Source organism: Oryzias latipes, chromosome 1 (genome assembly GCF_002234675.1).
Source record: "Oryzias latipes chromosome 1, ASM223467v1".
NCBI lineage: Eukaryota > Metazoa > Chordata > Actinopteri > Beloniformes > Adrianichthyidae > Oryzias > Oryzias latipes.
In genome coordinates this window covers 24,336,154-24,624,511 of record NC_019859.2, presented here as the reverse complement: position 1 = coordinate 24,624,511, position 288,358 = coordinate 24,336,154, and the positions used below count along the sequence as shown (strand labels likewise).

Here is a 288,358-nt window from a genome sequence, read left to right as displayed (position 1 = left end):
AAATTAGTATTATTTGGACTCAAGTTAGTATTTTGTGGGCACATATTACTACTTTGTGGGCACAAATTAGCATATCGTCTGCACAAATCAGTGTTTTGTCGCCACTTATAGTAGGAATCGATGATGCTAAAATACTAATTGGTGCTCGCAAAATAGTAATATGTGCCCGGCAAAAACGTAAAATTGTGTCCCCAAAATTTTAATTTGTTGCCATGAAATACTAATTTGTGCCCGCATAAAATTAGTTACTTTGTGGGCACTTTTTTTTTTAATGTCATGTCCAGTGCTCCATAATTACGCAATGGTTAGGCTGAAACCTAAAGAGGCCTACAAGCTACAGTCATTGATAATAATTAGATTGAATTAAAAAAGGAACTGCATATTAGGGCAGCACAGTGGTGCAATAGTTAGTCCCCTCACCTGGCTCAAATCCTGGCTCGGACCCTTCTGTGTGGAGTTTGCATGTACATGCATGTATGGGATTTACCGGGTACTCTAGTTTCTTCCCACAGTCCTAAAACATGTTTCATAGGTTAACTGGTGCCTCTGAATTTCCCCTTGGTGTGGCCCTACAACAAACTGGCAACCTCTTTTCGAAAAGCCCAAAAGAGATTCAGCAGGCTGTGAATATGTATCTATGAAACTGTAAATTAACATTTAATTTTTCATGTTCTAAAGCCACTGTATTTATTGAATTAAATTATTAAGTTGTATGTTGGCTTGAAACATGCAGTTTCTTTGCTGTCCTGTAGATGGCGACAATGCACCTTTTCTCTTTCAGCGGAAACAGGAAGTGCGATCAGAAGTCTCTGGGATGTGGTTGAGTACGGCGGTGGCAGCGATTCTAGCCATCTGTCTTGCTATTTATTACGAGCAGAGGAAACCAGTTGATGACAGGTCGGGTTTCTCTTCAGAAATTGTATGACGTTTACAACTTTACTGTTGCGAAGGTACGTCAGATAAACTGGTCTGGAGCGTTTAACTTTTATTAGGAGGCACGCGAGGAAGCCTGTCATCAATGATTTTTAGCACTTCTTTTTAAAATGAATAAATTATTCACACAAATCATCCACAGTTTGCGCAATGTAATTTTTTGTATCCGCACCTTAGAAGCACTTAGAAACGTGTATTTAGTTATTTTAAAAAAAGTCTTAAAGTGGGAACGCTAGCCTAATCAAAATGTCTTAGTTTCAGCAAACCGAAAGTTACATCCTAACAGTCCAGTGCCGGGGGGATCCCCCCCCCATGTTAAAAAAAAAATCAGAACGAAATTCCATATATAGTATATTTTTTCCTTGTCCAGACCCACACTGTAGGCAAATTTCATCTGCTAAAAGAAATAAAATAGAAATAGTACAGTGTACTGACAAATAAAAATGCGTTATTAAAATATGTGAATAAAGTTATGTATGTGAAACCAAACACAAGTCTCTTCATACCTGAATTTATATCATTTTTAACGAGCATTTAGATCATCATTTCTGTAAACATTTTAGCGCTCCTATGGAAAGAGGGACGGAGCAGCATGGTACTCCCTTTGTCACGTGTTTAGGCATCAGCAATGACTTGTTGCTGTAATGTATTTTCTGCCACATCAGCATTCTTTGTTTTTTTCTTAAATAACTTGATAGTGAGATGTATGTTATTTTTTAATAAAGATGTTAAAGCTATCAATCACTTAAATCAAATTGGAATGCATATGTCAACTTGTTTCAATATAGGATACATTTAGTAAAAATTCTGATTTTATGAATGTAGACAAACGCACCTGTAGAAATCTTAGTGTTGCAACTGTGTTTAAGGAAAACCAAATAAAAAAACCTCATGAATCCCTTTTCTTCTCTTCTTCCTCCTCGTCTGCAGTATGTCCTCCGCTTTTCACCGTCATGTCATTTGGGAGTCACAGGGGCTTGTGGCCTACCTTCATCCTCGACCGTGGACCCCCGGCTCAGTGATCCTGGAGAGCAGCACTCCCAGTCGACCTGGAGGGAGCATCTTCCAGCTGGAGGAGTCGGAGTATCTGTCCTGGCTGCTGGGTGCCAGAGCCGTGGCTGCGCTGCTGTGTGACAGGCTGGCTGTCCAGAGATGTGCGCTGGTCAGCAGACCTCACAAAGACGGGCCCGCTCAGGTAACAACTCATGTGCTGTGAACAAACAGGCCTCTGAAGTGAGGATAGTTATGCAGATTATAGTTATCCATACTACACTGACCAAGAATCAGCTCCCAAGTTTATTAATCGTCACAAAATAAGCTTTTGAATTCTTCATTTCTTTAATACAAAATATTTGATTTAAATAATGGTGTACATCAGTAACATTTATCTCAATATTTTGACAGTTTCTGTCACTTAGTGTCTAACATTAAAGACCCACTCTGGTAATTTTTTGATCTTTTTTAAAGGTGTTCCCAGTGGTCTTTTAAATAGGATAATGTCATTTTAAGACAAAATCCAAAAACCTGCGTTGTTTTCTAGGCTATCGTTTTTGCAGTAATCCATTGGAAATTCACCTCGGAATTGTGGGCTGGACTGTTGGCACGGAGCAACCCCTGCCCCCACTTCCCATCACACAGCAGCTCCCTGATCTGCTCCATTCTGATGCATCCACTTGTAGACGACTAGATCCATGTACTTCTGTACGAATGGAAAGTGCAGATATTGATTGCCATTTTTGTTGCACTGCTAATTTTAGTTTGGGTTATGAGGGGCTGTAAGCTAGTGGGAAAGTGTAAACAGAGAGCTTTCAGTAAAGGGGAGGGGGGAGACCAATCTCGACTTACTAAGGACGTTTAGTTCCAACTTGGGGATGGACTTATTGTTTGATTCATTTTGTTGGAACCAGAAGCAAAGCATTTTGGGTGACGTCACACGCCATCTGTCCAGCTATATTATACAGTCAGTGCTCAGAGGTGAATTCCTAATGAACTATTGCTGCTCTGCTGAAACTATGTCCATGAAAACGACACAGTTATATTTTGGTTTTGTCTTAAATGGCATAATCATAATTATAAGATTTCTGGGAGCGCTTATAAAATAGATCAAAATATGATCGGAGTGGGACTTTAAGATCAAATGTAGCATTCAGGGCATAAAAGGAAATCCCCGTTTGTCAAAAACACTGAAGTCCACCCCGGCTGACGGATGCTTCTTTGCTGTTGTTTCAAAAGATTCGCATCCTCCCTCTTCACGGTCTGGATGCAGAGTGGCGCCCTCACCTCGCTGGAGAAGAGGAGCACAACGCCTACGACCCCGGTTACTGCACCTCCAAGACTGCAGCTCGATGGAGTGACTCCAGCCTCACGGACATCCAGACCAGGATCCGATCCAAACTCCCATTCCAAGATGCTCAACCTAATCTCACTTTCCTTGGGGATGATCCCGCTCATCCTGGGCTTTTTTCGCGCATTGTCCGTGGGGAGGAGCAGCATTGGAGGGTCTGGGAGGATACAGATCATGTGGCTTTTCTCACCCCTTTCCCCAACTCCCCAGGCTTCACAGTGCTCGTCCCACGTCGACCTCTAACGTCCGACATATTCAAACTGGAAAAAAGCCATTATGAAGGGTTGGTGCTGGCTGCCAAGAAGGTGGCTGGTCTCCTTGAGGAGGGTTTGGGTGCCCGGGGGGTGGGGCTTATTTTTGAAGGTTTTGAGATTGATTACGCTCATGCCAAGTTGATCCCACTTTTACCACGTCTATCAGGGACAACAGAAAACCCCACTAAATGCCAGCCTCCCCAGTTTCACCCCACTTATCCTGGATATGTGACATCAGAGGATGGACCGGAGGCCAGCTCAGAAACTTTAGGAGAGATGCACTGTAAAATTATTGATGCATAATTCTGTTAGAAATAAATCTATTGTGTTTTAAAAAACGTTCATTGTGATTTCTCACCTTGGTTCAAGACGAGTATAACCTTCAATATACTACCTTACTTTTAAGTATTAGTAGGACAATAAATGAAAATAATAATGATAACAATAATTAATAATAATGCTATTGGTTATAATGAATAAGAATTATATTTACAGCATTCTGGGGTAGGATATATGTTTAAAATATTTCCACCATTTAACCCCTATCTTAGATGACCCCACCCTTACATTGATGTGTTCTCCCTACCATGACAAAGGTGGATAAAGGTGGAAAGATTTCATGTAATCCATGGACACCAGTGAGGTTCACAAATCATTGAAGAAAAAAGGTTCAGAGCACTGTCTAGTGGGTCTAGATGACCCAACTCCCAATGTTAAAGTGCCTAGGATAGCACAAGGGTTAAACTTGATTCATGTTGATTATGCCTGCAGCACAATGCCAACGTTAATAGCTTTCAGTGCTTCACGTGAACACTCGAATATTAAAAACGTACAAATACAAACTACAATTAACACACCTACAACTTGAAATTATGCAGATTCAAACTAACTAGAATTTAAAACTTACAAATGTTTAAACAGTATGCACCAATCGCATGATATTACAAATATGATTATGCTGTTTTTAGCCAAAACCAAAAAACCGGTGTCGTTTTCCCTACAGAGCGGCATGAGTTCATTTGAAATTCACCTCTGAGTTGTTAGCAGGACTTTTGTCAGGGAGAATCCTTGTGAATCTGCTTCTCATTTACAACAATTTGAATAAAGCAAAACTCAGAAATGCAATTTTAATCCCAATTGTCTTTATAAATGTCCTCCATGATCAGAAAAATGCTATTTGAACATGTTGATATCTTATGATAATATTTTTTTTCGAACATTGTAAAAGAAAGAAAAGAGACTAGATTAAAAAAAGAAAAGAAACAAGAAATATCTGAAAGGAAGTGAGAAAAAGAGAAATCCTTCTATAAATTCTCACACTTATGCCCTAGGGCCTAGACCAAACTTATAACTACACCCAGAGTACCCACTACCTATGAAAGCTGTTTTCCCTCCCTTATGAGTACACTTTCAGATAACAATTACAATTACACATATAGATAAATATACACATAGAAACAAACACAGATGCATTTATCTAAAAACACTTTTGTTTTCATTTAAATCCTATTTCCCCAACACACCCAAGTGCACCCCCACAACATTTACAGATAAATCACTGTTTATTAATCCCCTTTCTATATATTTTTTCCTAAACACATTTATGTTCGGACAGTGTTAAAAATGTAAACTGGGTTTTCCACAGCCTTGCTCCACATATTGATACAAAAAAAAACTTTTTTGTTTGTTTGTGTATGACAAATTTACTTTTTTGAATATTATTTGAGCTGTAAAGTATTTTAACAAATCAAAAAGTTTGAGTTCTTTTGACTGTATAAATAACTTGTATGATTGAGGTAACTTACTTTGTGAATAATTTCTATTGCTCTTATTTTTTCTTGTTGCAATTATTCCACCACACTTCTATGCAATAGGAAAAATGATGGCAGAATAAATGCGCAACATAATTTCTTTTGAACTGAGATGCTTCTGGACAATTTAGTTTGCAGATATCTAACGGGCTTTCCGGTTTAGTTTGTCATCAATGATAACCCAGAGAAATGTATTCATGAATTATTTAAAGCTTCACTCCATTTCTGTGCATGTCAACATTTATATTTTTTTCACGATGATTACCGAACAGCATCATTTTTGTTTTACATATGTTTAGTGAAAGCTTAATTACATCATAGATTGTCTATTTCCTATGTTACAAACAGCATAAACGGAGTGGGTCTTTAAAAATGTTTTCATGAATTTTCCAGGACAAGGCTAATTTCTTGTATAAAGTTTCTCCTCTCAGATCGACCCGCAGCACCTACCTTCCACTCTCTCCATCTTTGTGATGTACAAGAGGGGCTCAATGCTGCAGCTTAGATCCATGATGGAGAACACGCTGATACTGATCTTACAGAAGTAATCGACAAACGTGTAGTACGACACAAAGGGCATGAGCGCCACAGGTGGCAGGTAGTTCACCACAATGATGCCCAGATTGATCAACACTATCCGTAAGGCTTTCTTTTTCACAGGGTGCATCGCCTCTTTTCCTGCCACAGAGCGGCGAAGCACCCAGATGATGGAAATGTTGCAGTACAGCATGACTGCAAAAGCAAAAAGGATAACGCCACTGAAGATTTCTGCCACACTCAAGACTCCCAAAATGGACTTGGTGAGCCCGTGTGCCAGGAGGAGGCCCCAAACCAGCACCGACACGCAGACGCGGGCCATGCCGTCTCGGTAAGTGGTGAATAAAACAGGGTGGACGACAGCCATGTAACGGTCCAAACAGATGCACACCTGCAGTTTCACACAGAACAAAGCACATCACCTGAAACAGCTTTTGTTTTTATCAGCAGTTTAGTTATCTAACATGTCAAATGTTGCACAAAAGGCCAAAAAAAGGTTAACCATATTTATTTGTTGAGATGTTAAGGCATTGATTTGGTTGTGCATAAAAATGTGCACCAGATAACTGACATAATAAAAGACAGACAGTAAAAATACCTTCAATTTTTGGATTTAGTTTTAATTCAGTGGACTTTTGAGAAACTTTTCTCGGTTATGTTTCTGCTTTTTTTTGTTGTGCACCTTTTAGTTTACCTTGTGAACTTCAAATTTTCTCAGTCATTTAAGATCCCCTTTCCCCCCCAGTGGGCTCATTTACATGGACAAAAAAATGTTGTAGCAGACAAAAAACTCTAAAATGTAATGTTTTTTTAAAAGAATATTTTTATTATTTTATTTCATTTTTATATTTAACCATTTTAAAAATGTTTTAGCAATAGCTATCTTATTTTGGCTGTAAAAGGTCTTTATAGGATTTATAAATTAACATTAATATCACGGCACACATTTTGTCATTTCAAGATCTTTTTTTTTAATAGATTTTTGGCTCTTTTATCTATACTCACTATAGTGGACCGCTTGATTACTCACATTAACAATAAGAAAATGTAAATAAATAAATAAAAGATAGTGAGGACTAAACATGCTGTCCTCAAAGTGTTGATCTGACGCTCCAGGTAAAAAAGACGCACACTGTCACATGCACACACACGAACACAAACTTGCACAAAAGGAAAAAAAAAGTTTATTTTTCAATCCATAAATGCTTAGGGGTTCTTGCATTTCTTTCACTGTAGTCCAATTATGTCTCTGCAACTATTTAACAAAAAAAACTGTGTGTGAATGACAAACTGTTAAAATTGCTTCAATCTCTGAGACTTACAGTTGCAAATACTTCACATATGTTTCAAATGATATTGTGTACCATTTTCTCAGTGGCTGGATGGCTCAGTTGGCTGTGTGCAGGACTCGTGCATGGAAAAACCCTGTACAATTGAAGACCCTACACGCCACTGACTAACTATGTAGCCAAGAGGGGGGCTCAAGTCTGGGTCTCTGTGCCAGTCCCCAGCCCGGATAAAACTCAGGATTGTCTCAGGAACGGCATCTAGACTAAAAATCTTTGGCAAACCACCTGTGTCAATCAGTGAGAACTGAATTGCTGTGGCAAACCCTGAAGGGATATGCCGAAAGGTAAGCAACAGATCATGCACCTTTTTCAGCTAAATATATAGACAAAAATTGTTTATTTAACCTATTGTGATGATCAGCATATGTATCGCTATCCTTTGTCGGTGCAGTCACGGTCGGTGCCGGCTCAGCTAAGCGCCACGTAACAAATAGTCAGCTTATTGTGAAAAAAAAAAAAGCGATCTAAACTGAAAAAATAACAAGAATAAAGTACTAAAAACTGATTGAATATTTCTTTCTTTTGTTAGTGACCATGGTATAAGCGGGATAATGGCCTTCAAAGTGTATAATATCAGAAATGAATGCCCTTCGCTGAAGCAACATGACATACATTTTTGATACCATGTTATCAAAACAGAGCTTACTGGTACTAAAGTCCAAAAACCAAAACAAAATGTGATTTGAAAAAAAAATCAATCAAACTTTATGCCAGTTATGTTGAAAAAAATCTATTATGAAAAAAAAGTCTTCATAAAACTAGAAAATTGCTTCAACTATATTCACTTTTTGTCTTCATTTAATAATTTCCCAAATTTTGTGGCGCTGAAATGTTTTTTGCTGTTACATAAACCAACAAAATATTAGCAGTACACCAAGTTTTATTTTTGATCCATCAATAAGTTGTTTTGAGGCATTTCATTACCCATTGGCATAAATTATGGAATAATATGAATATCAGGATCAAGAGATGTCTAGGTTTTGTTTTTATCAGCTATTGGCCTGTAGAAACAGAAAGGATTTTGCTTTCAAGGCCAAGCTAAATTACAGAAAATATAAAACTGAAGTGGGTGGATGCATATTTGTATCAGTAGGGGTTAAGGGGTCAAATATTCTTCTTCCTATTTCCCATTACTGAAACTTACACCAGGTAAATTATGATGATATCATATCTTTAAAAATATGATAATAGCTTTAACAAACATGGTAAATTATATTATAGATTAGTATATTTAATAAATGTATATTTGTCAGCCTGCTGTTTTTTCAGTTTCTTCTTGTAGAAAATTAGATTCAAACTGGTAGATGAACTTACGAGAAAGAGTGGTCCCACATCCTTCATCCCGTATGCAAATCTTACAAAGTAAAAGATGCGATCGTCATGCAGCACTAGTCGGTTGACCATGTCTAGGGGTGTCATCAAGCTGAAGGAGGCATCCAGCAGTGCAAGGTTGAGGATGAAGATGTCCGAGGTGGAAGCGTCATTTTTTCTGGTGATGATCTGCCAGATGACCAGTATGTTACATGGCGCTCCCATTGCGAAGTTGAACACCTTGACCCCGAAGTAGAACACAAACCCATAAGGGGCCACAGAACATTCTGGATGCTCGTACCACGGCAAAGGGGCCTTGAGGTTGGTGGAGTTGGCGTAAATGGTTCTGTTGTACATTTCAGGACAAAGTTCGATGGTGGTGGAAGAAGCTGGGACACAGAAGAAGAAAGTTCAGTTCAATCTGACTCATATGCCATACTGAGTCAGTGTTTGTATTTCATATTTGCAATTGGTAATTTGTAGAAAAGTATCAATCATATCAAAGATCTCACCTTCTCAGTCCTTTGGCCTACTTTCTGTCAGCGGATCCCTGGAACCAGCTCCCAAAGACCAGAACGCATGCAAGCCAGTTATCTGCAGCCTGTTCCAAACATTTTCTTACCCACACTGTTCTGTTTTCAGAGACTGGATTGCTTGGACATACGTGAAGGGTGTGTTGAAATAGAGTTAATGAAGCTGACTAGTGAAGCAAAACTAAAAAGGGGCAAATGTTATCTCATAACCCCGCCTTTGAACCTCTCTTTGTTAAAAAAAAACATGCTTTATTTAGAAAAGCCCTGTTGTAATTGGCTTATTAAATTGCCATTGCGTCTGGTTTTTGTTCTCATATTCCCAGTTGTAGGACTCTAAAGATTTTATGTTATTTTCCCAGAGCAGCTGGTCCATTGTTGTTGGTCCATTTGTGTCTGGTGCAGTTCATGCTGGGGTGCAAAAAGCCTGAAATAAGGTCTTCTCTCATGGGTGTGAAATCTGCAGTAGCACGTAATATAACTTCACCTCACTGAGGCAGCAATGTTCTGTAAACAAGTGATGCAAGGCCAGCAAATGAGAAATCTACTGCAAGATATGACTGAACTGTTAAGAAACTAAACTCTGTTGGGGAAAAACACTAAGCACAGAGTGTGTTGTTTGTTTCCTTTTGCTTTTGTTGTTATGTCCTTAATGTTTGCCAGAACAACTGCACAATACAGGACAATGTAGTTTGGATCGCTTGAACAAAACGTTTCTTTTTTCAAATAGTGGGAAAATGCAAAACTGACCACATTTCTGACACGTGTTTTGATTTTGTTAGGGATTTTAAAATATATTTTGATTTATTATTGATGTCATCTTTTTTTTTTCCGGGGGGGGGGTTAGGGTTAATTTGTTTAGTCTAACTGTTCAGCTCTAGGAAATAGAATGCTGTCATTACACTTTCCACACTTTGATGAATATTTTATTTAAAATCTGACAGGTAGATGCTTTGTCTCCAGCATATGGGCTCCCAGAAGAGCAGGCTTGCTAGTTTGAACATCTCTGTCGAACGCATCCACCAAGAAACTAACTTTGCAGTCTGTCTGACCTTTGCCATAGATCAAATATGGATAGGTCACTTACCTCACAGAAGGTGACCCTTCCCACTTTTGTCTGCTCCTTCTAACCCCACTTTGGCTTTACAAGTCAGTTTTTTCCCCATTAGCTGTCTTAATCTTCTCGTCAACAACTTACTGCATCTCCAGCTTAATCCTAAATGAGCAGTTTTAATGAAAAACCTTTTTATGACAGTTTTAAACATTTCATGTCATGCCTTAGAGTGGACCAACCTTTGCTGGAAATCCAAAAATACATTTAACAGAGAATTACATTTAAAATATGAACAAACACAAAATATAAAAAAATAAAAATAAAATTTTTAAATAAAAAATATAGAAATGTATTAAACATATTAAATGCTCAGTTTAGGTCACAAATACCTGTAACTATCAATTGAACACAAAAAAACAGCCATTTTTTTATAAATTGAAAAAACATATATATATATATATATATATATATATATATATATATATATATATATATATATATATTATTTTCATATGTTAGAAACAAATATATCTGCATATGAGGAAAACAAAAACTGTGAATCAGCTGGAATAATTCATGATCAGAATTGTGTTTTTAAAAATCCAGGCAGTGAACAAACGACTGAAGCACAGAACAGGCCGTTCAATAAATACATTTGTAAACAATAAGTAAGAAAGCAAACTCATCTAAGTGTACGTCAACTTTTGAAATTTTAATCGTTACTTTTTATAACTTGTGATTGCATAATGCCACGCAATTTAGAACAATAAATGAACACTAATTTAAATGGAGTAAATCAAGTTTTTTTATTTACAATTTTCTAAATGTGAAAATGTGACATTTATATTTGTTGATTTTTCAAAAATCAGTTAAGACTTCAAAAAAATGTCTTTCATTTCTTGTTCTTATCTAAATTAAATAGTTTTAATCTTAATTTCCAAATCGTTTATGTCACTGCAAGCTTTTCTAAATATGAAAACAAGGTATTTGGGTCATGTTTAAATAATAAACACAGAACAAATCGTTAATCCTGATCATCATTTGATAGAAAAAAACCTGACACCATCTCCAGTGCATCTGAAAAGGAAGATTGTTTCAACCAACACATGTTTGAAACTATTGAAAAAAAGAAAACAGTGCAAATGACATTTTTACACATGAATACCACAGTCATAATTACAAGTTGTTGCTAAGCTGCACTTCTTGAACAATCATTCAAATGTCTATGAATATTAATATTTCAACAACAAATAAAAAAGCCGGTAAAGTATTTTAGTTTAAAATAACACTGATTAAATAAATAGCCTTGACACTTTAAACATCAGCTGACTTTTAAAGTCATTTAAAGCTACCTTTCACGCAGGTTGCATGTCACTCAGTGGGTTGGTATATTGCATCAGGCGAACTTGCACGGTGAAGTACTGAAATTCTTTATAGTCCCATGATGGACAGGAAAAACACAATAAAAAAGAATAAACACATTTTTTTCTTTATGTTTGTCACTTCATTCCTCGTGGCGTGAGAGGAAAGCCCTGAGAGATTCTGTAACCACTACCTTTCATTTCAAATTTAGGATTTTTGCAGAAACAAGGAAATATGTCTTTTAGTCCTTCTGAGTACCGCGATAAAAAAAGTCAAATCAGAAAATCCGTTTTTTAAATTTTCTTCATAAATACACACTAAGAAATGTGCAGTGCCATATTCATTTTCAGCAAAGCAGAAAGTTACCAGAACTTCTTACTTTTTCATTCTGTTTTTTGTCTTTTATTTGAAGCCAGTGTGCACTGCACTAGCAACTGTCATTCTCTCTGTCAACTAATAAAAGCTGCATATATCATTAAAACAAAAACCTGCTGACAGACACACAGCCATCTCACAAATGTGACATGAGTCAGCATAAAATATCTGGCTTTTGGTCCTGAGCACAGCACATTCCATTGGCACCACCGCCCTGTAGACGTTCTCCCTGCAGCTGCTCAAGAGGTAGCGATCTTCCCGTGCACACGGAAACGGTACAGACATGTGTACTCCATGTGACCCCAGTTAGAGAGAACTCGCAGCTCTACGATCCGATAAACCACATCGCTCGGGTTCTGAAAGAGAGCAGTGAAGGTAGAAAATCCTCAGCAGGTGAACAGAGTAAGGAAAGAGGCAGAGCTTCATTGAAAAACAAAAAACAAAACGTTAACACAAAATTGGAAGCCTTATTCACATGCACCCTTATGGGTCAACCCCTTGTATGGTAGCAGTTTTTGGGGTTTTCAGGTCTTGTGCATAAACATTTTTGTTCTACATGCACACTAAGCAGTCTATAACCTCAATATTTCCGTGCCAGTTTACTCATTTATCACCCCCAGACAGCCCACACCCACCGTAGGGGCAGTTGTGACTAAGGCCTTAAGTCAAGGGTCAGCAACCGGTGGCTCCGGAGCCACATGTGGCTCTATCATGCCTGTGCTGCGGCTCTCTGTGGTTTAGTAAAATAACTATCATGTTCTAAGATTGTTGTGGTGCCTTTAACACCCTCAGATGGTGCGAGCAGGCAGGATGAAGAGAGCTGCGTGAAAGCGCGGAGGGGGCGTGTCTGCAGCTGTGAAAGCTGTCTGTTATGGGATGAAAAGTCAGTGGCGATCTCGTAGGCACATGAACGCCCCCAAAAAAACCTTTTATTCCCCCTAGACTAAAACCACCCATTTCCGCGTAAAATTAATTAAATTTGCATTAGGGCGCCCCTACTATCCTTGATGCTACGATGACCGTATGTTGCATCTGTGTAGAACACGTAGGAGGAGGGGGTTCATAAAAAATAAAAACAATTTAAATAATTAAATAAATATCCTGACAACATTTTGAATCAACACAAGTATTGCCAAAATAAACCATCGCGATATTTCGGCAAAACCATTTTTTTTAACACCCCTACTGTTGCGGCTCCCTGTGCTTTCATCTCAATGGGAAACTGATCAAAATGGCTCTTTAAGAGGCATTTTGGTTGCCGACCCCTGCCTTAACTCTAGCCTCGTAGAAAATGAAGGAAGTGCAGCTGGAACCCACCGGCAGCTCGAATGTCTGTGATGACTCTCCGTTCTCATCGTAGGTAAAAGCCCCGAGCAGCATTCCTTCTTCTGTGTCATTTTTCATGCCCTGTGACAGAAAAATACAATCAAGCTATGCAACATTTAGCTAAACTTACTTTCCATATACTCCACATTGTGCCAGTGAATTGAACATAAATATGCATTAAATACATCATGCATGTGAATGACTTTTATCTAATCGTTTTTTGACAGGGAAGTTGTATAAAAAACAAACTTAACTTTTTTATGACAGATTTCCTTTAAAGAAAAGATTAACTTATGAAGCAGCAATCTAACAAATATAATGGAAAGGGAAGTTTGTAAACCTGCTCAGGAAGTGTTCATAAAAGGCTTAGATGAAAACCACCTGCTTATGTTTGAAGTAAAGGGAAATATTCCCTGAACTGGATTTTCTACGGTGCCATCTGAGTGAATCCAAGTCCGATCACTCACGTAGACTTGAAAGTCTTTGGGAGCAGAGTCGATGCGGCCGGTGGGGGCATTGTAGCGAGGGAGGTGGTCCAGTGTCACATGACTTATCCTTATGGGGTGGGAGAGGGAGATAACCAGAGTGCCTTGGACGCCGTGGAATGCCCAGCATTTTCCTGGAAGGAGCACCGGGAAACCCTAAGGAAGAGGAGGCGGGGGGGCCGCTTCGTAAAAAAATGGAGATTGTAGAAAAACTCTATGCTCTAAGACCGATGTTCTGTACCTGTATGACAGTGCGTGGACTTTCAGATGGATACCAGAGAGGGAAACCAAACAGGGTCAAGCAAGCTGAACGAATCCGATACGTCTCTGAGCACCTGGTGCTGATCACACTGGCCCCTAAAACAAGAAATGTGATATCAATCTGTTCAGATTTTATTTACAAAAATATTCATTTTATTCTACAGTAACAAACTAATAAGTAACTAAATCTTTGTCATCAATTCATTGTTAAAAACAATGAACACAAATGTTTCTGACCTTGAGTCTCCAGGGCAAAGTCAGCCATTTTGTCCGCCAAAGGCTGTCTGCACTCAGCACAACCCCCTCTGTCTCCAAACCTGATCACATCCTGCTCCTGATTCAAAGTCACAGGAGGACACCATGAGCGCTACATGACACGCACAGTTTTTATACTGGAGTTAAAAACATGTGGATGACTTTTCTGTGTGGATACCTTGATGCGATCAGTGAGCCACTTCTCCATGGCCTGCTGGAGCTCTGGGGTCAGGAAGTTTTGGTTGGGCGCTGGGCTGCTGTTGGGACATGGGGTTGGAGTGGACTGGATGAACAACAACTCCTGGGACAGCTGCAGCACAATAAAGCGCTTTAACCTTTAAGAGATAGGCTCAGGCAATATTTATCTCTTATTTTCTTACCTTGGCATTCAGAGCCTCCAGGGTTTGGATTTTGAGGCTGAGGCTGGCAGCAGCAGAGTGACTTTCTGCCTGGGAACCTTCAATCTGCTTGAGCAGCCTGGCAACTTCCTGCTCCACATGAAGACGGAGGCTGGAGTCGGCCGCCTCCAGCTTCGCTTTTATAACCTGCATGTCCAGCTGATGTTTCTCCTTCAGCTGACAGAAAAATGAAAAAAAACAGTGTGTGTTAAGGATAAAACTGTACACATAATTGTGTAACTGATGTCTTGCAACAAGCTATAATTTGTAATTTCTTAACCTTTACTGAAACATCTGCATGACCTTAGAGATTCCTTTGAGACTTTTTCAGTGGTTTACAACACTTAATATTAATGAAGAGGATCTTTTGACAGACATTTAATTGCACAATTATAATAATTTCCTTATGACATACTGTATGTTGTTTTGGACAGTGTAATTCTTTTTTAGTTTAGAAAGATCAAAAAACAAACTAACTAAGGTAAAGTTAAATGTTTTTCAAATTAAAAATGTTAGAAAGTCATGACTTTTGTGTATTTAATAAATAATAAACATATCTATTATGTAATACCCGTGATATCAAATGCTACAAAAATGTAAAAGACTACTTTAGCAGACTTGTTCTTTGGTAACTCACGAAGGGTTAAAAAAGATTCTCACACTTCACAATAATAATGTCATTGCTAAAAATCCTTACGCAATGGTTTTAAAAAATTTGTTTTTCATTTTAACTTAAAAGTCTTCTTATAACACTGGATCCACCATCTTGACTATAAATAATAAATTTAGAAATAAAAAAACAAAAAAACAATGGATGGTGCAAATTGATATTAAAAATGTAAAAAAAAATGTCTTGCAGAAAATGAAATCTCAAAAGAGGAATAAAAGTGGAAGATGTTTGCAGAAACAGACCGAATTTCTCCTCACCTGAGACAGAAGCTGCTCTTGTTTTATCTGAAGCTCCACCTGGAACAAACACACAACGGGTACAGGTACATAACCTTCAGGTCCTTCTAAACATCTTCATTTTCTTTTAATACAATATTATTTGCAGTAAATGCAAAGAACTGAGAGTTATCTTCTACGGTTTATTCACTAAACTCTCTCTTACCAGAGAATGCTTCATCTTTGCCTCAACAGCAGCAGAAACAACAGCTGGATCCTGGGTGGGAAAGAAAAATGCATTAAAAACAGTGTAAGATGCAAGAAGTTCTTAGATAAAATACTTCATATTCCATGAAATAATAGTAGCAGTAGTAATAATGAAGAAGAAAAAAACTTTTAAAACAGTAAGTAATATGAGAGACATCTTCTGAACCAAATGAGGTAAGTAAAAACAAATCTTTAGTGATGTGTTAACAGTATTTTTTCTTCGTAGACCCCTATTCACACATAAAATGAGGTTTCAACCGCACACAAACTACAGGTGAGCCGTACCATCACAGGTGTAGGTGTGACGCTGGGTTGAGGAGGAGGAGCGGCAAAGATGGAGGGCTGGTTCTCTGGTTTTTTTGTTGGTGTGAGTGTCGGCATCTGTGTGACTGTCAGGTGGGGGAGGAGAGACGTAAACAATGGAAGGAGCAACCAAATGCCTGAAGACAAAGAAAGAAAGTATGTTAGAAGAAGATTCGTACATAGCTACAATCACTTGGGTGAAGGATCTGACAAATTAGTTGTAACATTGGTAGCCGTCTCACTGCTGTCTCTGTTTAACTCAATCTCTCTTTTTTTAATGTCTTTGTAGGTCGTTGTTTGCGTCAATTCAAACCAATAGAGAAACTTGCCGTCAGTTTAAATTGTTCATTAAAAAAAAAGGGTTACTGATCCCAGACGTCGTAATCTGTCAACATCTTGCTGAATTTACCGAACTGTTTTTGTTAGAGATTAGCCTCCTGCTCAAACTGCTGCTGTGCGTTACAGCAATAAAATGTCCTGGTCCGTTCATGATATACAGACTTCTAGTAGAGTATATCTGTAATAATAAGTTTGAAATATTTAATACATATCAAAAAAATTATAAACTGAATATCCCTGATCGGGAAACAGCATCCGATTCTGATCGAGTGATTCTGATCTGAAACTAGGTAATTGGGCACAATTACAGATCATGTGATCAGATCGGGAAATCCCTCGTGTAGACATACAAGCACAGGAGACTAAATGTGCCGTTATTTTGTTTTACTGGAAAAAAAACCTTGGAGTGTGACTACACTTCTTTAAATTATTTACATCTAAACACCCAGACCTGTGTATTTTAAATGTCTGTTACTCACAAAGAAGTAAGATGAGAAGGAGGAGGGCCAAAGCACAGGCCTGCTTTGTCCGTCTGCTCATGGAGGCATTAGCTGCACGGAGGAGAAATGCATCAGGAGGGATTGGGATAAACCAAATCCAAATCATGAGAAAAAGCTCAGATATTGTAATAACAACACACAAACTTTTTTTCCATACATGGGTGCGTAGGCACACAAACTGTACCTAAAGCTCTGACATTGGGGATTTTGGATTGGACTTCAGCAGTCATCACTAAGGCTGAGTCTGCCCAAAAAACAAAAAAAAAAAGGAAAAGCTTATTGTTCACATCCAGACAAAGACAAAAATATTTACAAAAATTCCATCCAGGACTTACCGATGAGAGTCCAGAAGGCACTGCGGACCTGGTCTATGTATCCTGCATTAGGAGTCTGAACTTTACTGCTGTCAGTGGAGCTGCTGCTGCTATTGGTGGCAGGTAAGGGCCTCAGGTAGGTGCCTTCAGATGAGGAATACCCTGAGCTGTCAGCCCCACTTTGACTGGGCCCCTTCAGGTGTGGTCTGTGGTATACACCCGTTTTCTCAGAGATGCTGAGCCCAGCTTTGGTGTTCTTCTCTGGGGTTACTGAGGAGCGTTTGGTGGGCGTTTGGCTCGGGGGTGAGGACCCCGTCAGAGCAGGACGAGGAGTGGCTGCGCTGGGAGCATAAGGTACAGTCCTCATGACAGGCTGGGGCTGCACGCTTGAGGGAAACAGGTCTAGACCTGAGAAACAAAAAGAAGAAGAGTCAATACAATTTCCTTCTTGGACTAGTAATTGATCCTGAGATGTGTGCATTTAGATTGTGACAAACATGCGTTTAGGAAGGGGTTTCATTAAAAAATGTTACAATCCTTGTTTATAATGCACCAATTCACAAGCTGGCCTATACTAGAAGACATATATATCAAGAATTTCAAAATAAATGTGATGAAAACATGAAGGAGTCCTGAGTGCAATTTCATAAGCATGGCAGGAACAGTTTAAAACCTTTTAAAAGGTGTTTATCTGGAGATAACCCTTAATGCGGGTCAGGTTCAGTAGTGTGAGGATGTCAGTGTCATACTGGCCTGGAGTAACAGGTCTCTCAGGGGTGGCAGAGCTGGCATTACTGCTGGCTCTACTGGAAGTGGGGGTGGCAGCCTTTCGCGTTCCTGCTTTCTTCTTGAAAACTCTAATAGGAAAAAACAATTTTAGAAAAAAAAAAGAGAAAACTTCTCCCTAAGTTTGAAGCACTTTCAGTGGAAATAGAAAAAGTGCACAAAAAAAGGAAACTTACTTCACCGGGTTTTCGCGGTAGGATATGTTGGTCACGCTGCTTGAGTCCGATTCTTCATCTGAATTGTAGTAACCGCCTGACTTTAAGCGAGAACTTCTACGAGACATGACTGTAACAGACAGTGAACAAATGATATACAACTTTTGATCCACCATGTTTGCTTAAAACATCAGAGTATCCAATCTGTGTACCCTACAAACATACAGCTTCTGCTTTATAGTCAATACTTTGCATACCTGCACAATAATAAAGACTTTCTAAATATACATAGAGCGCACAATGACTATGATTGTATGCAATCTATTTTCATAGAAAATAGATAATTATTCTAGATAAAAAAATGTGTATGGTTTCACGTTTCATCAACAGGAGCACTTCTGTTTACCTGTCACTGAGCATTATACATTGTCACTGGGATATGACATCATATTATTTTTTACATTATACATTATTTTCCTTTTCATGGTTTCTGGCTTTGCTTTTATTTTGAAATTCCCTTCTTGTGGATAAGCTTGTTAGGATACAACGTTGTCAGGATATAACAATGTTTTTTTTAGATAACCTTCTGGATCTGTTTTTTTTATTTATTTACCTGGATGAATTATTTGTGCTGGACATAGATTTAGTCCCAAACCAGCTGATCTTGGGTTTTCCATCCTTAAGTCTTAGTCACAAACGCCCTTAAGGGTATATACTGGCTGTCCGCAGGAAAAAAAATGGGTGAACCTGTACAGGTCATGCAGATGGCCGACACAAAATTTTAAGACCAGAGTTTGCTGGGTGAACCCATAGAGCGAAAATATTTATCATTTTTATCTACAGGCATGCTGCGGCCAACAGGTCATAGTTTATTCATACTTATAAAACCCGTGAGGGTCAGTAAGGTTGAAGTAGGTGTGACACAGAGGCTGTACAGATTTTTAATTTTTTCTTCATCCACCCAAACCTTGCACAAGGTAGTAAGGTAGTTAATACTGTTTAAGTGATGTTTTTGAACGTTTCTTGCACACCCATCGAAAGCTTCTTGCATGCAGTCTGACTGTTAAAATACTCGGAAATTAGACAATCAGGGAGTAGTTTCTCTGGGCTACAGGCACTTACATATTAAATGTAGACCCAGTGCGTGCTGCATTTGTGCATGGTCAGTAAGGAGCCAGTACGTGCACCCTACAATGTTAATTGATCTGAATCGATCCAAGCTTGATAGATCAATAATGGATCCATAAAAGTAGAGATCAATCTCCTTTGCCTTTCCTTTTCTGGTGACCTAAGCGCATAATAGCAGTAAAGCCAAAGTCCACTAGCTTGATGCTAACATATAATGGAATCTCCCATACCATAGGAGGGCTGATGCTACACTTGGTCGACCTAAATATACATTGCTGACTAAATAGGAATATCTTCAAAACACATATAGATTATTAATGTTTTTCCATACAAATATGTCTAAATGCATAAACCGTGCAAATTCAAAATTGGATTTAATCGAATCAAATTGAGTGGATCATAAAAAAATCGAACAAAATCATGAATTGAATCGATCCAGACTCGGGTGAATAGAATCCAATTTGAAAATTGCCCGGAGTGTCTAATTAATCGCATTAAAATGCGATTAATTAAATACAGACATTTTTTAAAATCCTGTTAATCTCCTTTTTAATCTAAGGCTATTAACAGATATGTAATAACGTACAATGAGTTGTCCGTTATCAGAAATTAATGGATGAATGAGGCCTGACCGCGTCAGACTGTTACTTCCCAGAAGTCCTTCTTTTCTGATAATAGAGACCTAGACCATCATCTCGCTTATAACATGATCGGAAATAAATATTAAATCAATTATCAGTATCGGTACTTTAATCTTGTTACTCTAAAATTGTTTTTTCACAAGAAGCAGACTTTGATATGCGTTGCAAAACGTGCTCATGGTAACGATTCCAGCGCCTGCACTAATCTCGCTTTGCCACTTTTCTAAACATAATAATAAGTTAAAGCATAAATTCAGAGGAATACATGTTTGTAAAGCTTAAAATATACACTGCAATATTCTTTTCAGTCTCTTTTTCTGAGTACTGTCTTTCTGAAAAAGAGCTCAGGGCACGAGTTTGTGGCCCACCCAGCGTATTTTCTACATCAGAACTAAGCCCCCCCCCCCCCCCCCCCCCCCCCAACAGCATTATTTGGGCTGCTCCTGATTCATCATGATCTGAATAAAGAAATACTTAGAAATATATTTTTAAATTTAATTTTCTTTATATAAGCTGTCTAGGCCTGCACAATATACCGCAAATTTATCGTTATCGCGACATCAAGCTGTGCAATATGCATACCGCAAAAGACGGCCAAAATCGCAATAAATGGTTAACTTAAATGTGCTAAAACAATTTCATGGGAGCTTGAAATATTGAACAAATGAAATAAATCCCTTTATGCATTTAACCAATCGGAAGGACCCGTTTACGTTGTTGATCAATCAGATGAGCCCTTTTATGTTTGATGTTTGCCTCCTACGTCGACAAGGGTCAGTTGGAGTATAACTTTTAAACTGTTGCAGTGAAATGGAAATGATGTTTTTGGTTGTTTTGCTGTTTGTTTATATACCGCAAATTATATCGTTATCGCAATATTAATCACCAATATCACATATCGCGAGTTTTCCTCATATCGTGCAGCCCTAATGCTGTCCATCATCAGAAAAAGGCCACAAGAACATGTTAAAAACACTAAAACATAATTTTCATATCATGAAAATACTAGAAACATAAAGTAAAAGCAAATAAACCTCTTGATAAAGTAGTAATAATCATTTTTAAATACCATGAAGCCGCAGTAGTTCTATTGAAGGATTAGTGTGATTTGTTAGCAGTGGTTAAGCCTTCAACATATGCTCTTGTGGTTAATCTTTGTTTTCTATAATCCAAGTAATACTTCAAGCAAACACTGACAGTAAATGACACAAACAAAAATAAAAAATAAAAATAAAGCAGTAGCACAAATAATTTTATAGTATAGCGCATACACCTCTTATGAGAGACTATAATGCAAATATGCAAACCAAAAGAATAACATGTGCTGCTAACAAGTGAGAGCCTATAGCAGATTCAACTTGATCTACAATGATACAAATATTTGGACAAAAAACTAAGAAAGGGACGTTTGCTTGACTTCAGCTGCTTCATAATGTGGTCATGTTTGTCACTAAGTATCTAACCAGCTTGACTTTCAGCAGCATGGCCATCCCAAAGATGATGTAACCGACTCCTTAAGCTGTGTCATCTGATTGGTCAGAGATGTGAGCCTGAGGTGCAGATAAGCAGCATTAAGAGTTCACCAACTTAGCTGCTTCCAAGTCTTCAAGCAGTTCCATGCTGCACATTCCCTTCCAGAAAAACAACAGCATCAGTCTGAGAGATATGGATGCCAAACTGAAAAACATCTCTTTAGATTAACATTTTCAATGTAGAATATGATTAAATCCACCAAATAGCAGAATATTTTACAATCCTTTAAAAGCTTAAGCATCAGAACAAGTTCAAACAACTACAGCTGAGTTCACAGGCTACACCGTCTGTGGTTACGTTGTGACACCAATGAGCACGACTCACTTCAGCTGAACTTAATCTACTAGATAGACTTCATGAAAATACCCAGATACTTTCTGTTGGGTGAATGCTAGTCCACATTAGCATTGTGTGTTAGTGAGCCCCCGTTGTGACTCAGCACAGTCAGAAAACACTCAGCCTCCCAGCTTCTGTGGGAGATTTTCTCTTCTGAAAGCTGGCTTTATTCTCAGAAATCTCACCTTGTCAAGCAACTAACATTCACAAAAGATGCTGCTGTCTTTATGAATGCAAGTCTGCAGGAGGGTGTAGCGACCATGTAGCTGAAAGAAGGAACTGTCAAGATGGCAAAAAAGGAAGCTGTGGCTGATTCTACTAAACACCCAGGAAGTTAGGGTGAAAGCACCAGCGCTAAAGTAAAATGGGTTCAAAAAGACTTAATTTTCCTAGTGTTATTGGTACAAGAACATCCATGAACTCCAATAACTTTCTGCCTCTTTTGACAAAGCGGATTGCTTACACACTACTCTTTATTAAACACTTAAAGATAAATGAAGAAAATGTGGTAAAAAAGTCTGCAAAATATCTCAAACCAAACATTTCTAGTGTATATTTTCTGAAACCAGACAATCATAGCAGCCTCGTGCATCACTGTGCTCTCATGCATGGTAATGGGAGGGGGGGACGCGAAGGGTTTTTTTCAAACTGTTACTGAAACTTTTTTGTCATAGCAACAACTTCACATGCAACCTTAGTTCCTAAAAGCACGTTTAAGAGCTAACAAGCATGTTTATGCCTGCATAGAACACATTCAATATTAAATGAAAGATTGCAGTCTTCTATTAAATATAAAATAAACTTTCATTGTCATTTATGTATCTTAGTACAGTATTAAATTTGCAGTTAGTTTTTTTTTTTGGCACATTGTAAACATTTCATAATTACCACAAAGCAACAAGGGTTGCAACTATTTAGACTCCTCATCAACAACAGCTCACCTCAGGCTTCCAACATTTCTTTTCTCTTAATGCATGAGAGGGCTTTAGCTAAGAAAAAAGAACAGTTTGTACTTTAACTCTCTCACAGCCTTTCTTTCATTTATCTCTCAGTAGTATTTCAGCACAGTTCCCACTCTGAACTCAGATAGTCATCATCTTTTACAGTTTCCACTCACATGCAACCCAATGTTAAATAGTATAATTGGTAATCCCTGGTGAACTTGTGAAAACTTGTTTTTTATTTGTGATAGGGGCTACAAGAATGCTTCAGCCTTTCTAACTTCTAACTTGTGTGGTCCCTCACAAAGCTGTGAAGGTGTGAACAGGTCAGTGTCAGCAGGGTGGAGACATCACTCAGTAGATGGAGGGAGATCTGGTTCACGTCTCAGGGAATCATGTGCGGCGGCAGACAAAAGAGCCTGTTCAACCAGAACAAAGAGGACGACTCCACAAAAGTTGGCGTTGAAATCATGTGACATTAGGGCTGGAGCTGCATATAAAATCGGACAAAAAAAATCAAACCCAGCAGAGGTAGAAAATCAACACTCCTTGCTGAGGAAAGTGGTAGCAAAACCAAAGCAGATCATGTGCTGTACTCTGAAGAATGTGTAATCTCCAGACAAATTTGCAGTTTTGGATTATAGCTGCATTTGGCTGAGATAGAAAGCCTATTTGCTTAAAGCTGGGCAGGGTGGGGTTCTTTTTGGTCCTGACTCCTGACAACCAGCAATGCATTATAAGCTTTAAAATGTTTTTTAAAAAGTATAAAATGTGAGAACTTTGCAAAAAACGGGAACGATTGTGTGCAAAATGTGGGTTTATAAACCCAACTGAATTAGTGGAAAACATTAAAAAAAGATGGGGGGGTTAAGGACAAAATGTGTATTCGGTGAGGAGCAGAAGGCAAAGGATGGAATGTAGAGAATCGGTTTTCATCAAACCAAAACTGGCTGGTAAATGGTTTTAGCCAGCGGCTAGCAGGGGAGCAGAGCCAGTGAAATCTGACTCAGAAATAGAGTACATGAGTCATCATCACAACAAGCCCACTGCAAAGAAGAGGGCTAGAACCAGAACACGCAATTATTTAGCTTCTTAAGGAGGTCTGTTTACAACAATGTGAAGCACGTGTGTGCTTTTGCTCCCCTTTGTGTGGTTTTCAGGGTAATGGAGGACTCAATGAACCAGCTATCTTTGGGTAACAGGGTGTACAGCTGTAGAAGCTGTTTGAGAAACCCAGGCTGAGAATCTCCAGCATGAAAGTTCACTTCACATACTGTATCCTCTTTGTCTGAGCCAAATATTTGAACAGTAAACTTATTCTTTTTCTTTAGAAAGCTGATTCCAAACAACAGCTTCAGATACCTAATATACATATTGCTGAATATTTGGATCACTTGCATGCCATTTAAGAAAAAAATTAAATTGAGCATTAAAAAAATTGCATTAAAACGCAAGAACATGTCACAATATAAATATACCCAATGATGCAAAAAAAAGGGCCTCAATAACAGGTTCGAATGGCACTGATGCATTGATTAGGTTAATTAAAGTCCCACTCAATCATCTCATCAATCAAGCTTTTCCAACAGTTTCATCCACAACTCAGAGGTGAATTTCTGATGATCTACTGCCGCTCTGCAGAAACTTTGTCCGAGAAATTAAACGACACCAGTTTTTATTTAACTGCAAAATCCATACTGCACTTTAAGAAAATGTATAAAGTTAAAATGTTTCAAAAATACCTTCTGGACTGAGAGACTTTGGTGGTTGTGAGGTCATTTTGAGAAGTGTTTGTTTTGTTTTTGTTTTTTGGTTTTTTCATCTTTTTTCTTTTCTGATTTAAGGTTCTAACAGTTTGTAGGTAGATGTAATGTTTGTATTCAGGGTTGGGGAAATAAGCCTTGGCTTCACCCAACACCTTTTTCGGTTAATTTTGTTCAATGTTTATGTTATGTTTATTTATTTATTATTATTATTATTATTTTCAATGTTTATGTTGACATTGATCAGTGTCAATGTTTATGTTGATGTTTTTAAGTTTGTTTGTTTAACTTAACCGAAATAAAGTTTCTCACAATTTATTCGGCCATTACTGAACAATCCTAATTAAAAGACCACAACAAACTCACAACAGAGTTCTGTGCTGGGAAACTAGTGTAAAGCAAACAACCTGAACATTTGATTTCATTCAGCGATATTTCAGAACAAACACAGAAGAAGTTCAAATTCGTGTAGTAAATTAATAATGTGTGATGGTGGTTAACTAGCGGCTTAAACTGCGTAAATTCTAAAGACAAGCAGCGTGATAGACAAAAGACAACACAAAGCTGAATGTTTGTGACCAAACACAAACCTCCGTAAACTTAAGTAAACTTTTTCTTAGTGAGACTTCAGAACTTACCCCGTTATGTGTGCGTTATTGTGAGGCGTGTCGCAGATAAACCCGCTACTCTCGACTAACTGACAGATTCTGTCTCCTGGACTCTCGGTGTAATCCACTCTTCAGTCCACAAACTCACCAAGCTTCTGTTAAACCAGCAGCAGATGCAATAAAGACGACTTAAACCACGACTTTTTTCCTCCCGGAAACTCCTGTAAATGAAGTTTTTCTCTGGACGCCGTCACGACCTGCATTTGCTATGACAACTCGAGACGTTGACAGTTAAAGCTAGCGTTATTGGTGACGCGCTTCCGGTAAAAATTTACAAAATAAACCTACAAAGAAGTGTATTATTATTTTTATTATCATTGTTATTATTATTATTATTATTATTATTATTATTATTATTATTGTTGTTGTTGTTGTTGTTTCATATTAAAAGATTTCCAAGGTACCCAGAAAACATGAATTAAACATCATTCAAACTTAAAAAATGTAAAGTCTAAAATTTAGTCAATGTATAAAATAATTGGTCTGTATACGACCATAATGATACTGAACATTTTCAAACTGTTTCCGGTCTGATGTCAGGCTCACGGTGGTGAACGTACATTTCTCAATATGGAACCAGAGTGCGCCCCCTTGTGGTGATAAGTGTGCACTCCCCATCACTTTTTTATGGCTGCAATTCAGGCCCACTGACACACTGCGGAGCCATGTCACTGTGAATGACTTTGGGAAAGACTGGAATCAGATCTAGGATGTTGCTGATTTGAATCCATACAGACACATTTGAACACAAAATAGAAATAACACAAAGTCTCCAAATTTGTCAGAAAATATGTTTCACAACACATCAACCTACCAAACTTTGTTGAAACAAATTTTTTAAACAAGCTGTTTTGATGTTCATTTCAGACAAGAATAAAGGAATAAACAAATAAATAGTATTGATAATAGATATTTTTCTAACAAAACAACAAAACACCCATGCACAGGTCCTGGTCTGAGAGAGTTTTCATTATTATAGTAGCTTTTCAATAGCGTGATGGATACAAAAAGTAGTTTCAATAAAGCCTAACTACAACTATTTAAAGCTTTTGTGTTTTTTCCGTGACAATGAAATCAAACACATCACTCAAATTGCTTTTCTGTATGATTGAATAGTGGTCAGATGACGTAAAAGCTATCACCAAATGCTAACAAAAAAGCATGCTGAATAGCTTTTTATTATGTGTATGACACTTCATTGTGTAATTACATGGTTACTGAAATTCTGTCTATTGTGGTTGCTGGTTTAAAGTTACCTGTATGATGTGTATTCAGACTATCAAATGCATCCTTTATAACCTGGAAATAAGCAGCAGGTAATGCAAACAGTCAAGGTCGGATCTGTCAGAAAGTTGTTGCCACACAAGAGAGACCAAGACTCCCAAAACGCAGCAAAATGCTTTTAAGGGTAATGCTCAGAGCATTTGGCACTGTTTGCAGTTCTGCATCTAGCTCAAAATAAACCCAACCTGACCCTATCACTGGGCAGATAAGGTCCAGCCAGGGGCGGGAAGGTGGAAGAGGATTATTCTTTATCCGAACAGGTCATTTTATGGAAAAAAAAAATAGAAAGACAGAGAGAGTTATGGAGAGAAAGGGACATCTGTCGGTATGTCCAGACTGTTCTGTATTTAATAAATAATTCTAGAGTCTGGAGCCTGTCAGCAGCACAGGCCCAACCTCTGACCCCAAGACTCACCAAAACAGAGAGATGTGTATGTATTGTGCATTACTGCATCATTGTGTGTATTTCTGCCTGTTTAGCCTATTGTCTCCAAGTGTGTTATCATTAGACTGCAGTTTCCTCTGACTGGGTTAAGGGAGCCGCACAGACAAAGAAATAGAAATGTACAATTATTTATTGGTAGCCGAACAATGAGGAGTATAAAGCTGACAAACCCATCCCTCTCAAAGACCCACTACACTGACTTTCAGTAGAACATTTTTAGTCACTCTTTCAAGTCTGGCATTTCCCTCTTTAACTCTCACAGTGCACATATGCGCCCGCCTTATCTACCAAGCTGGTGCCCCAAACACACCCACAGAACACAAACAAACAGCTGACGTCACGCGCACACACACGTGCTGATGTCACTGTGTTGGAATGTGATCAAAAATAGAGTCTGAAATGTGTGTTATAGGAGCTTTTTGCCTTGGAGAAAAAGAGGCTTGGAAACCAGGGCACAGAAGTTCAGACACAACGAAGGAAAGTGTCATGGGGCACACCTTTAGACAGTGACACACACAGCCCACTCTCACAGACATGCTCACACTCAAACTGTCTGAGTCATGACCGGGAAACTCTTTCGAGCTTGATTGGACAGCGTGCCGTAATGCTATCAGTTAGTGGGATGACTTCAGATGTGTACATATCCAGAAAAAACAGTGTGTAGGGGAGAAATATTAGGAATACAAAGTTGGTTTTAAACTTGAAGTAATCCAGCTAAACATTTTCTTTACCTGCTTCCTTTAGCTCAGTGCTAAATTTAACCTGATATGTCAAAGAAAGTCATCCTATGGATGTTTTTGAATGATATAGTAAAAGGCAGATGATACATCCTCTCAAAAGAAGTAAAATCACTCCCAGCTACAAAGAGGCACAGTAAAAATCTACAATAAATGTGTAAATTGATGAAATGCACTGCATGTGTGATGTTGCAAAGGTTGCTGTCATAGGAGGGATGCAGGTCTGGGTTTATTTTCGGCCACACTTGCTAAATATTTAACATGACAAGTCCAATGAAAAACTTAAATTTAGATGTTCTAGACTGAGGCCCCACATCTATATCGGTTATTTTTTCTTTAAAAAGAAAAAAGTTTATGCATGATTTAAAAAAAAAAACTCTAATAAAAAAATGTCATAAAAACACACAAAACCTGAGTTCAAATATTTTTCACCCATCAGGAAAATCAATTTTGAAAGTGATTATTTTATGTTTTACTTTTTTAATTCATTTGTTTTAACTGATAAAATTAAAAACAACCATCATAAACAGAAATATAACAATGAATGACTAGATGCAATATTTGAAAAGTGCTTTGTATGAAGATAAACATCTTCAGGTCTCGTTTATCAATTCAATCCAAACTTAAATTTATACAAACAGTATTTTTACTGAATTAAAAGGAATAAACAAAAACTCTGAAAACAATCAGCTATGGATCTTGTTCACTGCATCTGTCTATTTATTATGAGACCTTTAATAATAGCTTTGAATTTTTTCATGATTTGACAATTTTTATGTCTTTCTTGCAGATATTCTATATCTGGACCCCCTCTTGTGGAGACACAAGAGGGGTTGAAGTTTCATGTATTATCTCTTCAATGGAAGAGGCTTTGAAAGCTCTTTGGTAACTGTTTTTTTAACAGGATTTGAATTATTTTAAAATAAACCAGGTCTCCAAATTTTGATAATTCTGATATGTTGCGTGTTTGATAGCTTTATAGAATAATCTGGTGATTAGTCATATAGATTTATTTTGAAGAAAAATAGTTTAATGATGTTTCATATGAGTTTCCTCAATCCTCAACACAATAAATCATGAATAAAAAGATGAAGGAACATGACAAAATTTTCCAGCAAAGAACAGATATAGATTTAGATATTATAAAATATGTGTAATTTTTATGGGATGATGGAAACTCAGAGGCGAATTGCAAATGCTCTGCAGAAATTATGTTCAAGAAAACAACAAAAGTTTTTTGATTTTTGCTGAAAACAGCATAACCATAAATAAAAAACAACATGAAATGCTGTAAAAACAGATAAAACAAGACTGACTTAAATCTATTAAGGCGATCAGGAAAGGTATCACAGACCTGTACTTACTAGTTAAAACAACAAAATAAAATCATATCAGCACAGAATCTTGACTCACATATTCCCCTCTGGATCCTCACCCCACCCACACTCACTGTTTTCCTTGCTTTCCAAAATTTAGATGAAAGGAAAATTCCAATGTGATGCTTTTAACTTTCCCATATCAGCTGTTTTTGTCTAAACAATGCCCAAGAACCTTTGATGGGAAAAATCAGGGGGCATTTCCAACATCAAATCTGCCTTCCTGCCAGGAAAATGACCAAGCAGGTCTCTTACCTTTGGAATTTTAGGAATGTGCATAAACAGGATGGATTTTCCTTATCCTAAAGGATCATTTATATAAAACCAGCCTGAGGAGACCCCTCCACAGAAGGCTCACACACACACTGTTCTGTTGACAGCACAGTTGCCATCATACATGTTGACAAAATGTTGTGTAATGGTGGGGTGTACTTTTAATTGTGTAAGATTTGTCTAAATATTAATGGCTTGTTGTTGGCACTTGACATTGAGAAACCCATTAATAAACATTTTTTTTGAACTGTCATGTGACAGCATAAGATTTTCTAACTTCATCCTCCATAGCATAATGTATTTTTGAAAAACATGTGCATTTTACTATTTTTCTTAAAAATTAGGCCTTTATATTTTCACGTGCATAGAAATATGTGTAATCTGTTTATCTTAATAAATAAACTTGCAGGTGTTGCCAACTTCAAAGGTTTCACTCAAAATGAAATAAATTTTTTACAAAATTTGAATTATTTTGAAAGTGTAGTCTTAAATGATAATTTGGATACCTCGGTAGTTGACATTAACACAGAAAAAAGATAATTCCTTGAGTTGATAGCTAGATGTATGGTTTAATTTGATTAGAATTGACGATATCAGGGAATATTCCATAAATGGTTTTTGTTAAACTTCATTTGTTGTGGAGATTATTGGACAGGCAAAGAAGCAGGGATGACAGGCAATATAGGTCATGTTCAGGGCTCAGCTTCATGACATCATCATGCAGCATGGCATAGATTTTAATCTGCTGAGCCACGCTGGGCGATTTTGTGTCGCTGCAATTAAGCTCCACCGAGGCCAACGTGACAACAGGACACCATCGGTTTAATCTGCTCACATGGGAGCGGGGCAGTGACCTCACCGCGGTGACCTCACCGCAGCGATGTCATCAAGGTGAGTCCGATGTCTCAGAAATTGTTTTGAAGGACGTTTGTGGCATGTTGCAATGCAGCCAATTCTATGCATCTCGAATCCGCTCACATAATCCGTGTGAGAAGACTTTCCTTTCTTCAGATGTTTTGGTTTTTGGCATGAAAAAAAATAATCCAATACAGACAGACAGAAAAAGGATTCCTTTCTAACAAGATCACCCTTTGTTTTTGTTTGTTTTTGTCTTTTGATTGAGTAATTTTTGAACTTACCTGATATTTCTAAGCATTTCTAGCCCATCTGAATATTTTTGTTGAAAACAAACAGACAAACTTAAAGCTTATCTCTAAGGCATACTGTTCACCGAAACACTCAACCTGCTACAAGGGTCATTAATGCCGAGACTAAACTGACAGATAATTAACCGTCACACTATGACAGGAAATTTATTGTGTTTTTGTCAGACAGTCAGATGTTTTTTCTGCTATGTGCAAACAGAGATGCTATCAGACATTACGCACACATTCATGTGACGTTACGTCTGTGTGTGTGTGTATATAAGAATTATTGACTGTAAACAGTGGGTTTCTGTTGCAAAAAAGCCAGAAGGTTCCTACCAGAAACTGTTACTTATTAGCCAGAGCCTGTGTCACGCTGTTAGAGGGATTCTTTGTTAGTGACATCACAGGTGCTGGACACAGCGAGGGGGAGAGACGCATTCACAACTTCAGACTGCAGGAGGTAAGACACCTTAAAAGGAAACCAGCATTGTTTTTGAGCTCTGCACCATCAGAACACTTCATTTCCGCTTCCTCAGATTGTAATGCGGAGGCCGGAATATGAGGACAGGTCACCTCTGTGTTATTCCAAAGTCACTGAATGGAAAATTTGTTTCGGAGGTCTCCTTTTTTTTTTTTGTTGTGAACTCTGAGATTATGCGTTCCAGTTTTCCTCCCTTGTTATTTTGGATAAAAGCAGAGAAATAATTACAACTTCAATTTCCTTTTTGTTAGTTAAAAAACAACAACACTATAAATCTTTACATTTTGCATTCATGTGAGCAAAGATATATTTTAACTTCAAAATAAGGTTACATTAACAAAAATACAAAAAATGGCAACAACATTAAACTAACTTGGCAAAATAATAATTAGTTAAGTTAATTATCTTGTTACAAACACTCTTAAGACCTTTATGAAATCCAGTTTCCTGTGATTACCCCCCATTAAACTTGCTGTAGATCAAATGCTCGTCTTTAGGCAGAAGTTTCCTGCTCTTGACAGCTCACCTTCTCAGAAACAGTTAAAGAACTTGTCAAAGATTCCTTTGCCAAGGCGCAGCTTTGGATGTCTACAGATCTTAGGCCAATAAAGGTACTGGACCAATCCCTAAAACCCTTAGATATTCATATCCTGACTTGTTAAGTGTTAAATTGATAGCTCAAGGGGGACCTGCACGATCCAGGTTGGAGGATTTTGATGTCCTGGTGGATCAGATCCCATTTTCCCCTGCTCGTCACATGTTTGCAACTTTCAGAAATACCCGTGAACCTGAAAACCCTGGACTTGAATCTGAGCTGATAAGTGGAGATTGAATGATGAACTGTTTATTTATTCACACATTATGATGTAACTGAAATTCTACGTGTTGCATTTTGACTTGACAGTGCTGTTTTGAACTGAGTCATCCAAAATGACTCACTTTGAACTTTTTATGACTGTCAATTGAGACGTTAAAATCCTTTTTATGAATGGAATATTTGATTGATTTTCCAACTTGTACTGTTGACTATTGGGACACTGCAGCTTAATTGTTGTGGAAAAGGTCCATGCTTCTTTCTTCCCATTTATCACAAGCTTTATTTCCTTAACCAACTCTTTTTTTCCTGTGGTAGTGATTTTGGGATGAACAAGCATATGCAAGCACAGATCTGAGTAGGTGTGCACCCACCTGAGCTCAATTATGATCAAGTAGTTGTTTCCACAACTGTGCATGAGGACTACAGACACCGCACTAAAGGGATACTCTCCTTGTGAGCTCACGTCTGGAGTTTTGCCCACAGCCTGTCTGAGAAAGGGTTATACAGCAAATGTTTTTCTGTGTGTATATTAGCAACGTTTTCATAGCAATAATTCTTTACACAACACTTTTTAAAGGACTTTGACGGTTCAACTCCAGCAGAAATAATGGGAAAGTGGCCAAAATGAGATCATCTATAGAACGCAATCAATTGGAAGTTTTGAAGAAACAGAAATCATCTTGTAATTGGGCAATTTCGTAAAGAAATCAAATTTACCTCATCCCTTCTAACGTCAACATTTCTTTTGCAGATCGTTGATGTTTGCGTCTTCAATTTCATGATTTTGACAACAATGTGGACAGCTGGGGAGACATTTCTCATGTGAGCAGCTTTGTCTTTACCAATGAAAGTCCATTGCTCTTTCCCACTTCTTGAGTATCCCAGTTGTTGTTATGTGAATAGTGCTGTTAAAGAATTAATGCACAGAATGTTTTTTTGTAAATTTCTATGCATTGTTCTGTACTAATGCTGCTGTTATGCAACTTGAAGTTGCATTTACAATTTAAACTGATCCAAGCCCAGATCACGACACATTTTAACACAGAAACCCTAAAAACAAAAACAGAAAACTCCCAAAATGTTTAAATAGAGAAAGCGGTCATGTGAATTAATAATTCTTTTGCAACTCATTCTGGAAATATTTCATCAACCCAGATACATTTTATGAACTTACAATGGTTCTTTTTGGATTTCTGCATTTGAGTCTGGTTGGAACATGGTTCTGGATGTTTGCTGGAGGCTTAAACCCCAAAAGCAAGATCCACTCAGAGACACTCATGGTAGTTTCTCAATGGAGCTATTGATACATGAAAGGCAATGATAAATGGAGGGAGAGTGTGAGAGAGCAAAAGTGTCTCAGTACATGAGAGTGTGTGTCTGAGGGTGCCAAGGGAAGAGATTTACAAGAACAAAACCACCAGATGAACTGTGTGAAGCAAAGTCCACACACTCAAATGTGCTTGGGTCACAACCTCAAACACTGTTACATTTTCTTAAAATCCTCCAAGTATCATGTGGATATTTCCAAATTATTGACTTTCTTTCCTTTGAATTCTCATTTAGCTCAATAAAGATGGTATTTTGCGAAGCACAAAATAAAGCAGTAAAATTCCAGACCACAAAGTGTTTCAACTGACCAACTAATCAAACAGAAACAGATTTTGTTGTATGTTTATAATGCATTCTCTATTTTGCAGTGCTGTCCAAATCTGCAATTCAAAAATTTGAGTGCACAAGAAACTTCCCAGAAGTCTCCGTGAAAGACCAGTGAAGATTGATGCTAACTAGATTAGCAATACAGACCACAATGCATTGCGTTTAAAGGATTTTTCATGGAAAAAAAAAATTCGGTGTGAACCCAGCATAAGACGCCAACGCCTCCTTTGATAGATAATGATAAGCGCTAGTTCAGTGGCAGAAATTTAAATGTATCTGCTGTAAATCATTTTTCACATTTGTCGCCAAAAAGTGATGGAAATACATGTCAGACGTCAGAGCTCTGTCTCCCCCTCTGGTCACCAACGGGAACTGTCTCCAGAGTTTTGAGTGTACTTCTTCTCCCAGCAACCCTGGCACCCAGTTTCTGGATGAAATGACACATGACTTTCATTTTTCATCACTCGCAGTCTACTTAAAAACTGCATTGAGCCTCACTCAGTGTGAAGTATTGTTTATGCCACTCTGTCTGCATTACCCATCGTTACATTCAGACGTAGTTTTCTGATTTCCTGACCATGTTTTGTCTCGGACTCAGTTTGCCTACCGCCTGTCCCGAATCTTGCCTGGATCCTGACTACCCCTGTCTCTTCTCTGATGCCCCCATGCTCATTATTGACCCCTGCCTGCCTGACCCTGATTTTGCTTTGTGGACTTTTAGCTGAGCTAATAAACCTGTTCCAATTGGAACCAGCCATCTGCATGTTTTCTGACATCATGTTGGTTGCACATATGCGCACTGCTGCATTACTTGCACAAATTTTAATTGCATCCAAGGTTGCATTTTATTGTTGGTTGCACGTATTTAAAATTTTTGTTAAAGTTAAAGTCCCATTTTCTGCCACGCACCTAGGTGTGTAAAATGTGTTCTCCGCATTTGATCTATCCCCTGGAGGAGCGGTGAGCTGCAGAAACATCCATGTTGAGGAACTATTTGGTAGTTTAACCCTGACTGCGACCTTAATTCCAACTTTAACCCTTCCTCTACCTCTGTGCAGCCAAGAAAAAAGTGCAGTGCTGGCCACACGTATTTTACAAATTACGTGCGACGAGACAATATCTTTCTAGAATTTAAAAACAATGTTTTGCGCATTTGTGTAATAGAAACGCAGCTATTGATAGGGACATTGGTGACTGTTATAGGTTTGGGTTGTTTTACACAGTGACAAATCTGTTAATCTAAATTTTTCTATTTTACCTTTTTTTATTTTGAAAAATGAGGCAATAAAGGTAAGAACATATTTGCAACACAAAAACACAACAAAAAATGTCTCCTTATAGTTTTTTTTCATTATTACCAAAACAATCCCTTGTTTTTACCGGGTTAAATCAAAATACAATCTTTCTTTAAATTTACATTCTAACATTCCATTTAAATTAATGTTTGAAAAACATAGTGGATTATTAAAGCAAACCAAAGATCTTCTGTTCCCCGTCACAATCACTGCAAATAAAAAGCAGCAAAGCCTTCTTCCTCTTTCAGGTCATGTCTCCTTCTCGCACTACAGATTATTTTTGTCTGTGCTAACTCTTCCACTGCAAATAGTCAAACCCCGTTTGGAACCAGCTTCCTGTGTTTTGATTTTCCCTTGTTGCTTTGTGTTTTAATGTTATCTGAACTGTGGCTGACTTCTAAGTGGTCACACACACACGTACACACACCCCTATAAACACACAGAAAATAACAACTGTGGATGGATGGAGAAAAAAATGCTGCTGGCAGTCATAAATATCACTGACATACCACATAAAAAAGCAGAATATGATAAATGTCGACTAAGGTTTCTCAGCATATGCCTGAGCGTGTTTTATCATCTTCAAATCTGGAGGCTCAGTTAATGGCAAGTGCTCAAATGCTTTCTCTGTTCTGCAGTGTGTGTAAGGAGAATTTGTGTTTGCAGAGTGTCTTCATTATGAAGCAAATAAAGTATTTTTAATACTTCCTCCAACATTTGAGTTACAAGATGTTTTTAAAGAAAGTAAAGTTCCTTAAAAGTAAAAGTTTTACATTAGTGCATTTTTAAACTGTGATCAAATGAACTTGCTGATTTGTGCAGGAACATTGTGCCAAATTAAACTGAAATGTGGATCTTTTCTGGAGTGAGACAAACGTATGGGGTGAGATACCTGTCAATAAGAAACGTATGCATAAAAACAAATATGCTCACAAATTAATACTTTGTGTACAATTTTTGAAAAAAATATATGAATACAACATTTAGTTTACATTTGAATATGATTTGTTTGCATTTTGAATACAACACTTGCTTGTCTTGAATATGAAATTTGACCTTTTAACTCACTGTCAAAAATACGTCACAGGCACATACATGGAGTCCTAAAACATCGATTCATCTGAGAAAGCTTGAACTTTGACTGAGCTTGCTGTGGCTGGGGGGGTTTCGCACTGGACTCTTGAGCAGTGGAGATGCCTTCTCTGGATTAATGAATCATGCTTTTCCATCTGGGAATCTGATGGACGAGTCTGGGTGTGGAGGTTGCCAGGAGCACTGCACATTTCAGACTGCATTGTGCTGAGTGTAAAATTTGTTAGAGGAGGAATTATGGTGTGGGGTTGTTTTTCAGGACTTGGGCCTTGCCCCTTAGTTCCAGTGAAAGGAACTCTGAATGCTTAAGGCAAAACAATTTTGGACAATTCCATGCTCCCAAACTTGTGGGAAAAGTTTGGCCTCTTCCTCTTCCAACAAGACAAGTTGTGCACCAGTGATGAAAGTAAAGTCCATACAGACATGGATGACAGAGTCTGGTATGGATAAACTTGACTGGCCTGCAAAGAGTCCTGGCCTAAACACCTATAGGGATGAATTAGAGCGGAGACTGAGAGCAGGCCTTTTTGATCACTGTGTGACCGCAATGCACTTTTGGAAGAATGGTGAAAAATTCCTATAAAGACTCTCTTCAACCTTGTTGACAACTTTCCCAGAAGAGGTGAAGCTATAATAGCTGCGAAAGGTGGACCAACATCATATTGAACTTTATGGGTTAGGAATGGAATGGTACTTCAGTTCATATGTGTGTCAAAGCAGGTGAGCGAAGACTTTTGGTAAAATAGTGTATTTGCACGCAATGGCAGTATTTTTTTGGTGTTGTTTATATTTATTTAAACCACCAATTGGTTCCTGAGCAGCTGTGTCTGCAGCTCACTGCTCCCCCAGCGGTCAAATGCGGAGAACAGATTTCACACAGTGAGGTGTTTGACAACTAATGAGACTTAAACTTAACTTTAGTACAGTGTTGCTCTTGTTTACTTTTTTTTTTTTTTTGCAATTGACTGTGGTATTATTGCTGCCTTTATTTGAAAAATATATGTTTGTGTTGCTGTTTTTTTTCTTCATTTTTGTTACACTGTAGTAGCTTTTTTTTTAAAATTTGCACTAGTTACTGTTTCCTTCTTCTTCTTATTTATTATGCCATTACTAATATACATGTTCTATATTTGATGCATGTTCAGTTCAGATTGTTGTAATTAGTTAACAAACATTTGTATTTGCCAAATGTCTCTGTCCTGCTTTTTATCATACTCCTAATGAACAATGGTATCAGATCAAAATTGCCCACTCCAAGTGTCTGCTGCTACTTCTGAAACTATCCGATGGTACATTGTTTACACCATCACCTGTTGAGAGTCACTGAGTTATGTAACAAGATAATTTCTATGTTATGAGATAAATAACATTCTATAAGCTAAATTTTTTAGTATGAAAATCAAAACCTCAATGCACATGCGTGATGTGAATAATCTATGGCAACGTTCACACTGCAGGGCTTAATGCTAAATTCCGATTTTTTGAAAAAAAATTGATTTTTTTGCAAGACCGTTAACATTTCCAATTAAATACAAAACTGTGTGATCTCCTGTGTAAACTTGAAATGACCCAGAAGTGACCCCTTATGCGCATAAGAGTACTCAACGGTGAATAACATCTCTCGTTGTTTGCGGAAGTAGCTAACGTTAACAATGGATGCCAACAACAGTGTTGTCAACAGCGAAGCTCTTTTTGTATTATTACATTTATTTTCACAAAGGAGCCAGCACAATTACAATCTTGTCATTTTAAGAAGAAAATTAAAAAGGAGGATAGCAAGGTTATTGGCCATGGCATTTTGTGAAACAGTGTTTCAAGTCGGTACAGAGAATCGTGTGGGTGCGGAGTCGACTAGCCAGGCTGGCTGCGACAGCTAGGTGATCTGCTCTCTCCTCCTCGGGCTCCTCTTGGCCAAAGCAGCTGTCCAACAGTTCTAGTGGCTGAACACTGAGCTTATACCCCAAAATGCGGTCCAGCTCTTTGTAAAATGGACAGGTGATATGTTGACGGCCACTTCGTTTGTTCCAGTCTTTAACCTCCTTGTATTTGGCTCGGAGGCTTTTTATTTTTCGCTGGCATTGGAGCCAGGATCGTCTGTACCCACGCTCGGCCATTTCGTTGGAAATCTTTTCAAAAACCGCCCAGTTGCAATAAGAGCCCTGGAGTTAGAGCTGTCACCCCAAATATTAATCCAATCGGTGACCTCGCTTCCCTTCCACTGATTGGTTTCAGCAGCATCGTCTGCCATGGTTGATGTTTACGTTCTCGTTTCTGACTTCAACGCAGAATGATGATGTTGGAGCATATCAATGACGTACAGGTCGGATTCATGTGGCCTGGCCGTTCAGACAGAGGTTGTATTTCAAAAGATGGGATACGTATCAGATTCAGGACCACATTTGAAAAGATCGTATCTCCGTCGTTCATACTGTCATTAAAAGATCAGATACAGGTCGCACGGGGCAAAAAAATCGGAAACAGGCTGTTTCAGCCTGCAGTGTTAACGTAGCCTATGTTTCCTGACTTGATATATACAGTATGCCTGTGACCCAGTGACGTATTTTTGGCAGTTAACAGGAGAAATGTCTTATATGAGATAAAGAAAAGTGGTATTCAAAACAAAGACAAATCGTATTCAAAACAGACATGTTTAATGTAAAACTAAATGTTGTATTCAAATTTGTCTGCTTAGTTGTGCACAAAGTATTAATTTGAGCACAATTTTGTCATTATGAATATGTTTCTAATGACTGATTCCTTACCCCATAGAAATATTTTTGCATTAGAGACCACTTTTAATTTGAAAAAAAACAAAACACATCTTACTATTGCGCGTTGTATGGACAGATGCGGCTCTGTTTCTGTCATGGTACATGTGCAAGCAAACATTCTGGTATAATACCTTTCTCTGTTTGAGGCATGGTAAAATGAAATGTCGAAGCTTTCTGAACTCGAGTGTAACCCAAAGTGCTTTACAGAGAAAACACAAAACTTCAAAGAACACACGCATGGAAACTGTGTGTCGGAGGGCTCAGTTCTCAGAAATATGTGGAACAATTTGAGGTGTGGTTTACGACTGGTTGTGTTGGTGTGCTGTTCCTGGTCCTTTGTGTTTGCCTGATGTAGTAAAAACACAAATGTCCCATGAACAAATACATACTTTTAACAGGACTTTGTAATTTTTTTTGTTGGATCACTTGGCGTTTTCAGACTAACTTGTTGCATCAATTACATTTTTGGATTTACTTCCAGTCTTTGGTTCAAAACCCACATGCATCAACACTGGAGGAATTACAACACGTTTTAGCTGCACTTACACTGTGACCCTTAGTTTTAGGCGTAGCAGGGGTCTTTTGTTTGCTCTGCTCTTGAATTCTGATGAGCTCTTCCAAAATACAGTATAAAAAAAGTGCTGAGAAACATGAATGAAGAAACATTTGTAAAAGCACTCCTATTATGAATGAGTCTCTGAAGTTACTCCCTCTTTGGCATGGTACCTCTTTGCTCTTTTTGGAAAATGAGATTCTAGCAATGAAATATTTCAAACAAATGTGCTTTTGCAGGTTCGAGATTCAGTTTCTAGCCAAGGACAAACAAACAAAAACAAAAAAGATTGCATGCTTTAATTTATATCCATAAACAAACCATAGTGATTTGACAGACTTACATCAGCTCATCTTTTATGTAACATCAAGCAAAACAAGTACTGAGAAAGAGTTTAGAAATTGCAAAATCTTTCACTAATGTAACTTAAAACTAGGCCAAAAATGTCACTCAGACTAAGAGAAAAGGGAATTTTACAAGATTATTTTTTCCATGCTGGATGGCCATGAGGATGGACTGATGGATGGAAACATGGATGGACAGCGTTCTAAGAGCAGAGGTCAGGGATTAGACAAGGATTTCCAGACAATGTAGTAATCTAGATGTGCTGATATTCATCTCTCAGGGGAAAAAAAACCTCAGAAAATACCAGGCCAAGAAGATTATACTGATGATGATTGCATAATCTGAGTGTGTGTGCATGGGAGTCTGTCTGTTATGGTGAACAGACGGCACAATTAGTCAGTCAGTCAGTCGAGCCCCCGGGCTGTGACCAGGCACACGTAACATCAAGCATGCAGCTGCAGAGCTGTATTTGCACTTTTACACATAGGAGCGCATCACAGCATTAATGACAAAGCAGCAGTCTTCTACTTTATCAGCCACACTTTAATGAGGAGCCGCTTTCTCCACTTTTCTCTCCTCTTCTGTGTAATTAGCTCCTTCGTTCTTTCTTTAGTACTTCACGGCTTATTACTTTTTGTTCTCCTTTCCCTTTTTTTCTGCCACTTCACGAGTATAACTCTAATTAAAGCTGGAACTGTCTCTGCTGAAACGTGCAGATATATAATGGAGTAAACAGATGTGTATTTCTACAGTCAATCCTAATGCTACCCCTCAAACACCAAAAAATATATATATTTCTTGGAAACCCAACCAAAAAAGCAAAGAAAACAACATTTAATCAGTATTTTTGTAAACATATATTTTCTATTTTTCTTTTTGTACATGAGCATGGTTTCTCATAGCATGCATATTCCTTCACTCTTACTTTCATCTGCTCATTTTTATCTTTTCTTTAGTGTCTTTGTTCTACTTAAACCCCACACATACTTTTCCTTCCTTTCTGACCTTTGTATCACCCTTTAAATCGTTCCTTTCATCTCTCAGTTTTGAAGTCCTTCATTCAATTTTTCTTTTTATATACAACCTCTGGTCTTTCCTCCCAACACTGTCATCTTCATTCAAAATATCACATTCATTCAAAATCATTCAATTACTGGTAAATTGGCTATTACGTTATTCTTTTCTATTCATTTATGGTACATAAATATTAGTTGGATGTTTCTTGCTTTTTGTTTTACACCTTTAGATAAGCTTAGTAGTGAACATCTGAATTGACTTTACATGAAAATTGTTTCTTTTCTATCCTATCTTTTTTGTTTTGACCATTTATTTTCAATTTTCCTTCTGAATTCCGCTATTTTTTTTTTTTGGAGCACCCATTTTAAATCAACAAAACTGTGCGTTTGTATTACACAACATTGGAAGAAGTCAGCTGCAGCATTTCCATGTTAAACATAATTAATTGGTCCATCCATCGGTCCTCTATCTCAGCTGCTTGTGAGGTAAAGCTACTACACCACTGTACAACTCCACCATTTTTTGAATTACCAATAATGGTATCCTTTTTTATGTTTTTGGGAGGAAGCCAGACCACACCATCTAACGGCCTTCACCCAAAAATGCTACTCCGTTTGGGTAATCAGCACAGAATTTTGGCATCTTCCCAACAATCTGACCCTATAATCCAACTGCAATGCTATACAGTACTCACAATCTGCAGTCATGAAGTCCATACTCACAGGTGCTGACAGCCAGGTGCCTGTCCTGTACATCAGCACTAAGGAGTCTCAGAGACCAGGAAACAAAAAGCTTAATAGAAAAACTGCAAAAACCCTTGCCACTTTTCAAAAGAAAAATCATTTTATGGATGCCAAAATAAAAAGGCTCTTTAATAATTCAGAAAAACTTTACATTGCTGTAAGTCTGATAGTGATTTTTCTTTTTTACTTTAATCTCCCCTTTTAGCGGGTCGTGTTCATGTTGAATGTTTTAACCTTTCTGCGTTTAAGTATTGCTGTCTTTTATTTTAGTAAAACACTTTGTAATTCTATTCAGCAAAAAGTGCTATATAAATAAAAATGTACTTACCTACTTACTTCTAGTTTTCAATTCATTTTAGAAGTTCAGTAGTAAATGGCTTTATTACTAATGTGGAGCTGGTTGGCCCAAAGCCGGATTTGGTTAATTTGGCTGTAAAATCTGAGTTTTATTTGGGGCCAGAAAGCAGGAAGCATTTAAGAGCTGCGTGTTTTACCGCATAGGTATCAACTTTTTAAATTATTGGACACCCTTGGACAAACATTGGGACTAAGCCTGTCAAAAACACTGCACCGCAATTCACAATTCCTCAAAAGTTCTTGTTGTCTATTAGTTGCACTTTGTTTAAAAATGAGTTGAGTTAATGAAAGTGTTCAAACACAATTAAATTCAAGTAAATGCTTCTTTAATTTCACACATATAGCCCCACTTTGAAAGTCAATTTAAGGCTTTGTAAAAAAGATAAAAGGAAGTTGGATTGAAAAGGAAACAAACGAAACCTTTTAAATACTATTTTAGTCAAAAATCAGCCAAACGTAGAAATTTAAAAACTGTCTTTTATAGCTTGTGAGCTTTAACAACTTGGCAGATCCCTTGCTAAGTAAATAAAATATCCATTGAATGTGTGAGTGCGTGTGTGTGTCTACGTGGGCTCTTGTACTTCTCTTTGCCTGTGGGTTAATCTGTAAACACACACCCATACAGCTGCTCCAATGAATGCAACAGGATTGTATGAAGATCGGGACTGTCATTATTATTGGATTTAGAAGATTAACACACCTGCATGGTGGGACATTAGAGAGCTCCCCGCACAGTGTGCGTTACCTCGTCTCTGTGGGTGTGTTTATGTACATACACACTAAAGCGCTTTGAAAGGAAGCAAGATGAAAGAAAATGTGGCCATTTGAGCCGCTTTAACTTTCAGCTTCCTGCTTTCCAACCATTGATCAGCTCCATCAGAGGGACACAAGAGCAGAGAGAACGTCTGTGCTGCTTTAATGAGCCTTTGGTGATATATTTACAGACTTATCTGGATCTAAAGAGAAACTGACTTCATGTTACACAGATGTTCCCGCTTAATGTTGGAGCGCGGACATTGCATCAGTGAAACTACACAGCAGCAAACACAACGTATCTTTGTATGTAAATTCCCACCTTTAATTTTAGTCATTAGTGCAATTTAGTTATTTAGTATTGCTTCAATGTATGTTTTTCAGAAACAGAAAAAAGAAGGAAAAAATTGTAAAATATCCCAACTGTATGCCTAGTGGTGGATTGTGCAGTTTGCACCTAGTCCTCCATTAACATTAATCATCATCATCATTTGTTTTATCTGTTATAAATATTGTAAACTATAATGAAGCAAATTCTGTTTCACAACACCCCAAACTACAATTAAAAGTGCACTTTGGCTCAGATATCTATACAGATTCTCAGATGAACAATGTACAGTCAGACATCACGAATAATATTAGCCACCATGTTAGGGGTATGACGATTAATCGATTAATAAAATAAATCGATCATATTAATGTTGTAAAAATACTATTTGGATTGGGGCATAGTAGGCTTATTTTAATACAACATAAAAACGACCAAGTGCCATCACTGTGAACAAAATACGTGATGGCAACTAAAAAAGATCAAGCCATCATTTCAGTCCAATGTGTGGAAAATCTTTGAATTTTGCAAGGACATGTGACCATACACTGTATGGCATACAGTGTGGTAGAATGTTCTAATAGCGTTCCTTTGGATAATTTTCATGTGGAAAAACAACAGTGGGCTGAACTTTATGAGGCTAAATTATAAATGGATTTTCCCTTAATTTTCGCTTACTTGTTTGTTTGTACACACATTTACATTACACTTGATTATCTTGCAAGGAATACAAGGAATCTGGAAAACTTCACCTGCACAGGTATTTATCTCTCAGTCACACTGGTTGAATTTTTGGCAAAAGAAGTACTGTATCAATTTTAGGTAAGTGAGTCGGATCGTTCAAAAGGAACCAATGTCGATTATGAACTGGATCGTCAATTACAAATTATGATATTAATCAAACCGTTGTTAAAACGAATCGCTAAACCCCTACACCTATTTTGATTTGTAAATTGAAGTAACAGAGTCACCATGACTTGGTTCCTGTGCATTGCGCTAATAATACTTAAAAACGTACTCTGACAAAAAAATTATTTTTCGTGCTTTTAACTTGTTCTTCTGGTATTTTTGTCACAATGGAGGACATATATAAAGAAAATTAAGGATAAAATTGCATTTTTCAGTATTTCTTTATTCAAATCATTGTGAATGAGGAGCAGACAAAAAAATGCTACTGGAAAAGGCTTTTAGCTGTGACGTACAAGCTACAATAGAAACAGGCTGCTTGCTCCGTTTCACTCAGATGTAACCATTTGTAGACTAGATCCATGTATGTCTTTGTTTTCCTCGCCCAAGCAGGCATCTCACTCAAAATTGTATGGCTGGATAGCTCCAAAATTAATTGCCATTTTTCTTGTAATGCTAGTTTGGAAGTGTGAATTGCTGTAAGCTAGCGGGAGAGCATGTAAACAGAGAGCTCTCAGCAATAGGAAAGGAAAGAGAGGATAGGGTTTTTCAGCGCCAACATTCCCACACAAAGCTCAGGAAAATTTCTGAATGAACTCCAGCCGCTTGGCAGAAACTATGTCCTAGAAAACAACACAAGTTTTCTTATTTTGGAAAAATCAAAGCAACATGTATAATCAAACTAAAACATGTAACATGTACGCTAATGTTCAGTTTTCTTTGTGTTTATTTGGTCATCAACGTAATTGTCTGACACCAGAGGCTGAAGAACACTACAGAACACATTAAGTAGGAAAATTTGTTCTTTTCACAAGCTCATTTTCTTACATAGAAGTAAGACGACTCGATCTCTGAAGCAACGCCTTTCGCTCCTTGTGGGTGCCGCCCTTTTCATGACGTCAACCTAGAGCTGGCCTCTGCAGTGTGTCTGTTCTTCGCTCACAAAAACAAACAATTTCTTAACTTTTGCAAAGGTGGATGTTCATATTGTGCATATAAAACAAGTGTTTTACTGATCACTGCTAGCTTGATATGTCTTTTTCCTCTGAAGCAACATCATAAAGACAAAAATTGGACATTTCTTAAAGTAAACACATAAACACATTAGCTGAAATTCACCTGCTCCTTTAGGCAGGACTGATATATGCTTTGTGTGTACAGTCCTTGGCATGAAAACAAATGAAACAGCACATACCCTGGATATCAGTTTCAAAGTAAAGGGGTGGGGGGTGAGCAGGAAGTCCCTGCATCGCATAGTCAGCGTGGAAAGTAGAAACCAAATGCTTGTATTACATAATCATGTACTCATCATTGATACTCATGTTAAGAGTTTGTGGGCCTTTGCAGGTTAGTTGAACTGGAAGTGAAGGTGCATTCCTGAAATATTCCAAGCTGGTAGTCAGTCTCTCTTGTTTCTGGCATTCCCTCAAGACATCCATCTTTATACAATCAATGCCATCAAATGCCTTACGCAACTGTCACATCGTCCTCGGCAACGCAAGTTCAAGCAACCACTTCCAATTAAAAGTCTATGAAAAACATATAAGCACATTTTGGTAATTCGCATTCAAAACTTTGTTGTACTGTAGCTTTGCAACTTTCTACAACCGTTTTTAGGCTCTATGTACAAAACGCACAGTCATTGAAAGTTAAAGTTAAATCAGGTTGGATTTTGACCAATCAGGGACTCAGATTTGATGGTGATGATGTCCCTTTTAATTCATGGAAGTGCCAGCCCTTTGAAAATCTATCATGAAGGAGAAATTAATAATTGCATTTTGTGCCTGGAGGGAATTATATGACTCCAAGTCTTTTACATATCATAATAGAGCTGTGAAAGAAAAAGCCTGGAGCAAGATTCACAGGATTTTAATCAGTTTGACATTTGGCACTAAGCCTATTTCAACTGATCCTTCGACGTCGGATCTTCCTATAAATGTGAAGCAGTTCTACCAATGATAGGGAAGGTGAGCTGGGGTTAGACCGACACGCGACAGGTTAGTTTCACCCTACTGATGGTGTGTTGTTGCAATTGTTAGGAACACAGTTGGTGGCGGACATGCGCCAGTAAACAGTAGCAAAAGAACAAAAAGAAGAAGCCCCTCCCTGGTTGGCCAGTGTGAAGAAGAGAACTCACGTCATATGCCCAGTAGCTTTACACCTCCAACCAGTTTTTTCCTATAAATTGGAAGAAAGCAGAATTATTCACATCATGGCTACAGCGGTTGGAATGACATCAGTATATGAAACTATTAATTCTTAAAATGTATGATAAAATATTTGAGAAAAATTCATGACTTTTTCTTGTTAAACTTCAACGTCGCTTCTCCTAAGGCTTGATTGTACGATAGATTCAGCTTGCCTGAACTTGAACTTATTAGATTTTCCGTCTCAAATCAAAGCCCAAGGCAGTGAAGTGAACTGCTGTGGTGTGCATGTCTGCGGTAGAAAGTTGCTGCAGGACTGCAGAGAGCAGGTAAAACAAAGGGGAACACAAGACGGATCAGCAGCAAACACACTTAAACCACAGAAGCTGAGGTTGACATAGAATTTTAAAGACAACAATTCCTAACAACTTTTTTTTCACTTTGTTGAAGGTTATATACAGACAGTAACCCCGATTTTTCTCACTGTTACACATAAACTCAGTTTTCTCTCATTTGTGTGAATGGATGGGTTTTATCCAAAAGTGTTACTGCTCTGCTGACGCACTTCCTCTGCTCCACAACTAGAGATGACTTTTTTAGGAAAAACCCCAACTGTGCAAATTTACTCAGAAAAGCCACCAGAATCTCCCCAGATGGCAAGTTTAGGGAAATGCTTTTTCCTCCACGCTGTGGGACATGTGTACGAGCAGGTGGTGCCCAACGTTTCTAAAGTGCCTAGGTGTGTGTTCAGTGTTAGTGCCAACTCTGGCTTTTTTTGTCACACTTGTGATGCTTTGTTCCAAAATTAAAGCTCTTTTTTTCTGTTCGCCTCAAACGTCAACTGGAAAGTGCTGTGGTTGTGCATCACTGAGACACGTTCATTTCCACAGAAGGTTAGCTCCTGGAGTTGGACAGATCGGAAACACAGGTGCAGGAAAGTTGCCAGTTCTTTCTTAAACATGCATTCTTCTCTAGTTGTTCTTTTTTTTTTAAGAACTTCTGCAAAGAGGAAGTATTCAGACGACTGGGTTTCTTCAACGTCTTCAGGGCAGTTGGCTTTTCGTGACTGAAAGGTTTGCACCTGTGACATTTGTGGTTTCAGGGCAGATTGCATCAGCTTATAAGCAGTTTTTGCTACTTGAAAGCACAATATTCTTGGAAATATAATCAAAACAACACTCTTTTTAAAATGATTTTTTTTTTGCGAGCACTAAGTATTTTTAAAAGTACTTGTCTAATTAAAGTTACATTGTGTTTTTTTAAAACTTATTTACATTTGGTTTTGATGCCTGAATTTATTTCCAGCTAAAAAACACTTGTGTTTTTGCTTTCAAGTAAAAATTAACTTAAGTTTGGAGCAGCAGTGGTTTATGGGTATTTGGATCAATAGGCATCAAGGGGTTAGAAAGGACAATCTGTTATTAGCAAAGAGCAAACATATCAGCAGCAATTTTATTTTGTCATTGCAGATTTCACCCGTTATAAGTCTCTGACTTGTAAGTTATTAGTCTAAGTCTATGACTCTGTAGTAGTGGGCACGTTAGAAGCCCAAGAAGGAAAAATTACACGTCCAGAACGCTCTGGAGGTTTGTGAATACCACATACCTTCACTAAAGCACGAAAGCGACCCACCAACAGGGAGGAACCTGGGCTTGGGATCGACATAAATGTGTGACACTCGCTTATGCCCTGTTGAGGCTATATATTTTTTCAATGTATTTATTTTTGAGGCTATATATTTTTTTAATGTATTTATTTTTGAGTGAGTGATTTTTAATTTTATTTTTTATTTTCTGTCTGTCTGTTTAGCAATCTCTGTTATGTCTTTTAATTTTTAACATCTTGTTTATTTATCCCATACTTTGTGTCGTTTTCATTTATTAATTTTTAAGTTTATCTTTGATTTCATTTTTTGTCTTTTTAATTTATTTTTATCTATTTTTGTCACTTTTTAATTTAATTATTTTAAAGTTTGTTTATTTGTTTAGGTATTTGTTTTTTTACTGTAATTTTGTTTTTGTCTTTTATTTCCTTTTTATGTTTTTTTGTCACTTTAGTTTTATTAGTTCTGAACACACTGCTTGGCTTATTTCTGTCATTACAGCATTAGTCATCAGTTTTTTCTTTTGTGCTAATGTCCTAACAAATAAGTCCATATCCAGGCTTCTTCTTATGGCCTTCTCATGAGCTAAAATAACTAAATTTTGTTTTCTTTCATGTAGAATTGTGCAGCCGAAAGGGATAAGAACTCAAAACAAAGTAGAGAAACAGCCTTTGCATGTTGCAGATGATACACCAATCACAATGGAGGTCACACACAAACGATGGAGCTGAGGAAAGGCATTCTTATATCCATGTAGATATTTGTTAACAGTGGAGAGGTCTCCAAACTCTACATTGCTGTCAGCATCAGTCTTTTTGAACTCTTGTTGGAAAGTTTGTCACCGTCACTGCCTGCCATTTTCTGCAGAGTACTTAACATGGGAACATCCAGAAAAGAGAGAGGTTGAGGTTGAGACAATTAACTGCTTTCATATGGTCGAGTTTACTTTTGGAAAATCTTATTGGGAGTGAAGCGTGAGGCCACTCCCTCTCTTGCATCTACTTATCGGCACTCGCAGCTACTTTGAATGAGAGAGCAGAGAGCGCTCTTCCGAGTTACTGAAACTCAGGGATACGGAAGACAACGACTTGGTTGTTAAGGGACTTCATTGGCCATAAAAGATCAACACCAGTTGGACAGAACTAAAGATGAGAGGCAAAACATCTTCAAACCAGAAATTTTGTCCATTTCAAGTTTTTAAAACTTCATTTAATCATGACCTGGATGACTGAGAATCTACACCGACATGTTTATAGTCTATAATGACCAGTGTGACAATATGCTTTCATGACAGTTTTCTGTCTGCAAAAACTGAAGCTAATAGGTGTACATTAGGGGTTCAAAGTTTATTTCTTTATTTTTAATTTGAAGACTGAAAAAAGTGTTAGAATTTTTTGAATTTAAAAGTTTTTTTCATTTCATTCCGACAAAACGATTACAAATACAAAACAATACAATATGCAAGCTTTTTGGGGTGGGGGTGGGGGGCAATGAAACGGTAACAAGAAAGAGTAAGCGTATTATTTCTGCCCCTTTCAAAGTCTTTTTCTTGATTGATGAAGCCATTGAGACACTTTAAAAATTATTTTATCATCATTATTGTATTTTTTTATTTGTTAAAAATTAAATTCTTATGCAAGAAAAAAACTAAAACACCCCAGAAAAATATAAACACTGACTCGAGCACAGCTGCCATCTCACCTTTGCACAAACAGTTTGCGTGACTGAATGAAATGTTTCACATGTGTTAGTCTGAATGCATAAGCAGGCGTGTGTGAATGTTAGTGGTAGCATGTCCATGTAGACTTGTTTGTGTGTGAACACTTTTGGAGCCAACAGGTGTGTTTGTATCGTTTGAGTGTGTGTGTGTGGACAGGCCCCGCCCATTTTAGATTTTTCATGCATCTTAATCTGTCAGTTGTGATTATAAAGCTCCAGCAACTTGTTGCTTTCTGACGCTTCATGATCTTACCCTCGCTACGATATTCACCCCTCTAACCCCCCCCCCCTCATCTGTCATCCCTCTCTCTTCTTTCCTCCTTTTCTTTTCCGTCCAGTCCAACAAAAAATATTTACAAATATAATTAACATAAATAAAGTTTAGGTGAAATTACAAAATGTTTTTTTTTTAATAAATACATCTGGTGTATCATAAGATTCATAACCCCTGTTGTAAAAGTAAAATATTTCCAACACAAAAGGCTTTCAGCTCTCATCTGTTTGCTTAGCTGTTGGGCAGAACAAGTTAAAAAAAAGAAAATGTTGGACTTTCCGTCCAACATTTTCTTTTTCCAACACTTTCCATTCTGAAAAGTCACATTGAAATTGAAGTGAAACAGTGATTTTCATTCACAACCACAAACTCTCTTCATTTCTGAAAGATTCAGTGACAAGCACAGGGTAACAACTTCTCAAAAAACTTAAAGGGTTCGTTTGAAGTTCAACACTGAGACCAATGTAAAAATGTTGGTGGCTTGTCTGTCTCAGGATCAGAGGACAGTGAACAACGGCTGGATTGAGTGCAGCTTCAAGAAGAGGAAGGAGCAAGACTTGCAACCCTGAAGGGCAAGCCTCAAGGAGCTTCAGAAGAGCTGGAAGAAGAAAGGAAAGACATTTTGGTATTTATTGGAAGGTAGAGAAAGGAACCTTCCTGCAGAAGATATACCGGGAAATTCCCTCCAATCGAGCAAACCGCCACTCAGATCAAAGTGAGTGCTTTAATGTTTTTGGCTGTGCAAACCAATTCAACAGTTATGAGTGAAGCCACCTGCATATTAAGATTAGACAAGAACAGTGGATGAAGGGAAAAAGGGCATGAAGAACCATGTACAATTATAAACACAAAATCAAAAACTGTCATTTTGGACCCACCACGATGAAAATGGTGTTTTTAACATGTTCTTGTTGCATTTTTCTGATGATGGAGGACATACAGTATATAAAGTAAATTAAGCTCAAAATTGTATTTCTGAGTATTTCTTTTTTCAAATTGTTGTGAATTAGGAACAGATGAGAAAAGGCTGTTTGAAAAGAGCTTATTAAAGAAAATATGCTGGGTGAATCATAAACTCCCTGCTCTGCTTGACAGAGAGCTCTCAGCAACAGGGCGGGGCGGGGTTAGTCTGCTCCAACATTCCCCCTCACAACTCAGAGGCAAAATTCTATTGAACTACTGCCGCTCTACAGATATTATATCTTAGACAACGACACAGGTTTTTTTAATTTTGAAAATAGATCCAAAGGTGTCCAGAGTGGGACTTTAAGTAAGTTATTATAAACACAGTTTTATATCAGTGCTTATACATTTGCCTTAGCTATAATCAGTGATGACGATTTTCCCCTCATGTTTCAATAATTCAAACTACTGTATTTAGCCATGCAAAAACATGCATTTTCACATTTCTCCTACCTAAAATATACATTAAAAAGAACAAATTAATATAATTGTAATCACCACAAATGAAATACAATTTGATGTTCTTCATGCTATTGTCACAGGGGGATTTTCTTACTTGTACCATTTATGTTTTTTATTCTTGTTTTTTATTGATCATGGTTGTGTAACCTAAAACTCCAAGGGCCCTTGAATGGCTCATGGCAAATCTGCTAAGTCACATGTGTGTGATCAAGGTGGGTTGGAGTGTTGATCCTTTAAAAAGGATGAACAGCCGGACTTGGGACAGGAAAAAAAGGCACACCGCAGGAGCTGCATAAGTAGTGTTTGAGCACCAGCTATGGGAGCCGCACGCATGGTGTTGTGGAGCACCAGAGACGGAGGCTGCACGCGTGGTGTTTTGGAGCAGCAGCAGCAGCAGCAGCAGCAGTGGTGGTGCTTGATGCATGCCAGCCCCAGGAATTGAATGTTGTAGAGTCTGGGCTCGGCATCATGACTGGAACAGCAAAGTTGAACACAGTGGACGATGGAACCGAAAAGTGGAGAGGGGATGAGACGGACATCAGCAGAGGGGTGTGGTTGCGACCCACCCGTTTTTCAGAAAAGTGACTTACCCTTTCATTGCAAATCAGTATTAGCCCAAGACAAAGAGACATTTTCTGAACCCCTTTTAACTGATTTTTATTGTATGTGTTTCTACTATTTTTACTGTTTTATACTGGGTTTTATATGGTTTTGCTTGTTTTTTTTATTTATTAGATTGGGGTTTGGACTGCATGCTCCCCAATCATCCTGGAGCATTTTGACTGCCAAAGGCTGGACACTTTTGAACATTCGGACAATAAACCTTTTGAACACTTGTACCTGGTTGTTCTGCTCCTTATACAGAATCTGATCTTCTAGAATCTACCTGTGTTACACTATCATTAAACATTTCAACAATTAAAACCGTTAAATATTTTGAAAAGGATCCCCTCAACAAAGCAGTAAGCACAAGGGAGGAAGTGTCCTGATTTGGGTTGTTTTTGCAGCCACTGAGCTTGGTCAGATTGCAAACAGTGAGTTAGTCACAATCTCATCTCCCTACCTGACTCTGAGTTTTCCACATTAAGTGAGTGGACATGACATTCATTCTGTTTGATAAGTGCTCTGTTTAGGCTTTTATGATGAACAACAAGAAAACATGAAGTTGTCTTTCTGGGTCATTATATCAGATCAGTCTAAATTAACTGTATCCTACTTTTCTTACACAAGACAATGCTAAATCTAATTTCATCTAAACTTTTAGTTTTTTGAGCACCAAACTACATTCTGTCATTTTGCAGCGTTTATATTTTTGCCTGGATTATTTCTTACCTTCCTCAGCTCTTTCACCTTTTGTGGATTTAATGGGATTCGAGGATATCAGAATAAAATTGATTTCCTGTTATTGTTCAACACACGTAGAGCTGTCAATGTGAGTACACACTGTGATCAACAGCTTGATGGGAGCACTGAAATGGGAGCACTGAAAAGTTTTCAAGCAAAGGGGCCCAAGTAAAATCTAAAGTAGCAGTAAACACAATACGCTGTAAGGAATCTGTTCTTTCTTTTGGTGTTTCAGTTGCGTTTTTGGTTTTGGTCATGTTTTGAGTTGTTACCACATTGGGCAGTTGATTCCCAACTCCTCCAGCTCTCACAGGGATTTCGTACGGTATTGGATTTTGCTGTGGAGTTCCGCACATTGGCTGGCCAGAAGACGCTCTAGTAGTGTATTTTGCAAGGGATTATCTGATCCCCTGAAGGATGAACTTCCAGTGTGTATGTGTGTGGGGGCGGGGGGGGGGGGGGGGGGGGGGGCTTCAAGAAGACTTGGAGTAGTTAATCAACTCAGCCACTTGTATCAATCGACGGAAGAGGGAGAGACTCCAGGAGCGTCCCAACACTACCCTATGACCAGGTCTCCCATCAGCGCCAATGGGCCCGGTCTTGCTCTTCTCTCCTGTGTCAGCCCTTCTCCTATCTCCGCCCCGTCTTCTGAGACCATGAAACTTGGTTTATGTTAACTTTCACCAGCTGAAAGACAAAGACGCATGAGGGATTGCCCGTGCCTTTACTGTGGGCAGTTCTGCCATTTTATCTGAAGTTGTTCATCAAACACCAGGGCTCGCCAGTGAGAGGGCAACTTTTGAGTCATGTCTCTGCATCTCTTTCACCTTCTCGACCTCCTACAAGCCTCCTGGTTTCACATAATCAGCTGCAGGGTGTTTGACACTCTCACTGACTCTGGCTCAGATGGAGATCTAATCTTTCAAGAAGTCGTGGACAGACTCAAGATCCCCACTAAAACCTTAAGTTCAGCTTTACTTATTAATGCAATTAATGGATCTTTAATACACAAAGTGACTGCACGCACCATACCTGTGAAAGTGACTGTATCTGGTAACCACAATGAAATGTCCTTTTTTGTGGTTGAGACCGTGAAACCCTCTGTCATCTTAGGTTATCCATGGCTGTGCAGACACATGCCCCATATTGACTGGGTCTCAGGTAGAGTTTTATCCTGGAGTCCCTTTTGCTTAATGAACTGCCAAAATGCTGCCACCACACACTCCTCGGTTTAGAGGACCCCATGTCTTGAGTCACCTGACCTCAGTAAAATAACTTCTGTTAATCACGAAATGGGTAAGGTGTTTTGTAAGACTCGAGCAAAGTCCCTTCCCCCTCATCGATCATATGACTGTTCTATAGATCTTCTCCCAGGTACTCAACCTACCCACTCAGTCCCCGAGAGCGAGGGGACATGGAGCAGTATCTTCACGAGATCTGGCATCATACGGGATTCTTCCTCCCCAGCAGGAGCAGGAGTTTTCTTTGTCGGGAAACATGATGGTGGTTTGTGTCAGTGCATTGACTACAGGGGGTTAAACAACATCACTGTCTGTAACACTTACCCTCTTCCTCGGGTTCATTCTGCATTTGATCTGGTGAAAGGGGCCAAGATCATCAGTAAACTGGACCTTCGCAGTGCTTACCATCTGGTGCCCATATGAGAAAGAGACGAGTGGAACACCCCCAATGGACATTTTGAATATTTGGTTATGCCCTTGGGTCTAACCAATGCCCCTGCAGTCTTCCAGTGTCTCATTAATGATGTTCGTGGGGACACGATTAATAAATTCGTGTTTTGTCCATTTAGGCGACATTTTTATTTTTTCTCCAGACTTCGAGAGCCATGTGCAGCACGTCCAGGCAGTTCTTCAGCATCTCCTGGAGAAACTGCTTTTTCCTGCAAAGCAGGGAAATGTGAGTTTCACACTACCAAAATCACATTTCTGGGCCATGTGATTTCTCCAGGTGCAGTCCAAATGGATAGTGCTAGGGTTAATTCCGTCCTGGAGTGGCCCACTCTTACAGGAAATAAACAGCTTTTAAGATTACTTGGTTTTGCAAACTTGTGTACGTAGACGGTTTGTCAGAAATTTCACTGGCGTTGCTGCACCCCTGCACAATTTGACTTCGGAAAAGGCACGTTTTGTCTGGGATGAGGGGGCCAGGAATCCCTTTTCCAAGCCAAAGAGACATTTCTCTTCAGCCCCCATTTTGGTTCAGCCTGACTCCATCAAACAGTTTATTGTGGAGGTGAATGCATCTGACTCTGGAGTGGGGGCTGTACTGTCTCAGAGAGGGTCTGACGACAAAATTCATCCCTGCTCGTTTTTCTCGTGCAAGCTCTCTCCTGCAGAAAGAAATTGCGACATAGGAAACAGGGAGCTCTTAGCAGTTAAACTGGCTTTTAAAGAATGGCATCACTGGTTGGAGGGTGCTGATTTCTTGTTTGCACTGACCATAAGAACCTTGAAAACATACGAACGACTAAGAAACTTAACCATCGCCAGGCATGGTGGGCTCTGTTTTTTGATAGGTTTAGGTTCTTCTTGTCCTACCGACCTGGTACCAAGAACATCAATCCAGATGCTCTATCATAGCAATTAAGCCAGATGCACTATCACAGCGGGCCCTGCGTTGGGTTCTCCCGGCGTGGCGGGGGGGCTGCTCTCCTGGTTGGGCTGGGGCGGCGCTCTCTTTCCCTCCGTGCCTCCCTGGCCTCTGGCTCTGGGGGCCTTGCGGCGGCCCTGCTGGCCCTGGCCTGGGTGGCGGGCTTGGTCGCCCGGGCGGCGGTTGTTCCCTGCCGGTTCCCGTGTGGCGTTGGGGGCTGCTGCGGTGGGGGTCTTGGGGTGGGGATGGCTGGGCACTCTCCCTCCTTCTTTTCACGTTCCACCATCCATTTTAGAAGAACATAAACACTCACCTGAGCACAGGTGTTAGCTCACCTTTGCACTAACAGTTTGCATGATTGAATGACTGAAATATTTCACACTAGTTGGTTTTAAGGCATAAGTATGCGTGTGAACACTATCTGTTTTGTGTACATGTCGACAGGTGGACATTTTTGCAGCTAGCAGGTGTGTTTATAACATTTGAGTGTGTGTGTGGACAGGCTCCGCCCTTTTTTTTTTACTACATTTGAACCTTACCATAATGATTAACAATCAGTAAACTTGTTGCTTTATGCTGCTTCATGGTCTTATCCCCCTTCCCCTCCTATTATCACCCCCTACCCCCCCTCTCTCTAACGTCCCTCTCTCTTCTTCCCCTCTTTCCTTTTCCGTCCGGTCCAACACCAAAGATTTTCAGACATGATTGAAATTAATAAAGTTTGGCCTCAATTACAAAGGGGTTTATTCAGACATACCTTTGGTTTGTCTGAAGATTAATAACCCCTCTTGTTAAAGTAAAATATGTCCAACACAAGAGGCCCTCAGCTCTCATCTGTCTGCCCAGCTGTTGGACAGGACAAGTTGAAGAAAAAAAAAAAAAAAAAGATGCACTATCACAGCAATTCCAGAAAGACATAGCCGTGGACTCTGCAAAGGACTCCACCATTTTGCCTCCTGGCTTAGTGTTGGCCACAACTGGCTGGGCCTTGGAACGTAAAGTTAAGACTGCAGTGATTAACCTTTCTGTTCCTGCTGACTGACCAACTGGTTGCTTGTTTGTTCCCTCTAGCCTGGGTCCACAGGTGCTCAAGTGGGTCCACTGTTCCTGTCTGGCCTGCCATCCAGGAGTCACTCGAACTGCCTTTTTAGTGGCCCAATGATTTTGGTGCCTACAATGTCCTCTGTCGTTAGAGCGGTTGTGTCATCGTGCTCTGTTTGTGCCAGTGTCATGATTCCCCTGAGGCCCCTGCTGGACTTCTTCAGCCTCCTTCAGTGCCCTCTCTACCATGGTTTCACGTAGCCATGGACTTTATTACTGGGCTTCCAGACACTCAAGGTAACTCTGTGATTCTAACCATAGTGGACCGTTTTTCTAAGTTGGCACATGCTGTGCCCCTTCGACAACTTCCTTTGGCTGCAGAGTTGGCAGTGGTGGTGTCTAAAGAGGTGTTCTGTATAGACTTCCAGAAAATATTGTTTCTGACCAGGGACCACAATTTGCATCTGCCTTCTGGAAGAAGTTTTGCAACCTCTTGGGGATCAAGGTCAGTTTAAGTTCAGGGTTTCATCCAGAAACTAATGGTCAGGTTGAGCGCTACAATAAACATCAGGAGACGATGTTGCTACCATGTGCTCCAAGAATCCCTCCACTTAGTCAAAGCAGCTACCTTGGGCCGAGTATAGCCACATTTCTCTCGTCACTCTAGTTTTTCTCCCTTCCAGGCTGCTTATGGTAACCAGCCCCAACTTGTCCCACATCAAGAGGGCTACCTCAGGTCCTGCTGCCTTTGTTCGACGTTGTCAGCGCACCTGTAGGAGGTTTCCGGTCGATTGCTGGAGAATCAAGAGCGGTTATCCTTAGTGGCCAACCGACGTCGGTCTGTTGCACTGCAATACAGAGTTGGAGACAAAGTGTGGCTGTCCTCAACCAACATACCCCAGAAAGGTGGGCCCCGGAAACAGGGCAAAAAGCCTGTTTCATCTGGCCTTTTGCCTGTGAATGAGAGTTCCCTAAATACTGTGTGGAGAGCACCTCCCCCACCACGTGTTTTTGGATGGTGACCTGGTCTACTCAATCAACAGACTTCTTTCTTCTCGGAGAGTGGGTCGTGGTTTACAGTACCTGGTGGACTGGTAAGGCTATGGTCCTTAACATCACAAGTGGGTGCTAGAACGGAACATCCTGGACAAAGAACTGTTGGTTCGTTTCCATCTTGACCATCCGGACCAGCCCTCTCATCCACCTGGGAGCCGGACTCTGAGGGGGGGGGGGGGGGGGGGGGGGGGGGGTTATGACACAGTTTGGTGTTTTTGTTCTGTTTCTGACTGCCTTTGTGTTTTGCAGATCAGCTGTCACTCCTCCTGGATGGTTCCTCCCTCCCCTACCTGCTGCTCTCTGTGGAGGAGTACACAGCTGCCTGCACTTTGTAATCAGGCTTATTTAAGTTGAAGTCACTCAGTCCTCAGTTTCAGTGCGTCCCTGTTAGGTCTGTGGTTCTCCTGCTCACCTGACACTGAAGTCGGCTTGTCTTTTGGGTTTTTTATGCCTTTGTTTAGTTAATATTTTTGATCTTTTGCAGTTTTCCCTACAGTAAGGAGATTTGTTTTTTCTGTTCCCACCTCGTGCCATTTTTTTGTTATTAATGAAATTGCTTCTTGGAGCATTCTAGAGACTCAGCCTGATTCCTCTCTGCACTTGGGTTTCCATCATTCCAGCTGTAACAATGTTGTTGTATTATGTTTTGGGTGAATATTTGTTTTGCTTTTTTAAATAAATACATTAAAAGCAAAAAACAAAAAGAGCAGGACCATTCCTTCTCTTTTTAAATGTATATCCAAACAGTTTTCACATAAAAGAAGAATACAGCCTTGCTGCATTTAAGCCTTCTTTGTCACACATGTGACAAATAATATTTTATTATTTTATGTGATAAACAGGAATGTGATTTTGACATTTTTGTTAAAAAAATAACTTTAGCTTAATCTACTTGACATTTATTCAAATAAAATGATTATTTCCAGTATGGCGGAGCTAAACACACTAGTCAAAACATGGATTTTCGGGTTTGTAATGTAATACTTATCGGCAGTAACATTTGACTGATTGCTTAGTTCAAACTGAATGAACACTAAGCTTGAACAGACTAACAAGACAACAGCAAAAAAACTGCAGAGGTTGTGGGTTGAGTCTGTGGCCGCAATTTGAACTTTGTTGATCAGACAGTTGCTGTTTGCCTCATCCTGTTTCAGGCTGTGATGACAGAGGAAGTTGGCAAAAGGAGGAGGGGTTGGGACTTACTCTATGAACTAAATAAGGATATTAGACAGGAAGTCAATTAAAATTCCCTCTCAGACTGCCACACACCACAAGGTCTAAAAACAGAAAAAAGAGAGATAAAAACTGATGATAAAAACACCCATTAAAAGCTACAGGGGGAACAAACTTAAAATAAAATTCTACAAGTGAATTAAACCCAAACTTGAGAAACCCAAAACCATCTTTATTTTTGGACTGTGTTAATCGCTTTCAGGTCCAAACTCTTTTAATATGTTTAAACAAAATCATGTGCACATGGTGTTTTATCCATCCTATAAGTTTGCACTCCATGAGATATTTTAGTAATAAGCAGAGTAAATGAATATTGATGAATGGCGTGTAGTAGCCTACCAGTAGCCCAGAGTTACTAGCAGTGAGAGGGATGTTCATTAATATTCTGTCAAAGCTTTATAGCTGGAATTGTTTTTAAAATTGATTCATCCTTTATCAAAAAAACAAAAACAACTTTTAAATGAAACAAACCAAAGTTCCATCCTCCATTCCTTAATTTGAATGGAAGTATCAAACACTGCATTTTCTTAAAAAGCACAAATGAAGGACTTTGAAAATGTCGTTAAAAACTCCAAGATAGCGCCAAAAATAACCTTATGGTCTCTTTTTAAAAATCAGATTTTAATATGTATTACTTTATTTCCTATTTAAAAAAATGTGGTTTTGTGATTGTTTTTTTAGTCATCTCGAGGTGTATACTTGGGAGTATGGTTTTTGATTGATAGGTAGAGGGACTCACTTTTACATTACTTTTTCTGCCACACTGAGTTGGGCAGAGCGAACTCCACTGTATGTGTCCTAATTCAGACTCAATTTTTGCTCTTCATAATCCTGTAGTTGACTTCAAAGATGATCAGATGATCAGTATGTATGTCTATGAAATGATAAAGTTAGCCAGTTTATTCTAAGTTTAAATCATTGATATAATTGCTATTTTTGTCTTGTATAGTCCTTGGTGGGTTACACAGTGGTGCAGTGGTTAGTGCGAGTGAGAAGGCCCTGGTTCAAATCCCACCTGGGATCATAGAATAATTAACACTGTTTTATCCCTGAGTGGGGATGTTTGGTTGTGTGGCCCTGTGATGATTTGGCAAACCTTCCAGGGTGTACCCTGCCTTTAACAGTGGCTACAATCCTGTGACCCATGTGACCTCAAAGGGATTAAGCAGGCGTAGAACATAGATGAATTCTACTAAAAATGAATCTTAAGGTAATTTGCAGGGTTAATATATTATTTTACATTGGGCAAGCTGCTTTACATTATTGACCTCACCTTCCAAACTGAAGTCCTACCCAGGCTTCTCAGCATTCTTAAGGTTTTTCTGAACTTACTGCTTCAGTTGCTGTCTCACTGTACTCCAACTCCACACCTCTCCATTTGCACATATCACTTTAAAAATACTTCATTTTGATTGATTTGATTTTATGAGCTGAAAACACAATTTATGTACACATAAACAGAGACTTGAAATAAATGAAACACTGGGCCCCTGAATCTATGTTCTATGAAAATTTAATATTTTGAAAGGAATTATGGAAATGAATACACTTTTCAATGATATTCTAAGTTTTTGGAAATTAGAATATCAGAATATTAGTCTGGATCTCTGCTTCATCTTCAGCTTCAGGGGGTGTCACTTTGTCTTTAACAAAAAAAAAAATCAAAAGAAGAGCCAGAAATCCTGCACTGGTCAATGTTCCAATCCAACAATACAGGCTGTGGTTGTATTGCCCTCCCGTTGGCTATGTCACAATGATGGAACTTATCCCCTCCTGCTAACTCTTCTTTAAAGGTCACCCACAGCTCAGATGAGTCTCACAGATGTTTAACATCCATACATTTTCTAACAGAGGAAAGATTTGTGTCCTGTGATTGTTTCAATAGTCACATATGTAAATATGTTTACTGATTAATTGACAGTTTTTACATAAATTCTTGCAGGCTATATGTTTTGGCAATATAGGCAAACAATCCGATCCCCAATTATTTGAGACATAATTCAAAGTCTAATTTTGAGTTTATTGAGTTAAAAATAAAAGCTATTTAACCTCCCAAAATTAGTTTGTTTTGGTTACCTTAATCAATCAGATTCTGTTCTCTGACACAGAGTACTCAACCTGCATACAGAGGTGTGCCACAACCCTATTAAAAAAGCAATATTATTGTCCTGCAAGTGCAAAATGAGTCCAGCTAAGTTTACACCCCCCTCAGGAATGCGCATTTAAGATGCCCCTTACAGTGAAAAGTCTGTAAACGCAGTTTTCGGGGTTTCCCATTCAAAACTCCTGCGTTCACGTATAGCTACCTGTCACGGGTCCGCCGTCAGCTGCCTCCCTCCTCCCTACTCCTCATTGGAACCAGCTGCACCTCATCACCTCTTCACCAGCAGACCTTCTTAAGGAGATCCATCCCAGCATACTACGCCAGTCCGTTACACTCTCTCCAGTGCCTACGCCTGGTCTCTAGTTAAGTCTAGTTTTGCCCAGTTAAGCCACACACTTACCTTGCCTTGTTCTACGCCTTCAGGTCCGCTCCTCCACGGGTGCCGCTGGTTCTTCCTAGTCACAGGCTGTCTATGCCGCTCTCAGCTCCACCACTCGCTCCAAGCTGTGCTCGCTGTCCTCGGCGCTCCACCTCGTCACAGGCTGCCTACGCCGTCCTCGGCTCCACCACTCGCTCCAAGCTGTGCTCGCCGTCCTCGGCGCTCCACCTCGTCACAGGCTGTCTACGCTGTCCCTGACACGACTCGCATCCCTCCTCAGATTAAATCTTCTGACTCTGCCTCGTCTCCTGAGTTTCTTCCGGGTTCCAGCAACTGGGTCTCCATAGTGTTCGACCATGACAGCTACCCACATTTTACCATCAATGTATAACTTTTATATCGCAGATACGGCGCACATAAAATAATGTTATTGATGAACGAATAAATTGAAAATAAACAGCGCAATAATCATGCACGGTTCATGATCTACGTTGATTTATGTGTCCTTTTGGGTGGTTTATTCGTACTTCATTCGTGGTTTTAACGTGGTTCATTTGTGATACATCTGTAAAGCATTCACGTAAAGAACCACAACCTTTCTTACTTTTTCTATATATATTAAGCTATCTCCACTTTTTATCCGTGCAATATGCGCAAAACATATGTAGTGCCTATGTGACAACATTGCCTTTAGTGATGTAGACAAGGTGAGAATTCTACACCTCACTTGCTGTACAAAACTAAACATTGTATAATAATATGTATAATGTATAGTAAAATATATAATAATAAAAAAATCTTTTAAAAATCACCATAAATGTCACCACAGGTTTCAATTCGCTAATTTTTCTTGATGACATTTTTTATGAAACAAGGATTTTAAAAAAGTTAAGGTATCTCTGGTACTCCGTTGACCAAAATATTAAATGGACAAACAAACTTTTACCATCATATATCTCTTTCTACAAACTAGAGAAATATTTAATATACTGTTAATATGCTGTTAATATACTGTTGGGTTAATATACTGTTACCTAATGAAGCTCAAATGCATATTCACATTAATGTGCACTTCCTCTCTGACATAGTGGGAATTCTCAAAATTTGAAGTTGTTAACCTGATATGCTTTGAAGTTGTCTTTACACCCACAGAACCTCACTGCACTCATTACTTAGTAAAGGATTCATACTTCATCCTGTCAGTAACAGCAGTGTCATCTCAACTTGCCCCCCTACTCCTCCCTGGAAGAAGAAGGCAAAAGGTTAGCATTTACATCGGTGGATATTTTTGTGTGTGTGTTTGTGTGCACACGGTGTCCAGGAATAGACATGTAAGGATGCTTCGGCCTTCCGTCTGCCAAAAGGAAGAATCTGTCATGACCTGCCGCTTCCATGGCGACACATCCAGCAACGACCCTGAAACGAAACATTGAGCTTCCTGGAAAACACCACTCTACTACTCTGGACACGACTGCAAATTTGTCATATGCTTCTCAAAAAGGTTTTACTTGTTTTTGCCCAAAACAATGCCAATGCTCACAGGCCAGCCAGTGACAAACAGAGTAAAAGGAGTCAGACTAAACAGATGTTTCCTCTAAGTGAGACCAAAACGTCATGCAAAGACAGAAAGTATCTTTGACACTTTAGATAAAGATGGCAAATAATCAGCTGTACCTCACAAATACATCACTCTAGTCTTTAAATACCTGCAGTGCTGACAGATATACAAAGTGTTGATGGGTCATTCTGCCATGTCAGAACAAGTTTAGGAATCTGTTTCTAAGATACTGCAAAGCAAATGACCCATAAATATTTCCATTCAAGGAAACAGACAAGTCATCATATTTTAATGTAAGAGCAGTTTTGTAATCACAAAAATTGATAAATTGTTGTTATAATTGAGGTTCCGATGAGAAGTTTTGCAGCTGATCCAGCATGACTCTAGAGCAAGTAACTGGGCTCAAATATTTCTATGAATGTGATATATACACACACACACACACATATATATATATATATATATATATATATATATATATATATATATATATACATATATATATGTATATATACACACACACATATATATATATATATATATATATATATATATATATATATATATATATATTTATAGGGACCTATAGATCATGAATCTTTAGAAATATTTTTCAAAGTGTGGAACTGAACGTAAATATATTTAAAACAAAAAAAAAGGCTACATCCAGAAATGGAATCTTGAAAGTTTAACTCCATAGAATGACAGTAGGGTCTACCTATAAGACATGATCCAGGACTACGCAGCTTCAATTAGACACAATTAAAAGCTTGAGATCCATGAAAGGATTTTCAAAATAAAATACCAAATCGTTTTATTTGCTTGCTGCACAAGCAATGTCCGTGCATGTGACATTTTACTAATGCATTTACACTTGTTGTTTTATTGATTTATTGTCTTGTTTGTTATCGAAGAAATATTGCCATTTGGCTGTTGTTTTATTTCAGCAAAAATAAACAGACAGTTTATCATTATTACTATTATTAACATTTTTAATGTTATTATTTGTATTATTTATTTATTTCTTTTTACTGAAAGTCTAACATTACAAATTAATGGGAATATGAGGTTTCGGTTTTTATTCTGAAATGCGTGTAGCACCATTTCCGGAACATAGTTACCTTTCTATGGCAAACTTGATGCCTGCCTCCAACTTCACTGGAGGTGAAACAGGCGTGTGTGTAAAAGCCGCTTGCTGTGTAAGACGCAACCAGAGACGAGAAGCGCGCGCGCAAGGCGAGAACAGCTTGATCCAACTAAAGGACGGAGACTCAGCTGTAACAGACCAACTTTCAAGAAGCCACTGTGCAGCTGACTGATTTGCACCAGAACAAGAAGATTCTAATATTTGTAGAGAGAATTACGCACGGAGCGTCATTCCGGAGTGAAGCAACTTTTACGCACGGACCTTTGGAGATGCAACGTTTCATTTATAAGGAGAAAACTGAACTATTATCAATCATCGGGGAATTGCGAAGTGATCAGTTTTGACGCCTTTGGTCTGGAAATTTGTTTTTTCAAACACCTTGACTTGGTGGATACTTATTGACATACTTGGATTGGTTTATTTTTAAGAGCGTGTTGAACTGCATTCCAAGATTTTAGGAATATTTGATGAAGGAACTGTATCTTATGTGCCCCACTGCGCACTGACGTGATCCCTCTGACAGTTACCCTTGATATCTCCTTGACTGAGTGATTTTTTTTAATTTAATTTTTATTGTAATAACAACATTATGGATTGTCAGACGTCAAAGCAGCGGTATGGATAGAGTCAGACGTCTAGCCTCCGTGTGAGTCACCGTGAGCAAACATTTGGATAAGCGGCGCTTATTCGCCGTGACACGTTTGGGGATATTTAACAGTGCGTGCTTTGCGCAGGCGGTCAGCACACGACACACTGGGACGAGAGTCGGTGAAGCCGCGGGATTGGACCCCGCTGTGCTAAATGCCCAGCCGGTCGCTTGCGGCTCCTCAGGCTGGGCGGCAACATGAGGTCTTGGGTCCTGCTGCTGCTGCTGGCTGCGATTTTAACGACCCTGTCGCAGCTCGGGAGCGCTGAGGTAAGTAAGATGTGGGAGAAATACAAGGCCATAAAGGGAGATAAAAGACTGAATAGAATTAAACTTTCCTTACAGTCTGCAAGGCTGTAGCAAAAATCTATGTGCGTAAAACCCCCTCCAGACTAATAATTGTCAGTACTGGCAGAAAGATTGTATGAGGTTCCATTTGTGCCAAAAATATCAAAATGTGTTTTTGCGTCCACTGCTATGTCTTTGGTCCATTGTCTATGTCTACTGATCGTGTTTTTGCGTCCACTGTCTATGCTTTGGGCTCATTGTCTATGTCTATTGAACGAGTTCATTTTACATTGGTTCATGTCTATGTATTACTAAGCAATATCTTCTGCATGCCCATGATTCTTTGATTATTACTTTGTATTAACTTTGTGATGTATATGCTTGCTTTATCCTTAAACTTTATCTTTGTCATTGTCCTTATCCCATGTCGTCTAACTACGGCGTCAGGAAGATTCTTAGCAACTGTTGCTAGTGTCGTTTGCTACGTCGTCTCACCATGTCGTCAGGAAGATCCTTACCAACCGTTGCTAGTGTCGTTTGCTACGTCGTTTCACGTGTCGTCAGGAAGATCCTTAGCAACCGTTGCTAGTGTCGTTTGCTACGTTCTCTCACCATGTCGTGTCCTTAGATCTTGCTGTATTTCAAATTTTGCAAAGGTCGTCAGAGAAGTCTTTTGTACGGTCGATAAATTGTTTCCCGTATTATCACGGAACAAAACAATTAAAAAAAACAACTTTATTGACAATCCTGCAAACGCGCACTGCCAGAAAGGGGAGGGGGGTGCAGCGTACAACGGTTTCACGTTCCCGTTTAAAGTTATTTAGAGTATGGCTTTAATTAAATTTTGTGATGAAACTATTATTTAAAATTATTTTGAAAAATGACTGATCTTTATAAAATATGTTGTTACAAATCTGATGGATAAACGAGGATCAGACGGGCTAATAAGAGCCTTATACTGGTCCCGAGTGCGCCATCTCATGGTCACATAAATCGATTAAAAAGAAAAGCTCAAAAACCAGTCAGTTTTCGACTGTTATATTCATAATTAGTGAATCGACCCACTATAATTTGAGAAGGTAACTCATCGAAGATATTTTAAAGGCCTCCTTGCAAGGCCCCCGTAAATCGTTCAGCGGCAACAAAATAAATATTGCCATGGACTAATGACTTGAGGGTTTATTTCTGAACAAATACATTAAATCAACACCAATGTGTTTGTAATTTTATTATTAATAAATCAGCCACGTTTTTCATGATCAGAACACAGCACATTCATAAATAGTCTTCGTAAAATGTTCATATTTATTATGTGTCATTCTCCGCGTTAAATAGAAGTAGTTCGCCTCCAGATCAGGTGGTGGCGGTAATGCGCCACTTTGTTTTCGTGTCAAGGTTGTATGCATGCCCCCACCCCCACCCTTTCTGGCAATACGCGTTTGAGGGAATATCAAAATAAAGTTCATCTTAAAAACGTGTTGTCATGGTTAACCCTGACGTCTGCTTTGATAAACATTTCTTTTTCGTTCTGTGGTAGTACAGGAAAAAATTTACCGGCCGTACAAAGGACTTTTCTGACGACTTTGGCAAAATTTGAAAAACGAGAACATCTAACGACAAAACACGGGGAAACGTCGTAGCTAACGACAGTAGCAAACACCGTAGCTAACGACAGTAGCTAACGACAGTAGCTAACGACAGTAGCTATCGACAGTAGCTAATGACAGTAGCTAACGACAGTAGCTAACGACAGTAGCTATCGACAGTAGCTAATGACAGTAGCTAACGACAGTAGCTAACGACAGTAGCTATCGACAGTAGCAACGGTTGCTACGACAAAGTGAGACGACCAAAGACATAGACAGTGGACACAAAAACAGATTTTTGGCACAAATGGAACCTCATAGAATGAGACTGACAGATCAATCGGGTGGAAATGTGCATTTCATCCATACAGATGCCTTTTCCTTTAAAACAGTTTCAATGGGTTAAAACTTAACACTTTAAAAGCATCACTTCGTAGGGTTATTTCAGTGAATACAGCCAAAAATGCTGTAGAATGGGATCTATTTATTTCAAGTTTTGTCAGATTTCATGGTCCCCTTCAGTGCCACATAAACAGAGCCATTTAGTCCCAGAAAAAGGCAGGGTCTATAGCCATCAAGAGTTAAGTTACTGCAAAAGGTTGCTGCTAAAATCCATTCTTCATTGTCATGACTAGGTGGTTTCCCGTTTTCACCTTTTTTAATTTATCTGTGATGAATTGTGTCTGTGCAGGTAATCAGTTACTTCATGTCCTGCAAAAAATCTCTGAACCAATTCATGGCTGCACATGCACTTGCAGGAATCAGGCCCAGAATTTTCATGAACACAAAAAAGGTCAAAGCTATTGATTGTGTTGCAGTTGCGTATGTGTCATTTTGCTCATGGAGGCCCTGATGGATGGCATGATAAAAAAGATCTTCATGCTACATCAACAATAAGCATTTTCTGAGGTGCAATCTTTTTGACATCCTTTTTTTACCTAATTACCTCATTCTTTTAGTGATATGCTGTACTATATAACTACCTTTCTAAGATTTTTAAAACAAGTGCAGGTGTTTCTAACATGTTCTTGTAGCATTTTTTCCATGATGGAGGACATCTAAATAACAGGTTAAGATTAAAACTGCATTTCTGTGTATTTATTTATTCAAATTATGAGGGTTCAGGTGCATATAAAAACCTGCCATTTGATAAAGCTCTCAGTTGTGACCCAAGACTTAAAATGGGCGGTATTGTTTCAGTTTTGCTATCATTGGAAGGGACTGTAAGATAGAGGGAGATGTAAGCAGAAGTTGACAAAAAAGGACATTTTTTTCTTTTTATTTTGGCAAAGAACTGTATAATCATAATTGAAGGACCACTGTGAACGCTTTTATAATGGATAAAAATATAGTTGGAGTGGAACTTTAAGTAAGATCTTTGAAAGAAAAAAAGGATTATTTTCGTTTTTGCAAAAAATTAAAAATCAGTTTACCAAAAAATCATGCTTCAGAACAGTGACTTTACTCATTAATCATGTCAATCTCAGGTCCCGGCTTCTCTGTCTGACACATTCTACATTTTAAGGAGACTAAAATCCTATAGGTCTAAAGGCTAGCTTTAAACATGTTTGTCTTGGTTCAGTTGCACCTGGCCTTGGAAAATTCTGCACATCTCTTAACACATAAATCAGCATAAAGTTACTTTGGAAAAGAATGGAGACCCCACCCAAAAAAAAAAAAAAAAAAAATCAGATTAGGGACTGCAAAATTTTCTGTTAGCTGTTGCATTTAATCCAGTCAGATGTGTGTGGTCATTCAATAAGTGAGACATTGTGCTTCTTTTGTAAATCCACTTACACAGTTAAATACATAACAATAATCACTTAAAAGGGCAGATCTCAAGCTTTTCATCATCTGCTGGTCAAATCACAACTGCTGTTTGATGGCTTTTGAACAGGTTGTTGTGTGACTCTTGTCTCAGCAGGCAGGCTGCCTGCTGCCTGCATGGTGGCTTGATCCATTTTACATAAGAACAACAACTAATCTGCAAGGGATTTCATTGAGCTTGTGTGCCATGTTGCAGCATGTGTGGAGTTTTTTTTTTTTGCATGGACACATCTGGACACACGGCCTGTTGTAGCAGCATTTAGTGAGAGCTCTGTGTTTTTTTGCGGTGTTAGGGGTTATGCCTTTAGGAGACACACAGTGGCATGAGAGCGTTTGTAAGCCTTGCATAGAGCTGTTTCTGATGGGAAGAACTAAACAAGTGATCACCTAAAAAACATATTTACGATAAAAGGAATTGGTTAAATTTTTTTTTTTACCTCTAATTGAAGAATGGATTAAATATTTTCACTTTCCAGTAACAGCATGTCTACCCTATCTGCTCTTATGACTCCACACAAACACAGAACTTGAAGTTACATCAATGAACCCTCAGAGTACAAGCCTGCAGGCTGCAACGGCATTAAGGGTTGCCTTCCCAATGGATCCTACAGCTTTACCACAAGTTATAATAAGCACAACTTTCTGAAATAATTGGGTTAGTCTGTTACTTTTTACTTCGAACAGAAGGCAGATGTTGGTACCTTCTGTTCGCAGGCGTTTTGACAGGGCTATAGTAACACGTCTAGTCTTTCAGTTAAACTGAACAGATTTCGTCATAGTGAGTGGTGTCATAACTGTGTTCGCTTTCGGTACAAAACGCTGCAGGTGTGTTGCTGTCATTGGAGTGAAAGCTTGACTCATTGCTGGAAAATCTGGTTTATTGTTTTAGGCTTTTTAATGCTTATTGTTTTTAAGTCATGGTCATACACATTAAATCTCTTATTTTCATTTAAATAAATCCCCTAAATGGCTCATCTGTTTAAAGAAGAGTGAGTCAGATGATGGAAGTAGTGAATGAGTTTATGAGCTGATTAGGTGGGGGGATTTGATCATCACATTATGCTAAATTGGTTTTCCATTCAACAAGAGAACAAGGGCTTTATTTCCATTCTTATCTAATTAGTCTGTTGTCTTTCCTCTGTTATTTCTCCATCAATCATGAGCACTTTGTGAGGGGTGGCGGCTGTTGGAAAAGCTTATGTTCTCCTCTTCTGAGTATGCATGTGTGATTGACAGCGTACCCACCGAGCTCAGCAAGTCTATCCCCTTTATTGCAGAAGAAAGCTGGCAATCCGCCACAACTTTGATGAAAGTGTTGTGACATCTATGAGTCACTCGTCATGCAGATTTACTGCTTTTTTGTGTGTTTTTGGTTTTTTCTCACATAGTTTGTGCTTGTTTTTGGCTGAGTGTGTGTGAGCCGTCTGCCAGGCCCATAATTACATTCCAGTACACTTCACCTTTCTCCTCAAACATTCCATACTACCTTGTTGCCTTGCAGGGTTCCTCCAAGGCTCTGTGCAGCACGTGTGTGTGTGTTTTCTTCAGTGCTTGTAAGTCATAACATCCTTCCTGTCTGTTTTTTTAAGAATATCACTTGAAGAAGTTATTTTAAAAAGAGGATAAGTAATAGACGCCTTGAAGACCCATTCCAGTGAAAATTGTATTTTTAGTTTTTTTAATATGTTCTTGTGTTCTCATGATGGAAAACATACATATAATTAAATATAATTTCTTAGTATTTCTGTATTCAAATTGTTGTAAATTAGGAGCAGAGGAAAAAAAAGCCATTTGTAAAAGATCACATTTGTTACGTAGAAAATACAATAGCCAGGGCAACACGCTCTCTGCTCTGCTCCATTCTGATGCATTCACTTGCAGGCGTTATCGTTTTCCTCGTCTGTTGAACTGGTAATGTTAGGTTGGGGGGTGTGAGAGGATGTAAGCTAGCGGGAAAGCATGTAAAACATATGGATGACGGGAAGTGGAGCTGGCTTACTCAGCACCAATAGTCCCACAACTCAGAGGACCCCGGTGTTGTCCCGGTCTGGGTGGGCACTGTGGCGATGTTCCGGTGGCCAGGCTGGCTCCTGGTATGAAAGGATTCCCAGATACTGTTTCCTCACAGCAGAGCTAAGCCATACTTGTTTATTTATTTATTTATTTTACAGTTACATAGTCATATTTCATTGTACGTGGGAGCCATGGGTCATGTGGTTTAATGGAGGGGAGTGGGAAGGGTGAAGGGTGGGTTGGGGTTTTTATTGTAATGTTGTGTGTTTACTGTTTTTAGTGTTAAAGCGCTTCGAGCTGCACAAAGTGCATGAGAAGCGCTATTTTATAAATAAAGTTTGATTTGATTTGATTTGAATTTCGAATGAACTACAGCCACTCTGCAGAAACTATGTCCTAGAAATTATGATTTGGGGGAAAATGGCATATTCATTTTATTCATTCATTCATTTCTGGACTTTAAGTAGGTTATACATTTAGAAAGTAACTACAGAGAGTGTAGTAATAAAGAATGTTGGTGCTCCTTATTTGTCCGGTTCTTGTTTTTTTTTTAAACTGGGGCTATGTTTGTCCGTGTGAGGAACTATTTCCTGTATATGTGTTCCACTCTCTAATTTGTGAGTGTGTGCTTTGGCTCAAGTGCCTACGATAAGTGCTGGGGACTGTAATGATAGCACACTACAGAGTGAAAACTGTTTGTATGTGTGTGGAGTTCTTTCAACAAATTTGAGGCGGACAGTGGTTAAGCATCTAAAGGCAAATGTGAAAAGTGGGGGCGAGTATGTGCGCACGCATGTGTTTGCTTTACTAGGTCAGCCAATGGCTCGTGAAAGTCATCCAGGTGTCCTGAGCCATCGCCGCCCACAAAGCAGACAGGGACAAGAGAGAGAAGAAAGCAGGAGGTTGGAGAAAAACAGGACATGAAAGGATTTTACAGTCGACCCGGCTCAGAAAGTACAGATGCTTCAAAGCAAATGAAAGAATGCCATTTAAATCTGAGCTGGCCTGTTGTGACAAAAATTATCCAGTAACACAACAAAAATGCTCAATAATGATATTGTCCAAACAGTCAAGGATTGTAGGCACACCATGCTTTTATTGCATGTTATTATTGTCTTTAAATTTTGAAGCCGTTGGTTTCTATTCATGCTTTGTTCTTTTTTTATTGAGAAAAAAATAGCTACAAATAGTTCACAACAATGTTCAATGAAAACATGCATTCCACTTTGTATTCAGAAGTATTGGACGATTTGAATAAAATTAAATTGAATTTTTCTTATGTTGAAATCTTTTTTGGTAATCTCATTAAAAGAGAGAACAAAATCAGGCAGAAAAAATATCACTTTATAATTTTCTTGATTAAATTCTAACATTGCAAGAGAATGTTTTACTCGAAAACCACGTACCAATACTTTGTTTTTAAGCAAACAAAACACACACTTTTAGAATATTGATGCAGTTATTCTTAGTTGGAACAGTGCTTCCTGGGAATAAATATTATCCCGCTGGATTGCCTACTTTTCCAAAGGAGTCCAATTATAGTTTTAAAAAAATTGTTATATAAGCAGAAGATCAGATTAGGTACATATTTTGCCAAAACTTTCTGGTACTGCCAAACAGCTTGTTTCCTACAAACTCTCGTTTGGCAGATTTTTAAAATCAAAAGAACAAATAATATGGACATTAAATGTTTCAGCTATGTTTATTAAAAAAGTCTCAGTACTGCTTTCAAAGACCCACTCTGATTAGAATTGTGTTTTTGGTCTCTTAAACATGTTCTTCTGACATTTTCCTGATGATGGCGGAGATATATAATGAAAATCATGCTCAATTTTACGATTATATGTATTGATTCAGATCACTGTGAATCATAAGATGACAAAAAAAATGCCATTTGAAAAAGCTTGTATTTGTCATGTAGAAGCTACAGGCCACAAACTCCCTGCTCTGCTCTCCCTTCTGATGCATCCACTTGCAGACTACTGGATCCATGGACGTCATTTTTTTCCTCATCTGAGCTGGAATCTGGCTCAAAACTGTATCTGGATAGCTCCAATATAGCTCGCCATTGTTGTTGCACTGGTAATATTAGGTTGGAGTTGTGAAAGGGTGTAAGCTAGCAAGCTACCGTGTAAACAGATGGATGTCAGGAAGTAGGGGCGGGGTTGCTCCGCACCAATGGTCCTGTCCGCAACAGTGAATTTGTGATGAACTCCTGCTGCTCTGCTATGCTACTATGTCCTAGAAAACAAGGTTTTTTGATTTTGGCCAAAAACAGCATAATTATAATAAAAAAATGATCCTACAATAGTTCAAAAGATGATTGGAAAGGGACTTTAAGAATGGGAAATGGCAGATGTGGTTGACAGCCTGTCTATTAACACAAGGGAACGCACTCTGAAAAGGGGGCGGCTGTGATGCAGAAGGAGCCATAACGGCCGGGTGCGTCCATCTTATAGTTGTTACTTTTGCTCACACACTGCTTTAGACATCACAGTTCTTAACCTGCCATCATGATTGTGTTGGTCAAGCTGGCAAATCTGCATGTTGAACCTCATTCAACTAATTTAATGTGGTTTAAATCAGGGTTGCAAGGAAGATATTTTGTTGTGTCTAAACCTCTGGATTAGCTCTCTAAAATCTCACTTTGTGCAGAGCTTTGTCCTCTTGGAGATCAAACCTTTGGTGCAGACTGTAGATAGGGCATAGCCTCTGGCTGTATTTTTGTGTCTCTTTACGATCAGATTTTACCATAACATGCCCCCATCTCCAACATCCCACTCTCCCCTTCTCTCATCTTATTTTTCAACAAACAAAATAAAGGTTTGCCTCAGCTACAAAAGGAGTTTATACAGATATACACCAGAAGATTTATAACCTCCTACTGTTACAGTAAAATCTGTCTGTTTGCTCAGCTGTTGGACAAGACCAGTGAAAAAGAAAAAAACAATTTTACCATACTATAGCACTACCTCCGCCAAAATGATTCAAGTTATTATATTCACTTGTTTACCCTAGTGGTGTGGATAGAAATTGGACTTTACCTTCAGTATGTTCAAATGAATCCCTTATGCTACGTTCACACCGGGCATGTGATGCGCTTTCAGCGTGTTGTGTTAACACTGGGCTGTCATTATCCGATAGCACATGTACCTACATGTACCTACAAAATATCACAGTGGTGTGAACCCCGTGAATTTTGCTCCAAGGTTTTCCTTTCACAGCTCAATTCGCATATATATGAAAGACTTGGTGTATATAATTCCGGACAGGCACAAACTGCAATTCATAATTTCTTTTCTGTGATGACTTGTCAAACAGTTGGGACTTCCATGTTTCGAAACGCACGCTCATTTGAGAGTTTTAAACGCAGAGGCCCACATCGTGCATATACGTGCGTTTACATAGACTTGTCATTAAGGGTGGTCGGTTGAATGTGCGTTTCTGAGGCCGATTTGAACGTAGCTTCAGACAAAGCACTAAAAGGGCAAAAATAGGATAAATGCAAATATAAGCTACAAGAAAATTTCAAGTTGTCAGTTTATTCACTTTGATGACAAAAACATTTACAGTTTTTATGTTACTGAGTAATGCAACTTTATGGAATTCACTTTCATCCTCCATCATGCTGAAGGTTAAAACCACATTAACCGCATCTTCAATCTTAAAAACAACATTTGTTTCATTTGTCACTCCTTAATTTGTTTTGGTATCTTTCAAGCATGTGACTGTATAAAAACCGCCTCAAGATAGTATCAGCAAACACTCAACCGAAGCAAAACATGTTGCAGCGTTCCCTTGTCTTGCTTTGATCTTCATGGAGACACAGTGCAAGTTTCCCTCATATACAGGCAAGTGGAATTCATAATGAAGTCATGCCATGACATTCATTAAAACTTCATTAAGACTAGTTTATTTTCCTGAGTGCTAAATAATTACAGAGTCAATTTAGTAACTGTGTGCTTCGCGGAGTTAACTTAGTTTAACAGAAAGATTGAACCTCTTTTTTGTCTGTCAAAATGTTTGGAACTCAAATAGAAAGTTGACAATAGGGCCACCATAGATAAGGTGTATGAAGCAGACAAATAAAGACTGCTTGTGGAACTACAGGAGTAAAAGTGGTGTTTGTGGGTAAACAGCAACAGCAGCCAACACCAATCACAATAATTTCCTCCGCGGGGAGGAAATGAAACTGGAGCAAGTTTGACTGGAGATCAGGCGCTAAGATATTCCTTCTCTTTTCTTTGAAAATCATTTATCTTTCTATCTCTACATTATTAGTGATAACCTCAATATTCTCCACCTTTTGGTGAAAAACACAAATAAGGAGAATTTTAACCCCGTGCTTTTTCAGATTCCAATCTGTTTAAGTCCCACTCCTACTATATTTTTTTTCTATTGTAAAATTGTTCCCAGTGGTCTTTTAGTTTTATTTATGCCATTTTAGGTAAGATCAAAAAGCCTATGTCAGTTAAAAATCTGTCTCTGGGATGTGTGTGTGTGGGGGGGGGGGGGGGGGGGGGGGGAGGGGGAGGGGGGGGGGCATTTGTTGTGGAGCAACCCCGCCTCCCTTCCCTCTCCATCGCTGAGAGCTCTGTTTGTGCGTTGCGCACAAGCTTATAGCCCTAAGCCAACAATAGCGGTGCAAAAAAAATGGCCAACAATATTGGAGCCACCCAGCCATACACCTTGGAGCCTTATGCCAGCTCAGACAACAAGGAAAACAAAGACGTACAAACGGGGTTAAGGAAGAGGAGGAGCGGGGCAGTGAGACTTTGGGCAGCACTTGGCACTCGTTGCATCTTGAATCTGAGCTTTTTTATATGGCGCGTTTTCATCTGCTCCTGATCCATCATGACACAAATAAAGAAGTTTTAATCTTAAGTTATTTTATAAATGTCCTCCATCATGAGGAAAATGCAAGGAGAACATGGTAAAAACACCAAAAACACAATTTTTATTTACTGTAAAGTTCATTATATTTCAGCATGTACGTTGTCAGTGGTCAGAGCTCTGTTCCCCCTTCTGGTCATCGGGGGGAACCATCTCCAGATTTCTAAACACACTTCATCTCCCAGCATCCCCAGGACACAGTTTCTGTTTGCCACACTGGCTTTAATTTGCAATCACTCACAGTCTACTTAAGCACTGCACTGAGCCTCACTCAGTGTGAAGTATTGTTTGTGCCACTCTGCCTTCATAACTGAGCGTTGTATCCTGACATAGTCTTCGGATTTCTTGACCATGTTATGTCTCTGACTCTGGTTGCCTCCCGCCTGCACTGAATCTCACCTGATCCTGACTATTCTCGTTGTTTCTCTGATGCTTCCATGCTTGTTATTGACCCCTGCCTACCTGAACCTGATTTAGCTTTGTAAACTTTTAACTGAGCTAATAAGCCTGCTGCAATTGGAACCAGCCGTCTGCCAATTTTGTGGTATATGTCTTCTTATTATTGCACATGCCAACATTTTACATCTATAATTGTTCTACTGGTTGAAAAATAATAAAAAAAAATAATCACTACAGTGACTGGAATACAATAGGGTTTGACTGTGTTTCAAAAGGATAGAAAACTTGTAAAAAAAAAAAAACAGAAGTGACAGATTTAAAAGTTTTTATAAATGGCTGCAAATGTTTTTTTCTTTGAACACCTTAAATAGTTTGGCGTTTGTCTGTTGACTTCTTTCATAAGTGTTGGAAAAAACACTGGGTTTATTTCTTCAACCCAATTCCTGGGGCAGCCATGTTGGGATTTATTTTTCTGTCACTTTTTGAAGCAATACCAATTTTTGAGTTATGGTGGTTTAATCTTAACCTAATTTATATATTTTCGTCTAAAATTATAGTATTTTTTTCCTAAGTTAAAATAACCCAGCAAAAGGTTAACCCCTTTTTAACATCAGAATTGGGTTAAAAACAACCAAACTATGAGGTTTTTAGTGTGTAACAACAAAACCTGACCTGTTAACACAGCCAATGATGCAGTTTAACCATTTTTTAAGCGGTTTCATCAAGTCATTCTTTAATTTTGGCACAGTTCTACCACATTCTTTCTCGCCATTTATTTTCCAGGCTTTTATGAATGATAATTATAAATGTAAATCCTACAAAATGACAAAACTCATCATCTCTTTTATCTACTCTTCTTCAATGTATGACTTCACTGTTAATTCTAGTAAGTGTTTTTTTAACAACCATTTTTCTGTACTATGTTTCTAAAAACTGCACCAATACTACTTTAAGCTTTATCATTTCATATTTTGGACTTTCATCCCCTCTACTCAAATCAATGTTATGCTTTCTAATAAAAGTAAAATGGGGAAAAAAAATTAAAAAGGGTAAATGTCTCTTATGTGAAAATGTTTCCTCACTTTAAAGACTGTGCTGGTGTAAACACAAATTCAGGGGCTCATTTTGGATAAATATTTTTTTATGAAGTAGGCAACAGCACATCTGACATTCTCTCTCTGTCTTTGTGACTCTCTAGGGTGATCCACTCCCTCCATCCCTTGTTGACCTGGTGAGAAATTCTCCCATCTCCTCTGTAGACGACCTGAAGCTGCTGTTGCAGCAGGAGACGAGTGAAATAGGTAAAAACCAGCAGCGCTTGCAACACACACGTACAAACACAGACAGTAATAACATCCACATGGGGGAGGTAAGCATGTGGGTGTGCATGCACAGCCTTGAAGACAGAGGAATGTGGTATGAAAGTGTCAGCATGATGCCAAGCATCATGTTCAGGCAATAGTCTGCAGAAGAGGGAGCTGCAGTGAGGAACCAGCTGATGAGGAAGACAAGAGGGAGCTGCAGCGACCTTGTGAGCAAGACCGATGAACACAGGAGGGGGGGGGGGGGGGGGGGACTTCCAATACAAGGTCATTGCATTGTTCCTCAGCAGGTTTGAATTATGGATGTGTGCATTTGTGTGATAGAAGGAGACCAACCCCACTCTATACTTTCGCCCCAAACTGAGTTCAAACAAACTCATTCACACACAATGATTGGCAGATGACCCAAAAATGTAGTAGAATTCCCAGCCTCAGAGGAACCAAGTCACACATACATATATTAATAGACAGGCCTTTGATCATCCAATAGTGCATAAATAACACAGTGACATAGCAGCGACCACAGAGAGGAACCAGTGCAGGGAGGTAGAAACAAGGCACAAGGAAGTGACTCAACATGGAGGCTTTTGTCTGAAACTTGAATTTTTTATAGTTTTCACACTATTACATATAAATGATTCTAAAATATGTCCCTGTCCTAGTTAATCTTTGTAAAGATTGTGCCTGAAGAGCTCTTAGATTGATTTGAATCAGGCTGAGATGCCCAGGAAATCTTAGAGCGGTAGATGGTAAAGAAACTCCAGAGATACCCAAAACCTAACCCTGTATGCCAACTACATCAAAGAATCGACAGAAACATTAACCATAGACATGTTCACACGCTGAAGTAACATTGGACATTAATTGTGCCCGACCCTGTTAAATGACGGGGGAAGGAAATAGTAGCAAGGTCTGAGCATCTTCAGGGTAACAAGGCAACTTTAAATTTTTTAAAGACTCTCATGATACTATAAAAATGAAAGAGAAAGGATTGGAGGACTGCCACTAAACATTATGATACAGATAAAAGCCCATGTAAAACAGCTCCTAAAAGAGAGAGTTTGTTCTCTCAGAGAGAAAGCTGTTCATTAAGGCTATCAGGCAATTAAGTGACGCCTTTACATCTGTGCATTGTACAGCCACACACCCGTAGAGGCCAAGAGCAATCTATCTGGGGATATAATTAGGACTAGAGGGTTATACTATGAAATAATGGCAAATGTTAGAGTTCAAATACACTCTCTCATAGCCACGAAAGAGTTATATTTAACAGCTCATATGCTCATACAGCTCATGACATATTGTGGGAGAAAATGGCCTAATTGTTTCAGCGGGGGGAAAAAGAAAAAAATGCTTCCTTTGTGCAGTGAACAATATTTAGTTAAAAACCAAAAAAACTTTTTTTTACAGTTTTCTAGTTGGTCCTCCAGGTTGTAATTGTTAACTAGTTTCATTTGGAACACATGTGGTTGACTTGCCCTTTTTCTGCTTTTTTTAAGAGGATGAAGAGGACGAGCATGATACTCTTCCAGACCCCACACATGCTCGATTCGTTCGCAGCCTCTGTAAGTTCCTGCTTCTTTTAATAGCACTGTCTGATTGTAATCATGTTTAAAATAACTTGAATTATTTTTATGACTCCTACTTTTTCTTACTCACTCATAACAGCTGAGGCACAGCCAGCACAGCAAGCAGTCTGCAAAGTCCGAACAGAGGTGATGGAGATAACAAGGTCAATGCTGGACCGCCGCAACACCAATTTCATGCTGTGGCCCCCGTGTGTAGAGGTGCAGAGATGTTCGGGTTGCTGCAACACTAGGCAGCTGCAGTGCGTTCCTGTTGTTACCTCCAGCAGATACCTGCAGGTAACACCTTCTACAAAACTGCCTCACATCAATATGTGATCTCCCAAATCCATTAATTAAAAGAATTAAATATTTAAATTTGAAAAAGGAGAATGTTATTTCCTATGTGTGACACGTGTAATTTGTCATTTCTCATTTTCAAGAAAGTTAGTGCTAAAATAGTTTTCTTGAAACATCTTTGATAATCTAGGTTGTTTTTTAAAGGAATGTGTTGTGATTCAATTGTGCATTTTGGGTGCAGCATGTTACCTTGACAACGTACTTTCCAAAAACACAAACACTATTTTTATGACAACCAAAGCTTCATAGCTTGAAATGGCAATAAAAAGTGAAAAATCCCAGTGTGCCACAGTCATCCAGATCCCAGGAGCTGTTAGGAAAAAAAAGACTTTCAGCATCTTTAAATCTTATCTATGAACTCCTTGTTTAATTCGTAGAAAAACAAGCATTAAACATTTAGTTCTTTGATGAGGGTCATGACCTGGGCTGTTTCTTAACAGTTGCTAAGCAACAAGCAAAAATTCCAAATATTTACTTTTTTCACAAGTCCCGGCATTAGACTTCAGCTGAGTTTTTTAATTGTTAACTTAATCATTTAGACATACAGTATAGGATGGTCACTACACAGCTACACCAACTATTTCTGAAGAACTAGTTATCCTTCATTGATAATTTGGGATTTGGGCAAATGTAAAATGAAAATTACTTTCCATAAAAGATAACCGTTGAAAAAACAAAGGTCAAGGTGGATAATAGTTGAACACATACTAAAAGGAAACAAGATCATTGAACCTAAAACAGAAAACATGTACTGTATTTTCTGCTCTATAGGGCACACCAGATTATAAGGCACACCGTAAATGAATTGTCAATTTTTGAACGTATGTCGGTTTTGAGATGCACCAAACCATGAGGCGCTTTAAGCGAAACAAAAGAGTCAGAAATAACTCTGTCAGTCAGACAGACTCTGTTAACTGTGTTCACAGTAACTCTAGAATATGTCTGTAACACGCTACACATTAGCCATGTTAGTGTATAAATAAACAGACTGATACCACTAAAAGAAATGTTGCTTCTGTCACAACGATAACTCCCAGCCTTATTTGTAGCCTAATACTCAAAAAACACATTTCCACACGGCTACACATTAGCCGCGTTAGCGTGTTCACAATGACACCATAACTATGTTAGTAACATGCAAAAAAAGACAATGCGACACTGCTACACATTAGCCCCATTGGAAGCATTAGTCACTTTAGCGTATTCACAATTTACGTAACTCCCAACCTTGTTTGCAACACATGTCCAACTTCCCACCCTAATTCCTATCTCCTAAAACACTATATAGTGCGGGACTATGTAGTGCCCTTGGTTTTAAAAGCAATTTGGACACCATGCTCACTACTTTTTTTTTTTCTTTTTCAAATGGTGAATGTGACGTAATCGATTTCATCAATTGAAAATCTTATTGATATGAGCGTTTGTAATGAATATTTATGAATCCACTGTGTTCTGAGGATGAAAACGTTAATGGTTTATTAAAAAAAAATACATTTAAATATATATATTTTTTGCAAAAAATTTTAAACGCAATGCATTGTGGTCTGTATTCACTAATCTCTGGAGCGTAAATGCACACTGGTTTTTCGCAAAGACTTCTGGGAAATTTCTAGGGCACTTGACTTTGAAATTGTAAATTTGGACAGCACTACAAAATGGCGAACGCACTATGTAGTGCAATATATTGTGAGTAGTGAAGGAATTCGGACACAACTATAAAAAACAGACTCATACTGCTAAAACAATCTTTACTGTGGCTATGCTCACTTCCAAACCATTTTGACAGAGCGCAGTGTACATCCATATCATAAACTACACTGGGCACAAAGGATAACGGAAAAAAGTGATTTGTAATTTTGTGCTTCTTTTCCATTTTTTCAGGTAATAAAGATCCAATACATAAACCGAAAGGCCCACTATGAAAAAGCCATCATCTCAGTGGAGGATCATGTCAGCTGTAGGTGTCAGACTGCCTCTTCAGACATCTCTCGCTTCACCGTTCAGAGCAACCCCAGTCCTCTGGCACCTCCACTACAACAACCGCCGCCATCCTTCCACCATCCGCTCTCTCCTCCCCGGTCAGCTCACCCTCCATCATCTAAGACTCACACCTCCAAGGCTGACCTCCATCGCCATGATGACCTAAAGCACAACCAGCAACATTACAACTCTGAGGAGCGTGATCCAGTAGCGAGGCAATGGCATCAAGGAAGTTACACTCAGCTGGTGCGCTGGTCGCAACCCAGAGTGCATCATGCCACAATGCACGCGCTGCCGGGAGTGCACCAAACCACAACTAGTATGAACAAAAGCTGGCCATCTGAAGCAATGGGAGAGCATAGAATCATGGGAAGCCCCCCACAGCCAGGACATGGTAGTGGCTATGATGGGAGCAAGGAGGAGGGTGGCCAGCCTGAATTCAACAGTGATGTGCATTATCCTGACCATGCATCGAGGCGGCTGCAGCTGTTGCAGCATCAGCAGAGACAGCAGTATCAGGATCATCAATCCCAGTATCCACAAGATCACAGCTATCTAGGAGCACAATACCAAGAGTTAACAACACAAATCAGACTCAGTTCTTTGCAGTCAGACAGCGCTTCACCTTTCAGCCCAACCCAGGCACCCAGTTTTGGATGGAAATCCTCACATCCTCCAACTACTCATCAAAAAGATTCAGTGACCATCCAAAAAACTGCACAGGTCACACATTACAAACAGACTGAGACTGAAGGAATCATTCAGAAAGAAGGAAGGGCGGAAAGTGGGTCAACTAATAGTGGAGATTCAGTCGGGGCAGAGTTGACCAATCATGGGAAAGAGAAAGACTCTAAAATGAGCATTGAGGAAGGTCGTTTAACAGAAGAAGAGAGGAGACAAAAACTTCTGGAAATAGTACAGAAGGAGCCAGATAAACCTTCTCTTCTCCATCTACCACATTTTCAACAAAGACCAAAGCCAACCACATTGAAAACAGGTACAGTTGAACCATGTGAGAAAATGAAGGGGGCGATGCACATTAAAATCTAGTTACTTAGACGATAAGATTAGGAAGTTTTCCAGGATAGTATTGTTTAACTGCAATGATGCAGTTAAACAAATAACAGACTTGAAACTGTGAAAACATACACCATAAAAACACCCGAAAACATATATTCATTTTGGTTCACCTTTAAACATACAATACTATAAATAAATTAGTCTATTGCTTTCATAATCTCACTGTTTCACTGATTTCTTTTTATTGCAATTTTGCTTCATTCAATCTCGTCCAGTGCCATGTCTCGTGTACAGAATTTGTTCAGTTTGCCAAATTTACATGACGCTTCAATTGCGATCAGATCTTTGATTTTCATACTATAATATTGGACCTTTTTTTCTACAAAGGTTTGAACTTTGAGTGTTTAAACAAGAGAGCAAAGTGTGAAAACCTTTAGAACGTAACCCCCACGATAAACGAGAAGATCACTGAACTAAATTAAAGACTCTAACTTTTAAAATGACCAACAAAACCTGATTATAATTTTTTTTTAAATGTGAAATGATGGCTAATCATAAATTCAATGGTATTGTTGATTATTCAAGGGACAGTTACTGTTATTGCAATAGTCAGAGTGCATGATAGAATGGTCACTAGGGAGGGGGACTTGTACTGCATGAGAAGATAGAAGGAAAAGGAGTTGGTCAATGAGAAAAGGGTTAAAGAGTACAGAGAAGAGGAGGAATCTGTAGTGTTCTGGTACCCCCTAAAACAAACTGAGAGATGTGCCAAGTTGTGGAAATAGAAAAAAATAAAGAGTGGTGGAAGCTCAGCTGAGGTCAAAGGTGAGATTTGTTGAAAGCACATGAGAAGAAGGTAAATTATTTGACTTAGGGTCAACTGGGTGGAGCAACAGAGTGTAGACAAGGAAGAAGAGCGGGTTGGACTTGCTCCAACCCCCAACAAGATATGTGACAAAACAGAGTCAGAATAAAAGAAAAGGCTGTCATGAAACCAGCCGTGCTGGATGATTTAGAGACAGCTGTGCTTAGAAAAGGGTGATAATGTTGATGTTCTCTTTGAGATTGACAAATTCAATAGGATCAAGAATAAGTAAAAGAGAACAACAACTCATGTTAGGATGTTTTAGGGATGGAGGCGGTGATTGCGGTTTGGGCATGTTCTGCAAGGGAATAGTAGATATCCTGATAAAAATGATGCTAAGATTAGAGATGAAGTTTATAGGACAAAGAATTCTGTGCTAGTGGTTTAGAATTAAGGGAAGAAACTGAGTTGGTTAAGTGTGTTAATATGTTGATGCCTCATTAATAACCCAAAGAAGGCCCAAAGAATGTCTGGTGACGGACATTCTCTGGGGTGGTGGGCGCTTCTTCATATTAGCAGATTCTGCAGATTCGCGGATGTCTCTGGTCCCTGACCCCCGCGTATATGAGGAGAATGCTGTATAAGGCAGTCATTTAAAGAAAAAGAAATCGAGGCTTTTAAGTGCGCCTTAAAGTGTTGAAAATAATAACGATGTCATGTGTCTTGATGAAGCAGTAAAAATTAGGCTAAGGAAACTCAATTATTTTTTCAATGCATCAACATTTAGCGTTCTTTGAGTGATTAGTCCATTAAAATCAATGAATGCAGTTTTTTGTGCATAAAATTCTTCCTTTAGGTTATGGGTTTGTGGTTTGGGTTCTGTGGGAATTGTGTCAGCTTTGCGACTTGTCTAGTAATTTTTGCTGGTATAGACTGTGAGAATTAGTGAGTTTCCTGCACAGGAAGCAGCAAACAGTACACGTATGACAAGTTACTAATAGTCACAATGTGTCCTGCCATTCTTTCCCAGTCCCCTGGGAGGCTTTCTGTTGGACAAACCTGTAGCAAGCCACAGTCTTTGTCGCAAAGGCTTTAAAATTCAACTAACTAACCTCAATGATCCATTCATTCTAGAGCACGAAGACGTGAAAACTTTTGTTACTTTTCCTATGAGCTATTTCAATATCAGTGAGCATTCAAGTGTTTTTGTGCAACATTTGACAAAACGCTTGAAGTCTCACTTTGATTCAACGACATGAGTAAAGAATTAGTCAGAAATTAAAATTTAAGATCAATTTTCAGAATATATATCCTCCATCATCAGAAAAATGCCACAAGAACATGTTCAAAAACACCAACAACCAAAAAACAGTTTTCATTGGAGTGGGACTTTAGTAGCTTTAATAGGACAGATAATGCAGGACTTTGATTAAATTATGGAATTGGCAATTATTTGGTAACAAACTACTTGGGTTTTAAAAAAATGATACAACTTACATGCAACAGCATCTTGAAAGTTGTCATTGGTCTCATGTCTATTGTTGCTTTATTTTTAATTTAGCATTACCAACTGCAGCTCCCATGTTGGCATCAGCTCGTCCGGCGCCATTTCGACCTGCTTCACCTCGTCGCAGAAGAAAACACCGCAAACGCATCAGCAAGGCCGCTATGAGAGCTATGATCATGTAGAAAAGGTGAGAGAAAGCTCAAGATAAAATCAGGAAACATGTTTGATTCCCCAGCAATGATATCAGAGAAAATACAAGGGAAGAAGAAGTTGTAGGAATAATTAAAGGGAAATATTTAATGTGAATGAACCATTTGTAGGTTATTAATGAGGTATCAATTTGAGAAACATATTAACACACATTTGTCTCTACTTTGACAGGAAGCCATTAACCTAACTGAATGATCCATCCATCCGAAAGGATGTGGAAACACAACGGTCTGTTTCCTAAAGGCCGGAAGTTTGTAGCCTTTGGATTGATTGAAAGTGGTGGACAGGTCCTCCTATTTCTTTGGACAACTTCACAGGACATCTGCTCTCACCTCCTGAGGCATAACTAAGCGTCCTGCTTTCTGGATTGAATAGGTTCAGTGTTATGAACTCCTGGGAATAGTACACACTGGAACGTGTTTGCCATATTTGTTTGAATTACAAATGCCATAAAGGAGGATGTTTGGAAGTGCCCCTGAAGAAAAAAGCTAGACATATAGTAGCCATTGACTGGCTACATTTTCTGTGTTGTAGCAAAGTGACTGAATTTTTGATTAAAGGCTAGAAACAGGACAATGAGGACACTGGACTGAACCAACATCTACAAACTGGAGACTGAAACTCACGCCTCAACGCCAAACTTTACTGTACTGTTCTTTTACCGCGTCTCAATCTAACATTATCTTACACTGGAGTAGGCAAACACTGATCAAAATACACTGAATTTAGAGAAGACTTCTGCTGTGTACTGTAGCTAGTTATACTGGGAAATATCAATAAACTTTTCATTCTTAGAAACTGCTGCCACATCCAAATGAAATAATATAACAAAAAATAAATAAAAATGCCTGCTTTGATAGCATACTAGGAATATCAGCAAGTCTTAAAGGCCTGACTTTTAGAAAAGGCTTTTATGTAAAAATGCTTTTAGAGAATCATTTCCAAGGGAAAAATAAAATGTTATTTCTTAACTTATTAAAAAGAAGATATAAATTCCTCCGGTTCTCAATTGTAATTATTGTTTCTCTTGCCAGGTTACAATTGTTGGTTGTAAAACTGTTATTGTATGGAATGTTTTTTTTATTAAAAAAAGAAATGTTGAAAGTACATTTCAGTTTCTTGTTTGTGTGCATGTAAAGGGACATTCAATTGCATGGTAAACGTGCATGTAAACAGTGAGAGGGTTTGCACTTTAAACCACCTCCTTAATCTTTGTCCTGTGGCTGAGACCTCCAGCAATGTCATGCAATTCAAAGAAGGGGTCAGCAAAAAAGTCTGGTTGCTATAGCGACACATAGACGCTGATGTCAACTGAGGAGTATCATATGGTGAAAGGGAGATGGGGGAGATGGTGTCAGCTCTGGAATTGCTAGAAGATGAATGACAGAGGTAGAAGGGGGTGGGAATGGGGGTGGGGGGTGTAAGAGCACGGAAGCATGACAGAAATATGACCAGAAGAGATATGACGGCTAAAAGGGGTTATGTGCGGCTGAAAATATGACAGCAGAGACAGTCAGTTGTTCAGAACTTGACTTATGTGAGAGAATGATTAAATGTCATTAGCTGGGTTTCGCCCGCAAGCTCTGTCAGCAGATTCTGGTGAGCAATGATAGAATGACGAGTCAGCTCTGCCTCACATGCTCAGAAATGAAGAAAGTTTACCGCAAAGATGTGCACAGTTGCAACAACCCTATTTACTTTATGTACCAAAAACAGAAAAGTTAGACTTGATAGGCAGAAAAAGTCAAATGTTCACTCTGATTTTTTTTTCTATAGCAATGCTCTACTGGGAAAACCTGCATTCCAGCATTCACACCAATGATATTTTTACACTTGTCAACTACCTAAGCATTTCCTGCAGAACATTCACATGTATTCTTCACTTTGGCAACAGTGCTACAGAACAGGAGCATTACACCTCTTCAAGGCAACAGCCCGAACTATACTCTCCTGAGAACTCCTCTTATGCCCATTAGCTCTTAGAAGGGACTGAAAGAGCAGAGCGAAAAGGAAGAGGTGTTTATTCTCTACTGACTCCCAAAATATCAATTTTTCATGACGTGATGACATTTTTGCAAAGCAGACTAAATCAACAGACATCCGTCCAACAGTCCAAATGTACTGAGATCAGACTGTAATGCAAAGAGAAGACTTCTGCTGTGTACTGTAGCTAGTTATACTGGGAAATATCAATAAACTTTTCATTATTAAAAACTGCTGCCACATCCAAATGAAATAATATAACAAAAAATACGCTTGTTTGTCTGATCGTCTTCATCCACTTTTCTGTTTTTGGGGTTTTTTGTGGTCAAGCCCCTGGCAGTCATACAGTTGTACTGTGATGCACATTTAGTTTTGAAGTTATCTACTATAAAACAGTGCTTTATTTCTATACTTTCGTTTAAAAAGTCCGAAGTAATCAATGTTACACTTAACCCTTGTGCTATCTTAGATGACCCCACCCTTGCATTGACGTGTTCTCCCTACCATGACAAAGGTTTATAAAGGTGGAAAGATTTCATGTAATCATTGGACACCAGTGAAGATCACAAAAAAGGCTGCGCACTGTCTAGTGGGTCTAGATGACCCAACTCCCAATGTTAAAGTGCCTAGGATAGCACAAGGGTTACATCAATTTCACAAAGAAGACAACAGTATTTTACCATTTTGAATGCCAAATCTTTGGAACCAAAATGTTGTAGTTTTAAATAAAAGCACTCAGTGTCAGAATTTTTTGGGATTGTATGCTAGTACCAAGCTGCTGTGAGTGTGCATGGGTGTGTGATTTGTGTGCGACAGACTGGCGACCTGTCCAGATAGTCCCCTGCCTTTGCCCACGAGTGGCCAGGATAGGCTCCAGCAGCCCCGTGACCCCGAAAGGGACAAAACGGGTTTTGAAGATGAATAAAAACAAATGTTTTGGTAATATGTAAATAGTTTATCTGAATTGACTTTACCTGAACTGGAGATTCTAAACAAACAACCTCAACAATAATTGCAGTTATAGTGTCTCCTGAATCCTTCAACTTATGAAGGTTTAGTTTCCTATATCAACAATATATTTATGTTAAAATTAACATTAGTTATTTTCCTCTGAATATTCTTAGTACTTCAGTTCTCCTAAATCTCTCTCTTCTCGTTTTACTGTAAGCCATAACCCTGTGGTTTTGGTTTAGTCCAGCAGTCGGTAGGTGTGAGTTTGTGCGGTAAAATAGAGAAATGAGGGTGAGCCAAAGTTCAGCCATGTCAACCAGGACACACTAACTCTCTGAGACACACACAGAAGATCAGAAATGGTTCCCGAAAGGCCTTTCCGTCTACCATACCCTTGTTTGGTAGATGCATTGTACCCAAACAAATGGGCACACTTTTACAAATATTCTATTTTACAACATAAAACTTACAGGAGCTCAAAGAAATTGCTCCTGTATTTCAGACAAAAAGCATGCACTAAACTGTAAGCAGAGTCTCTGGGTACCAAGGAGCAGTCTGTTCAGGGACAGATGCAGGCAGCACTCTAGGTTAATGTGGATCAACTTTGAATAATTCATTTCCCCTAAAAGAAGAAAGTGCTCAGGTTGTCTGTTCATTTTTGGCTAAATTTAAATCCATTTTTCCCCAAAGTTCTTGGTGTAATTGGTCAAACTTTTGGCCAAAGTTCCATTCATTCATCCATCTACTTTCTTAACCCGCTTTATCCCTTGTGGGATCACGAGGTTGTTGAAACCTGTCCCAGTTGGACGAAGGAAAGGTACACCTTGGACAGATTGCCAGTCTGTCGCAGGGCAAACAATCACTCCCACACAAACTCATACATGCACACTTTAGAGCAGAGGTCCCCAAATCCAGGCCTCGAGGGCTGGTGTCCTAGATGTTTTCTAACCAACCTGCCATTGAAGCTCCTTATTGGCTAAACACACCTGATCCAGGTAATCAGCAGCAAATAAGGCAGGGTTTCTGGAAAACAAGCAGGAAGCCGGCCCTCGAGGCCTGGATTTGGTGAACCCTGCTATAGAGTTACAAATTAACCTATGGGGAGTGAAAGTGTGTCTTGCAGTTTCTTTTTAGGCTCGTGCATCCACCACACGAGACGTCATGAAAGTGGAACATACCATTGTCATGTGTGGAAAATATCTTGTAAAGTATCTGAAAGGATGATATAGGTCACACACACTTTTGCTGTACAAGTAATGATATCATATGGTGTCCTTACGCCACACTCTAGTCGTTAGTAAGGTGCACACACTGGCTCCTTACTGATGGTACATGAACGCTGCATGCACAGGATGTGCTGATGATGCGTAAGTGTCTGTTCTACGCCTATAGCATGCCTACTCAAATTACACTCTAATCGTCTAATTTAGTTTTTTCTAACATTCACACTGCACATAAGGAACATGCAACAGGCTTGCAAAGAGCGTGCACTTATCACTTAAATAGCACTGATAAGCCCCTTGCTTTTGGATTGTGGGAGGAAGCCGAAGTGCTTGCAGAAAATCAACCCATGCATGGGGAGAACATGCAAACTCCACCAAGAAAGGTCCCAGCCGGCATTTAAACCAGAGCCTTCCCGTTGTAAACAATGCACCAATGTTGAGCCTTTTCAAAAAAGTTTTTTTGCGTAAACCTCCAGTTGCACCATTTTTTTTAAATTACGCAGGAGAAATGAGAATGTATTTCATTTAATGTAGATGTCCCGAGTTGTTGACGATATTTATCTGTCACAAAGCGGTTCTTCTGGCAACACCATGAGTGACAGAGATGAGACCTTTCCTTTTCTGAATTCATCATGTTTGAGCATGTGCACACAGGGGTCGAGATGTTCAATAGGCTGCCTGCCATCTTTGCGGTGTCTCTCTGACAAGTGTGTGTGACTGTGTACATTTGTTGTGAAACAAATGGAGACTGTGTCTTCTGGCACGATGTCCCTGTGCAAGCAACATAATGAGCTGAAGGCTGGCAGCCAATCACGGGAACCGGCAGCCTTCGAGGTCACACCAGGGTGTCCTTTGTAAACAGAGCGGTCAGCCCTCCTACATTTGACATGCACTTGACAAGAAGGACACACACATTTAGGAAAGGTCAAGGTGGTTAGGGCGCAGTTTGAACAGATAAACGCACAGATGATTGCGTTCATGTATGGGGGCGACAGGAACACGCGGAAACACACCTTTCCAGCTCACCAGTGCATGATTTTGAGGTAACGTGAGGTTTCTTTCTAGCTGTGGGATGATCTGGCATTATATAAGAGTGAATCTGTAAAATGACTTTACCTGGATAAAAGCTTTGACACAACTGACTGTGAGTCACCTCAAATAGAGTGAAAATGGCAGATAAGGCTTTTAGTCACATGCACCTGGGGAGGTTGACCCATGCGATTGCTGCGGGTTTTTGGGTTGTCTGGCCCATGGATGGTCGCAGACAGGAACGCCACATCTTAAGGGGAACGCAAGTGTTGCAGTATCTTTTAAGGCTTGTGCAGCCACCACAAGAGCCGTCGTGAAAATGGAACATACCATTGTCATGTGTGGTAAATGTATTGTGAAGTATCAGAAAGGGTAATATAGGTCAGTGTTTATCAACCGGTGTGCGGCGGCACACTAGTGTCAGGTGTGCCGTGGGAAATTGCCCTCATTAAATGATCTAAAAACATTTACCATCTCCAGAATTTCAGGCCCTGATAAAACACTGAGTAGTTATGAATAAGAAAGATCGTAAAATACTTTTTTCTTTGTGTTTAATTGATTCCATTAAAGACATTTTGATAAGAATGACGGTACAGCGATTTAGCCGTAGCTTCAGCTGTTTTCAGAAAAGTCCAGCCCCTTTAACTGTCTCCACCAATCATTCTTGAAGGCTTAATCACACGTCATCAGTCTGACCAATCAGAAGTGGTTAAAGTCTTCACTTCCTTGTTCTGATTCTGCTCATAAAGTCGCTCAGTTCTAACAAAAATAACAGCTAAAGCTCGTCTTTAGCTGTGTAGCTTTCAGTGGTATCCGGTGTCAGACCGTGGTAAAAGAGAACAAAACAATGAAGCTCAGAGAAGCGAGTCTATCTGCGTTCGATGGCTATTCCACTACATCTCCCATGATGCATTGGGTTAAAGTGACAGCATCTCAGCGCACAATGAGTCTTTCTTGTTAAACGTCTTGAAACCACAACGAACACACATAAACCAGTTTTTAAATCTTTGCAAAAACAGCTGCAACTTCCAGCTTTTTCTGCCACAATAATCACAAAAATGCATGTGAGATTGCAGAGGGGCCGTAGATCAACACATTACAGACTATGAGTTTCTCCTATTTTTTTAATTTTTGGATGCTGGTGTGCCGCGGGATTTTTGTTAAGGTTAAAGTGTGCCGTGGCTCAAAAAAGGTATAAAAACACTGAAATAGGTCACACACACTTATGCAATACAAGTCATGCTTTCATATGGTGCCCTTACGCCACACTTTAGTCGTTAGTAAGGTGCACACACACTGATACATGAACGCTGCATGCACAGGATGTGCTGTTGATGCGTGTGTCTGTAGCACGCCTATAGGATGCCTAGTCAAATTAAACTCTGATTGTCTAATTTCCTTTTTTCTAACATTCTCACTGCACACTTTGAAACTATGATCTATACGCAACATTAAATGAAAAAAAGAAACATTTGCTGTAAAAGAAAATTCTTCTTTGTTAATTGTGTAAAAAAAGATGCAAATAAAGATGCAAAGCAAAACATAATTTTGTATGTGTAATCTTTCATTTTGTCATCACACCAAAACCTTTAAGTCCTCCGTCACATCCTGGAGGCAGCTCACATTACTAAAAAAAGGGTTTTAGCTAAACTCTGATCATCTTTTGATCTATTGTGAAATTGTTCCCAGTGGTCTTATAATTATGATTATGACATTTTTGCCTAAATCAAGTAACCCTTGTCATTTTTCAGACACAACTGCTGCAGAACAGCAGTACTTTATTAGAAATTTGCCTCAAAATCATTTTAAAAACACCAAAAACACAGCTTTCATCAGAGTTTGCATCTTACATCTGCCTGATTTGAGTAGGATCAGATCAATATTATGTGATTAATAACTGTACATTTTAACTAGCATAGTTCATTTTTTTATAGAGTGGGAACTTTCAAAGCCCACTCACTCATTTCAGTTAAAGAAACGGATTTCAGCAAAGATTTGAGCCAGCGGGCCAGACATTTAGGCTCAGTGTTCCTCTTATTGTGACAGACTGAGTCAATATAATCTGTCTATCCCAACAGGGAAGTGAATCTCCCTAAATCCACTTGTTTCACTCTCTAGAGGAAACCAAGATGACCACTCCACCCCAGGGACTATACCACACACACACACACACACATGCTCCCACTTCCACAATAGTGTTGTCATGTGGTGAGAGTGTATTTGTATGGGCTGGGCTGGTAGTTTGGTTTCTCTGGTATTTGCTAAGGGAGTGTTGTGGCTCTGCGAGTGGCCTTGTCTGACACCCCCACCAACACATGCAACTTTGTCCTCAGTCCACCCTCTTCCAGGACACATATGGCCTGTCTATGTGTGAATTATTTTGGAAATGCATTTGCAACTTTTGACAGGAACGTGGGGAAAAGGCACGCTTGTACTTTATTACAAACTTGAATTAAAGGGTTAAAACTGCAGTACATCTCTGTAAAAATCTCAGTTCCACGTTAATTTTCATTCAGGTCTCATAACACCGAGCTTCGCTTTGGCCTTGAGCAGTTAAAATGCACTTGACCACTACAAATCAAGTATTTTAAAAGTACAAGCTCTAAAAGTATTTGAGGACACTAAAAAGCTAAAAGTTACTTTGTAGAGAAATTGACTAACCAACTATTTGAATTTAAATGACTAACCAATAATTTTAAATAAAATGAAATAAAATAATTTATAAATTTCCTATTTTAGTACAGTCATAGATCTATTTGATCTTTTGCAAAAATAATCAAAAAAAGGTTAACTTTGATTTGTTTAAGCAAGTGTTCTGTAACGTTTCTTACTTGAGTTAGCAAATCGGAAAAATGTTTTATTTTTGTGGTGTGCATTAAGACTAAAGGCAAAAGTAAAATAAATCAAGTTATTTCTCAACAGGTTTCTTTTGAGCCACCCTAAACAAGAAATTCTACTCTGTCTTTTTTGACCTACTTGAAAATGTGGTTCCAGTCCAATCTTTTGCAATCCGTTCCCATTTTGTCATATTTCCACATTAGAGAAACGTGCTGCTGAAAGTGAAGGAGCATTTCATTTTGAAAAGCAGGGGTTTAGGATTTAAACTTTATCTGGCTGCCATTGTTTGTGATGTTTGCATCAATGCTTTATCAGTCAGTTTTGTTGATCAAACCTTGTGTTTTTGGTGTTTATAAAATGCTCTTGTGGCATTTTTCTCTTGATGGAGGACATGCACTGTATAAAGAAAATTAGGTGCAAAATTGCATTTCTGAGTATTTCTTCGTAACAATTGTCATAGAAAAAGACATAATTTTTATTATTTTGGCTAAAAATGGCGTAATCATAATTGAAAGACTGCTGGGAATATTTTGAAAATAAATCAAAAGAGGATTGAGTGGAACTTTAAGAAAAATTAAGGTTTGTATGATAAGCTTTAAATTTAAGACAACAGGAAAACTGATCAAACTCTGAGCTGAAACAAATCAGGGTTCTGGTCATGTATACGTGCCACCTAAAGGCACTGAGCCATCAAATTAACCAAACTTGTCTGTCCTGTGCTTTTCCGAGTACCATGACTCAGTGTATCAGTGATAGTGCTGTGTGCGGGTCTGTGTGCATGAGGGGTTCTAATCTAGGCAGCTACCAGCATAACATCGTTTACCCCACAAAATGGATTTATCTGTTCTTAAACCGGTTTGACTCCCTTTACGTGACAAGGTCAATTAGCAGCACATCAGTCAAACTACTTTTTTTAAACATGGCTGCATTCTGTAGATGTCTTAGGTGATTAAATGTACAGCGTTTTATTGGAAAAACACAAATGGTACCAAGAAACAAACAAAGACAAACTCTGTGGGGAGATTTCCCAATGTGAGTGATACGTAACGGCTGCACCCAAATAACCCCACATTTGAACAAAGTGTGACAACTTTTAGTTCCTTCTGAAAAGTGAAACCTTGCATACACAGACGTGCAGCTGTCGCCCCGGTTCCATAATTGGCACAACTCGACTTTATCACACACTAACTTGGTGCTTATTCTTTCCAACCACCCTGCCCTGTTTCTGGTTGTGCAAAGAACTCAAGTCATTGTTGAATGTGTGGAGATGAGAAATAAAAATAAAAACCTATGACGTTTTTTATTTAAACTTTATTTACATCCTGGAACATGGAACAAACATATTTTTTATTATGATTTATTAAAATTAGTAGCTGTGTTTATATGAACAAAAGTAATCGGAATGAACACCTGATCATAATAAAAATGAGTCAGGTAAACACGCCGTTCGGAATACTCTGCCCTGATCAGATTCATTCGGATCAAAATTTCTTTCTGATCAGATAGGTGGGTTATGTCGATTGTTGATTCCACCTACAGAACAATAGCCACTTTGAAGATTTTCAGTCAGGGTTCAGACCTCACCACATCACTGAAACTGCACTAGTCTCTATTTCAATTGAATTGAATTGAATTTATTCGATCGTGGTTCATATAAACAGTTTATTCCAATTGTGGGTCACTACTGTGCTGGCTTTGCGTCATGCATAGATGGTGTGGCGCTCCAGAGAAGGCTCTGGAGCGTGAACAGGACTAGTCGAACTACTCCGTCCGTGTAAAGCAAGTGTCTGAGCAGAGCAGCCAGATTCGTAACTTCGTGTTTGGGGACAAGGGAGGATGCTTTGTTACGGTGTACGCTCCGGAGGAGACTTTGGACCGCAGTCCGTCCGGCCGCCCACTCACTCCAGGACGGTTTGTGAACTAATGGAGGCGGCTTTTGAATGGAGAAATGCTGTGCAGTCCTGTAAACAATCATGTGAATTTGTTTTTCCAATCGTGTCCAGACAAAATGGCTCGTCTCTGGCTTGTCTCTGCTCTGTACCTGACCGAGTACCTCGTTTCTGCTCCTGCTCCTACACCTGGCTGTGGTTCCTGTCTCAGGCGCGACTCGCGCCCCTGATTGTCCCCCCAACCACGGCTGGATGAAGCTCGTCTGCTGGACTTTATATATGTAGTTGTAGGGTTTGATAAGTTAATTCTTCTCTAAGAGTTCTGGTAAATCACCTGTCCGTCCTGGGGGAGGATCCCTCCTTCATGTGGGCACCCCTGAGGTTTCTTCGTTTTTTCCGGAATCTGTTTTTTTAGGAGTTTTTCCTTACCACGAAGGGGGGTCTAAGGGCAGGGATGCCAGTATAGCATAGTCAGTTTGTTAGTTCATTTTAGTATTTTCCTATTGAACTCTTTGTATTCATAATCCTTTTGAGTTCATGCTTTACTTCGAAGCCCATCGAGACGACTGTTGTTGTGATTTTGGGCTATACAAATAAAATTGAATTGAACTGAAAATAAAGGCAAATGCTATTCACACATATTCACGTTCGGTCAAGATGTAGAGATTGCAGCATTGACCGGATGGATTTGAATTGCATCCACGGCTAAATTTTATAAAATCACATTTAGAAGGTCATCTTGCTCTATGCTGCAGGTTTGTTTGTTTACAACAGAACTCAATGTTTCTTCTACAGTCGTTTTCGGTATTTTACAGAGTTCTGCTAATGTCCAAATGATTTGTTCCGACCGAAAGTGTGACGTATGTAAACGTTTATTATACCGGTAATCGGATAAGGTTTTTCTTGGCCCCTGAAAACAGTTCGATCTTTAATCCGATCATATATATTTAGCACATGCAACTGCACCTAGTGATAGCTACTGATTTTAAAGACCCACTCTAATGAAAATTGTGATTTAGGTGATTTTAAAATGTTGCATTGGCATTTACCTGATAGCGAAGTACATACAGTCTATTAAGAAAATTACGCTTTACTGTACATTGCATTTTGAGTATTTCTTTATCCAAATTGTTGTGAATTAGGATCAGAAAACACAAAAACGTGAAAACTATTATATTTGTGACATATCTGGTACAATTTGATTTTGATTTGATTTATTTATTCCAAGCTAGTGTACAGTTATTTAACAGATATTATCCAGAAACAACAGAATTAATTTAAATGGCTCGAAAGGGAGGGGGAGAAAGAAAACCTTTGTTTGCCCCCCACCCCTATTATCTTTCTTAAATTGTGGCTTGAAACAGTTAGAGTTTGGAGCACAGTATAACAATATCTTTATAATGTATACAATTCCATTCATATACATTTTACACTTCAATACAGTAAATTATATATGGCATGACTGAAGAACAGTATAATGTATGCAATGATTTGTAATTAGGAATATATTTCACGTATTTATGTGGTTTCCAAGTTAAATTTCATTCTGATGCATCCACTTGCAGACAAATTGATCCATGTACGTCTTTGTTTTCCTCATCTGAGCTGACATCTGGCTCAAAACTGTACGACTGGATAGCTCCAATATTGCTCGCCATGTTTGTTGCACCATTAATGTTGGGTTGGGGGTGTGAGGGGCTGAAGGCTAGCTGTAGAGTATGTGAACATATGGATGATGGGAAGTGAGGGCAGGCTTTCTCCATGCCAACAGTGCTGCCCACAACTCAAAGGAAGACATTTTAATGAACTGCTTCTCTTCTGCACAAACTATGTCCTATATAAACTACACAGATTTTTTGGGGGGCTAAAAACTATATATTCAGGATTAAAAGACCACTGGGAAGACTTTTCCAATAGATCACAAGATGATCGGAGTTGGTCTAAGGTATTGCAAATTGTAAACATGACAAAACTAAACTTTTTTTTAATGCAGTAAATGAAGCATGTTTAGAAGAAACACAGTTCTCAGGATCTTAACAGGTGTTTTGACAGTGGTTTTAAGGGAAGGCCTTCTGCTTGGCTTTAAATTGTCAAGGGGGAGTTTGTTTGCTTTGGGACCTTGAGTAAGTTGTTCATTAACCCTGAATTTTAGACACAGAGAAAAAGAGCAATAGTATCACTGAAGCAAGAAGATCCGCAGGAGTGCCAGAGGTATTTTAGGACTCAGTTTATTTGTCCCATGGGTTCTTGGTTACAGTAACTAAGCATTAACTTGTTTCCCAGATATCCGGTGAGATTAACAGAAGTGAAACGAGAAGTGTATATTGTTCATATCATTTGTCATCTTCATTTTCATTTGGAATCTAAAATTCAGAACTCCATTTCTTCTTTAGTATTCCCTCCTCTTTTTTTATATCACGTTCTTTCCTCTCACATGAAAACAGGAGGGAAGTAAACACAGAAAGAGGAGCTCTTCCTCTTTTTCAGGATTTTTATGTCTTGGGTGGGTGGTGTAATTTGTCACCAGTGTTGCAACACTTTGCACACATCCTAAAAACACATTTTTTCCTTCCTTTGCAAAAGTGTCATCATGCGTATAGAAATGCAGTTCAGTTATTTCCAAGGAAATGTTTTTATTTTAGGTCTTTTTATGGTGAGCTGCTTGGAATGCATATGAAGGGTCAATGACCTGTATGAGAGTTTTGAAATAAATCATGCATTTTTACACAAAATGTACTTAGTTGCCCATGATTTTAGTTCACACAAAAAATCATGCGTAGTTTTTTTCTTTTTCAAAACCGAGAGATATTAGAAATCAGAGTAAAGGTTTACAGAAAATGTGCATATAATAAGTATATAATTTTTGACAGTTAGGCTCTGGGCCAATGACATCTCAGGTACTTCGGATGACCAAAGATGTATAACTACAGAGCCTAGATGTGATGGTGGTTAAAGGCCAGACTAATCTAAAGTATCACTCAGGTGGAGAATAGGGTGGAGGAGGGACAGCGTACTATTTAGAATTCAGAGAGAGAACCATGAACCATTTAATTGTTGGTTTAAAATGAAGTCCCAATTCATAAGGGTGTAGAGTGTTGTAACAACCCAGCATACCTGTAACTGAGGTAGATCTTTCTTTTTGAAATTGTGCAAAAGTTTCACAACTTTGCCATTAGCTACAATCTGCTCTCGATGGTTTGGATGAGAAGTCAATGTTAAGGTAAGGTGACTAAAAGCAGACCTTCATCTGCTCACACACTTTAGTGTCTCTAAATTTGGTGAGAAACTTTACTGCACACTGCTCTGATTCATTGAAAAACATTATTTTTACTTTACAGGTCACCCTCGACCACATTGCAAACTGCATCTTACTGTGACTATCGGCTAATAAAACATTCTCTAGCCTTCCGCGTCCCCTCCTCCCGCATGTATTATCGACGGCGCTCCGGCTTTCACGGTCAGCCGTGTATTAGATGTCCGGCGTCGGGGCCAAGGGTTCCAGTTTCTGGTGGATTTGGAGGGTTATGGTCCTGAGGAACGCTCCTGGATCTCCCGTTCTCTCATCCTGGACCCGTCCATCACCAGCGACTTGTACTACCCAGATCGGCGTCCTGGTGTCCTGGACCGCCCGGCAGCGGTCGTTGAGGGAAGAGTACTGTCATGGTGCCTCTGGTAGTCTCTCCTCCCCCTCCCCTCTCTGCTCCGCTCCCTGACTCGTACCAGCTGTGACCACTCACCTCATCATCCACCAGCCCTTCATATGGAGATTCAGCTCTAGCATTCTTTGCCAGTTCGTTGCCCCTGATGGTGGTTAGTCTGGTCACTAGAGCTTATGTTTTGCTCCCATATGTTTATGCTCCTCGCTAACTTTTGTTCTCCTGCCTCAGGACTTCAAACCACGAATGTCACCTGACTCAGATGTCTCCACGAGCAGCTTCTACTTCCCTGAGAATCCTGGTGTCGTGGGTCCCTCCGGGAAATAAGGCAGAGGAGCCAAGGTGAGAGTTTTCTTTCATTTATTTCAAGAACCTGAGCACAACCATGGCTCCACGCATAGAGCAAGCACATCATCAGAAGACACCTCCGTCACTCTCTATTTTTACTTCCTGTGACGCTCTTTTTTAAATGATAAGCCCCTCCTATTAGGCGTTGCTCTTCATTACCCCACAGGAAACGTCACAGGAAACAGTCTTACATTCCTTAGCAAGACATTTAGATATAAAATAGATAAACAGTGTGGGTCCCACCACCAGCTGACGGTGCCACACCGTCACATCGGGGTACTCAAAACCGCACCAAGACCTTCAGCCACACCACGAATCCTGATCACGCCAAGACCTCCAGTTACGCCACGAATCCTATTCACGCCAGGACCTCCAGGCACGCCACGACTGCAAGCCACGCCAACAATAAAATCCAAATACTTACCATCTTACTTACCGGGTTCCAGCGTCTGGGTCTGTCTCGCCTACTAGTCATGACAATTACTAGGTATTTGATGGATAATCTGAACAAAATCAAAATACAGCAAAAACAGAACTTTAAGAAAGCAAAAATAACCTTGTTTAAAGAAAAAAAAGTCTCATTTTCTGTTTTGCAAGAAAGATTATCTAATAAGAAAGCAACAGCAAAATAATCGCAGTTTTATTGACTAAAATTTTTTTTCTTGCTCAAGTTAGAATTCTTAGTAAGAATTTTTTTCTTGTCTATTGGCAGATTTATTTAAAGAAAATCTTCCAATGGGGTAAGAAGTTTTGAGTTATTTCTACGGGACATGTTTTTATGTAAGCCGACCTTTTTGTTTTTTTTGCCCGTTTTCTCGTGATTAAGAGATGCTCTCATCAGGAAGTTTCTTTCCTACTAAAAAAGACCAAATCCAGATTGTCACACAGTTATTCCAACTTGCACCTCTTATGCATCATTCTGTAACTGTGCAGTTGGCGTGATCCCCTCATCTTATGAGATTGATAACAACCGCATCACTGGCCAGGCCAACCTTCTCCTCAAATGACGATAACTAATTTGAATGTCTTTTATGACCGACAACATCAGCACAATTTCCACTTGAGTAAGACCACAATTAAAATGATCAAAATGTCGGCCTGGGTTCTTTCATTCCACCTGTTGTCTGGGGTTTGGGCCTTTTTATTTTTGACTGAATAGGGGAAAATAAAGGGAGCGGGGCTGGTCCATGAGACAGAATGAAGGCGTTTGAGGAGCATTGCTCCAATGATAAATCACAAATTAAAAAAAAAATAAAAATGCTTTTGTGGAGTGTTTTATTTTGCTGTTGTTAAGAGTCGTTGCTGTAAGCTGTACGGCGCTGGTTACGGCCTGCAGTAACCACAAAATAAAGAGACTTAAAACAAAGTATGTCTTGCCGTCACAGAACGGGAAAGGGAGAGAAGGATGCCACAGTATATGCCACAGTATATTCTCTCATTTTAATGACCAAATAATGTTTGTTTTCTTATGGTAACGAAATAGTAGATGTTAATATCACAAGAAAAAAGTAAAGAAAAAAAAAGGAGGGTTGGCTGTTTTTGGCTTCTTTATGTTTTTGATGTTTTGTGATTATTAAGAACTGTACTGAAGTTCATTTCCAGCCTTTATCTCTGTCTGTTTTATCCATAGCTGACTAGTTCCTAGGTTTTATGATGATCTCTACTAAACTCTCAGCCCTCTCGCTCTGTAATGACCCTGATCTCTCTTCTGCACTCTCTGTCACTCCTTAATCCAGCCGTCCTGCCAAGCCCTGTGCTCATTATGCTGTTGTTCTGTTGCATCTTTTCTTCAAAGATGTGTACGTGTGCATGCAGTGGCCTACAAACTATTTAAGTACTTTTCTACTTTTTCCCCCACAATTGATTAATGAGTGCTTTCTTTGTGCAAATTCAGCAACATTTACTACAAAGTCAAACTATAACAGGCAAGTAAATGAAATGCATGTCTGAAAACGAAGCAACAACAAGTAAAGTATTTGTTTATTTGGAGAGGAAAACTGTGAGCAAATGTGCAGCACATGCAAATGAATGAATGGCTGCCTTAAGATATGAGTAGGTCTATATTTGTGCACTGTTTGTCTTCCTGTATGACTTTACACTGAATCTGTACCAGCTCAATATGTCTTTGCATTGCAGTACTTGATGTGTGTGCTTGTGCATAAAAGCTTGACATACCCCAGTGAAAACTTGATCAAAATCAAATTTTTTGTGTTTTTCACATGTTCTTGTGGCATTTTTATTTATGGAGGACAAATGTAAAGAAAATTAAGCTTAAAATAACATTTCTAAGTGTTTCTTTATTCTAATTGTTGTAAGTCAGGACCCACTGGGCATGGACACATCTATCAGATATATAAATCATGGCTACTTCAATGTTTATAGCTAAATACATGCATTATGTAAGGGTTAATGGCCGACGAAGTGTGCATTATAACTTTTTAACACATACTTTGGAAGCCTGAACGGACGGTTCTCACCGGAGGACGGTTCAGCAAAAGGTTGTTTTAAACAAGCCGGCGCAGTGATACAAAACATTTAAGCTAGGAGACCGGAACTTCTTTTTTCACTGTGCGGTTATCCTGTGGTATCACTTTTTAATTTACACCCAGCAGCCAATCCGAATCGAGTATTCACTCGGACCATGGTATAAGTATCGGATATACATCAATTCCTAGAGGTTTATTGCACATCCCTGTTTAGATCTCAAATAGATGACCTGCCCACAGCTCATCGTGTCTAATCCTTGCGCGTTGTAAACAAGCCATGTGGGTAGATTCTTCCCACTAGTCACAATATACATAATATACATCTATTGTAGGTCCCTTCCGGACATCTCAGACAGCTCCATTACATTACTCTATTAGATGTCTACCTTTGCGTTCTGCATATAGAGATCTCCTCCACACCTGGAGATATCTAACCTTTGGATATTTTTAGATGTCTATCAGAGTACTTTTGTAAACATTTACCAGACATAAAATTAATACTGTAATTTTACATCCATCCATTCATCTTCAGAACCCACTAAATCCCCTTTGAGGTCATAGGACTGCTGGTTCCAACCCAGCTACTGTTGTGCTACGGCAAGGTAGATCAGAATGAGTCGCCAGTCTGTTGCACCCTGTTTTTGTTGCTATCTGAAAGAGTCATTTTCTTACTGACCAAAACCTAGTAGGAGCCACAAAGTACCACTTCCCTGTTTAGGCAAAAGAGCATATTATGTGTTTCTGTGCCCATTAATCCATTCAGTTATAAAATGTAGCTTAAAAATGTTTTCAATAATTGAAGCATAACATTTTAACTTTTAACAATTTTAACTTCTTTTACTTTAACAGCAGCACATACAAGTTCCTTTTGAAATAGAATACACCCAAATAAGTGTGTCAAATAAGATCCTTCTGCTGCAGCTGATTTACCTGAAATAGGAAAGCCAAGTCAAACATGTTTATATCATTGGGATTTTGGCGTGCCGTTTTAGGTACCATAGCCATTCGGCCTGCAACAACCGTTCGGCGTCCTTCGACTAGTGCTGACATCACATTATGTGATTGGCTGTCCGTTGGTCCCATGACGTGTGAGATAGTGATTGGTCTGGACAAATTACGATACCGCCATAGAAGAAGATATTGTGCGGTCCGTTGTAGACAAACAGAGCTCCTACACAGAGCGAGATTATCTTCTAAACGTGCTTTTATTATTGGTATGATTATTATTAAGTGCATTTACAGCTGAACAAACTTTGCTCCGAACCCTTCTCCGGACCGAAAACTATAACAAAGCACCTTCCCTGCCTGCAAACACGTAGCTATGAGACACGGTTCACTTTTGTGGGCAGCAGGTTCATTCAACAAACCATGGTTTTTTTTTAATCTCCCTAAAATGTTACAGAAACTTCCTTTTGTTTCTATTCTTTATGAATTCATTGAGTACACATATGGAAAAATAAGGAAATTCTTCATTTTAAATATAAATGTATCCATTTAGCAAACTGCTGACAGACTCATCTGTTGTTCCTCTTCGGCGCTCTCATCTCTTGACAAACTCACAAGTCCACACTTAACATCCCTCTTTCCTTTATCCCCTCAAGCTGTCCTTTCGCTCCTTACTCTGAAAGTGTCTTTGGATGGTGACAATAGCATTTTTTGTGAGCAGAGTCTTAAAGAAAGCCTGTCTTTGTGTGTTGTGTTCTGCCCCGTACTGTCACAGGCTGTCAGGGCCAGCGAGAGAGACAGAGCGGCAAGTCTGACAGAATGACAGCAGGACACTACTCCACAGTCCCATTGTGGCTGCGCTGGGGGTCATGAACCTGGTATGACTGTTGACAAGAAGACGAACGGTCATAAAGACAAAAAATGAAGCTATTTTTGAAGTCTATTTTTGAGAAGGAAATGCAACAACATTTAAAATATCAAAGTTGAACCTTTTCTTTTACCTTATCTCCAAGTCTTATTTGAAAAAAACATATTTTTTATTTTGGTCCCTTACGGTGGCCCTGAAGTGCCAATCACACCAACAAATCAATCAATGCACAAAATTATTCAAAATCACAACAACAATAATAAAGAAAAAACATTCTTTTTAAAAGCAACATTATATTTTAGAGATCAAAAAAAAATTCCAGGGACCAAAAGTCAATTTCAAAAAATGAAATGAAATACAAATAAATCATTTTGGACTTCATGTTCTTTACGATTTCATGTTTATTAAACAATTACCAGTATGAAGCCCATTGAGACGACTGTTGTTGTAATATTGGGCTATATAAATGAAACTAAATTCAATTGAATTGAATTTCGGAAAACAAACTAGTTTCCAGAGATCAAAATAAAATGTGACCGCAATAAGAAACTACAAAAGGTTCCTTAATGTGATTGGATGATAATATCAAGTATCACTTTATTTAAAAAAATCTTTGAGTTGAAATGATGGACAAACGTCATCATCCAATCAAAAGTTAGGTACTATGAGACATCGCTGATTAGATTTATGAATTTTGTCCATCATTTCCACCACATTTGTTGGCATGAAGTGATGCTGGATATGCTCCGTACCAATCTTTATTAGTATGCGTACATTTAACACGCAATAAAACCTAATCAGGGATATCCCACAGTACCTATCTTTTCTGGTTTCTTCTTTAATGCCGGTCTTTTTACGTTTTATCGTAATTTCTGGAAAGTACTTTTGTTTTCTGAAATGTTTCTTTTTTTGTTTTATCGTGTTTTATTTGTTTGTTAATTGTGTTTTGTTTTCTAGAATTTTGTTTTGATTTCTGAAGTGTTAAAAAAAATGTATACTTGTGATATTTATGTTACTCGGCAGAACAAGCTCTTACAGGAATAAGAAAAGCTTTAATTATTTTTGTAAAGTTATCTTTGTTAAGCTTTCTTCTTCATTGCACTTTTTTGTTTCTCTCAATTCAATCTTGAATCCAACACTCAATGAACGATAAGCGACAGTCTTACTCGTTTGAATGGCTCTGTAGAGGTGCCAACGATGCCATCCATTCCAACAACGGTAAAATAAACGTATGGCTCCGCCTTCCACTCATTTATTCAAAAATTCACCAGCAGCACATTGCATCATAAACCCAAAACATTTCCTGTATTAAAACGGAAGTTGCTGACTTCAAAATAAAAGCAGAAATTGTTCTTTAATATTAAATTATAACATCACTGGCAATAAACTATAAATGTGTCACAAATTTCTTTTGTTTTAAAATAAAACTAAACATTTATAAAAGCAGATCTTAGAATAAGGCAAAACTGTTTTTTTTCCTTTTTACTTGTAAATTAAATAAAAAAATTAAAGGCAATAAAAAAGACAACAAATGAATTTGACTTCACAGTTTAAAACTGTAACATCCATGTAAAGTCCATTACACCAACAAACCGACAAAAAAGGCCAAATTCTATGAAAAGGTTTTCTAAGCCCTTTAATTAAAATCCACAACAATTGTTTTGCAAAACCTCTTGATTTTAAATTAGTTTGAGATAATATAAAGGATCAATGATGATACTTTGGGTGATTTGGTAAGTTTTGTTTACAACAAAATGTAAAAATATTGACACGAGTGTTCAGGAAAAAAAAAACTTTATTTACCCACTGCCTAAAATTTGAAACACACATATTTAAAAACAGCGTAACTTATTTAACTTATTAACATATTTTTTATCTTTTCAATACAGCAAGAAGTCATTAAAAAAGAAGAAGGGATACATTATTGTCACCAGAAAGTTTTGAAAATTTGCAAAACTTTTTTCTTCCAAAAGTGTATTTGAAATGTAATTGAGCCATTTTTAAACGAGGGCAGCAGTTTAGCTCAGGTGGTAGAGCAGCTCGTCCAACAATCAAAGAGTTGGTGAATTGATCCCTGCTCTCCCTAGCCAGCTGTCACCCCCCCCAAGCGCAGCCAGTCTGCAGCTCACGGCTCCCCCCAGAGGATGTCAAACTGCAGAGAAGAATTTCCCCATTGTGGGATAAATAAAGTGTCAATTATTATTATGAGCAGGAAAGCCCCTTCTACTGCCCCTGGTGGAATGATGATGAACTACAGGGGCAGGAAACATGGACCAAGTTTTGTACAAGTTTTAAGGTAAGGTTTGATCATGCTGATGTGACAGGGGTCACAGAAATGTGATATGAATATATAGTTAAAAGAGACTCGCTGGAGATGTGCTTTGACGTTGTAGTTCCAAATGCTCATAGTTAAATAAAAATAACATGAGCAATTCTCTACCAATTGGAGATTGACTGATTGCTTCATGTTGGATTGAAACTGGTGAAAAAAAGTTACTCACTGATCCAAAGAGTGTTTCTAACCACACTGGTTTTGTGTTTGTCCAAGGGGGTTGCAGTACATCACCTTTGTGCATGATGTTTATATGTTTTCACGCAGGCATGCATTCCAAACGGCATGTGTTTTTCACAAAAGCAGTCTTTCCCCAGCTCCTAAGACAGGAAGTGCTACCTTAGCAACACACAGAAAATAAGGGAAGTACACATGGCATACTTCAAATTCCAGGTTTTTCTTTACACTATAGAGCGAAAGACCGGGAACAATGAACGACACACAGATTTTTACCAAGATGAAGCAAATGTTCAAACTGAAGGGCTTGTATACAGTCCCACATTTATAACAAAAGAGCAATTATGGGCTGTGAAGACAAAGAATCACAAAATAACCACAACATTTGAGTGTAAGCTACTACTGTTTTAGAAACAATATAAAGGATAAAAGTGAAAGTGATGAGGTCCTAATGATAACATTTATCTTACATTTTTATTCCAAAAATCTGTTTTTTATGGTGCTTTGTCATTTTATAAAGATCAGATGTTTTACGCAGACAGTTAGAGACGAAATAAGCAGGAAGGTGACGGATTTCGTTAAATTAACTCCACTGTTTTCCACAGTTCTGCACTCATAAGGGAAACAAGCAGCAAAGCAAGCAAACACTGGCAGGGCAGAGGCTAATCTCTGGACAGCTTGACTCAACTTACCTCTGGTGGGAGATTTCCCAGGCCGAATGAGAATGATCATAGATCCTTTTAACTGCGTTAGAAAAAGATTAAAATCTGAGATAGTTTAAAGATTACTAATAGTAATGTAATGGTAAAAGCTTATAAAAGCTTAGCTGGGGTTAATATTTACTGATCATTTTGAGGATGACTAGGATCCCTTCTATCAATTTATGTGTAGCAGTAAAAAAATATGAACAAGAACTCCTTGTGGGGGGAGAATATAGTGCTGTAAAAATGAAGAAACGGTATTCATTAAGACCCCCCCCCCTCCCTTGCTGTATGAGACTGATGGTGTGCATTAAGTGGATATTGTTATATGGAATGCATTTTTTTAAGTGTTTTGTCACACAATATACATTTAATGTTTTTTCTAGTGAAAAGTAAAAATAGGGAAAAACACACACACACAACTATGTAGTTTTGATGGAAAATGAACTTTTTTGCAAACTCTGACAAGTTTATGCCACAATATTTGCTCAAAAAAATTCTATTAACTTTGCATTTTCATCAGCTCATTTCCACACCTTTTACATTCTGCAAAAAGTTTCTCTTCTTGGCCTGTTCTCTTCACCTACCTTCCTCTTTCTCCCCCCTTCTCTCCCTCCCACACTGTCTCCATTCTGTCAGTGTGATCCATTGGGGCATTATCTTTCCATTATCTGTCCATCCCATAATCATTTCCTTCACCTCGCCCAGCGTCTCTGGAGAATATTAATCAGCTCACAGACAAGTCTAATCGCTCCTCAGTGGCTATAATGGGAACTACAGTTCATCACACACACACACACACACACACACACACACCCACACACACACACACCCACACAGAGTTAGGCTGTTACTCCCACTCTACCTCAGAACACAGGTCTCATAAATCGCTGAGCAAAATCTTCAGCACACAAAGATGTGCTTCTTCTAAAAACATATGAAAGACAAGTGCATGCAATTTGTTCTGAACCTCCCATATTTAAAATAAATCCACGTTCAACTGAGTTTATGTTTTGTGAAAACAGCATGTCTGTCAAAATATTATTTATTAAAAATGGGCCATGCACATACCTGGAGTTAATTTTAAAAATTTAATACTAAGGTTGATAATGCCAAGTTGAGGAACCAAAATTACATAAGGAACTTGCAGCGCCTCAAAAGGCCCCCTATGACCTAAAATACAGCCTGAGAGGAGAACTAGTGATGGGTCATCCTCAAAAGCAACAATCCTAATAAATCACTGCCTGCAGGCCTGGCACCAGCGCAAGTTGAGATTTCAAATATCTGAACATTGGCGAAGTCGCTGCAGCGCACCAACCAATCAGGGACTCAGCTTTGGGCAGGTGACACGCTTAGTGACTCCATCAGTGGGTGAAGTACATGGAGGGTCGATTCAAGCGTTCTAATCCTGAACTTCCATCCATTTTCTCAACCCGCTGTATCCCTAGGGGTACATCCTGGAGTGGTCGCTAGTCTATTGCAAGGTCCATGGGGCTGAAGCGAGCGCACCCGCTACGCCAGCCCCAGGAGGCTGACTGGCGACCTGACCACCTTTTTTAACCATTTATTCATATCATTAAACAAAAGAATGGCTTGTAATGGAATCGTGAAAGGTGAAGAGGATTTCACGTAATCCATGGACACCAGTGAGGTTCACAAATCATTGAAGAAAAAAGGTTCAGAGCACTGTCTAGTGGGTCTAGATGACCCCACTCCCAATGGTAAAGTGCTTAGGATAGCACAAGGGTTAAATGGTATCATTCTGTTTTTTTACGTGATGCAAACAAGGTCAGAAGTTACAGGTATGATGAATATGCTATTGCTGCAAACACTTCTAACATGGCTAACATGTAGTGGTGTCGGACAGAATTTCTTTTACATGTTACTATCATGGTTACAGGTTAGCGTAGTCACAGTAACATTTGTTTAAGTAACAGGAAGTTATAGGTATTGTCAATAGACTAATGCTTTTAATGTGGTTAACCTGTTGCGTTAGCCACACAAGCTCTATAGTTACTGTAAACGCAATTAATAAAGTCTGACTGAATGACAGACTTATTTCTAATTTTTTTTGTCTTGCTTAGATGACCCCACCCTTGCATTGACGTGTCCTCCCTACCATGACAAAGGTGGATAAAGGTGGAAAGATTTCATGTAATCCATGGACACCAGTGAAGATCACAAATCATTGAAGAAAAAAGGTTCAGCACACTTTCCAGTGGGTCTAGATGACCCAACTCCCAATGTTAAAGTGCCTAGGATAGCACAAGGGTTACAATACATCCACATATCCCAAAATGCCACAGTGCGGCGACCTAAATGCAAGTTTTTCAGCAAATCCTGAAGGTGACCATGCGGCAGTTGCATTTTTACACTCAGATGTTAAGATCTTAGTAAAAAGTTAAGTTTAAAAAGTTAAAAGATTATCCGGTTACCATAAACTTTTTGTCCATGACACCGTCCGATTGCTAGAAATCGGACGATAGGAGTGCAGGCACCCAATGAGGGTTGTTGAAATGGGCCGGGGGCCCGGAAATGACCAAATGTCAGTCTGGTGATCCCTCCCAGAACCCGGCCCTGCTTGTAAATGGTGAGAAGCCTTTGATGCTGCACAAAACTTGGCGTGGTGTTGATAGGACCACAGGGACTTCAGGTCCTGTGTCAAGACGAATTGTGGTTGATGCTGAGAAGAATACATGACAGAACATTGTACTAGCTGCACATTACAAAAAGCCATAGAAGAAGAGCAATACGCATGACGTCGTCCCTGCTTGACTGACGGCCGCCTGACTGCTGCCATCTGCATTCAGGACCACGCCAGCTATTTTTCAAAATATTGGGTGGCGGCATCTAATCTCGAAGATTCTGTCGATGCATCACCTTTGTACAGTAGCAGTTGTATTTGTGACTGTAGCGCTACTGCACCCTATAGTTTGGTAGACCTTATTTATGACACATGTTAAAAAATAAATCATTCATTAATGGTGCAGAAAACATGGTAATCAATTTTTTATACTTCCTGTTGAAATTTCAGAGCAGCGGTGTTTAGGTAAAAGTCAAAACTGAGTACATAGTGAAAACAGCTATGAAAATTTGAAGGTAAAATCAAATGAGGATTAAATACTGGGACATTTAACAGAAAAAGTTTATATTGTCGAGTAAAGAATGCAGTGATCATTTGAAAGGGTTCAATCCAAAGGTTTAAGACAATGAAACTGTCAGCTGAGGCTTTGCACTACAAATGAGCTTTAGCATCAATGCTAAAGCCTGCAGCAGTAGCACAATAGTGATGGCATGTACAAAAGTGCAAACAACCATTTATTCTACCTGTGTGATAACTGAAGCTGCACCTGATAGATAAGTGTCTTGCCATCCCCCATCAGTAAGCCGGTTTCCACCCAAAAGGTCAGTAAAAGAGAAATGTCTGAGAGGAAATAGTATTGTGTCACTCACACATCCCAACCCACAGCTAAGAGCAGACATAAATCCAACTGTTAACGAATATGAACAGTTGCTCTAACGATTACTGCAGATCAAAGAAGAGGACAGTAGGTGAGAAATGCAAGAGGGAAGAAGGAATGTTCCCCCAGAGGGGTACCAGCACCAAACACATTAAATTTTTAGTGTCCACATGCATGTGCTTGCAACCCTGTCACAGGGATGAAAGTAGCGATTGGGATCTTAACCACGCATCTGATTCGATTGCCAAATGCAAACACTTGGCCTTGCTTTCACTCTGTCCAGATTATTATGAATGTCTTACTTCTGTGTCCAGAGGCAACTTAAAATCCCCCAAGACTGTCTCTATTTGACAGGTGAAGGAAGGGAAAGAAGGTTGTTGCAGAGGAAAGCTGGATTTTGCGGTAAGATAAGGAATGAGGGGGTTATATGAGGAAATAGGTTAGTGTGAAGGTCTGTGTGTGTATAAGCTATAAATCCCAAAGGCGACTGCAGCAGACACAGCTGTTTCACACCCGTACAGATGTCAGAGTGAAGAGACAGAGAGTAACATGAAGAGCGGGAAAGACTTGCACAGACCTATACTGTACGCATCAAAGACAGCGGAGCGAGACACAAAAAGCACACATGTACACTCGACAGAAGGTGTCACTGAGCGGGAGATTAAGCTTTAGCTGAGCTCACTGACCCTCGTTTTCATAAATAAAAGTCTGCCAAACTCATAAAAGCTCTTTTTAGTATTTAGGGTAGCTGATTGCAATTATTAAAAAAACACAACGTTGAGTTTTGGCTCCAGGCTTGACATTCTTTCGATTACCATAACTCTTCAATCATTTATGCAAATTAAAGTAATTTTTGCGGATTCTGAATCAGCGAAAGCCAGTCTTTCACTGATATGCAAAACTGTATAGTGAAAATGTATGCAATAAATCTACATCAGCGGATTCTTTTGTGGAGAAATGTGGTTTTGCACCGTTATGCAACACTTAGTCTTTGTTTGGGTTGACTAGATAAACCAGCTATGCTCTGGTGAGTTTCACCGCATCACTACTAAATCTGAGTCACTAATTGGTAAAAGTTCAATCTAGTTAAGCTGGCACAGTCGTAAGAACTTCCACAGCTACATGTGAACGTGGGAGTTTAGAATGCAAAATCCTATAATGCGCATATATGTCGAATTTTCACGGGAAGTGGCTGCACGTTGCAGAGGGCAGTGTGAACATAGCTTTACAGAAATTTGTTGATCACTATTGGTTAGTATCAAGGATCATAGCCTATTTCTCTGAAGATCGTTTTTAAATTGTGTGCAGCCGCAATCCTAATGGCAGTGTAAACAAAAGTTGTATAAAAGTTTGTACTGTTTGCGTGTTGCTCATTACAAATGTGGTTTTGCCTACAATCCATGGGGAATGCTCAGGAGTACTAGACCTTAAAAAATGCAAATCCACAACTTTATTACGTCCTGATTTGTTTCTTGGCCTCAATTTTATGCAAACATTTTCTGGTGTGTCTTATCTGTGTTTAGTGCGCCCGCTTATTTTTTTAAACAAGGTTATTTCAACCTTCATTTGCTTGCATATGTCAACTGTTGCTCTCTGCTCGCCAGCGAGTAATTTCACTCAGACTGTGGTGTCACGTGAAAACTATCAATAGCTAGTCAGAGATTATGATCTAGCTTATATATGTCTATGGTTGAAAGGAAAGGCGTAGAAGCAAGAAGGGTTGGTTTACAGCAAATGTGGAAAAAAGAACTCGGATGTAAAAAAGCTGTGAGTGTATTTGTTAGTCTTAAAACAGCATGATACATCCTCTTCAAGGAACAGTGAACTTAATAAGCCATCAGTTTAACAATGCAACAGTGGGTGACTATAATAACATCTGCAATCCAGAAGAAAATAAACAAAGATACAAAAATTCTTTAAGCCATACCATCCTTGTGAAAGCTGACACCAGTTCTGCTTGTCAGTTCTCGCGCTCCATGACACTTTTTTTTTACCTTTCATACGGCGGCGGTGGGAAAAGAAATATAGAAGAATCAGACTTCCATCAAGATAAAGTTGTTGATAGGGGATGAATGCACTTTGGCTCACTTGTCCGAGTGTATCTGTTTCTCTCCTCAGGATGTTTGGAAAGTGAAAGCAGCTCTCTGGCTTTATTGTTGTGTGCATGCAGGTAGGCATTTGCCATGACCCTCAGAAAGACATGAACACTTTAGCGATCTGCATCTGATCCAGTTTGAGAAAGAATGTAACATCAGAGCAAGCACAGTTACATGTTCAGGCAAAAACAAAACCAGAAAAGTGTGATTAGTTCTAAAGTCAAGGGTTGTTAACTAAAAAGCAACTGGTATGCAGGGCTTAATTTGGATACTTTAAATATAAATGACGATTAGTTGGAGTAAATAGATCTGGCATTTAAGTTACTTTAACTTACATAATAATGAATTAAATTGTATGGAACTTGTACACTTTGCATCCTAATTACAAACCTTTAAAGCCTTTTTATTTTTATTTGAGGAAGCTTTAGTAGTTGTTTATTCCATGTGAAATATTTACTCACAGAGCAAATCAGCAGTCCGTGCTGCAAAGGGATGAGGTTACATTATGTAACCTGCTGAACCAGCCATTGGCACAGAGTAATGCTGGGTGCACATATAAACCCTGCCACAGAAACAGAGAAAGCAAAGCAGAGGTGTCCTGCCCTGTGGCCAAAGAGGATGACAGGTTTGAGTTAAAGCCATAGACTGTATATGAGAAATGGACTGAGTGACCCCCTCCTCCCTGGCGTTCCAAATAGAAAGTGCCTGCTAGCCCAGAAAAGCATAAATCCAATAGACTTCTAATAAGAAATAACCAGCTATTACTCATTATATTTGTCAGAATAACCATTCTTGCTCTGATCCCCATTTGAACATGTTCCTGATAATTCATTTTGTTTTTAATTTTTTTTCTTTATTGGAATTTGTTCAAGTTCTAAACTGATCAATCAGATTCCTCAATAAAAGCATGTGGTCTCTAATTGAATGTTACAAACGTGTGATTGACGGATTCTCCCGACACGGCCTTCGGTGGTAGGGGTGTGGCCTTACAACAAGCTCACTCCTGATTGGTGAGAGTCGTTGCCATATAAACGTTGACTCAGACCAACTCGCACCAATCACTGCTAACAGATCACGTCTGACTCCAACATGACAAAGTCACTATTGGTTACATTTGGTCGGAGCTGGATGTGAGTCATTATAATAATATGAGTGTGACAACACACTCACTTGGTCCAGTTCTCAGATACAACCAATGGTTAAAGCACAGGTCAAAGGGAGACTGTATTCAAGAATGTATGGGTGAATTTTAAAAAAAGCAACAACACTTTTTAAAGTGTATTTTTACAATGAAAATAAAATCATACACATTTTTAATCCTTCAGATTTTTCACAGATCCAAAATGGGTCAATTTATCATTCAAGAGCAAAAAAGAACCTTTATTAGGATCTTCAAAGTGATGGTGTCAGAAATATTATTGTTGCTAAATATTAAGTAATAAGGGGAGCCTCGAGGATCAAATTACCCTCAGAAATGTTCCCAAACCAGACTACACTGTGGGGTAGTGGTTAGCCCTCTCACCTCACAGGGAGAAGGCTCTGGTTTGAATCCCAGCTAGCTCTTCAAAGAGTGGACTTTGCATGTTCTCCTGGCACTTTGGCTCCCTCCCCAATCCAAAAACATACTTCAATGTACAGTAAGAGTGTTTGGTATTTTTCTGATGTGCCACAAGGCTCAGCTTAGGGACCTTTATTGTTCATCTTATCTGCTGCCTTTGCAGCATATTTCAAGTTCTTTCAATTATATTTCTTATCATTTTTATGCTGATTACACTAAGCTTTATGTGTCTTTTAAACTCAAGGATGTTTTTAAAATACAGATTTTATGCAAGTGTCTGGATTCAGTCAAGAGACGAATGATAACTTTCTCCAACTAAATGAAGCCAAAACTGAGGTCCTAGTCTGTACTCCTGACAGTTGCCTCCCCCAGATAGTCCAGTGGCTTGGTCCACTTGCTTCCTCTATTAAGCCCCTTTGTCAGGAACCTCGGGGTGACACTCGACCTGGTTTTATCCCTTGACTTTCATGTCAGGTCACTTGTTTGCCCTTGTTTCTATCATCTAGAAAACGTTACAAAACTTTTTCCCTTTTTGTTGGGTTCTGAGATGGAGATGCTAATCCATGCTTTTAGATCTTCTCGTATTGATTACTGCAACTCCATCTTCACATGTTAGAGCAAAAAATCATCCCGTTGTTAATCCAGCTGCACTGGCTCCCCATCCGTTTCCGACTGCATTTTAAAATCCTGGTTTTAACATACAGAGCTCTTAATAGCCAAGCACCGGTATATATAAAAGGCCTTGTGCAGCCGTGCACTCCCAGCAGGTCCCTGAGATCATGTGACCAGGCTCTGCTGGTTGTTAAGAAAACTTGGTTAAAAACTAAAGGTAACAGAGCCTTTGCAGCAGTGTCTCCAGCCCTCTGGAACTCCCTTCCTCTCAGCCTCAGATCTGTAAACTCAGTGTTTTCTTTTAAAAGGCAGCCAAAAACCTTTTTAAAATGGCTTTTTTCCAGGCTTTTTTCATAATTCCTTCTTATATTCCATGTTTAACCGTGTTTTACTGTGAAGCCCTTTGTTATTTTTATCTTAAAGGTGCTATACAAATAAAGTTTATTATTTATTATTATCATTATGGGACCCGGTTTAGCTCGTGCTGGTTTGCGGCACCTTCCACCCGTGAAACCAGGGTTCGACTCCGGGCTGCTCCCTGTTCCCTTCTCTGCTTCTGTGCCAGTCCCAAGCCCAGTTGCTTTGAGAGGGTTGCGTCAGGAAGGGCATCCAGTGTAAAACATTGCCAAGTTTACCATGCGACTCGTTCACTGTGGCAACCCCTGATGGGAAAAGCCAAAAGAGAAACAACATTCATTATTCTTTGTCTTTGTGTGGCACTGCAATGGACTGATGAATAGGATTCTAGGGTGTACTCTGTCTTTGCCCAAAAGTGGCTAAGATAGGCTTCAGCAATCCTGTAACCCCAAAAGGGACTAAGTAGGTTTAGAAAATGGATGGGTTTTATCAACCCAGGGACCAAGAGCCATAACAGCAAGTACTCGAACCACATTTTTGGGTCAATCACCCTCTTGGATGGCACAAATGGTAGTCACGTACTTGCTTAGAATCCTTTCAAAGACATGTCTAGATCTATGTCAGATTTTGTTATGAGATCAAAGAGGCTGAGGATTCAGCTGTGTAACAGTTAAACAGACCACAAAAACCAGCTCAAACACAGCTTGGTCATGGGGGGCGTACATACTTAACTGTCCTGAAACAACACGGAAGGTGTGAGTCTTTCTGTAGTTTATCCACTCAAGACCATCAAGAAGAGCAGCTCTTTGTATGGGCAAACTCTAATTACAGCTTGGACCATCATGAAAAAGCTTCCGCTCCAACATCAAATACCAAGTCATTGAAGAAGAAAGCCTTTCTTGTTTGCCTTTGTTTTAGATGCCAAGCAGCAGTAAGAGCATGAGGCCAAGGAGGAAACAACGGACAGATAATGCAACTTCGAAAGAGCCTAAAGAGATATTAAATTGGATGGAGATAATGTTGGAGACAAAAATGGACAAATGGTCAACGAGAGAGGCAGAAACTGGAAAGATGATAAGAGTGATCCTGCAAAGATCCTCATCCTTCATTCGAACAAATCGAATGAGTGTAAAGTCATTTTTGTATGGGACAGGATGTCAAATATCAGAACAATTAAACTTGTAAAATTTCTCAAACTTACCCCATCAGATTTTTTTTGCAGCATCACGTCAGAGGGACTTTTTGCAAATTTTACTAAAGATTACTAAATACTGCATTACCCTGGAAAATAAATTATAGCACACCTACATGTCATGTAAGATATTTATCAAATTACTGCTTATAGTGGTGGTTTGTTCAGAACACTTGAAGTGTATCTTCCTGTTTGTCAGAAGACCAAAAACATATTTCCACATAAGGTGAGAATGATTTCATGTTTCACAGTAGACGTCAGCTTATTTAGAGACCAGGCGGCACTCTTGTTGTCTGTACTTTTTTAATTTTAAATTATTTTCAACTCTGTCTCTTAAACCGTACATTTATAACGGTTTAAGAGACAGAGTTAATGGTAATAATGGTTAACGGTAATAAGACAGCTGGAGGTGGACCCTTCACAATGTTTTTATTTGAGGAAATAATGAATTAATGTTTGACATAAATAAATATGTGATTAAAATCTCCATGCCTGTCATGTTGGATTATTTGGATCCCTGGTGGATGGCCAACCCAAGACCCAAATACTGAAGACATAAATGTAAACATGACAAAAAGGTAAACATAGACTAAAAAGTGATAGAATACAAACTAACTTATTGTGGAACCAGTGTCCTGTAGGTGTGCTCTACCTGTAACTATTTTCAAATTCCTGGTTGGATCCTTCTCAAGACAAAAGATTGGACTAATTGAATTCAGCATGAGTGTTGGAAGGGCAGCTTCTTCAAAGCATAAGAAGGAGATACTTGAGCTTGATTACAAACACAAGGTTACATGACCATAGGCAAACAAGAGTCGGTGTCAGTCTCAAGCATTTCCATAGATGGAGAAGCACACCAGTCTCAAGGATCTTTCACCACCGGCCTTTTCCATTAGTCTGGAAACATGGAAAACAATCTGCATTAGTGAACATAGATGTTGTCCTGGAAATGAATAAAAATAAGTTTCAGTTTAAAACCCTAATATTATGTTCGGGTCAAAACTGACCAGTTTTCAAGTGTGAACGTAGTTCAATTTTGACCCGATAACAATATAAGGGTTAAATAGTATGCTACATCAAACATACCTTGTTAAGTTCGCTGAAGAAGTTATAACAGCTGAGCAGACAGATGAGAGCTGAAAGCCTCTTGTGTAGGACATATTTTACTATTACAATATGGGTTATGAAATGTTTGACACACTAGGTGTATATTTAAATAAACCCCTTTTGTGATTTAGGCTAAACTTTATTCACCTTACTCATATCTCTGGCTTTGGGGGCCCCCGTGGTGGTCCTGCTGGCCCTGGCCTGGGTGGCAGATGTGATTGCCCGGCGGGCGGTTGTTCTTTATCTGCTGCCGTGCGGGTGGTCTTGGTGTGGGATGGATGGCTGGGTACTCTCCCTCCTTCTATTTACATTTCATCATCCACTTTAGAAGAACATAAAGACCCACTCGAGCACAGGTGCTATCTCACCTTTGCACAAATAGTTTGAGTGATTAAATGAAATATTTCACATGGGTCGGTCTGAATGCATAAGCATGCGTGTGTGAACAGCAGTTGTATTGTGTACATGTTGACATGTTTTGTATGTGGGCATTTTTGGAACCCACAGGTATGTTTGTGGCATTTGGGTGTGTGTGTGTGTGTGGACAGGCCCCACTCCCTTTTGGATTTATATTTCTTATAAACCTGACTTTACTGATAGTAAACATCCAGCAACTTGCTGCATAATGCAGCTTCACAGTTCTACTCTCCTCCTCTTTAATCACCCTTCTAACCCCCCCTGGGCATCCCTCTCTCTTCTTCCCTTCATTTCTTTTTTGTCCGGTCCAACAGAAAGACAAATACTTTATTAGTATGATTCAGCTGACATTGTTTTCATGTAAATTTGACTTTTGCAAATAATGATAGTTAAACTCTGAATTCAAAAGAAAAAAAGTTGCATCTTTTTTTTTTTTTTTTGAAAATCAGTTGTCATCCTTAAAAATGTATTTATAGCATCATCTCCTAACCCTTGGGCTATCCTATGGGGTCAAAATGACCATTGACATGTTCTCCCTACCATGACAGAGGTGGATAAAGGTGGAGAGGATTTCATATAATCCATGGAAACCAGTGAAGATCACTAAACATTGACAGAAAAAGTTCAGCACACTGTCTTGTGGGATCCAGATGACCCCACTCCCAATGTTAGTGTTAGTGCCTAGGATAGCACAAGGGCTAAAGAAGTTTTCTGTCTCCTTGCTGTAATGGTAAATCATTTTCCTCAATGAAAACAAAGAGAATATCGAAGGTTGTGATGTTACTTAGCTTGGTTTTAAAAAAAGGAACTCAGTTCCATCACTAAACAGCTATTTTGAAAAAAAAAAAACATTCTGTGATTTCTTTTTACAAAAATTCTACTCTTTATTTCCACAAACTAAACAGAATCCATTCAGGATCAAGTTATGAGTGCACCGAGAAAACACTGGTACATGCATTTTTTTAGGGGGATGAAAACAGAAAAGCAAATCATCATTAGATCCACAGAAGGGACAGTTTTAGAGTGAACAACAAAAACAAAACTACACAAAAAAACTATAATAAATATAATATGGCAGTGTAAACAAAATATGAAATATATAAAATATGTAATAAATATTACATGTATGAGCTTAATGGAAAATAACTTAAACTGTACTTTTTCAAGACAAATCAAAAACAATTTTGTTAGAAAATTGGAAATGAGCTTCTATCAAATGCAATGTATATTTCATACATAACCACTAGATGGCACCTTGGAGAAGTGCTTTTGACGTTATTTTAAAGGTCAATGTTTTGACATATTTAACCCTTTACCTCCTGCACTTTGCTCCATTGTTTAAATTCTTTCAACTACCATAGCTTTTCAACCGTTTACGCAATTGGCAAAATTTCTGCGAATTGTGAAGCGGAGAAACGCTGCTTTGCGGTATTATGCAACACTTTACGCATATTACGCAATCAACATTAATCAGCTGAATGTGTCCCAGAGAAAAGCAGCTTCGTGCTGCTATGCAACTCTTGATGTGAAAACTGTTTTTCTCTGCATCGGAATCAGCTGATTCATCTTGATCACGTAAATGGCCGCCGACAGCTCTGGTGTAAAAGAGTTAATTAAAGAGTTATGAAGTTTCATGAGGTGTTACCCTGTAAAAAAAACAACTACCAGGTGTATGACAACTGATGGGACTTCAACTAACCAAAAGACCAGCCCAAAAACGTACTAAATGACATCGACTGACCACTCAAATCTGGTGTGCCTCAGTAGTGAAAAAACAGTCTAACTAATTTGAAGATCAACACAAAAAAACTATTTTTTTCTAGAAAAAAGCACCAATCTTCACTTTTTTTCCATCAAACCTCGGATGTTCTAAGTGAGGTTACGGTTTCAAATAGATCGGTGATGGTTCCATTTAGTAGTTCCTCATCCAGAACTTGATTGATTAATTGTACTAAAAACACAACTTTAAGTATTGGGGAACATTGGTGGAGCCAAATGTTTTTTCCCCAAAATTATCTCGCACGATCGTAGGTTTAGGAATTTTCCCCCCTCCAACCTTGTTTAAGCAACTTCAGATTTTGACTTACCCTTTACTAGATATTTTTCTATGGAAGCTGAACACTAATGCAACGTAGGCATGTGATGCACGTTCTTAACCCATAAGAACCCATGGTGACAGCAGTGTATCAGAGATGTATTCTGTGAACCACTTGGTCTGCAGTATATCGCACAAAATTTTGTTTTTAGGAAAAAATGGTCTGGGTTCTAATGGGTTAAAACCCGCAGATTCTTCTTTTTTTACTGTTTATTCACACTTCTCTGCCACCTACAGTTGGAAGAGGTTTGGTGCGAAATGTCTAAGTGGGGCAAATCTCATTAATCTTGCTCCAGGCTTTCTCTTTCACAGCTCTATTTTGATATTTGAAATACATGGTGCCATTGAATGAATTCCCTGTGAGCACAAACCGCAATTATACATTTCTCCTTCATGATCAATACTGAAATGGTTTGAAATGTTTGGCAATTCTGTAAATGTGAAAGGAACCACATCAATACATCATTACCAAATCGGAGTCCCTAATTGATTGAAGTTCAACCTGATTTACCTTTCAACATCTGTTTTATGGCCATATTTTTTGTTCGTAGAGCCCAGAAATGGTCACAAAAACTTTGTTAAGTGACACTGAACGTAAGGGTTTTAAACACAGAAGCCTGTAATGCGCATAAATGTGTGTTTATGCAGATTTACAAAGACTTCTCATTGAAGGTGGTCACTTGAATATGCGTTGCTGAGGAAGATGTGAGCGCAGGTTCAGGCTTGTGGGTTTTTCCCCAAACAGTGGATTGCCTGGTTTTGGTCAAAACTGAAAATGGAACTTGCATTTGATCCTTTGCATCCTTCAGTCTTTACTTTTCTCTCTCAACCATCTTTGTGGGGTTTTTTATCTTGTTTTTTTACGGACATCTGCAAATTTCTCCGTTTTTGTCTTTTTCATTTCTTTCCCAAACACCCCTATATAGACTATGGCAATAATTTTTTTTATTGATATACACAGAAAACAAGATGTGAGTAAGTTGTATGTACGTTTTTCTAGTTCTTGTAAATTTTCCCCATTGCAGGATGAGTAAAGGGTGATTCCATCTTATCTTGTTACATTCCAAGTGTGTTATAAACAAATACTCTTATTTGGCACAATAGATTCAAACAAATACCATTCTCCTGGGCACCACCACACCCAGACTTGTCCTTTTGAAGCCCAGATGAAGATAAGTTTGCTCCAAGAGTTCGGTAGTGGCGTGCTTAACACTCTAGCTTTGCATTGCTCCTTTGCTACGTTCACACTGGGCTCATCAACATGCGCTAAAGCGACCACTTCCAATAAAAAGCTGATGTACACGTGCGTCTAAGCCTGTTTCAGGTTTTCGGATTCAAAACTCTCGCATACATCCGTCACTACTCACGCTTTTCAGTCTGTTTTTGGGGCTCTACGTATAAAACGCACGGTCATTGAACGCACATTGAAAGTTAAACCAGTTGAACTTTGACCAGTCAGAGACTCGGATTTGGTTTATGATGTATGGATGGTGTTTTTTTTTATTCACAGAAGTACTGACCATTTACACGGAGAATAAATTAATAACTGCAGTTTGTGGCCAGCTGTAATTATATGACACCAACTCTTTCATAAATCAAATAAAAGTTGTGATAAGACCTGGAGCAAGATTCACAAGATTTGCACAGCCTCTTCACTCTCTCTCTCTTGCTTCTCCACTTTGTACCTTCTCCGTCTTCACAGGTGCACTGCAGCGTGCCACGCAGTTACTGAGATATCATGCTGCCACTGCCAGTGATTTCCAACAACTATTATTTTTAATAAATGTGCCTTGAGCTCTACAACAGCAAACTACACTGATAATTGTAACTATAGTATAACAATACTATATACTTTAATTGATCCATTACAAAACGTTCAGAAAGAAGCAGTTGAATCTGCTATATTGAAAAATTGACTCTGTCCGTTATGCCTGCTGGTTAAAGTAATAAACCCCCCACTGTGAAATTTTATGTATTCTGAAAACCTCTTGTTAATTTCTTTTAATAGAGGTGCAGCATTCTTCCCACCCCGCAGTCTTGATCAGGATCTTTAGTCACGCGCAGATCAGCAGCACAGCTCAGAGGCAGGACTACAAGTGAAGCAAAACTTATGTAAATTAGTGAGTTACACAAAGACATAGTCTGTAAGTGATTCAATCTAAAATCATTTCTTTTTTTCAAACTATTTTACAACAGCTATAGTCTGTATCTTCTGTATAAAATGTCTTTTTTATGCTTACTTTTATTTATTGCATGTGGTTAAGTTATATTTTTTTCTAATTCTGACCATTCCTAATATAGTATTTCATTGAGTTTACATGAACCTTATTCACTTTTCATTTCTCAATAGGAATGTTGTTCGACATGCTCCATTGTAAAACAGATCAACAGTGCCCCCTTGTGGAGCTAAAAGACTATTTTAATTTGATCAAATATTAGGACTACAAAAATGACTGGATATTTGTATTAACAATAATGACTGGATATTTGTATTAACAATATACAGTCATTCTTATCAAAGTGTCCTCAATAACAATAATAAAAAAATAAATACAAAGAAAAAGTATTTGGTGATCATGTGTGTGATCACCAAAAATTGTCCAAAAACAGAAATCTGGGCCTATTTAGATGAACACAGTTGATGTCCTGGCAATTTTCAGTGTTGCTTAGTCCAATTAGGTCAAATTGAATAATTTCCCATTGGTTGGGGCACTGTAGCTCACTGGTTAAACAACTTTTCACTACATCACATCCTGACTGCATTCTGTTGAATAAAGCAGACCAAGTTTGTTTTGAGGTTGGCAAGAGAAGGCTACCATTTCAATTCTAATTTATCAGTAACTGTTTCTGAGAAAGCTGCATAGTGGTGGTGTAGTGGTGAGCACCCCTGCCTCTCAACTAAAAGCCCCAGGATCAAAGCCCAGGTTTCTGGGTGGAGTTTGAATGTTCTCCCTGTGCATGAGTGGGTTTTCTGTAGGCACTCCAGCTTTCTCCCACAGTCCAAAAACATGCTTCATTGGTTGATTGGAGACTATATATCCTCTTTGGTGGGATAGTTTAGTGTGTGTGTGGTAATTTGACTCAATGTGGTCCTCTGATAGACTGGTAAACCTTCCAGGGTGTGTACTATCTCCAGCTGAAAGTATCTGGGAAAGGCTTCAGCATCCCTATGATCATGAATGAGCAGCTTTAGAAAATGATCATCAATAGTTATTCAGATGCAAGAACTTTTTCTTTTGTAAAAGCAAAGATTAAATAAAGTACGGTGGCCAAGAAGTGCAAGACACGTTTAAATTTAAGATACAGCAAGAACAAATACCAGTACAAATAAACAAATACCGAAACACAACAGCAAATCATGAAACACAACAGCAAAACACGGAACAAATTACAGAGTCCTGTTTGTTAATTTTTAGTGTAGTAATACAATTTAAACAAAAATATTTTGGACTCTTTCATGTATATATAATGTCAACATAAAGAAAACAGTAATAAATACCTTTAACCCTTGTGCTATCTTAGATGACCCCACCCTTACATTGACGTGTTCTCCCTACTATGACAAAGGTGGATAAAGGTGGAAAGATTTTGTTTAATCCATGGACACCAGTGAAGATCACAAATCATTTAATAAAAAAGATTCAGAGCACTGTCTAGTGAGTCTAGATGACCCCACTCCCAATGTTAAAGTACCTAGGCATTTTAATCTGTAATCTGTTGTATCTTAAATTTAAACGTGTCTTGCGCCTCTCAGCCACCTTAATAAAGAGACAGTTTATCATTAACAAAGATTTTTTTATAATAAGATTCAGTTAAAGTATCATAAGTTGGTTAAAATAAAAATAAAAAGGTCACAGGACAAATACTCCATGGTCACTCACTTATGTTAAACAGGAACATTTTAAAGGTTAGAACGTTGACGTGTTATCCAGTAAAACAAGATTCTTTTTATTCCTGAAGATTTCTTCTAAAAAAAAAAACACTGATAAGTATTTTATAATTGAAAAATGGCATTGGGTAATAGGCAATGGTAATATAATAACAAATCATAGAGAGATATGGATTAACACGTTTATTTACTAAATGTTAAAGTAATCAATTGTGTTTTGCTAAATAAAAAAGAAAATCACCATAAGTTGTTACTAAACTCTTTTCCATCAAAGATCCCCGTCCTGAAATGCAAACGTGAGAAACTGCAGAAAGAAGATAATTTGGCTTCGCACTTATTTGGGGACATGCTGTTCTTACATGGAGTTCTCAAATTCTCACCACTGCAACATTCACGTTTGTTCAAACCACAATAATGTTGATTTAAGGGTCATTTTAGGGACACAAAATATACTTTATGGCTCTACAAAAATCCTTTATTTCTAATGATCTCACTCTGCTTGATTCTCAATAGCACTTGTTTTGATGTGGATGGTTTAGTCTGATTTTTATTTATGTATTCATTTTAAAGCTACTTTAATATTTTTTAAATAAATTGTATTCATTTAATGTCAGAATTCACTAACGAAACCAATGCAAATATGCCGGAGATGTCCAAACAAAGGTTTAAAATTATTATGTGATGGCCACATGACCTACAGCTAGGGGGCCATTTTGTGGCAAAATTTTCATGTTTTATCACAATATGGGAAAAGTAAACTTTTATTTAAGCTAACTCGAGTCTGAACCACCCCTGGAGTTTCCTTGACCTTTGACCTCAGGAAGAATCCAAGATTTTAAATTAAAAAAACAAAAAATAGCCTTAGTACCAGCTGCAAATTTAAACTCATGCTAGGGATTTTCATTGATTTCCTAACTTCTTGGGCATCATTGTAAAGAAATTTTGGAAAAAATGTTGCAATTAGAAGTTGTAGATTTTGAATTGTGTGCGCTGGCAAAAGTGGTGTTCTCCTGTTCCTCGGACAGTTTTTCATATACTACTGTGAAAATGTTATGCATAAACTACTGGTAAGAGTTAAACAAGATGATGTAACATGGGATTTGTCCATAATACCCCTGTGACAGACTGGCGACCTGTCCAGGGTATGCCCTGCCTTCGCCCACAAGTGGCAACTTTCGCCCTCCAGCCCAAACAATTCCACGGTGACGTAGAAGCATGCGGAGGTTTTCTTCTTCAATGCCAGCTACTCTTTCAAAAAGCGCCACGATACTACTACTCTGATCACTGTAAGATCACACTAATTATCAACTCATTACGGAGCAAAGCCTTGCAATGTTCTCTGCCTGCTGCCGCGTGGCGTTGGGGGCTTCTGGCTGCCGCGGCTGCTGCGGCAAGGGTCTTGGTGTGGGGGTGGCTGGTCACTCCCCCTCCTTCTTTTCACATTCCATCATTCATTTTAGAAGAACATAAACACTCAACTGAGCACAGGTGTTAGTTCACCTTTGCACTAATAGTTTGCGTGATTGAATGAAATATCTCACAGCTAACAGGTGTGTTTATAACATTTGAGTGTGTGTGAGGACAGATTGAGATTTGTATTCTATCTAAACCTTACCGTAATGATAAACATCCAGTAGCTTGTTGCTTTATGCTGCTTCATGGTTTTACCCCCCTCCTATGATCACCCTCCTATCCCCCCCTCTCTAACGTCCCTCTCTCTTCTTCCCTCCTTTTCTTTTCCGTCCGGTCCAACACAAAAGATTTTCAAAAACAATTAAAATGAATAAATTTGGACTCAATTACAAAAGGGGTTTATTCAGACATACCTCTGGTTTGTCAGAAGATTTATAACCCCTGTTGTTAAAGTAAAATATGTCCAACACAAGAGGCCTTCAGCTCTCATCTGTCTGCCCAACTGTTGGACAGGACAAGTTAAAAAAATAAATTAAAAAAAAGCCTTGCAATGGGCGCAGGCTTTTCTGGCCGCTAACCCCATAACTCATCTGCCGTTTGACCGTTTCATTGACGAGTTCCGCTTAGTGTTTGATCAGCCTCGGAAACAAGATGAAGCCGCACGCAAGCTACTTACCCTCAAACAGCACGGTCACTCTGTCAGCGAGCACATCATGGACTTTCGTATCCTGGCTGTGTAGGCCTGACCCGGCGTCCGTGGCGTGTTTTACCAATCTCTCAGTGAACCCATCAAAGATCATCTATGCACCCAGCCAGAGGCTAACACTTTTGAGGAGTTAGTAGCAGCCGTCCTGCGATCAGATATCAGACTCCGAGATCGTAACCAGATCCGGAACTATGTCACCCAGAAAAACCTGTGCGGACACACCAAGTTACTACCATGGACGCTATTCCTGTTCCCCGACCAGAAAACTCATGCAGTGTCACCGATGAACCTATGCAAATCGAGCACTCTAAATTCACCGCGGAGGAAAGATTAAGACGGCGCAACGAAGGTGCGTGTTTCTATTGCGGTGAATTAGGTCATCAGGTAAATCAATGCTCCGTTCGTTTAAACTCCAGAGCCCCCCGCTAGAAGACAGGCCGCGGGGGGTACCTCTACCATGTTTAATGATTTCTTGTTTGTTCCTGTCACGTTATGTCACCAGTCCAAAGTCGCCGACCTTCAGGCGCTAATCGATTCTGGCGCAGAACAAAGTTTGATTGATCAGAGCCTTGCCCACAACTCACGTCCCCTGTCAAAGCTGCTGGTCTAGGTGGTCAACACCTCTCACTTATAACTCACCACACTAAACCCGTTATGCTTATTACCTCCAGTAATCACCGCGAAACCATTAATTTTTTTGTCACTCGCACTCCCAAAACTCCCGTAGTCCTAGTGTTTTCCTGGCTTAAACTCCATAATCCCCATCTTAATTGGAGCCGCCACAGTATCATAAATTGGAGTGATTTCTGCATGGGTAACTGTCTCCAATCTGCGTTACCATCTGTGACTGCTCCCTCGGGTTGTAAAAATGAAACCATCGATTTGACTAACATCCCTGAATGTTATCATGATTTAAAGCCTGTCTTTAGCAAGTCCAAAGCCGCCTCCTTACCACCCTATAGGCCCTATGATTGTGCCATCAATTTATTAGATGGTGCCCCCCTTCCTGAGGGGAGATTGTTTAATCTTTCGGGTCCAGAAAAAGTTGCTATGGAACAATATATTCAGGAAGCCCTTTCTCTTGGTCACATCCGTCCCTCTTTGTCCCCTGCCGGTGCCGGTTTCTTCTTCGTTGAGAAGAGAGACAAGTCCCTCAGACCTTGTATCGATTTCCGCGAACTCAACCAGATTACGATAAAAGATAAATATTCTCTACCTCTCATCAGCTTGGTCTTTGATTCCATTCAGGAGGCACGCATATTCTTTAAACTCGACCTTCGTAACGCCTATCATCTGGTGCTCTTGAAAGAAGGGGATGAATGGAAGACCGCATTTAACACCCCAGTGAGTCATTGTGAATACTTAGTTATGCCGTTTGGTCTAACTAACGCCCCTGCTATCTTCCAACGTCTAGTAAACGACATGCTTAGAGACTTCATTAACCATTTCGTCTTTGTATACCTTGATGACATCTTGATTTACTCTAAAGATCCTGCCCTACATCAGAACCACGCGTCCGCCTCGTCCTCCAAAGGTTACCTGAAAACCAGCTGTTCGTTAAAGCAGAAAAGTGTCAATTCCACTCTACCAGCATCCCGTTCCTCGGGTACATCTTTGAAGCTGGCAGCATTCGTCCCGATCCCGCCAATATCACTGCTGTTTCCCAATGGGAACCCCCCTCGTCCCGCAAAAAACTACAACAATTCCTCTGATTTGCTAATTTTCTTTTAATTTAATTTCTTTTAATAATTTTCGCTTTATTAGAAACTATAGCTCCATTGCTGTGCCTCTCACTCAACTCACGTTCACCTCCAAACCGTTTCACTGGAATCCCACAGCCCAGGCCGCCTTCGACACCCTGAAAAAATTGTTCGTCTCCGCTCCTATCCTCATACAACCAGACATCTCTAGGCAATTTGTTGTCGAGGTCGATGCCTCCGACTCTGGTGTGGGAGTGGTTCTGTCCCAGCGTGAGAAATCCTCTGGAAAACACCAACAAACTCCCGGTTACCTGTATAATTGGCAATCTCACGTAGGATATAGAATCCAAGTCATTCAAGCACAAGGTGAGGAACCCTATCATCCCACTCCTCCTAACGGCAAACTCTATGTTCCCTCATCCCTAAGGTCGGACGTCATCACCTGGGCCCACTCATCCCGCATCGCCTGTCATGGAGGGGTCTCAGAAACTCTCAATCTGTTACGCAGACGTTTTTTCTGGCCCTCCATGAACAAGGACATCAGAGAGTACGTAGCTGCCTGTTCCACCCGCGCGCGCTCTAAGTCCTCTAACTCTCCGCCCTCAGGATTACTTCATCCACTGCCCACACCAACCAACCTTGGTTTCAACCTTGGTTGATCGCCATAGACTTCGTCGCGGGTCTCCCCATGTCACAGGGTAACTCCGTCATTATCACTATTGTTGACCGGTTTTCAAAGTTTGTCCATTTCAACCCCCTCTCTCAGCTGCCTACGGCCACGGAGACCGCTGACGTCAACCTGGTCAACCACGTTTTCAGACATCATGGCATCCCCACCGATATTGTGTCTGACCGCGGACCTCAATTTATATCACAAGTTTGGAAAGCCTTCTGTTCTGCCCTAGGTGCCACAATCAGCCTAACATCGGGGTATCACCTCCAGTCCAACGGGCAAGCTGAACGAGCCAACCAGGAGCTGGAAGCTTCCCTCCGTTGCCCCGGCGCCCAGAACACCACCGAATGGTCCAAATATCTGGTGTGGATTGAATATGCACACAACACGCATCCCTCCTCAGCCACAGGTGTGTCACCATTTGAAGCCTCTCTCAGATACTGGCCACCTCCGTTTCCCTCCCATGAGTTAGATCTGCCTGTGCCCTCCGTACAAGACCATCTTCAGTGTTGTCAGCACATCTGGCGTCAAACCCAAGCTGCTCTTCTCCGCATCAAGGAGAATAGTGGACCCTTCACTATTGACCGTATCATCAATCCCACCTGTGTTCGTCTTCACCTTCCGACAGCCCTCAAGGTTTAACCGTCTTTTCACGTTTCTCAAATCAAGCCTGTTCTGTTCGAGTTTTTGCCCGCCTTCCGCTTCCCCTCCACCCGCCCGGCTCATCAATGGCGCGCCGGCGTACACTGTCAGCCGCATCTTGGACGTCCGGCGCCGGGGTCGCGGCCATCAGTTCTTGGTCGATTGGGAGGGTTATGGTCCTGAGGAACGATCCTGGGTCTCCCGTTCACTCATTTTGGACCCCACCCTCATCTCCGACTTCTACCGTGCTCACCCGGATCATCGGCCTGAACAGCCTGGAGGCGGCCGTTGGGGGGGTACTGTCATGTTGCCTCTGTCAGCCCCAACCCCTCTGCTCTGCTCTGCTCCTGACTCCACCAGCTGTGACCAATTCACCCTCATCAACCCTGCTGCTCTTTAGGAGACCCAGCTCCATCATTCAACGCCAGTTAGTTACCCCTAATGGTGACTACGCCTGGTCTGCCTACTCATGCCTAGCTTAATCTTGCCTTGCCTCGCATTAACCTTGTACTTCCTTGTCTCAGGATTTACCAAAACGAAGGTCACCCGTGTGGAAGTCATCTGCCACTTACCCGCTGCCTCAGAGAACCTTGGAGCCGAGCTGCCGTGGTATTACCTCCAGCCATGCCACGAGCCACGCTCTAGTCTGGATCGCCAACCTGCCGAAAACAACCTTGTCATCTCTATTGACATTAAAACCACTTACCAAGTCACTCACCTGTGTGATCATTCTGGGTTTCAGCGTCTGGGTCTGTCTCGCCTGAAAACTATGACACAACATGTCACATTCAGCTCTGCAGCCAGATAAAATGGAGGAAGTATTGAGGCTTCCAATTGGCATGGCTTATTTATACTCACCATTGTGTTGACAGTTATTGACTGAGGGACAGTCTTTATCCATTGGTGGGCCTTCAGGGCCTTCAAGGCCTTCTCTGAAAGCTTAAAAAATATCTGAATCATACGTTAATTATATTTTGTCCATGCATACACATTAAATCATTACAAATGGTCTGTCCATTCCCTTTTATTGGGTTTTTTGAAGGTTGTGCTGCTTCCAGACAGACGTATTTTGATATTGGAGCATTTAACCAATTGCATTTTAGCTGTTCTTTGTTGCCAGGCAGGGTCAGAGCTAAAGGGGCCTTCACGATCAGTTCTGAAGGTCCTGTAGTACAAAACCAATGTCGGACATTCATTTCTTTTAACCAATCCGATTTTGAGGTGGTGTTAGCAGGGCCTTCTAGCAGGCTTTGGCAACGTCGCAGTATTCAGACTTTCTGATTGGACAAAAGTTTCAGGAATACAGGAAAAATGTCCCACATGCAGCCTTGCCGAGTTTGACACAGAGCCACAGAGCACTTTTGAATTTGTCTCAGTTAAAAACAGAGCTGAATGTAATGTACGCCATGGATGATTTTGCAGGAAAATATCCCAATGAGCATGAACCAGCTGGACCAATATGCATGTTTGGTGCTGTCCATCCCTGTGTCCACTGCGTCTGTGGAGCGGACATTTTCCGCTCTAAAGCGAATTAAAACCTACGCAGAAGCACAACTGGACAAACTCGGCTCTCAGCACTGGCCTTGATGGAATAGAAGAGGACTTCTTGATGGAACTGAAGCGTGATAATCTACTTGACAGGGTGATGGGACTGTTTTTGAGGAAAGAGAGAATGACGCATGAAAACTATCAGTTAAATACAGTTAAGCATCATTATTTCCAGCAGCTACAAAAACTATCAAATATAATTCAGAAAACCCTTCAAAAAGTCACCATCTAGTTAAAAGACTTTATAAAAATAAAGTTACATAATTACTTCATTATTTTGCAAGCCTGCAAACAAGATTCAGAGCATGGCAGGAGCCCTGAAGTTTATCTTCAACACTGCAAAGGTACATGCTTACAAAAATGTACAGAATAGCTTCTATTAAAAGATCCAAATCACAGATTTCAGACGCTGCATGGCTAATGCTGATAGCAGGATTTACTTTATCACAAAAAATTCAGAGGATATCAGCAAAAGCAATTTCTGGAGTGGTCTGTTTTCAGGAGAAAAAGATATTTTAAAAGCACCAACAGAACTATAAGATTTTGACTGGGGTCAAGCTGAGTGTGTTAGAAAGCCTGTTTCCAAAATACAAAAAACAAAGAATTTGAAGTAAGGACTTTGTAATAAAACCATGGATTTCAGGTATGAATTCTATAATTTTTAAAAACACTTTTGCAGTTCATTTTCACACTGAAGAATGAACAAATTGTAAAAGCAAACAGTCAGTCTAAGCAGAACCTTGTGTTCAGTGTTTAATTTTAACTGAAACAATAACACCTCAGTTTTAATGTAGAATAATAGCACGCTAATCTAAATAGCCAACTCAAAGCCCCACTTAATTATCTAATAGCCCAAATATTCCCTAAATAAAACCCAAAAATGTCTAAACGTGAGTGAACCCTGTATTGCTGATGCTTCGTCATCTACTCAATCATGAATTGGGTAGCAGCGCACGGCTGATCTGCAGGCAGGTTGACTTTGACCCAAATGACATTCATTATCTGCTTAATTAGATGTATGTCAGGCATCTGTTGAGGCAAAAAAAAGCAATGATTAAATTCTGAAAAAAGGATGATTGAGCAACTTGCAGATAATTTAAGATTATAAGGCCATCTGGGTTATGAGGTAGAGAGGCAAAGGATGAAGGTGAAAGTATGTCAGAGTGACTAAGAAGATTCATGGAAATATGCGAACATGATATTTTGTCCAGCAGAGTTCCATCAGTTTTACCAACACTAGATTTTAAAACAACTCTGTACTGTGAATTGATTTAGTTGTTACCTGTTTTATGATCATAGATCATGCAAATCATGATTTGTGATCATGTAATAAATCTCCCCAGAAGTAGCAGTAAAATACCAGATTTATCTGAGAAAAACAAACTGTGTCAATCAACACTGAGCTCTGCGGGATCTAAAACATATGTTGATCAAACTTTTTGAAAGAATATTTCAACTGTTGCATTATTGGCTTTTAGTTGAATTCATAATATCAAACAACATTTAAAGGACTCGTTTAAATGAAAAGAAAACACTTGCCACAAGGAACTCTGACTGGTTTCTGCACCACGTATTTAAAGGTATTTATTGTATTGAATATACTGTACCACACATTAATGTTTTCACTGCCAGGATGACCTCTCCTCGACTGTGCTGCAGCAGATTTATTTCCAACAGTTTATGCAGTTAAGTATAACGGGTTCTGAAATCCAAATGTGGATCTTGAATTGGTTTTATCATATAAAAAAATCACAAATAATTTTTTGCACAACCCAACAGAATTTCATAAAGGAGAATTATTTTTTTCCAGTATTTTCTCAGATATTGCAACTTTTGAAAACCTGCAGTTTTTCCTAGATCAGTCATTGCAAAAGCTCAGAGGAACCACAAAGCTGAACAGAACACAACTTGTCGGCTTACATGAGTTTGTCTCAGAGTGGCTGAGTCAGATGTTGAGCACTCAGTTTTCTTCCTCTGTTTTTACCGCTTCATCAGCCCATCAATATGTGTCCTATTCAAAAATTCCAACAACTTCCCATTAGCCCTTGTGCTATCTTAGATGACCCCACCCTTGCATTGATGTGTTATTCCTTTCATGACAAAGGTGGATAAAGGTGGAAAGATTTCATGTAATCCATGGACACCAGTGAAGATCACAAATCATTGACGAAAAAATTTTCAGAGCACTGTCTAGTGGGTCTAGATGACCCAACTCCCAATGTTAAAGTGCCTAGGATAGCACAAGGGTCAAAGCCATTGGGGAAAAAATGTTGCAATTAGAAGTTGTTAATTTTGTGTGGCGTGTGCCTGGCGGGCTTGCAAAAGTGGCGTTCAACTGTTACTCGCACAGTCTTTTGTAGGTTACTGTGAAATTTTTATGCATAAACTACTGGTAAGGCTAAAACGAAATGATATAACATAGGATTTGGCTGTAATTGGAATCTGTGCGTGGTTAGCAAATACCCTTGGTTGCTAAGGAAATCCAAAAGTTTACTTTTCCTGATTCTTCTGAAACTCACACCAATCTGTTCGTTATCCCCAGGCGACCAAAACATTAAATGATTGCGATGGTGATAAAAACTGGGTTCCCTCACATGGTCCCAGAACATGTTTTCTCACCAAATAGAGATTCGAAATTCCCCTTTAGGTGTGATTGTGAACATACACGATTGTTTTTCTTTATGTGTTGCCCAGTGACGGACTGGGTGAAGCCAGGCTTAGCAGGAAAGCTTTAGTGACCTTTATGACACTAAGATGACACTAAACATATATAGATGGGCGGATAGACCTTTTGTATTCTTCTACTTCCTGTAAAGTGTGTGCATGATTGGACACATTGTACATTTTTGTGCTTATCTTTGTTTTACTTCTCAGAGCTGGCATCTGGCTCAAAACTGTATGACTGGATAGCTTTCAATATTGCTCGCCATTTCCATCCGTAATGTTAGATTGAGGGCGTGAGGGAGAATATGAGGGACAGTGTGTAAATGAAGAGCGAGAGAATGAATAGTAGGGGGAAGGAGGGCGGGATGTGCCGCACCAACAGTCCTGCCCACAACTCAAAGGGAAATTTCTGAAGAACTACTGCCACTCTACAGAAACTATGCCCCTAAAAAATGACACAGGTTTTTTAACATTTTGTCTAAAACTGCATAATCATAATTAAAAGACCACTAGGAACACTTTAAAAACGTATCAAAAGATGATTGAAGTGAGACTATTCTTTAACTTTAAACAGACTGAGCTTTGGCACCATTTTCTAAAGTACTGACAGTTATGTGTTCTTGCTCTAAAAGAAGCCTAAACTTATTTATAAATTTAGTACAGAAAAACATTTTATGTTACTCAACTATTGTTTCTATTCTTGTTGTGTCATACCTTTATCCTTGAATAATAAGTGTTCTTTCATATCTTAGAAAATGTTTTATTGGATATAATTCACATTTTTTTCATCTTTTATTCGAGATTCATTTGTTGCTTTGTTGTTTCTGAGAGCTGAGCTGATGCCCAACCTCTGGGACATGCAATGCTAGTGTGTGCAAGAAAGATTTTAGCACAAAATCAACAAAAGTACACAATATTATGTTTACTTAGTTTATTAAAATGTGAAATGTATGAGCCATTTGTAAAAAAGGGACACACGTCAAAGAGAAACATCATGAGCAGCAATATCCAATGATAATGAAAACCGATGAAGGAAAGAGATTTGTTGGATCTTTTCATCTGGGGTTCTCCTCTTTCAGGCCTCAAAGTTGTAAACTGACAAGTCGAAAGCCTTGGTCACATGCAGCTCCCATGAAAACTGATTGACAGGTCTTTTGACTTTGCCTTTCTGCCGCTTGCCCTCCTCGATCATCAGCTGGACGTCTTCATTGTCGAGAATTCGGATGAGGTCACCCTCGGGGTCACGGTAATTCAGGGCAATGTCCTCCACCTTGAAGACGTTCCTGTCAAACAGGGAGAATCAGAAACTAAAGAGACAGAAACATGGATCAGACAGTTTCCTTTGGTCAAAGGTTTGTAGAATCCAGAAAAAATCTTTATTTGGGTTTGTGTCACCATGGAAACCAAAAAAGATGTAACTTTCATTTTAAGTCACTGACTGTAAGTGCATTTTAATCTTTCCTCCGCATATTTTTATCTATGCTATCTCCTCCTCCGAGCTGCATCACATTGAAACTGCAGTCTTATCCATCCAACTCTGGGGCATAAAAGACTTCAATACAGAGAAACAATAATGAGCAAATAAGCAGCAGAAAGGAAATGATTACGGATGAGGAGGAAGGGGAAAACGTTTCCTGCTGGCACCTATCTAAATGAGCAAATAATGAAAGATAGAGGGGCAATGAAAGATAACCACACAAAGAAGAACAGATCGTTTATTAAGCATTTGCATCCAGTGCTGTTCCTCAATCAGAGAAATTTTTAGGTCCTAAAGGAGCTAATCTGACCAGCGTTGATGATTAGCACCTGGTAATTATCATGTTTGATTAACATACCTCCAGGGTGTGCTGTGTGTCAGTTTACTCTTTGAGTTTTTTTATTTTATTTTTTGCTTTACGCTTACAAAGAAAGCTGTGAGGCAATGAAAGTCTGAAAGTGTACACATAAATACATGCAACATGAACTCTAATTTCTCATAGGTTGGTTATTGTAATGGAATCAATTTACATTTTCAAGAAAAATGCTTAATTCTTTTATGAGGAAGAAAACTAAGACGTTGTGACTAGAACTCCTGGAGTAATGATCTTAACAGGTTGAGCTTGGCTAAATGCTTCTGCTCAACCATACCCTACATTAATTTTGAAAAGGAAATATTACGGCAACAAAAATTAAGGAATTAGGTTTTAAATTTTAAACAAATAACAGTAAAATAGCACCTTATTTTTTCTTTATGTGCACTAAACCATTTATTTATTTATGTAGCTTCTCCCACCCATTACAGGAGCCTCTATTTTCACATGTTTGGAAAATCATTGAGCACCAAATCTGACATATGTCAATAGAGGCAGCAGACGTGTGTGAACACAGCATTACACTGTTCCGAAGCGTCACACTTTTGTCCCAAAAGAGCAACTTATACTCCGGAGCAACTACTATATGTTTTTTTCTTCTTAATTTTGTTTTTTTTTTTGTTCTGTTTTTTGTTTTTTTTGCTCCTGCAAATACAATATATAAAGCAGTTAAACGTGCAGGGAGGTGGAAAAAGCAAGAAAGGATTTTGTTGGGACCACCCCCAAGGCAAACAAAAGACAGCAAATTAAAAGTAAGATTTCTACCTCATGCGAGACAGCAGTTCGTTATATGTTGGTTGGATGCTCAGGTCTTCTTGCACACAAACGTCTCTGCAAATAAGCAAACACAATCTGCTGACTACACATTCTCTAAAAGCACATTTTTATGCAAACTATACTTAATTGATAATAGAAGACTGCAAAATCTTTTTTAAATGTAGTGCATCATATTTTCTCTTATTTAATTAAATCTAAATTATTTCTACCTTAACTGGAGCCACACACACACAAAATGAAAATTATTTTTGTTAATTTTCTTGTGCCTTGGGTGAGTAATACACAAAATGTATTTTAAAAATAAGTTTTCAACATGTGTATCCACATTTGGTAGAGCTAGGACTTAAGAGGTTAGGTCTAATATTATTAATGAAACACAAATTGTTAAGTAATCAAATTAGAAATCAGTTTCAAAGTGATAGTCCATGACAGACCTGGTCTCTACTCCAGAGGGCGTGAGCAGGAAGCAGCGGAGGCAGCTGTATGTGTGACCTCCACCGTTACTCTCGGAGTCACTCTCTGGGAGGGCTTTAATAATCTTTACATAGGACTCTGGAAAAATACCCGTCTGATTGTTAACTGTTCCCTAAAAACAAATGAGAAGAAAATAAAAGCGTGACGGGAGAAGAATCAAAGTTTCACAAAATAAAGTAATTAAAGTGTGATAAAAAATGAGGAGAACCACAAGACAGCACTCAGAGGAACATCAAAAGGGAACACTAACAGAATAATTGGCTTATTCATAATAAGCTGCTGTTTCAATGCAATTATCATAACCAGGCAGTTTAAAAAGTGATCTTGTACCTGTGCAACATAGTTCGTTTAATGAAGCCCTTTTTAAATGCTTATACCAGAACAGGTAAACAATTTTACGTAAAAATCCTTTTGTTTTCCTTTTTTAGGATCCAGTTTAATAAAAAAATAAGAACTGGACCAAGTGAGTTGCGTCACCCATAGAAAATTGTTTACTTCTGGGTCCAAATTAAGTAACTCTAGTTGCCAATTTTTGTGACACAAATGACGGCATTTAAGAGAGAGATGACATCGGTAAAGAGTGATTGGGCCGTCAAATTGGTCTGAGTCAATATTTCTATGGCAACCACCCTCACCAATCAGGATTGAGCTTGTTGGAAGTCCACACCCCTACCACTGAAAGTGGGTTCGGGAGAATCTGTGAATCAGACATTTGAAACATTTGAAACGACACCAGATACTTTTATCGAGGGATCTGATTGGCCAACTTATGACTTGAAAAACTTGCACTACAGAAAAAATTACAGAAAAAAAATTAGGATTAGCTAGAACATGTTAAAAAAAGGTAGCAGAGCAATAATTATTATTCTGACAAACATAATGACTGAGTAATAGCTGTTTGTTTGTCTATAGAAGTCTGTAGGATTTTTACTTCTTGGAACCAGTGAGTACTTCCTGTTTGGATCGCCAAGGGGGAGGGGTCACTCAGTATACAGTAGCTCTCAGTCAATGCTCTGGACTGTTTAGGTCTGGGGGGCAGTTCCTGCTTGTTTCCAAACATACCTGGCTCTGGCATGTTTTGAATGGCTGGATACAGCTGATTCAGGTAATCAGCCATGAGTAGAGCATTACATATGCAGACACACCAACCCTGAAGGCCTGGAGTTCTTCCACCTCTCATTTAGGTCACTGTCACTATGTCATGACTTGAACTACTTGCAACTGTCAGCTAGTTTGTGAACAAAGAAAATAGATTTGACAACAATAAAGATTAAAAAGAAGCATCACAAGGTGTTGAATTCTGTTTTTCCTTTCGGCTTCTCTCTTCATTGGTCGCCAAAGTGAATCGCCCTATGATTTGCACGTGAATTGGGTTGAGTTTTACAGCAAATGCTGACCCAATCCTGAGCATTTATCCAGGCTTGGGACCAGTAATTGAAATACCAAAGCATGGTTGAGAGCTTAAAACACCTGGTGGTCCCAAGCAGTTTACCAGCCAAAGACTAACCAGCCGCATTGGCTTTCAAGTTCAGATGAGATTCGGAGTCTAAGGTAATCCAGTCTTGACTACAAGACTCTTTTAAAAATTATTTTATTGAAAAACTCACAACTCAATTTAATATGAATTTTTGCTTAAAGACCTACTTTGATTATCTTTTTATATATTGCAAGAGTGTTCCCAATGTTTTCTTTTTAAATTATGATTAAGTTGTTTTTAGCCAAAATCAAAAAACCTGTGTTGTTTTCTAGGACATATTCTGCAGAGTGACAAGAGTACATTAGAAATTCCCCAATGAGTTGTGGGTGAGTATGTAGGCGCGGAGTTCTTCATTGTTGTTTTGGTCATTTAATTTCAGTCTTCCTTTTTTCTTTCAATTCAAATTATTTGGCTATTCCTTGTTTCATCTCCTTTCCACTACCTGTTTTGTCCATCCATCCTCCTCTTTCCATCGTTCTTTGCGTTCCACACTATCAGTCATTTCCCATTCTCTCTTCTTTACTCTCCTACCCTCCCACCTCCCAATCGTTCTCTGTCTCTGCTCTTACTTCCAGCCAGTCGGCATTAACTCGTCGCAGCAGGAAGATCACTTCTCCCCTCTTCAGGTTCAACTCCGCCTTGCTGTTCCCGCGAAAGTCGAACATTGCCTGAAACGCAAGCAGGGGAAAAGGAGAGGCAAGTGAGTGAACAGAGAGGAACACGTGGAGACGGATTCAACACAAAGAGAGAGCCATGACAGGTGAGACTCACACACTTTAAGAATGCAGACTAGTCTGATTATCTGCAAAGGCAAAAGGAAAAATGACTAAAATAAAACAAGCAGAAAATACGAACAGGATGTAAAAATAAGAGATTGTAAAAGAAAGAAAAGATAAAAGTTTTGTGCTGTTTTAACAATGTCAGTATTTTGCTGTTGTGTAAGGATGTTACTACTATAGTTTATGCAACTATAGGTTTTTGTCCAGGTAATTTTCTTTTTGAAAACAGCAGAATCTGTGGGCTAAATACTTTGTTTCATAATCTTGAACAGACAGTTATCACAGTCTTTTAGATTCATTTGAGTTGTGAAAATGCTAACAGCAGAAATGTTCAAATCTGAAAAAATCCAGTACGCCAGAACTTTCCTTATATTGACCTATAGTAAGAACTATCCATTTCCTGAGCTCATATCAGTATTTTAACAGAAGCAAACCACTAGAAAAAAATTCCATTCGCCAAAAAGCAAACAAAGCAGACGTTGTGCTGAGACATTTGAGAACCATTTTAAGGAGAGGCAGAGAAACTAACCAAAAGGTTGGAGAATCATTGAACTACACAGGGACCAAAAAAAGAACAAGAAACGGTTAAAGCAGTAGGAGGGAGGTGAAGAAGAGGAGGAGTAGGTGGAAGAGGATGGGGTGATAAGAAAAGTTAATCAGAAGTACACCACTGCTGATATTGTCGATCCGAGCTGAATTTGAAGTTTTTGGTAACGCTTTTTTGATTCCATTTTTAACAGCGACAGAGTGAAAGCCTGCTTGTTGTCTTCCAGTAGCAAAAGCAGATATAAATCTATTCTGCATAAAAGAATAATCCCACTACATACCGTCCTGCACTTCAGTAATCTTCCTTTCAAAGTCAAATTTGTGATTTGAAAACTGATCCTGTTTACGGTAAAAATAAAGAAGTGTTGATAATTAACAAAGACAATAGAAAATACTTCAAACAATCATTTTACTTATCAAAGGTACATTTTTTAGGAAACTAAAGGGTATTTTAACATTTCTTCATATTTACCCATTAACATTTCAGTAGATAAAGGCATTCCATGGAAAATGTTAGCCTGAGCCTTTAGTACTGTTAAACCCACAGAATGATCTCCTTTACAAACAAAACTCGACTGAGTAGATATTAAAGTAAAAGGTCTGGGAATATAGGATCGAGAAAAACAGGGTTAGTTGTTAAAATTACAAAACTGGTAGAAATTAGCAATCCAGTCTGTTGTCCATTTTGCCAGCTCCATGACAACTTTCCACACCATTTGCAGGCCGTTAACCTTTCAAGACCTGGCATCACATCACATTTTGGGTTAATGCTACTTAACCCTTGTGCTATCTTAGATGACCCCACCCTTACATTGACGTGTTCTCCCTACCATGACAAAGGTGGATAAAGGTGGAGAGGATTTCATGTAATCCATGGACACCAGTAAAGATCACAAATCATTGAAAAAAAAGGTTCAGCGCACTGTCTGGTGGGGTCTAGATGACCCAACTCCCAATGTTAAAGTGCCTAGGATAGCACAAGGGTTAAGTGGGGCCCTGTCAAAGATTTGACAAAGTGATAGTGATAGAGACAGAAGCAAAAACGTTAGCAGGACGCTTCATTAAAATTTGGAAAAGTGAATATACAGCGTTGGTAGGGCACATATTGACTTTAATAAAGCTGTGAAAATTCAGCAAATCAGTGGAATAAAACTCTGTGCTAGCATGTAATATCCTACAAATAATAACTGAGTGAGATAACTGAGGCTTAAAAGGAAAAGATAATTAATGCAACAATCTGTCTAAGAAAACTCTTAATCAAAACCCCCCTGTTTTCTAACCTCTCATTTCATCACCAGCAAAATTCAAAAAACAATTTAAAAAAATGCATATTTACTTCTGTCTACAAACAACAGAAGGTTGCTTTTAAAAAATGATTAATTGTAGATTTGAAGTGAAAATTGTATAAGCAAGATAAAAAAGACAAAGGAAACTTTTTATAGCCATTTTGTAACACACACCTATCATTTTTAAATAAGATTGACTACATGTGTTTTTCCTTCATTGATTACTTATACATAAAACTCAGTTGAATAAATAAATGGTTACATTTCATTCAGCAGCTGAGACTCAAATGCAGTTGTTGGCCTTTGTTCTCTTATTTGATGCATAAAAAAGAATCACACATTCTATAGTCGGGCTGATACCTTTTCTAAAGTCATCAGAGTCGTCACACCCAGACACAATGGCCGTTATGTTTAACCTCCTAAAGGTGGAACAGTAGTACCCAGATGTACCCTAATGTGCTGCTGTTATGAGTGTGTGAGATTGCCCAACAATAGTTGGCACAGGCTCCAGCAGCCCCGAAAGGGATCGGCGGAATCAGAAAATTAGTGAATGGAGGGATGGTGATGTTGTTTGCTATTGGGTGATTGTTCCTTTGGTCTTTTTAACCAAAGTTATAAATGATTTTCTAATATCTAGTTTTATGGATCAATGTTTTTTATCTTTAATTGTGCTTCAAGACTCCTTAGACAACAGATCTATAATAAAACCTTCCTCTAGGTTTTACCTCTTTGATGTTACTACACAGCACTGGATCTATTTTAAAAGTTGTGTGAAAGTAAAAAAAAAAAAAAAAGGTAAATTTTTTTTTTTCTGGAATATTTCAGGAACCAAAATAATAGAAAGCCAAGCAAATACTTTGCCCATTGCCTAAAAAAACACTTTTGCAGTTTTACAAATACATTTTAAAAATGAAAATGAAACTAAGTCTAGAGTCTGGATATTTACTAAAATGATGGAGTGAAGTAAATCTTCCATGCTAACACATGTGACTCTGCAAATGCATACCATCTTTAATTTTCATGGTTTTTATTATTACTATTATTCTAAAAAAGTTACATAATCTGGGACATGTGACTTACCTCAGCAATAAAATGGAGCTAAAGTGCAAAACTTTTGAATGTATTACCTAAATTAAGCATCACTGCCGTCATCAATGTCAGTAGTAACTTTGATGAAACCTTAAATAAAGAATTATCAGGAACTAGCTTAAAACCATAAGGTAGAAAGCCTCTAACAGGAACATAGTTTAGGGTGACGTCTCCCATTTAGAATTTTTGATTATTAAGGATGTGACATTAAGGAGAATATGTGGTTTATGTTACATTTAATCTTGTGGGTATTTACAGCTCTTCTGTTTAACCTGGTTTATCTTCTCACAAAAGTAGCCTTAAAGATAAATAGCTGGTTTCTGAAACTTATGTTGATGTTTACTTGTTGGAAATATGTAAGGTGCTGTGTCTGTGTGAAAGGTAAAAAACTAAGCAATTCCCACTTTGGAACACTGTTGTTTTGCACGATCCAGTTGAGAGGCGTTCAAGTCGTTTGGCTACAGATCGAGCCCCAATCATCAAATCTACACTAATGTGCTTGACTGTGCTAGAAAAGATGTGTTTAAATGAAAGTGCCGTGACTGTTTTCTGCTAAAGATGCCACTAAATGGTAATATGCATAAATATAGTGTGTCATTTGAAGTTTCACTTTTACAGGTAGGGAAAAAAGGGAAGCACAGAAGTAACAGGTAGAAATATGAAGTAATGCAATCATTGAGTTTTTAGAAAAGATAAACTCTTCTTCTATAGGCCTTTGAGAAAACAAACATGAAAATAATATGGAGTGTCATTTTCCTAAAGAAGCTTTGGTGTCAATATCCATTCAAAAATAAAACACAAACATTGTTTTACAAATTCTTGTCAAAACTAACTTTTGCCATTTTAATGTAAGGTGAGAGGCAGATTCAGAGTTATACATAAATTCTTTTTTACACATCTATATAAGGCTCTGATGGACAAAATTAATCTTTTTTGATACGAAGACATTTTTAAAAATGTTTAATAATTAAGCTGCCTGTTTAACCTTCAACACAAATTGGATAAATGTTTAGCATTTAAACAGTGAAAAAGAATGTAGAGTTTTTTCAACAACCTAAGTCTTAAATGTTTAAATAGCAGCTACAAACAGTAGGACATAAACACACAACAACAGGTATTGCTGTTTGTATTTTCCAAATGGCCAAAAGGGCAAATTTACTCCAAAAAATGGCCAAAAGGGCAAATTTGATATTTCTGTTTTTGTCAAATTTTCAGTGATCTATTTGGGACAGTGCAGATTCCATCCACCAGGGGCAGCAAAAATATCACCTCAACAGAAATGTCTCATTTCACCACACATGGATTTTTCTATGAAGTGAAATTTTGTGAACTGAATGTGTGCTGAACAAAGACAGATTGTATTGAAAATTGAGTTGGACATGTTGAAAATTTAAGGGTAACATTTTTAAAACCAGCTGTCATGTCTGTGTCCGCCTTAATTCCCGTCCATTTGTGCGAGTGTATTTCTGTCTGTCTATGTGTGTGCAGAAAGAATGAGCCCTTGGCAAAATAGATGGGTGGCAGATTAATGAGACTGGGGAGAGCTGGAGCAGGCTGGATTAGCAAACCCCTGAGATTACCATGACTCTGAGGACACACGTGCACATGCGCACACTCTGAAGTCAGTGTTGCTAGTTTTCATTTTATTAGTCCATGCGCTGTTTCATTATAGTTCTGACTTTCCAATGGCTGTAATTTACAGATGATCTTGGAATTTGTCAGAGATGATAAGATGCTATCAGCTAAAACAAACACCAAATGCATCTTGACAAAGCAATATTCCCTCCATTTTCATCTCCTTCCACCTCTCCTTCATTTTTCCACAAAATTAAAATGTGTATATTCCATATCCGTTGTCATTAGTTTTTAACAGTCATTTTACTAACCACGAAATTAAACAAGAGGCTGCCCATTATGCTGTTTGCCCTGATCATTGATTGTATTAGAGAGAACTGAACAAATTAACCCTTCCCCCCTAGCATTCCACATAGGAAGTACCTGCTGATCCCAAAAAGCTAAAATCGTGCAGACTTCTACTTGGGAAAAAACAGCTATTACTCAGTAACTATATTCTTCGGAATAAACATTCTTACTCTACTACCTTTTATTAACATTGTGGTTTAGCTCGTGCTGGTTGAGCGATCGACGTTGTATGGCGCCCTTTCAGCAGTACACCTGTGACTGGTAAAGTGTTGGTACTGGCTCCTCATTGACCACCTATGGATTCTGTACACGGGGTGTCCCGGTGATTGATAAGTGATGATAGGATGTCCAAAGAAACTTTACTCGGATTTTTTTTTTCATCTTCTTCCGTTTATTCCCTTTCGGGGTCACGGGGCTGCCAGAGCCTATCCCGGCCACTTGTGGGCAAGGGCAGGGGGAACCCTGGACAGGTTGCCAGTCTGTTGCAGGGTAGACTCTGATTTAATTTCCTAATTTTCAAAAAGTTAGGCTGCAGGCAAAACGCACGTTACGAGTGTGCGTAGGGTTAAAGGTGGTTGAAAAATGGAAAAATCTGTACAATGTGCCTGCGTATCACCTACTTCCCTCTTACTCACACTTGCATGTTGTATGAGTGTTTGCTACAATCTGTCATCCACCGCATGCCCATAGAAAAAATATGCATAACCATTTTCGCTCTGCAGGCTCACTAAGCAATCTACAATCATAAAATTATGTGTGGGTCACCTACGTGCCCCATACCGGTTCTCTAATTTCTTAACCGCATTTCTCGTAAGAGCAGTTGTCATTAAGGCAAAATGAATGTAACTGCACTGTGAAGCAAATAAGCCAGGCTTCACACTGCATGGCTAGAAAAGGGGGGGGGGGGGAGGCGGAGAAGGGTGTATTTATGACTCTGAAAAGGACAATATCTAAAGTAACTGTTTTTTGTAGGTAGATGAAAAATCATTTTAAAGGGTCTATATCATGCTTTTCTAAAGCCTTTCAGAGTAAACTATGCCCATATATATTACCTTTGGCAAACTAAAGAACGATTTTTTAAAATAAAATATTTTATTAGATTAGTTATTTTTGCAGCTCATTTTCTTACGCAGAATTAAGACGACACAATCTCTGAGGCACTGCCTCTTGCTCCTTGTGGATGTCATGTACCATTTTTGGTACATGACATCAACCTAGAGACAGCCTCTGCAGCGTGTCTGCGTTTTGCCAAGAAAACGAACAACAACAAAACTTTTGCAAAGATGGATGTGCATATACATGTATATGAAATGAAAGTGTTTGGCCGATCACCAAAACCCACACGTTTTCGAGAATTGGGATGGGCTGGTGCTCAGAGAGATGGGTTTTAGAGGACTATTCAAAAACGCCTAAATGGATCAAAATACCGAGTTGGGGTTGTTTTTATGACAAAATAAAATTATTATATACTTCAAAGTTTTAAAAAGTATGCTTTAGGCCCATTTAAAACAGTATAATACTTATTTTCATTAGTTAACTAATTGATGCCTTTCTTTAAATATACTATGGATGAAGCAGGTTTTATGAGCCAGAATCAACAAAAATGCTACAAAGTTTGGGTAATGAAGTCAGTTTATATTTAGAGAATTGATCCCTCAATAACTGTAGGTCTTGTTTCAGACTATATAATACTTTTGTTTTGTTTATATTAAGAGCCTGTGCTTGTCTCAACTGTCTTTTCTAAGCACATTTATTCAAAACAGAAACAGCCTCTCAGCCTGCTGCTTGGTTTGGGTTATGAAACATAAAATTGATTTATGGAGTTATTGAATTTCACACTTTTACAAGGACATGTTGTTTAGCCTGACTAAATGAAGATTTGTCGAGGTAGACAAAGGAAAATGTTCTGAGAAATCTGCTCATGAAGCTGTGAGAGTGACGAAAGATAAATGGTTTATTCGTCTGCAAGGTCTGCAAGGTGCTGGGCAACCAGAGCACCCTGATGGAAAGTGGGCTACTAGAACAAGACAGGTATCTCGTTCCCTCGTTCTCGTATCTAGTCTGGAAATGGACTAGATATGAGAACAAGGTTCTGTTGGAATACAAATACTTAAGTAATCCTACTCAGGAGCATACAAGAATGTGGATTGAATTGATGCTTTGAAACCCACAATCAAGGCTAACTGCCAAGCAACTTTTAGGTCAATGTTCCAACATCCACAAAAAGCAACTCCTATCACAACTTCAGACTGAAGCAGTTGTACCAAGGGTGTGCCAGAATACCAGGTCAGAGAGGAACTTGGGAACACGACCCCAACAACCACAGATACGCCGAGCAAGGCAGCAACTGACCTGAAAAAAAAGATCATGTCTAGGACGAACACCAGGCAACCGCAACACCAACTACAAAGGTCAAGTGATGTACCACCTAAAAGATTTTCTGGAAACTATTAATGCAGCATTGAGGGCAATTCTTACCACAACAATCACAGAAAACCAATGAACTGGTGTACACTTCAGCGGCATTGATCCTTGAGATGCTTGGCTATAAGAGCAACCATGGGAGGCTAAAATCAAGGCAACTTGGACAGATGTGAGTCAGTTGACAGAGGCCCAAAGAGGTGCAATGAAAAAGCAAAAGCCTAAGATTTATAGCCAGATGCCCATTCCTGAAGCACTGGAAATTGCCAAGCAAAGGCTCCTGGCCTTGAGCAGCCACTTAAAGAGGTACACAACAGACAATGAAGCCAGGTAGATAAGCAGGCTTTTCTCAAGTCAACCTGCGAAAGTGTATGATCAGTGGCAGGGTCAAAACAGCAGAGCAGACCCACCAAGGCTGGAAAATGAACAGTACAAGAAGAGTACATGAGAGAAAGAGACAGCACATAACAGCAATGCCCAGTGGTTGGTTTCTCTGAGAAAAGAACATAGCAACCTCCCTAAACTGAATTCAGTAACCATAACAGTGGCAGACATCCAAGAAAGAGCCTCAGGTATGAAGAACTGGACAGCACTGGGCCCTGACATTGTACATGCCTACTGGCCAATTACACTGCACTCTATGAGCACCTGGCAGCACTAAAAAACAGTTGCTAAGAAATGGGACTCATCCCGAATGGCTAAGGAAGGTAAGGGAACGATCCTGATCCAGTAGGATCCCTTAAAGGGTGCAGTACCATCCAACTACCGGCCAATAACCTGTCTCTTGACAACATGGGAGCTCATGTCAGGCTTTGTTGCAACCAAAATAAATAGGCATCAATAGGATCATTACATCAGCAATGCACAGGAGGGCATTGGTGGAGATTCCAGAGGAGCCAAACACCAACTATTGGTTGACAGAACAGTTGCTCGAGACTGCAGGTCATGATTCACCAACCTGTGCACAGCCTTGATTGATTAAAAGAAAGCCTAAGACTCAATGCCACACACTGGGATCACTTAATGCTTGGAGCTGTACAACATCAACAGGACTCTAAGAACCTTCACAGGAAACTCGATGAAGCTGTGGAAAACCACCCTTGAAGCCAAAATGGCTAGCCACTTGGACAAGTGTCCATCAAATGCGGGATAGACCAAGGTGATATACCCACTGCTGTTCTGCATAGGTTTGAACGGCCTCAGCCAAATAATCAACAAAACTGGATACAGATACGGACTGAGAAATGGGGCCACCATCATTCACCGCCTCTACATGGATAACATCAAGCAATTTTCTTAGAGATAGCGCAACATTGACTCCCTGATCTACACCACCAGGATCTACAGTACTAACACTTGGATGTCATTCGGGCTCCAGAAATGCAGTTGGATGGTCACAAAGAGAGGCAAGGTAGTCCACACAAAGGGGTCTCACTCAAAGAAGGAACAATGGCAGACATTGAGGACAAGTGCCTTGGAATTCCACAGTGTTCACTTTTTGTCGAGTTACAAATGAACTTCTAAACATAAATAAAATGGTGGCTTTTTTTGTGTAAAATTTATAAAGCATGCTGTGATAATATATTTGCTCAAAAGCTACAGTTGCTTTTGTGCAAACATTAAAAAATATGTATAAAAAATAAATCACTGTTTAGTAAAAATAGGTTGTTGTTTTTATTTGTTTTTTTGAAGTTATATAAAACTGCATTTTAATAAACTGTAGAGAAAACCGAGATGAGGACACGTGATGCTGTAGTATCGCGAGAGCCGACGAGAGGAGTGTGGTGAGTTTACTTGGCGGCGCGTAAGTTGTGAACAAACATTTTTGATTTATTTCATTACACCGCCATATTTAAATAATCCAGAAAGTTAAAAAATAAAAATCTGAAAAAGTTTGTCAAGCATTTGCCAGCCTGGATGACCTGGAGGACCTGGAGGATCTGGAGAATTACATCGACGAGTGTTTCAATACCTGCTTCATGAGGAAATCCAACACCGCCACTCCGTCCACCAAACGCAACCGTCCCGAAGACTCCCCGGGGGCTGCCTCCTCCCCAGGCAGCAACATGAGTGATATCCTGGATTCAATTGATAAAAAGCTCTCCAGCCTTGATTGCCGTTTAAATCTGCTGGAGATCCTCCATAAGGAATTCCAAGGTCTGCGAGAGTCTCTGGAATTCAGCCAACAGCAGGTGCAGGAGCTCGCAGCAGAGAACCAGGCCCTCAGAGAGACCGTGAAGACCCTGAGCAACGACACCGCCCGTCTTTCTGAGGAAAACCGATCCATCAAAGAAACCCTCCTGGATCTTCAGGCGAGGAGCATGAGGGACAATCTAGTGTTCGCAGGGATTCCAGAAGAGGCAGGAGAAGTCCCGGAGAACATTGTTAAGTCCTTCATAGAGGTCCACCTGAAGCTCCCCAAGGAAGAAGTCCAGAAGATCTCCTTTCACAGGGTTCACCGGCTCGGAGGAAAAAGGCCGGACAATCAGCGTCCCCGTCCTATTGTTGCTAAATTTGAACATTATAAACAAAAGGAGCAGGTAAAAAGCAGAGGGCGAGAGCTAAAAGGCACACATTACAGCGTGAATGACCAGTTTCTAGGCGAGATCCTCCGCCGGCGGAAAATCCTCTTCCCGCTGAGGAGGAAGCACCTGTCTGCTGGAGCCCGTGCGGTGGTTGCCGTTGATAAACTTTTTGTGAACGGCAAGCTGTTCCGGGACCCAGAGGTAACACCCTGGCTATGCTGAAGGCTTTCAGAGGCGCACTGACATCTGCGCCGCCCAGAAGAAACCAGCAAACTTATTTAATTGAATAGGAAATAATCGGATCATCAATAATCCACACCTCTCAGGAAAAGTGTTTTTTCTTTCTCTCACATTCATGTTTCTGTTGTTGTTTCGTTGTTTTTGTTTTTTGTTCTTTCTCTTTCCCTCTCTCTTTTCTCTTGTCCCCCCCCCTTCCCATGTCCTCATATGTGAATCAGGTAAAGTCAACGCAACCACGGTGAGTATTTATTTATGCACGGAACGGGCGCGCGCGCATACTAGCGCGCATAAGAGCATGCACACGCGATCCCGCACACACGTTGAACCTCACTTAGGCTCACACAGGACGCATGCAACATGCAACTCACAGCCAAGACACGTTCACCCACAACGCACAGCGCTTGTCAGTGTAGCAGGAACGCACAGCGTGCACGCGCACACGGACGGCCACACGCACTATTTAGCCTTGCACTCCCCCGGTTAAAACCGCTATGAACAGTCTTAACATCGTTAGCTGGAATGTGCGTGGACTTGGTTCTGGGCCAAAGAGATTGAAAGTGTTAAATAACCTGAATGATCTTAAAGCAGATATAGCTCTGCTGCAGGAGACCCATTTATCTTTATCAGCTGGTCATCTCCTGTGCTGTTCCCAGTATCCAGTTATGTATTCTGCCAGTTTCAACTCCAAACAAAGAGGGGTTGCAGTTTTGATTAATAAAAATGTTACATTTACTCATAAGGATACAGTTACTGACCCAGAAGGCAGATTTGTAATCATTAATATATCCATTCAGAATAAGGACTTTTGTATAGCGAGTGTATACGGCCCTAATGTTGACGACTCTTCCTTCTTTCACAGATTCTTCACCTCACTCTCAGCTCACTCTGACTCCACAATCATTATAGGAGGAGACTTCAGCCTTGTTTTGGACCCTGAACTTGACAGACTCAGCACAGCAGCAAACCAGCGTACATGGCAGTCTGCAAGTATTCTAAAGCAGTACATGAATGATCTGGGTCTCTGCGACGCTTGGCGCTCATGTCATCCAAGCACTAAGGGGTTCACCTTTTTTTCTCCACTTCACCATTCAACCTCGTTTAGATTATTTATTAGTCAGTAACTCCCTTTTGAAAGAAATTAAAAGTTCCAACATTCATCCAATTATTATCAGTGACCATGCACCAGTTTCTGTTACTATTTCAAGGGAAGTACCCAGACCCTCGGGTTCAACCTGGAGGTTTAATACATCTCTGTTAAAAGACCAGGAATTTATTGAATTCTTTAAAAAAGAGTGGGCAACCTTCTTAGAATTCAACAATACTTCTGAAATATCACCAAGTATTCTTTGGGAAACAGCAAAAGCAGTCATGAGAGGGAAAATCATCTCTTATTCAACACATAAAAAACGCAAAGAGAAAGCAGATTTATTAGAATTAGAAAATAAAATAAAAACTCTGGAGACTGCTTATGCTGCTTCTGCACAGGAACACATACTGGGCGACCTGAAAAATTTAAAGCTGCAGTTAAATGACATCATCAATAAACAAACACAATTCCAGATACAAAGGCTTCGACTGGAAAGATATGAAAACTCAAATAAATCTGGCAAATTTCTAGCTAATCAGCTTAAAATTAATAAAGAAAAATCAACAATCACTTCTATTATGGACCAAACAGGGAATGTCACCCATGACCCGGTAAAAATTAATAATGCGTTTAAAGACTTTTATCAAAACTTATACACTCCACAGATCAATCCATCAGAACAAAGCATCAACTCATTTCTCAACAATATAAACCTGCCCAAGTTAAACGAAGATCAAATCACAAATTTAGACTCTCCGCTCTCGTTGTCTGAGCTTCATGAAGCTCTGTTACTTATGCCTAACAGCAAAGCACCAGGACCCGACGGCTTTCCTGCAGAGTTTTATAAGGAATTCTGGGAACAACTGCCACCAACGTTTTATAAAACGGTAAAATTTATCAATGAAAGCCAATCTCTACCACCTAACATGAACTCTGCCAACATTATCCTTCTTCTAAAACCAGACAAAGACCCCACGAGTCCTTCAAGCTATCGCCCCAATTCTTTAATTAATGCAGATGTAAAAATTATCTGCAAAGCACTAGCACAGAGAATAGAAAAAGTCACTCCTCACATAATTGACTTTGATCAAACTGGATTCATCAAAGGCAGACACTCGGATGACAATGTCCGCAGACTCGATAACATAATAGACTTTGCCACCATCAAAAACCAGGAAATGACTATACTATCACTGGATGCTGAAAAAACCTTTGATAGAGTAAACTGGAAGTTCCTCGTTGCTGCCCTCCATAAGTTTGGGTTTGGAGAATCATTCATCAATTGGATCAAAATATTATATCACAACCCCAATGCATCAGTTAGAACTAATAAACAGACTTCCAACAGGTTTTTTCTTGGAAGAGGAACTAGACAGGGTTGCCCACTTTCCCCCTCTCTTTTTGCAATATTTATCGAGCCTCTAGCTGCAGCAATAAGACAGAATGAGAGTATTAAAGGAATTAAAACCAAACACAGCCATCATAAAATTAGTCTCTATGCAGATGACATATTACTGTTTTTAAGTAATATACATTCTGTAAATGAAACGGCAACAATCATTAATGAATTCTCTTCTATATCAAACTATTCCATTAATTGGAATAAATCTGTTTTATTACCACTGAACAGTAATGCGGAGCAAGGACTCACAATACCAGTTAAATCAGGCAATATAAAATATCTAGGTATTTATTTTTCCCCCAAAATATCAGAACTGGTGCAGCTAAACTACACCCCATTACTGAAAAACATACAGGACGATCTAACACGCTGGACCAACCTGCCTTTGTCCCTTATGGGCAAGGTAGCCACGATAAAAATGAAAATCTTACCCAAAGTTAATTATCTCTTCTCAATGATTCCCACACAAACGCCATTAAAATGGTTCAAAACATTAGACTCATCCATATCAAGCTTTCTATGGAACAATAAACCTGCAAGAATTAGTCTAAAAACTTTAAAATCTGCAAAAAGCTGTGGAGGATTAGAATTACCTACCTTCCACAATTACTTTCTTGCAAATAGATTACAATACATCTTAAAATGGTTAAAAAATAATCCAGAAACTAACTCATGGTTAGACTTGGAACAGGCGTTATGTGGAAAGATCAACCTGTCAGATCTTCCATTTATTAGCCAAATAGTTAAAAAACAGGATTGTTTCAAAAGTATTAATATAAATGCCACTTTAACAGCCTGGTGGGAATTTCTCAAAATATCAAAATCATCAATTCAACCGCGCAAAATGACACCCATCTGGAACAACCCAGACATCCTCATAAACAAAAAAATTATCCACTTCCCAGCTTGGCAAGCAGGGGGTATAAAACAACTAAAGCACATAATTATTGATAGAAGATTCATAACTCCCCAGGAACTTCAAGACAAACATGGAATATATAACTTCTTGGAATATCAGGAACTTAAATCATTTATTACTAAAAAGTTTAAATACAGAGACAACGATTTAAAGCTACCAGATGTAGTTACCACTCTGATCAATTTCTCAATGAATAAAACTCTCTCCAAAATATACAAACTTTTATGCAATTTAGATAACAATATTTCACTTCCGACAACAAAATGGAATGCGGATTTGAGCATCAGCACAGATGAAAGTTTTTGGTCTAAACACCTTTAAAATGACAAAAAGTCCAAATCTGCAGCTAATCCATTTCAAAACTCTTCACAGAATTTACTACACTGGACAGAGGATGTTCAAGATGGGTCTCAGTAACTCAGACATTTGTCAGCACTGTGACAGTAATCTACCCGACAATTACATGCATGCACTATGGTTCTGCACGCCTGTCCAGGCTCTCTGGCAGCAGGTATGTGCCGATCTATCAGTCTGGCTTAAGGTTTCAATCACAGCTTCACCGTCACTTTGTGTGCTTGGTGACATGAGCGCCATCGATGTAGAAGGAGGATTAGGCTCTATCATTTTCATAAATCTTTGCATTGCTAAAAAAAACTATTTTAATAAATTGGAAAAGCAAAAAAAATATAAATATAAGTCAACACAGAAATCTGCTGCTTGATCATATCAGCTTGGAAAAAATGTCAGCCCAAAGTTCAAGTAACTTTGAAAGAATTCGGTCTCTCTGGTCTCCCATAGCTAACTCCGTGACTTAGGGGGTGGGGGGGGCCTGGTCGTCGCTGCTCCTTGCCCTTCTGCCGTGGGCCGGGGTGGGGGTCAGGGCCTCCGGTGCCTGGCGGGGGGTGGTGGGGGCTCCGTTGGTCGGGGGGTCGGGTCCGGCGCCTGGGTGGGGTGGGCTGGGGCGCTGCGTTGTCCTCTGGGCTTGGGTGTGGGGGTGCGTGGTGGGGGGGTGGGGTGGTGGTCTGGCTTGGCTTGGGGGGGTGGTCCCTTTGCCTGTGCTGGGGGGGGTTGGCGGGGGGCGCTGCTCGGGGGGGGGGGCCCAGCGGTGCTGGATGGGCTTCCCATCTACACCTGGGGCTGGGATTGGCCCTTCCCTGGCTCTGGGGCGGGACGGGGCAACCCTCTTGGGGCCCCCGGTCGCTCTGGGTGTCATCCGCTTCGGCTGCGGGGTCTGGGGGGGGGGGGGGGGGGGGGGGGGTCTTGTCGGCCCTGTCCTGTGGGGGGGCATTCTGGGGGAGGGGGGGGGCACTATTGGTACGGGGCAGGGGGGGTTGACGGGTCGGGGTCTCCGCTGAGGCCATCGGCGGTTTCCCCGGGCCGGCGTTTGGGGGTGGGGGCCTGGGCTCGCTCCGGGGGGGGGGGCCAGCGCTTTCTGGCTCCTTTCTCTCTGTGTGGGGGGGGTGGTGCTGGGCCTGGGGTGTCGGCGCCTCCGGGGGTGGGGCCCCTGGGCTGGGTGGGCCTGGCCCCCTTGCTGGGGGGGGGCGGGGGGGGGCGGGGGACAGCTGTTTGACCACCGTGGGACAGTCTATCAGCTGTCCCCAACTTACCCCCTTCCCTTTATAACCTCATAATAGGGTGAGGGGGTGGGGGGCTTAGCCTGCCATGAGCCTTGGGGGGGGGTTTACTAGGCAGTGGCCCCCCTCCTATGGTTGCCGTATGGAGTGGGCCCCCCTTCTTTCGGTTTTATTTGCACCTTAGACATGTAGGGCCCTTGGTAGGGGGGGTGCTTGGACATCACTGCCAGCAAGCAGCGGATGTCCTCCTAGCACCCTACCCGCCAATTTTAACCGCACCTTAGACATTTAGGGCCCCTTGGTGGGGAGGGTGAGGGGACGTCACTGTGAGTAATCAGGAGATGTCCTCTTAGTGCCCTACCCGCCAATTTTAACTGCACCCGCCTTAGTACACACACCCCTCCCCCCTCAATATATACATCCCAACATAAACACACACACATGCACACACATTTTGCAAGGAAGGTGGGACCTGGGTCCATCTGTCCCCTGCCTCTTCCCTGGTGGGGGGTACGGGCCCCTTTGCAACGGCGGCCGTGTCCCCGGGGTGCCAGCTTCCTGGGCCCGGCGGTGCTCTCTCCGCGCGGTGGGGGGGTTCACATTACATCTGAGCCGGGGGTGTCTGGTCCCTGGGGGGTGGGTTCTGGTCCTTGCTCCTGAGTGCTGGGCCCCGCCAAAATTCCAACTGTGGCCGAGCCTGGTCGGGCCATATTTACAACACCCCTTGTGGTCCCTCTTTTTTTCCCCGGGGTTCCCCCCTCCTGGGCGGGGGCGGCGGGCCCCCTGCCTTGCTCCTCCCTGGACCAACTGTGGGCCGGGCGGATGGCTGCCTGGAGTGCGGAGCGGGTCTCCCTTGGGGGGTCCTGGCTCGTACCTGGGGTTGGGGCGGGGGGATGCCCGGAACTCCTGGGTGGTGGTGGGGTGCTCGTTTGGGGCTGTGGGCGTCCTTCTCCGGTGGGGCCCTGCGTTGGGTTCTCCCGGCGCGGCGGGGGGGCTGCTCTCCTGGTTGGGCTGGGGCGGCGCTCTCTTTCCCTCCGTGCCTCCCTGGCCTCTGGCTCTGGGGGCCTTGCGGCGGCCCTGCTGGCCCTGGCCTTGGTGGCGGGCTTGGTCGCCCGGGCGGCGGTTGTTCCCTGCCGGTTCCCGTGTGGCGTTGGGGGGATTCCGGCTGCTGCTGCGGTGGGGGTCTTGGGGTGGGGATGGCTGGGCACTCTCCCTCCTTCTTTTCACGTTCCACCATCCATTTTAGAAGAACATAAACACTCACCTGAGCACTGGTGTTAGCTCACCTTTGCACTAACAGTTTGCATGACTGAATGACTGAAATATTTCACACTAGTTGGTTTTAAGGCATAAGTATGCGTGTGTGAACACTATCTGTTTTGTGTACATGTCGACAGGTGGACATTTTTGCAGCTAGCAGGTGTGTTTATAACATTTGACTGTGTGTGTGGACGGGCCCCGCCCTTTTTGTACTGCATTTGAACCTTACCATAATGATTAACAACCATTAAACTTGTTGCTGTATGCTGCTTCATGGTCTTATCCCCCTTCCCCTCCTATTATCACCCCCCTACCCCCCCTCTCTCTAGCGTCCCTCTCTCTTCTTCCCCTCTTTCCTTTTCCGTCCGGTCCAACACCAAAGATTTTCAGACATGATTGAAATTAATAAAGTTTGGCCTCAATTACAAAAGGGGTTTATTCAGACATACCTTTGGTTTGTCTGAAGATTAATAACCCCTCTTGTTAAAGCAAAATATGTCCAACACAAGAGGCCCTCAGCTCTCATCTGTCTGCCCAGCTGTTGGACAGGACAAGTTAAAAAAAACAAAACAAAACAAAAAAAAAAAACTGTAGAGAAAACCTCTACCTGGGCAAAATTATTACAACTTTAGCTGAAAAATATTACTGAAAACTATTGCAACTTTTATTGCAAGATACTGAGATGCAACAAAAACAGGTGCAATTTTTGTGCCAGAATAACAAAAAAAAAATTGCGAGATTGTAGAGGGACTGTACATCAATACAGACTTCAGAGTTTTTGTTTTTTCACATCTTTGGTTGCTGGTGTGCCTAGTGATTTTTGTTGAGGAGAAAGTTGACCTTGGCTCAAAAAAGTATGAAAAACCCGGATGTAGCCAACTACAATCACAAAATTGTGAACGAAGTTTTTTAGTAAATGTTGGGGGCTTGACAATGGTGGAACGTTTAATAATCCATGTGTTCAACTTTGGGTTTAATTTATTCTTAAAGCCCACATCTCTTTAAACCTTCAGTATTGCAGTCATAAAGTGGTATAAGGTGAATCCCAGTCATGGAACCATCACTATTTCTTTTTACATTTCCTAATAATGTTAAGTTTTCCTCTTTAATTTCTTTTTTTTTCTACTATTGAAATAGCAATAATCTGTGGTGCTGACATCATTTAAAACTCATAGTAACACAGCCAACACTTACTCATGATGCTGTTTGTAGGAATATCTGAGTTATTTCAAAGTGAAGTATGTTGTGCAAAAACTCAACTGTGACAAATCTCTGTGTTGCCTCTTGTCCAAAAGCTCTCACCTGCAATTGATCATCGTTTGAGGAGAGTTTAATAGGCCTTTTGTCAGCCACACTGAAGGCCGTGCGCAAACACAGAGGAGGGCTCACTTTTCCAGAGAGAAACAGAGTGAGAGCTAAAATAAGTGTTGAGTAGGCTGGCAACTTCATGAGCAGAGTACACCAGTGTTTTGCTTCTGTGTGGGAGAGAGGGGAGAAAGACAGGGAGGTGGGAGCAAATTGGAGATTGGCAATGAAAGACCACTGATGTGTGGAGGAAAAAAATGCTGGTAATGTGTGTTTGTGTGTAGCAAAGTTAAAAAGGTAAATGCTTTTCTGAGTGGATACATGACAGGTAGTTCAACAGCCAGGAAAACCCTCCAGACATGTAACCCGTAGTTAAGCAGGCGGTCTGCTGTGCAGAAAAAGCCAAAATAGTAAGAACAAAGATATAATTATAATAATGTATCTATTCAGATTATTCAGAAGGTTCATAAAGTATGCATTTATATTGTTTTTTTAATGCAGTCTGAGTTTAAATTAGTAGGCTAATTAGCAGATGGAAGACAGACAGGTGCATCATATGTCTCAACTTTCTTTTGCACCTAATAGACCCCTTGCTGTGACATCACACGTGCACCGTTGTCCGCCTTTTGGAGTCAAGCACACATTGTTTTCATAGATTCGACAGGTAAAAATAAAAAACTTTTTTTTAAAGTCCCCCTAAGAAATTTTTTTATTAAAAAAAAAACTTTCCCAGTGGTGTTTTAATTATGATTATGAAAATAACCAAAATCGCACAACCTAAATGTCTTAAAAAGCCATATTTCATGTCTACCTGAAGTCTCCCTTTCCAAAATCTCCTCTAAATGGGCTTGGCCATTGGTGGTGAGCTGAGTAGCCCCGACCTTGATCCCCCCTTTTCTGCAAGCTGTGTCTTGCATGAGTGAGGAGCTTAACACAAGGCGGGGCGCTAATGACGCGGACTGACAGTCTCTATTCTCAAAAGTTTATCTTTAGCAATAAAGAAACAGTCAAAAGTGACATATTTATGGTTACAAATCGACACTTTTTGAACAACATGTGAAATGTGTACAAGACCTGCTGTTTGATTAACTTACACATGAAAAAGAACTTTGAAAAGCCCATAAAGAATTCTTTGAATTACATTATAATTTAGGTTACATTGCACCAACAAGCAATACTGGCTGTGGCTCATAAGTGACTTGATGCTAGCACATGCAGATTGTTGAATTTACTTACCCCGCAATTAAAATTAAATGCCATAAACAAAGGGACTATTCGCACATAATTTTCCAAACACGTGCAGCCAGTGTTGAACTTTTTTCTTGGCTGTACGGAACCAGATGAAGGGTTGAGTTCAGGATTACAGTTAAGCTGCATTCACAGTGAACGCGATTCGTGCGGCAGAGGCGGCCTTGACTCAATGTTAAGTCAAAAGTACAGATGCGATCTGAGCGATTTGAGCATCAGGTGCGGCAAATCATGTGTTGCTGTTCGTTGTCACAACAGAAAAGCTTCAACCGTCTCATTTCATTCATTTCTGTGGGATGAAGACAGAAAACTACGATGCATTGCTGCAGCAAACGGGGAAGGGTGGCAGCACCAGATGTCGACCTTTTTTTGAAGTATGAGAATTTTTCATCTTAAAACAAATGAAGTGATCAAACAGTTTAGTAAAAGTTACGGCCAAGCTGTAAATTTTAACATTACAGATTACTTGTGATTTTAACTGAAAAGGAATCCCTTTTTTTTTAACAATTTTACTATTTTAGAATTACGTCTGTATTTGAACCAATTGTATGTGGAATACTTTAAGGTACTTCTTCTGTAATACCAGCAGAAGTAAAATATACAACCTGAAATGAAATATGTATCACAAAGTATTTTATCTTAAGATGAAAAGTGATGTAATCACAACTAATATACTTTGTTTTTGGTAGTCAGAACACTATAAGAACCAACCTTCAGACTTAGTCATTCTTGTTCATAAAAATCAAAATAAAACCTTTAAACTTAAAAAACAAAGTAAAAGGCAAAAAGAGGCCAGAAAGAGAACCCGAGCTCTGTGAGCCTCAGAAAGACTAAAACAAATACTACCTAATAAAAGCAGCCTATAACTGCCGTTAGCTTACAAACACAGTGAGACAGGTATTAGCTCTGTGGAAAAAAATTGGTGCTTTTGCCCATTCATGCAAAGTCACTTCCATTTCATGCATACTCCTCTCTCACACGCACATATATACTCTTCCTCACACGCACATATATACTTGTATTTCACATACATATATTCTTTTTTAAGAGTGACAATGAGGGTGAAAATGTATGTATGTGTAAAGTAATATATATGGATGCGAGAGAAAGAATATATGGATGTGCAAGTGAGAATATATGTATGCGATAAAGAGTATATATGACTGTGCAAGAGAGAATGTATGTATGCGTAAGAGAATATATGTATGCGAAAGAGAGTATATATGACTGTGAGAGCAAGAATGTATGAATGTGAATGGTTCAGAATAAACAATGTCTTATACGGCCCCTCATAGAACATTGTTGAATCTATGCCACCAAGGAATAAGGCAGTTCTAATAGGCAAAAGGGAGTCCAACCCAGTACTAGCAAGTTGTACCTAATCAAATAGCCAGAGAGTGTATACTCCAATTTATAAAGGATAAAACAAAAAAATGCAAAAGACAAAAAGAGTGGGTTGGGTTTTGTAAAAACAAAAGCTTTTCATGGCACGTGCACTTGTTGTTGTTCTGTTTTTTTACCCAGCCTTGCAGAAGCTTTTCTTTGCTTGCTGCCGTTTTCACATCTGCGCTTTACGTGACGCGGGCTGGTTGACCTTAGTTCGAACAACGGAAGCCAAAGAACCAGAGAGTTGGGAAAATAAAATCTTGATTTTCCCAAAAAAAATCATATAAAACAACAAATTCAAATGAATTGATAAAATTGATGTATCCATACGGAACATTGTAATTTAACAATACTGTAAAAAGAGTGATAACTGAGTATTTGAACAGATTGAGTCAATCTTAACACAATATACTTTCTCTAAATTATAGCAGTTGATTTTCAGCAGTTTCATGTTAAGTGTCTTTAGATCAGAGTGCAGCTCTCTTGAGTCCCATCCTTGGATGGGTTGTGTATGAACTATTGAAAGCCAAGTTTATGCAAACTTGCTCTGTCGAAATTCTGTGACAATAGTCTGCAAAAGTTTTTGGGATTGACTTTAATCTTGATTTGATTATAACTCAAAGCTCATTTTGAATTGACATTCATAGATCAAAGTTCTTCATAGAAATACCTGACTTGAAGTCAAAGTATTGTTGATAAAGTCTGGAGCACTGAAACCACTAAATAACTATCTTCCATAAATCTGTGTGTCTGGTAATAATAGAACTTTTACAATAACAATGCCTTGGTGGTAAAAGTTCTTTTTCTCAATTAATTTATAGAAATATAACTAAGTTTATTTTCTTAACTAATTATAAAGAAGGTCCAGAGAGAACCAAGCACACATTATTTTTTTATTATTAAAAAGATCTTTGACCCGATTATGGTTCCTAATGAGAGTCAACCCAATCTGATAAACACCCCCATCTATTAGATAAACAACCGCAATGCAAAAAGATTAAATTTCCATTTTCTTAATAGCATTAAGCAAGAGACCATGACCAGAATAATAATGATGGGCTGTCATTGAAAAGTAGTCAGAGCAGGGAAGAATCAGGCATGATGGTGACCTTGAAAAATGACAGGAATTTGTGGATGAAGAAGAAAACTTAGGGGAGATATTAGGCGAGAGGGAGAAAAAAAAGGAGAATGAAAGTAGGAAGGTTACAACTAAAGGTAAAACTGATACAAAATGAAAAGTAAAGTGAAGCAAGATGAGGCCAACAGAGTCACAGGACAGAAGCTTGTGTGTATTAGTGTCACTTTTAAGTCTTGCAGAGTTTTGGGCAAGATAGTGTAAAAACAAGTTCTTGTGTCATGAGATGTAGTCATGCCTAAGGTCTTCTTCCAAGGATCATAGGGTATTTCTAGGGGTGATTTTGTTCGTTTGTCCGTGTTTTGAACTATTAGTTTACTTCCTTGTGGGTGGCCATGACAACTGTAACCAACGCAACAACAAAATAGGGAACTGCAGTTACCTCAGCCCTGGGGGAGGAAAAGAGGTCCATCTTCTGTGGTTCAACAGTTTTTCTAAAAGATAAAAAAGGAAAATATGTTTTTCAAAAAAGCTAATTATTGTCAACAAACTCGATTAGTAACATGTTTGGTGAAAAAGTGATGCAAAAACAATAATTTAAAGCTTTTAAAAGCTCTAAATTTCAATCAGACAAACCTCTTCAACTGATTTTTTTTTTGTGTGCAGATATCTCAGTATCCACTTTTCTGGCACCGACAGAAATATCATCTCTTTTTAATTCAACGTCATGTTAACTTTGATGGTCTTTTTGGTTGTTTAAAAAAATGGCGTCAACATTCCTGACTGAAATTGTAGCTCTAATGCTGCGTTCACATCAGACTTGCTAAAATCACGTTCATTAACGCGTGCTAAGCATATGGACAAGCAGGGAGGGGCTTCTTTTTCTTTGTCTACTGTTTACTAGTGCATGACCGCCACCTACTGCCACGTTTTTTGTGTTCACACCCAGGCAATTTTCGCTGACGATGAACTGGTGCTTGGTTCGGGGATATTTTAGAATGTCCGTCATTATTTCTTCGCGGCAGTGTAGACGCTACTTGGCGTCTATCTTCTTCGCTGGTATATGTGCTCAGAAAGGCAGTTTTGTGTTTGAGCGCCCCCAAGTTCTGTTTTACTGTAACTTCAGAAGTTCCAGACACGTGTGCAAAAGCGCCATTCTAATTGGTCGTTTAGTTTTCGACGCGGCGCGTCAAACCAAAAAAACGAACCCGAGGTGTTTTTTAAAAAGTGACGCTTTGACGCGTGGCATTTTTTCGCGGCGGTGTGCACACTCACATTGGTGCCCTTTGTTTAGTCACGAGGCGTTAAACGTCGGCGAATATCGCGGGCGAAATTCGTCCCGGTGTGTACGGGCCTTTAGTCCAGGCTTTTTATTTTAGAGCTCTATTCCAAGATATATATATAAGATTTGGTGTCATATAATTCCAGCTGGGCACAAAGAACATTCATTGATTTCTTTCCCATGATCCAATTTCAAACGTTTGGCACTACCATGAGTTAAAATGGACGCAATCCATACTTCACTACCAAATCCAAGTCCCTGATCGGTCGAAGATCAACCTGCTTTAACTTTTAACACCCGCTCAGTAGCTACTTGCGTAGCACTTGTGAATGCGAGAGTTTCTAAACATGCATTCATGTGCATTTAAATTGACTTTTCATTGGAATTTGCCGCTTGCACGCCCAATGCCGAGGGCGGTGGGAACGTAGATTTAATCACAAGATGACATGCTCTAAAAGCAAAATCTGTGAATCTCTTTTTAACTGTTTTCTTAAGAATACTCAACACTGATCATCTCACATTTATAAACAGGACACTATAATATTTATTTAATCTCAATTAGCATCTAATAGCTGATTATCCGTTATTGCTATGATAGGATTGTAAGTAACAGAGGAGACAACTTATAGTGTTTTCTTATACAGTGTTCCCTCACTATATTGCAGTTGACCTTTCACAGTCTGCTTTTTCGTTGATTCTTTTGATGCACATTGCACATGTTATTTTTCGCTCTTTTTCTACAGCTCATCGTGTTCTGCGTCCTGATTGGTCATTGACCTTGTCACTCCATCTCCTCAGTGCCATGTCTCTCATACCTAGACGTGGAGCTTGCCAGAGTTAATAAATCTTCATCGTGATCAGATCTTTGATTTCTTCTATAATACTGGACTTATTTTTCTATGACCGTTTGAAATTTGAAAGTTTAAACATGAGAAATAAGTGTGTTAATATTCATGTCTGTCTAAGAAAAGCGTAGGTGTGTAGTGAGGAGTTTTACAGCCTTGAAGCATCTGTCATCCTACATCACAGATTTTGCTAGTGAAGGGTTATTTATGGAACATATCCCCGTATTGAGGGAACATTGTATTGTTTTGACTGAAATTTCATTCAATCTTTAAAAGACACAGCAGACCAATGAACAAACAGGGGAAGTGCAGTGACTTTTGCCTAATTTCCTGCTGAAAGAATTCCGTTTGACCACAGTAGTATGGACCAATCACTAAAATAACTGTTTTGTGTGAGGAAGTGCAGTACTAAAGTCTTTGTACATTTTTTAAATGCCATAATATAATTTACCTCACTAGCTAACTCTTAGAAAAAGGTACAGAAATACTTTATGTGAATAGTACATATCTTTGAGATGTAAGGTTTGATTTGTCCTGTTAGCTGTGGGGCGTACACTTTACGGGTAGGCGGGCGGAGACGTCTGAGGGCCCTTGGTTGTATCTGACTGTCCTCGTCAGTTTGGTAGAAAAAAATCCTCAGAGTCTCATCGAGCAGCAGCCATGCGGGCAAATGCAACAATCTCTGGAAAAAAGAGATAAAGAATAATAAGAAAGAAATGCTAAACAGGAATCGCACCAAGATATGCAGCACCTCAGGTAATGGGGGACTAGAAAAACAGTTGGAAATAAAGTTGTTGGCAAAAGCAGGGGGTATATGGATGGTGGAGGATGTTGGAAGAGGAGAGGAAAAGAAAAAAGTGGTGGGAGAGTCAAGATTTAAGAAGAGAAAAAAGGAGAAACAAGAAGTGTTACAGGTGCGAGCAAAGGTGACTGAGTGTGGCAAAGAAAAGCAATGTAGGTTGCGAGGAAAACAAGAGTAAAGCAGCAAAGAGCAGTGATTGAGTGGGTGAAAAGAACCTGATTGTTTTTTTTTTGTGCTGAAGCAACAGGAAAATATGTCAAAAGTCCCACAGATAAAGTCAGGTAGACATGCTGTGTGCACAGGCCAGGGCAAAGACAAGAGAGCAGCAGCGCCTACATGTTGAGCTCTAGCTCGAAACTGCTGCTGAAACGTCCAAGTCAGTGCTTATCCACCTACAGCATTGTTCAGCCCACTGAGATGTAGGCTACTGCACTACACACTGCAAAATGTGGCATGCTTGCCAACAACTCCTTGCTTTTTACTAAAGACAAAAAAAAAACAATCTTTTTGCATAAAATTAAATGGTTACCTTCATGTACGTGTTGAGTTCAGGGATTCTGCTCTCTGCAATCTCCTGTTTGTTTCCAATGTAGATCTTTCCTGTTGCAGCAATTGTAAATTCACAGAAAAAAACAGCCCGGATTAATAAATAATGCATAAATACATACAATTACAGTTCTTAAGAAGTTGAATAAATACAGAACAATTCATGCTGACCTGAAGTTATAGATCAACACAGAACATGCGTGTCAAACTATAACACAAAATGAAGTTTGTTTCGATATTTTGTGGTGCCTGCTGTACTAACTTAAAAGGATTTACAAACCAGTGTATTGTTACATCACAGAAGTAACTCTAATAATAAATAAAAAAATCTCCATCTTCATGCCCATTTAAATGATGCTGCATTTACTGTGCTCTGGAGGTGGGAGGATGGAAATCCTTTTAATCCTTTGTTGCTCTTTTGCTGTATTGTTTTTTGCCAATCGCTCCAAAAATAAACAAGATGAAATGTTTAACTTGTACCTAGTTTATTATGGGATTTCTGTTTTACAAAGAAATACAATATCTCTTGAATGATATCATAGTTTGCTGTTAAAAAGTATTTTTTAACTTAAAGGACCTATAATCATGTTTTTAAGACAGAAAAAACATTATAATACTTTGTATTATAAAGATTTGTTCCATTGGAGACTTGAGTTTAATACTGAACGGTACCAAATTTTATGATCAATTGAAGGACAAGGTATGGCGGCATTTTTTAGTTAACAGCTTGTCGAGACATTGTGCATAGATTTTTAAATGTTTAGCTAACGTACGCTTTCAAATGAGGTCATGAATGTCTGCAGCTACATTAACACCGCCCACGGCAACGGGCAGTCGAGCAACCACTTTCAATTAAAAGTCTATGTACTGTAGACACGCTGGCTTCCGTGTTCTAAACTTTTAAATTCATGCAAAGCTACACACATTTTTAAGACCGTTTTCGGGCTACATGTATGAAACGTGCCACCACTGAACATGCGTTGAAAGTCAACTCTTTTTGCCCCATCTTCAAAAAATCTAAAATTCTTACCAACATTACCTGTTCCTGAGATACAGTTAAACTGCTTTACACTAACACAGATATATAGTAAATACAAATTAATCGAACCGGCTAATCTTAGTTTAAAACTTTCAATCTAAAATAATTTAACTAATTTAAAATCCTCCTTAAAAATATTTCTGAATAAAACCAAGATCAATGTATAAGGCCTAGTACGAACCTCTAAGACTTTATATGACCCCAGAAATGCATTCAAGCCTGTGTAATACTGGGGTTAATTAAACTTTTATGCAATCCTATGACCCACAGCCATAAAATTCAGATCTGCTCTTGCTCCCTCTCATCTCATTCACTCCAGCCTGTAATACCTCACTCAATCACACAAACCTTCTTGCTTTTCTAATGAGGAATCACACGCTCATCTGCTCACCTCGGACCGATTCCCAAAGCCTCTTTGAGCTAAACGCTGTGAGAAAGTATTGTAGCATCATTTAAGGCCATCATGGAGTACAGACAAATGAAAGAGAGCCCAACAATCAGTTATATTGAGACGCTGCAATTATTTGCTTCTCCATTAATCAGAACAACTTCATTTTGGCTAAATCCACTTGATTACTTTTTTCATTATTTTTTACTGCCCGTATACCCATCACACATCCTCTTCTATCTACCCTTGCCTCCTTTAGTCCCCTGCCATCCTGATGAGATCTGGCACTTCAATTAAACCAGAACTCTTTGCTGGCAGATGAGAAATGAGAATCTGTAGAAAAGAAGCACTCTTCAAATTTAGAAGTCACATTGAAGTAAAAATGCTTTACAAATTTTCAAAATATTTTAGTTTTTCCTGCACTTACCTTAAAAAACATATCAAAGCAATATTTACATTAAAATTCATTACATTTACATAATATATATATACTCATTAAAATCATAAATTGAAAAGAACCAAATAAAAAGGCAGAAGAAAAACCTTTTTTTTTATTGTACACTGAAGTCCTCAAATAAATTAATCGATTAAAGAGAACATTTTCAGTGCAACCAATTCAAGCTACATTAATAATATTGCAGAATTACTAAATACCCTCTAAAACGTTTCTAAAATGTGTCTGCATATATTGTAAGACTATTAATCAAAGTAATTCGGCTCAATCTGAAAATACTTTCCTTTGTTTCTTTTTATGACAAGGAAAACAAAACAAAGCTTATTGAATTATATAACTACTAAATTACTATTAATCATACAGCATTTCAGCTGTACAACAACACATTTAACCCAATGTCAGCCTTACTCTGAAGAATATTTTGGTTTTGTTTTTAACATGTTCTTGTGGCCTTTTCTGATGACGGAAAACATATTTAAAAAGAAAAATAAGATTTAAATTGCACTTCTGAGTATTTCCTTTTTCAAATTGTTGTGGACCAGGAGCTGCTCCGTGCTCTTCTACATTCTGATCCTTGTGGACAAATACATGTATATCTTTGTTTTCCTCGTTCAAGCTGGTGTCTGGTTAAAGACAGTACGGATGGATAGCTCCAATATTGCTCGCTGTTTTGGTTGCACCGCTAATGTTAGGTTGGGGTTAGCGGGAGATAGTGTAAACAGAAAGATATCAGCAATGGTGAGGCAAAGGGGGTTGTTTTTTTCCAGTAACAGACATACCCAGTATGATGCCTGTAATTATTTGATGATTACCTGCTTAGAGCGGAATATTTAAAACTTAATTGCTACACTGTGAGCTCACATAAAAACCACACAAAAAGTAAAAGACTGTGTTAAAAAAAAAATAGCAACACCACACCTGAGAGCAAGGAAACAAAGAAGAACAAAGCTGTTCTTTTTAAGTGCAAAAGAAATATTGACTGTATTTTCACTCTCACTATAATAAATGTGATCTTATGCAAAGATTTAGGAATTATTTTTGCTGCTATAGTGGCAAAATCTGCCTTTCACCACAGTTGTAACTGATGGATCAGCGCAAACCAAATTCTTACTACAAAATAATCAAATCATGAAAGTTTGCGAGTAAAGTGATTGGTTTGAAAGCATACTCATGTACATACACTCACACACACACACAAACCTTCTGTTCTCACCAACATCAGTGTTTCGAGGCACCTTTTGGGTGTCAAGTGATCAATTTAGATACTAATGGCCATTCCCAGACAGACGGATTTAGGAGAAAACATGAGCTGAATAAAAACAGAGCTGAGGAAATGAAAACAAAACCTTACAGAGCAACACAAACGTGAGGTATTATCTCCTTTATATCAATTCATTTGGTAATTTAAGAAATTAGCAGATGTTGAGAAACAAAATAGAAATAAACAAAAAATAACAGAATAAACCTGTTATAACTCTAGTTTGTCTGTCACAGTATATTACAAGCCTATATCTTGGGATGTGGCCTATAAATAGAATCTCCAATTATTTTAACATCAAATTCGATTTTTGATTTTAATTAATTTTGTTTTCCTCTCCCTTTACTTTCCTTAACAAATATTACAAATGACATAATGAGGTCTTTTGTTTTATCGTCTCCTTTGTGAGCCGTTTGCAGACGGATGCCAAATTTGGTCGATAAAATGCACTGTCAAATTCCTGTTCACTGATCAACTTGACCACAAGTCTATTGTAGTGTAGAAACGTACACCCTCCAGCTCTGCTGCGATTCTTCTATGTGTGCTGTTGTGCACATGCAGGAAGGCTACCGTAGCAAAACATGGCATCTTCCAATGGACACCAGTCTTATCATAGGAGAGAATGATTGTCTTTTGGAGATGTTTGGTGAGCTGCCGATGGCTTGAGTTTCTCATGGCGAGCAGCACTTCTCACACTAAACAGAGGGCTTCTGTTTCAAGTGTTGAAACAAATTCATCGTACACCCTTGGTAGCAACAGTCTTCAAACAGATTTTGAAGTTCCAAGTCTGAGTTGCAAATTAAACCAGTTTTAGAACTGAGGGGGCTAATCACTGAAACCCTACATAGGCCTCTTTGGGAGTTGAAATGCACCACTACTTCATTAGCTGACCTTTCCTAATTGAAAGTGTTGTCTTTGATTATAACCAGTAGGCAGTTCTCAACGACGTTTTTCTTCCCTGCTTGGATGTCTAGACACACTCTTCTGTTCGTGTAACATTTCTCTCATCTTCCCTCGCTTTCTTTAGTCCAATTAGAAAACTTAGGACCTCACTGTCGCACAACTTCATATTAAAATTGGTGTTAGCAGCAGCTTCAGAAGCCCGGAAAAGTGAGAGCATATCCGCAGTGGGTGTTATGTTGAAGGAAAAATTTGGCCGTTTTTTGGAGGTGTGAGATACAGAGATGTGATTTTAGATCTTAAACATATTTTTTTGCAGGAACAGAACGGCAAAGAAGCCAATTATCTACTTAATCCTTAAGCCTGTACCAAAGCTCAACAGACACCACAGATAGAGCAGTCATTAGAGTAATTAGTGCCCAACTTTTGTGTCTCAGTATCTCATGTGTAAATATTCTTATAATGAAGGCTGTAAATAAGGGAGAGCAAATAGTATGATCATCAAAAAATGTCACCAAAGCCAGAAACCAACTTGTTTGTGGAACGATGATGTGTTTCCCAAACAAGGTGCTCGAGAAATATCTGAAGGGAACCAAAAACCAAGAAAAGTGTTAACTGTGAAAAGATGTTAAAGAAATTTCTCCATGAAATTTGGTGGCATTCACACTACGCAATTCCCACAAAGTGACAGTTCAGTTCAGCCCACTGTTGTTTTCCCACATCAGAATAATATAAACAGAACATTATTAGAACATTCTACCACACTCTATGGTCACGTCTTTGCAAAATTCGGAGTGTTTCCACACAATACACTGGAATGATGGCTTGATCACTTTTGCTGCCATCACATTGTCTGCTGTGATAGCACTTGGTTGTTTTTGCGTTATACTATGTTGTAGTAAAATAAATCTACCGTGTCTCAATCCTGACGGTTTTCCAATATTGTTTCAATTATTGTTTTATCTCATTTTGAAATGGTTTTTTAATGGTATAAGTCGATTCAATTCAGTTCTGCCTCAGACAGATTGATATGGTTGGATCATTGGAATAGAAATCGATTCATCGATTAATCAATTAATCATTTCACCCCAACCAGGAATTTATAAAGTGTCTATCGATCTATCGATCTATCTAGATATCGATCTATCTAGATATAGATGACAGCCCATGATCTACTTACTTACACATTGTATTGAATAGGGAATAAAAGGGAGTCGGACAGTTGTAGGAACACATCCAACAAGGCTGTTCTGTTAAAAATATATGAAAGAAAAACACATGCTCCTCTGTGAGCAGTTTTCATCTAGGTGATGAAATAAAGTGACAAGGTTTAGGCAGATGATAGGGTAACAAAAGGGCTGCATATTGTCCTCTTTGTGAAAGGGCAAACAGACACACTAGTGAACAAGTAAAGGCCACAATGCATAGTAGGAGTACATTCTTGGGGCCTATTCACACTATGCAACTCATAACCAATTATGCTAGAGCACAATTATTTGCCTAAGTGGAGATGGGCACCTTTCGCATTGTTTTACCAAAAAACACAAGAAAAGAAACAAACAAGCCGTAACCCTATTTTTTTGTTTATATTATTCATGCTGGAAATTCAGCCACAAACAAAAATAATCCAAAAAAGCAGAAGACAAAGTTGCTATTATTCATAGTCAGATGGGTTCAGGTGTTTCTGCCTCATTGGGGAAGAAGGGCCTGCTGTAACTATAAAAAACAACTACTTCCTCTTTAACTGCCTGTTCAGGGCAGAATGAGAAAACATTTGAAAGTGAGCTTTCACAAATGATGCAATGAAGGGTTCCCCTGACTTCTCCATCTTTGTTCTCTGTTCTAATATGTTTTTTAGCATATTCATGGACTGCAGTTTTTAAGCCAATATGCAACACAATCCTTCTCCATGCGGGTTGGAACAATTCCATCTTTATGTGTAGTACAGGGCATGGATCTAGTTGTTACAAACCAATCTTTTTCAAACACCATTTTTTCATCTCTCACCAATTCACCACATTTTGGATAAAGAAATACTCAGAAAAGCTATTTTAAAATGTTCTTTGTATTTGTTCTCCAATGCCACAAGAGCATGTTAAAAAACAGAATTTTCATAAGAGTGAGTCTTTAAGATACACCTTGAACCCCTTGAATCATCCATGTCATGCACAATTCAATTGTACATCCTTGTAGAAACAACAGCTACTCTGTCTGTATCCTGTCAGAGACATTCTCAAAGATGCTCCTTCTGACCTCTGCACTTCTGCAGAAGCTGTATTGAAACAGTTGTTGCTCAAACCTGTTTCAACACTAACCTTGCAGGAGCCTGATGGACAACTGTTAAGAATGGTGTGTGTGTCTATTCAAGTAAAGGAAAATTGTTATAAGAAGATTATTTTGCTTGGCTTAACTTAACTGTTTATCGCCACAAACCTATGAAAACTTCTTTGTAATATCATACGTGTACTTTGCAAAAATGTTTATTATAAAGCTTTATTTATTTTAACATTAATATTATAATATTAATGTTAAAAAGCCTTAAGTGAGAAAGATGTCATCTCTAATGTACATTGCTATGTATGGAGGAAAAAGTGGGAAGTTTGCAAGTTCCAGGTAACTACTCCAAACTTCAAAAGACCAGGATTATGGTACTGCAGTGGCTCCATCACAGTCAGCTGCTCCTCCCCCCCAGTCTGGAACTCTATTCCCCCTGATCTTAGAAACTTGGACTCCATATCCACCTTCAAATTCCAACTCAAAGCTTTCCTATTCAAAATAAACATTTCAATAGCACCTTCTGTCTTGGCCTTGGGCCTTCTTTTTTAAATGATATTCTTTTAAGATATGAGCCCTCGCAGACCCTGAGGTCCTGCGGTGCTGGCCTCTTGGTTGTTACTAAGGTGAGGACCAAAACTTATGGTGAGGTTTTGATCTGCCATCACAGTCCTCGCCTGTGGAACAGCCTGCCAGAGAGCCTCAGGGCCGCAGACACTTAAACTTTTTTACATTGATCTAACTGACTTATTTGCTTCAGTTAAGATAAATCTTTTTTTTTTAGTTAAGTTGGCTTAAAAATAATACATAGTTATCAGACAGTTATTTTACTTTCATTCAAATTAATTCAATTAAGTAGGTGTAACTTTGGTGCTGCTGTTAGATCGGCAGCACAAAGAATTGTGGGATACCATTCCCTTTGCCTGTCTGGATGGATTTGAGTTTAAGTGTGGGTTTTGACCAAATGTGTTAAGTTGTTTAGCTGTTTTACTGTGTTTTGCTGAGTTATTTTGTCCTGTTATGTTTAATTCTTTAAGCACCATGAGTGAGAGGGAGGGAGAGGATGATGAGTTTATTTAGCACCCCTACTACTTTGATATGTAATGTTAAAGTCTGATAAAAATGGTAATTGACATTTTATTTTTCATGTTGTGAACTCGTGCGTTTACTTTGTCTGTTATTTTTCTCCAAGCAGAAACTCTTTTTTTTTTTTTTTTTTTGCTGATGCAGCCATATTACTTTTTTGATGAGCGTATAATCTTCATACGCCATCATTTAAATTTCTGACTCCGTCTCACTGGAGTATAGCGCTCTCTTTTTTTCTCCACGCGTTTCCATGTTGACTCCAGAAATCGGCGATCCATTGAGAATGTCTTTATGTACTTCCTGTGCACGTGTTAACCCAGGGTTACCAAGTCGAGCATTATTACGCTAATTCATATCCGGTCTTTTGGAACCCACATACCCAGAGTAAGCAAGTTCAGGTGGACTTCAGCCAGAGTTCAGGATTAAAGTCAGGGTAGCTTAAACATGCTTCCTGGAATACCCCCCAGGTATGAAGAGATTCCCAAATACTGTTTCCTCACAGCAGAGCCAAACCTTACATTTTATTTATTCATAGTCATTATTCATTGTATGTGGGGGTCATGGTTTGTAGGTTTTAATGGAGGAGAGTGGGAAGGGTAAAGGGTGGGTTGGGTTTTTACTGTAATATTGTGTGTTTTTTGTTTTTAATGTTAAAGCGCTTCGAGATGTGCAATGTATGAGAAGCGTTATTTTATAAATAAAGTTTGATCTGATTTGCATAGTTTTTATCTTTTTTAATCTTTCTTCCTCTATTGTGTTCTCTCTTTTTTATTGTGAAGTGACCTTGAGAGCCTTGAAAAGCGCTTTTAAATTAAATGTATTATTATTATTATTATTATTATTATTATGAGCAGCATGTGACTGCTTGTTCTGTTTTTTGTTTTGGCAAAAACCTGTTTAACAAGTTTCTGTTTACCTTGTAGCAACTTTAAAATGAAAACTGGAAGTTGTGACTGTGTGCGTAAAAGTCTGATTCAGACCATAACTCAACCACAGGGTGTCATGAATTCTTTTCCCCGGCCAACCTGACAGTCAAATATTTAAGTTATGTCTTTTCTGAGAACTTACCTGGAAGAGAAGGCAGGACACAGGTGTTTGGACCGGGTCTCTCTAAGTCACCCGGTGAGTATTTCGCCTCCAGAGTTTGGTGGAGGTTAAAGAACTCCTTGTACCTCCTGTAGATCAGATACTTGCTTCCTCCTTTAGTTTTTACCTCAATAACAAACCTCTGAGAGAGAAACACAAGTTTTCACTGTAAAAACATTTTCAAGAAACAGATTTGAAACTGGATAACTTCATAGACTTACAAAGTAGTCAATAAAACCCCTTTTCTCCTCAGTGTCAGCAATGGTGGCACTGACAGGAATGTTGCCTGGCAGCTGATCAAAGTCACTAAAAAAAAACAGAACTTCTATAAATGGTACAGTTTATCATTTATTTAATAGTAGACAAATATTTCATATTATGACACTTGTTCTTTTTAATGCAAGTTTTTTTATGTGCCAATTATGTAAAAATGGTAAAAGGCTAAAGAGGTACAACACATCTAACGTCTTTTTAAAGATAGAGATTTACCAGATAACACGTTTTATTCGAGATTTTTAGTAGTTTCTTCCAATTTCCATATGCATTTTTTAATAAACATACATTCTAACATTGAACTTTATGAGTTTTTAGCCAATATTTTTCCAAACTTGTTCCCAATTTCTTTGCTTTTTTATGTGACTGAGATGACTTGTATCTTTAGAGCAAATGAATACAAATCTGCGTACTACGCAGCTGCTCTCTGTGACCCGTTTGACTTCATATTAGTATGAACCATGACGTCCAAACCAAACCGACTCACCTTTCATCCCGTAATCGCTGCGGCTGAGACATGCTGCGTCCTGACGCACGGAGAGAGCTGCGTGTCTGCTGTGAAGGCAGAAAGTTGGATTTGTTGGTGAAAGTTCTCTTATACAGCTCGGGCTGCAGCAGCAGCTATGCCGCCTTCGGAAACCAGACGCGCAACTAATGCGGAAGAAGCGCGACAGTCAGGAAGCGACAGTTCCCTAAATACAAATTGTGCATTGCCGCCTTCATTTCTTTATTTTGTACGGAACCCTGGACTTGATATTTTAAATCATGACGCTTTAAATTAATTATTTTTGGACACAAAAAGGTATTTCTGTGCGCAAAGAAAAATAAATCATAGTACATACTTAAATTACTAATTTGTGCATCCAAAACACGCATTTTCTGCACACAATAAATAATTTGTGTGCACAAAATGCTAATGTTTGTGAACAAAATGCTTATTTGTGGCAACAAAATACTTAGGTGTGCACATAACGGTAACTTGCCTGCACGAAGTGCTAATTTGTCGCCTCAAAACATTAATTTCTCTGCATAATTTGTGCCCAGAAAATGCTAAAATGTGGCTACAAAATAAAAGATTTTGCCTACAAAATGCTAACTTGGGTGCACAAAATGCAAATTTGGGTGCTCAAAATTCTAAGTTGTGGCCACAAAATGCTTAATTGTCCAAATTCACCAATGACCACAAACTAATCATTTGAAGGAACCTTTTCTTGAATGTCTTGGGTTCTGTAATTTGGCTACTGCCGGTTTGTGGATTTAATGACCAATCGCCAACTTTTAAACAAACTTGAACAATCTAAAATAAAAACAATTCAACGCTTTTTATTTAAACACAAAAGGATGTATTGTTCTATTTGCATTAAGACCATTCAATTTTGAACATTAGAAACAGCCTTTAGCTTTTTATGGTTTTCAATAAAGGTGGACAAAAGCAAGGGTGGGGTGGAAAGGTCAAGCCACATTATTTTAAATTGTTGCATTTTACATTATCATTTTACATTATGTTCCAAAAAAAAGCTAATAAAAACCAAGAGAAAAAAAAGAAATATTCAAATCAGAAAACGGACCTTTTAGTTAAGCCATTTTTCATGTGCAGGGTTTAGAAAGGGTGGTATTCACTTTCTGTTTGAATTATCTTTAGAAGGAGCATGTGATGCTTATTTTGTTCATCAAAAAACCAAAGCCAAATCCATCATGCTCAGGAACATTTTAATAATCATTATATATATATATATATATATATATATATATATATATATATATATATATATATATATATATATATATATATATATATATATATATATATATATATATATATATATATATATATATAAACGCCCCTCTCACCCACCGCGGGTGGTTTGTCCTCCAAGCTAAGGTCCCTGGGAGCTTGAGGGTCCTGCGCAGTATCTTAGCTGTTCCTAGCACTGCGCTTTTCTGGACTGAGAGGTCTGAGGTCTTTCCAGGTATCTGTTGTAGCCACTCCTCCAGCTTGGGGGTTACTGCCCCGAGAGCTCCAATTACCACAGGCACCACTGTCACCTTCACTTTCCAGGCTTTCTCCAGCTCTTCTCTGAGTCCCTGGTATTTCTCCAGTTTCTCATGTTCCTTCTTCCTGATGTTCCCATCGCTTGGCACTGCCACATCCACCACAACGGCTTTCCTCTGTTCTTTATCCACCACTACAATGTCTATATATATATATTACCATTACAATGGTAATATAATTACCATTGTAATGGTTAAGTTTAATACATTTCATTTACAAAAAGTATCATTTATCAGCTTAATTGTAATAACCAAAATAAAAAAATTTTTTACATTCTGAGCATTTCACCATACATCATTTATTACAATTTACACATCAAAGTTGATCTCTAAACCAAGAAATATTTAACAATACATGAACAGACTAATATAGAAATAAAAGTTATAGTTTACATTTTTTATTAACCCTTGCGCTATCTTAGATGACCCCACCCTTACTTTGACGTGTTCTCCCTACAATGACCAAGGTGGATAAAGGTGGAAAGATTTCATGTAATCCATGGACACCAGTGAAGATCACAAATCATTGAAGAAAAAAGGTTCAGAGCACTGTCTAGTGGGTCTAGATGACCCAACTCCCAATGTTAAAGTGCCTAGGACAGCACAAGGGTTGAGATGATAAAATTACTTTAAATTAATAAACATCTCTAAGGATGCATGCTTCTTATTGCTTGATAACAACATCTGAACCACATATTTAATCCCTCAGATGCTTTTGCGTACAGTGCAATCTCCACCAATCCTAATAACAACTACAATCACAGAAAAATATCTTTTCACTTTTAATTGGTGGAATGATTTTCCTCTTCTGAATTGACCCAGAGATGTGTAACCTTCACTGACCAAGCAAGAGAGCTGCACTTGGTGTGCACAGTTTTAAAAAGAAGTAAAAGTGGCGTAATTTGATAACATGTACAAAAATAACTCATAGGCACAAAATATGTTGAAAGTTGAGAATAAAATTACAATTTTGGAAGTTAACCTTTCTACAATTCTAAAAATCTACTTTACCTGTGAATGTCACTTTAAATGTGTGAAACATTTAGCACACTCAATATTCTCTTCATCTCTGCTTTGAGTTTTCAAAATAGACAAAACTTCACAATTATATCTCAAATATTCACCTATGAATAATTAAATATGATATTAAAAATACACAGTAATACACAAATGTGAACACTGGATTACAGTTTACTGCTACAGATGCTGAAATCAAATTTGCAAGGCACTCATTTTAAAATCATCTGGATTTCCTTTTTTAGGTTGAAGAGTTAAATGTCTGGCCAATTGTCTTCAACTGAAAAAAAAGTCAGAAAGGAATCTTTAGATTAACTTTAGGAGTCTTCACAGATAAGGTAATCATTATTCACAGGGAGTCAAAGGTCACACATGAGAACAAAAACGACCTGTATTTCAATGTAGAGCAAAAGAATCACAGTCAAAACCTTAGAACAACTAGAGATGTAAAGACGTCTAGCAAAGAATGATGCCTTTAGTTCACTGAATGTATTGCATTTATGTTTGTGCTGTTTTTTGTGATTTATATTGTTATCATTTCCTTTAATAGAGTTATGTATTTAGGGAAAACTTATGATTAGGTTAAACATCTGTAAAAAACTTAACGTGTTCAGAAGGTTTTTAATATAAGCAGAGCATTGATTACATGAGACGGCTTCGTCTTTCAATTACTGTCCTCACAGAGCTTGTTTCTTAGGCTGGTAGTCTATTGCTGCTCCAACCTGTACGTGCATCATACAGGTTTGCCTATGATTAGCCTGTAAGGGCATCTTCTCCATCCTCCTTATTCACACCACCTTCTCCTCTTCTAAATACACCCATAAACCTCCTCTGTGGTCTTCCTTCAGGGTTCTTTCCTAATAGCTCTAACATCAGCATCCTAGTATCAACTGGCCATCCTCTGAATGTGTCCAAAACCATCTCAATCTGGCTTCCTTATTTGTTGCGAAACTGTCTTTTATTCAGGGGAAGATTGAGCTCAACAAAATGAAGAAAAAACAAGTAATAAGGTTAACAAGATTTAATAAAGGATCAAATACAAAAATTTTGGTTGTATGGAAAAAGTAGTTTACCTTTAGCCTGCTGGACCAAACCAATGTGTCTGTTAAGAAACAGACACGGAGTGGGCCTAAGGGATACAAACTTCTCCTTTCTGTTCTCTCAGGGGGCTGACGACACCCCTAAAGACGTCTCCTGTATAGATCAGTTGTCAATGTTTTTGCTGTAAATGCAGGTTCTTATTCCAATTGGTTTATCAGATGTGTAACGTGAGCTGCAGTGGTGTGTCTGCAGCTGGATACAGAAAAGCATTAGGGAGGGAGTCGATCTATTTAGAGTACAAAATTCAGACAAAAATGCATTATTTCAGTCTAATAAAAACACATTTTACAGCATTCAAAAACATCTAACGTAATCTGATGTTTTCATTTGTGATTCTATCCATCCTCCTTAGAGCTGCCGTTTGTACAGTTTAGAGAAGTTGGTTTTTAGGTGAAACCAACATCATGGCTGCTCTCACCACAGTCTTCTACATCGTTCTTTATATTTTTGCTTCAAATATAATCAGTGGAAGGTAAATGCTTCTAACAGCAGGTGTCAGTGTAGTTAATAATTTTTTGGAGCTTAGTATCAGTGCGACAGAATGAGTGACAAAGCCTGAGCTCAGTTTATAAATGTTAAAAGGTCTCGAAAGTGCTTGGGTTGTGTTCCTTTCCTTTCTAATTCCAAACACTGACATGAAGAGCAAATTCGCAGTCAGCACATAAAAACATCGGCAGCAGCTTCCTTAGTGAAACCCCTTCCTTGTTTTGAGACTCAAATGCAAATGATTACAGCAGAATGGAAAAGAGACGACAGCTGTTTGCCACCAAAGTAGCTTTTCTTAACCCACTCTGAGACGTTATTTTGTTTGAGGCCGATTGATGTGTAAACAAGCAAAAAAAATTGTGATTCTGGGAAGTACTTTTCAATATTTACTGGAGGAATAGGGGGCTAAGGAAATCTGAATGCTACAAAAAGCCGTAAAAAAAAAGAGCCCAGGCAAGTGGAAGACACAAACAAATGCAGGCGAGGGTGGATGAGTGCTTCACACACTGAATCAATATCTATTTACATGTAGCTTGAAATGGATCTTTCGAAACGCTGCTCGTGTAACACACCATCGCCAGCCATAAATTGCTAGAGCATTTTTCAAGGGTGTATTTATCTTCAAGGTCAGGCCAGCTGCTGGAGTCTGTTGTGCTGGAGCGACTCTGTGTGTCAGAGACTGTGTGGTTTGTGTATTTGGGTGTGTGTTTTAGGTATACAGTGACAGTTTGTATACAGTTTATTGCCAGTCGGCCTTGGAATGTAATTCTGAAACAGAAGTGCCCGTAAAGCGGCTGCTGATGAAACATAGTCAGGTATTCAGTTGACAGGTACACACTGATAAACGCACACACAGAAACACAAGGAGTGAAACTGACAGAAGGTCTCAGCAAACACACCCTTTGTGTTTACCGGCCTGACAGCAGGTTCCCATAGCAACATCATGGAGAAGCAAAATGCTGAGGCTGAGCATTACTAAAGACAAAGCACTGGTGCTGGGTAAACCATCCTTCAGTGAAATGGATCAGGACGCTCTGCAAAAAGAGCACTACTTATAAGAACGGGGAAGTTTGTATTTAAATCACAAAATACCTGCTGAAATTTAAGTGAAGAAGCCCTAAATATACTTTACCTTTCCAATTCCTTAGAAAGTTTCTATCTTTTGACCAGTATGTGAATAAAAACCAGCAGCACAAACTGGAAATAAGTGCAAGTTCATAAAGAAAGCAAGTTTTAAGAATAAGCTTGATTGATTGAAGCAATGAATATGTTTAAGTCAGAGGACAAGCAGAACTTTTTTTTGGTATTTTCATTTCTGGTTAGTTTTTGGGTGGTCAGTCATAAACAATGCTGAACCATTAACTGTTTATGAGAACTGGACTGAGTGACCCCTCCCTCCTTTCTTCCAATTGGAGAAAGTACCCGCTGGTCCCAAGACACCAAAATCCTACAGACTTCTATTCTATTAACCCCTTGTGCTATCTTAGGCACTTTAACGTTGGGAGTTGGGTCATCTAGACCCGCTGAACCTTTTTTCTTCAATGATTTGTGATCTTCACTGGTGTCCATGGATTACATGAAATCTTTCCACCTTTATCCACCTTTGTCATGGTAGGGAGAACACGTCAATGTAAGGGTGGGGTCATCTAAGATAGCACAAGGGTTAGTGAAAAAAGAGCTATTACTCAGTCATTTTATTTGTCAGAATTACCATTCTTGCTCTGCTGCCACTTTTTTATCAGGTTCTTGATAATCCTAATTTTATTTTAGTGATATTTTTTCTGTAATGGAAGCTTTCAAGATATAAACCAATCAATTAGATTCTTCAATTAAAGTAGGCGATCTCGTTCAAAACATTTGACAGAATCTCCCGAGCCTCCTTTCAAGTGGTAGGAGTGTGGCCTTCCAAAAAGCTCATTACTGATTGGGGAAAGTGGTTGCCATAGAGACATTGATTCAGATTGACTTGACACAAAAAAGTATCGACTGAATTGACTTCATTTCAGTTGAGCCGGCCAGGAGTCGTTTTCTACAGGTGACCCCTCATTTACTCGGTCCAGGTCTCATATACAGTCAGGAATTACAACCCACAGATCGGAGTGCGCTTCAACAAAAATGAAGTAAAGAAAAACATCAGGCCAGAGAATGAAGAAGGGTACACAAAACAACAACGTTATCAAAAAGTGATTAAAAAAAACGTGTTTATTTGCAGAATCTATTTGAAACAATTTACGAAGGCTACACAGCTTAAAAAACATGACGAAAGATTTGTTCACTGAAAGGTATGCAGCACTAAGCAGCGTTTAATATTAGCCAACTGTTTTAGCTTTCAGGTCCATGGCTTTTAAACCTCTCTAGCCAACCATCCGCTGATCCTCACCAGCTGACAGCAGGCCTGCAAAGAAAAAAAAAGACATGTGCACAGAAAAATACAGATTTGTGTGGCGAAAAGGCCTAACATTGGATGAAACGTTTCCCTTTTACTTCGATTTGGTTCAATGTCAAAAAATGTAAACCAGTGACAACAGCTGCTCATTTGTTGGCGCCATATATCTTTGAACAGGAAGAAAATGAAGCACAAGGATGAAAGAGACTAAAATCAGTCCTCAGATTATCACATAATTACTTCTTGAACTTTCTTACCATTGTGCATTTATCGACAAAACATTTTCCCATGTGTTGGAACCATTTCTTACTAAAGTACATCCCTTTTAGATTTCTTCTGCTCTTTAGCGTGCTTAATGTTCTGTCTGCAGATCCTAGTGAACCGCACCAGGGTTTATCTGCAAGTAAACTGGGACACTTAGTTTGTTTGGGCCAAGATTTACTTGCTCCTATTCAGGTGTAAATGCAGAGCAGTCTTTTCTTGGAAATGACCAAACAGGCCAGCGTGAAATGTCCTTCTAAACACACCTGCCTTCATTTCTTTGAACAAAACACCAAAACAAATATTGTCCTGAATGTTTTCTCTGTATGGAGAGATCAAATCTTTAACATTTGTTGCTCAGTGTTGACCTGAAAAATATCAAAGTCCTAACAACAAATCATAAACTTTTCCTTGATTGCTTTTTTTTTTGTCTCACTCAGTGGGTCTGTTTTTCACTTAAAATATGCAATGTTTGAAAGATCCACCATGACCATCTGCCTAGAAACAAATGTGTAAAACCTTGTCTAAAACAGACTGAATTTACAACAACTCATCATGACCCACACACTCCTACTCTCACAAAAACCCTCATTTTTGGCCTATATTTATCACTATAACCAGAGCTATTGTGTATATGTGGGAAATAAAATCTTCACCCACTCATGCTCAGCTCTAAAAAAGATGTGAGCACCACTGCACTGAAGACCAAAGGAAATCTTCAGGCACCTTTAGAGATGCCACATATACCATTTGTAATACTAATACATTTGCTTTAAAAGATCCACTCCGATAAAAATTACATTTCTTTTTAATATGTTCTTCTGGCATTTTTCTAATGATGAGGACAATGTAAAGAAAATTAAGATTATAATTGTATTTCTGAGTATTTCTTTATTTCAATCTATAATCAGAAGCAGACAAAAAGAGCTTCTTTGTGATGCAGAAAATACGCTCGATTTCGATGCACTCACTTGTAGATGACTAGACCCGTGTACGTCTTCGTTTTTTCTCGTCTGAGCTGGAATCTGGCTCAAAATTGTACAGCTGGATAACTCCCATATTGGTCGTCATTTTTGTTGCATCGCTAATGTTAGGTTGGGGCTGTAAGCCAGAGAGAGTGTAAACAGAGAGCTCTCAGCAATGGGGAGGGGAAGGGGTTACTCTTATGCCAATGAGCCTGCTCAGAACTCAGGGATATATATTTATGAAATACTGCCTTTCTGCAGAAACTATGTCCCAGAAAACTACAGTTTTTTTTTTTTCATTTAGGCTAAAAATGGTTTAAATAAAATTGAAACCCCTGGGCAAGCTTTAAAAAAGATCAACAGATGAGTGAGTCTTTAAGAACCACAAAGTTTTGTGCTGTATGCAGCTCCTGTAGTAATCCTGGATTTATCTAGCACACTGCTAATATAGAAAAAAATGTAATTTATCTGGTAGAAATAAAGATTCTCCCATATGTTCCCAAAAAAAAATTCCTAAAATATTCTCATAGGAGCTTCAGCTGTATAAGGATTTAATGAAAGCACATGTATTGTGTGGCTAAACCGACACATCCAGTTTATGGGTTCCCCCTCTTTTATTTTTAGGCCCAATACCTGCTAATCTGTGGGTGAGCAGAAGAGGGATACCCCCTCTGTGGGAACAGTATAACACCTATAACACCCGTGTCGCTGCCTATGCCATGACCTCATGCAGCACCTGTTGCTGCAACAGCACCCACCTCATTAAGAACTTCATCTGATTCCTCTACCCCTCTGTCTGTCATTGAGCCTCTCACTTTCTCTCTATTTTCAGTTTGGTCTGTGGATCAGACACCTTTCGTCCAGATCTGCATCTCACCATAATTATGTCCTTGCATGATTTGTTAGTTGAGTATTTAGAAGCTATTTTTCTCATCTTGTGTAGAACACAAATCACACACAAAGTATTTTCAAAGTTCTTTACAGAGTAAGACAAAAACCCATTTTAAGACAAAATGCTTCATTTATTTCTATGTTTTTCACTTTTGTTTTGTCAATGTTGGAAATAAACAGGAGACACTGACTTTTAGTAAGTAAAAAACAATATATGTGAGTCGTATCTTGTCCTTTTGTAAAAGGAGTTTAAATGAAACAGTTTAGATCAAATAAAATGGAATTGTCTTCGTCTGTCTTGTCCTGCCACGACCTTTTGTCCCCTCTGTGCTCGGCAAGAGTCTCTTAGATTTCTCCTCTCTATTGAATTACCCCCATAAGCACTTTCTGGCATTGTAGGAGAACACTCATGGGAGGGAAAGAGGCGGCGCGGGCAAGATGCCAGAGAGTTTTTATGCGGTGGCGATGGGGAGGGGGTCAGACAGAGAATAGTGCAGACACATTTTTTTAATGACAGATTGTAGCAAATGAGAAACACAAATATTACAACGGATAGGGGCACATAATTGAGTTTAAAATAATGAGAAAAATAAATGAATACTTGGGGCAACAGGGTAATTTGATTCCAGTGGTTTATAATCACAACAGAAGTGTTAATACGGTAACTTTGTGGGATTGGGAGGAAATTCAGAAGGGTTTTTTAGCGCATGGGGCACAACAAAGCTTTGGAATGATCAGTGATATGTGACAATGTAGATGTAGAACATTTAAAGGAAGGAGAAACTGTTTATTTCAGGGATCCTGTTTCACCACTAAAGGAAACCAAAATATGTTTGGCAATGCAGGATGCCAGTGTGTTAACAAGTGAGGAAATACAGACAATGTGAAAATACAGATCTATATCCTGTTTGCCTTATTGTGACAAAAATGTTCAAGAATTAAAAAAAACTAGTTTTAGGTCAATATTCTGATCATTTATTGGTCTTCACTTCAGCCAATTTCTAATTGTAGCTCGACACAGCTTCTTCTTAGCCAATTCCCTCTAACCTGTCGAGTTTTAAAACCATCTGCTCCCCCATTGTCCACTGAAGCCTCAGATGGTGGTCCAGGAGGCGTTTACTGCTTGAACAAAATAAAATATTTTTTGTTTTAAATTAAAAGGTTATCTGTTTAAAAAAAGTCGGAAAATGGTAAAAATGCTGCTATAGTGCTTAACAACAAGTGTAAATAGTTGTTGTTTTTTTTTGCAGGGTATTATTCCTTTCTTCAAAGTTTTCTTTTGATTCCCACAATACAAAACAGATTTGACAAATATTCCAAATTCTTCGTGTATTTACCAAAGAAAAGGTGAGAATCACTTGATTCGATAAAAAATTGGGGATTCACTGTTTAGTGCACACATACCTCACTGTAGTTCACCTCAAGCCAATTGGAATTGACCTCACATGGTAGAAGCAAGTTTGTGATTGGACATCTTTGTGTTTGCATCACACGTACATAAAAAAGCAAATACAGTAGAGACACAACAGGAAGAGAAACTGACAAAATCTGACAAAAATCGATTGTTTTTTTCTCAACTGATTTGATGCATTTTTACCAAAATAATAACATGTAATGTAAATTTCAAATAAAATTCATATGTGTAATTTTCAACTGATAGTACTGTGCCACCCATTACTAGATCCTATCTGTTTCCTTTACATCTCTAATAAATATGTGTACATCAATATTAGCATTTGTGCATTAGCAACCTGCAAATGATGTTAGTGTTATGCTAGTTTTAGGATTTGGGTCAAGCTGTATTTTCTTAAAGATTGTTTTCAATTACTGAAGTTCCAAAACTGCTACATTAGTGACAGTTCGAACAAAAAAAAGGCGAACGTTTTAAGCGCTAGGATGCTAATGGCATTTGGTGGATGCTAATACAACGTAGGCCACCTTCATTTTGTATGTTTTTTTCTGAAGACTTGAGGAACAGCTTTTGTTTTGATAAATCATGACAATAATGACAATTCTGAAATCAAAGAAGAATAGTTACTTTCTGCTGTAGGTAATATTTTGAGCTAGCGCAGTATTTTTCAACTTTTTTGAGTCAAAGGTATACTTTTTCTTTAACAACTATCCTGCAGCACACCAGCAACCAAAAAAAAAACAATAATAAAAGAGAAACTCTTAAGTCTTTGTTGATGTACAGTCCGCCCACAATCTCTCATGCATTTTAAGGCAAAACATTTTTTCCTAAAGCTTGAAAACATTTTTTTAAATTACATTCTTTTTAAAGGAATTTAATGTTTGTTTGTTTTTTACAATTTTTTTGTTTGTGCCAGAGAAACTGTAATTTTTGAAGAAACGTATAATCCCAGCAGGGTTGATACATGTTACACCAATAAGACCAACATTTTACCGTATTCATGATATATACAGTAAGTTTAATTGTAACTCCACACAAAAATGTGAACACAAAGTTTTATTAGTTTTTACTTGTCATAATCACAGAATGTAACTTTAGCAGAAATTTTTGTATTAATTAATTTTGTGGTGTAAAAACTGTGACATGCTGCATCACTTTGTTGTCGTGTACATCTACTACATTACTAAAACTTGTTTGAGGAATGGTAAATGGCGTATACTTGTATAGCCCTTTCTACCGTGCTCATAGGCCCAAAGCGCTTTACAGTGACAAACCCATTCACCTAATCACTAGCGCCAACCTTCCACAAGAGGCAAGGTGGGGTTCAGTGTCTACCCATCTATGAGGGGGGTTCTGTCAGAAGTCAGAGCTCTGTCTCCCCCTCTTGTTATTGGCGGGAACCATCTCCAGAGTTCTAAACACGCTACATCTCCCAGCAACCCTGGCGCACAGTTCCTGGATGCCACATACCTGACTCTCATGTGCAATCCCTCACAGTACACTTAAGCACTGTACTGAGCCTCACTCAGTGCAAAGTATTGTTTGTGCCACTCCGCCTGCATTACCGAGGGTTATATCCAGATCTGATCTTCTGCTTTCCTGACCATGTTTCGTCTTTGACTCAGTTTGCCTGCCGCCCGAATCTCGCCTGGATCCTGACTTCTCTAATTTCCTCTCTGATGCTACCATGCCTATCATTGACGAACATGGGACCCTGCTCTAGCTTTGTGGACGTCTAGCTGTGCTAACAAAACCTGCTTGACCGGAACCAGCCTTCTGCCCGTTCTTGTGACACAAATACTGGAATCTCTGTCTTGAATTCCTTTGTTCTCCAACACAAACCTTGAATGAGAACTAAACTGTTTATCAAGAAGCTTTGTTATGCTTCATGACAGTCAACAGCAGCGCAGTAAGAGATGCTGTCATATTAATGCAATGCATCATGGGAGATGGAGTGAAAAGCAGTGGTGCTAATGCCGAACAGACTCACGTCTCTGAGCTTCGTTGTTTCATTCACTTTTTAGACAGTCTGACACTGGATCCAGTGGGAAGCTTCTATGGGTGCAATGATGATCCATGGGTCATACAGATCACTAACGCGGGTATTGCACAGACGTGTGACGCGGCTAGCACCCCCCGTCTTTCTTCCCTTCACATGCTTCATTAAACAGTTATCTGTTTTACATCGAATGGGATTAGCGCATAAAATTCACGTCCTCCTCTTTTGTTCTGTCAGAGTCTCTGCTGGACATTTTTCCAAAAGTGTGCGTTGGGTTTTTCTCGCCCTCCTTATGAAAGACAAGGAAGATGCTGAGAATTCCACCTACCAAATAGGCTTTCATTTTTATTTGTCAAAAACTTGATTGAATTCTAGAACTTCATGACATTTGTAAAAATGTGGTTTGTTACCAGCAATCAACCATATTTTTTTGTTTATAAGATGGAGATCCTTTTTGTTTCTTTGTTTGCACGATTGAACTAATCAGTCAAATTTATGTCATAATTTACCAAATAAATACATGAATACATAATAGGAATTGAACAGCATAGACCTGGCTTTCCATCATTATTATTGTTTACAGATACATTCAAAAGAGAAAAGAACAAATAGGCACAAATACGTTCTTCAAGGTGTTACACAAAGCTAACAGAGACGTCCTGGGTGAAAAGCTCTGAAGGAAGTCAGATAAAGTGCTATTATTAATAGACTGACCATGTTTGCCGTCTTGATAAACCCCTCTTCTCAAAATAGAGATTTGGGGATGAGACACCAGAGATACGTGGGACAAGGGTGTATGTGTCTGAAGGCAGCTATAAAAGTGTTATTGTGACCTTCCCCTCAGCTTGCTCATCTTACTTTTAGTCTCCAGAGCGCGTGTTTTCTCCAGTCTCCCTCCATCACCTTTCCTGTCTTCTTCATTTTTCTCTCATCTCCATCATCCACCCCTTCCTTCAGGTAAGACTAGACACATGACTCATGAAAGGATCTGCTAACAAGCTATTTGTCCTGGAAACTGAGCTCTAAAACAGCAAACAGAACAATAGTGGTTGATTATCTGTGACAAACAGATGTGGTGTAACTGATTAATTTTACAAATGAATAAAAAAAATAATGAAAAATCATTTTGGTATAGAAATGAGTACAGGAGCCAGGTTCTCAAATGGATTTGTTCTTCTAGGTAGTCTGAAATGTAATGAAACACAGATCTGGAAATCCAGTCCAAGAATGAATCGCATGATGGTTTCATTTATTTCCAGCTATTGAAAATATAGTAAATAGATGCTAAGTTGAGGTAATTTTGGAGTCGAAGTGGTTTGACACATATTTGCATCAATAGGCTGCACGGGGTTAAAGAAAATTCAAGCAAAGCATCAAGATGAATGAGCCTTTAACAATAATGGCCTAATGTGTTTTTAACAATAAACCAGAATAGTTTTTTTTTTCTGGTTCACAATGGAATCACAATTCATCTTGGTTTCTAGTATCTGCATTTTTTCCATACCTGCAAAGTCCTGTCTGCATGTCTGTCTGTTAGGAGACAGCCTGAAGTGTGTTGTTTTCGTGGCTCATGTGTCACAAGCGACAGGTGCTTTGTCTCTGAGCCCCTGCAGGACAGATCAGACCAGGAACAAAGGCATTTTTGCAGATTCTGTTAGTTAATTTTCGTGTTTCTTTGATTTTTTTTAAGTAGAGTTTATTTCATTCTGTGATACAGCAAAAAGCTGTTCTTACTTACGGTCTTTGATGAGAACTGAGACAATATCTAATAACAGAAAGGTGTGTAGAACAGAATCTTATCCTGAGGAAATTAAGTTCTGATTTCTACAGAATTGCTTTTCAGTCCCTTGTGAGATTCTGCCTTTTGATGAAAAGACACTTTGTTGTCTTAAAAATCAAATATACTTCTCCATCACACTGCTCACACTCATTGCTTTGATTGTGGGAACGTCCTTGAGGAACATTCAAGGCTACAGTGAAGAATAAGGAGCTGGCTGAAGAATGATGTGCACTTTGGGCTTTGCACGACAGGACAGAGCACATCTATCATCTGAAATTCACAGACTCAAAGCTTTTGTAACAAAGACATAGGCATTTCTTTTTCAAGCATCAGCTTATATCAGAATAAATAAAAAAGTAGTTTGTGAATTTTATGCCGACTGTATTTTATTGTAAAACTGTATTGTTTTTTTTTTGTGGGTTAAAAACAGCATAATGAAAACTGAGACCACTGGGAATGCTTTAATAATTGATCAAGAGGATTGGAGAGGGACTTTAAAACCCTTGTGCTATCTTAGATGACCCCACCCTTACTTTGACGTGTTCTCCCTACCATGACAAAGGTGGATAAAGGTGGAAAGATTTCATGTAATCCATGGACACCAGTGAAGATCATAAATCATTGAAGAAAAAAGGTTCAGCGCACTGTCTAGTGGGTCTAGACGACCCAACTCCCAACGTTAAAGTGCCTGGGAAAGCACAAGGGTTACGTGTATGTAAGTTTGGATACAGTAAAAACAAAGGGTTGAATTATTTTTGATACCACCAAAACTTTTTTTCTCAGTCGCTCTTGCCCCCGTCATACAAACAAGGAAAATAACTGCTGTGTCAAGAACTGGTTGTGTAGGACCCAATATGCAGGCGACGAGGCTTGGTGGCAGAAAGTAAACATTTAATAAAAATCTAAACGAGGAAAAACCCATGGAGAAACAAAAAGTCGATCACCTGACAATAAAGAACGGAAAACCAGAGTCTGAAGACAGTTAACAGAAATGAGAACAGCTGTGGATGATCATCAACATGGACCTGAACTGGATGACCGGGGACAACTCAAAACATCATTAACCTTTGTGCTATCCTAGGCACTTTAACTTTGGGAGTTGGGGAGTTGGGTCATCTAGACCCACTAGACAGTGCGCTGAACCTTTTTTCTTCATTGATTTGTGATCTTCACTGGTGTCCATGGATTACATGAAATCTTTCCACCTTTCTCCACCTTGGTCATGGTAGGGAGAACACGTCAAAGTAAGGGTGGGGTCATCTAAGATAGCACAAGGATTAAAAAGCATAACTAAATTGCACAATCCTCACGGTGCCCCTTCCCAAATCAGACAACAACAACACTTGGGAGGAGGCGACCTGGAGAAGCAACAGAGCAAGAACAGTTCAGGTTCCTGTAGCCCAGCAGCAGTAAGCGGTTACATGGAGAACCCCCTCCTCAGGAGGAGGCACAAAGAGGCAGGGACATGAAGGGGAGCAGCCCCAATGACCCTCCTTGAGAACAGAGACATGAAGATGCTCCCCTCTTAGGAATAGACACGTGAAGAGGAGCAGCCCTGGCTACCCTTCACTGGAACAGGAGACAATCGTCCTCCAGAACAGAAGCATGGAAGTGGTATGACACCATTAACAAAAAATAGCTGCAGGAAACCTGATCTGACGTGAGATGTCCTGATGTAGACTGCAGTGGCAAAAAACCCACCATTGCAGCAAAAATTCGACTGCTGTGTTCAGGGTTTTCAGGTCATACGGTGAGGAACTAGACAAAGACCCACTATGCAGGAGACCAGCCTTGGTGGCAGAAACTTGAAATTTAATAAATAAACATAAAACACCCATGGAGAAGGTCACAAGAGAGAGCAAATGACCAGATACTTATGTAGTCTGAGGACAATTCATAGAAAGGAAAACAGCTGTGGATAATTATGAATGTTAACCAGAAATGACTGAGAGAGAACAGCTGACCAAAAACATCACTAAAAACAGACTAAACTGGACAATCTTCACAGTCTCTTGCAAACGGAAATTGGAAATTTCTGTGCCTGTCCCCAGCCCGGATGAAATTTGGAGTTGTGTGGAAATAGGAATCCGGCATAAAAAAACTCTCTGTTGAACCACATGTGTGAATCAGTGAAAGCTTATTTCCTGTGGCGATGCCTGAATGTGCTGAAAGGTGAACAACAACATCCTTCACATCTTCCCTTCTTCTGCAAGAAAGAACACACAGATTATATAACTCTAATCTAACCTGCATATATATATATTTTTTTTGTCTATGAGTGAGACAACATCCTATATAAAAAATGATGTGACAAAAAAGAGAAATGTTGAAAGATATATTTCGGGAAAGCAAAATAAGACCAAACACAACTGTGCGTTCACTCCAGTAAGCTTCTGGTACCAGAAGTCTCATCGGTAATCAATGTGGACCTGAAAATCAGCTTTATCTGTGTTCCTTTTCAGTTGATTAAAAGGCCTAGAAACGTTTGAAAGTAAATCACTGAGTCTAATGCTTTCACATCCTTATCCTGGTGTGTGTGACACATTAGTGTGTCACAAACACAACACACATGATGCCACCCTCATTACACCAAAAGAATTCACCAAATATGCAATTGCCTGCTTTTTTCTATTTATTTGTTTGGCATAAGCTCCAAACTTAACTTATTAAGCTCTTTAGTGACATCTAGTGATATCTGAAGGCTACTGCATGGTACAGCAGTCATCACGGGATGAACCCCCACCCAAGGCCAACGCCACCACACATGATAACATATCTTAATCATCTCAACTGAGTTTGCACATTTTCTAGAAACCTGTCCATTTTCTGGTACAGGAAGTTTTCACTTATTGTATTTTTTTTCTCTTGGCCTCTTTCTGATGATGCTCCTTCAATGTCTACTGTGTCTTTTCCTCCTGCAGGCAGAATGGTAATGACAGATCTGCTAAAGCCTGAGGAGATCAAGAAAGCTCTTGATGCCTTTGCAGGTCTGCAAAAACAATACAGTGAAGATGGTGACCTTAGCATAAAACAGATCACAGAATATTTTTTTTGAAAGTTTTGCTTTGCCTCATGCAGCAGAGACATTCGACCCCAAAAAGTTCTTTGAAATGATTGGGATGAGGGCCATGACTGCAGAAAATGTCAAGAAGGTCTTCCAGGTTTTGGATGTGGACGCGAGTGGATACATAGAGGAGGATGAGCTCAAGTAAGAAATTCCAATACACCAGGTTTGTCATTTTTCTGAGGTAGTCTTACTGGGGAAACTTTTTTTTTCAGGTTTGTCCTAAAGGGCTTTTCTAAGGATGGCAGAGATCTGACTGATGCAGAGACAAAAGCATTCCTCCAAGCTGCAGACAAAGATGGAGATGGAAAGATCGGCATTGACGGTACCTCTCTGTTACTCAGCCTGCTAGTGTTTTGTTTTTAATTCCAGTATAGATCAATGACTGTATATGAGAACTGGACCGAGTGATTGTGACATCATCCAAAGAAAATTAATTGCTTCCAGCTCCAATGAAATTAAGTCAATTCAGTCCCCATTTTTTTGTTATACGGATGTCGCCGTGTTGGAGCCTGAAATCATCAGTAAGCAGTGATTGGTCTGAGTTGGTCTGATCAGTCTCGCCAATCATGAGTGAGCTTTATTGAAGGCCACACCCCAACCACTTGAAACTGGGCTCGGGGGGAATCTGTCATAGGTTTTGAACGTTTAACATGATACCACATACTTTTATTGATTGGTTTGTTTATAACTTGAATAACTTGCACTAAAGAAAATGATGATGAAAAAAAAAAAACTAGGATCAGCAAGAAATATGAAAAAAAAGAGGATTATCAAGAACGTATAAAAAAAGGTATCGGAGCAAGAACAGTTATTCTGATAAATGGAATGACTGAGTAATAGCTTTTTATTTCTCAATATAGAAGTCTATGGGATTTTGACTTCTTGGAGCCAGCAGGTACTTCCTGTTTGGAATGCGAGGAGGGAGGGATCACTCAGTCCAGTTCTCTTATACAGTCAATAGTGAAGATCAGAAGTTTATGTTGTTTGACTATTTCTTTTTTGGATCCTCTAGAGTTCGAGGCTTTGGTGCACGAGTAAAGGGACCGTTCAACCCCTTCTTCCTCATCCTTTCCATCCCTTCATTCATATTTTGGAAACTGCCACCTTCTAACTCCTGTTACCTCCTTCTGGACCCCACATACGGAGGCTGAAAGGGAGCCATGAGGAGAAACATTCAGGCATAAGAGCCATCAGTTTCCTTAATAACGTTCCTTTTCCCACATACCACTCAATGATTTATCAGGGTAGTCAGTGGTTCAAAAACAGATGGTGCTTGTGCTGTTGATGGTGTAGATGTTAAAAGACTCCTTGTGCACAGTTTCTGCGTGTTGACATATCAGCTCGCCTTTTCTTTTTTCCTTTTTGTCCATCTTCTATTCCTTCCTTCATTTTACACCTGCAACTCTGCTGATCGACTGATCAGACCATGTAGTAAATCTATAACAGAAACTGTGAAGATGGAAATTGCACATCATCGAAAAATCACAATAAAAACACACAAAAAAACAAGTTTAGTCTTGACTTTTCTTTTTGCACTGGAATAAAATAAACAATAAATATGTGAAATAAACACGTTTATTTCCTTTGATTGAATACAATTAAACTAGAGTTTCAATCCTTGACTGTATCTGAGAACTGGACAGAGTGATCCCTCCCCCCCTTGTGCTCCACACAGGAAGTACCTGCTGGCTCCAAGAAGCCAAAATCCCATAGACTTCTACAGAGAAATAAACAGCTATTGCTCAGTTATTCCATTTGTCAGAATAAACATTCTTTTTATACATTCTTGATAATCCAATTTTTTTTCTTTTTTCTTTCTGAAGCACAAGTTATTCAAGTTATAAACTGACCATGCCTTAATAAAAACATTTGGTCTTGTGTTAAACATTTAAAAGATTTGATTGACAGATTCTGGGTGTGGACTTTCAATAACTCATTCCTGATTGGCGACAGTGGTTGCCATAGAAACATTGATTCAGATTGACTCAGGCCAATCACTGCTTACTATGGAGGCCACAGTTCTTGATTGAAAAACAGATCCATATGTTACATCAATAAACCAAATCGTGGGGAAAGGGATTAGTTGCATCTCTACTACATACCAGTATGTTTGCATTGAAAGTGTGCTAAATGTACGAAGGTTTTAGTATTTATTGTTTTACATCCGGCTTAGTATGAGCCATCATTTGGCTCCAAAATGACGACATCCATATCATGAAAAAATGGTGACTGAACTGACTTCATTTAGGCCGCATTTACACTGCATGGCTGACCCAATTCCGGTGAACATGTAAGCAGAAAAAAAGCGCATAGATTACGATTTTCTCAGATCGGATTCAGGCCTCATTCATATGTGGAATAAATCGGATACGAATCGGATACGTGCATTTGCGTGTGCCATGTAAGCAGACAAATCGGATATTCCCCAGTAAATGCGAGTCGTACGTCAGTGACGTCAACTCAGGACACCACCAACTCAGGTCACATGACTTATAGTTGCTTTTATGTGCTGATTCTGCTGTTCAAGGACAGCTGGAGCCCCATCAGTGTGTTACCTTTCAGCCTCAGGCTTCAGACCGTAGTCGGAAACCGCTGTTATTTCTGGTCCGGTCCCGGTCGGGACGCAAATGGTAACTAATCAAGTGGGACACCGTTGCTCTGGAACCGGCTAGAAGCCGTTGGTTTCTTTGCTTGGATCAAACTGTTAGTACAGCACAACGTCTGCAAACACTTCCTTATTCAAAACTCAGCAAAAGCACATAAGCCGGCCGATCAGCCCTTCTTTTTCCTCTCCCGCGCATCCCCTCTCGTGCGCCTGCTTCATCCTGGAGCGCCCAAGGCAACGCCTCCTTCCGTCGCTGCGTTGCCGCCATGACAACCGCAGTCACACAAAAGAAACACAAGAAAAAGTGTGTGTGTGTGGGGGGGGGGGGGGGGGGGGGGGGGACAAGCTAAGCTGCTAACAAGCAGCTACAGCAGATTTCGCCATGCTAAACGTTTGCCGTTTAGACCAACACGCATCTTCTAAATGTGCTTTTATTACTGTTATGATTATTATTAAGGCCCTGCTCGCTCATAATTTTTTAAATTCATGCAGTAGGTGCAAAGTAAAGGAGGTGTAAAGTATTTTGTATGGACGTAACACTCACTCAGTCCAGTTCTCATATACAGTCAACGGTTTCAATACAAATCTCATATAGAACACCATGAGAACAATACAAACAACGGAACAGTGAGCCAAAAAAACAACAAAATAGACACTCATGACTCCTGTTTTCCAGTGTTACCAAAGCAACCATCTACGGTACTTTATATTTTTACCACAAACACAACACAACTTTATACCTGTAAAAAGAAGAGCTAAAACAGCTAAAATTTGTTTTGTAGTATTTAGAAGAAAGAAAATATCACTTATTTTTTGTGTTTGGTGTTAAACATCACACTGTACAAAACTTCTTTAAAATTCCTGTGGACAAATCCAAAAATGTGTCTTTGTTTACGTCAGAGAGGTCTACAAAAAAGCATATCTCGTCTCCACATCCTGATCCCCCCCAGCACTGATGGATCAGTGAATATGAGGAGCAGATCTGTCATTGGTTGATGTGGGACGAAGCTTTACTGTGGCAAACGGGTTGGTGCCCCTGAAAGGAAAGGATGATGGAAAATGTTATAGAACACCTCTCACGCTTAGCTGCTTGCCGCCTGCACACAGAAAACACACACATGATCCAGGGTTAGGAAACTAACACCACACCGGCCCAGCCTGCCGGTTTTCACTGTGGGAGCTTTTACAGCTCAACTTTCCGCGTGTTGAACTGTGTTTGCTGCAAAGACGGATTGACTTCATAGAATGAGGTGAAGGGAAGTGGAGTATTATTTAAGATGATCATCTAACTGGTGCAGCAAACAATAACCTCAATGGATGACTGCAAAGAAAGTTTCCCACTTATAATAATGTATCATTCTAATAAATCTTTTATTAGGTGGCTATTGGGAAATTGGTCTGTTAGTGAATAAAACTGTGGGTTACCTTGGAAAAAGAGGGTTTTCAGCTGCTCCCATAGGTGACAATTTCTGGAAGAAAAAAAAAGAAAAACAGAAGTGTATTAAAACATGTAAGACAAAAGGAACACTGATAAAAAAAAGAAGAAATACTACCTGAGCATCCAATGTAGCGTCGCTCCTCCTATCAGGCAGAGGAGAGACTGATCGGAAATCTGCTGAGCCCCTTCGGAGGTTCTGACTAAATGGAGGGGGTGGAGGAGGGGGTGGAGGTGGAGGCTTGGTCTCCATCTGCGCTTCCAGCTTCTTGTCAGGAAGGGGAGAGATGGTTCGGACGTCCACAGAGGCTCTGCGGCTGGCTGGTGCCGGGACTGGGACATCTCCATAACTCTTGGCCTCTGAGTGCTCAGAGTCCAGCAGACTGTTCATGCTGTAGCTCCTGACAGAACCGCTGTGACAAGAGAGGGACTGTGAGAGTCTTGAGCTGCGTATACACCAGCGTATAACGCGTGTAGAAGAATGTGCCTGAAAGGGCATTTAGCCCATGGAATTCACACTGGACAAGAAGGGAGGGGCTTCTGCATTTTATTCTTTCTCTACTGTTTACAAGTGCATCTCCACCACCTACAGTTGGAAGGGGCTTGGTGTGAAATGTCAAAGCTGTACAAATCTTGAATCTTGCTCCAGGCTTTTTCCTTCACAACAGCTCTATTCTGATCATTGAAAGACTTGGTGTCATAGAATTCCGGCCGGGCACAAACAACAATTGTTCATTTCTCCTCCATGGTCAAATTTCAAAGAATTGAAACTTCCGTGAATTTAAAGGGGTGTCCATCTACGTCACTACCAAATCTGAGTCCCAGTTTGGTCAAAGTTTAACTAGTTTAACTTTCAACGTGCGTTCAATGCCATTCTGTACATGGAGCCCAACAACAAACTAAAAAATGTGCGTAGTGACGCATGTACTGGAGAATTTTGAACGCAGAAGCCGGACACGTGCATTCACGCGCGTTTACATAGACTTTTCTTTGAAAGTAGCTGATTGAACGCGTGTTGCTGAGGGGGGTGTGAACGTACCTTCAGTAAAATTTTGGAGACACTGCTTTCACAGTTTTTAACAACTTTCTAAACTTTCATTTCAGAAAGATGGAAGTAATTTGTCATTTAGTTGGTTCTGTTGGTGAGCTGTAAAAACTGATTTCAAAATGCAAATACACAAAGATCTGTGCAGACATCTGCACATCACTAACAATACTAACCTGGTAACTAGACTGTTGGTGAAATCCTCAATTGGAGCCACATATGCAGCAGGGAACCAACCCTGCCTGGAAGTCAATGCACCAGAACCAATCAGACAAAAGCAAAAACAAAACAGACATTTGTGAGAAATTGTAAAACTCATAGATACACCCACCGCAGGGTACTTTCAGTGCGCCCGTACAGCCAGCCGTTACGTGGCTCCTGTACCAACACAATGATGCTTTCTCCCCTGTTGAAAGGTAAGAGCTTTGGATTGGAAGAGGATGGGTGAGACACCACAGCCCTCATGGTTCTACCCGCTGAAAGGCCCAGAGATTCTCCAACCGAGCTGGACCGAGAGCGGCTGGGGAGAGGAGATGGTGCTGCAAAGGGAAAGAGAGGGGAGAAAAAAACTTCACAACAGGAGATTTCTTAGAATTCAGTTCAGTTTTCTTTTCAGTTTTATTGTAAAGCACCAGATTAAAACCAAGGCTGTCTCCAAGCGTGCAAAAAAAAAAAAGAAGAGACAGAGCTTTATTAAATATAATTTTCTTTTCAGAAACAGTAAAGATATATAACTGAAAATTTTCAGTAAATACAAGGGCAGCTTGTGGCTCTTCTTTGGTTTAAATGTTCCCAGACATTTGCCATAACATAGAATCTGTTGGAAGAAGTACTTCCACCTCTCACCTCTAGATGGCACTCTTCCCAGCGCCTGCTGCTCCCTCCTAGCCCAGGACATGTCCTCCTCTCTGGCAACTGTCTGGAGCAGAGATGTCACTGAACCTCTGAGCTTTGCAGACACACAAAAACATTATAAATGATTAAATCAATAGCTTATTTAGAAATGAACAGAAACTTTCTCTAAAACGTTTAACTTGTGTTCACAGAAACACTGAAGTATTTTTTATAATGCGTTTGGAAAAAAACAAGCAAAGAAAAGAACCCTGTTGCTAAAAAGCTACAAATCAATTTCTTCGATTTAATTTCTTTAAAGTTCCTAATTAAAAACAGTGATAAACAGCGTGACACGCTAAACCTGACCGTCTGATTTATAACTACTACAACCGGTAGCAGTGATGTTACATCTGTGAGACATAGGTGCCAGGAGTTGATAAAGTGTTTTAAACGGGCTTATATCATGCAAAATGAACCCTTTCGAACTTTTAATTGTATTATTTTGTACAAAAAACAACCCTAAGGGTTTTTTGATCCTATCATGCATTACTGAGCATTCCTCTAAAATCCTGCACCAGCCCCATCCAAACCACAAAAAGTGGGTTCTCACATTGTGACGTAGATAAGTGGGGAACAGCCCCTTCCAGAGTCTGCGCTGGCTAACACACAGGTTCTCCCTTTAGGCCAAATTATTTTCTGCAGAGCAGCATGAGCTCATCAAAATTTTGCCTCTGAGTTGCGGGCTGTTTTTGCAGAACCCCACCCATTGCTGAGAGCCCTCTGTTCACATACTCTGCTGCTAGCTTACAGCCCCAACCTAACGTTAGCAGTGAAACAAAAATGGTGGGCAGTTTTGGAGCTATCCAGCCATATATTTTTGAGATAGATGACAAACGTGGATCTAGTTGAGCAAGCAGCTTGTGGCCTGCCTGGTGTTTTTTCTACGTCACAACCACAAGCATCCAGTGACATTTTTTCTTCTGCTCCTGATTCACAATGATCTGAATAAAGAAATACTCAGAAATGTAATTTTGAGCTCAATTTTCTTCTCATATGTCCTCCATCATGAGAAAAATGCCACAAGAAAAAAACAAAAACACAATTTTCTTCAGAGTGGATCTTTAACTGAACATATATACAGCATATATAACACGTTTGGATTTTTGCATAGCTATTAATATTGTGAGGCACAGAAAAAAAACACCAAAAATTAAATGAGTAGTTTTTACTCTTAATTTAGAGCTGGCTTTGTAGACTTGTGATTTTTTTCAGTGTATTTTAGGAGCTTTATTGCACACATGAAAGAAAATCGACATAAAGACATGTGTAATGTGCTTTCTCTATCAAAAGTAATTTTTTTTTATAAAACTTAAACAAAACATTTTTTAATGAATTAATACTTTTTTTTTTTCAAAGGAATTCTAGTAAGAATTTGCAATACCCTGAAAATTAAACCCCAATTGTCCTAGTTTATTAACTAAGAATAGTTTCATAATCAAAAGTAAACTCCATTAGTTTCAGAAATAAATATAAACAGCTTTATCGCGGCTTTCATTCATTCATTCATTCATTTTCTTTACCGTTTATTCCCTTTCGGGGTCACGGGGTTGCCGGAGCCTATCCCGGCCACTTGGGCGTAGGCAAGGGATGCTCTGGACTGGTCGCCAGTCTGTCGCAGGGTAGAATATCCTCAATCACACATCCATTCACTCTCACACTCACACCGATGGACAATTTAGAGTTGCCAATCAACCTATGAAGCATGTTTTTGGACGGTGGGAGGAAGCCGGAGATCCCGGAGAAAGCCCACGCATGCACGGGGAGAACATGCAAACTCCACACAGAAAGGTCCCCCATTGATGTTGTGTTTTTCATGTCCCCCAGCCGGGACTTGAACCGGGGGCCTTCTTGCTGTGAGGCAAGAGCGCTAACCACTGCGCCACCGTGCAGCCTTTATCGCGGCTTATTTAAGAAACTAATTTAGTAAACTGGATTTTGAACCATGAAGTAAAATAAATAAAAACTAAAGTGCCCCTACCTGGGCTTCTTGATCCAAATGGGTGGATGTCTGAGAGGTAGTGTCCTTGCTCTCATTTACTTTCTCCTTCCATCCATCAGCTTTTTGCTGGAGGGACACACCAGTCTAAAAAAACAAACGAGGAAGGAGCTTCTCATTAAACTTCAACCTAATCATGCAGCTGCAGGATTAACACGGAAGTCAATTCAATATTGCAAATGAGTCTTAAATTGCAGCAGATGTTGTTGTAATTCACATGACGCATCATTGCTGGAATGAAAATGTAAATGTCTTGGTTACATGGAGAACACTGCTGACACCCTGCTGAAGCAAGAAGCTCAGGAACAGCGTCCTCTACTGACGGGGCTACAACTGACTAATAAGGAGAAGCCTGAATCTAAGGGACATTTTTACATTTAGTATTGAAAGAAAGCTTATTATATTTGAACATTCCTAAATTGGTATTTAAGAATGGGTTAATATACAAAGGTCTGCACCATAACCGCTTGTGACCAGATAACTAGGATGATTGATAAATGTTCCACCCAGAGTTCATCAAAACTTTCATTTCGTTTTGCCTGTGTTTCCTCAGACTGCAAAGTTACCTTATTAATGAGGAACAGAAGTGACTGAGTGAGTCCACAGTGCTTCTCTGCCAAGAAGCGATACCTCCTCTGCTCCTCCTTCAGGATCTCCTGCTGGCTTTGCCGTAGGTACAACATGTATTCACTGTTCTCCTGAAAATAAGTGAAGACACAAACGTTGTGGCACATATTTAGCAATAAATAAGTTGCATGTGTTTATTTGTAAACCTTGATTGTGAATTTGCATTTTGTATTTACCAAAGAATCCCTGAACGTTCCACGTCTGAGTTGTTTCTCCAAAGTCTCGGCCTGGTTCCTCACCTCCATCTCATACACTTTGCGACTTCCCTGCAGCACAAGGACCAGCTTATTTGAACAATGAAACATCTTCCTGCTTCTGCCAGCTGGAATATTGGCATAATAAGTTTCAGCTGTGCTTTCATCGCTTTCTAGCTACTAATCTCAGCAGGATGAGATGCTTCAGTCTGTATTCCTGACGTATGGGAAAACTCTCCCATGTAGAATGCTTATACGATAGCAACTGCTTTTTCTTTTGTGGTTCAACATGTTTATTATTTAGGAATGTGATCAAATCTGTGACGCCTGCAAGGAATAACCTTGCAACGTTTTGGGTTAAAAAAATAAGTGAAAATACTTTCCACTTTCTGGAAGAAAAATGGTTTTCTTTTTTCTTTTTCACAACTAATACTAATTCCAGGCAGCAGTTTAATTTTCCAGATCCTTAGGTTTTAGCTTGAGGTTCTTTATAGTTTCATCAACAAAAGTCAATGTGAAGCCAGATTTGCCTTAAAAAAAAGGGTTGTATTTTAATTGGCCAAGAATCTGCCATGCGTTTGATCAGTGTGTGCAACAAACAGTGCAGGCATAGCTATTAAAAATAAAAAAACATATTCAAAAAGATACTTCAAGCTAGTTTTCCTCACAGTCTATGCATTGAAGTGCATGAAAGAAATGCATGTCATTTGTTTACATCAAAAGGAAAATGCATCCAAATCAGAAAGTACGACTAACAACTTTCGGAGCTTTCTTTAATTTATTCAAAAGCTGCAATTATATTTTGACACTAAATGTTGTTGTGGATATCCAGGTTTCAAAGACACACGGGTAAAATAAACTCACATCAATGTATTCTTCATCCAGCTTGACATTCTTCTCCATTGCTTGCAACACCTCAACCTGAAACCACTGGAACTGCAGATGGAAAAAAACATTTGGTGTAATTTAGTTTATCAGGGTAATTATTTTGTCTCACTTAATCTATTTACAAATGTGATGTTTCCTCAGGTTAGCTTTTCTTTTTGCTACAGGCCATGTGTTGGTGTTTTTGATTGTTTCTGTCAATAAATGCCAACAAAATTAAGCAAAGTTAAACTATGGAAAATGCAAGGACAAACAGATTTCTAAAGAGAAACACAGACTTCTCATTTGTGATCCTACCAAATGTAAACCAACTTAACTTGCTGTTTTAAAGACCCACTCTGAGGAAAATTATGATATTGATGTTTTCAACATGCTCTTGTGGCATTTTTCAGGGGGGGGACAAATATAAAGAAATTTAAGTTCAAAACTGTATTTCTGAGTGCTTCTTTATTCAACTCATTGTGAATCAGGAGCAGACGATTGAAAAAGAGCTTATATGTGATGTAGAAAAAACTTTTCGATGACTAAATCCATTTACAGCATGTCTTTGTTTTCCTCACTTGAACTGACATCTGGCTCAAAACTATACGACTGGACAGCTCCAATATTGCTTGCCATCTCTGTTGCTCCTGGGCTGCAAGCTAGCGTGCCGGTGTGTAAAAGGTGGGGCGGGATTACCCCACGCCAACGGTCCCATCCACAATTGAGAGGCGAATTTCTTATGAACTTCTGCCGCTCTATGTTCTAGAAAACGCACATTTTGATTTAGACTGGAAATGGCATAATCCTAATTAAGAGACCACTGGGAACGCTTTTATAATAGATCAAAAGATGATCAGAGTGGCAATCCAAAAGCTTTCTTTCTTATCAAAATGCCCTTTTTTAACGAAAAAAAGAAGAGTACAGGGTAAAATCAAATTGCTTTCTGACATCAATGAAAATAATAAACTTTTGAGCATTCATTTTTTTTAATAATGTTGTCTAACAGTTAAAGCCAGCAATCTGGAAAATATTTGTTATGCTGCAGGTTTCCCCACATTTCCCGAGGAAAAGCACTGACCACTCCCTCCATTTCTGCAGTGAGTCGTCTCTGTGTTTCCGAGATCTGGATCAGGACGTCTCCTGTTCAAAGGAGAAACAGACCATCAAAAATTAGACTAACTCAACAGCACAAAATGAACTCTAATACTTCCTAAAAGATGGGTTTTAATTATCAAGGAAGAAAATCTGTCATGTCTTTGCTGTATAAACATGAGAAGTGCGGTTGAAGAGTGGGTGCTGTCATTCTGTGTGAATTTAAATAAACTCCTAATAGGTGGAATTCTTCTGGTAGAAGTCGGAGAAATTGGATATTACCCTCTAACTCAATGCTTCATGACTCCAGCCTTCAAAGTCTATGATCTGGCAAACTAGACATTGAAGAAGATGGAGCACAAGTGAAGCCTTTTAATGTTGGGGCCTCTGAGTGTGTCCGTTTTTGTTAAGGTAATGAACTAAGTGCAGCTGAAGGGCCAACTTCATCAATGATTCAAGTGAAGCCACTCAATAGGGTTTGTAGTCAGGCTGTGGATCCCTGATCTTCTTATGTAGCCAAACCTATCAGACGCAAGTGCAGAACAAACACTGGCACCTTCAACAAAGACCTGTTGGTTCAATATTTGTTGTTGTCTAACCCCGTCATTCACCCATCGGGTAATTGGGGAAGTTAAGCAAGCGGAAATACACACTCTTGTAACACACAAAAACCATGACATGATGGGAAAGAACAGAAATGGACTCTGTTTTTTCTTTTTTTTAAATAATTTGTATTGCTTCTTATGAGAAAAAAAGAGTACTTTGTTAAAAAAAGGGGCTCGTCTGGAACAGACTCAGATGGAGACCCTCTTACCGAGCGAGCGTGATGACAGTGTGTGGAGCGCCTGGTCACCCATCTTTGCCACAGCACTGAAGTAGGCCTCACTGCACACAGCTAAGGCTGCAGCATAAACACATGCAAAAAGTCTATTTCAGACAAACCATTTCATATCTAGAAACAATAGTGTGAAAGTATTGTCCCCCATTTTCAGAGCTTTTAAAGGAGGTCACTTGCTGCTGCTTCTTTAGGAAAACGAGCCTCAAAGTGGCGACAAGTGATACGTGCTTCTGATCTCGGAATAGCCCCATGCTGGTGAGTATTGTGTTTCCAAACTAACTATTCCAGGCTTTTGATGCAGAAAGCCGCATTAATAATGAAAACCACCAAAGTAAATTACTAGTTACACATGATAAAGGTTGAAGAAGCAAAGAGGAAGCAGGTTAACCAGAAAAACGTTTGTTGAATAAAGCAAAAGTTTAAATTCGTCTTTTTATACATTCATAATCATTATTATTTCAACTTTTTTCTTACATTGACATGCAGCTTCTGGAAATGTAAAAAAGTAGTTGAATTGATTAATTAAATATTCAAAAATCAATAAAAGCATTCTCTTTTATTGATAAACCAGATAAAATGAAAGTTCTTATTAAACTCCCCAAAGAATCTTTGAAAAATCACTTTCTATAACTTAAATGCAGATTAATAAACAATATTTAAATTTATAAAATGTAAGTTATGCTTTTTTGCATTATTAACCCAAATCAATGATGTACTTCAGTGAAACAGAAAACTCTCCTTACAAAACCAGTAGTTAACTTTAAGCTACCTTAATTCCCACTCTCTTTCAGGCAACAAATCAAACTCTAGCTGACTTTATTTGATCATTATATTTGATTAAGCTAATGTGACGTGTGTGCACTGTATGTTTTACACTATCAAAGACGAAATTATCATCTTCTTTCATATTTTTGCTAAGTTTTTCTAATGAGTGTATTACTTGATATCAGAAATGGGTTTCATATGCTTTTGTTTTGTAATATTTTTATGGTACTACTCCGTTATTCTTAATGCTTGAAACAAACCAAACCAGTGAAGTCAAACCAAGATTTCAACAGTTCAACGAAAACCTACAGAAAAGAAACACAATGAGATTTTGTGGCCCAAGCAGCAAATAAATGACTCCCTTACCTTGAAAAGCTCGAACATAGCTGTTTCCAAGAGCAACAAGTTTCTCGAGACCTGGGTTGAAGTGCTCCATGAGATTCTACAATAGTGCACACTCAGAGTAAAACACTAACAACAAAACAAAGCTGTGTTCTATATAAGGAACAATGTGAACAAAATAAAAGATCAAAACTTACTGAGTAAACATTCAACGTTGATTTGTGCAGCTGGTCACTGGTGATTCCTGACATAGTGATTAGTTTGACGATGAAACAATATGAATAAAAACAATCCAGAAAGTCATAAAATATGTCCTCCCATTCAAAGTTGAAAAACGTCTCCAAAGCCTTTGCAGCTCAGAGCCTCTCTTTCTGCTGCTGGTCCAAAAAGTGAGAAGACCTGTCTGATTTGCTGACTGCTTCACCCCCTTGTCCCGGTGTTTTCATGGAAAGAACCCGCAAGCATGTGCAGAGTAAAGAAAAGGGAATAGGTGGCACCGAAACGACAACGTTAATTATTGAACGGAGACCTAGAAAGAAAAAAAAAAGGTGCACGAGCAGCTTTCAAAGCATCTGTGACGTTCAGATTCACTCCAGTAGGTGGACCTCACTTAATGTGAAGCCAGCCTCTCTGTTTGCACCTGAAATGCTCGGTTGGGAGGAAAAAAACACCTTTTGTCAGAGTTAAAGAATAGATTTTATTTATTTATTTTAATTGCAATTATGGTAAAGTAAAAGAACAATTGGAACCTGAATAAACTTCTAAATAACTAACTACCAAAGAACATAGCTAAGATATTTTTATGGATGTTTTAAGGTGAAATGCTGTTATTGCTATAGCAAACTCAACAAAGGATAAAGCTGATGAACAGCTTTAATGGACTGTACTGAGGAGTTAAACAGAGTGGCGGTCTCTTTTGTCTTTTTATTCATTTGTTTGGTGTAAATATTGTAATATCTGCGACTCCATACAGAAGCTGTCCCTGTAAAGTGTTTTCTCTTCACTACATTTGACCTCAAAAGGAAAGTTATGTATAAACACAAATCTTAGGAGCCAGCAAAAAAGGAGCTATTTTTCAAGACTGTCCAGGTCATCATAGAAGACACTTTCTCTGCCGGTTTCTTTCTGCTGCTTCTGGCAGAGACTTACAGTGTCCAGCACAGTTTTCAAACGGCGACTGAGGGCAGCGAGATGAGGCTCAGTCAACAGAGGAGCCACCTTGTGAAGAGGATCGGTGGACAGCGAGGCCCTCATGACGTCGCTGATGTGATACTGAGGCAAAGACAGGAGACGGAGACGAAGCCAAGTAGAGCGACGGATTCTAGAGAAAAAAATCACATAGAAGCAGCTTACATGACGCTTTTAACTTTTTCTTCAGCTTTGAATCGATTCTGGCTAATTTGTCCTCAATCACCTTTTTATATGACAACTGAAGATCATTATAAAATGAAGAAAGATGTTGAAAATGTGAATACGAACCTGCAACACTGTTGCAGTGGGACTAAGATTGAAGGCTCATCTTTGGAGTGACGCCCAAATCTGCAGTGATAAAACGATACAGAGTTCCTTACAAATGCTGTTACTTTAGGGCAACAGTAGTAAAAAATCCACCAAGACGGCTCCAACACTCACGCCCTCCCATTGTCCAGATGCAGCAGGGAAGTGCTGTTGCCAAATTTCTCAAAGGTTTCATAATGATGCCGGTCCATGTTACCTACAGGAAGACAAAAAGAGCTTTTTAAAAGAAATGCATCATGGGTACAATAATAAGGAAATACTTAGAGATGTCTGGGTTGAAGTTTTCAATGTCATTTGTACGTGTTTCATGTTTTTTTAGGTGCTGAAATGTAGCTAAATTGGTCATTTTAAACAACAATAAAAACTTGGAAAGTAAAACAGAGACAAAATGCTTTCAATACAAAATTTATTTGACATGAATTCATGAATCTGGGTTTCATCACTACATCTGAAAAGCGATCAGATCCATCACTGAAGCTCACAGAGTACTTACTAGCCTCACTGTTCTCAAACTACACAAAACAGGATTGAACTCGGTGTGAAGGGGAACTTTTGTGATCATCTCAGCATCATTCAGCCCCCTGTTTCCACTCTGCCTCTTCTGCTGTGGATGGAGAGGGCAGAGGTAGACAGGCAGCTGTGCTGGCGGACCTGCAGCTCTAACATTGCCTGGATCCAACAAATATGAAGCGCTACAGGACAGGTGATCTGGAGCTGGGTCGGAGATTCTGACTCGAGCCTGCACACCAATGAGTGGCATCAAAGATGGCTGATGGGAGAGAGTGTCCCGCAGCGCTTCTTGCTGCGTATCCCATGATGCTCCTCTGATCTCAAGGCCACACAAATACACAGTGTCTGGAGGAAGCGTGGGCGGAATCCCTCCATGAGAAAAAACCTGAAAGGAGATTCAAAGTTAGAGAAAACTCTTCCTGTTTCAAGTAAACGTTTGCATTTAAAAAGAACATTTTAGTGTTATCTTTCCCCTCGTACCTTAAAATGCAGGGCCATTTCACTGATACATTTGTGATTTACTGGAGCAGCCTCCCTCATCAGTGCTACTAAGAAGCCGCGGGGATTTTTAAAGGCAGATAGTCGGTAAGCACCAGGTGGATCTGTGGTACTTTCCTGCCAGAGATAAGAGCTGAGCAACGCTGCCTTCTTTTCCAAGCAAGCCAAATCTGTCAGCTGGAGGAGACAATAAGAGGACATCTTTTGTAGAACAGGCCCCTGGAGCTGTGAGATGAGGGCTGACACCCAGTCAAAGAGGCTGTTCCATTCCGTCTGCAGAAAATCCCTAATAGGACTGCAAGAAACACCGTCCATGTTTAGTTCTTTCTTTTGTGTCAGGTAATTCCTCAGAGCTTGCAGTCGGTCTCTTGTAAGCCTGTAGTCAGGCATTTTAGCATGCCGATTCCTGGTGATGCAACTTCTAAGCAACCCTGGAGGATTCTGGGAGGCCTGCAGCAGTGTGTTCAGATTACAGCTATTCATCTTTGTTATCTCTGAGGCCGCATCAGCACTGAAACCCAGCATGTCTGGGTCGCCGTTTGTGAAACTTCCAAAATATTGATCCATGATCTTCAGCACTCCGGACAAATCTAAGAAACAGAAGGAGACACTTGTAGAAATACACAGAGAAGAGTTTGGATGAATTTACTCTATATGAATCGCCTAAATTAAATGGAGAGACGTAACATAAAGAAAAGACTTTTTTCAGCTCCCCAGAATTACGTCTGTTTTTAGACAAATTGTATAACTTTATAAATCTCTGTTTATCTTTTTTTCCTTTTTATGTAATGGAACCAAAATCTGGAGCATAAGTCTGATTTTTATGTAAGACAAATTCTTTTGTTTTGGCTTTACCTGCATTGATCTGATTTTTTTTGTTCTAAAGTTCTTAATTGTAGACAAGCATCCTATTAAATACAACTGCTTCTCATTTTTGAGAGGTTTTGGTAAAACATGAATGTTTCAGACAAAAAGCTTTTTATATATTTTAATGTCATCTCTGTGACATCAATTAATACCATGGAAAATGTTTATTAGGTGTCTCAAAGTGTTGCAGTGTTTATGTAAATGTCTGACAGAGAGGCTGAGGCCCTCTGGATTCTAATGTAGAATTTAGAAAGCAACTTACACAAAAGAAATGTATTAATAAAGAAAAGGATTGCTCAAGAAATGAATTCAGAAAGTCTTGATATTAGCTAAAAATGGCATAATAATAATTGAAAAACCACTGGTAATGCTTTGAAAATAGATCAAAAGATGATTGGAGTGGGGTCTTAAACTGATATAAAAAGAAAGTACCGTTTATGGAGGATATGAACCCCGTTTCAATCTTTTGTTTATTTTCTTGGCCCATTTGTTACTATGTAACTTCTTGACATAAACTGTATACTTAAATTTCAAGTTTTTGAAAAAGATTGAGAAATTAAGAAGTTACCTGTCTAAATACTGAATTTTAGACCATTGGACACACATTTGCATAAAAAGGGATTGCTATGCTCAGAGCCTAACAACTAATAACTTCAAGCGTAACTCTTAACAGTGTTAAGATTATAAAACAGTGTTAAGTCAGTGCAATGTGCTATTTTGACTTAAGGTTTAACTCTTCTCGTACGTCTTCTAATACCTTTTCTGCTTGTTCTCTCTTTATGTATCTGTATTTTTTTTTTAAAGTTAGATAGCTCTTTTTTATATCACACAGTTCATCAAAAAAGATATCCTCTTCTTACCAAAGTGCCCATGAGTGCTGATAATATCCCAAAGGATATGTGGACCATTTCCTGACAGTGACTCTGCACCAAAGCAAGATCTGGCAACGCACTCCACGGCGTCCAGATCTGCAGATTCCACCACATGGCCACCATGCACCAAACTGACTGAGAGGAACACACAGGTAATGCTTAGACCTTAAACAAGTACAGAGCTGCACTGATCTTCATAGCCTTACTTGCTAAATGCTGCAAGACTTTGATCTTGTCATGGCAGAGACAGGCAATGGAAATGGTTGCATCCACTAAAGCAAGAAGATCCTCCTGATTCCTTTTAAACAAAAAAAAATGCACAAAAATAAGAAAAATGTATTTAATAAGAAAACGTGACAACTGTGATGATTTCTTGCTGCGTAAACACATAACAAAAAAACTCAAAATAATCTTGGAGGAGAAAAATTACATCTTTTCTAGTAAATTTCTCACCAGGGACATGTTCTTCCAAAACCCAAGTATTTACAGCTTTGTCTTTGAAGCAAGACAGAGTGGAAGATGGCACAGCGGATAAACAGCTCCATGTTTTCTGCACTGACATCTGAGCTGGACTGTGTCTGACAGAATGACAATAAGTGATGCATAGAACAGCTCAGCTCTTCCTTCAGATCCCAAGGAGAGTCACATGCCAGTAGCAAGGCCCGCATTCGCACCACAGCTGCAGAAAAGGCAGAAACAAAAGGGTCGCACTACAAAAACGAAATCTAAGGAAAATAAAAAGACTTATTTTTTGTCTTTTTTTCTGTCTTGCAAGAAAAACAATCCAATGAAGAGATTTTCAACAGCAAAATAATATTATTTTGAGAAAAAATGTCTACAAGAATTTTTCTCCTGAAGATGGGAGCTCTTGGTAAGACTATTTTTCTTATCCTATTTGAAGATTTTTTTTCTTATTTAAAGAAAATCTGCCAACGGGGTAAGAATTTATGACTTGTTTCTAAGGGGCCCGTTTTTGCAGCAAATGAGCAAAACCTTAATTTATGGTTTTAATTTAGAAAAGAAAATGGATCAAAGTAAATTTATTTTAAAAAACAACAAAAATTAAGTAAATTAATGGAAAATACAACCAGATGAGAGTTGAAAGTATGAATGAATTTAAAAGTTACCTGGAATAGAGCATGAAGCTGTCTCATGAGTTACAAACCATAACTTAAAGCAGGGATGAGTCAGACATTTTCTTTCTGTACAGACAGAGGATGCAAGCAGGTGAGTACAAATGGGTTTTAAAATGTCTTGTTTATGACAACAATTATGTCAAATGTGACTCTTGATGGACCACAGACCTTCTGAAGAGGACATCAGCTGGCTCAAGGCCGCGACCAATTTATCATCCCAGCGATCCACAAGATGACAGCTGTAGAAGATAATCCAATGGCCTTCATTTACGGCCGTGTCCAGCAGCGATAGAACAGCGTCTTCTTCAGGGATTGTCCCACAATAGATAACTGTTAACTGAACCTAAAAGAGAGAAGATATTAACTCAAATGCATTTGGGGGAAGTCACAAAAAGTAGATGTAAAATCCTTTAGGATCACCTTATTTTTTCCTACAACCACCCGGGACAGCTGACTTATCAAAGAAAGAGGCTGAATGGTCGTTTGTCCTTTAGGATTGGGAAGTGAAAGAATGACTGGTCCCTCATGGTTGACCAAATATCTTGCAAGAACTTCTGGGTTTCCAGCGTGGGGTGGCTCAGTCAGTTCTGCCCTATCAGGGAGGCAGAGCAGACATTCCTCTAAAGTACCTGCTAGTCCCTCCAAGCAGTTTGGGACGATGGTTTTCCAGAGTAGGACCCGCTGAAGCAAGGAAAGATGGGAGTGGGAGCGACAAGGAACAGTCCCTACTACAGTAGAGGAGGGCAAACTCAGGTACTCCTTCCACTGCATGGGTGAGGTGCAGAGAGAGGCAATCAACCCACTAAAAGAGGGGATCTGTTCCAGGAGGAGAAGCTGTGAATAGATATGAGGGGGTATCCAGCTGGGCAGTGTGATGGCAGAAACATCTGATAGCCTATTCTCAGTTACAGGCTGTTCCAAGTCTTCCAAACCTCTGATGAAGGCCAATCTCTCTGCCTCAGAGCAAAAGTTGTTGTGATTCAGCAGAGCCAAAAGTGCAAGCAGCTTAAAGACAGCAGCGTGGCTCTGGAAAAGGCAAGGTCTGTAATGTACAAGTAGCTGGAGTACCATTGTGTTCAGAATCTCAGGTATTGCACTGTTTGCTGCTTTTCCAGATATACACAAAAGGGAAGGTTTGTCTATTTCACAGAGGGCCTCCTGCATCACTTTGATGAAGCCCTGCAGGGAAAAGTAATAGGTGGGAGAAAGGCAGGACACGGCCTGCAGGGCCTGATAAAGGCCAACGGGCAGTTCCATCAAACGACGAGGAGCAGCCAGCAGACACTCGTGACCCTCCAGCTCTTCACTGACACGCTCGATCTCTAGCTGAATTTTCCTCATTTCTTCTTCAAAAGCCGCCATGCGAGGAAGGAGGTCTGAGTCTTTCTGCAGCAGTGGACCCGACTGCAGGATGTGATCCATCACAGCATCCTAGAACAACAGTACATCAGTACGTCAGGATTTCAGAATAAAGCGGTGCAATGTATTACCTTTGATTTAGACCTTTTTTTTTTAAATGGTTTCACTCAGGCCGAGATCTAGTTTATCTCTAACCCTAACCCATCTACCACGCTTGGGACTGGCACAAGCAGGACACTGGTTTGTGACACCTTGAGGCTGCATTCATCTTTTTTTTTGTCTGTTGATTTGTCTGCCTGTCCATGCTTGTTTTTTTATTTTAACTTTTATTATATTTTTGTGTTTTTTGTTTACATTTTTGGGGAGTTTTTGTGTGTGTATTTTTTATTTCTTTAGGTAATGGTACATTTTTGTGGACCATCACATATGGTTAGGCATTTAAGGGGGCATTGCCCGCCTTGCCCATACCTATAACTGGTCTTGGATTCACTACCGATATATTTCAATTAACAATTTTCCATCTGAAAAGGTTTAGTGATTAAAAAAAGGTTTGCTTGATTAAACTCCGTCTCATAAAAAAGTTTTCCTCACCAAAACTAAAGATGCATTTTAAGAACCTCAAGGGGCATAATGCACCAACATAAACATTCTGAGCAAAAAGTGTTCTTCTCTGCCACCTTTTCTGCAGCCATTTTTCCACGCAGCAGCTGATTGTAATTCTTGAGTCGCAAGTGTTGAATCAGCAGCTCTCCATCTTCTGGCGGCAGCAGCCGCGTCAGCATTAACTCCTGGATCTCCTTGGAACTGAGAGAGAGGTCGACCACATGTACTTCAGCCAAGATGGATGCATGGATCCCTGTAGGCAAGATAACAAAAGGTTGAAAAAACCTTTTGGCTTGTTATTTTTAAACATGTCAGCAATGAGCGATTTTTACATCCATTTTTCTTTCCTGTAGAATGTGTCCAGTATGGTTATGTTTTTGCATTTATTCAAAAATGTCAGACTGGACAGATGTGCTGGCACTGCTTACCACTCCTCAGCAGCGTTGTGGGCAGATGAGTGCTGAGAATTATGTGAAACTTTGAGGGCTGTGGCTGAGCAAGCTGCTGTGATCCTTGAAACCAACATCCAGCAGGACGCATTAGTTTTTTCAGAAACTCAGGACTGGGATTTGCTCTTTCTGCATGAGTAACCAGGACCTTCAATCCTAAAAGTTTTTTAAAAAAAAGTTCCAGTGAGTCTATGAAACATAATTCAAAAAACAACACTTTTTCTTTATAAACTTTTTTTCTAATTTACCTTTTTCAGCTGCACAGTCTAGCTTTTCTAGCAGCTCTGGGTCATCTGCACAAACAACTAAATCAAGGCCCGCCTCCTTTTCCAGGGTTATATTTTCGTCTGCAGAGATTATTAATATTAACTGTAAAGCCCACCACTTTAAAGAATTGATAGAACGATTGAAAATTCAGTTTTTGGGAATTATTTTTTGAACTCTGATGAAATCCTCAAAAAAAAAAGATGCAATATCATTTATGAGATGTAGATAGCATCAATTACGATACGTTTGGGGATTTTGTATAAGTTTTTGCTCACAACAATGTTAGTTTATAGTTTAGTTTAAATAGTTAGTTATGGTTTAAATATTGACATAAGTGTTCGGGAAAAAAAGCACCTTATTTACCCACTGTCTCAAATTTCATCCACATATTTTTACAACTGTGTAGCTGTATTAAAAATTATTAATTCTAAACAAGTTTTGTATTCAATTAAAGCAAGTAGTCATTTGGAAAAAAAAAAAAACAATAGATGAGCTATTCTCATCATGTTTTGTCAAATTAGCTAAACCTTTTTGGACTGAGTTCTATACAATAGGCTTTTAGGGAAAGTTTTGATCATGCTAATGAGACAGGTGGTTCTCAGAAATGCCTGTCTCAAATATGATACGAATTGGTTTATAGGGCTAACAAGATACTTCAGAATGCCAAGGGATGTCAAACTTTTGTATGGCATATCAAACTAAACTAGGATGTCTGAGGTGGGAGGTTTATTCTACCTAAGAAACAAGTTTTCTTCATATGAGCATTTGATATATTTTAATGATAATTGTAATGCTCATCTGCTCATGCGATTTCTGGTCAAATCAAAACCTTTTTAGCTGTGTTTCACTTTACAGGAGCGTTAATCTAAGAACATACCTGAAGAGAGCCGACCATGAGAGATCATCTGCAAATGTTGATGAGTATCTGCCAATAGAGGGCAGCGCTGACCACAGCTTTCTTTGTGTCCCCACAGCAAAAGCTTCACCAGCAGTCTGGCAGACAGAGTGTTTTCAAGCTGCCACTCATTCAACCCCACAGCTTCACCAATGGGCAGCTGCAGTCTCTCAGTCACACAGATGGGAAAACCAGGAGGGGGAGAAATGAGATCAGCATCTTCACGTGTAAATAAGGCGGCTCGGACATCTTTGGGGTTTATGTTGATGTCTCCAGTCAGACACAAATCCCTCCATTTGTTAAGCAGCTCTGTGCGAATATCGGGTCCAAATGGGCCTGAATATGAGATGACCGCAGCAAGAATGAGGGCGTCACCAGGAAGGTTTTTCTGACGTAAATCTGCTTTCTAAAGGGAAGAAAGAGAAAACTGAGATCACACAAAAAATGATCCCTTAGTCAAATATCTTACAGTTTTGTTACCTCACAATCAGAACTCCATTCTCTGAACTGCTTTTCAAACTTTCCGTCATAGATGGAAATGTCTTTTTCATGACTCTCAGCTTTGTGCAGATCAGCTAGATGACGGTCCAGCTCACATTGGACAGCTTGAATCTTCAGCTGAAGGTCCTCCAAACATTGGTAGTCCTCCTTCTTTTGTTGCTTGGCCAAGCACACCTGACTTTCAGCCTCTCTAACAAGCACCTCCATCTGTTGCTGAAGCAACAGCTGGTGACGTTTGCAGCAGTACTCATAAACAAGCAGAACCCATCGACACAGGGACTCGCAGGCCTTGCTGACCTCCCTAACAGACTCTGGCTCAAAATGGGGGCTTTGAATTATCTCCTCAAGCTGCTGGAGCTGTTCAGTTGTCACAGTGCAGCAGTCAAAAAACTCCAGCTCCTGAAGAAGAAAGCACAATTAGTAAGAGAGCAGTCGCTAACAAGCAAAGCGTGTTTGATCCTTTCTTAAAGAACGAATCTGATCATCTTTTATCTTTTTTCAAACCGTTTCCAGTGGTATTTTAATCATAACTATGCAGTTTTAGGACAAAATAAAAAAAAAACTGTTGTTTTTCTGGGATATAGTTTCGACAGGATGCCAGGCGTTCATTAAAAATATGCCTCTGACTTGTGGGTACAACAACCCGAGTGGGTCTTTAATAAATCCTGACTCCACAGCAAAACAATCCTAACTTTACACATAACAATTTTTCATGTGCTGCCAAAAAACATGTAGTTGTTATAATTTTGTTCTTTTTTTTCTATTCCACACCTCCATAAAGTTGGGTTGTCCGAGAAGATGTTTAGCGCTTTCCCAGCCGGGCGGAAGGTTAAACAGAAGACAAATGGAATTGATGACTCGCACCACCCCTTCAGGTGGATCTCTGTAGTGGTGCACCTCCTCCAGGTCATGTGGATCTAAACTTTCAAGAATTCTGAGACGTAACAGGAACAGAGATTTTGCCTGGATGAAAAGATCAATGAGAACATTGGATTAACTGTTTGTCACATTAGCCAAAAATTTTTTTACAGGAAGATAGAAAACAGATACAAAGACCTTTGTACATTTTGAAACAAAGTTTTGGTGAAATTGCTCTCTCTTTAAAAATTCTTGGTACAATAAAAGTTGGTTAAAATATTTATGCAAATGCAAGAGAAATACCTGCTGCACAGCTTGGTTAAGCTGCTCCTTTAGCCGTTCTAGTTGGTTCTCTTCTGTTTCACATTTCTGCACAGCTAGTTCAAGCAGATTCTTCTGATCTTCCAGCGCTCCGAGGAGCTCTTTTTGATGCTGAAGTTAAAAAAAAAGGTATATAAATTCACATACATGTCTAAACCAGCTATTTATCCAACTATTTCAAAGTAAAATTTGATATACATTTGCAAATGGTTCCAACATTGTTCAAAACAGCTGGTCTGTACAAACAGTATTAATAATACACACCATTATCCCTTACATAATACCTGCTGTTTTGTAGCAACTTCCTCCTGCAATTTTACTACGTTCTCTCTGGCCTGTACGATGATGTTGTTCAGAACATTCAGATGAACCACAGAGCTGAAGAGTCTAAAAAACAAAACTCAGCATTTGTTATTCCATTTCCAGATCTAAATCGGCCTATTTGACATGAGAAATAAGCTGCTGCCTTTATATTAACACTTAGCTGTAGCATAAATCGTAAACTCTTCTTTTTCAACACTGTCAAATGGTTGACTAATTGCAGCAGATGCTGCTCATGGTTTAGAATCTAAAACACAGTCTAAACTTTAGACTGTCTTAGAACATATTCTGTGTGGCTTTTAGGATATTAAAGTGAATTAAAAATAGGAAAAACCGTTATTTTTATTTTACTCAGCTTAAAATCAACAGTCACAAACAAAGATCCTTCAACATTAAAAAAAAATAGAACAAAACATAATTTAAGATAGTTAACTGTTATTTTAAAAATACAAATGATAAAATATATGAAACTTCGACTTAAGTAGACAAAAAGTAGTAAGTAGAAAAAAAGATCAAAATAATACAAACGTGCATTTCATTAAGTTGATGCCAGCTTTTCAGGACAAGAAAATAACAATCAGTAGAAAGTTCAATACACCTCTAGTTCAAAGCAATCTACCTGTTGTTTTTGCTCTTCCATTGCTTCAGTAATTTGTTGTAAAGGCAGTCAAAGCGGGTAATAAACTCCACAAAAGTTTGAGTGCTAAAAGCTTGAACTCCAAGAAGGACAGAAGCATACTGACAAGCAGACTGATGGATTCCAGCCATGGCCAAAGACAGGCTCTCCGCAGAGTCTCCTACTGCAACTTCAGAGAAAGAAAAGAGAAAAAGCACTCTCATGTTTTCTCAGTTTTGTATAGAGTATGTGTTGTTAATAGTATGTGGTGACCTACTTTTAAAAGGATGACCTTTTAGGCACTGAATGGCGATCTCTATCAGGGAATGATTGGACAACATTTGGAACACCTCGACACAGCAGCTGAGCTTCAGAGCCTTGGTTAATTGTGCCTCAAGTGTAAAAACAACAAAAACATGTTAGAGGAGTTAACTAAATATAACACATGGTATTACCCTGAACAAATCAAATCAACTATGTTTATTGATAAAGTTTCAGTTTTTTGTTTTTTAGACTGTCTTAACTGTATACGAATGGTCTACAAGTGACCAGCAGATTCTATTGACAGATTTTTAGTTTGAACTATGAAAAGGCAACAGTAGAGAGGAAAATGCAAAAAGCCTCCAGCAAGATTTAGCAACATGGAAGGCGACTGCAGAAGGAGGTAGACGAATAAACAAAAATTTGCTCGGTGAGCATAAAGCCTTCAAGCATCTGTTTTGACACAAAAGAGGCATGTTGGAAACTACAACAAGGTAAGAACAGGATGAAGATGTAATAAACTTCAGATCCTTGAACATTACTTTTAAAACAGAAAAGATTAGTTTTGCATTAACAGGCAGCAGATGATGATAAAATGACAGGGATGGAGATAGACATAACTAATGGTATTTTCCAAAAACTTCCCAATGGTCTTTTATGATTATGCAATTTTTAGTCATAATCAAGAAACCTGTGTCGATTTCTAGGACATAGTTTCTGCAGAGCGGGACTGTTGGCGTGGAGCAACCTCTTTCCCCTCACTGTTGCTGAGAGCTCTTTGTTTGCAATCTCTCTTACTGCAACTTGTCTGTAATTGGATGCATTGGAATGGAGCGCAGCAGGGAGCTTGTGGCCTATTCACAATATTTTATTTTTTTCAAACTGCATTTTTCCATCCGCTCCTGTTTCAAAATGATCTTAATAAAGAAATACTTTTAAAAAAAGCAATTTTGAGCTTTATTTTCTCTATATTTGTAGTTCATTATTAGAAAAATGCATACAGAATGCATATAGAAAAATGTAAAGAACATGTAAAAATACCAATAACACAATTTTCATCTGAGTGGGTCTAAAGGCAACTTTTTTATGGAATTACCTAGCCCAAAGATTTTTCTTTAAGCTAAAGTTACATCACTGTTTGATTGCTTGTTAGACATAGGTTATATACAGTGAGGCAAATAAGTATTTGACCACCCTTTGATTTTGCAAGCATTTTCATCTTAGGTGCATGTCCACTGTGAGAGACATGATGTAAAAAAATCTGGAAACCACATTGTGTGATTTTTAAATAATTTATTTGTGTGCTACTGCTGGGTCTTAATGATCCTAAGAAAGATAAGGACTCAGCCCAGAACTACATGGGAGGAGCTAGTGAGTCAATGACCTGCAAAGAGCTGGGACTGCCGTTTCCAAGGTAACTGTGGGTAATACACTCATGGTTTAAAATCATGCATGGCACGGGAGGTTCCCCTGCTTAAACCAGCACATGTCCAGGCCCGTCTAAAGTCTGCCAATGACCTTTTGGATGATGTAGAGGAGTCATGGGAGAAAGCCATGTGGTCAGATGAGACCAAAATAAAACCTTTTAGGCTTAATTCTCTGTTGCCCTGTTTGGAGGAAGAAGAAGAGTATCATCCCTACTGTGAAGCATGGGGTGGTAGTATCATGGGTCATGGCTTGGTCCTCCAACATGACAATGACCCAAAGCACACAGCAAGGATAACCAAGGAGTGGCTCCGTAAGAAGCACATCAAGGTTCTGCTGCAGCCTAGCCGGTCTCCGGACCTCGACCCAATAGAAAATCTTTGGAAGGAGGTCAAACTCAGTTTTCTAAGAGAGTTGACTGATCTAGAGAAGATCTGTATAGAGGAGTGGGCCAAAACCACTCCTGTAGTTTGTGAAAACCTAGTGAAGAACTGAGGGAAATATTAACATTGATTTTCCCATGTGTTCAAGTACTTATAACCAGCATTACCACAAAAACAAATGATATAAAAATAATAAAATTTGATTTCTAGATTTTTTTAGATTATGTCTCTCACAGAGGACATGCACTGAAGATGAAAATGTCAGACCTCTCCAAGATTGTGGGAGAACTTGCAAAATCACTGGGTGATCAAATACTAACTTGCCTCACAGTATTCAGTGACATTACTCACTCTTTGAGTTTCATAATTGGCAGGTTTTTTACAGCAGTTCGGCTGGACAAACGGCATCAACAGAAAGGTGTGAATATTTCTGTAGATTTGGCCCATGCATCTTTTGGAAAGAAGAGAAACAATCATTTGTTACTTTGTATTACAAAAAGTCTCTGTTTTCTGCTAATATACAGGTTTTTGTAGTTTCAGATAGTCAGAGACATCATTAAACATACTGCATTTCGTAAAGTGTTTTTTTATGAAATGAAAAGAAATATAAATTTCTTTAAATATCTTCCTGTCTACCAGCAATGCAAATCTGTTCTCTGTAGAGAACATTTCTAAGCCTAAATATCTCCCAACCACTGGAACTTTTGAATTAACTCTTTTTGGTGTCTACAGAGGACATTAGAGGCTTTTTACTGATACAAAATGTGAAGGGGTGGGGCTCTGGGAATTTTAGTTTTTGTGTATTTAAAATAATTTTGACCTGCATGGTCACTGCCACATTTCTTTTGTGGTAGTAAGGAGGATGTGTGCATTCATTTCAAATAGTTTTGATGTAGTTGTTATTCATAATGTGACAATTACACAACAGAGTAATGATCAAAGCCTCACTAAACACAGGTAAGCTGCTATTGAACCCAAATTTATGAATGTCTTTCTTAATCTAACTAATTGTAATTGGTCCATTTTGGTAAAACCAAAAAAATATTATTCAAACTAGGTTAAGGGTGTTCCTCTGACCTATCACTGATCCAGCTGTCCATGCAGTCTCTTCTTGACTGTGTCACTCTGGAAACAAGGCTCTTCAGTTCATCTTCTGTGTGATGCACCGGGTAAGTTCTCTGAGCCATTGCCATCAGTAGTTTTTCTCTGACACTTGAGCTCACTTCCTCATGGACTAGTATAATGACTTTCACCATGTCTGTTCTTATTTTATCCCGGGCTTTTTTCAGGATTTCGTCCAGTTCCTTTTCATTCCCAGAATGTACCTCCATCAACTGGCAGCCAGTAAGATAAGCTGCTAAACGCACCGTGGTTTTACGGCCCGTTCCTCTGACAGAGCTCATCAGCACACCGTGACCCCACGGTATGAGCAAAGCCCTCAGAATGTGGAGCAGCTGACTCACTCCCTGTCTGAGAACAATGTACCTGCTTGTGTCATTGAAGACATTGGCACCTCGTCTGTCCGTGAGCATATTCAGCTCTTCCAGGACATCATTAACGTCTTGCTCATAGTAAGAACACGTCTCTTCATAACTGCACTGCAGATTTGTAAATTTCACCGCATCAAAAGGCCGAGGGCAATACGTAAGCTGGGGCACAGTGACTTTGAAATGCTGAATAATCTCAGTTAAAGCAGGGGGACTTTTAATATCAGTTGGAAAAATGCTTTCAGATGGAGAGGAAGATCCTGTCCGCTCAGCTAGTTTGACATTTGGACAGGTGAGTGCTGGATCCACGGTTGATGCACGGGCGGGTGAGTTATCTAATTTACCAGGTTGGTAATCATCAACTAGTATACTTCCATAATGTGTTGCTGCTGTTCCAACTAAAAGTGACAGAAAAAGGTCTCTGTCATCGTCTGAACAGAGTCTGTCACTAAAAGTGCGCATGCACTCGTGCATCCAGAGATGAACTACATGAAGAACTGATCCTGGAGAACAGCCTGTTAGTACATGTTTTTGTGGAGTTGTTTTTGAGATGTCCCACTTCCACAGACACATCCCCAAGAACACCTTCTGAAGATCACTTTGAGAAAACATAAACTGAGGCCTTTGTGCAGTGGACTGGAACTGGTCACATAAAGTAACAAACAGATGTTTTGTGGCCATAATGATGCATTGAGACAAGTCCTCTGGACTGTACTTTAGGGGTATTTCTTTGAGCCACCCTTTCAGCCACGGGGAATGCATCGACAAAATTGCATCTTCTGATAGGGTAGGGAGCACAAAGATAGACAAGAGCCGGGACAGTCGCAAGGACACAACGCTGCTGCTGGGGTCAGCCGGAGCACAAAAACAACATGTCGCCAAATAGTTGACAGCTCCGGGGCTCAGTGATTTTTGAAGGAAGGTGTCGGAAGTCAGGAACTCTCCCTTTGAAAGACTTTGGCGTATGGTCTCCAGAGCCGCTGACATTTTCCCACATACATCTGTAAAGAGTAACTATAATAATAAAGATCTGAAAAACACTCAAATAAAATGCATTCCAATTACCGGTAACTCAATTTCTTACCACGAGGGGCTTCGTGCAAATCATCCACAAAAAGAAGAAGGCTTGGCTTTTTTGCAGTGGTTTCCTGAACATATTTACATTGTTTTCTGCTGCAGATGTTGTTTAGTATCAGCCGCAGATCTCTGGAGCTCAGCAGTGGACTTCCTGGTATGCTGATATAAGGTTTATCAAGACCTAACACAGATTTGCAGAGATTGGATTTTCCAGAACCCGGATCTCCAACAAGCAGAACCGGTTGGTTTGCCTTGAGCATGAGGTTCAGCAGGTGCCTGTATTTGCCATACTGTGTGAAAGCAATCAGACCACTTAAAATTAAAGGTTGTATAAATAACATACTGAAAAAAAATGAAATAGTAAGAAAATGATGTGATTTTAAAGATAAGATTGTAATTAGAGAAATAACAAAATTTTGTAATAGTAAAACCTATCCAACAAAATTCAGCTCTCATCTGTTCCCTCAGTTGTTGGACAGAACAAGTTAGAAAAATAAAAACTAAATAAATATAGGCTCATATATTCATTATTTTTCAACTAACAATCGGTTGCTTGCAGTTGTTTCCTGCAAACAAGGGCAAGAGGGCACTGTAGGGGTGTGTGTCAATATTTGATACTGACAGCAACACAGAAGGAGAAGCATTGTCCAAAGCAAACATGAAGGAGAATCTGATCGTTCTTTTGAACTTTATGATCTTTTTTTTTTTTTACTGAGACATTATTATTTGTGTTTAAATGTTTTCAGTCCTCTGACTGCTGTCATCAAACTGGGTTACAGAGAGACAGAAGTACCGCTGAAAGGGCCGTTTTTCAGGCGTTTTTCTCCGGACTCCGGAGTGACTTATAGTCCAGAAATATGGTATATTTAAAGAACTTACACCAAAAAGAATCAAACAAACCTTTGGAATGATGGAAGTTGTTGGTTGTGTTTTCTTTTGGCACATCTCACATTCAAAGTTAAAGAAGTTATCGAATACGCTGATTTCATCGGGAACAACAATTTTATAACTACAAGTAGACAGCAACTGACGAACTGACAAGTCAAACTGTGGCCAGTGGCTAAAAAGGAGAAAAGAAAAAAAAAAGTTACGTTTAAGTAAAAATATGTGACATTCGACCATTTGCACAAACAAAATACTCTCTAAAAATACTTTTTTTTTTTTTACCTTGGATGCAGATGTCCAGCAAATCCCCAAATATAAGCCACTAGGAAAATGTTTCTAGTGAGCAGCTCTTTTTTACCAAGTCCATCAGTGTCGGCTGCGGTGATTCCATCTAGTATGAAAGAAAGGCATACCGTTTTATTAAAGAGAAACTTTAATAAGGGGCTAGTAATTAGCTTATCAGTGATGATTATCATACCTTTTCTGTCTGCATTTAGACTTGTTTTAGGCTTTTGTAACTGCTTCATAAGATCTTTGTAAAGGGCTTGCAGAATCCTAAAAAATGAAGTGATTTCTTGGAGGCCATTTCTCTTAGAAGATCCTCTTTCAGAGTGATTGACAGCTTTCAAATCATTTTGTTCCAGCAAAGCCACAGTCTTTGAGAAAAGATTTTTGGCAAGACAATTCCACATTTTCAGCGTTTTTTGATCCAATTGGTTTTCAAGAGCAAAGGCCTCCATCTCACTCTTCCACACAGCCTTCCACACATTGGTCCCCATGAAATAGATGAGGCTGCATCGCGTCACTGCAGCAGGACTCACATCCTGTAGGTCAGTCATCTCCATAAGTAAAATGAGGTTGGAAGGAGCCAGAAATGTTTCTCCTGATGGCAGACACACACGTCGATCCTGGACACTGCACAGACTGGTTATGTAATCTAACCAGCCAGGCTGCCCAACTGACTCCCCATCCATTACCAGCCACTTCACCTTTGAAGGTCCATCCCTTTTCTTGAAGTGAACATCAGAACAAGTAGGATCATGTTCCAAATCTTGGAGGACCTTTACGAACACTCCATCTTTCCAGCTCTTTGCTTCAGAGATGCAGCCAAAAAGCTCTTCGTACGTCATGGTATTAGGAAAAAAGACCCTAGTCTCCACAGAAGACCATTTTGGAGTCTCAAAAACAAAATTAGTCGCTGAGGTGTTTTCATTTTTACATTTATTTTCAGATTCTTGAAGTCTTTGTAATGCACCAGATAGTGCTTTGTAACAGGTTGTCTTTCCACTTCCAGAAGCACCCACAAGCATGACAGCTTCAGAAAACTTTAGTGTCTGATAAAGCGTGAGAGCGTTGCTGATTGTTTCCACGTCACAATGAAGGTGCTGTTGCTGCAGCTCTTCAGATATTGCATTTTGAATTTGATTCCTTTCTTCTTCGTGCATGTATTGTTGGAAATGGGGGAACTGGTATGCTATTGGAAAAGCTTCTTTGAAAATCGTGTTGAACTGTGAAGCCTTCTTCTGCTCTGTTATAAAGATGCAAAGAATTGCTTTAACGATGGCCGTCTCCTCCATCAAAGCCTGTTTTAACGACATCTGACGACAGTGCAGCTTTGTAGTCTTTGCCGTTTCTTTTTTATCTTTCTCACCATTTCGGGAGGAGGTAGATTCAGACTTTTCAGGAGTCAGAACAGAAGGTTCGTTTGGAGTTTGCCGTTGACTTTTGCCATGCCGTAAATGCACTTCAGACGCTGAAACTACTTTTTGCACGACAGCGAGAAAACAGCTGTTTTCATCAAGGAAATGTTCAGGGAGACAGTTTGAATCTTTGGCCAATAGAAGCAGGGAGACCAGACGATGACTTAAAGACTTGGCTTCTTGGAAACCAATGGAAGTCAACATTACTTCTGCAATAACCCTGTAATCTGGATGTTTTAAAGCAATGGGTCTGACAGAACGGAGCAGATTCTCAGAAACCATGGAAGCATTTTCTTCTGAGATAAGAATACATCCATATCTCGGACAAGGAGAGATGCACTTTCTTGCAAGTACAATGTGTGATTCAGTTTCGATGTGCTCTTGCTCCTCATTTAATCTCAATTTCCTGTTTTCTTGTAACCTGGAAAAGAACTGGTGTATGTCGGCTAGAAGCTTTCCCAGCAGAGACATGACACCTTTTGGTAATAAGTCCACAGAGTCCAACAGAAGCCAGGCTCCTGTGTGAAGAGCACCCAGCAGCATCTGTTGAACAAAGCCAGGTGTTGTGCTTGGATAACACTGTTTAACGACAATCTGTTGCCCCAGGGCTTTTCCCAACTGGACTATGGTGTGGTTTTGTCCAGACATTGAATTTCTACTTACAAACCCAGATCTGTAGCTTTTCAGAGCCATTAAAATCCCCAATATTGCCTGGTCTGTGGACGGAGTATGGACCATCACCCAGTCCTCTGGTCCAAAATACTCAAAGCCATACTGAAACCGATGATCCAAAACGTCTACATAGCACGTGAGATCATCACTGTCCAGCGCATTCTGATCCTCTGAGTTGAAATGGTACTTCATCAAGCTTATCCACTCAAAAGACAATTCAGGGTCATGTGGTACCTCCATGAGTCGAGAGAGCTGCTGTGCATGATTCATCGTGAGATGCACTAAAGCACGCAAACACATGCTTGAGTGTTTGGAAACCTGAGGTGTCATTTCAGATCCATTAAATGTGCTCCTTATAGTTTCGCCAAGGTTCTCCAGTTTTGCAAGGTTGTGCGCTTTTAGGTTTCTCAAACCACCTAGACTTGTCTTCTGGAAAGCCTGAAGAACAATCCTGCACCAATTCACCTCCTCAGCTACCAAGAGACACTGAAGAGGAAATTCAGACAGCAGACCTAAAACAGGTAGAGCGTTTTCTTTGTGGTGAGAATAATGAGCCTGGATTTCTGTCTCTGCTTTGTCACACGGTGAATCTAGAACAAATGGTTGAATTTGGTTTTGCTGCACAGCACATTTCTTCATGAGCCTTTTTATTGTCAGCTTTAACTGTTTTTCAAAGGAAAACAGCCAAGCCAAGGTGTTAGGATCTACTTCCAGAGAGGGGCAAAACACAACTTGTTCCTGGAAGGTACCAAGAACTCCTGAAACGTTCATCTCTTTTTGGCCTTGAGTTGAAGCTGCACAACTCTTCCCATCATTTGTATTAGATGATAACTTGCTGTCAAATGCAAGCCAGCACACCCCTTGAAACAACTTGCAAACAAAAGGCTGAAGCGTAAAGGGTGTCTGCTGATAGGAGAGCAGCTCTATGACTTCACTGTCACTCAAAAACCAGAGTCTTGGAAACTGGTCGCAGAGGGTTGGAAGAATATCCACCATTTGGCAAAAAATGGCTTCCATTGTTGACAAACCATCCATTAGACTCTGACAAATCTTGCTGTCAGTTGTTTCGGAGGAAACCAATTTCACCATTAGAGGGTCAGTCAATACTGTGTTGATTATTTCTCGATACGTCTTGTCAACTGGTTGAAAACGCTTTAACTAAAAATGAGAAAAAATATGTTCTGAACTTAATAGACTTTTCAAACTTAGGGATGTTAGCATTGTGATTGTGAAAGGGACATACCAAATGTTCCCTTTGATCCCTTATGGATGTTTCATCGAAACTCTTGGTCAGAAAGGCCCACAGCTGCTGGTGTCTTTTAAATAAATCAATTAGTTCACCTGAAAAAATACAAACAAAAAGCAATAAAATAAAAAAAGTTGGTCTTTTTTGAGGCAAAAACTGAATTTTAACTTGGGGTTACTGATTTACCAAGTTCTTGGAAAGCCCAAATCCATTCATTCAACTGTGGCCTGAACTCATTGCAATATCTGGACTTTATCATGACTGACAAGGTTGATAAACCCCTATTTATCTCAGCCGGGAGTGTTTCCAAACCTGAGAGAATACAGATTTTTCAACTATCTGGAGGTAGTGCTGCAAGCTAGAACAGTTTAACCAACAGCAGAATCAGGGAATTAATGTTTTACAAATGTTCAACTTTAGTTTTTCTTACCGGTAATAATGAATCTAGGACCTTTAGAGGTGCTGTCACTTTCAGAATGATCATTGACTTTGTCGGCAGTCGGTCCATTCTGTGACACAGAGTGTTGCCAAGCAGGGAGAAAGAATTCCTCCACCTGGAAGCGTCTGTCATTCCATTCCAGGCAAAGCTTTTGGAGGGCCAGCTCCATGCTCCACTCTGTTTCTGCATCCTTGCATGTCTGATAAAGTGAAGTTTCAAGCAGAGCCTCAAGTAGATATTTAAATAGATCCTTTTTTATTGTCCCTAAATAACCGGTTTCATATTTTAAGTATGTGTAACTTCAATATTAGTAACTTACGTACATCATATATTAATTTCTGATGAGTTTTGAGTTGAGAAGACATGACTTCAGCCACAGTCAGTTTCTTCTCAAGGACACACTGTAGGCCCATCCCTGCGTTATACAGTTTATTTTAGCAAAATCAATCTTTACTCAATAAAGTACTCATGTGATACCAGATGGAAAATGCTCTGACCTTGCAAAATAGCTTTCCAGTGTTTTTCCCTGAGGCTGGTGGAATGTAACTTCATTATGACACCCACCTGAAGGGTTAAACTTTCCAGAACCTCTACAGTCTCCTGCATGACTGGGTCATCAGCAGGTATATTTGTCAAACATTGAATTTGCTGCATCCACTTGGAAATTTTCTCTTTAGCTTCTGAAACTACAACCTGACAGGAGAGACCAGCAGAGGCACACATCACAACAAGACTGTGTAACAGTTATTTATGAGGGGAATAAAAAAAAATTCTGATAAAATCAGGAGTGAGTGAAACCTTTTGCACAAGACGGTATTAGGCTAAAAAGACTTTTAAAAATGTTGATCAAATTATTGCTTTTAAACTAACTAATCATAATTTATACTCTAATATTTATTAAAAACAATAGTACAAATCTGTTTTTTACATTGCCACGAATACACTGAAATCACAATGATGGTGTTTAGTATGTTTTATTCTCCCTCATGAAAACAAAAGAGCTTTCCATGTGTTTACCTCACTGAGCAGCAGCTTTCTCCACTCTTCCATCCATGTGGTGTACGCCGCTCTGAGTTGCCACAGCTCCTTCCGAGCTATGACCTTTAGAACGTCTGTGGTCAAAATGTTCAAATCCATTGTGTTTTCTAATGAGAAACCATAAAAAAATGAAAGCTTTGTTAATACATTTCAAGGTTTATTGTGTTATTTTTTTACACTGGAAAAACTGAATCTTAAGAAAGTAAAAAGACTCCTGTTTCTGGAAAAACAACTGTCTCGTTTTTTTATCTTACAAGAAAAATAATCTTATCAAGAAAGTTTTTCAATTGTTAAATAATCTTAGTTTGAGAAAAAATGTCTTAGAGACTAAAATTTTTCTTAAAATAAGAATTCTTGGTAAGATTTCTTACCCAATTGGTAGATTTTTTTGCTTATTTAAAGAACATTTTTCAAAATTGAAGAATTTTTAGGGAGCCTGTTTTTGCAGTGTACAAAAAAATTAATCAGGGCTGCACAATATGAGGAAAACTCACAATATGCGATATTAGTGATCAATAGTGCGATGACGATATAACTTACGATCCAAGAATAAATAGAGAAACAACCAAAAACATCATTTCCATTTCACTGCAATAGTTTCATTTAAATAAGAGTCAAAATAACTTAAATTATACTCCAAATGACCCTGGTCTATATAGGAGGCGAACATCAAACATAAAGAGCTCAAATGCATAAATGGATTTTTTTTGATTCGTTAAATACTTCAAGCTGCCATAAGATTGTTTTAGCACTTTTAAGGTAACCTTAAATGTGTCTGTACCTAGCAATTTTTGTGTAGGCCTATAGTAGCCCTTTTATTTTATATCATTTATATTTATGAACATTTTGGAAAACTCTTCATTTTATAACTTATTGTAGGAAAAAATTAATTTATTGTCCAAAAACTCAGTTTGTCATTGGAAACTACTAACATTGCCACAGTGTTGATCAGGACTAAAGAGCATAATACAGTATTGTCGTCTGTCTAAGAGAACCTTTTTGTAAAATTAAACTTAAATTTTTTTTAAAATTTTAAAATTAAAAATTTGTCCCACCTCGTAGGTTCTGACTGCTCCGGTTCAGTTCCTCCAGCTGGGCACTGACAGTCTGCACATGGACACACATGTACTTCAACTTGGAGGCCATTTCGATTGCGTTCTGGCTCGAGTCAAGGAAAGGTCCAGATGTTGCTTTAAAGATCAGATTTTTTAGGTGACAGATGAAACATGAAAACATTTCCTCCAGAGCATGAGCCACTGAGGGAAGGTGGCGGCACACATGGCTGTCTGCCTGCTTCAGCAAGGTCATAAAGGAACCCCACACGTCCAGCATCTAGGAGCAGAACACAAACACAACTACTGCTGTGAAAAATGATGATCATTTAAGTTTACTTAACTAGAACTTAAACTTCTTTGATCATTTATAGCATTATTGTCACAACTACACCAGCAAACCTTTTGTTCAAAACTCTGTTCGGTCATCTTCCGGCTGATCGTGCTGACAGTGCCATGCAGGGAGAGGACATACTCCAAACGTTTCTGCATGTCAGCCAACATTTTTACTGTTTCCCTCACCTGTGATAAGAAAAAAATACAACTATGCACAGTAAGTTGTTTTTAAAAGGATGATATTATTTTGATGATAGCTAAGAAAAATTAAACGGGCAAAAATAGCAACAAAAGCTTAATCACAAATAACAATGATATATATACACACACACACACACACACACATACACACACACACACACACATACATATATATAAAGAGCAGGAATATTTAAAGAGATCCTTTACCCTAAAGGCATATTTGGAGAAGTCTCGTATGCCTTGTGGTTCTGTTCCGAGTTCAGCAGTGATGCTCTCCAGATCAGACACGAGGCTTTCTGACTGCAGCCTTATCTGCTCAGTAAGCTGTGCAGTAACTCTCTCTTCAATTAATACCAGCTGTTGTCCTAAAAACGAAAACAAAGAGATAAAGAACATTCTTGCAAAGGCCAAAAAGTAAGATAATATAGCATTTATACTTTAAAAAGATATGTTTTACAGACTTAAAGTGTAAGTTGTATCGTAGAGAGCGTTTACAAAATACATGGTGATAAAATGTCATAAAAAATGGTTAAATGTTGGGTTCCATGTGTTTAAGGCATAAAAATACTAGTTATGACCCTAAAATGTTATTTTTCTTGCAGTTAAAAGTGCATAAGAAACCTGAAACTATGTTTTCTTATTGATTAATGGTTTGCTTCTCTCTGAAATGTAATGTTGCACAAAAAAAAACAAGATTAACTTTTTGATGTCGTTACATACCAAGAGAATTCTTTGTATGGGTACAATCAAGGAGGAACAGTCGGTTGGATGAGGAGATGGATGACTTAATTTCGTGCATTCTGTCAGCCCAGCTTTGCAACTTGTTCATGTACTCTTCATACACTAAAGCTGGCTGCCCCTTCAAGGACTCCAGAGAGGAAGGATTCCACCCAGTCACAAACAAATAAATGTCCTCCAACCACGCGTAGCTCTTACACACCTCCCGGATTTCTAAATCAGCATTCTGCCCAGACAACAAAGATAAATGTGAGCAGAAACAAAAAAAAAATACAGGTTTTGCTTTCAGCTTCTGCGTGGACTCATGATTTTACTCTTGCCTGCATAAGCTCCCTCTGCTGAGCCTCAGCTTGGTTTGCAATGTCATTAATGTTGAATTGCCACTCCAGCTGTGTTTTGGAGAGAGGATAGTAGCAGCCGCTGACCATTGTGCTTTTCACCATTAGAAGAATCTCTTCAGGCGGCAACAGCTGACAGCTTAAAGTGTCTCCGACAGATGAGCCGGTCATTGGTCCTCAAAGAACAAACACACAAAAGAAACGCTAAAGAGACTTTTTTTTTCATCACATGCACTGGGTTGTATCAGCAGTCTTCCACTTCATTACGTCTGAGATTACCTGGAATCCCAGATTTCTTCATGCAGTTTAAGCTTAAACTGTAATCAGAGCTGCGTTCACTGCGGCTGATCTCCGTAAAAAAGCCACAATTTTCACACATCTGTCAGGAATGAGAGATGCTCATGATCATTATTGCATAATCGCAGCTCAAAATAACAGCCATTATCATGAGGGGGACTGAAAGTATTGAACATGACAGCGTGTGTCTCTGCGGTGACGGCTGACATTTGCCTGAATAATTGTTCTGTCAGCAGTCGTGAAGAAATTGCTGAGTGTTTCTTGAAAAGCGTGGATTGGTGGATCCAAGATCAGCTGACTACTGGCACTGAAGGCGAGCTCCGTGAGGAAGAGGCAGCTCTGTTGAAATGCCATGCCCTAAAAAGGCAAAACAGTTCATTTTATTGAAATTCAAACTTTTATTTCACTTTATTTAATTAGAAAGTGTTTTTGATAAAAAATTTCCAGTGTAATACTATAGTTTTGGTGATTTTTAAGAGTAAGTAGTAAAGACAAAAATACAAGATTCATTGAAACTCCAACTTTCAAAAGCATCCCAGTGTTCTTTAAATTATGATTATGCAGTTTGTAGCCAAAATCAAATACGCTCTTTTTCAAAAGCATTTGTTTGTCTGCTCCTGATTTCCGATTTGAATAAAGAAATATTCAGAAAGAGGCTATTTCGAGCTTAATCGTCTTTATATATCCTCCATCATCAGAAAAAAGCTGAAAAAAGATCATGTTAAAAACACCAAAAACACTATTTTCATCAGAGTGGGTCTTTGACAATAACTTGAAGCTAACTATAAAAATGTGAAAATGCTGCTGCATTAGTGCTTTTCATACCTTCAAAAGGTCCATAAAAGACTGGGTATCTTCTTGAACGATCGTGACAAGACTCTGTTCAATCATGTTATGGATGAGTGTTGCAAAATTTCCCAATTTTGTTTGATTTCTTTCAGCTGTAGCCAGCTCCTTCTTTAGCTCCTTCTGTCTGGCAAAAAGCAGGTGAATGGGTCCATAGCGTTTGTTTGGCCTCTTTGACATCTGCGTGTGGATCTCCTGCTGTGTTTTGCAGATGTCCTCTGTCACCTGAGATGAAGACGGCAACCTTAAAACGATTTCCACAAAGGCTCTAATCCGGGAATTTTCCACAGAAGATCAACAAGTACCATATTCAGAATGACAGCATGATACTGGGATAACTTCTCCATAGTCATCAAAAACTCTTGATTCTTGTTTTTCAGAAGCTCTTTCAAGTCAAGCAACATGTAGGTTTTGGATTCCTCCAGAGGAATTCTGCGTTTCCCCTTCAGCTCCTCAATTACTCTGTAAAAAGATGAACATTTGGGACTCATCGCTCTTCGGCTGAACAACTTCTAACAAAAAGATTACAGTAAAATCCAATCCAAGCCACTGTCAGGTCGGTTAGTTTGCAACAATTTCAGAATGTCCGCATTCCTTCCATACACCTGAACTACTCCAAAACCACACTGCAGGACTATCTGATACCCTGGATTTGAATGGAATTCAGACACCATGTTCATTACTCTCTTTTTTTAAAGGCCAAATATGACATTACCGATTTCCCAAAGTGAAAACATAATAGGTTTGAACATTTTACGAAGACCAATTTTGAATTCATTGTGCTCTGATGACTATAAATAAATACATTTTTTAATCATAAATCATCCTTCAAATTAAATGCATTGTGCACGATGCTCGCCAATTTAGTCAGCATCAGTGCACACTAGTTTTTTTCCAGGGAAATTTCAAGGGCACTTAATTTTGGAATTGTGGATTTGACCACCCTTTTATTGTGCATTAAGTAGTGAGTGGAACGGATTTCGGACACAGCCTATGTGCTAGCAGCCAGCAATTTCGGCATGACAAGGACTACCTGAATGCTGAAGAATTGAGTTCCTTTTGACTCACCTTGTTAAAAGATGAAGAGCATTTCTAAACTGAGCGACATCTACAAGAAGCTTTTCCTGCAGATTCTTGCATCTGCGTTTGAAACGCATTTGGCAGGTGTTCTTATGCCAGCTGTGGAAAAATAAATAAAAAGCAGGGCATAAACTGCACTGTTATGGATGGTTGGCAAGCTCAAAGCCTTTTGATTTTACCAATAAAAGCATTTGTAGAGTCTGAAGTTCCTGAAAAAAGCGATCTTCTGCAAAGCTGTCCACAACTCCTGCTCCCTGTACCAATCTGCATGGCTGACCAGTCCACCGAAACCAGTCTTCGTCACATGGAGGACGGTTTCAGGTGAGAAGATGTAGTGCTCGGAACCAGCATCTTCGGGATCAACCACTTGTAGGTCATATGGTCTATAAACAAACAGAGCACCTTGTAGTTCATAACTGATGTTCCAGAAAAACAGGTAAACCCACTCCAATAAAAAATGTGTTTTTTGCTGTTTTAAACACGATCTTGTGGCATTTTTCTGATGATGGAAGACATTTTTAAAAACAATTAAGGTCGAAATTGTATTTTAGATTTTTCCTTTATTGAAATTATATTGAATCAGGAGCAAATGAAAAAATGCCACTGGAAAAAGCTTGTAGCTGTGAGAAGGAGCTACAAGCACAAACCACAAGCTCCCTATGGATTCACTCATCATTTTTGTTGCACTGCTAATGTTAGGTTATAGGTGTGTGTGCTTAGAAACTAGTGGGAGAGCGTGTAAACAGAGAACTCTCAGTTATGGGGAGGGAAAGGGGTTGCTCCACGCCAAAGGTGAATTTCTAATGAACTACTGCCGCTCTGCAGAAACTATGTTCTAGAAAATGAAAGGTCTTTTGATTTCGGCTGAAAAAAACTGCATAGGCATAATTAAAAGACCACTGGGAACCCTTTGAAAATAGATCAAAAAATGATCGGAATGGGACTTTAAAGGACAGAAAAGCATCTGAAATGTAGAAGATTATTGCATCTAAGCATGGCAGAGAAAATGTGTCATTTTTTACAGGTACAAGTTTTATTCAGCTCTATTCTTAATTCTACAAATGTATATTTCCTTACAAATATAGCACAATTTAAAAGGAAAATAAACAAAAACATTTAACCAAGGAAAATTGCTTCAAGAAAAGAACTAATAGCAAACCTTATTTTCCTTACTTTTGTACTCAGTTTCCATGTCCTACCTGAAATGATCTCCATCTGTTTCTTTCAGGTGGTAAATCTCCACATCTCCTCCTTGATCTCTTTTCTGGGCAAACATGTGAATGATGTCTATGCCGGTCATTTGGCATTCATTTGGTTTAGTCACTCTTCGGTCTTTCATTACCCTTGCTTCCTTATGTGTTGGCAACACTGTCGTCTCCTTTTCCTCTTTAGAACTGAAGCGATAAAACAGAAATATAACAAAATTAGAGAAATTTATTTCATTTCAAAAAGCTTGATATGTGAAGGTTCAACTGTGAAGGACTTCCTATAATCTACTGGAAATAAAGGAAGAGAATTCCTGCTAAAGTGTTTATTTCTGCTGGCCCTGGGTCAAGGACCTTCTGAATCAAGTTCCTTCATGTGTAAACCATGAGGAAGCTTTTCATGTGATAGATAAAATGACTTGATAGTTAAAGTCCCACTCTGATCATCGTTTAATCAATTGTAAAAGTGTTCCCAGTGGTCTTTTAGCTATGATTATACAGATTTTAGCCCAAATAGAAAACCTGTGTCGTTTTCTAGGACTAGTTTCGGCAGAGCAACAGTTGTTCTTAGAAAGTTTTGGGCGGCACCATTGAGGCATAGTAAGCTTTCCCCCATAACCCATCATCCTTTCGTTTACACTCTCTACCGCTGTCTTACAGCCCCTCTCAACCACAACCTAACATTACTGGTGCGACAAAAATGGCGAGCAATATTGGAGCTATCCAGCTGTACAGTTTGGAGTTAGATGCCAGCTCTGATGAAGGCTACGAAGACAATGTTGATCAATTATGTATCTAAATTGAGCAGAACAGGGAGCTTGTGGCCTACTTTTGTAGGTCCCACGTTCAACCTACAAGCTATTTTCAACCGCATTTTTTCTTCTGCTCCTGATTCACAACAATTTAAAAAAAGAAATACTTAATGAATTAATTCTACGCCTAATTTTTACTCATATATGTCCTGCATCATAAGAAAAATGCCACAAAAACATGATTTTCATCGAAGTGGGTCTTTACAAACACAATACCAACAGTCAATTTTCAAATCTTTCTTAAATGTATTATTTACCTCATTTGAGATGGTTTGATGAGAATTGTAGCCTTTAGTGCTTTGGTTATATTTTGAGGTCCTTCAGTCCATTTTGCCTCTGCAATGCTTTTCTTCTGATCTACACATGAAACCAGCTGAGGGAGTTCCAGTACTGGCGCAAATTTGTCCAAAGAATCATTTCTGAAGCCTGACGCACGACAGAACAGGTGTGTCGGCACAGAGCCTGCTTCCCAGTAGGATGGATTTGGGCGTAAAGGTGGTAACGTCACGTCAGGAGAGTGATCCTGCTTAGAAGTCACAGATGCAGGCCTTGTATCAGCTGTAACAGCAGAAGGAGAGGATCCCTTGTGGGATTTTTTCGTTGATGGGGCAGCAGACATGCTGCAGATCTTTCAGTAAATACCATCAGTGAGTTTGAAATGAATTTGTCTTAGCCTTCCAGTTTTTAGGTAATCTTACTCTAGAAAGCCTGGAAAGAAAAAAAAAACGAAAAATGTATAACAAACAGGGATCATTTTAGGAGAAAGCCAGTTCTATTTTGTATCACGTAGAGCACTGACATATAGTGGAGTATAGTAATAAAAAGCACTCCAAGAATAATGAACAAAATAAACAATATTTCTATCTAAGTATGAAAAGGAGTAAGTTATTTTGTCAATTTTTAGGTAAAAACTGCACATAATATTTACAAAAGATGTTTGGTAGTTTGGTAATAAATGTAGCTAACCTCTTGATTTAGTTGCTTTAGTTTATAAACAAACCGCCTGAATACATTTTAGAGTTAAGGCCTTACAGATATGCCGACACGGAACTTTAAAACATCAATTTCCTCACTTAAAAGTGTGACACGAAATGTATCTAATATTAGCTTCAAATGCTAACCGGTTGTGACAACACAAGCTAGCAGAGTATGAAATGATTTTTTCCCCCCCCACGATAAATCAATGTTTTAGTTTAGACACGAGACATAACCTTTTTTCTTCTGAAACTAAAGACATTCTCGGATCTGACACAAAAACTACCAAGAATATTTTTCAAAGGAAACAAACCCTATTAACTTACCTTGATGGTATGGTGAAAAAAGTTGTCAGCAACCACTGCGACGGCTCGTTACCATGGTGACCAACGTAACTGACTGGCGCGTGGTGCTTTTCCGTGAAGTCGTAAAAGTCGATTATTATAGTCGATTAAATTTGCAAATTCAGGCTTTAACATGTATAAATGTTAATTTGTGATAGTTTGTTTTAACATGGAACACATAACACACCAGATGTTACCTCTGTGTAAAGGTTTAAAAGGTTTAAATATGTAAAAGTGTAAATATGTGAGGGTTAAGAAGAACTACTTTGACAAATTCATATTTTGTGTTGCAGAAAAAAATGTTTCCAAATGATTTATAGTCCAGAAGTACATAAAAGGAAAAAATAAATAAATAAGAGAGGTCAAGGCAGCAAACTGCCTACAGACACAGCATTTTTATAGGCCCACGTACTTAAAACCCTTGATGCATTAGTTTAGCAGCTACACTAATTAGCTGAAGTGCTGCTGCAGTGTCTTCTGACACTTTATTTAGATGCATAAGAGGAATCTATCATCTCTAAAAGAAAAAAATGATTGAAACATGTTCTCCATGCTAGATTCATGAGACATTGCATGACTAAAAACATAGAACAGAAATACGTTGTTTTTTTTTTTTGTCAAAATGTCTGTTTGGGTGTGTTTTATCATCACTTGAAAGTCCAAAAAGATTCAACAAAATCAATCATTTTTGACTTGAACATTTGTTCTGCCATTTTTTTCAGCATAAAAGTAGCTTTAAAACATAAAAACATATACCAGGGGTCTGCAACCTGAGGCTCTGGAGCCACACTAATTTTCCATAGTGGCTCACTGACTTTGGAGAAAAATGCTAACAATTTGAGTAAAAAATGGTGTTGTACTTTTGGTTGATACTGAACCCCACCTTGCCTCTGGTGGTAGGCTGGCGCCTGTGTTTGGCAGCGGAGCCGCCACCAGTGTGTGAATGTGTGAGTGAATGTGTGTGACTGGGTGAATGGGTCTGTGACTGTAAAGCGCTTTGTCCTAGTAGGAAGAAGGGCGCTATATAAGTATACGCCTTTAGTTCATTAAGGCTTAATTTTAGAAGAATTTTAAAACACATATTCTTATCCTCTGCTTCACAACACTGTTTAGTTGCTGTTCAGAGACAATTTTTTATGGTTAATGCTTGCATATAAAAATTGGATTCTAAACAAATGTTGGCATGTTTATATTTCATAGTCAAAATAATAAAAGCATGATGGTGTACGCAAGTCATGATGACAGAAAAAGTTACGTTTGACTTTCTTGCATTTTACACTCAAGTAAATCTGCTGTAGCAGGAAGATCTTTAAAAGCTACATTTTATAAATAAACGGCTTATTGGGCACAAAAACATAAATAAAGTGTGTTTTTCTAAGTAGTAAAGTGGAATTTTGCGTCTCTTGCTGGGTTTTGATCAGTAAGAAATAGAACCAAATGGTTTTTAGTGCTAAAGGTTGCAGACTTCTGTTATATCCCAAACCCAGAGAACACATACTCATCAGAAAGTCCAAAATGACCATATCCATGAAGTCCACCAGGCGTGTGCCTTTGTTGTAAGGCGCAGTCTTTTTTATAGTTGAACAGTAATTAGGTTCTGTCTCCCATCTGAGAAGAGAAGAGAAACATTCATTTTCCTACTCAAAATGAAAAAATGTAGTTTCCTTTTTTTTTGTTTCTTTTTTTTACAAATTTAGCAATAAACTTATTGTTAAAATTAATTAAAATATGTATATTAGTCATTATAGAGGTTGCTCATTTTCCAGGCAAAATATTAAGAAATATCAATGATACAATGTCATTTTATATCAATGCAATTTTTTCCTCGAAATATACAAACTTTGCCAGCTTGCTGCGGCTGTATGAGCGTCTCCATGGAGACCTCCAACTTCTCCGAGGTGCTAGGGACAGATCTGGTAGCATGACAGCCAAGGAGGCTTCTAGGTTCAGAGGTCTTCCGCACACAGCATGCTCAGTGGAGCAGTAGTAGGAACACTGGCCATAGAAGCACACATTGCCCACTAGGGAGAGCAAGAGCATTATGTGAGATGAATGTAAAAAAAATGGCCTTATAGAGTTTTAGAGTGAAACAGAGCAGGACTATTTATAGATTTATTATAGAATGTTTCAAAGGAATTTTATGCAGAGTTTATGAATAATTGAGAAGTGTATACCGGGGGACGTGAAGAAGGTTTTGGCCAATTTGCGATCCGTGGTGATGTCTTTGATCTCCTTGACCACATCCACTAGCCTTCCAACTGCAGGGGGGACTCTCCTGTAACCCAAAATCCTTCAGAGGGAATTACAAAAATTGTGAAGTAAGGACATGGATAAGAAGAAGAAAAATGATGGATTTTGCTTTGAGTGCTTTCATCCTCCAGTTTAGCATTTCTCATAGAATAATTGAATCTACCTGTCTAAATGAAAAGCTGCAATTTCTGCGTTGTGTCTTTCAAAGTCAGAGAAGTAGTAAAGATTGTAGTTGGTCTCTTCTTCTCTCTCCTGTCTGTCAGAGAAAAGCCTAAATTTATACAATCATCAGTGCAAACATGGGACTTAATCCACAAAGAAATGAGTCAAAAGATGGAGAAGGTCATTCATGATATGTATTTTGTAAAACTCTGTGTCAGTTAGTCAACTTTCACCTTACTTCATGGGTTTGAACAGGGCTTGTCCATAGTTTGGAAATGACATCACCAGCTTCAGTTGTGTCCCCCCGGACTTCTGCACTGAAGGAAGAACATGGGGAGTGTTACCGTGGTAACCATCACTGTGCAATCTCTCCTTCACAAACATCCTGCTGTGACTGAACACGTTGCCCATTAAGGGAGCACAAAGGCGCTTTCTCATCAACACGCACAAAGCAGCAGGTAAAATAATTCTCATCATAAAACAATAACACAGTTTAAAGGATGAAGTCCTGTATCCATCTGAGCTCTCAAAATTGAACCCTCTACATTAATCTAGTGATGTTATCAGCAATCATTTGTTGTTTTTTTATTTTTTGCTTTTGTTTTAAACAACATCATTTCTGTGAAAGTGTCACAAAACCTTTTTCCTTTTTTACCAGAACAAACACATACTGTATACCTTATCCCAATAACTTTTGATGAAAATAATTTGATACTTCCCAATTTAAAGCAAAAAAGTTTTTCCTGCTTCTGCACAGAATTCCGCAAAGAAAACTGTAGATGATGAGGTTCATTTAAACACCCACTTTGATGAAAATTGTGCTTTTAACATGTTTTTGTGGCATTTTTCTGATGGTGGAGGACATACATAAAGAATATTAGGCGTAAAATTTTATTTCTGAGTATCTGTTTACTCTAATCAATAAATAAAATGCCATTTGAAAAACATTGGGTGGTCCACAGTCTACCTGCTCCTCTCCATTCTGATGCATCCACTCGTAGACAAATAGTACAACGTTGTTTTCCTCGTCAGAGCTGGCATCTGGCGCAAAACTGTATGGCTAAATAGCTTCAATATTGCTCACCGTTTCTGTTGCATGAGTAATGTTAAATTGGGGTTGTGAGGGGCTGTAAGGTAGTGGGAGAGAGTATGAACAGAGACCTCTCAGTTATGGGTGACAGGTAAGGGGAGGAGTCTCTTTGCCCCAATTGTCTAGAGGCAAATTTCTAATGAGCTACTCCTGCTCTACGTCCGGGAAAATTACACCCTTTTTTTTTTTTTTTTTTTGGCCAAAAACGGCCTGACTGTAATTTAAGAGCACTGGGAACACTGTTAAAATATATCAAAAGATGATCAGAGTGAGACATAAGAGAGATGTATTTCTACAAGAATAAAACTGTTCAAAAGTACCACCAAGTCATGGTCATGCAAGCATTCTGTGCTTACTGTCCCTCCAAGCCAGCAGTTCAAACATCAGCACAGAGAAGACAGTTGGAAATGTATTCTTGGCCTTTCACTACCACCACCTAAGGCTGAATCTCCTGGGTGTTTCAAAGCTTCACAGACTCTTGCTTCAAGAAAACTTCAAAGTGGATCTCTAGTTAGAAGTCCAGCCCTCAGTCTCAGGAGTCGCACAATCACAACAGTCTTTTCTCATTACTTAAGCTAGACTCCCTGCAGCTTGCAGACTTTTAAAACTGGCATAGAATTTTAATTTTTGTCAGGTTGGGTCAATTTTTTTTAAATCACATTGCCACAGACTGCAGTTGTGTTAATTCTCAACTGAAGTAAATCAAAATGATTGAGTCTCAGCACATAGATCACCAAGGTAAACCTCCAGCTGAGAAGCCACATGTCACACCTGCGCTGACGATGCGTTGCGTGGCGATCTGCTGGGTCAAAAGCTCCATGTTGGGGTCATGCTGGGGGTAAAGCTCCCAACGGGTGATGCCCAGATGGAAGCGCAGCCATGGAGGGTGGCTCTCACTGCTGCTGTTCCACTGAACTTCATCGTATCCTTCTTGGCTAGCGCTCACCCTGAAAGTAGACGAGAAGTACACAGCTTAAAAACAAAAAGCGTAAAGAACAAAATCGAAGATACTCAAAGAAAATCCTTTATTTTGCCTGATCAATCACATGACTATAAGACAAACCTCATCTCTGTTGAAGTAATGGATCAAATACACAAAAGTCAACTTATTACAATTAAATAATAAAAAGGTCTTCATTCAAACATTCTATTATTCGTTATGTTAGTATTGAATATTGAGGTTTATCCCATGGGAGCAGCATTTTTGCTTTGCAAGTTGGACATAGACCTTCAAAATGGTAAATGGTGTATACTTGTATAGCACTTTTCGACTTTCCTCAAAGGCCCAAAGCACTTTACATTCACCAAAGCCATTCACACACTGGTGGCGCTGTTTAACACTGGAACCAACCTTCCACCAGAGGAAAGGTGGGGTTCGGTGCCCAAGGACGTTTTGACACATGTGCAGGCGGGGCGGGAATTGAGCCTGTAATCTTCTGATCAGGGGTCGACTGCCCTACCGCTGCACCACGGCCCCCCCTCACTCTTTATTTATAATCTACAACCAAAACGTGCATTTTGAGATCCAAATAAAGCCTAAAGTTAAAAAAACACAAGAAATTACAGAGAAAGTTAAATTGGTTGACAGTTAATTTATTGGATTAATTCAGATTTTTATTAAAGTTTTATTTACTGCATGTTTTAGAAACATAATGTGTGCTTCATTTTTGTCATTTTATAAAGCAAAAATAATTGTGTAAAAAATATATATAAATTCCTAAAACAATTAAGTGTGGAAAAGGTCAACATTTGTGGTAGCCTACACTTCTACTAATGGAAAAGACCACATGAATCACTGAAATAACTCAAAACTATCAAAAAGTAATGATAGATCAAAATTCACAAAAATATCATATAATTATAAAGAAAATTGTTGTATTAGTGTTTTTTTTTTCAAAGTTACTCATGGATAAATAAAGTTTATTTCTATACTTAAAAGAAATATGATATTGCTTTTGAATTGTTCTTTAATAGAACTATTTAAAAAGATTTGAAACTTGCCAAGACAGAAATGATGCTACCCTTAACTGGATTTCTTTTTTTTTTTTTGCTGTGAATGCCATGTACTTGAGGCATTCACAGCAATTAAATGATTTCTGTAACTGTCAATGAGACATCTGTTTCACTCAGTAGGTTATTGTTTATGAGCAAATGGCTTCAGCTTTTTTTTAGGTTGAGGGATTTCCTTGCTTATCTAGATTAATTCTGCTGTGTTTCTGTGTGTTCAACAGGGTCAGAGCTCACAGAAAGCCACGTTGTCAGAACTCAGAGCTGTGTCTTCCTCTGTGGTCATCGGCGGGAACCATCTCCAGAGTTCTAGACGCACTACATCTCCCAGCAACTTCAGCATTCAGTTTCTGAGTGCTGCACACCTGACTCTCATTTCCCAAATCAATCACAGCATGCTGAATCACAGTACTGAGCCTCACTCAGTGCAAAGTATAGTTTGTGCCCTGCTGCCTGCATTACTGAGCGGTAGAATACAGAACTGATTTCCTGACCCTGTTTTGTCTTTGACTCAGTTTGCCTGCTGCCAGCCCCGAATCTTGCCTGCATCCTGACTACTTCTCCTCTGATGCTCCTATGCTTGTTACTGACCTGCCCACCTGACCCTTATTTAGTATTGTGGACTTTTGGCTGAGCCTGTTTTGACACGTGTACTGTAAGAACAGTCAAATCAAATCAAAATAACTGTGTTTCATGATTTGAGTTGCTCAGTTATGAACTACTAAAAGGTAGTCACACACAAACACACGCACGTAGACAAACACACACCCCATGACCCCACAAACAACAAATCCAGCCATGAAAACAGAAAAGTTTGAAGACCCTTGCAACTGAGACCAAGCTGTTTGACACTAGCCCTTTAGCAGAAAGTAGTACACTTGAAGTTTATTTTATTAAGCATCGCTATAAGTATACGTATAGCATGTATACTATAGACTATCTATGTGTAGTGCAGGGAGTATGCAAAACTGAATACTTCTTTAGACTAAATTAGAACATTTTAAATTCACAATATAAAGATAGTTCATAAAAAGCAAATTCAAGTATACTACCTCCCTTAAAAACTGAGTAGTACACTTAACTGGACTACATTTTGCTCAGGGACACATTTGGCTCCAAAATGTGTTAAAGGTCTTAACGTTTCCTGGAATCTGCACAGATTCAAGACACCAGCGCCCAAATACAGAAGATCAGCCCCCGACCACAGCAAAGCTGACTCCATTTTTTCAATTGGACCAGCATTCTTTTCCTGTTCTTCATTTTTGTGAATGTAAACACAAAGCTGATGCTGCCATAAAGCCCCAAAGGAAATTCTCCCAGAGTATTTGAGACTTGTCAATATGGAAGGTGGCAAAATGCCATCATCCTCTTTGGAGATTTCCGTAGTCTTTGGCTAAAACTGTGATGGATGGTATGACCTAATACTGGCATACTCTGCCCTTTGAATTTTTCTTTCATTTCTTTTGTGGTTGTCTTTGGCTTTTTGATTATCATTTATATTATCCACATTTTTTTTTTTTTACAATTTGCAGCCACATTCAAAAAGAGTGTTTTACTGTCGTGTAGACAGAGGAACACGAAACTGCTTGAAGATTTTCTTTAATTCATTATTTTTTTTAAATCTCTTAAAACTTTCCTCTCATCTTGCTGTGGTCGATGTTAAGTGCAGTAAACAACAGCACCGTGACTCCTGCCCTCCATATTTACATGGCACCTCTGATTCTGATTGAAGGTCACATCTTGATCCAGATGTTCTGATGGTCAAATTTATGTTTTTCATTAAAAGTTACCATCACTTCTGTTCAAGCCTGTACATTTATTTTATAATCTTCCAAAAGCATATGTGGGATTTTCTATTCGTTGAAAACATAAAAATCAAGTAATTCTTTTGAAGTTCATAGAGGTTTTGCTTGCTGAGACTTTAACTCATTTTGCATTGATTCGATCCATATAACTTTAATCCCATTCTATACATATAGTTTATTTTGGTTTTGGTGAACATCGTTGAACAGTTTTTGCACAATCAGAGGTTTAAACACACAAACATTCACAGACAGCCCCAAGCCCATTCACTGTGTGCCACACTGACCACATCAGGGAGCTCCTCTCACTTTCCTTGGCCTTTGGTTTTACTTTCAGCAGCCAGTCATCCTCAGGGATGGAAGGCGTAGGGATGTTGTAAAGTGGATGGTCAAACAGCGCCTTTAGCTTCAACAAGTCAGACTCCAAACGTTCTGTTTGGTTGGCACCATGTTGCCGTATGCCCGCCGTCATACCTCCTCTCGCTGGCAGTTCTTTGTCAACGACTGTTTCCCTGTGACCTCTGGCATCACCTTCTAGAATTCCAGTTGGAGGCTCTGCTAGACGTTTGATGCCATCCGAGGTGTGGTTGAAGCGTGCCAAGTCTCTAAAGGCACGCGTCCCAGGTGGCAGTGGGGAGTCGCAAGGCAGGCGGGGAATGGAAAGCGAGACAAATGCCAGCAGAAGGTGGATGAAAATGGTGATGAAGACCAGGGACAGGCAGATTGTCCTGGAGCGATGGCGCACACGCCACGCCATACTGCCATGAGGAAATCCAGACCCCCAGTGGGAAGAAAGCATAAGAAAAGAATGGAAAAACTGAAAAAGGGTAGGCTAAAAGGCTTTAGAGAGGAAAAATAACATGCAACCAGCCTTCAATTAACAATACCTCAAGATTAAGGTACATTGTGGTGTCAGGATCAATATGTCACTATCTCAAGTTTCATATTGACTTAGGACTTATTATAATAAAATTAATTTTATATACTAAGATAACAGCAGGGAGAAAGAATGAAAGATAAACATACCTTCTTTTTTAAAGCCTGCTCTCAACTCTATCCCTGGAGTACGAGACAGTATGAGCATCCTGGAAGAACTTCACTGTTTGTTGTTTTTTGCTATCTGTGATGTTCATTTGGTAATAATGCCAGGTCACAGTGATCTGGACAAAGATCAATGGGTTTCGTCATCGGATTCAAACCAGGGCTTTTTTCAACACTTTATTTGTCTTACATGTATATTAATTTACTTAAAAGAAGAAAAAAAGGCATGTTCACAACAAAAGGAGAACTTGGGTTCTTCCTCTTAGTCTGGGTTTTGTTTTTCAGGATTATTTATTTTGAGGATTTCAGTAAATGCTGCTATAAAATGTATGCATAACTGAATAGAATTCTGGGTTTGGTGTGAAGGTTTGCTCACGGCAACCTGCGGTCAAGCAGCCACTCTCAATAAAAAGCCTATTCAAACGCAAGTTTCTGGCTCCCGGGTTCAAAACTCTTGCATTCACGCCTAGCTACACAAATTTTAAGCATGGTATTTTTTTATGTAGTGCAAATTATTCCAGTTATAAACTGACCAATCAGATGCCTCAGTAAAAATGTTGAGTGTTTGAAATATTTGATCAACAGATTCTCCTGAGCCCGCTTTTAGTGAAAGGGATGTGGATTTCCAACAAATTAACTCCTGATTGGTGAGAATGGTTGCCATAACAATGTTATCTCAGCCTGAATCAAACAAATCACTGCTTACTGGCACTGTCCGGTTCAAACATGGCGGCATTTGTATCATGAAAAAACGGCGACAGAATTGACTTCAGTGCATTGGAGTGGGAAGTAAGCCATTTTCTTTGGGTGATGTGGGTGATGTAACATTTAGTTCACATCTCTAGACATGTCAAGCTAGTTGTGCAGGTGAAAGCTGTTGCTTGAATTTTCTCTAAAAGTTACGTTCACACCGTTTACTGCAAGGTATGTTCAGATGATCCCTTTTAATAAAAAAGTATTTGTAAATGCGTGTAAATGCGCTGCATGCTTCAGATTTTTGCGTTCAAAACTCTCGCATTCACGTGTCACCACACAACTGTTTTGGAACTACACGTATAAAACATGTGTCCACTGAATGCACGTTAAAAGTCAAACCATGTTGAACTTTGACCAATGTGGGACTCACATTTGGTAGTTAAACATGGATGGGTCTCTTTTAATTCACAGAAGTGCTAACCACTTGAAAATTGATCATGGAGAAGAAATCAACGAGTGTGGTTTGTGCCTGGACGGAATGATATGACATCAACTTTTTATATATCAGAATAGAGCTGTGAAAGAAAAAGCCTGAAGCAAGATTACAGGGCTTTACATCGCTTCCACATTTCACACCAAGCACATTCCAACTGTAGGTGGCGGACACACGCTAGTAAACAAGAGTAGAAAAGGAACGGGAAGAAACAGCCTCTCCCTGCTTGCCCAGTGTGAACATTGTGAGCTAAATGTGAGTTCAAGAACATGCGCTTAGCACGTCTTGAAGGAGCGTCAAATGCTCGGTGTGTATGTAGCTCATGGCTAAACAACTACATGTTTTGAGTACAAGATAGGGTTGCATTAGCAGTCTACAGACCCAAGAGGGAATAAAAATCTTACATTTACTCATCTTTAGTTTTATTTTTTGAAACATTACCAAACACAGCCCAGTAATATAGATTATTTTATTTTTCTCTGCTGTACACGGCTTTGAATTTCTTCATCTCCGCTTCAATCAAAAATAAAAGAAGGGGTGGGGGTTCTACATTTTGGAAAAGAAATTTGTATAATAATAAACTAAAACAAGTGAACAGAGGAGACGCATCAAACAAGAGTGGTGTCTGTGTGCTAATGGAGCCAACCTGAGACAGCCTGTGTATAATACATCAGTATGCAGCAGGAGCAGAGACAGAGTGCATTAGACTAAAAAGTAATAAAGAGGCAGGCCTCCAGGACTTACTAGACGGAAAAACTAAAGAGAACAGATTAACAAGAAGACAATAAGAAAACAGCGAGATGATAAAATGTTAAACTAAGGCAAATTGTCAAATCAGTACAGGTTAGATCAAATTTTGTAGGTGCATCCAACAAACTGTGATTTATTATCCATATGTTCCTGTCTTTTTTTTTTGTTTTGTTTTGGAGACCTCACTTTAGAGGCCAGGTAACTTTTTTTAGGAATATGGTAAAGATCTTTCTTTTTATACATTTCTTTCAGATTTGATCAAATGATATCAGTTTGCAATGAAAGGCAAAATGAAACAAAAGACAAAAGAGTGCCTCAAAAAGTAATTTTTGCAAAATTGTCTGATGTGGAGTCATTTTTTTTCTGGAATGCAAAGTTGTTATGCTTCTGTTTCCTGCAAAAGTTTTGTAATCAACATTTCTGGGATCTTACATGAGCCTTTGACTTAAATTATCCTCAGTTTTTTTTGTTGAGAGAGCCCTAATAATGTTTAAATCTAAGGTTTATCTCTGCTGTGGTTTTTTTAACCCCTTGATGCCGGAATTTATTTCCAATTATGAAAAAAAATATCATGTTTTTGTTTTTCAAATTTGACTATAGCACAGAAAATATATGTAATTTGAGCTTGTAACTAATCGGGAACAACAGGCATCTATGGACTGTTCCTTTAAATCCCTGTGGGCTGTCTAAAATCACCATTAGCAGTCAAGTAACCATATCCACGAAGAGCCAGAGGTAAACAAAGATTTGGTGTAGGATTATGTATTCTGAATGTGGAAGCTTGCATTACTTGGGTGGGGAATTGTATGCAGAAAGCATCACTTTTCTTTTTTCATTTCTCTTAGCAAAAACTTGTCTCAAAATTCACAGAAAGCTCCCATGAGCCTCTTGCATGAGAAGTGTCATAGAAAGCTTTTCAGTGTTGAGTCCAAACAAACCATCAGAGCCTTTACATAATGTGACATTATTGCTTTTATCATGAATTTTTAACCATGCTCAAGAGATAAAGGAGAAAAATGAAGAAGGACTGAGGTGAATAATGGATGAGGTGGCCCCGTGATGGAAGCGTGTTTACCGACAGGCTATACAGCGGATTAACTGGGCTGTCACAGAAATTGTTGAATCCAGAGGGTACTCTCCATGATTTAGGTCAGCCAGGTAAATCTAGGTGAAAGCTATCAGTGTGTTACGCCAGTGTGAGCTTCAACACATCCACATTTACCCATCAAATTCATCCTCAGTCCTTATGCCAGAATGTTTACATGCAGAATTAGGTCAGGGATCCTCAAACTCTGACCATTCTCTATCTTTTTCACACTGAACTGGTACAAAGCCTTTGCAAACAGGAATGAAAGTTTGTTAAAGGAGACTTTGAGCTTTTTAGAATCATTTTTAATGCACTATAATATATTTCTGGGTTGATGCCTTTTTTTGTAACACAAAAAATGATTTTATGTAATCAGGTCTTGTAAAGTCACAGCTACAGGTCATGGGAAATGGATGAATCATACATCAAAAATAATCATCTTTTTCCTGTCACATGAATGTTCTCCATATTTTTTTTTCATGACGTAGAAATTAGTCCAGACTGTACATGGGTACTTCTAAAGGGAAATAATAACAGCAGTTCTTATTCTTGAGGCCTTTTGTCACCTGTCAACCGGGATCTTCCTGAACAGGTGGATTTTTTGTAGGTCAAAAAGGCAAAAGGATTAACACTGACAGCTTAATAACAATAGAGTATAAACAAATGTCCCAGTGTTTTATCAATGCAGTCAGAAAAGATCAGTAATGGTTGCATGTATTTTCATTCTCAGATTTTAAAAAAGTGTATAAAGTAGATAAAAAATATATTCAGATAGTTTGTAATAAGTGGCCACGAATCACAGTTTGCAACACACAGGATTTTCTTAAATTACTTCATTACAGCTCAAGTTTGAGGCAAAGCACTTGACGCCTATGTCCCAATTCCTCCCTACTCCCTAAATACTAAAAAACTATATAGGGACTATCTGATTCCCCGGATTTTAAAAGCAATTTGGACACCATGCTCATTATTTTTTTGTTTTAACGACACTGATTTCCCATAAAAACCTAATAAATATGAAAATTTTAAGAAGAAAATTTATGAATCCACTTTTCTGATGATGAAAACTTCGATGGTTTATAAAAGATTAATTGAAATGCTGAATTTTACATGAAAATGTGTTCAAATGCAATGCATTGTGGTCTAAATTTGCCAATCTAGTCTAGTGGGCCTCAATGCACACTGTTTTTTTTGCAGATTTCTGGGAAATTTCTATGGTACTAGATTTTGGAATTGTAGATTTGGACAGCGCTAAAAAATGGTGACTGCACTATATAATGCACTAAGTAGAGAGTATGAAGGAATTTGGACACAACCCATCTTTTCTGATTTAAAAGTGCAAGAGAATGTTTTGTTTTTTGCCTCCAGAAAAAAATGTCAGTGAAAACATGAAAATAAGTGTCTTTGTTTTCTAACTGCCTCTGTGGTGTGTTAAGCTGGTAAACAAAATAAAAAATTAACTATGACCTGCTCTGGCTGTACTCCACCTAAAGCATTCTGTCAAAACCTCTCAAGAGCCTATGAAGGTTAACTGAGGCAAAGAGAAAGTTAGTGGTTAAATAAAATAGCTAAAATATACTGTGATGCAGCCATCACTAAAAAAACACAATAATCCATGTTCACAATTGTGCTGCTAATAATAGGACCTTTGAGGGTTTTGTTTTGCTTTGTACATCTCAAATGTCCTTCATGCCTTTAGAAATGTGGTTGCTGTTGTTACCTTGAGAGATCCTGACGCTTCCTTTAAACTGCAGCAACAGAAACAGATTCACACATTGGCAGAATTTTGGATCTGTATCTCAACATTGTAAATCACAGTGAGGGTCAAAGGGCAACAGTTACTGTAGGGGTGAGCTGAAAGTGCAGGCTGACCCAATGTGGAGCCAGGACATTTTATGTACATAGATATTTAAACCCGGGCTGCCAGGTCTCCTCATCTGTCAATATTTACAAGATCCAAACTGCTACTGATGTTTAACTGTGACCTTTTATAACATCACATTATTCTTTAGCCACTTCAGTAACTTATAAATAACTCCAAATAAAACACCACGTGGTTATTTGCACACCCCAATAATAATTCTATTCAAAAAATCTACAGAAAAAATTAAAGCTGCTGCACAAATTAGATCACTAAAAGTATTACAACCATTGACCGTATATGAGAACTGGACTGAGTGTGACATCACCCAAAGAAAGTGTTTTTCTTCCCGCGCCAACAAAATCAAGCCAATTCAGTTGCCTTTATTTTTTTAAAATGAATTAGGATTAGCAAAAACATGTTTTAAAAAATGGTTGCAGAGCATGAATCGTTATTCTGACAAATAGAATAACTGAGTAATAGCGGTTTATTTCCTAATAAATGAAATGCTTGTAGTTTGTCCAAATAGTAATTTTTTTAATACCAATTAAATACAAGATCTATACCTACATCATATTACAAATACTGTCTGACAGGTGATGTCAATATTTAGATACTTTGATTTTTGAATCCCTTTTACTACCTCTTGCTTTGATCACTTTGTTTAGAAATGCACTCATAAAAATAGCTTTGCATTAAATCCAAAGGTTTTGAGAATAAAATGCAATGTGATGATCAAAGTCATTCACTACATTTCACTTTATTATACAATCAGGTCAGTTCACATGTTATGCTCCACTGAGCAGGATCCTTTCAGTTGCATGAAGCAATCACATTGCTGCTGTCACCCAAGAAGGCTCCGGTTTAAGATCATTACAAACAGCAAGGAGAAAAAAAGGTGGATCGGGTTTTATTGTTTGGCTTTAAGATTCGGAGCCCTCGGTTATAAGAAGATACCTTCAAAATGAAGCTTTCCATCAAGATATGTACACGTAAAAAATATTTAAAAACTTTATTGAAAACCATGTAGTGCTGCACAGGCGAGAAGTTTCAGGCGGTGCGGACAGGAAAAGGCTTGCACTTCTTGTGCTTAGACTGTTCAGTGGTCAGTAGTGTTATTACCATTGGTTGAGAGGGTTCATACCAAAACAAAGTGTGTGTCCAGCACACACAAACGTGTCAGTTCAGTCACACACTTGCAAACACACACACTCCCTGAAGAAGGAAGGAGGACAAAGGGGATTGGAGACCCTGGCCAGCTGCCATTTTGAGAAAAGTAACTGAACTGCACAGGCACTCTCACAAACACTCAGGACAATGCTTAAAGTGAGTACAGAACAGGTTTATGGGGGTAAAAAAATAAAAAGAAACAAGTGTAACAGGAATTGTAGCGGAAGAGGCTAGCAGCTGTTCATGCCAATCAAAGATGTCAGACTTTCAAGTGTTCTCTGTATTCAGATCACCATACTGAGCCTCGTGGATGGTAGTATAGACAAGCTGACGTGCCAAACCCAAATGTAACCAGAATCTGGCTAGAAGCTGGTGTTAATTTCCAATTCAGTCACCATTGGGATAAAGCAAAGGGCGGAGCCGCTACGAGCACTTCCACACGCACACGGCCAGGCTCCCTCCAAAAAACATGTAGAGCAGGTTCTTCAATTCATGCGTGACCTCGAAACCAAAGCTTTCGCCAATCACCACGTGCCAAGAGCTGCCGAACTTCTTGTCCATGTGCTCTTTGATCATCTTCGCTGCACTCTATGGGATGGAGGAACAGGAAAAGAAGCAACACATTCATGAGAAACACTTTGATTCCTGACTGAAACTCTTCAGTATCAAGCCAGAATTTCTAATTCTAACATTCATCAACATTAGTTTATGTTTTATTATATTGTGTGTGTGTGTGTGTGGGGGGGTGTTGTGTGTGTTTCACATTTTTTATGTGTGACTGATTATGGGTTTGAAAACAGCTGTGAGGTCAATTAAAGGACATACCTGAGTTCATCATGACCCCGTGGGCAATTAGTTCTCAGCCTTTTATGGAGGTACCATCATTTTTGTCCAGCCCTATTTCATTAGTTTGTTTTTTTGAATGATTCTGTTAATCAACAACTCAAAAGTAATGGCTGATTTTGATTATTTAATTTTTAATAAATTTTAATTTATTGTTACTTTTGAACATTTCAAGTCATTTCAGTGAGCATTGTGGACTTTCTTTCTTTAACTGAGGGGTACCAACAATTTTGTCCACCGCTGCACATCTGAATGAAAAGTGATTTGATTTGAATATTAGAAAAGTAAGCATTTAGAGTGGAGAAAATAAGTATTTGATCCCTTGCCGATTTTATCGGTTTGTCCACTTTAAGTCCCACTCCGATCGTCTTCTGTTCTTCAAAGTGTTCCCAGTGGTCTGCGTTGTGGGCGAGACTGTTGCCACAAAAGCAAGCCACGGTTATCTCCCATCATCCCTTTGTTTACACTTGCAGCCCCTCACAACCCCAAGCTGGGGTACCAAGTGGTACAACAAAAATGTCGAGGAATATCAGAGCTATCCAGACGTACTGTTTTGAGCCAGACATCAGCTCAGATGAGGAAAACAAAGTTGTCCATGGATGTAGTTGTTTCCAGGTAGATGGATCAGGATGGAGCGAAGCGGTGAGACTTTGGTCCGCCCATTTCACTTGCTGCTTCACAAAAGAGCTTTTTCTCAAACAGCATTTTTTCATCTGTTCCTGATTCTTCCCAATTTGAATACAGTAATACTCAGAAATGAACTTTTAAATCTGAAATTCTTTTTTATATGTTCTCCATCATTTAAAAAAAAAATGCTACAAGAACATGTAAAAAAAAAATACAAGTTTCATTGGAGTGGGTCTTTAAAAAAATCTGATAGTCTGCCACACTAATAGTAGGTTCATTTGAACAGTGAGAGAGATAAACAATGACAAACATAATCAAGAAACAAACTTGAAAGAATTTATATAAATTTGTTTGGATTTCATTACATAAGTATATGAACCCCATTGTAATTATTAACAGTTCGGGTTCACACAGACCAGTCAGAGTCTCCTAATCTACCTGTCAACTGAACTGAAAACACCTGTTTGAAATAATCACCTGTAGAAAAAAAACACCCGTCCACAGAATCAGTCAGACTCCAAACTCTCCAACACGGGAAAGACTAAAGAGCTTTCGGTGGATTTAAAGGAGAAGATTGCAGACCTGCACAAGACCAGAACGGACTACAAATCCATCAGCAACAAGCTGGTGACTGGGTTAAGGTGACAGGTCTTGGTGCAAATTAGCCAAAATACATGACCATGACAACCAATCCACCTATAGGTCTGGGGCTCCAAATCCTCATGGGGTTTCCATGATCAAAAGAACAGAAATAGGCCTACAACCTCAAAGCAGCTGGAACCACAGTCACCAGGAAAACCATTGGAAATACTTTGCAAAGCAATGGTTTAACATCTTGCTGTGTTCACAAAGTACCCCTGCTTAAGAACAAACATGTGCAGGCTCGCTGGATGTTCGCCAATGAACACCTTTATGATTTACAGAGTGATTAGGAAAAGGTGCTGTGGTCAGATGAGACCAAAACTGAGGAATTTGGCATCAACTCAACCCATCGTTTCAGGAAGAAGAGAAATGCTGCCCATGACACCAAGAACACCATCCCCACTCTAAAGCATGGAGGTGGGAACATCATGCTTTGAGGGTGTTTTTCTGCAGAGGATTGTGTGGATGGGAGGATCCTGAGTGAGAATCTCCTACCCTCCACCAGGAGACTTAAAATGGATAATGGATGGGTCTTCCAACAGGATAATGACCCTAAACATTCAGCCAAGGCAACCAAGGAATGGCAGAAGAAGCATGTCAAGCTCATGGACCTCAATCCTATTGAAAACCTATAGAGAGAGCTGAAGCTTTTCTTTGCCAGAAAAGTGGATTAAAATTCTGCCCGATATGTGCAGAAATCTGTTCATTAACTACAAGAAACGTCTGACCTCTGTGCTCTAAAAAGGGTTTTGCCAAAAAAAATACTCATGTCCCTCAATAAAGTGCAAATACATTTATTTAAATTAAATTAGTTTCTTTGTAATGTTCTATCTCTCACTATTCAAATTGACCAATCATTAGGATGACTGACTGTTTCTTTTCAAGTGGGCAAACCTACAAGAACAGCAAGGGATCAAATACTTCCTCCACTGTAAGTTACCTCATTGTTTGTTGCAAACGTTTCACAGGCTGATACACACAGCTCCATGGTCTCTATTCGCATTTCATCTGGCATGTCTGTGTGCTGTGAACAAACAAATATGGTCAATTTCCAGTTTTCTAAGAAAACGTATTCTTCAAATACCTCAATACACAGCAAAGTAAAACACTGGCATCCACGTTGACAAGGTACACCAACTATCACATTAACTCTTAATTTTAGTTTAATTGCAGTCTGTCATGCAAAAACTGCACATTGATGCTTAGCTTTAAGGCCCCACTCTGATCATCTTTCAATTTATAGCAAACGTGTTTCCAGTGGTTTTTCAATTATAATTATGCCGTTTTTAGGCAATATCAAAAAATCTGTGTGGTTTTCTAGGACATAGTTTCCACAGAGCGGCAGTAGTTCATCAGAACTGAGTTGTGGGCGGGACTGTTGGTACAGAGCAGCTCCAAGCCCCTATCCCCTGTTGCACAGAGCTTTTCGTTTATGTATTCTCCCACTAGATTACAGCCCCCAATTCTGTTAAGCTTAACAGTACTAGTGCAACAGAAATAAGCCTAAGTACAGCCACCCCTTCCCATCATCATCATCTGTTCACACGCTCTCTCCTCTCAACCCCAACCTAACATTACGAGTGCAACAGAAATGACGAGCAACATTGCTCCAGCTGTACAGTTTTCAGCCAGATGTCAGCTCAGACGAGAAAAACAAAGACGTATATAGATCTACTTGTCTACAAGTTGATGAATCAGAATGAAGCGCAGCAGGAAGCATGCATTTTTCTCACGATGTCCTCCATCATGAGAAAAATGTAAGAACATTTTAAAAACACCAACAACCCCATTGTCATCTGAATGGATCTTTAAATAAGCAAACGAACGGGGGGATCCTGCTATGATATTTTCCAAATGTCCTTGTCCTGTTTCCGGTGCTTTCTCCTACCCTGATGAGGGGGAAGTTGTGCAGTCTCTTATAATCGGCCTCTTCTTTCTTCCCCTCCCCGGTTCCAGCCATCACCTACAAGAAGACGTGTACTTCGAGTTAATGCCGTCCATTTTTCCAAGTCAGAACCTGTAGCTGCTAAATGGTGAAAGGAAACCATACGACACAGGACACACGAGCACAAACACAAATAGCAGCTAGCAATGTAGTAACATGACCCGACTAGAGAAACAGTTAGCTTGAACCTTAACCAGCTGAATCTCGCAGTTTATATCTTAACGGACCTCCTCGAAAATGAAATTGTTCCATATACTTTGACAGATGTCACCATATATGTTTGACCGGGATTTATCACTTAGCAAAGCAGTTTCCAGTAGCTAAAGAGTTAGCTTAGCTTTCCTTCACATCAGCATCTGCTTGATGCTTCAGAATCACATGAAACACCACCAAGGCATTGCATATGACGCCACTTCGTCACACAAATGCTTATTACATTAATTTTGAGGGATGCTATACTTACAAGGCGTCAATCCAACAACACAATCTGCTTTTATCGTTCGTTTTCATACGTTGTTAAGGAGACAGTTTGAACTGAGCACAAACACAAATAGAGCCCGCCCCTCTCAGTCACGCTGCGTTCTTATTGGTTACAGCAAGGTCAATCAACACCCCCCGCCCCCGACGAAATGATGCTGTCATCTCGTGTAATTTCAATTAGAAATGTTTTCTACAGCTAAAACGTCTCTTTTTCATTATTATTATTATTATTATTATTATTATTATTATTATTATTATTGTTGTTGTTGTTGTTGTTGTTGTTGTTACATTGTTTTACTTAATTAATTGATTAATAGCCTGCACTTGATTTGATAAAGACCAAATTGTGGGGGGGGGGAGGGGTTTGACTACATTTTCTTCTTCCCACTCCTTTTCAAGCAACAAATTAAGATTTTAGTTGATAACCGTTATAATAAATTAATCTAATGTGACGTGTGTACTGTATGCATTATGCAAAAGTATCTATTCATGATAATGAAAGATGGTATTATTTTTAAAAATCTTTGGTAATTTCTTCTTTATTTTTAAATTCATTATTACTTTATATTTAAAACAGATTTGATGTCTCCGTCTTTGGTATTTTTTATTGCATTATTCAGTTATTTTTAATGATTCAAAATAAATCACTAAATCAAATTAAATTAGTATTCTTGTGTTTGGTGTTGTTGTTGTGGCCTGCTTAGAGACAACATTCCAGAGCAACAGAAAGTGTGGGAAAGAGGTTATGAGGTGTGTAAAAGCAGGTTGGAACAGGTGGAGGAGGGGTTCATGTGGGACATGTGACAAGAGTGTCATCAAGAATGACAGGAGAGGTGTAGAAGCCATGTTGTTGGTTTAGAGACTGATGCAGAGCTGGAGGTAGCAGAGATGAAGTGGTTGAAGTTCTCTTTGGGATAGAAGAAAGGAACAAACCCATCAGAGAAACAATTCCTGTTACATATTTTCGAAATAAATGCATGGAAGCAGATTGGGATTATTTAAACACATTCATAGGAGGGATGTTGACAATGTTGGTAAAATTATAAGGAAGTCAATACGTCGGTTTCATAGATGTAGTGAAGGAGGATGTAAGGGTTGTTGCTGTGAGCCAGTAGCATGTAGATGTTACGGTTAGATGAAGCTGACGAGGGCTGCAGGGTGGCGCCGTGGTTTGTGCTCTTGCCTCCTTCTTGCCTTCTTGCCAGAAGGCCCCAGTTTAAGTCCTGACTGGGGCACCTGAAACAGAATCACCAATGGGGAACCTTCCTGTGTGGAGTTTTGCAAGTTTACATGTTTTCCCTGTGCATGCGTGGGTTTTCTACAGGTTTTTTCAAGACTCCAAAAACACTCAAAGGTTAATTGGATACTCGACATTGTCCCCAAGTGTGTGTGATAGTGGCCCTGTGACAGACTGTCCAGGATGTCCCCTGCCTTCACCCACAAATGGCCAGGTTAGGCTCCGGCAGCCCCGTGACCCCGAAAGGGACAAAAACGTGTTTAGAAAAAAATGAATGGATCTGATGCAGGAAATCTGCTTTAAAACAAAGATTTTCAAAATTGTTATCTTTTTTTTTTAAACAAGTGTCAATGTATAAGTTATTTTATACATAATTTAGCTTAAATGGCCTATACCATGCAAAATCTTTTTTTTGTTTTTAGCTTTTATGTGTATTATAATATTTATTCCTCACGAAAAGAATCCCCAAAGCGGTATTTGATCCATTCACGCATTTCTGAGTATTCCTCTAAAAACATGCGCTCTGAGCACCAGCCCCTCCCAACCCATGAAAATGAGTGGGTTCACAAGCTGACGTAGATAAGTGGGAAACAGCCCCTTCCAGGAAGAGTGCGCTGCCAGCACCACCTCCAGGCTAACACACACACACACACACACTTTCTCCACAGAGCTAGGGGTGTTTTCATTTTATATGCACAATATGCACATCCATCTTTACCAAACCCTGGATGTTGTTTGTTTTCATGAGCGAGAGGCAGACACGCTGCTGAGGCCGATGTTAGGTTGACGTCATGAAATGGGCGGCACCCACACAGAGCGAAAGCCGATGCCTCAGAGACTGAGTCGTCTTACTGTATTTCAGAGTTGGAAAAGAACTCAGGAAAATAACCAATATTTAATAAAAACATGTTTGTTTGAATGCCGAAGGTAATATATTATTATATACCTGGATATTGTTTACTGTAAAAGCCATAAGGTATATAGCATAGGCCCTTCAAGCATTGAAATCAAATAATTCTGTAGTTAATGACTGCAGAAAATAACCAGAAGAACAATATTGCAACTTGCATCAAACAGATAATCAATAGTGTAATGAGGAAAATGTTGAAGTCACATACAGAAATACATCTATGAACTAATGCTGACATTTATAAAATCTTTTTAAAATGATTTTAAGGATTTTCTTTTCCTTTTTCTTGTCTTTTTTTTTTTTTTTACTAAAAACTATTTTATCTACAGTATTGGTGGTGTAGTAAAGTCAAAATAAAGAAATCAGAGGGGACAGTCTGAGGCAGCTTATTGATTCATATTCGCTGCCAGTCATGCCACCAGCAAATATTTTTGCAGCAGCATTGACACAACAGTTGAAAACTGAGGGAAAAAGTGAGTTTCCCTGGAGCTTAGAAACAAAATTTGAAAATGTTCACTTATATAAGAAATGGAGAAGCATTCTGTAGGTAAATGAAGTTTAAAAAAAAACATTTTACTGTCAGGCATAAAGCTGAAAAAGGGATCATTTCTACACAAATTCTAAACATACTTTAATAATAATAATAATAATAATAATAATAATAATAATAATAATAATAATAATAATAATAATAATAATTATAATAATGGATTGGATTTATCTGTGCTTTTCCAGACGCTCAAAGCGCTTACAGTGTTTCCATTATTCATTCACTCCTCATTCAAACTTGGTGATGGTAACTACTGTTGCAGCCACAGCTGCCCTGGGGCAAACTGATAGATCATGACCCACAGGTTTCTGCATAATACCACAATTCTAAAGGCAAGGTAACACATACTGCTTTTAATTTTTTGTGCGTACTTTACTTAGTGTGTCTGAAGAAGGTGCAAGTGCCAAGACATCTCATTAGATCTCTTCTTGCACATTTATTGTTAATACAGATAAGTTTCTCCATTTTTAATTAATAATCATCTGTCCTCTTCTTTCCATTGCATCCATGTACAAAGGATTCACTCATCAACTGTTTATTTACTTTGATTGGTGGGCTAGTTAACCTTGAGCAACTTCACAAAAAACATAGGCAAAAAAAGAAAACTACAAAAATTAAAAAACGTTCAGTAGATGTGTCAAATCTATTTGAGATATGAATTCATAAATGGATGAGAAAAAAAAGAAAAAGCACTTTTATTTTGACTCCAACTATGTTGTTAGAGTCAGTCACAAAGAAAAGCTTCAAATACTTGAGTTGACTGAAAAATTGGAAAATTTCAAGAGATGAGAGGCACATAATGGAGGATTTTAGAGGCAGTACGGTGGTGGAGCTAAAGACCTTGAGAAAATAATTCACCAGAAGGAAAACGTGTTCTGTAAATATTTCATGGTAAATGTCCAGAGTCCAAACAGAAACGATAGTACAGCAGCCTTGATGTGAATAGAATTTAAATAACTTGCATGTCAAAAAGACGTAACAGAACTATTTGGCTGCATATTTCCATAAATGTGCAGCTGTGGCTTGATATTAAAGCAGTTAGACACAGTTATGTCAGACAATGCCTCTTATTCTTCAGGTGCTTTGAAACCAGAAGTGGGATTTCTGTGAAGTAACACCTCTGCCACAGATGCTGTCAAGTCCAAAAACATTGTTTGTTTGTCCTCCCAACTTTGACTTTTTGATCTAGAGGAATCCAGGAATTGTCATGTTGAAACTGCATTAAAGAAAAAAGAACATCTATTTATGGAAGAACCTTTTCAGTCCTATCTGCAGTCCTAACTCTTTGTCAGCTGAAACACCACTGTTCCAGTAGGAGTTTGTTAGCTATGGGATTAGTTAAACAAGTGGTGACCTTTCATTTGGACAGGTAATGTATTATTTGATGCAGTGATGATAAATTGCCTCCCACAGAGAGAGGTAATGAAGGTGGACTTTATCTATAATTCAGCAACAGAGGAAGTTGAAAGGGAGGGGAGAGGAAGACCACATGTGAGTCTTCTGACAAGCTGTGACGGAGGTGAAATAAACAGCAAGGATGGTGCAGAGAAAAATGACAGCATCATAAAAAAAAAGAAAACACTCGGTTGCTGACTCACTGACTGACCGATTGTCCTGCTGTGTATGACCAACTGAGAGACTCACTGCCTCTGATGCGTTCCAATGAGGTTGTTGTGTTTCACACTAGCATCCTGCTTGACAGCCTGTGATGGAAGGATCCCAGGAGCTTCAGGTAAACTAAGAAGGCTCAAACAAGTGACAGAGGCGGAAATTTTGAGAGTGTAAAGCAGGAAAAATATTGCAGGTTTCTATCATTTAAAATTTACAATTCGAAAACAGGTGTTGTAGCTTCTCTTTTGGCTTTTCCCAACATGGGTTGCCACAGCGAATGAGTCGCATGGTAAACTTGGCAATGTTTTACACCAGATGATTGCGCCAGATGCCCTTCCTGATGCAACCCTCTCAAAGCAACCGGGCTTGGGACCGGCACAGAAGTAGGGAAGGGAACAGGGAGCAGCCCGGAGTTGAACCCTGGTTTCACGGACAGAAGGCGCCACAAACCAGCACGAGCTAAACTGGCTCCAATTTGAAAACAGGTGTACTAACTCTAAATTTGCTGTTTTCTACATTTTGTCACAAATGATTTCAATGTAAAAACAGATAATGGATATCAAAACAATTGAAGGAGGTTATAAAATAATCCATTTGGGCTTTACAAAGTCATCAAAAGCTTGATGCTTCAAACAAATTGAAAAATATGGACTTATAAAAAAAGAGAGTCAACTATGTTTTAGTTCTACATGAACAAACTGGCAGCAAGCAGCATGTTACTGTCAGAAGGTGATGATGGATTGTGCTCTGGCTTGCTTCAATGGCTTATGAGTAATTCCGATCAATAACAAACTCATAACAAAAACTTAGAAAAAAGATAAATAAAAATAAGGTTTGTTGCAACCACATAAAAATGAATAATATCCTTGTGTGGTTGGTTCAGTGTCTTTATCATAAATCTAAGCATGGATTTTCAGAATTTTGTGTCAATTTGTTTGCAATTTAATGTACGTATGTTTGTTTTTATAATACAGAGCTTTGAACAATATATTCAAAACCCAAAACATGTATTAAATTAATTATTTTTGGCAACAAATTAGTAGGCTAGGCTGTTTTGTAAAACCAAATCAGCATTTTGAAAGCACAAATAGTTAAAGAAAGTGTTAGGAACTCCTTGCATTGATTATACAAAAATAATCATTTCGCGAGCACAAAATTCTGATTTGTGTGCACATAGTACTTTAATGGCCACAAAATGCAAATTTGGTGCACAAAATGCAATGTTTTGCCCAGAAAAGCTAATACATTGCTTAGTTGTGGCCACAAAATGCAAATTAATGCAATAAAATGCTAATTAATTGCTTATTTGTGCCAACAAAATACTAATTTGTGACAACAAAATACCTATTTGTAGCCATGAAATCCTAATTTGTGGGCATTACGTTTTTATATGTGCACACGATTTGCTAATAAATTGCATACAAATGTTAACAAATTTCTAATTTGTGGTTAAAATGTACTGATTAGTGTGCACATAATGCTTATCTGTGCATGGAAATGCTAATAAATTCTAATTTGTGGCCATGAAATACTAAATTGCTGCCACAAAATACAAATTTGGGAGCACAAATTAATAATTTAGGAGTAACACTTTTTTTTCTAATTTGAATCATATGTTACAGCAGTGCTCTATATTACAAGTTTTAACAGGGCTAAATCTTCTTATATATTCATGAAAAATGGAAACATCTTTCTCCTTTTCTTCTTCCACAGCATTTTCATTTCAAGCAGATATGAGGAAGACAGTCACATGTTTGTGTTCCTTGTACCCAAAGAAAAAAAAATGATCTAGATCAGTCAGGACGGTTCTTCTGCAAACCGGACTAATTACAAGATAATCACCTCAGTGCAATCTCGTTTAAAAAAAAAATCATTTTAGGTGTAAAAACAGCAACAGTGCTTCAAAAAACTGCACTAATTTTGACAGTGAGATAAAAATCTGATGAAATCTTTTCAGTGGGAGGAGGTTACACATCAACTCATACAGTAGCTGACAAGAGAAGCTGCTTGTGTGGGCAGATCAGCAGTCACGAATCCACATGGTTAGACTCAGAAGTATGACTATTGTATTGTGTCTATAAGATTAGACAGTTTTGGTTTGTCTACTGAGTGCTGTCTTCTTGTGTCACCCACTTAATACCCTTCAATCATCATCAATCTGTCTACAGATATGCAGAAGCTCTGCTGAAATCAGGTTAATGACATGTATGCATGTTTTCAAGGGGCGCATGTCATGTAATTCTCTATCTGCTCTTCCTTTATTCCTCTTTCTTCATGAAACCTGTCAGTAAATCTGGATCATTTGTCAGTTTATCATCCAAAGATTATGAGCCGATCTGACTTGTAGATACATCACTGCATTTTTCTCTGTTTTCCCAAATGTTTTCATCACTTTAACTCCACACCAATGCTATGCTTTTAACCCCTTGATGCCCATTGATCCAAATATACATCAAACAACTTCAGCTCCAAACTTACCTTTATGGCCTCTACTTGAGAGCAAAAACACAAGTGATTTTTTTTTTTCATAGGTGGAAATAAATATAGGCGTCAAGGGGTTAATATATATTTCTTTAACAATATAAATGGAAGCGTTTTATCTGCTGCACCGTCATAACAAAATAATAATAAGAATAATAAAAAGTATATGGTTAAAAATAAATCTGGAAAATGTTGAAATAAATAAGAAATATAAAAATTATTAAATGAATCCGTGGCTTCAGAGAGCATCACGAGCAGCTGCTTGTGCTCAAATTGAGACCAGTGACAGCTTGTAAGTTGTGTTTCTGCAGTGTTTTTGTTGATGCAATTTGTTGATTCATGGGCTAGCTTTTAATCACTTAATCAAATTTAAGGTGCAAAATAATAAATATTAAGTTTTCTTTTCTATAGAAGAACAAAAACATGCAGATGCAAGAACATGCAGATTTCTTTTTTAGTTGCATTTTTGAACTATGGAAAAATCAAACAGTTAATACCAAACACATTTTACATTAAATGGTGAGAAAGATCCAAAAATGTACATCCAATAAATAAAATTCACTTTGCTGAAAACATAGAAAAAACTAAACCTAGCAAATAAATTGATTTGCTTCATTATTTACAATTGTCGTTATGAAACCCTTACATAAATTAAAAGCTTGCATGATGTAACATTTTTGTAAACTAGAACTGACTGAACATAAGACACAATGAGAGACATATGGGTGCTGCTAATGCAGTGATGACTGATCAGCTGTGTGTGTAAGCTCCATCTGTGAAAACTAACACTTTCATTTACACTTTCACTTCTGTTTGCAGAAATGTGGCTTTTGTAAAGGACATCCATGCAAACATACTCCCGTTCCATCTGGTTTCGATTCAAGGCAGATTTAGCTGCAACACATTCATCATGATACTGATGCGAGATTGCTGCTTAGTGAGACGTGAACTGTTTATTTCAGAGGTCAGCAGAAAGTGCTGCATTGTCAGGTTGCAAAGGAAAACGCTGCAACATTTTTACTGCAGGACTCGGAGAAGTGTGACAAGCTTACAGCAAGAGGGGCAGACGAGCACATAGCAACATTACCAGAGGTACATTACGCATACTACATTTAGAAGTCATTTCGGTTTCCAGATCATGATATGCAATAGAAAAAAAGCATAAAGACATTCATTAAATGAATCATATGCAGTTATAAAATGATGGAACGCACACGACCACAAGAGGAGCTCAGAAATCAGCTGCTGTACTTAACCCACGTCACACAAAATGAGAAAAGATAGAAAGTGTTGCAAAATTAAGACACCGTTAGTTACAAGTTCATTTCATGACTGCCTACAAACCCGTCAAAGCCATTAGTCTGCATTATCACGTCAGAATGAAGGGCCTAACAAGATTCACACAAATTTACACAAAACCAATCCGTGCTCGATTGGAAAGCGCCGTCAAACCTGTTGATGCCATTAACCGCTCCTTCCATACGTACTGGTCTTTGGCAGAGCTACATTTACTTTTGCTCGCAGCAGAAGTAATCACATAAATGTGGACAACAAAACAAAGAACAAAACGGATACACCACTCTTTACGACTTAATAGCGCTATCAGTCCTTCAGCAAGCTTTTTAGCCCCAACAAGCAAATGTACTTGAACCCAAATTTTGTACCAGAATCAACTTCTCAACCCCTTTAATTTGAACCACGACTGGTTGGCTTTCTGTGTCAGCCTTCACTGTTTGGGGCTGTTGAGGCTGGATCTCTGAGCAGCATGGCACGGGTCCAAGGACTCCTTGGTGGAACCTCCGTAGACGTCTACATCATGATCGGTCCAGGGGGCGATGTTTCCCAGCACTGAGGAGCTGCAGTCAGCAAGGGCGGCCACCTCTGCAGGCTTCAGCACCCGATCCCACAGGTTGAATTGGGATATCTCACCGACGAGAGCCTGGGAGGCATCGAAACGCCCACCCAGTGTATCCTTGAAAAGTACACACAGTAGTTAGTCATCCCATAGTGTGTGTTTTCATTATGATAATTGAAATAATCATGCCAAGTGCTTTAAACTAGTTTAAAAATGATAAATATCATGTGATTATAAACTTATTTTAAATGCTTATGAGGGATTGTTGGTCCCTAAAGTCGTACTCTGTTCATATGTTGATCTATTTTAAAAGTGTTCCCTACATTTTAGTTATTATTATGGCATTTTTAGCCAAAATCAAACAACCTGTCGATTTCTAGGACATAGTTGCTGCAGAGCAAGAGGAGTTTATTAAAAATTCACCTTTGTGACTGTTGGCGCAGAGTAAGCCAACCCCCATTTCCCATCATCCATCTATTGGTGGTGCTTACAGTCCCTCACACCACCAAGCTAGCATTAGAGGTGCAACGTGAGTGGCGAACAATATTCAAGCTATCCAGCCGTACAGTTTTATAGACACATGCCAGCTCAGACGAGGAAAACAGCCGAGCTCCTTCAAACTGTTTTTTTTTTTTTGTCTTCTCCTGATTTACAATGACTTAAATAAAGAAAGAGTCAGAAATGCAACTTTAGGCTTAATTTTCTTTATATTATGTCCTCTATCATCAGAAAAAATGACACAAGAACTTGTTAAAAACACCAAAAACGTGATCTGGTGGGGTTTTCAAAATGTGATCTCACCAGTTCAGAGAAAGGAAGGAAAAAAAATAGGATGGAAATTGGAGTCCACTCATTAATGGCTGCTTCAAAAAACTCGATGAAGGTTAGTTTAGTCAAACAGTGACTGTCCTGAAAAATACAACTAAACAAATGGATTAGTTCTATATTCAAGTCTATGGGTGTTTGTGTCTGCTGTATGTACTGTACATATATAAGGTCATACGTTATAAATTGAAAAGTTACATTATCAAAGTCATAAATTCACAAAAAGATGTGTTTCATCATAAAAGATGTAGCGGGCATTGTAAGCATTGGTTTCACAAATAGTTAAATACTAAGTATTTTAGTAGGTCAAAATAGTTTATCATAAGAATAAGGACATTAAAAAAGATTTTGCAGCCTCTTCAGAAAAAAAATTCATGATCCACAAGGAGTGGATTTTGGGCCGATGTGTCATTTACCCCATTGGCAGTATAGTTGCAGAGCCCCAAATGCATTATGGGATATAGATGTCTATGGTAAACTAAAACCTCACGGCATCACCATAAATGATTGTAAGTTGATGGATTTAGTCGGCACGTAATGTAGACCGAGGTTTACAACTTTATTTTCAAAAAGCATGGCGTTTTTTCCTTGTAAAATTACAACTTTTTTCTTTTTTCACCCGCTCTGCACCTTGGTTCACACCTGCACTACGTCAGCTCAAAGCTAAAGGCAGACAACTGGAAAGACTTCAAAATAAAACTGGACTCATAATTCATAAGGACATGTACAAAAACCACATTATCCTCTATAAAGATTCTATAGCGTCCGCTAAAACTTCCTATTACTCTGGCCTGATTCACTCTAACCGACATAGCTCTAGGACCCTCTACTCACTTCTATCTAATATAACAAAACCCCCTGATTCTCTCCCTAATCATCTCTCCTCACCTGACTTTTGTAACGCTTTAATGTCCTTCTTTGTTTCTAAGATCTCTACAATTCATCAACAGCTCACAAGCCAAGCTGCAGTCTCTGGAGTGGACATCTTCACTCCTCCCTCGGTTCTAACAACCTTTTCAAGATTTTCACTTCCATCTGTACAAACCATTTCTGACCTTATTACAAACTCTAAACCTTCCACCTGCCAACTGGATCCCATTCCTACATCTCTCGTTAAATCCTGTCTCCTTTCTCTTCTCCCATCAATTACCAACATTATTCACTCCTCTCTCATGTCTGGTATTGTTCCACATTCTCTAAAAGTCGCCTCTATTACTCCAGTTTTGAAAAAACCTGGTCTTGACCCAAATAACTTTAATAATCTTCGCCCAATCTCTAATTTACCTTTCATTTCCAAAATCCTTGAAAAAACTGTTGCTCTTCAGCTCCGTGCTCATCTTTCCAGTAACAACATCTACGAACACTTTCAATCTGGTTTCCGCCCACTCCATAGTACAGAAACAGCTCTTTTAAAAATCACAAACGACCTCCTCTTAGCTTCGGACTCCGGTTCACTGTCCATTCTAATTCTCCTTGATTTAACTGCTGCTTTTGACACCATTTCCCACAATATTCTTATTCACAGACTTCAAACTATTGGTATTTCTCACACCCCTCTGTCCTGGTTTTCTTCATACTTATCAGACCGTAGTCAATTTATCCATATTAAACCTCATATGTCAAACACCTTCACACTCTCTGCTGGTATTCCCCAGGGCTCAGTCCTAGGTCCCCTTCTCTTCATCATTTACATCCTCCCTCTTGGTTCTCTCTTCCATAAACACAACATTAATTTCCATTGCTATGCGGACGACACCCAGCTCTACATTTCTACGAAACCCTCCTCATCACTTCCTCCTTCCTCCCTTACCCTCTGTCTGCAAGAAATCCATTCCTGGTTCTCTTCAAATTTTCTGCAACTCAACAGTTCCAAAACTGAAGTCCTCCTTGTAGGCACTCCATCCACTATTTCCAAATCCAATAGCTTCTCCATCTCTGTCAATGACTTCTCTGTTCTTCCCTCCCCCCAGGTAAAGAGTCTGGGTGTCATCCTCGACAGCTCACTTTCGTTCCAATCTCATATTAATAACATCACCCGTTCTGCTTACTTTCATCTTCGCAATATATCTCGTCTCCGCCCTTCTCTCACACCTCATACAACTGCTGTACTTGTTCATAGTCTTGTCACTTCTAGGATCGATTATTGTAATTCCCTCCTGTTTGGTTTGCCCAATAAAACACTCAAAAAATTGCAGCTTCTTCAAAATTCTGCAGCCCGCATTATCACCAGGACCACGTTATCCCACCACATCACACCAGTTCTCCAAAACTTACACTGGCTTCCCATAAAACAAAGGGTTAGTTTCAAGATTCTCCTCATCACCTTCAAAGCACTCCATAACCTGGCTCCACCCTACATTTCTGACCTTCTTCACATTTCCATTCCCTCCCGATCTCTCCGTTCCACTTCCTCTCTCCAACTCCATGTCCCACCTGCCCGTCTTGCCACCATGGGGGGCAGAGCTTTCAGTCGCTCTGCCCCTCAGCTGTGGAATTCTCTTCCTCCAGATTTACGGAACACCGACACACTGCCACTATTCAAATCCAAACTCAAGACCCATCTCTTCAAACAATCATACAGTTAATCCATTCAGTTATCGCAACCTCATTTGTCTGTTTGTCTGTTTTTCTATCCTATAATTTTTTATGTATCTATCTTAAATGTTTTTATTTATTATTTTTTACTATGTCTTTATGTTTACTCATGTTTTACTTTGATAATTTCTTATTGACGTTTTATTCTGTTTTTCTTATTTTAACCTTGTACAGCGACCTTGGGTGACCTGAAAGGCGCTTGAAATAAAATTTATTATTATTATTATTATTATTCATGTTTTACAAGTTTGATCTTATAAAATTATGACTTCTTTCTTATACTTTTATGAATTTTTTCTCATATAATAATTTACTCTTTTTTCCTTTCATGGTGGCCCTAATACTCAATTGAAGATGACAGATGAAATAGTTTTTTAGAAAGTTTACTTTTTTATAGTTGCCCAACTGAACCTGTTTAGATGTGTTGTATTTGAATGTCGACTCTGTGCTCTGTGCTCTAAAAACCTCTGACCTGAAGATGGCTGTGCATCAGGAATTGGGTTTACTATTAAGTCCTCTTTCCTGGTTAAATAATCATGAAAATGGAGTGAAAGCTTAAGCCATGGACAAAAATACCGGGTTGCGAGGATTCCGCCAAAATAAGATTAATGTTTGTTTCGAGCATCCTCATAAAGGGGAGGGATGTCCTGGGATTGTGTAAAATCTAGTAAGCATATTCGCACAACAACTATTCATCAGTCATCCACAACAGAGATTAACAGAGCTCTAAAAATCTGTCCATTAGATGAAGTCCTGTTGCATCAGTGAGTCATCTTGCTGTGATAAAGTCTCCTCTCTCTGCTGTATCCTTTATGCATGGACAATGAGCTCTGGGACATAACTTTGACATAAGGGAGGAGTGATAACATCAGATTTCATAATGGTTATGCAATGGATCTGACTCACTGATGAAGAAGAGAAGCAGATGAGAATGATGAACCCAATTATTTTGCACTTGTGTGAAGAGCTAATGATTGTTTTTCAAAACACCTCACCTTATGATGGGTTCTCTCATATGTTTAGCACTCCTACAACCTGTCTCGTTTGTTTGTTAATCAAGTGGGTTTTCAGCAACCGTCCAGTCATCTGCACCTCAGTGAATCAGCTTCCATTCATTTATATGCTTTTTTACAAAGATTTAAACCATGATATCATTCCAATCATTCTCATATTTTTAGTCATCACTCTTTTCATCCACCCATCCTTCTCACCTGTTCTTGTCCCAGTATAAGGACTCCTCCTGGTTTGATTGGGTGCCAGGCAGCAAGCCCCTCCCCTCTCCCCTTCATCTTGCCCCCCTGGTAGGCCTTCCATACTCCATCCCTCAGGGTCCAACTGATACATATATGCTGCCACTCATCCTGTGGCAAGGACAGAGGAAGCTGCGCCACCTGAAGGTTTGAGGACACAATATTTCTGATAACGTCCATTACAGCCAGTCAGTCAAAAGACTGTAATAACAGATGTGTGTATAGATGGATGAGTTCATTTTCCCCCAGAAGATCTCTAGCCTATCTCGAGCTTTTTCTCTTTGCTTTAGATGAAAGTCTTTTGTGTTCTGTGTTTGCACATTTGGATTTTTTCTCATAAAGAGTTCCCTCCTGCACTGCAAAAAGAGGCCCCTTAGAAAAAGTCCAATATTCTTACCCCATTGGCAGGTTTTCTTTAAATAAGCACCAAAGAATATCTGCCAATGGGGTAAGAAAAAGGATCTTGCCAAGAATTCTTAAATTAAGAAAAAATTCTAGTAACTAAGATGTGTTTTCTTAGACTAATATTATTTTGCTTTGGAAAAACTTTATTGATAAGATTATTTTTCTTGCAAGACAGAAAATAACAAAAAATTTTCTTAAAACAAGGATCTTTTTACTTTCTTATGGCCAAATTTTTGAGGTGTCTCTGCTTATTTTTTCTCTCTCCAGAAAATATTCTCATCTGACAAAATAAAACAATAAAAATATTTCCACTGAACTTCATGTATCCTGACCAGCTACTGAGGTCTTCTGGTCAGCACTACCATATTTCCCCGAGTATAAGTCACAGTTATTTTGTATAGTTTGGCCAGAGGTGAGGCTTCTTCTAAGGAGCGACTTACTTGTGATTTTTTAAAAACAAAGGCTTATATTTGTTATTTTCCCACTAAAAATCGGTCGCCTGTTAGCAGTTGTTTACCACCAACAACCACTAGAGGACACTGTAAATGCCTGTAGCAGTATTTGCTACTGACATTTTTGCATAAGAAGAAGCGCTGTCCAAAGAGGAGAATCCCGAAGGGAGCGTCAAGTTTATGAACACATGAACATCAAATTTGGCGCATATCAAAACAGAGGCAGCAGCTGAAAAATCGATGCATGAATTGCATTCGTTGTGATTGGCATTACACCGGAGCTTGGCGGAGTAGTTCAGAAGCATCGCACGAACGAAAAATAATATACTTTGCTAAAAGTGTTGAAATAATCCACTTTTTTTAACAAAGCAGGTCCAATCAGACATTTCTCCCATTTTTAGGGTTAAAACTGAGAAAAAGTTCTGACCTTATCGTTGATGAGCAGCTCCACTGGATTGTGGACCCCCTGCAGCAACACCAGCTCATTGGGCTGACCTGGCACAGAGTAGGAGAATGGCGTCCCAATGCCTCCTTCTTTAGCCTTGAGCCACAAACAGGCAGTGAAGGCATACATCTCAGTGATCTCTTTCCTGACCATCCCGTACATGTAATTGGTCCGCATAGGGAAGGAGAGGACAAAGCCTTCAGGAAACGGTGGCTCCGTAAGTGCTGGGAGACAAATGTCAAGGAGATAAATACAGACATTAATTAGAAAAGTTTACGACAACAAATATAAATTGATTTTATGAAGTTATCAATCTACAAACTCTTCCTGTGGATAACTTCAACCAGCTTTTAAATTGGAGAAAATTCTCCAAAAGGATGGAGGAATCACTGCTAAAGCTCAGTGTTTTGTAGGTTTTTACATCTGAATCTCACTGTCTGTTTAAGCAGTTATAATGAATGGAAGTTAAAATTATTGAAAGATATTCCAAAGTAACATCTGCTTAGTTGAAACAAGCAGAATTATTTATGACTCCCCTTTTTCTACTAAAAAAAGAAAAATATGACTCTTTCACAGGAACACGGGAGAGAAAGGAAAATGTTGCTTCATTTATGCATGTCATGTTTTACTTGTCTTTTCTTTTTGACAGTCTTAAGGACTCAAGCATCAAGTTATTCTTACAGTTTACTGTGGTGACGACCCAGTTCCATTGCAGAGCTAGTTAAATTTTCATTTCAGCCTTGCTTCACAACGCTGATGTGAATAGCTTGATGATAAAGCTGTCTACCTCTCACTGTGCATTAGTTTACCCTCCCTAGCTGCCCCCCATAGACTCACTGTGTTCCAGCTCAGTGACACGGTCAGTAACGCTGCCAATGCCCTGGTTGATTTTCTCATGTTGGCCCTGTGTCTCCTTCCTCATGGCCTGTCGCTCCTTCTCCAGCATCTTTATCTTCCTCTCCAGCTCCCCCTCCAGGTCCTCCACCCGCCAGGTGCCCTTTCGCCCAGAGGAACCTTTAGAGGAAGGCTTGGGGCCAGAGGTTGCAGGCGAACCGGGACGGCGGCCCCCTGGGGATGACGCCGTCGACGGAACTGGAGCCTTTCCAGAATTACCGGTCGGGCTACTGCTACCGCCGCCGCTGGTACTGCTGCTGCCACCACCGCCTGCACCCACAAATGTGTCTGTAATGTTCAAGGCAGCGGGCCCTATCTCTGCCTGCAAAGAAAACAGGAAAATAACTCAGTGGATGCACAATTGGAACAAACAGATGCACACATGAAACACTAAGAAAAAAGAAAACTTTTATAGATTTAAATAAAAACAAAGGAATGGCTAAATTGATTTTAGCTGTTTTGGTGATGTTAATATTCCAAAAAAGACTTCCAATATTGTTCATTCTCTTTATAATTTATCCTATTTATTTTCTGTCACTTAATTTATGTCATAAGCCACAAACTCTCACCTCTTTTAAAAGTATATATTTTTGTTTTTCTAAAAAAGGACTTATTCAAAGTTAAACTGTTTATGCTTTTAGCACAGATGAGTATGCATATCCATTTAAATATGAATAAAGGAATACATTTATGCACAAAAACACTGTATATAACACCGGGGCTCAGTTTAAAGACCCATTCAAATAAAAATAGTGTTTTTGGTCTTTTTAACACGTACTTGTGGCATTTTTCTGATAATGGAGGACATTTATTAAGAAAATTAACCATTTTTGTTGCACATAATGTTAGTTTGGGGGTGGCTAGCGGGAGAAAGTATACAAAGATGGAAATTAGGATAAATCTGTGCTGGGGCTTTTCTGTTAGCAGACACTTTATAAATTTGACTCCAGTTTACAAAATCAACATAAAAGTGAGATTTTTCGGATCTATCTGCTTTGAAAGTGAATAACTAGGTAGGATTCGAGTGTGCGCTAACTTGCTTTCTCAAATTTTAATCAATAAAAACAACATTTCAGCTCTTTCATCCTTGAAGGACGTGTCCATGACCAAAAATAAACAAAAAACACTGAATTTTCTGTGCTGGTGGAGGTAAAATGTTTTTTTCTCTCTCTAAATGTACGATTCTAAAAGTGATGTTCAGGTGGGTTTAGTATACAGAGTGGAAAGAATTTGGTGTTGGTAAAGCAAAATAAACAGATGTATAGAGGTTTGTGTGGATGAGACAAGTGTGGGGGCGGAAAGATCAAGACAGCTGCTGAGGCAGGACTGCATCTGGACACCCCGGTTATAAATTCACACAGACAACCTCCGTGACTGAGGCAGGAGAGAGCTCACAGTGGTGCAGCAAAGATTGTGTGTACACGCCTACCTATGTCTCACTCCTAACAGACACACACACATATACACACACACACAGACTCACAATTCGACCTCTTCCGCTCTCTCTCCACCACACTTTTCCTGTCCAGCGAGCTTCATGTTTTATTTATGCCTCTGTATCCTGCAGTTGGATGGTGAGCTGTAGATCATAGGGGGTGGAGGTGGGAGATATAATGAGGGGTGAAGACCCGGGGGGGGGGGGGGGGGGGGGACCAGACCAAACAGTAAAGTTTGTGTAAGAGACAAAAAGGGTGTCTGGGTCAAAAGTTCCTTTTTTTAAAGTAAGGATGAGGTGGAAAAATAAATAAATAAGAAGGGACGGTGCACAAGAACGAAAATTGATTCTGCACGGCCTGTCTCCTTTATGTGTGAACTCGGACACAAAACTATTTGTTAAAAATCTTACATTTATTAGTTTTTATAGTTGTGTAACACAGGGTTTTATACTAATTCACAGATTGTGTTGACTAAATATCTGTTAGCTAACTAACTTCAAGAATTTTTATTTTCAAGCTTTGAGCATAAAATGGTCAGATTTCCTAATGATTAGATTTTCTCTATTTTCCCACATAACTCAGGCAGGTTTTTCTGTTCTCATATATTTCAGGGATTTTAATTCTTAAGTGCAGAAATAGCCGCATTTTCTTTCTTTATTACATTTTTTGTCTCTTTTTGAAATATTTTAAGCAGGTTTTTCCATTCTCACAAACAGGTCTAGAAGGTGTTTTTCCACTCTGAAAAAACTTCTAGAACTGAAAGATCTCAATTCTAGGAGCTGCTTTGAGCATAAAATAGTAAAAGGTTCCTAAGTCTCACCTGTCCTTTTTCGGTTTTTGCCTACCTCTAGTTTCTCGATGCGGTCCTTCAGGTCCATGATGGCCCTGGCCAGCTCCTCCACCGCGCGCGCCGTCTGCAGCTGCGCCGCCGCCCCACTCACATCATCCCCGGCCATGACGCGTCGGTTCCCGCTCCACACCCCGACGCCCTGCGCAGGTGTTACCCGGTCGTCCTCCAAGCCTCGCTCGCACTCGCTCAGCTTCCCCGTCAGCTCCCTGATGGTTCTCTGGTCCATCAGGATCTGGTCGTTCTGCTGCAGCACCATTTGCCGGAGCTCCTCCGCAGTGGTCCGGAGGTCTTCGTCCCCGGTTGTGTACATGGGCTCGTCCGCCTGCTGCCTCAGGGTTTTGCTCCGGCATTCTCCCACGGGCAGCGGGGTGCAGATGAGTCGGCTGAAGCTGAACTGCTTCGCGGAGCCTCCATCGGTTCCTTCTCCGAGATTGAGCTCGTTCAGCGTGGGAACCTCCAGCCCGATGCCGCCCAGTCCGTTCTCCACCTCGTAGGAGCCCGCGCCGTGGAGCGCGCCGAGGGGTCCGGCCTGAGCCACCGATCCGGGCTCCAGCGGCTGCAGCAGCGCCTCCGACTCCGAGGTCAGCGTGGCATTATCGCCGGAGGGCGCGCCACGTTTCCGGGGATAAACACTGGCGACGATGCAGATGGCCGCACCGAGGAAGGCCAGGGAGCCCGCCCCGACCAGGACCACCACCAAGAACTTCATTCTGACTAAAACGGCAGAGGATGGAAGAGCGAGGAGTCACTAAGCCGCAACATCACGGACGGCAGCGAGGATGGATAAGCAGAGACACGCGAGAGCAAATCACGACCTACTGAGTCACGCTACATGTCAGGAAAGCTGCAGGAAAGCAAGACACTTACAGCAGATTCACCGCTGGTGCGTAATGGCGCAGCTGTCGTCTTCTTGAACACCAGTTGAGCACTGCGGTGATGTTAGTTTTAGGTTGGAAATTCGACAGACATTCAGCTCGGATCTCCAGTGAGGCCTCTTAGGGACCGTCAACAAATTAACAAGTGCATGAGATGGAGAAGATTTTTATGGAAGCGATTGTGTAGCATAATTACAAATAAAAATCAAAACCAGAAATGTTTTTTCATTTTCAAAATGAAACTGCATTTGTTGACTCAAAATTAAAATGAAAAAGCATTCCTTCAAAATGATTTTTCAGTTTCTTCTTCAACACCGCTTTTTCTGTCACTTAATTAAAAGGATAAAGAAAATGGTATTTGACATTTCATTTTCAAAAAGTTCTCTGGTAAATGTGTAGCAAATTTCATTTAAAAAAGTCTAATTTGACAATTAAAATGGATTAACAGAAATGATTTTTAATTTTCAAAATGTAACTGCATTTGTTGACTCAAATTTAAAATAAAAATTCAATACTTCAAAATGCTTTTTTATTTTCTACTTAAAAACCGCTTATTCTGTTTTATAATTAAAACGAAAATGCAAAGAGGGGATTGCATTTTCATCCAGCTATTGAAATACTGGCCAACTTTCAAATGCAAAGCTCTGGAATTTTGACATAGAAATTCATATATAATATTTATCATCTTTGATTGCAAAATAAAGTGCTGTGTCTCATGTTTGGTTGGCAGTGACACAATTTGGCATAGGTTTCATCTGTTTGGATCACTTGGTTTGGGAGCTATTGAAAGAAAATGAACAGATTTAATGTGCGAACCTGTGCAATTTTGATATAACAATTCATATAAAATATTTAACATCTTTGATTACGAAACAAAGTGGTGTGTCTGATGTTGGGATGTCAGTACCACAATTCGGCATACTTTTCATATCTTTGGGTCAGGTGTTTTGCGAGTTATTGAAAATAAGAACAGATTTCAAATGCGAACAGCTGGAATTTTAATACAAAAATTCATGTAAGATTTTTATCATCTATAATTGCTAAACATATTAGTGTGTCTGATGTAGGTATGTCAGAACAACAATTTGGCATTCATGATTTTGGGTCACATGGTTTGGAAGCTTTTGAAAAAACTTAACAGAATTAATTTGCGAATAGCTGGAGTTATTATATAAAAAATCACATACATTTTTTTTATAAAATATGTGTACGGTGTATGTTGGAGTCATAATTTTTTATATATTTAAAATCACAAGGTCACATGGTTTGGAAGATATTAAAAAAGCAGAATCTTTACTTCAAACCATTTTTCTTATAAAATATTGAGCATCTATGATTGTAAAACTTTTCCTATTAAAATATTGCAAAATAAATCTGATTATTTAGACACAACATGAGGAAATATTTTGCAGTAATTTATTTATTTTTGCAAAGCATTTAGTCTTGGGTTTGATCTAAAATCTTCTCCATCTCATGCACTTGTTAACTTGTTGACAGTCCCTAAGAGACCTCACTGGAGATCCGAGCTGAATGTCTTGTGAGCGCAGGACTGATGGCCCCGCGCTGTCAGCTTATGTAACAAGGGTAGACTAACGGTTTTATCTATATTCTTATTTGTTTTGAATTTCACCCAATCCTGATCATTATTATATATATTTTAAGAAATTTTCATATTGTTCATAATCAGGATGTGTATATATTTTCGACACGAGTGCAAAAATCTGTCACTTTAAGAGAATTTTCTACTTTTTGTGCACCACTGCTGAGACGACTGACAGGAGTTAATACTTTTGTTCTCTGCTTTCATTTTGAATTCATTTTGTTGGTTACTGGTGAAAATGCAACAGAAATTGTGTTAATGTGAAATTGTTTCTGTCTATGGTGAATATGCATTGGTTTCAGTCAACTGCTATTTTTGCAGATGTGTTGGAAGTTTGTAGTAGACACGTGTGGAAAGTTTCTCGTTTTTCTGCTCAACAGGATACTGAGACCCCATGTGTATAACCAGGGAACTGCATGTCACCAAGTTGTCTTAGTTTTGTTTGATAAGTACAGATCCCTCTGTGGTGATCAATAAAAGGGCAGCAACCAGCAGATGCTCGGGTCCAGTCTCTCCTCATTTGTCCAGCAACACTAAAAGAACACAACGCAGATTGATTGGGTCAACAGACGCGCATTACGAACTGGATTGCAGCCAGACCGATACGCGCCCGTTACACTTAGAGATGCTGCCTCGATCTCCGTGTTGCTAAGCTGCTCTCCTCCGTGCGTAACCATGGGGACCGCTGTTAGGGGAGGAGCGAGACGGCCTGAAGCAGCTGCACAGTGACGGATGGTTGATGGCTCTCACTCCGTGTTTGAGCTAAATAGGATAAAGATAAAAAAAAAAATTTTAGGGTTTCCTTTTTTTAATTAAAAATCATACATATATCGTTTGGAGACACTTTCAGTTCTTATTCCTTTACGGGCACAATTCACAGGGTCGTGCACGTGTAGGTCACAAACTGACAAGTCCAGCCAAGTCACGTGCTTCGGCATGTCCACACAGGCCCATGCCGGCTGTGCATTCACAGATGTGGCAGAAGCTTGACATCTGATGAGAAAATGGGCCATGTTGATAAACGATGCTGGAGAAATAATATGCAGACTGATAGGAGTGTAACGATTAATAGACTAAATCCATGAATTGATTCCTATTCCAACCAAATCAATCTGTGAGACAAGTCATTGATGAAATCGATCTATACAATTATAAAATTGCTTTAAAATAAAATACATTGATTATATCGCTATTGGAAAATACCATTTTGATTGAGACATAGTAAGCTTATTTTACTATAATGTAAAAATGACCAAGTGACATCACAGCGGACAACACACTTGTGATGGCAGAAAAATGTGTGGAAATACTTTGAATTTTAGAAAGACGTGACCATACAGTGTGATAGAATGTTCCAATATAATGTTCCCTTTGGATTATTTTGCAAAAGTGGGCTGAACTTTATTAAACTAAAACATGAATTGATTTGCCATTAATTCTTGTTGACTTGTTTGTTTGTACAGACGTTTAAAATATTTAAGAATTTTAAGAAGTTTTAAGACATACAAAGAATCTCGAAAACTTCACCTGCAGTGTTCAGTAGGTTTTTATCTCTGAGTCGAACTGGTGGAAGTTTTAGCTAAAGATGTCCTGGATCGATTTTAGGTCAGTGAATGGATCGTTCAAAATCAACCAATATCAACTATGAATTAGATCGGCAACCAGAAATTATGATATGAAATTGTTCTTAACATGAATCGTTAAGACTGAGCAAAAAAAACAAAAAAAAAACTAAAAGGTTTGCAGAAGAAAGACAGTCTGACAAAAGGCAGTTTCTTTGTGGTTTTGCCTCATAAACACAGCATAACTAATAATCTTTGCTCTATTGGAAGGTTTTTCAAAGGAAAAAAAAAACAGGATCTCTGATTCAGCATTAAGACAATTATGGTGCTATAAAGGTGCTTCTGCATAGGAGTAAGGTAATCAAACAACCCAGTCTCATCCTGAAACAGTTTTACAAAAATGGGCTTTAAATTGTGGGATGGGTATGTTTTCATTTTCTTATTCATTTCCTCATTACGATTTATTTTACATATTTCTAGAGGGCAGATTTTTCATTTTTAAATAATTTTTCTGGAAAACGACTCGTTTAATTTCGAATGCAAACAGTTAGAAGTCCCATGATATCATACATATTTATTTTTGATCCTCACATAAATCTACATGAAGCTAAACATTGACATAAAAATAAAACAAGCTTCCAATGACCGCAAAATGGATGTCTATATTCCAGTCAGAAAGTTGAAACAGTTTAACAAACCACACAATGGTACAGGAAATCTTCTAGGAGTATCAATGGGATCCAAATGTTTAATTAAAGCTCTGCTTAACTCTGGTCCTTCAGAGCAACTGCTTCTGTTTAAGCAGTTGTTGACCTACTCACTGCTGTTTACCCCAGATGGGTGATCAGGAAAATGAATTCATTTTATTCACTTAAATATTCAACATTGAATAGGGCAGAGGTGAAACACCAAACATCTGATGAGTCATTTACCACTCAGAGACACGCTAAGCACTCTGGGGTGAAGCTTTCTGCCACATTAATTCAGACTTGGTAATATTTGATCCCACAAAGTCTCCATTAGAATCTGAGCTATACTTTGCCACTGTTTGTACATTAAAGCAGCTCGACAGCACCTCTCTGAGGGAGTTTGAAGTACTGCGCTACGGTTCAAATACCAGTTTGGAAGGATGTTTTTTTTATCCGTAATTTAAAGTGATAATCATTTATCCATTGATGACAATTCAATTTGCAATTTGATCATGCATTTTGTATTTTAGAATTCAATATAAAAAAATACAATACAACCTTACATTAAAAAAATACAGTTTTAAATAAAAGCTAAAGCAATTACATTTTAAATTGTTGTGGGTTTTAGGGGAAATGTCCAATAAAAATGCATTTTGCAATTTACAATTCAATGTAAAAAGGTGGAGCAAGGTAAAAAAAAAAGGAAGCATAAAGAAACCTAATCGATTCCCTTTATCCAGGGTAACCATTTGGCATATGAAATATTAACAATATTAAATGCAAATGACCTATTTAATATTTCTTTTCAATTTTAATAATTTTCCTTTCATCGCATAGAATAGAATTTAATATTTAAAGAACAGAAATAAAATAAAAACTGTCTTTAATAAAAAAAAACTTTTGTCAACATTAAATCTGGATTTATATGAAATGATAAATATTCAGTATTTGAACGCTCACGGTAAACATCTACATTTAAGTCATGCGAACAGGAACACAAATAGTTATCATAGAAGTAAAAACCACTGTGGTTTTGATCACATAAACAAGCCGGCAAGTCTCCTCATCTGACCCTAAAGACTCTGAAGAAGAAAGAGGCCAGAGTTTATCGCCTCAAGTTTACACAGCTTATAATGTATTTTAGCCAATCGCAATCAAGAAATTTTACAAGTTCTATTACTGATGTTATGACATATCCTGGAGGCCACTTGACATTTCAGTACAGACCACATTTCTCTTTGTTTCAGGAAAAGGTCCTTCTCATCTTTGTAAACAGGATAAAAGTAATAACTAAAACTGAAGAACCTTTTTTTTTAAAGTGCTTTTAATAAAAGCCTTGTACGAGAATCACAGAAAACAGTAACAGGTAACATGACACTGAATACATCATTTATACAGTAAGGGTTTGCCAAACATGCTTCAGAAGTTCAAATACATTACAATGTCCTAATCCTCCACATCTTCATCATCACCATCAATTCACCAGAAATAATTCATAGTAGCAGAAAACCAAACAAAACGCAAGTTTCTTCTGATCAAACCCAATTACAAAAAACCCTTAAAACATTGCATTACATTAAAAATGCATTACATTGAAATCATTATGCATATTTTAAAATGTATTACAGTACAAACAAGAAAAAAGGAACTTTAAAAACAAGAAGGCATTATTATCTGAGCATATTTATCTGTACAATACAAGGATCCTTCCTTTTATTCAATGAGTGCCTAACCAATCTAGCACTTACAAACTACAACACACACATATTGTATGCAAAATAACTTCAAAGGGCAGAAAGGTGAAAAATCAAGAGCCCTATTTGGTTGAAATACAAGACACTAACTTGGGGTGTGCTACCTCAGAAAAAACAAAAAGCCTTACAGAAGCCTGATATCTAACAGGTCTAACGGTTAGTGGCTCTACCTAAAAATGTTACTGACATGACACGTCTGAAAAAGAACCAATTCCAAACAAAGACACATCCATTCTGGAGAGGAAAATGATCCCTCGGTTCAAGGGTTTTCTGGGAAATTTAGGAAGACTTGGAACCAAGTTCCAGAAAACAGAAGCTGCGACAATTTTGGCAAAGATAAAATGTACAGATAGAAGTATTATTTTTTATGGGATCGGAAAAGAAAATAGGAAGGCTTACAGAAGCTATGAGTCCTGGAAGAGGAAGGTCCTGAAGAGCAGACAGGATCAGAAAAAGATATGATGAAATACATGTAGGAAAAAGAAAAGAAAAAGCTCCACTTTGATCTTAGTTGATGTGCCTCAAAGAGGTTCACGGTCAAGGACACAAAAGCAGCACAATCAATTTTCATACCTTCTGAGATCAAGCATCTTTTTTTTAAACAAGGCTACCTGGCAGCACACATCTGTAATGATTCCACTAAAATTAGCACTTGGAACTATTGACTGTATACGAGTACTGGACTGGGTGACCCCTCCCCCCCTGTGTTCCAAACAGGAAGTACCCGCTTGTTACAAGAAGCCAAAATCCCATAGATTTGTATAGAGAAACAGACAGCTATTACTCATCCTATTTGTCAAAATAACCATTCTTAACATGTTCTTGCTAATACAATTTTTTATGACGTTTTTTTCTGTAGAGCAAGTTATTCAGTTAAAAACTGGCCAATCAAATCCCTCAATAAAAGTATGTGTTCTCATGTTGAACATTCCAAAATTTCGACAGATTCTACCGAGGCCACTATCAAGTGGTAGGGGTGTGGCCAACAGTCAATGATCCAACAAGCTCACTCTTGATTGCAGGGGTGGTTGCCATAGAAATGATGACTCAGACTGATTTGGACCAATCACTGCTTACTAGTATTGTCTGGTTCCACCATGGCATTTGTATAGGAAAAAAATGGCGACCGAATTAACTTAATTTCATTGAAGTAAGTCATTTTGTGTGGGTCACTTCACAGTTAGTCAGTCCAGTTCTCAAATACAGTCCATGCTAGAAAGATATAACTGAAGAGCACAATATCGACTCCAAAAGGAAAAGAAGCCATACGTATTTTTGTCCCGTTGGAATAAAAGCAGGAAGTTAGTAGAAAGACTCGATCTGTCTGATCAAAAAGTCAGAAGAAAACAATGTTAAAACAATGGTTTAAGAAACAGGACGTCATTGAAAACCATTTAGTTGTGAGGAAATCTTACAACTCAGACAAACACAACCTTCCAATGATCAAATGACATATTGCACTGTCACTATCAAGTGACAAAACAACATAATTAAAAAAAATAAAATAAAACACCCTTCAAGTCCACTCATGCTACTTCAGTGCGGCATAAAGGAGAGCAGCCTCGGGTTTTGGTAGTTTGCTGATCTATAGCATTCACATGTGACAGCAAGGACCATGGAGAAAGAAGTGCTGCTTGATCATTGATGAAGGGTTATAAGGCAATCTTTAAACAGGAGTCTGCAGCACTACATTAAGTACATTTACTCACATGTAAAACATTCAAGACAACGGTCAATGTTCCTACAAGACGCTCTGTGGAAGTATAGTCCCCTCCTTCCACATCAGTCAGCAACAATTATGTGTGAAGAGAGGAAAAAAAAAAAAACAAGGTATGTAAAATGATCCAAGGAAACAAGATCTGCCAGACTACCTAAAAGTCTCCACTACAATGTAAGAGTATGAATGTGTGGTTTCTGCTTCTCTTAATGGACAGGTGAGGGTGCAATGCCTCTGGCAAAGCTGTGACTTATAAGTAAAACAGCAGCAGTGCAGATACACACAAAGAACCCAACAAAAATGGACACAAACCAAAGCTAAAAGAGGTGTTACAGTTTGAACCCTTGTAAAGGAACTTATTTTAAAAGGAACTAAACTATTCATTATTCATTTCACTATACGAAGCCACGACTGTCCCTCGTTTCTCCTTAGAACGCGGCTGCAAATCAGCAAGTTAGCTTATTTCAATATTACCCACCATTCCATGTGTTGCTGCTCATCTGCTGTTGTTGCTACAGTTTTTAAGGCCTGTAGAGTAGCAACTTTTAATACAATATTTTCAAACTAAATCCTTCCGCCCAACCTGCCAGTTCATTTGTAAACACATTTGTCCAAATAGGAGAGCACAGTTGAGCCTTTGCTCTGTCCACACCGCGCTTTTAGCAAAGGATGTTCACACTGGACTGTCGCTACACAATAGTAGCACATGTACCTACAGTTGGAAGAGGCTTTGTGCGAAATGTTGAAACGATACAAATCTCATGAGTCTTGCCCCAGGATTTCTCTTTCACAGCTCTAATCTGATATGTGAGAGACCTGGTGTCGTAGAATTATGACCGCTTAAAAACCACAATTATGCCTTTCTCCTTCAGGATCGGTTGGCACTTCCGTGTATTGAAAAACACGGAAAAATATCCATACGTCGCTACCAAATCTGACTCCCTGACTGGTCAAAGATCAACTAGTTTAACTTCCTAAGCCCAAAACACACACATACGCATTTAAATAGATTTTTTTATTGGAGGTAGTCACTTAAACGCGCATTGCCAAAGCCGTTGTGAACGTTAGTTTCTTCTGTGATTGACATGGATTACCAATTTCTTTTTAACGTGGGAGTTCGTGACACAGCACAAGAGATCCGTCCTGGAGGTAACGCAAAAGCCCTACACGTAGTTACAAGTTACAAAGAGAGACGCCACAAGACACCAAATGTACTCATATGAGGGGTGGGGGGTGGGTAGACGCAGCTCACAGCTTCGGAAGTTCATCTGGTTACTGGCAGATTGATGGTTTGATCTCCAGCACCAATATAGATGTGTCTGAATAAATCCCTCCGGGTATGAGCTTACACATGTCTGTATGAGAAACACACAATGAAAAGCCCTTCACCGCAACTAGAAAAAGTTAAAAGGTTATACAAGCAAGTGAAGATATTTACCATCCAACAATAGAAAAAAGAGAAAACTCAGTAAGCCGTACGGGTTAGAAGTACACCATCAGTCAAAAAAGTGGCATGTTTTATTAGCCAAACTAGAAGATAAGGCAATGAATTTTGCAGCCGATTTGGAAAAGCGAACCACATCACTGGCCAGTCAAACATAACGGTTTTGGCCCAACTTCAATCCGTGGCTCCTGGTGAGCATAATGGAGTTCAAGGCAGTGGGGATAAAGGACCGAGAGCAACGACCTAAAAACTATTTCTAGTATGTTCTTTCGCAGCTTTTGAGGTTGTGCATGCACATAAATACATATTCACTGTAAGTATATGCTTGTGCGTTTACAAGAATAAGGAAGGCCTTAACAAATAAAGAACAACAATGAAGCCAGGTTTTGAGGCAGTCGATCGCGTTTCGTTGAACTTACTGTGTTGATACCGAAGAATTTACCGGATTAGAAGCAAAAACACGTTTCCTTTAGTGCGATCAAGCTAAACCTTTAAGGTCATGATGTCAATAAAATAACAGAGCGATTTTTTTGATGAAAGTTTCGGCCCACGCAGCGGAGATCACTGATGGGAGAAGTCGAAGGCATCAAACTATCACTTCTATCAAAGTATGCTAAGAGTCAATGCCATGCAAGCGGATAAATTATGGCAATTTCGATGGCAGCAAGGGTATAATTTAAAATTTCTCTTAAAAAAATATGCTTTCCTATTACATAGCTGGGCGGTGCTGTTTGACATGACATTAACCGCTTCACGAGCATGGACGAAGCCCTGCAGATATGTCAGCATGGAGCTAATGTGGCATGTTTTCCTTTGAATTGAATGGCAATCTACTTCATCTTATCTCTTATGGCTTAGTGGCGCTGGGCTCCTCTGAACTGGTCACATGAGGGGGAGAGGAGGCATTTTGGGGGCTCGCAGAGGGCGAAGCAGGCCCAGACGCAGGGGTGGGGAACTCTTTGATGGTGACCGTGACAAGGTTGGTGGTCACATCTGTGACCACTACATCTTTGCAGCTGGGCGCCATCTCGGGGTGCCAGTCTGTGTCCCCTTCAGTAGGCACTCTTGGGGGGTCGGTGAGGGGGGATGTTTGATCCCCTGCAGGGATGGAGGGAGCTGCACTGGGTGGCGGTTGTTTAGCTCTACGCTGGCAGGGATCTTTTTTACCTCCTTCTTCTGGGACTGAACGGTCCTCAGCACCCTGTTCTTCATCTAGGGATGAAGATGGAGATGAAGGGAGGAAGGTCGCTGCTGACGCTGCAGGGTTTGGATCTGAAGAAGAGGCAGGAGCGGGCTGAGTTCCTTCTGCAGGAGTGCTGCTGTCCTTGCTTGGGGGGACGTCTTCAGTGGCAGGCTGGGATTGTGCAGCTGTGACACCGGTGGGGGATTTTTCCCCCGAGCCACTGGAGCTGGAGGGAGAAGGAGGTGACTGGTAACGAGAGGAGGCGTTCTTGCTAACCCTCGTCCCTGTGCTGGAGCATGATCCAGGGTGTGGGGGAAAAGGCACAGGGCCTCCACACTGCAGCCCAAACGGCTTGCCGTACATGGGGAACCCTAACATCTTCAGAGGAGGCTGGAAGGGTCTGTAAGGGGCCTCTCCCTTTTTCCCGATGATGCGGTTACGAGAAGGAATGTTTTGGCGTCCCGCTGCCGTGTTCTTGCTTCCTGAGGCGGAGCCACCCCTACCTGGCTTGTCAATGACCTTCAAGTTGAGGATTATTCGGCCTCTCTTGACCTCTCGCGGTTTGACTCTACGGTTCAGGATGCGGACGGTCTCCGAAAACGGGGAGACGTGCATGCGCGAGGGGAATCCCCCTGCGCTAGAGTAGGTGGACGCCATGGGGTCTGAGCGAGGAAGGGGGCGCCTGGACATCCGGTGGCAGCGATGAATGTCTTTCTTTAGTTTGTGGGTGGCGGCCAGAGAGTTAAGCTTAGGAGAAGGCGCCGCAGCTGAGGAAGAGGAGGAAGAGGACAGCAAATGGGGAGACGACGCAGAGGACGGAGGCGTTCGGCTGGAGGTGGGGTGTGGTGTGGTCTGACGGCTGCTTGAGCTGCTGGATTCGCCTTTTTGAGGACGAGCCTGAAAATAAAAAAGTTCATTAAAACTTTAAGACATTTTTAAAACCTCGAGCAAAAACTGTTGTGTTCGTCCACGTTGTTGCTTCATTTATGTCAAGTTATTCAAACTGCTACATAAAATACAGAATAAAAATAAAAAGGTCACAAAATAAAGCATTAAATTGTGTTTCTGCCATAATCTGTCATAAGCTCTGAAGAGCAGCACTGGTTAGAAAATCATAAGTCGACCTCCATATCTAGCAGCACCGAGGGCTCTGCAGACCGACATGCTGTGAGAGGTAATGGCTGCATGAAAAAGAAAGTAGGGCAGCAGAAATGCTTTCAGCAGCCCGCAGTCTACTATGTAGGATTTTCTAAAGACATGTCAGAGTAGCAAAAAAAACAATAGAAAATAACCACATGAACTTCATTCAGGTTAAATTGTTCCTTTGTTAACCCCCCTCCCCCAGTAAGAAGATTCACACACAAAAAATCACTTTAAGAAGCTGCAGCATGAAGACAGAAACCATTTCTGTCCAGCTACATTTCTGTAAACAAATGTATGACTTTATTTAAAAGTATGTAATGTATGACTTTATTTTCTTTGGTGACTGGGCACAAACTATTATTTTAAATCATCTTTAATGGAGAAAAACAAAGCTGAGCCTTAGTAGTCTCTGCACTTATCGATACGTTGGCCAATCCCGCGTTTACAACCACGCAGACCCACTATTAGTTGAGTTTTCATTCATTATTTGATGAGAAGGTTTCAAAAAATCTATGAACTTCACAATGTTTGGGTTATAACAAACATAACTAGAGTTATGACACATTTGTCACCCCTTGGAATAAATGTTTGAGTTTTAAAATAGTTTGGGAGTTTACCCTGTTCTTATTTTCATTTTGTGTGATCTTGTCTTCCCTTTAAATTTTTGGATTTACACATTTTTATCATGTCTTTGAACTCTTGATCCTTGTTATAAAATTAGCTTGAACTCAATTTTTGCCTTAAAAAAGACAACATTTGATATTTGGAATTTTGTTTTTGTACAGTCCCAGGTTTATTTTGGAATTATTATGCAAATAATGAAAAGAATCTGTAAAAAAAAAAATCTGGGGTTGTACTAAAAACGTGGTATTATCCCAACAAAAACAGTTTAAAGATTAATTATTAGTGCAAATTGGAAATTTGTAAAAACACTCAAAATGACTCCGAACCACTGAGGGTTGACATTTACGGTATTTAAAAAAAATTAAAGAATCAAGATTGTACCTTCATGACAGCCGTTTTGGGTTTAGGTCCACGTTTCTTTGGACCGTGTATTTCCCTTTCCCGCTCCCTAAAGTAGAGCAGAAGAATTAGAACAGAGCAGAAAATGGAAAAGGAAATATAAGAGTCATTCAGATAGAGATGAAAGAGAAACAAGTTGGCAGAGTGTGAAAGTAGAGCAGATGAGCCCAGAAAACATCTGAGCAGAGCTGGTTCTCTGTGCGTTCATGTCTTTTTTTCCATTTGATGTCATTTTAGCATCGCTGAAAATCTGTGATTAGAGGCTGGAAAGGTACAGAAAAAGAAGTTCAGCTCAGACAAACTTCACAGAAACCCAAATGGAGGAGAAAAAAGCTTATAAAGATGTATAAAAGGGCCAACAAGATGAGCACAATTTTAGAGTATTGAATAAATAGGTAATAGAGATTAATGGTGACAGAGGTACATTTGATCCCTCTTATGCTCAACAAAGCCCACTTGCTAGAAAATGTACTTTCCCTCCTAATCAGAGAGGTGGAACACAAGCAGGTAAAGACAGAGCATTTGATGATCTGGAGAAGTCTATAAATACAAAATATGATTGTCAAATGACTGATCTTCCTGCTTTGTAACACTTAATTTAAGCTAATCATCTCATTCATTAAGTGTCGACATGGTCGGTTTTGAATAAGCAGCATCAGCGGATGCAGGAGCACACCGCGGTGATTAGAGCGAAGATACAGCGGTGGGCAGCAGAGTTGTTGCTGTGGAAACTAGAAGAGAAAAAAAAAACACATAACACATGACATTGCTCCTCCTGTTAATAAAAGTGTTGGGCTTCTAGTTGACAAGTAAACAAATCTGTAATTCCTCCATAATTAGCTCACTCTTCTAAATGTTTATGGACTTTTATTTTCATAAAACTTTGGTAATAAAATCAATATTTTCTTATTTTTGTAGGATTATAAAACACAGTTTATTGGAATTATCTCAACTACCTCAAACTATTAGCTATTGTGGAAAAACAGTGTAGAACAGGTAACAGAGTTAACAAAAGATGTTAAGATAATATGACAAAATAGGGTTTTTGGGAAAAAATGTTTAGTGATAGTATTCTTTGACAGAATTAGGAAACTTAGGACTAATCCTATTTGCAAGGGTTTATTTTAAGGTATAAGCTTAGTAAGACTTAGTAACCCTTAAGTTCAGAAGTTTTATCTTAACTTTGATTACAGCTCATTAGAAAGTATGAACATATAAGTGAACATGAGAAGAAAACAAACATTTGTAGTGGTTTAGAAGCAAAATATCAGTCTGAGCCTTAACACGTAAAAGTATAGTATTGCCTTTACTGGATTATAATTAACTAAACTGTAATGTTGGTATGAACATGTGCCAAGTTTGTACAAATGCAAGATTTTCTATTTTAGGACAGTTTTTGTAAACTCACTTCTGCTCAAAGCCCAAAATTAGCCGGTCATCCAGGATGTTTTCCTCTGGCTCCCAAGTGCTGTGCCTGGACAGGAAGAAAACAATACATTTTTAATATAGACACTAGTAATGCCCAGGAAAATAGGCATTTAAAAATAAATAAATAAAGATACTAAAAAGTCATTTAAAATGACTTTTATTTATTTATTTATTTCCAAAATGCAAATAAAAAAGGTGAAGATCAAAGGGAAAATTTCTCATAACCAGAATTTAAACAATCACAGGAATACCAAAATAAATAAATACATGAAATAAGGACAATAATAATCATTTCTAGCAAGATTATAATTTTTTAATGTTTTCACAGGAATATTACTTACTTCATGGCCCATCCTTTCCATTTGACCAGATATTCAAGTTTTCCCTTAAAATAAAGCAGGACAAATGGTTAAAATGCAGTCAAATACACAGATATGACTGAAAAAAATGTCTCATTAAATTAGGAAACACAGCTGCAACTTAATATTTATCATGTACTTAAAGGACGTGAAAATGTGCTTGTGAATTGAACAATAGGATTTATTAGGCTACTTATTTTTCTCTAATTTTACAGTAAAGTTTTAAATAGATTATTTTTTATAAAAGTTCAAGAAGGTCTGATGAGGCTGCCAGACAATAATAGACACTAGACTAGTCCATTAAAAAAAAAACTTCTGTACCTACAGGTCTTCATTATTTTTTACGTTTATTGAATCGTGTTTTCATAGGTATTTTGATTTAAACAAATTTTTTTTTGGTGTAACAAAACTCCCATGGCAACATTACCCTGCAGATGAAACTAAAAACTTGAGAGTTGTATATGGGCGCTATAAAACTCATTTTTTATATTTAGCTTAGCTGCTGCGAGCTGGGGTAAAAATAAACTTATGTTCCTCCGTGTCTAGCAGTGCTTAAATTTGTGGATTGGCCTGTTTTTTAAGCTAGCCCCCTTCTTTGTGTCGGTGTTTTGATTGTCTCGCACATTTCTCACCGCACGAGCAAACATCTATTCCGAAGCTTTGCTAGCTAGCTGTTAGTTAGCGCTAGCTAACAAAGTATAGGCATTCGCCAGTCATAAGGCCCCTATAGAATTACATAGGCGCAGGAGGACAGCCCCTCAGCTTATAGACTGAAGAGAGCCGTGCCGATAGGTGCTGGCCGTGGCCAACATCTGCAGACGGCCACAGCACGCGGGACTGAGGCGGCTCACCTTACGAACGCGGCGTTTCAGTATCGCTTCCGCGGCAAAAATGCGATCTCCCGCCGCCGAGAGCTCCATGTTTCATACCCGAACTAAGCTGCCCGTCTTCAAGCCTCTCCGTACGGTCTTTAGGCTTTGTCGTATGCGAGGCGCGATCACAACCAAACTGCACGAGAGCAAGCAGACATACACACACCACCACGCAAGACAAATCGCAGCGGTGCGGCGAGGCTGCGAATTGTCACGTGGACGGGGTCAGCCCCTTTGGTTGCCGTGGAAACGACGGAGACATTCATGAAGATGCACCCCAGACTGTTGACATAATTATTTTTTTATTATCTTATTTAGTAAGATACAACTTTATATGCAAAAGAAATAAATGCACCACAGATTGCAGACATATTATAATATTTTGTAAGATAATACAGAATAATGGGTAACGCTTTCTTTTACAGTACAGTACTTACAGTGTACTTAAGTGGTATTTACATGGTACTTTTTATGGAATTTACTGGGTACTTACAGTGTGTTTACATGGTACATTCTATGGGACTTTGCTGGGTACTTACATGGTACTTTTTTGTGTCTACTCTGTTTCCCACATGGTACTTACCATGTATTTATATAGTGCTATTTGGTTCATACCTATGTGTTACATACTGTGTATTTATAATATTCTTACTGGGTATTTACATGTTGCGCAAAGGTGTCTTTTATGGTACTTACCACATGTAAGAACAAGGTAAGTACAAATTAAGTACTTTGACTTTTAGGTCTGCACTCGCTGCATGTTTCATGGTATTTACTATGAATTTACCACAGAAACTACCCCTTAAGTACACTAAAACTGTACTGTAAAAGAAAATCAGCCCTATTTCCACTCAACTACATGGTACTTTCATTACTAAATACTGGGTATGTTCACTTGAATATTACTTGGTACTTACCCCTTAAGTACAATGAAACTGTACTGTAAAAGAAAGTCAGCCCTATTTCCACTCAACTACATGGTACTTTCATTACTAAATACTGGGTATGTTCACTTGCATATTACTTGGTACTTACTCCTTAAGTACAATGAAACTGTACTGTAAAAGAAAGTCAGCCCTATTTCCACTCTATTACATGGTACTTTCAGTAGTAAATGCTGGGTATCTTCACGTATTACCTTCCCGTACAGTGTACATACACACTTGGTCTTCGGACCTCACCAAATGAGACAATGCTAACTTGTTGGTAAAGGTCAAATAACTGCATTGTAAAAACATATTCCTACTTCTTGTAACATGAGGCAAATTTAAAGAGAAACAAGACAGCAGTGAAAACAACTATCTTTAATATGATACATGTCTGCAGCATAAAAAGTGTCATCACAATAAAATTTGTTTTAAGTACAAAACAGTGCAATGGAGCATTCCAAAAAACACATTATTGGCCTGAGGGTCGTGCTTTTTGTCCATCAGAATTCTTTCAGCAGAGTTTGGTAACGGTGCAGGACTTCTTCAGGGGTTGTAACTGCAAGAAAAATCACAATAAAAGCTCAACTGAACATAAAAAGCATAACGACTTTGATGAAGTACAAAATATATTTTACTTATTTAATTATTTCTGTAATGAGTTTGATAAATCTCTGAATTCCTTATTGCTTTGACTGCAATTCTTGAAATTAATCAATTATCCTCATTTATAAACATGATAATAAATTAAAATACATACATTCATACAATAAATACATACAATAAATACATGGTAAGTACCATGTAAGTACAGAGTAGACACAAAAAAGTACCATGTAAGTACCCAGTAAAGTCCCATAGAAAGTACCATGTAAACACACTGTAAGTACCCAGTAAATTCCATAAAAAGTACCATGTAAGTACCCTGAAAGTACCCAGTAGTTACACAATAAGTACCATGTAAATACCACTTAAGTACACTGTAAGTACTGTACTGTAAAAGAAAGCGTTACCGAATAATGTTCAACAACTATATGTGTAAGTGAAATAAAAACACAAGTGGTTGTAGCACTTTATTTAGAATCTAGATAGATGTTTGACAGGGGTTTCAAACATACGGCATCCAGCCCGCCAGATGGTTCAATCCGGCCCAGTCATGAAGAGTAAAAATTATAAGAATGTTGAAAGAGGAAAGCAGGTTTCCAGTCCATTCCTGTGGCGAGTTATGATTTTTTAAAATAACCGAAAGGGGGAGCAAAGGCTAAGCAAAACAGGTGAAAATGCATATCTTTGCACCTGCCAAAACTGAAACCTAATGGCTCTGTGTCTGAATAAGATGTAGTTTGGTTCCCAACGATCCCCACTGCTGTTACATTGTCATAAGAATGATCAGTAGTGACCCCCTAATGACCAAGAAGTTGTTGTAGCCCCTCTTGAGTTTATTATAAGTATTGATTGAGTGTCAAATGTGAAATATTCAGTCTGAATAAAATTAAATTAACCAATTTTTTTAAGTAAAATGCATTTTATTTTACATCCATTGGCCTCTGTGAATGAATGTGTAATACAGTTTTTCGCAGTCGCTTTAGTACAATTCTCAGATCAGAATTGAAGTTTGCAAATACGTGTGTGCATTTCTCAAAACAATTTGTACAAACAGCAAAACACTATGGATTTCTTGCAAAAGCCTGTAACTTGCTCAAAATCTTTAGTGCATCTCTCAAAACTAAGTCTTTATGTAATTGAACATGTCAGAGCCATCAGAATGTCAAGTCCTTGTGTCATTGTCTACGAACAAGACAGTCAAATTACTTAGTCATGTTGTCAATATAACTGTGTACTTTAGAGGGAGGTTCTGATATAAACTATGGCGAAAGTTTTGATGACAATTATTGTAAAATGTAAGTTACACCTTTTTTTATTTGATTGCAAGAGACTGGAAAAGATTCACATTTACACTTTTATTGTTCATATTATAATTTGTTGACAGACCATGTCATACCAACATAGAAAAAACCCACTGCAAACAGTACAGTTTTTCTCAGTCGCTTTATTTCAATTCTCAGATCAGAATGAAATTCCCAAAACTATTTGTTCAATCTTCACATCATGATGTCACTTGTGAACATTACATAAGCAGTTTCTCACTTCTTTGAACAAGTTGCAATTGCTTTGGTACATCCATGCAAATGATTATGTACAATTCTGTGCTCTTTGCTACATTATCAATTGTTTCTGTCATGTTGATCAAAATGTATTATATATTTCACTGTACAATAGTCTTACCCCTCAAAACACCTAGTCATTAGTTCATCATATAAGTCAATAACTGCAAAATGGTTGACCAAGTTGTCATAATGTGACAAACATATTTATATACATCTCCATTATATGTTTTTTGTCTAAATCTGTCCTGAATTGGTAAATTGCTCTCAGGGGACTTGACTTCCTCTAAAAAAGGTGCATCTCATTGACAATCAATGGGCAAGCATATACTGTATATTGCTGAAGCACAACACAATGTTCTACGTCTGACAATGGAAGGACAAGGAATTGGACTGGGTCAACAGCCATAGAGAAGAAGAGGAAGAGGAGTGAGGCTGCGTGGTGGAGGAGTTAGGGGGCAAAACCGAGGAAGAGGCCGAAATATCATCGGCCACAGGGCTACAGTTGATGTGCCAGGCCAATGGGGCGGGAACATAACCATGGGTGCTGCCACCTGTGACAATGGTGTGCTTACTCCTATTCCCATAATAGGTCCATACAACAGAACATCTTATAACCTTTCTAGAAACTCTCTACAGAGATCTCATCCCTGAAGAAGAGAGGGGTCAGAGTGAAGATCACCTGCCAACGTATGTGATAGTTTGGGACAATGTGAGTTTTCATCACTCCAACAGTCCATTTCACCCTACTCTCCATTCCTTAACCCAGGGGTCGGGAACCTATGGCTCGCGAGCCATATATGGCTCTTTTGATGGTCACATGTGGCTCGCAGACAAATCTTTAATTATAGTTTTTTTTTTCATTAGACCAGTCCTTCTCGGGCGCGATGCGATGCCAGAGGCGCGCAGTAGTAGCAGTGCTTAGAGAGAAAAATCTGCGCCAGCACTATAAGTTACTATTATCTATTATTTCACAGAGTTTGTACCAGCTGGAAACCAGTGAATTGACGTGCATAAAACTACGCGCTCCCGTCTCTGAGAAAGAGCGCGCAGATGCGGAGACGGGATGTGTGAGGAAAGCAGGGGGGGGGGGGGGGGGGTTGTGGGGACAGGCAGCAGGGAAACGTAAAACCCGCTTCCCGTCACTCACTGCAGCGTGTGAGAGTGTGTTTGGCTCCATGTCTGTCTCACATCTACAGAACATTCAGACCTAAGATCACGTTTAAAGTCTCAACGCCTGCATGAAGCAGAAACTCACCACGTATCAACCAGACTAGACCATCAGCAAAACTACCATGAGAAATACTCATCATTTATTAGCAACAGAATAACAATATTAAAAAGAATCCACAGACTTATTGTACTTTAAAAATGTTGAAATTAAATCAAATGCACACATTCACTTGTATATTTAGTTTTAAACATATTGTCGCGGACTGAGTTGGGTGGCTGTTGGGCCGCGTTAAAAGTTCTGGAGTTCATTGAACGCGTCAAGCAGAGCTCTGATTGGCCCTCAGTTCTGTCGCTCAGCCTGTTGTTAGGTAGTTTGGACCAATGGGGTTCAGCTATGGGCCGAATAAGGGTAATGGGAGGGCTGCAGCGGGAGCAGGGGAATATAAAGTTGGGAGAAGCGCTCTCGTGTCGGCGGGAGAGATTCAGGAGTTGCTGAATTAATTGAACGGCGTTTGTTGCGGTCTGCAGTAATCGGAATAAAGAACTTTAAAAGAGGTTAAGTCTCCGTGCCTCAGTGTGGGGAAGGGACACTACATTATTGTATGGCTCTTTCGAAATTATATTTCAAAATATGTGGCATTTATGGCTCTCTTGGCCAAAAAGGTTCCCGACCCCTGCCTTAACCCTATTGAGGAATTTTTTTCAGCATGGAGATGGAAAGTTTATGATCGCCAGCCACATACACAAATGACCCTCCATGGATGCAGCGTGTGATGACATCACAGCAGACGCCTGCAGAGGCTGGATAAGACACTCTAAAAGATTCCACGCTGCATTGCAAGAGAGGATATTCGCTGTGATGTGGATGAGAATTTGTGGCCTAACATACAGGAACGACAAGAGGTGTAGGAAGACCACACCAATTCCTACTGCACTGCCTGTACTGTTGTACAGAATATTGTCTTATCTTTTTTTTCCCCTTGTGTTACTGTTTGTAGTGGGTTTTTTTTTCTATGTTGGTATGACATGGTCTGTCAACAAATTACAATATGAACAATAAAAGTGTAAATGGGAATCTTGTCCAGTCTCTTGCAATCAAACAAAAAAAGTGTAACTTACATTTTACAATAATTGTCATCAAAACT

At 39.1% G+C, this 288,358-nt stretch overlaps 10 protein-coding genes and 1 long non-coding RNA gene across 17 annotated transcripts; 4 read left to right on the top strand and 7 right to left on the bottom strand.

The window, feature by feature from the left end:
* Positions 1–776: 776 nt before the first annotated feature.
* Positions 777–3,870, top strand: LOC101172136. Of its 2 annotated transcripts, none has more exons than XM_011478317.3 (3): positions 777–897; positions 1,864–2,128; positions 3,166–3,870. In XM_011478317.3, exons 1-3 carry the CDS (start codon positions 815–817, stop codon positions 3,832–3,834), a joined length of 1,017 nt encoding a protein of 338 aa, XP_011476619.1. In that variant the 5' UTR covers positions 777–814; the 3' UTR covers positions 3,835–3,870. The 2 variants fall into 2 exon arrangements, with proteins under 2 accessions (XP_011476619.1, XP_004066116.1); XM_004066068.4 differs by having other exon boundaries at positions 779–950.
* A 7,622-nt stretch (positions 3,871–11,492) lies between these two features.
* Positions 11,493–25,387, bottom strand: LOC101162344. 4 transcript variants are annotated; one of them, XM_020704831.2, is made up of 16 exons: positions 25,115–25,387; positions 18,156–18,264; positions 17,947–18,050; positions 17,215–17,601; positions 17,037–17,123; positions 16,859–16,930; positions 16,023–16,177; positions 15,697–15,747; positions 15,513–15,551; positions 14,568–14,762; positions 14,366–14,497; positions 14,170–14,266; positions 13,913–14,028; positions 13,654–13,827; positions 13,178–13,267; positions 11,493–12,216 (listed from the first exon to the last, which is right to left on the bottom strand). In XM_020704831.2, the coding sequence occupies exons 2-16, from the start codon at positions 18,260–18,262 to the stop codon at positions 12,100–12,102; spliced, it is 1,923 nt and encodes a 640-aa protein (XP_020560490.2). In that variant the 5' UTR covers positions 18,263–18,264; positions 25,115–25,387; the 3' UTR covers positions 11,493–12,099. The 4 variants fall into 4 exon arrangements, with proteins under 4 accessions (XP_020560490.2, XP_011476608.2, XP_020560494.2 ...); XM_011478306.3 differs by having other exon boundaries at positions 17,064–17,123; XM_020704835.2 differs by having other exon boundaries at positions 25,233–25,387.
* Positions 25,388–30,634: 5,247 nt separating this feature from the next.
* Positions 30,635–34,120, top strand: LOC105354575. The gene is made up of 3 exons (XR_909171.3): positions 30,635–30,867; positions 32,457–32,527; positions 33,403–34,120. It is a non-coding gene; the product is annotated as an uncharacterized LOC105354575 (long non-coding RNA).
* A 29,068-nt stretch (positions 34,121–63,188) lies between these two features.
* Positions 63,189–84,681, top strand: pdgfb (platelet derived growth factor subunit B). Of its 2 annotated transcripts, XM_004066112.4 has the most exons (8): positions 63,189–63,807; positions 63,896–64,077; positions 76,012–76,114; positions 77,635–77,700; positions 77,804–78,000; positions 79,942–81,037; positions 83,427–83,559; positions 83,754–84,681. In XM_004066112.4, exons 2-7 carry the CDS (start codon positions 64,006–64,008, stop codon positions 83,552–83,554), a joined length of 1,662 nt encoding a protein of 553 aa, XP_004066160.2. In that variant the 5' UTR covers positions 63,189–63,807; positions 63,896–64,005; the 3' UTR covers positions 83,555–83,559; positions 83,754–84,681. The 2 variants fall into 2 exon arrangements, with proteins under 2 accessions (XP_004066160.2, XP_023814665.1); XM_023958897.1 differs by having other exon boundaries at positions 63,189–64,077.
* A 47,373-nt stretch (positions 84,682–132,054) lies between these two features.
* Positions 132,055–170,677, bottom strand: ncf4 (neutrophil cytosolic factor 4). The gene is made up of 10 exons (XM_004066067.4): positions 170,502–170,677; positions 169,963–170,047; positions 169,724–169,883; positions 161,240–161,310; positions 160,463–160,590; positions 158,224–158,275; positions 136,286–136,384; positions 134,200–134,351; positions 133,754–133,819; positions 132,055–132,421 (listed from the first exon to the last, which is right to left on the bottom strand). Exons 1-10 carry the CDS (start codon positions 170,531–170,533, stop codon positions 132,214–132,216), a joined length of 1,053 nt encoding a protein of 350 aa, XP_004066115.2. The 5' UTR covers positions 170,534–170,677; the 3' UTR covers positions 132,055–132,213.
* Positions 136,294–188,939, top strand: LOC101161860 (parvalbumin-7). 2 transcript variants are annotated; one of them, XM_023958890.1, is made up of 5 exons: positions 136,294–136,476; positions 187,285–187,350; positions 187,442–187,571; positions 187,643–187,752; positions 188,443–188,939. In XM_023958890.1, exons 1-5 carry the CDS (start codon positions 136,470–136,472, stop codon positions 188,466–188,468), a joined length of 339 nt encoding a protein of 112 aa, XP_023814658.1. In that variant the 5' UTR covers positions 136,294–136,469; the 3' UTR covers positions 188,469–188,939. The 2 variants fall into 2 exon arrangements, with proteins under 2 accessions (XP_023814658.1, XP_023814662.1); XM_023958894.1 differs by lacking the exon at positions 136,294–136,476 and adding an exon at positions 183,409–183,540 and having other exon boundaries at positions 188,443–188,906.
* Positions 188,940–190,380: 1,441 nt separating this feature from the next.
* On the bottom strand, positions 190,381–200,725 carry baiap2l2 (BAI1 associated protein 2 like 2). Its single transcript, XM_011478271.3, has 14 exons — positions 200,328–200,725; positions 200,155–200,230; positions 199,000–199,086; positions 198,172–198,233; positions 197,091–197,162; positions 196,209–196,298; positions 195,972–196,103; positions 195,388–195,492; positions 193,362–193,464; positions 192,847–193,054; positions 192,692–192,757; positions 191,589–191,883; positions 191,461–191,504; positions 190,381–191,071 (listed from the first exon to the last, which is right to left on the bottom strand). Exons 1-14 carry the CDS (start codon positions 200,379–200,381, stop codon positions 190,996–190,998), a joined length of 1,470 nt encoding a protein of 489 aa, XP_011476573.1. The 5' UTR covers positions 200,382–200,725; the 3' UTR covers positions 190,381–190,995.
* A 309-nt stretch (positions 200,726–201,034) lies between these two features.
* LOC110015368 (extracellular serine/threonine protein kinase FAM20C) lies at positions 201,035–238,985 on the bottom strand. The gene is made up of 11 exons (XM_020704808.1): positions 238,896–238,985; positions 238,157–238,627; positions 234,832–235,007; positions 233,209–233,287; positions 232,972–233,064; positions 232,733–232,848; positions 232,399–232,579; positions 232,057–232,166; positions 201,763–201,844; positions 201,610–201,669; positions 201,035–201,451 (listed from the first exon to the last, which is right to left on the bottom strand). Exons 2-11 carry the CDS (start codon positions 238,624–238,626, stop codon positions 201,199–201,201), a joined length of 1,620 nt encoding a protein of 539 aa, XP_020560467.1. The 5' UTR covers position 238,627; positions 238,896–238,985; the 3' UTR covers positions 201,035–201,198.
* Positions 202,038–229,974, bottom strand: dnhd1 (dynein heavy chain domain 1). Its single transcript, XM_023958864.1, has 43 exons — positions 229,497–229,974; positions 228,422–228,616; positions 227,402–227,605; positions 227,211–227,321; positions 226,448–226,604; positions 226,122–226,367; positions 225,510–225,653; positions 225,279–225,378; positions 224,982–225,175; positions 224,644–224,887; positions 224,131–224,288; positions 223,789–223,908; positions 223,390–223,666; positions 222,314–222,441; positions 221,794–221,989; positions 221,620–221,711; positions 221,288–221,495; positions 221,044–221,169; positions 220,855–220,952; positions 217,718–220,769; positions 217,522–217,630; positions 217,255–217,414; positions 216,362–216,644; positions 214,868–216,278; positions 214,142–214,241; positions 211,999–212,113; positions 211,725–211,911; positions 211,069–211,171; positions 210,767–210,895; positions 210,377–210,568; positions 209,585–210,004; positions 209,087–209,510; positions 208,191–208,289; positions 207,922–208,098; positions 207,568–207,746; positions 205,952–206,962; positions 205,700–205,874; positions 205,523–205,597; positions 204,849–205,074; positions 204,602–204,693; positions 204,384–204,530; positions 202,639–203,246; positions 202,038–202,543 (listed from the first exon to the last, which is right to left on the bottom strand). Exons 1-43 carry the CDS (start codon positions 229,856–229,858, stop codon positions 202,127–202,129), a joined length of 13,251 nt encoding a protein of 4,416 aa, XP_023814632.1. The 5' UTR covers positions 229,859–229,974; the 3' UTR covers positions 202,038–202,126.
* Positions 238,986–244,538: 5,553 nt separating the features above from the next.
* On the bottom strand, positions 244,539–249,618 carry dnal4 (dynein axonemal light chain 4). Its single transcript, XM_023958856.1, has 4 exons — positions 249,488–249,618; positions 248,968–249,042; positions 248,020–248,103; positions 244,539–245,555 (listed from the first exon to the last, which is right to left on the bottom strand). Exons 2-4 carry the CDS (start codon positions 249,037–249,039, stop codon positions 245,391–245,393), a joined length of 321 nt encoding a protein of 106 aa, XP_023814624.1. The 5' UTR covers positions 249,040–249,042; positions 249,488–249,618; the 3' UTR covers positions 244,539–245,390.
* A 7,597-nt stretch (positions 249,619–257,215) lies between these two features.
* On the bottom strand, positions 257,216–283,157 carry LOC101160878. The gene is made up of 10 exons (XM_004066107.4): positions 282,929–283,157; positions 282,060–282,103; positions 281,699–281,764; positions 280,273–280,339; positions 277,792–279,021; positions 267,296–268,042; positions 264,958–265,336; positions 264,103–264,344; positions 262,780–262,959; positions 257,216–258,265 (listed from the first exon to the last, which is right to left on the bottom strand). Exons 1-10 carry the CDS (start codon positions 282,995–282,997, stop codon positions 258,020–258,022), a joined length of 3,270 nt encoding a protein of 1,089 aa, XP_004066155.3. The 5' UTR covers positions 282,998–283,157; the 3' UTR covers positions 257,216–258,019.
* Between the last annotated feature and the right edge of the window lie 5,201 nt (positions 283,158–288,358).

Bases quoted from the DNA above. Each gene is read 5' to 3' on its own strand.
- dnhd1 (XM_023958864.1), bottom strand. From the start codon at position 229,858: ATGTCTGCTGCCCCATCAACGAAAAAATCCCACAAGGGATCCTCTCCT. The intron at 225,379-225,509 runs GCAAATGTCAGC...CATTCCTGACAG, and splicing joins CTGACAGAACAATTATTCAG to ATGTGTGAAAATTGTGGCTT. The intron at 223,909-224,130 runs GTAAAGGATCTC...TTCTTATCACAG, and splicing joins TCTCCAAATATGCCTTTAGG to GTGAGGGAAACAGTAAAAAT.
- LOC101172136 (XM_011478317.3), top strand. From the start codon at position 815: ATGTGGTTGAGTACGGCGGTGGCAGCGATTCTAGCCATCTGTCTTGCT. The intron at 898-1,863 runs GTCGGGTTTCTC...CCTCGTCTGCAG, and splicing joins AGGAAACCAGTTGATGACAG to TATGTCCTCCGCTTTTCACC. The intron at 2,129-3,165 runs GTAACAACTCAT...TTGTTTCAAAAG, and splicing joins ACAAAGACGGGCCCGCTCAG to ATTCGCATCCTCCCTCTTCA.
- LOC101161860 (XM_023958890.1), top strand. The intron at 187,351-187,441 runs GTCTGCAAAAAC...TGCCTCATGCAG, and splicing joins AGCTCTTGATGCCTTTGCAG to CAGAGACATTCGACCCCAAA. The intron at 187,753-188,442 runs GTACCTCTCTGT...TGGATCCTCTAG, and splicing joins TGGAAAGATCGGCATTGACG to AGTTCGAGGCTTTGGTGCAC.
- ncf4 (XM_004066067.4), bottom strand. From the start codon at position 170,533: ATGTCTCAGCCGCAGCGATTACGGGATGAAAG. The intron at 134,352-136,285 runs GTAAGAGCAGAG...ATTTGTTTTTAG, and splicing joins TTAATGCCGACTGGCTGGAA to GGAACAGTTAACAATCAGAC. The intron at 133,820-134,199 runs GTCTGTCATGGA...GCTTATTTGCAG, and splicing joins CCCTCTGGAGTAGAGACCAG to AGACGTTTGTGTGCAAGAAG.
- LOC101162344 (XM_020704831.2), bottom strand. From the start codon at position 18,262: ATGTCTCGTAGAAGTTCTCGCTTAAAGTCAGGCGGTTACTACAATTCA. The intron at 14,763-15,512 runs GTGAGGAGAAAT...TTTTTCTGTCAG, and splicing joins AAGAGCAGCTTCTGTCTCAG to CTGAAGGAGAAACATCAGCT. The intron at 13,268-13,653 runs GTGAGTGATCGG...TTTCTGTCACAG, and splicing joins CCAAAGACTTTCAAGTCTAC to GGCATGAAAAATGACACAGA.
- LOC110015368 (XM_020704808.1), bottom strand. From the start codon at position 238,626: ATGGCGTGGCGTGTGCGCCATCGCTCCAGGACAATCTGCCTGTCCCTG. The intron at 233,065-233,208 runs GTAAGGTGAAAG...TTTCTCTGACAG, and splicing joins GCCCTGTTCAAACCCATGAA to ACAGGAGAGAGAAGAAGAGA. The intron at 232,167-232,398 runs GTTTGTATATTT...TTCTCTTCTCAG, and splicing joins AGCCGCAGCAAGCTGGCAAA to ATGGGAGACAGAACCTAATT.
- LOC101160878 (XM_004066107.4), bottom strand. From the start codon at position 282,997: ATGGAGCTCTCGGCGGCGGGAGATCGCATTTTTGCCGCGGAAGCGATA. The intron at 282,104-282,928 runs GTGAGCCGCCTC...CTTTATTTTAAG, and splicing joins TGAAACGCCGCGTTCGTAAG to GGAAAACTTGAATATCTGGT. The intron at 280,340-281,698 runs GTGAGTTTACAA...GCTCTACTTTAG, and splicing joins ATTTTGGGCTTTGAGCAGAA to GGAGCGGGAAAGGGAAATAC.
- pdgfb (XM_004066112.4), top strand. From the start codon at position 64,006: ATGAGGTCTTGGGTCCTGCTGCTGCTGCTGGCTGCGATTTTAACGACC. The intron at 78,001-79,941 runs GTAACACCTTCT...CCATTTTTTCAG, and splicing joins CCTCCAGCAGATACCTGCAG to GTAATAAAGATCCAATACAT. The intron at 81,038-83,426 runs GTACAGTTGAAC...TTTTTAATTTAG, and splicing joins GCCAACCACATTGAAAACAG to CATTACCAACTGCAGCTCCC.
- dnal4 (XM_023958856.1), bottom strand. From the start codon at position 249,039: ATGGCTGGAACCGGGGAGGGGAAGAAAGAAGAGGCCGATTATAAGAGA. The intron at 248,104-248,967 runs GTAGGAGAAAGC...GTTTGTTCACAG, and splicing joins ACAACTTCCCCCTCATCAGG to CACACAGACATGCCAGATGA. The intron at 245,556-248,019 runs GTAACTTACAGT...TCCATCCCATAG, and splicing joins CGTTTGCAACAAACAATGAG to AGTGCAGCGAAGATGATCAA.
- baiap2l2 (XM_011478271.3), bottom strand. From the start codon at position 200,381: ATGTCAGGAATCACCAGTGACCAGCTGCACAAATCAACGTTGAATGTT. The intron at 200,231-200,327 runs GTAAGTTTTGAT...GCACTATTGTAG, and splicing joins CAACGTTGAATGTTTACTCA to AATCTCATGGAGCACTTCAA. The intron at 198,234-198,999 runs GTAAGAGGGTCT...TCCTTTGAACAG, and splicing joins ACTGTCATCACGCTCGCTCG to GAGACGTCCTGATCCAGATC.